Source organism: Budorcas taxicolor, chromosome 6, assembly GCF_023091745.1.
Source record: "Budorcas taxicolor isolate Tak-1 chromosome 6, Takin1.1, whole genome shotgun sequence".
NCBI lineage: Eukaryota > Metazoa > Chordata > Mammalia > Artiodactyla > Bovidae > Budorcas > Budorcas taxicolor.
Genome location: NC_068915.1, coordinates 67190386 through 67401630, shown reverse-complemented (window position 1 = coordinate 67401630; position 211245 = coordinate 67190386). Strand labels below are relative to the sequence as shown.

Sequence of the window (211245 nt, the reverse complement as noted above, 5' to 3'; positions counted from 1 at the left end):
TGTATTGCTCTCATAAATAGAATTACAGGCTGCATGGAAGGTGATGAATTTCTCCAACCTGTCCACCAGGTAGGATAAAAGAGATGCTTTTCTACATCTCTACCTCAGATACCTTTAGAGCTACATCATAATGTTGCACAAGGTCCCCTCCAAGAATAGGCATAGCCTGAGTTCAGGCAGAAAAAACAACTCCTCCTACACTTAGTCAAAAGGCTAATAAAGGCCACCACCTCCACACAGAAGCTGATGTGCTCCCTGAGCACAGTAGTGTAGTTGCCAGAGCTTCCAAGCGATTGTAGCAATGGGCTTGGCTCTGGAGTCTTATACTTGAGCAACAACATTCAGTCATCCCTTGTAGGGTCAGCCCAGCAGTGAACCAGCCAGGATTAGTACCATGAGCAGAGAATATGAGCTGGAGCTATGTGAGAGGATACAAAGTGATGTGCAAGAGGGCTCCAGGCTCATTTCTATTGGGTCAATCTAGCTTAATGCCCAAAGTTTGGACAGTCCTTTCCCTGACCTCCAAACAATGCTAAACATCAGATCTTTTTTCTTATAGTTTCCTAGAATGTTTATATTCAGCTTTTCAGTTGACATGAGATTTATTGTGGTGGGTGTGTAAGGCATAAATCTATTGCTTTTTTTTTTCCTTCTTTTTTCTGGCTGAGCAGTGTGGCATGCGGGATCTTAGTTCCCTAGGCAGGAATGGAAACTGTGTCCTCTTCAGTGGAACCCCCAAGTCTTAGCCATTGGACAGCCAGAGAAGTCTCAGTAAGGTTTAACTCTAAATGGACAGTTTTATATGGGTACTGTAGTATGCTGGGTTACACTCTATATATTCATTCAGTTTTTGTTACTAGTTCAAAGTACACTGTTAAGGGCCAGAGAAGATAAAGGCCATATAAGGACTGTGCCCCTTACTCTGCAGCAGCTTACTGTCCAATTAAGGGCATGAAATGTACACAGATAACTATGCATACAAAGAACCTTGTGAAAAGTGCCATGTGAGCCATATGGACAAGAGAGAATACAAGGGCTTTTTTTGTGTGTTTGTTTTCCATCTGTTTTTTTTTTTTTTTTTTTTTGAGAGAGAGAGAGAAAGAAAGTATTAAGGGAATAGAAGTAGCTTGAGTTTTCCCAGAAGAAGTGTGATTTCAGATAGGCCTTCAGGGATAGGTAGCTATTTTAATCAACAAGTTGGTTGTAATGAGCAGAAAACCACTTGAACCATCTCAGTTTAAAAAGGGGGTTATCCACTCATCTCACTTTTAAGAATATATTCCAAAAGTAAACTGGAAAAAAATATTAAACAGAAATATGCACAGGGCAATTTACTATTTTTATGCCATTATCGGTAATAACAAAAGCAACTCCAGTATTGAAAGTATGGGACTGGTTGAGACATCATGATGCAGCCACACCGTGGAGGACTGTGCAGTAAAAGGAAAGAGAAAGATAACTTGTCTCCAAGATAATTGGTTTAGAATGGTGCTTAGTGTCAACAGGAGGGACAGCTATAAAGTATGTACATATATGCTTATATTTTCAGAAAGAAACAACGGAAGACTAACACAAAAATGATAAAAAAAAAAACAGTGACCCAATGAAAAAGGGTGGTGCTAGTGGTAAAGAGGGCTTCCCTGGTGGCTTAGACAGTAAAGAATCTGCCTGCAATGCAGGAGACCTGGCTTCAATTCCTGGGTCAGGAAGATCCCCTGAAGAAGGGAATGGCAACCCCCTCCAGTAACCTTGCCTGGAGAATCCCATGGACAGAGGAGCCTGGAGGGGTATAGTCTATAAGGTCGCAAAGAGTCAGACACAAATGAGCAACTAACACTTAGTCACTTTGTGGTAAAGAACCCACATGCCACGGCAGAAACATAAGAGGCTCGGGTTCAATTACTGGATCAAGAAGATCCTCTAGAAGAGAACGTGGCAACCCACTCCAGTATTCTTGCCTGGAAAAATCTCATGGACAGAGGAGCCTGGTGAACTAGAGCCCATAGGGTCGCACAGAGTTGGACATGATTGAAGTGACTTTGCACTTATGCACGCAATGAGAAAGGAGGAAACAGAGTGAAGGAAATATAAATTATGATACAATATTCATATTTTATGAATTTGGGCAAGATAAAAATTTAAACATGGAAAAAATTTTCTCTGCCGTTTGGCCTCCTCTCTCCCCCATTGTACATTGTGTATCTGAATTGCGCATTGACCAAATCTCCCCATCAGCAGAAATACCTGCTCAACCATAAAGAGCAACATTCTGTCTGGACCAAGAAGACAACTCCTTTAAAGATAACATTCCTTCCTGATGTTCTAGAGAGGTCTGAATGACCCATCACTGTGCACTTACAGATCTGGATTGCATAAGCTGTTAATAATATATCATTTAATATACAGCCCTCTTATCTCAAAAAATTTACATAACTATGCTTTGACTTGTAACAGGTGGAACAGTTCTCAGAGCTTTCTGAAGAGCTTATCCCAGGTTATAATCCTCAATTTGGCTTGAATAAGTTTTCCATTTCTTCTTTAGATTGACTGATTAATTTTTCATCAACAAAATAGAATTTATCTTGAGTTTATCTTGTAACATAGTTTTGACTTTGGAACCATGTAAATATTGACATGCTTAAGAAAGAGAAATTGAAAGTAAAAAAGGCGAGGAGGGGGTGCTTCCCTCGTGGTTCCATGATAAAGACTCTGCCTACCGATGCAGAAGACATAAGTTCAGTCCCTAGTCTGGAAAGATCCCACGTGACACAGCAGCTAAGCCCATGCACGACGACTGTTGATCCTGTGCTCTAGAGCCCGGGAACCACAACTCCTGAGCACACACACCACAACCACTGAAACCCCCATGCCCCAGAGCCTGTGCTCCACAAAAAGAAAAGCCACTGCAATGCAAAGCCTGTGCACCACCACTAGAGAGTAGCTTCTGCTCCCCACAACTCGGGAAAGTCTGGGCAGCAATGAAGACCCAGCAGAGCCCGGATAAATAAATACATTTTTCAAAAAAGTGAAAAAGTGGAGCTATTAAAAAGTCCTACTATAACATCTGATGATAGGTAAAGCCAGTTGAGGAACAGAACTACAAAGTAAGAAACCAAGGCAAGGACTTCCCTCGTGGTACAGTGAATAAGAATCTGCTTGCCAATGCAGGAGACGCAGGTTCCATCCCTCTTCCAGGAAGATCCCATGTGCCTCAAGGCAGCTAACTCTGTATGCCACAACTACTGAACCCAATCTCTAGAGCCCTCGAGCTGCAACTACTGAAGCCCATATGCCTAGAGCCTGTGCTCCGCAGCAAGAGAAGAGCCTGCAATGGGAAGCTCAGGCACCTCAATGAAGATTATTCCTCCCTCACCAAAACTAGAGAAAGCCCGTGTGCAGCAGCAAAAACCCAGCACAACAACAAAAAAAAGCTGTACTCTATATGACCATAAGAACTATCAGTCATGTTTCAAAAGAAACCAAGGCAATGTCCTCCATCTCCTTTAAGTTGCTCATTTATTTATCCAACATGTTTACTGAGCACATATTAGGTACCAGGAATTGTTATAGGCATTAGGCATATAGTAAAAAATCAAAAGGAAAAGACTTTATGGAGCTTACATTTTAGTGATGGGTGACAGATGATTAATACATGAGTAAAATATAGAGTTTTCCATATGATAATGGTTCTATGGAGAAAAATCAGGGAGGAGAATAAGGAGCATGGGCAGGGGTAGGATTGTAATTTTAAATAGTGGCTAGGCAGAGTCTTGCAGAGAAGATGACATTTGAGCAAAGGTCTGAAGGAGGTAAGAAAGCACAACAGGCAGGTTACTTGGGAAGAGCATGCCCACAGAATTGCAAGTCAAAGGCTCTGAGGCCATAATGTGCCTGGCTTCAGGGAAGAAGTTCCCTGTTGCTGAACTGGAGTGAGTGGTGGGGAGGGGCTTGGGAGACAGAGATCAGAGGGACAGAGGAAAGCTTCCATAGGGCCTATGAGGTACTTGTAAGGACGTAGGCTTTTACTCCAACTAAAATGAGAAGAAAAGGGAGGATTTTGGGCAGAAGAGTGACATGACCTGATTTGCATTTTAACCAGGAGCTTCCTGGTCTCTGCTTCTTGCATTTTCAGCAGTGGCTCCATGCCTTTTGTTCTCTCTCAAAATTTCTGCTTACTCATGGCTTCTGAGTTCCCATCTTAACATCAGCTTACATGTGACTTTTTGTTTGGTGTTATAACAACTGTTGACATTTCAGCTTGTGTGCCTACTGTGACCTAATCACTCAGTCTCTCAGTGTCTCAATTCCGGATTCTTGGGTGACATAATATTAGAATCACCATATTACTAGGCTAACTAAGATTAGCCCATTGCAAGAGAACAAGCTGAAGCAAGGGTGGGCAGACGTGATTAGCATCCTATAAAATGTCCAAAATATTATGGGCAGAAAAGCAATGGTTAGTACATCAGCTTCAACAGGTACCGCAAATATTTTGATTATTCAACATATACATAACAATCAGTAATTTGGCATATTTAGTAAACAATCTATAATCCAATTAGACTGCTAGGGTGCTCAGGAACCACCTAGGAGTAATAGTAATAATAGATGACTTTACAGTGCTTTATACTAAAAAAGTTACACGGAGTTTCCCTGTAGCTCAAATGGTAAAGATTCTGCCTGCAATGCATGGGACCTAGGTTTGATCCCTGGGTCAGGAAGATCCGCTGGAGAAGGGAATGGTTACCCACTCCAGTATTCATGCCTGGAGAATCCCATGGACAGAGGAGCCTGGCGGGCTACAGTCTGTGGGGTCGCAAAGAGTCAGACACAACTGAGCGACTAACACTGCTACACTGTACTAAAATAGAGCTTCTAAAGCTGTCCATGGTAAAGACTACTTTTCTCATTTCCAATCCATAGGAGAATTAGACTTTTGTAAAAGTGAATTCCTAGAAAAATTAAATTTAAGAAGATATATAAAATTAAAACCTACATTTGTTGTTAGAGAAAATTTTCATTTTTTTTATTTACTTAGAAATTTATACAAATAGCTATAAAAATTTCAAAATGCTTAGTCTCAATCTCTGTACTTATCACGCACCTGTTACAAATAGTTCTAAGCTTTAAATAGCACTGTACTAAAGCTCACTTATCTAAGTAGTAGCTAAATTCTACAGTAATGATGGAAGATTAAGGGCATTTCATATTCTGGATAAGCATATTAAAGAATATGAATTGTGTTGCTGATGTTACTTTCACTTTCCTCTTTCTTCTCATTAAATAAGCTTAGTGCCCTGCTGCAGTTTCTAATGAATCTTTGTTGATTGAAATATTTCTGTAGTTTGAGAATAATTTTATGCAAAACAATGTGTAACTTGTTCTATTTAAATTTATTATTACAGATTAAATAAATAGAGGAAAGCAAAAAAATAGAGGAAAACAGTAGAATGGGAAATACTAGAGATCTCTTCAAGAAAATTGGAGATGCCAAGGGAACATTTCATGCAAAAATGGGCACAATAAAACAGAAATGGTATGGACCTAACAGAAGCAAAATATATTAAGAAGAGGTGGCCAGAATACACAGAAGAACTATACAAAAAATACCTTCATGACCCAGATAACCCCGATGGTATGATCACTCACCTACAGGCAGACATCCTGGAATATGAGGTCAAGTGGGCTTTAGGAAGCATCATTACAAACAAAGCTAGTGGAGGTGATGGAATTCCAGTTGAGCTATTTTAAATCCTAAAAGATGATGCTCTGAAAGTGCTGCACTCAATATGCCAGCAAATTTGGAAAACTCAGCAGTGGCCAAAAGACTGGAAAAGGTCAGTTTTCATTCCAATCCCAAAAAAAGGCAACGCCAAAGAATATTCAAACTACTGCACAGTTGCACTCATCTCACACACCAGTAAAGTAATGCTCAAAATTGTCCAAGCCAGTCTTCAGCAATACGTGAACCGTGAACTTCCAGATATTCAAGCTGGATTTAGAAAAGGCAGAGGAACCAGAGATCAAATTGCCAACATCCATTGGATCACCAAAAAAACAAGGGAGTTCCAGAAAAACATCTACTCTTGCTTTATTGACTATGCCAAAGCTTTGATTGTGTGGATCACAACAAACTGTGGAAAATTCTTCAAAATATGGGAATACCAGACCACTTGACCTTCCTCCTGAGAAATCTGTATGCAGGTCAAGAGGCAACAGTTAGAACTGGACATGGAACAACGACTGGTTCCAAATTCAGAAAGGAGTACCTCAAGGCTGTATACTGTCACCCTGCTTATTTAACTTATATGCAGAGTACATCATGTGGAAGTGCTGGGCTGGATGAAGCACAAGCTGGAATCAAGATTGTTGGGAGAAATATCAATATCAATAACCTCAGATACACAGATGACACCACCACCACAGGTGACAGAAAGCAAGGAAGAACTAAAGAGCCTCTTGATGAAAGTAAAAGAGGAGAGTGAAAAAGGCATCCAGTCCCATCACTTCACGGCAAATTGATGGGGAAACAATGGAAACAGTGAGAAACTTTGGGCTCCAAAATCACTGCAGATGGTGATTGCAGCCATGAAATTAAAAGACGCTTGCTTCTTGGAAGAAAAGCTATGACCAAACTAGACAGCATATGAAAAAACAGAGACATTACTTTGCTAACAAAGGTCCATCTAGTCAAAGCTATGGTTTTTCCAGTAGTCATGTATGGATGTGAGAGTTGGACTACAGAGAAAACTGAGAACCAAAGAATTGATGCTTTTGAACCCTGGTGCTGGAGAAGACTCTTGAGAGTCCCTTGGGCTGCAAGGAGATCAAACGTTAGTCAGTCCTAAAGGATATCAGTCCTGAATATTCATTGGAAGGACTGAAGCTGAAGCTGGAACTTCAATACTTTGGCCACCTGATGCGAAGAGCTGACTCATTGAAAAAGACCCTGATGCTGGGGAAGATTGAAGGCAGGAGGAGAAGGGGACTACAGAGCATGAGATGGTTGGATGGCATCACCGACTCGACGGACATGAGTGTGAGCAAACTCTGGGAGTTGGTGATGGACAGGGAAGCCTGGCGTGCTGCAGTTCATGGGGTCAAAAAGAGTTGGACACAACTGAGCGACTGAGCTGAACTGAACTGAACTCTAAATGCTAAATATGGCTGAAATAAGTTCTGGTTTCTCTTGGGTTAGAAATGGGACACTCAAGGGGACAAACAAAATATCTGCTTAAATACCCAAGTCTCTGATGTCTCCTGTATTAGCATGCAGTTTCTTTACCACTAGCGCCACCTGGAAAGCCCAAATTTCAGATATAGACAACAGCAAAGTACTGAAACAAGAGGGAAGGGGGCAGGGCTCGACCTCTAAAGAATGACATAGACCAAGGACACAACATAAACTGATTAGAACCAAATAGGTCCAAGATGATGGAAGAGTTGGAAGAGTCGACTTCCGCTAGACCTTGAGCCTCATCATTCACTCATTATAATACATCAGCAAACTAAATGACACACCCACAGGCACCATGACCTTTCTAAGGTCAAAAGTGAGCAGTGGCTCACTTCCTGAAAATCCCCATCCTTTTCCTAAAATCTGGCATCCCAGCTGGTATTAGTGGTATGCAGGAGACATAAGAAGAGACACAGGTTAGATCCCTGGGTTGGGAAGATCCCCTGGAAAAGGAACTGGCAGCACACTTCAGTCTTCTTGCCTGGAGTATCCCATGGGCAGAGGAACCTGGTGGGCTACAGTCCATAATGTTGTAAAGAGTCAGACATGACTGAAGCGACTTAGCACGCACACGCATCGTCCCTGAAATAGCTGGAAGACTCCTCCCCCTCATTACAGCATGAAATTACTTACCCCTATAAAAACTGACAAGATGCCCTGGAGAAGGGAATGGCAACCCACTCCAGTATTCTTGCCTAAAGAATCCCGTGGACAGAGGAGCCTGGCGGGCTATAGTCCACGGGGTCAAAAAGAGTTGGACATGACTGAGTGACTATACATTGTTTATTCATAAAAACTGACAACGCCTTACCCTCTTACCTTCTTGCACTTCTGAGTGCCATTCTTGCCTTCTGAGATAGCCCATATTCTGTGTAGTGTGTGTGTGTGTGTGTTAGTTGCTCAGTCGTGTCTGATTCTTTGAGACCCAGTGGACAGTAGCCTACCAGGCTCCTCCGTCCATGGAGTTCTCCAGGCAAGAGTACTGGAATGGGTTGCCATTCCTTTCTCCAGGGTATCTTCCTGACCAAGGCATTGAACCTGGGTCTCCTGCATTGCAGGCAGATTCTTTACTGTCTGAGCAACCAGGGAGGCCCCTCTGTGTAATGTGTTTCTCTCTAAATAAATCCACTTCTTACCCATTTGTCTCTCACTAAAGACTTTCTGTGATGAAACATGAAGAAGCTAAGCTTCATTAAGTCCTATGACCAGGTATGATCTCAGTTAGAAGACCATGGGTTCAAGTTCCAGTTGGCTTAGTCATATGGCTTCAGTACTAACACTAAATTAGAGGGAACAGTGCTTCTAAATATTCACATTTCATTGAGATTGAAAATCCTGGTTCTGTAATTGATTTGTGGACCATTTTCTAATATAGCTAGAATTTAAGCACTTAATTGCTATGCTGGGTTTTCTATAAAGTGAATTAAGCTAATTAAAGCTGAATATTTTATGGTTTCATCATCTAATACAAGTGTATCAATAAGTATAACTGAAGAAACAGTATATAAATCATTGATTTATTTACAAACTACCATTCTATAATCCCTGATCGGAAAGAAATTATAGAATAAGTTTACTCTGGTAGCAGTAAGCTTTGACTGCTGGTTTATTTCTGAAGACTATATGACTTTCTTTATCCACAGAATTCTGAGTAACCAAAATTTAAACTCATGCACAAACTGATTTTAAAAACCTGAAATTGTTATGAGGAATTAAGTGAGGGTGTTTAAGTCTCTCAGTATTGCCTTGAATTTCTTTCAAAGATAGCATTAAATGTTCCAAGTTTTGTTTTTATTCATACAGAATCAGAGTCGTTCAGCAAGAAAAACATAAAACAATACCCCATTTGACCCTTTGCCACAAGCTACTCTTTAAAAACCAGAAAAAGAAAATTAAAAAAGGGAAATTGTTTTCAAAGAATTATTTCAAGTGCATCATTGCCAGGAATTTAAATTGGTCTCCTCCATACCATTGTTGTAAAAAAACATTAATATTGTTTTCAAAATATTTCTATACCTTTTGGGATGAGATACCTTTTTTTTTTCTTTTTTAAAATCAAGTTCTAATGGTAGGGTTCTGTAAGATACAAACTCGTAAATATTCCCTGCATTCACTTGTAAAAATGCTAAACCTATCCCATAACCATTCTAAAAACTATCATATGTACTTATTTACTTCAGAGGTCTAAATATTTACATATTCACTTCAGAGGTGTAAATAGGTTACTGACTGCTGTTTCTTCTGCTTAGCTCATCCTCTTCTCACCTATCTGGAGAGAGACATTTCTCCTGGATCTCTTGCATTTCTGCATATCTTGTGACTGAGCCATTGCCACTCTTGCTCTGGATTATCTTTTCAAGGATGTTTACACAACAAAACAGTCTTGGAAACTACAGATAATGCCTCTCTGTAGAAAAGAGCAGGTTTTTCTTTAGCCATCAAACACAACCCAAATTGCGTATTAAAAACCAGAGACATCATTTTGCTGACAAAGGTCCGTACAAGTCAAAGCTATAGTTTCTCCAGTAGTCTTGTACTACTACCATAAAGACCATATGGACCTTGGTCTTTATTTTTGGCTGCCCTGGGTCTTCATTGCTGGGTGTAGTCTTTCGCTAGTTGAAGTGTGTGGGAGCTGCTCTCTACTTCAGGTGTGAAGGGCTGCTACCAGTTTGACCATAAAGAGGGCTGAGCGCTGAAGAATTGATGCTTTTGAACTGTGGTGCTGCAGAAGACTCTTGAGAGTCCTTTGGACTGCAAGGAGATCAAACCAGTCAATCCTAAAGGAAATCAACCCTGAATAGTCATCGGAAGGACTGATGCTGAAGCTGAAGCTCCAACTCTTTGGCCACCTGATGCAAAGAGCCGACTCACTGAAAAAGACCCTGATGTGCTGGGAAAGATTTAAGACAAAAGGAGAAGGAGGCAGCAGAGAAAGAGATGGTTAGATAGCATCACCTACTCAATGGACATCAATTTGAGCAAACTCAGAGACAGTGGAGGTCAGAGGAGCCTGGCATGCTGCAGGCCATCGGATTGCAAAGAGTTAGACATGACTTAGCAATTAAACAACAAACTGTAAAAATAATGTTTCCTCTCAGGGCCAAGGTCAGGCATACATCCTGCTCATTATAAAAGATTTGGGTTACCTTAGACTTCCCTGGTGGTCCAGTGATTAAGAATCCACCTGCCAACCCAGGGGAACATGGGTTTGAGCCCTGGTTTGGGGAGATTCCACATTCTATGGGGCAACTATGCCCACACACCGCAATTACTGAAGCTCGCTTGCCCTAGAGCCTGAGCTTTACAACAAGAGAAGCCACTACCTTAAGAAGCCCTCTACACCTCAAGTAGAGAGCGGCTCCCACTCACTTCAACTAGCGAAAGACTATACCCAGCAATGAAGACCCAGGGCAGCCAAAAATAAACAAGTAAGATAAAAAAGATTTGGGTTCCCTAAACTTGCAGGTTCTCAATCCACTGGGTATATAAGCACCACCTGGCTCTGTTCATGTTGCCCGGTGGGCACTGGAGCTCAGAACGAGTGCAAATGTTGATACTCTGGCTACTGCTATGAGTATGAATGATATATTGTTCTTTGTCTACAGCTCAGGAACATTTTTGTTTTCTGCCAGAATGAAACTGTGGCAAGCAAACTTCTTAGCTTGTAAATAGGGTAAAATTCCTGGGTTCCTTGCAATACCTCAGTTCCTGCATTGAGATCTTTCCTAAGATGCCCCTTACCTTTTTGCTCTTCAGGTTCCAGAGAGAACCTGTGTCTCCATAATGAACTTCCTTTTTATTTGCATTTAAATGGGCTCCCATTATTTGTAATCAAAATAGTCCTGATACTGTAGCCAAAAGTGGGATCAGACTGCTCACCACTCAAAAGCTGATAAAGTGGCAAGGTTGGTAGAAAGGAAAGCTTGCTTTACTTTAGATGCCAGAAATTGGAGGAGGGGGAGGAAGGGAGAGAGATGGTGTCCTGTCTAGAGACCGACTCCCTACAATCAGGGGCAAGAGCTTTTATAGACGAAGGAGGCGGCTACATGTAGAAACAGTACAGATAGCTCTGAAAGGCATCTTGAAATTGGTCATCGGTGGTCTGATCAGCATCGTGTTGGTTGTTTTAAGTACAGCTACTCTTCAGGTCCACAGTCCATTTTGTTCCCATTTCCAGGAGCCCAGTTCTTAGAACTGTATCATGACTACAGTCTGGTCATCGTGTAGTTAACTTCTTCCACCTGGTGAGGGTTTTAGTATCCACAGGATGGCTCACAGTATATGGCTCAGAATATTATCTATAGCCTTTGAGAAAGAGCTAAAGGTCCTTGACTTGCTTATTGACTAAACTACTATTGTTTTGTCCTATTTTCCTTTGCTTCTGTATTTTCTTGCTTCCCTGTTTAGATTTATTCTTTGGCTAAAGTTTTTCATAGACGAAAGGCAGGCAGAGGATATGGAAGGGAAGGACCACAGGGTCCTGTTCAGTTTCAATACCATCAAGAAAATCTATTTCTTTTTGGAAATAGAATAGGGGGGAATATTCGAGTGGTGTTCTAAATGCTTTCATTCAACAAATCTTTGTTGAGTCGTTCCAGGTATTATGCTGGATGCTGGGGCTACAATAGCAAGTAGCATGTGGTTCATAGAGGTTCAATTATCCATAAGAGAAGCAGCCTTAAGTATAAGTAAAGCAACACATATTAGTTGTAAACTGTGAGAAGTGGAGGTGAAGGAAAGGAATAAAAAGGGAGGCTACTTTACAAAGAGCGATTGGAGAAGGTGACTTTGGGAGAAGCATATTTAGCTGAAATGTGAAGGATGAGAAGGCCAAAGATCAGTATAAATTGAAGGAACAGTACGTGCCAAAGCTTTGAGATGGAAAAAGCTTAGGAAATGTGAAAACTGAGAGAAGAACAATTGTGAATAAATGTAGTGAGTAGCGGGAAGAATGCCAGGTGGGGACTTAGGCCAGATTATTCAGGGATTTACTCTGTGTACAATGGGAAGCCATTGGAGAGTTTTAAGAACTTAAATGACAGGACCCAATTTACATTAAAGAAAACAAATTTTGCTGTTGTATGGAGAATGGGTTGGAGGAAAGCAAAATTGGAACCAGAGAGACCCGTTATGAGGTTGTTGCTTTATCCAGGAAAGAAGAAGGGTGGCCAAAAACAAGTGGTAGCAGTGGAGACAGGGAAAGTGGGTCCTGTGTGACTGGGACAGTGGATGTGGGTGGGGGTGGCAATCTGGGAGAGTGGTGGGTGGGGAAGGTCTGGGGATGTTCAAATCAAAACTGCCATTTGGGGCTATGTTTAGTTGTACATTTCTGTGCAGTCCCCCGGGGAAGATATCAAGTCGGCCATTGGAGGTTGAAGCCTAGAGTTAGATATAAATTTGAGGATCATCAACATATATATAGTATTTGGTCCCAGGATCATAATTTCCTTTCAGTTTACTGAAAGGTTTCTTTCAGTTTACTTTCTTTCCCAGGACTTACTGCTCATCCTTGGTATCTCAGATGGTAAGAAAACTGCTTGCAATGCAGAAGACCTGGGTTCAACCGCTGGGTCAAGAAGATCCCCTGGAGGAGGAAATGGCAACCCACTCCAGTATTCTTGCCTGGAGAATCCCATGGACAGAAGAGCCTGGTGGGCTACAGTCCATGGGGTCACAAAGAGTCAAAGAGGACTAAACGACTAACATTTTCACTTTCTCCCCAAATTGGGATGTGCAGGAACTTCTGAATCTCCTGCAGACCACCCACAGAACATTAAGAAACGGAAGCACCATGCTCAGATTTCTCTCTTCCTAATGGTGCCACCATGACTATTTTTTTCTTACTCTGGCAGTTCCAGGTTGATGAGGGCCTTCCTACAAGATGGCCTCTTTCCAGAAACCCTGACAGAAAGGTGCCTTTGCTTTCAAGCTCCACCTCAACCTACCTGAAGGGTTTTTGCTGACACAGTTTAATGGGGATAGAGTTCTGGGCCCCTTCTCAGTTTATATCCATCCATGTTCATGTCTATAAACTAAAATAACATTGCCTCCTTCTCTCCCAAGCATAAGCGTTTCTTCTTTAAAGACTATTTTTTAAAACCACGTGGGTTTTTTGGACATATAAGTTACATACCAAAACATTCACCCACTTGGGTGTGTAACTTAATGAATTTTAATAACACTCAAAGTAATAAACATAGCTGTGCAGCCATCATCACCATTCACTGTGGACTATTTCCATCACCCCCTAAAACTCATCTGTGCTCATTTGCAGGCATTCCTTGTTTCCTCCGCCATGGCTCCAGGCAACCACTCATCTATTTTTGGGACTTTTTTGGCCTTCCTAGACATTTCATATAAATGGAATCATGCAATATGTGGTCTTTTGTGTCTGGTTCCTCTTACTGAGCATAATGTTTTTGAATTTCATCCAAGTTGTAGCATATAGCAACATTTCATTACTTTTTTATTGCTGAATTTCCTTCTATTGTGTGGATGTACAACATTTTGTTTATCCATTTGCTTGCTAATTGTCATTTGGGTTGATTTTGGCTATTAAGAATAATGCTGCAGACATAGCATTCTTATTCACCAGCCTTAGTCACATGTTGAAAGAATCACACATACTTTTTAAAAATTGTGAGTTAAGGGTGTAATTTGTTGTGTCTTTTCCTCAATTTTCCAGTTCTTTTGAAAATTTGGTTATACTGTATATATAGTTTTAAAAGTAAACTTTATTCATTTGATTTAGAAGTTATCATGAGATAGTTCAGTCACACACAAAGGCATTAGGATAATAACAAAAAAAATCATGTACCTACCACAGTTCAAGAAATATTTCTCTGTCTAGGAGATAACTGCTCTCATTAATTTGTATTTTCATTCCCATTCATGTCTATGTACTTTTACACGTAGACATAAACTGCATAGTATTTTCTGTGTGATTTTAGACTGAATATACACTGTATGAAAAATAATGGTACTATGTATTCTTCTTTAGTACTAACTTATTTTTTTTCCATAATAGCCACATTAAGTTGAACAAATATTATCCCCACTTCACAGATAAGGAAACTGAGGCCAACAGAGGTTAAGTTACCTGCCAAGGTTACATAGGTAGTAAATAGAGCTGGGTTTGAACTCAGGAGTCTGACTCCGGAGTATCTGCATGACTATGCCACACTATTTCAAATATTACATTGTTATACTGTGTTTCTTTTGCAACCTGCTTTTCCCTTCAACGTTATATTTGCAAGATTCCCCCATAATGATGCATGAAGCCTTAGTTCCTTCCTTTTCATTACAACACGGTATTTTGTTCAGTGACTAGGCCACAATTCAGTTATTCACTCTACTATTAATAGAGATGATTACCAACAATACTGCAAGTACATTCTTGAACAGGTCTTCCTGTGCACGCATGCAAGAGTTCCTATAGGGTATATATCTACAGAAAGAATTTCTGGGTCATATGGTATGTGCATCTTCAAACTAACTAGATATTTCCAGTTATTCTCCAAAATGATGATGTCATTTCACTTGCAAGAAATCAGCTTGAAAAACATTCTTCTGTCCCTGGTTACAATATAAAAAATAACCAAGCACTACAAAATACTGGAATAAAATGCCAAAAAAAAGTGACAAGAAATGGAAGTTAAAAAGAAGAGTATGGTAACCCAAATTTGCCATTTATCAATTTTCTCATCTCCTTTTCCTTTCTTCCTAAGCTATATTCAACTCTTGTATCTTTCCTGAAAAGCACAAACCTGATATATTACTACAGATATTAAAACCCCTGAATTCTTTACAGAGGAGTGAATTATTTTGAAGTGGAGTGACTTCATAGTTCAGTGTTTCATTGATCCCCTCTTTTCCTTAAACATTGCCATAGGTTTCTTCTCTACCAGCCTGAAACTTGCTATTTTTTATACTCACAATCATGGAGCATTAAAGAGTTGAAACTCTCTTTCATATATAAATAGAGATATAGACCCCAGGGGAATGGCAACCCACTCCAGTACTCTTGCCTGGAGAATCCCATGGAGGGAGCAGCCTGGTAGGCCGCAGTCCATGGGGTCGCAAAGAATCGGACACAAGTGAGCAACTTCACTTCACTTCATAGACTCCAAGTAACTTTTTTCAGTGAAGAACCTGTAAAGTTGTAAGAAAACAAAAAGTTTAGTGTAAGAGATTTTAGTTCAGTTGTTTGATAATTTACATGCATCTAACTGTAATATTGCATAAGCAACTTTCTTTCTTTGGCTGTGCTGGGTCTTCATTGCAGTGTGGCCTTTTCTCTACTTGTGGCTACTCTCTAGCTGAAGTGCACGAGCTTATCATTGCAATGGCTTCTCTTATTGCAGCTCCCAGGCTCCAGAGCACAGGCTCAGTAGTTTTGGTGTACTACGCTTAGTTGCCCAGCGGCATGAGGGATCTTCCTGGACCAGGGATTGAACCTGTGTCCCCTGCATTAGCAGGTGGATTTTTTACCACTGAGCCACCAGGCAAGCCTGAAAATTTCTTACATAAAAGGAATATAAGCAAACTTTGGAAGGTAAATGTTCTTTTTGAAATATTTTGCCTTAAGATTCTTTTCAAATCTTTCTCTCTCATACATTTAAAATGGAATCAAGTGTAGTTTGCTTCTAAATTATGAGCAATGTTCTGCTTCCTCTGCAGCTTGAAGGGACATCATGGATGATGCCTTTCAGGTATAGAGAAGAGCACAGGATTAGTGGGGGTGGAGGGTGGAAGGAGAGAGAGGGAGCCTCCTAAACATGAGCTCATGGAAGATTGTAAACATTCATTGCATTTTTATTCTTCAGATCAACTAGGCACCTTCACTTATTTGTCTTGCCCCTCTACCTACCATGCTTTCTGAAGCTGCCTCACTTTCTTCTGTGTTCATCTTTCATCAGTCTCTCCTCCCTTGTCCTAGGGTGGCAGGACAGGATTGACAATGTGTAAGTGCTCCCCTCTTGGATACTTTCTTTCACTTGATGCCCCATCCCCATAGAAGATATACTCTTTCATCTCACAGATGCTTCCTGTCCTTCCTGGTGTGCCTTATAGAGCAGGGGCTGCAAATTCAAATGCCCACAGTAGCCAGAAAGGCAACTTTACTGAGGAAAAGTGGGAAGAGATCACAGAGAACTGGAATGATGCCCCATAAAAGGAAGTGGCTACTACCAAGCTCCTGTTGATTCTTACCATTGGAAAATGGGATCCCAATATTGCCAGGTCTTTTGATTTCTCAGGTGATCTGGAAATACAGATTTTTAGGTGAAATTCTCCCACTGTTAAATGTTGGAACCTATACCTAACTCAGTATAGACAACAGAAACATTCTACAACTTAAACTAAGTTGGAGGGCTGGCAGTGGCTTGCGGGTTGCCATTTTACCACCTTTACTTTAAGGAGAGTTCTGTCTTGGCCAGCTTGATTCCCAGACCTTTTGCAGAGCTGATAATGCAGATGAAAAAAATGAGTAGAGAGAACCAAGATCTCGGGGGTAAAATGAAATACATAAGGACCTAACTGAGTGACGGAGGATGATCTAGATAACAAAGAGCTGGGAGGAAAGGGGGGTAAGAGAAACAGTTTCCAGAGCCGGGCAGTCAGGTGTGGAAAAGTGGGAAGGACGCTCTGGAGGAGTGCTGCACGAGAAATCTTGTTAGGGTGGAGGTAAGGTGAGGAAAGAGCACGAATAAGTGTCAGTAAACATGGGTCATGTTTTAACGATCCTCAGAGAAGTTAGGTAGAGATTGGAACTCTTTTTTAAAGATCTTTTTGGATGCTAAGGATTGGGCTTTTAAAATGTGACAAAAAATAAAGGAAGGAAGGAAGAGAAGAAAAATTAATAAAAAAGAAAAAATAAAACCAAAATGTAACTCCATATGAAGACCAGGTCACTTCGAGTCCTGGGAATTAGCAGGAATAAGTTTCTTGATTGCTGACAACAGAAACAATTCTGGGTAACTTAAGAAGAAAATAGATTGATTGGAAGGATATGGGGCACATCAAAGAATCAAAGAATTTTAGGAAAACAAGAAAAGCAGGCTAAGGAAATGAGCAAGAATGAGGGAACAGCCTGGAAGACAGCCAGCTCATACACCGGAACAGCCTGCCTCTCTTGTCACTACTGGACACTCACTGTTACACGCCTGGCTCTGATCTCACTGCTGGTACTCTGTTGGGCACTGGCTGCTCCCACCAGCAACAGAAATAATGCTATAATCTACTGTTCTTGCTTCTTTGTATCAAGACTCGAAATCCATACGTGAGACAGCAAAAGAGACACAGATGTATAGAACAGTCTTTTGGACTCTGTGGGAGAGGGCGAGGGTGGGATGGTTTGGGAGAATGGCACTGAAACATGTATACTATCACATGTGAAATGGATCACCAGTCCAGGTTCGATGCATGATACAGGATGCTCGGGGCTGGTGCACTGGGATGACCCAAAGGGATGGTACGGAGAGGGAGGTGGGAGGGGGGTTCAGGATGGGGAACACGGGTACACCCGTGGCGGATTCATGCTGATGTATGGCAAAACCAATACAATATTGTAAAGCAATTAGCCTTCAATTAAAATAAATAAATTTATATTTAAAAAAAAGACTCAAAATCCTAAATCGAGAGTTTCCAACTGTCTAACCTTAGGGCATATGCCTATTCCCTAGCTGGGAGGAATCTGAGAGCACAAGGGTAGTTCTTCTTAGCTTTCCCAGGAGGGGAGAAGCAGCCTTCTGCGCAAATGCATGCATTGGCAGCTTCTCCAGACAGGAAGTTCATTTGTATTAAGAATTGGGCAGTCACACGTCTACTGCAGAACCTCAGTGGAGGTAGTCCCCGGTGTGAAATACTGAGCAGGAGACGGCCAGTGTATCAGGCAGGATATGATTCTTCATGCTGCAGTAAAAAATAACTCCAGAATTTCAGTGGTTCACAGCAACAAAGTTTTACTTCTCATTCACAACCATTGCAGACTGTCCACACTGTCCTCATTTTAGGACCCAGGTTGGTGAAGCAGCCTCTACCTGGAAACATTACTAATCTCATAGCTTCAGTGGGGGTGGGTGGTGGGTGGGAGGAAGAGCATAGCAAGCCATATTCTGACTCTTAAAGCTTAAGCTTGGAAGTGATAAACATACCTTCTGCTCACATATTCCTCATCCAAACAAATCATACAACCAAACCTATTATCTGTGGGACAGGGAAGTATATTATGACCCAAAGAAAGGGCAATTTACTATTTGTAAAAGGAATTAAGGCCATTATCGGGGAGGAGGGGGATACGCCAGATAGTAGGAATGAGAACATTAGAGGCAAGAAACAAAATGGTGTTTGGGCAGCGGCTACAAATAGCATGCTATTACTGAAGTATAAGGCTCAGGACAGGAAGAATTAAGAGTAATGAATGACAGGTGGGAAAGAGGTCACCAGGCCCTTGTCTTCAGGATGAAGAACTTGATCCTTATTCTGTAGGCAATGAGGCATCCTTGTGGGTTTTTAAACAAGAATATGAGATGACTACATTTGTGCTTTAGGCAGATTACTCTATGCAAAAGATGATTTGAAAGAGGTCTGTTTGGAGGCTCTTGTATTTATTCAAGTGAAGGATGACAACCTGAACTGGAGAAGCTAATAGGGGTGAAGAGGTGGTGACAGGCAGAGAGAAGGCAGAATGGCTGCGTTTGTTGATTGATTAGATGTGAAGGGTGAGAGAAAAAGAGACAGGGAGGGTGCTCAAAACTACTCATTCTGCACAATTCAATTTCCTTCACCTTCCTACTAAGTGACAAAGCTGAATGTCTAACATCACCAAAATATCTTAGAACTTAGAATTTTCTGTTTCCCTAGATGTGTACATTGGAAAAGGCTAAAAGTTCCCAAGAAAATAAAAACGGCTAACCATTACCTCACATCCTAGTGTAAAAAGAAGTTTAAAATGGGCATACTTCCTCAAGTGACTACCTGATCTCTCTTTTCCATTTATCTCCCTTTTTAATCATTCGATTCTCACGTTTTAGCCTATCCTTCAAGGTGTAGTAAAACAATGAGAAAGGAGCGTCCTCTTTTTTCTTTTAATAATTTTTATTTGTTTATTCATTTTTGGCTGTGCTGGGTCTTCACTGCTGCTAGGGCTTTTCTCCAGTTGGGGTGAGCAGGGGCCACCCTCTAGTTGTGGTGAGTGCAGCTTCTCTTTGCAGTGGCATCTCCTGTTGCAGAGCACAGACTCCAGGGCCTGTGCCATCAGGGAAGCCCAGTTACTTTATGGTAGAACGCCAGCTAATCAGGTGACTCAGTGGTTAATAATCTGCCTCCCAATGCAGGAGGCACAGGAGATGCAGGTTCGATCCCTGGGTGGGAAAGATCCTGGAAGAGGAAATGATAACCCACTGCAATATTCTTGCCTGGAGAACCCCATGGGCAGAGGAGCCTGGCGGGCTATAGTCCATGGGATCGCAAAGAGTCGGACACGACTGAGCAACTGAGCACACACACACAGTATTACCAGTAAGAAGACACACTGATGTCATTGCCTACTGATCTGATGCACTGAGAACATCTGTAATACTCCTGCCCTTCAAATTATAACTTGTATCTGATCATGAGGACACAACAAACCCAAACTAAGTTCATGAACCTCAGCCTCAAAAATACCAAGATTATAAAAGACAAAGAGAGTTTGAGAAACGGTCCTGATTTTGATAGGGATTCTGTGGTTTTGTAAATAGTGCCCTTCTTTACAAGGCCAATGGGACATCATGTCTACAACTTACTTTTAAATGGTTTAAAAAATGATACATCATTGCTGTCTCATATATTTGTACGGGTGAGGTAAGGGGAGGGAGGGAGAGAAAGAGAAAAAAGGAGAATGTTGAAAATGTTAATAAGTAGGGAATCCAGGTCTTGGGTAAAGGGTGTATAGAATTTCTTTGCACCGTTTTCTATAATTCTGGTCTCAAACTAAAACAAAAATTAAAACTAGAGAATGGAACTACTGAATATCGAAAAACATTCTTCAGAAAAAATATCCTTGATACAGTGTTAAGAGAAAGATCTTACTAAAGAAATGAATAAAATAAATGACTTGGGGAAACAACAAGCTTCAGAGATGTGTCCTTAGTACCGACATGGTGAGACAGGACGAAAGCAGATATGGCTGCTTGGGTCTGGATCACAACTTCTCTAGTGCTAGAGGCTATTCCCTTTCTCCAAAGATCAGGGGAAAGTAATGAGAGAATGGAACAACATAATAGAACACAATACAATAAACTCCTAAAAAGCCAATAAGCACCATCTAGTGGCAAGAAGATGACTTTCCCCACAGTTTAAGAATCATCGAATTCAAATTGTACAGGTCAGTTTGCGTGTCTACCAGTGGAGTGTGAGAGGTTCCAAAGTTTCACATCTTCCCAATCTTCAGCAGGCTTGCTAAGATCACCCTTGTCCAGTTTTATCATTTGGTAAGTATGGAATGGTATTTCCCATAAGTGAAAGTGAAAGTGACTCAGTCATGTCTGACTCTTTGCGACCCCGAGGACTATACAGTCCATGGAATGCTCTAGGCCAGAATACTGGAGTGGGTAGCCTTTCCCTTCTCCAGGGGATCTTCCCAACCCTGGGATTGAACCCAGGTCTCCTGCATTGCAGGCAGATTCTTTACCAACTAAGCCACAAGGGAAGCCCGTAAACTTTCCCATAAACTTGAGGTTATATTTAAAGGCTTGGTTTAGATTCAGGTTTGTTTGTTTATTTATTTTTTTAATTGGAGGATAATTGCTTTGCAATATTGTGTTGGTCTTTGTTATACATCAACACAAATTAGTCATAGGTATACATATATCCCGGAGAAGGCAACAGCATCCCACTCCGGTACTTTTGCCTGGAAAATCCCATGGATGGAGAAGCCTGGTAGGCTGCAGTCCATGGGGTCACTGAGGGTTGGATACAACTGAGCGACTTCACTTTCACTTTTCACTTTCATGTATTGCAGAAGGAAATAGCAACCCACTCCAGTGTTCTTGCCTGGAGAATCCCAGGGATGGGGGAGCCTGATGGGCTGCCGTCTATGGGGTCACACAGAGTTGGACACGACTGAAGCGATTTAGCAGCAGCAGCAGCATACATATATGCTCTCGTTGTTGAACCTCCCTTCCTCACCCACCTCATCTCACCCCCTCTAGACTGTCACAGAGCACTTGATTTTAGCACCCTGAGTCCCAGCCATTTCCCCTGGCTATCTATTTTACATATGGTAATGTATATGTTTCCATGCTATTCTCTCAATTTGTCCCACCCTCTCCATCCCCAGCTGTGTCCACAAATCTGTTCTCTATGTCTGCATCTCCATTGCTGCCCTGCAAATAAGTTCACCAGTACCATCTTTCTAGATTCCATGTATATCTGTTAATATACAATATTTGCTTTACTCTTTCTGTCTTACTTCACTCTGTGTAACAGGTTCTAAGTTCATTCACCTCATTAGAACTGACTCAAATGTGTTCTTTTATATGGCTGAGTAATATTCCATTGTATATATGTACCACAACTTTCTTTATCCAGTCATCTGTCAGTGGACATCTAGGTTGCTTCCATGTTCTAACTATTGTAAATATGCTGCAATGAACATTGGGATACATGTGTCTCTTTCAGTTATGGTTTTCTCATGTACTACTGGTATATGCCCAGTAGTGGGATTGTTGGGTCACACTGTAGTTCTATCCCTAGCTTTTTAAGGAATCTCCATATTGTTCTCTGTAGTGGCTGAATAAATTTGCATTCCCACTAATAGTGCAAGAGGGTTCACTTTTCCTCACACCTTTCCATCATTATTATTTGTAGATATTTTGATGATGGCTATTTTGACTGGACATGCTGGAATGTGAAGTCAAGTGGGCTTCAGAAAGCATCACTACGAACAAAGCTAGTGGAGGTGATGGAATTCCAGTTGAGCTATTTCAAATCCTGAAAGATGATGCTGTCAAAGTGCTGCACTCAATATGCCAGCAAATTTGGAAAACTCAGCAGTGGCCACAGCACTGGAAAAGGTCCGTTTTCATTCCAATCCCAAAGAAAGGCAATGCCAAAGAATGCTCAAACTACTGCACAGTTGCACTCATCTCACACACTAGTAAAGTAATGCTCAAAATTCTCCAAGCCAGGCTTCAGCAATACGTGAACTGTGAACTTCCAGATGTTCAAGCTGGTTTTAGGAAAGGCAGAGGAACCAGAGATCAAATTGCCAACATCCGCTGGATCATGGAAAAAGCAAGAGAGTTCCAGAAAAACATCTATTTCTGCTTTGTTGACTATGCAAAAGCCTTTGACTGTGTGGATCACAATAAACTGTGGAAAATTCTGAAAGAGATGGGAATACCAGACCACCTGATCTGCCCTTGAGAAACCTGTATGCAGGTCAGGAAGTAACAGAACTGGACATGGAACAAGAGACTGGTTCCAAATAGGAAAAGGAGTACATCAAGGCTGTATATTGTCACCCTGCTTATTTAACTTATATGCAGAGTACATCAGGAGAAACGCTGGGCTGGCAGAAGCACAAGCTGGAATCAAGATTGGTGGGAGAAATATCAATAACCTCAGATATGCAGATGATACCACCCTTATGGCTGAAAGTGAAGAACTTAAGAGCCTCTTGATGAAAGTGAAAGAGGAGAGTGAAAAAGTTGGCTTAAAGCTCAACATTGAGAAAATGAAGATCATGGCATCTGGTCCTATCACTTCATGGGAAATAGATGGGGAAGCAGTGGAAAACAGTGTCAGACTTTATCTTTTTGGGCTCCAAAATCATTGCAGATGGTGATTGCAGCCATGAAATTAAAAGATGCTTACTCCTTGGAAGAAAAGTTATGACCAACCTAGATAGTATATTGAAAAGCAGAGACATTACTTTGCCAACAAAGTTCCGTCTATTCAAGGCTATGGTTTTTCCAGTGGTCATGTATGGATGTAAGAGTTGGACTGTGAAGAAAGCTGAGCACTGAAGAATTGATACTTTTGAAGTGTGGTGTTGGAGAAGACTCTTGAGAGTCCCTTGGACTGCAAGGAGATCCAACCAGTCCATTCTGAAGGAGATCAGTCCTGGGTGTCCTTTGGAAGGAATGATGCTAAAGCTGAAACTCCAGTACTTTGGCCACCTCATGCGATGAGTTGACTCATTGGAAAAGACTCTGATGCTGGGAGGAATTGGGGACAGGAGGAGAAGGGGACGACCAAGGATGAGACGGCTGGATGGCATCATCGACTTGATGGACGTGAGTTTGAGTGAATCCGGGAGATGGTGATAGACAGGGAGGCCTGGCGTGCTGCAATTCATGGGGTCGCAAAGAGTCGTACACGAGAGATCTACTGAACTGAACTGATTCTGACTGGTGTGAAGTGATACCTCATTGTAGTTTTGATTTGCATTTCTCTAATGAGCAATGTTGAGCATCTTTTCATGTGGTCATTTGTCATCTGTATGTCTTTGGAGAAACGTCTGTTCAGGTCTTCTGCCCATTTTTTGACTGGGCTGTTTGTTTTCCTGATATTGAGCTGTATGAGCTGGAAATTAATTTTCTGGAAATTAATCCTGTTAGTTGTTTCGGTGGCAATTATTTTCCCGCATTCTGAGGCTTTTAATCTTGTTTATTGTTTTCTTTGCTGTGCAAAAGCTTTTAAGTTTAAGGGCTTCTCAGGTGACACTAGTGGTTAAGAATCTTCCTGCCAATACAGGAGACCCAAGAGATGTGGGTTCCCTCCCTGGGTCAGAAAGATCCCCTGGAGGAGGAAATGGCAACCCAGTCCAGTGTTCTTGCCTGGGAAATCCCATGGACAAAGGGGATTGGCAGGCCACAGTCCATGGAGTCGCAAAACACTGACAAGACTGAGCCCTGCTACTGTACTGTAAGTCCCATTTGTTTATTTTTGCTTTTATTTCCATTACTCTGCTGCTGCTAAGTCACTCCAGTCGTGTCCGACTCTGTGCAACCCCATAGACGGCAGCCCACCAGGCTCCCCCATCCCTGGGATTCTCCAGGCAAGAACACTGGAGTGGGTTAAGTGAAAAGTCAAAGTGAAGTTGCTTAGTCATATCCAACTCCCAGCGACCCCATGGACTGCAGCCCACCAGGCTCCCCCGTCCATAGGATTTTCCAGGCAAGAGTACTAGAGTGGGGTGCCATTGCCTTCTCCATCCATTACTCTAGGAGGTGGGTAAAAGAGGATCTTGCTGTGATGTTTATCAAAGAGTGTACTGCCTGTATTTTCCTCTAAGAGCTTTTTAGTTTCTGGCCTTACATTTAAGTCTTTAATCCATTTTGAGTTTATTTTTGTGTATGGAGTTAGGAAATGTTCTAGTTTAGGCAAAGATACTACATACACAATTCTATATACTTCCTATTGTATCACAACAAAAGGCACATGATACTGATTATAAGCTATACAAGCTAAAGCAATGAGGGCACTTTTAGCTTTGTATTATCTTTGTGTTATCATTTATTATCTTCAAAGTGGCTTAACAATTGCAGTGTATTTTGATTGTTTCTGTCCATATTTTTAAGCAGGTAAGGTAGGTTTCTGTTTTTTGGTTAGTAAAGGACCACACTTTCCCATGTTTACTGTTATATTTCTGTTCTTTTCTTATTATATTACTCAGATAATAACAAATCATTATCATACAGCAAAACCTTATCAATGTTTCCCTTAAAATTAATTTAATTTAATTTATTTATGTATTTTAGATTTAAAAATAATTCATATTTCTAGTCTTATCTGAAACCCTTTTGGCATACTGAGTTTTTCAGGTTTAATAAATTTAATAAATGCACACAGGGGCTTCTCTAGTGGCTCAAGAATCTGCCTGCCAATGAAGAAGATGCAGGTTCTATCCCCGGGTTGGGAAGATCCCCTGGAAAAGGAAATGGCAACCCACTCCAGTATTCTTGCCTGGGAAATCCCATGGACAGAGGAGCCTGGCGGGCTATAGTCCATGGGGGTCATCTGACACAATTTAATGACTAAATAACAACTGGCTGTCAATCAGTAAGTTCAAATGTGGCCAATCTGATCCATCAATACATATAATAATAAGACCCCTCATCAATATTTCACCAAACGTTGATAATCTCCTATGCTTCACTTCTCTAATCCCTTCCTCTCCCAGAACTTCTGGCAACCAATAATCTTTTTCCTGCCTCCATAGCTTTACCTTTTTCAGAATGTCATATAATTGGAATTATACATTACGTAGTCATTTCATATCTGCTTCTTTCACTTAACAATATGCACTTAAGTATCCTCCATATCTTTTTTTCCCTCTATGTCTTTCTGTGACTCGATGGCACGTTTCTTTTTATTGCTGACTAATCATCCATTGTTTGGTTGCACCACCACTTATTTATCCATTCACCTACTGAGGGATGCCGTGGCTGCATCCAAGTTTTGGCATTTATGAGTAAAGCTGCTATAAACATTCGTGTGCAGGTTTTCCTGTGGATGTTTGGGTAAATACTGCTTTCCTGATAGTTCAGTTGGTGAGGAATCCACCTGCAAGGCAGGAGACCCTGGTTTGATTCCTGGGTTGGGAAGATCTGGAAAAGGGATAGGCTACCCACTCCAGTATTCTTGGGCTTCCCTTGTGGCTCAGCTGGTTAAGAATCCGCCTGCAATGAGGGAGACCTTGGTTCGATCCCTGGGTTGGGAAGATCCCCTGGAGAAGGGAAAAGCTACACACTCCAGTATTCTGGCCTGGAGAATTCCATGACTGTATAGTCCATGGGGTCCCAAACAGTCGGATACGACTGAGTGACTTTCACTTAGGTAAATACTAAACGATATCATTGCTGGGTCATGTGCTAAGGGTAAGCTTAGTTTTGTAAAAAAAATGCCAAACTGTTTTCCAGAATTGGCTGTTCCATTTTGCATTCCCACTGGAAATGAACAAGCTCCCATGGCACCACAAGCTCCCCAGCATTTGGGATTGTCTGTGTTTTGGATTTTAGCCATTGTGATATGTGTGTATTGGTATTTCATTGTTGTTTTAATTTGCAATTCCCTAGTGATCTACCATGTTGAGCATCTTTTTTTTTTTTTAATTGTTTTATTTTTGGCTGCACTGGGTTTTGATTATCGCACGTGGGCTTTCTCTAGTTGCTGTGATCAGGCTCTTCGTTGCGGTGGCTTCTGTTTTTGCGCAGCATGGATTCTAGGGTTCACGAGCTCAGTAGCTGTGGCACATGGCTATATTTGCCTCGTGGCATGTGGGATATTCCTGGGCCAGGGATCAAACCGGTGTTCCCCGCACCACAAGGTGGATTCCTAACCACTGGCTCACCAGGGAGACCCCCAAGCATCTTTTCATAAACTTATTTGCCCTCCCTTTCTTCTGGGTTTTTCTTGCCACTATAGGTAACCATTTTTTATTGACTTTTGGTTTGCCCTTCTATTTTTACTTAAAAAATCATATGTACTTATATATATAGTCCCCTTTATTACACAAAATGTAGCATACTGTACAGATTCCAAAGCATTTTATAGAGCATCTTTTACTACAGCAGCATAGAACCCATCACATGGACATACTATTGTTTCATAAATGCTGAACATTTAATGGTTTCTAATCTTTTGCTATTACAAATAACACTACAGTGAATAAGCTTGTGCACACATCATTTCATATTTCTGTTTGTATATCTTTGAGATACATTTTATCGAAAGGTGATTATAGTGTCCAAGGTTAATGAATATGTAATTTTGCTAGATATTGCCAAATTCTCCTGATACCCCTGCATTCCACCAGCAATGTATGAAAATGCATGCTTTCCTGCAGATCTGCCAATTAAGATCTTTTGTTAAACTTAAGGATTTTTGCCAATGTGATAGAGGAAAGCTGTAATGTTCTACATTTTAGCACTATAGAAGTCTGTTCTGTTCTAAATTATACATTTTTATGCATCTAAGATATTTTATAAAACAAGTTAACATAAGAAATTATTTTTAAAGAAGATAGGTTTTCTATTTCAGTCTTAGAAGAAATATACCACTTTTATTGATAATCTAACTACTGATTAAAGAACTAGAACAATTTGCAGCAAAGTCTGATCTTATCTTTTAACAAAGTAAAACTCTTGAGCTCAAAGAAGCCAGGGAATTAACTTCCAGTTACATGGTTCATGAAAAATGAGCTCACATTTTACTAAAGCTAAAAATACTGCAGTGAATACATCAAAATTATGAAGAATGCTCTCCAAAAACTGGAAGGCATAACACCCATCTTCATAACAATTTCACTAAGTTAAACTTTGATGGATTACATCAAAGCCAAAGCACTCGACTGACTACTGCTGTGTTTTTGTACAATTCTGGAAGCTGATGTGAGCAGTGAAACCCAGAGTCACTTGGTTCTAACAGCCTTATCAATCATCTTTCTCACTTCTTCAGCTTTACAGTCAAATAGATCTGCTAATGGATTTCTGCCAATAGTTCCCAAATTTACAATATGTAATCTGAAGACATGGCCTATATATATTAGAATTTTTCTGTCAGTCTTACTATGACAGAATTGTTTGTAATTCTTGAGAACAGAATTATCTTTTTGACTTGGCTTCTTCTTATGGAGTAGCAGGATGAAACTGCAACACTTTTACAGTTTTGGTCTCATTAAAAGGTATAGACATTTACTTAGAAGTATTTTACACTAAATTTGCATTCAGAGACTTCTTAATAAAAGCAAAAAGTTGGAGCAAATTAATCAAAATCACCAATTATCCATGGTGTCATTCATAGCACAAGAAAAATAATTTTTTGGTCCAGCATACAAGCCATTTCAATATCACATATTGCGTTTAGTTTCCATGTTTGCTTTAGTCTTCTTTCATCTGGAATAACACCTCAGACTTTCTTTCATGGCTTTGATGTTTTTGGAGCATCAGGTCTGTTACTGTGTAGCATGTCTGATGGTCCCTCATACTTAGACTCAAGTTATGAGTTTGGAACAGGACTAACACAGAAGTGATGCTGTATTCTCAGTGCCTTGGGTCAGTCATACATCAGTTCACGTGACACTAATGTGTCCCAGTAGCCATGATATGTATCTTAATTATTAATACTTGTGTTAAAGAGATGTCTGCTTGGTTTCTCCACTGTAAAGTCACTATTTTTTTTTATAAATAAAAAGCAATTTGTGGGGAGATATTTTGAGACTATATTCTATTTCTCACTAAACTTTCATCTACTAATTTTAGCATCCATCGACGATTCTTGACTAAGCCAATAACTATGTGATAGTTACCAAATGGTGGCATAAGGATATTGTTTAATTTGGATTTTTTCCCTTTTGGCTGTGCTGTACAGCTTGCAAAATATTAACAGTGGCTTGTGGGCTCTTGGTTCCTAAGCCAGGAATGGAACCTGTGCCCTCAGCAGTGAAAGCACAGAGTTCCAACCATTGGACCACCAAGGAATTCCCAAGTTGGGATTTTCTTAACATACTACAATTGTAATAATACATTCGTTTGCATGTTCATAAAATATATACAGTGCCAGAGAAAATAAAATAGCTTAAAACAGCAACCCAAAGAAGCTGTGTAATGACAAAGTCAGTTTGCACAAATAACAGAAACTATTTAGAAGTATGAATGAGCAAGTCTCTTACAGCCTAAACCTTTTCTTCCTTTCTAGTTTTATTGAGATATAACTGACATGCAGCACTGTATACATTTAAGGTATACAGCTTAATGGCTTGACTCATATATATTGTGAAATAATTACTATAATAAGTTGGTTAACATCCATCATCTCACATAGGTACAAAAACACTCCAAAGAAACAAAAGAAAAAGAAATGTTTTTCGCCCTAGTGATAAGAACTGTTAGAATCTATCCCCTTGCTGCTGCTGCTGCTGCTAAGTCACTTCAGTCATGTCCGACTCTGTGTGACCCCACAGACGGCAGCCCACCAGGCTCCCCTGTCCCTAGGATTCTCCAGGCAAGAACACTGGAGTGGGTTGCCATTTCCTTCTCCAATGCATGAAAGTGAAAAGTGAAAGGGAAGTCGCTCAGTCGTGTCCGACTCTTAGCGACCCCATGGACTGCGGCCTACCAGGCTCCTCCGTCCATGGGATTTTCCAGGCAAGAGTACTGGAGTGGGGTGCCATTGCCTTCTCCATCTATCCCCTTAGCAACTTTGAAATATACCATCTGGCAGTTTAGCTCTTAGTCATCATGTTTGTTTTGACCTATACATATAAGGTCAAAGAAATTTTGGGAAACCTTTTAAATTTTAATTGTCACACATATCTTTGGGGGTAAATAAAAAGGATGCCCACCCAATATAAGCTTGAAAAAAGATGTTTTGATGGGGTGAACTGGAGCAGACTATCATATCATAAACTTATCACAGGGATGCAATTAACTCTATTAATAAGCTTGAATCTTACAAGATCTATATGCTTTGCTTTTGTATTTCTCCAAATACAAAAAGTGTTTTCCTTAATAATAACTTACATGAAATTAAAAATTATTGTAATTATTAAATATTTCAAACATACAGAAAAAAATTACAGATATCCATTTACCCACTATCTGAATGTAAATGATGTTTACATCTTACTATCTTTGCTTCAGAATGTTTTTTTCTCTACATAAATAAAGTATTTTGGATATACCTAAAGCCAAACTTTCATCTTTTTCCTTTCCCTCCTCAGGGTTAGCCATTTCCTATCATCAATGTGTCTTTGCCATGCATGAATCTATGCTTTGAATATATATCGTTGACTCCAATATCTTAATGAGCTTCCCTCATAGCTCAGTAGGTAAAGAATCTGCCTGCAATGCAGGAGCTCCGGGTTCAATTCCTGGGTCGGGAAAATCCTCTGGAGAAGGAAATGGCAACCCACTCCAATATTCTCGCCTGGAGAATCCCATGGACAGAGGAACCTGGTAGGCTACAGTCCATGGGGTTGTAAGAGTCAGACATGACTTAGCCACTAAACCACCACCACCTTATTAATATATCTATATAACATTGTTTAATGCATCACACAATTAGATTAATGATTATAAGTTGCATCATACTGAATGTATCATATTTCTATTAACTTTCATTTTTACTTAGTCTAATATTTTTGGAACTTATCTACCTTGATACATGTACCTCTGACTTATTCATTTTAACTACTGTGTGGAAATTTATTGTATGAATAATCATCACTATGGTTTATTTCCCAGCTAATGATGAATTAGTGTTTTTATTTTAATTTATTTATTTCTGCCTCAAAGGGTGATGTAATAAATATTCTTATGTTTTCCTTGGTATATGTGGGCAAGTTTCCCTGTAGTAAAAAAAAATGTGAGTCGTGGAGTAACCATATCTTCAGTTTTACTAAGTATTGCCAAATTGTTTTCTAAATGGTTGCATCAACTGATACTCATCAACAACTCACATCTTCTCTTGATTCATCAGGCTTTCTAATTTGTTTCCAATTGGAAGTATGTGAATTATTATCTCCTTATTGCTTAAATTTGAATTTCTTAATTAGTAGTACACAAACCTTTCTTTTCATGTTTTTGCTATTGCATTTTCTTTCTCTATAATACACCTGGTTACATCCTTCACCCATTTTTATTGGGTTATTTATAATTTTCTTGTTCATTTGAAAGAGTTCTTATTTATTATGAATATTAATTCTTTGTTTTATGCCTTGCATCTCCTGCCATGTGTAACTTGGTAAATTTTGTATATAGTGCTTTGGATACATGTTTTAAATTTAATGTGGCTAAACTTAGTAACCAGATAGTTTCATTTGTTTTGGGTCATGAAGACCAGAAAATCAGCGTTTCTCAAAACTAGTGTTTATTAGCATTAATATACCTGGATGAGATCTAGTTCTCTGTGCTAAACATTCCCTGGTTCCATATCCCTTCTAATGCCTACGGAAGCAGAAGAAATTGAGACAAATTCTTAGAATTTGGATATAGTTGGGAATCTTAAAACTGGCCATAAGAAGCTGCACTTCAGGCAAATATTTTTCCTGGGGTAAATGAAGGAGACTCTCACCAAGTTAGTTTTATTATTAGTTTTTGTTTTGTTTGGGGAAGAGCAAGGGGTTAAACCAGGTAGATGAGCTTTTGTTTCTTAACAGCTACTACTATCTGTGTGTGTTAGCCCCTCAGTCATGTCCAGTTCTTTGCGATCACGTAGACTGTAGCCCACCAGGCTCCTCTGTCCAAGGAATTCTCCAGGCAAGAATACTGGAGTGGGTTGTCCTGCTCTTCTCCAGCGGATCTACCCTACCTGGGGATCGAACCCGGGTCTCCTACATTGCAGTCGGATTCTTTACTGCCTGAGCCACCAGGGCTATTATTCCTAATGGGGAGTATTGATAATCTGGTATATGCTACTCTTCAAAAAGAAGAAAAAATATTAAGTTTTTAAAAAACTTTTTATGTTGTATTTGGTATAGCCAATTAGCAATGTTGTGATAGTTTCAGGTGAACAGCAGAGGGTCTCAGTCATACATATACATGTTCTCCCAAGAAATATTGTCTTGAGTCACATTAGCGGATAGGAGTTGCCAGGATATTTTCCTAACATCTCGCTGGTTCTGTGGATGACAGCTGGGGTTTTGTAATACCTGATGCTTAATTCTCTGCCATTTGTTAAGAAATTTCTTTCCTGCAAGGATTGGATGAGTAGCTATTTTTCATATCCATATGAAATACTTCACACCCAACTCCACCTTGCTGAACATTTGGATAGTAGAATGTGTAAAAAGCTAATAAATAGCCACTTTGCTTCCACCAGGAAGAAAAAGGTAGTATACAGCCTCTTTTTTAATGACTGTAAGAACTAGAAAAGTTACTTTCCCCTAAGACTACCTAACTGAATCAACCCAAACTCTAAAATCCTTGGTCAATTTTCCTTATTATGAAATATTTTCAAAGCAAAATTAAATAATGATGTATTAGTCATTACCAGTACTAAAAATTACACCCCATCTGATTCTCCATAAACAGAGGCTCATCTTCCAGAGACGAGGGCAGAGAGAAAATTGGTTCAAGTGATCAATTCCTTTTAATGCTTTCTGTTATGTTTATATGTGAGGTGAAGCTTTTTTCATTTTTAAGATAATTTCTCTAACCCATATTAAAGACTGTTTTTTTAAACTATTGAATTTTCATTTCTTATTAAAAATGATTAAGTTCAGTAAAATTGTTAACAATGAGAGTTAAAAAAAAAAACAACTGGTAATTCCCTGGCAGTCTGATGGTTAGGACTCTCACTGAGTGGGCCCCAGGTTCGATCCCTGATCTGGGAACTAAGATCCCACAAGCCTTGTGGTGTGGCCAAAAAAGAAATTAATGAATAAAAATAAATAACAACAATAACAATATCTTTGAAAGCTTAATCACAGAAACAATGGATAATAATTACAGAAAATTATAATAGAGAAAAAAGAATATAAAAATCTATAAGCATACCACCTAGAAGTAATAATTATTAATATTTTGGAATATAATTTATTTTTTTATGCATATCTATGTACATTTTAACCAAAGATGAGATAATAAAATCCATCTGCCTTATAAATATATTTTTCACTGTTTCTTTCTTGATATAACATTTTACTTTATCAGTAAATATTCATCTAAAATATCATTTTGTCTAAAAGATCCTTTTACTTATATATGCCATCAGAGTTGTGTCATAATACATTTATATAGAAATGTACCTAATCATTTCTAAATTTTTATGTTATGAGTTTTAACATTAATGAAAATCATTAATAACCTTTTACACATGTCTATGAATAGTTCTTTGACGAACAGTCACTCCAGAGCAAATGGTATAAAAATTTTTAGGGCTTTTGATATTTACTACAAAATTTATCTTGATAAAACTTACATAACTTACACACTTAAAAGCCTTTTAATATCTATTTTTTTACTTTCTTACAGGTAAGATTTCAACGTTGTTGGCCATACTCTAATGTTTATCAATATCCAATAGAATATTGACCCATTAACATCCATTTAGTATAGTGCTATGCATTAGAAATCTTATCATATACTATTAACAGGTAACTATTAATTTGAGAGCCATTTCTAGCATTAAATGACGATGAAAAGTAAATGTAAAAACTTATCTGTGAATTCTTAAAAATATATTCAGGAAAATATCTTTTTAAAAGCTTTTAAAAATATTTATTTGGTTGTGCCAAGTCTTAGTTGTGGCATGAGGGCTCTAGTTCTCTGACCAGGGACTGAAGTCTGGCCTCCTGCACTGGGAGTGAGGAGTCTTAACCACTGGACCAACAGGGAAGTCCCTACTTTTTTTTTTTTTAATAAACTACTGTATTATTGGAGAATGAGCGAGAGTCACAAAAAGGTAGGTTTTGAGCAGAACTATATGTTATAATGTAAGTATTTAGAAGTGAAAGTGAATGTGTTAGCCAGTTGTGTCTGACTCTGCGACCCCATGGACTGTAGCCCACCAGGGTTCTCTGTCCATGGACTTCTCCAGGCAAGAATACTGGAGTGGGTTGCCATTCGCGTCTCCAGAAACATTTAGAAATTATCCCTGAAATAGTATAGGTTGAAACTATAGTAAAAAAATTTTTTAATTTAGATAAATTATGGATAACTGAACAATGATTGACTCAAAATAGAGATTATACTACATACAATTATTTCATCAAGCAGCACTCTCCCACAAAATATTAGACTAGTAATATGATCACAAATGGAATTATTATACTCTATTGTCCTTGCATCATTCATTCAACAAATTTTGAGTGCCTACATGTACCATTTAAATATTTTTAGTTTTTTTTTTCCTATGAACAATCTCACATTCACCATTTCATATTCTACATAGCTGGAGAAGGAAATGGCCAGACACTCCAGTATTCTTGCCAGGATAATCCCAGGATAATGGATGTAGGAGCCTGGCTGGCTACAGTCCTTGGGCTTGCAAGAGTTGGACTTGATTGAGCGACTAAACCACTACCAACATTCTTCATAGCAAGAGTTTAGATTTCCATGATACCAGGGGGTGAAACTCCAGGCTTCTGATGCAGGGGGTGTGGGTTCGATCCTTGGTTGGAAAATTAAGATCTGGCATGCTGCACATTATGGCCAAAAAAAAAAAAGAGTATTAAATTTTTTATATTTGTGGAGATAAATACTACAGGACTGGTGAATGACCTTGGAGTCCTGGAGTAAGAATTGCTGGGACTGGGGTTCCCCTCTTTCTGGAGTAGGGGGGCTGCATCTTCCCACTAGGTCTCCAGATGCCGGGAGCCACTTTCTCAGCACTGCTCAGACCTGCTGGCATTAAAGCTCAGGCTGCCCAAGCAGTTCGTTTATCCCCACAACACTCTCATGTTCACCTTGCCGAAAGAGAGAGCAACAGAGGGGGAGGTCTGTCAGCTAGAAGATAGCTTTCACATTGTACCCACTATGTCCGGGCTCAAGTACATCTCTTTTTAGAACGTGTACAAGGGGGAATGCATCCATCTGCTGCCCCTTCTACCTGGGGTTTCTGCTGGCTCCAAGTGATACCACTGATACTCACTGGAGCCATTCACCTGGCAATATTTAAGTAATCATTGTGGGAATCTTAGATCTGGCAGGGTCTCACCACCCCCTCCCAGCATTTCCTCAACTCCACCATGTCTTGGCAAGTCCCAGGCAGGACCATCAAGGTTCCTTCCGTTCTCCGCTACGCTCCTCCCTAAGAGTAGCTCCACTGCTTTTTGTCCCCTCACCCAGAACACACAGGAGCTGGGATGTGGGGAGTTGAGCGCATGCTAAGTCGCTTCAGTCCTATTAGACTCTTTGCGACCCTATCAACTATAGCTCACCAGGCTCTTCTGTCCATGGGCTTCTCCAGGCAAAAATATTGGAGTGGACTGCCATTCCCTCCTGCAGGGAGCGTTCTCGATCAGGGATCAAACCGGAGTTTGTCTACCGCATTGGCAGACAGGTTTGTTTTTTTTTTACCACTAACGCCACCTGGGAAACCCTTCTTTTTTCTTCCCCACCCTTCCCAGGTTTGAGGAATATTTCTATTTTGGATTTTGGTGATGGGGAGGGAACTGGTTCTCTGCTGCATTTGCTTTCAAAATAATTTTTTAAATGACCTTACATTTGGACTTTCCTTTTGAATTTAGAAGCTAGAGTTCAGTGTATTTTTTTTTTCCTCACACTAAAAGCTGATCTCTGTCCTGACCCTACCCAGATGGCAGCCTCCTGTCTTGCAGCCCAAAGGGGAAAGATGGTCAAAGGTTCAGGGAACAAAATACATGGACCAAAACCTCACAAAATCATTCCATCAAACAGCTCATGAATATTATGTCTTACATGAGGAAATGGTTATGTTGTCATAAGTGAAAAAATAGGAAAAATGTAACTATGCTTTGAATAAAGCTATATAAAATGAAAATGTCTACATAGAAAATAAGACAGGGATGAAGAACACTAAATTGCTAATTTAGGTTACATTTAGAGCAGACGGATTATAGGTTGAGATTTTATTTTTTGTTTTCCAAAACGCTTGTGATTACTTTCATAAGTTGGAAAAAAATGAATGTACCAAAACTAAAAGAGAAATGTCTTTCATTGTTTGCAGTACATTTCCTTGAACAGACCTTGAATAATGAAATATGCTACATTTATAGATAATGACCCTATTCTCTTGTGGTAAGCCATTCTAGTGTTTTAATAATCTTCTTGGTCAGGAAGTCTTCCTTCTATCTGTCATAAATATAATTCGCTATATTACTATAATGTTTCTTATGTCTCTGGAAAAATTTCAGTTTGTCATTTAGCCAATGTTATCATTGTGGTTAACCACAAAGGAAAAGTATCCTCATATATTATAAATAACAATATGTTAGCTAAACTATTAGTTGTTTATGGAAAGTATTGCAAGTTATATAAACCTCTGTCGTAGCGTATCATAATATATTAGAGTAAATATAAGCAAGATAAAATAATTTGTCATTATCTACCAGATTTCTTAGCATATGGGATACTTCCAATAGATGATAATTAAATAAATTCAATTTTATGCTTTTAAAAGTCCTGATCATTTCATAAGAACATAAGTGATTTGAAATATCTTGATTTTTGAAAGTCTTTGGATTAAAATCCACATCAAATCTTTTAGACATTTATTTGAAAAATTATCCTTGTCTATAGTATGAGAGGTTTGCCTGGAGAGCCTCTAACCCTTTCATCCTTTATAAAGGTATTTTTTTGTCTGTTTGTTTGTTTTCTGGCTGTCCTGTGCAGCTTGCAGGGTCTTATTTCCCCAACCAGGAATTGAACTCAGGCCTTCTGCACAGAGTCCTAACCACTGGACTGCCAGGGAATTCCCTAAAGGTAAATAATTCTATGACTTTATGATTCATTGGCCTACAAATGCCAAAAACTTAAATCTAATTTTTTAATATTTGAATATTATTTTATTTAAGAAACATTAAAAAAAAAGGAACTGGCATATTTAGGCCAGACTTGTATTATCAGTGGAAACAGAATTGAGTACTTCCCTAGTCTAGTGGATTCAGAGAGCAGAGCCATGTGACTAGTCTAAACACTCCTTCAGGATGACAGAAGGTAGGGTATTTTTACACATAGTGAGGATACTTTCTTTAAATGGCTCTATGCTTCATACAGTCGTTTTCACACTCCATGTTGACTATGCACACGGCCTGAAATAAAATAGTATTGGAGTACAGCAGACACACTGGAGACAGCTCATTGGCAATCAAGAGCTTTGTAAGCCTCAATTATAAAATCACAGAAATTTTCTGGAGAAAAGGGGAAAAGTAAAATCCACTAACTAACAAGGTATCCTTCAGCTGCTGGTACAGAATTTTGCATAGCTTCAGCAATGGCCAAAGGAGTCCCAAATCACACGGAAGTGAATTTTGATGGGTCTGTTCCAGTTTTAAGACAGGGTAATCAATCCCTAGTCTGGAGGTCCCTCCTTATCTCTGAGGAGATTGTGGGCAGTTTTGGGATTAACCAAGGAATCTTGTTCAGTATAAGATGCCTGTGCTGTGCTTAGTTGCTTAGTTGTATCCGACTCTTTGTGATCCCATGGACTGTAGCCTGCCAGGCTCCTCTGTCCATAGGCATTCTCAGGCAAGAATACTGGAGTGGGTTGCCATGCCCTCTTCCAAAGGATTTTCCTGACCCAGGGATCAACCCGGGATCTCCTGCATTGCAGGCGAATTCTTTACCAGCTGAGGTACCAGGGAAGCCCATAAGATGGCGAGGGATCCCTTAATATCATGCGGAAACTTCAATGGCAGTGTTTCCCAAAGTGTGTCACCTGGAGTATTGAAGGCAGTGCCATTTTCCCTGCCTGCCTTTCTGTAAATGTACGCCCACAGTATGCTATGGACCCATGTTGTCCAATCTGGGCACACCAGACACAAGCAGCTATTGAATACCTGCACCTGACTAATCCAAATAGAAATACACTGTAAAATACACACCCAACGTTGAAAGCATAGCAGGAAAAAAATAAAGTAAAATGTCTCACTAATAATTTTTTGTATGCACCACATGTCGAAAAGCTTGTATTCTAGTAAACTGGGTTAAGTAAGACATGCAATTAACCTTAATTTTACTTGTTTCATTTTTGATAACATGAGTGGCCTGGGTTTGTGGTGCTCATTGGATTTTGGCTGGATGGTGCTACTCTAGACAGATACCACTGGGAAGAGCTCCTGTCCGTCTCAGCACTCCGCTCGCACAGCATGCTGGGAATACAGCAGGGACCACTACAGGAGGCCCTGGCTCAGAGAGGAGGATTTATCTAATGGTCAACAGCAGGGGGCTGTGTTGGAAGCTCCCTGCTGGGTACTGCAGCTGAGTCTGGGGCTGAAGGCGGATGAGGTCAAGGGAGGAAATAACAGGTATTTGCATTTTCAGTTTCCTGAAATTTCCTTATTAGGTTGTTTTATTTAAGTCGGGGAAGGGGGAGTGGAAGCGAGTGAAAGGAATATATTAGTACAGGTAGGTCTTTAGATATGTAAATATACAATTGAAGTTTGTTTTATACATTCAACATGACTCTTTACTTAAGGTTCTTTGACTAAAACCATTAATATATATATTTTAGAGTATGACTTTCTGGATTTTATTGTAAATCCTTAGTTTTTCTGTTTCATAGTAAATACAGGGCTCATTTTCTCCATCACATCAGGAGATGGCTATTCATTCAAGGGAAGGAGAGAAGCCAACTTCTCTGTCCCACATGGCTTCTTCTCTATCTTCTCGCAGCAATCATGCTGTCTGTGTTGCTGCTGACACTTGTTGACTTTAAAAAATATGTACAATATGAGAGTTGCGAGTTAAGTTTTAACTGGGGCAAAATGAGGACTGTAGGCCAGGAGATAGCGCCTCAGATACCTCTGAGAAACTGCTCCAAAGAGGCAGGGATGAAAAAGGTCAATATGTATGTGATTTTTGGTGAAAAGAAAATGCATGCAATCAAACACATATTTTTCCAGAAGATTTCTGCTTGTCTCTTGAAGCCTTTGCTAGTCACGAGGAAGAGTCACCACCAGGAAGGATTTTAGTGCTTTTCTAGATATGAGGAGATACAAGAATTGGGCTCATACAATCAACTCCTGAAAATATATAATTATCTGAGGAACTTCCTCCTTCGTAATGAGCACAGAGTGCCTCATTTCTGCTCTCCACCCTGAACTCCTTGCAGGGGGTATTGAAGGTCAGCATTTGCAGCAGCACATGACTTAATCCTTATAGAGGTAGATGGCACGTGCCCATGGTAAGTGCCAATTTGTAGTTGACACTCTTAATCAAAGAGTTTGCAGTTCAGAAGTCCGGGGGAGATGCTTAGCTCTCCTTTTGAATGTTTCTATCAGCCCCTGAGAAATAGATTTGCATTTGCATTGTTATGGAAGGATGTTCAAGAACTTTCTGTTTAGGATATAGGAATTCTACTAAAGGAATTCTTTTTTTTTTTTTTGCTGTTAAAGTTAACAATGCAGCATATTATAAAGAGCAGAAAAACAGTCTGAGGATGAAGGCAATTTTGCAAATAGACTTGAGCCTGTTAACCATCTTCCTCTATGAAAAGAAGTTTATATATTTATTAATTTACTTGGCAATTTGATGATAGTCTCCCAGGTAGGTGCAAGGCACCTATTGTAGCACCTATAGTAGGTGCTAGTTTCATGAAATCTTGCAGACAATTAAGAAGATATCTTATAGAGGATAATTTCTAGTGTAGATCTGAAAACTTCAAGATGGAGAAACTTAAAGTTAGCAAAGAGGGGAAGAAATTCTTTAAAAAGAGAAAGATGTTAATTTTTACCTCTTGAAAAAGACCAAGAGGGTTGCCATCATTTCTAGCAGACTGCCTAACAAAAATGTGTCTGGCAGGCCACATTTTCTAACGGGCTTTGTTCCCACTATTGTTTAGAAGCCAAGAACTAAGTTGAACTAAAGAAGTCTAGCTTGTTTTTGATCATCATATTGTGTTATCAATGTTATGAAATAACATGCAATGTTAGAAAAATAAGCACAGGAAAAGGTTCTTTATAACCTTTTAATTTCTTTTGTATTTAAATTAATCCTCAGGGAAAAGAGAAGAGAAAAGGCAAAAATATTTCTTCCATTTTATAAAAACATGTAGTATCCAATCTCCTTAATTTGGAATTAAATTGGCTGAGCACCTCTGGGTGGGGACTTCTGAGAGATGATGTGGAACATGCCTTGATCTCAGTTTCTAATGCAACCAGCTGCAGCTATTAATGATTCCATACCACCAGGATATAAAGCATATCATAGTCCTTAAACCAAATGTCATCGATATTGAGCCCTCATCTGTTCACTACAGGCTTCCCTGGTGGCTCAGATGGTAAAGAATCTGCCTGCAATGCAGGAGACCCAGGTTTGATTCCCCAGTCAGGAAGATTCCCTGGAGGAGGGTGTGGCAACTCATTCCAATATTCTTGCCTGGAGAATCCCATGGACAGAGGAGCCTAGTGCGCTACAGTCCCTGGGGTCACAAAGAGTCGGACAAAGCTGAGCAGCTAACACTTCCACTCCTTCCTGTTCACTAGGCAGGAAATCAAATCTCAGTTATTATTCAATCCCTTTTACTCCCTGCCATGGAATCATACAAGAATCACAAGCCTACATTGTTCCAGGAGCTTTGGGAAGAGGCCCATACTTAGTCCTCGAATGGATGTTGACTTCACATCTATTGCTTCTTCTGTAGAAGCTGGTCTTTGGTACTTTGGTGGGCAAGACTGTGGTGAATGAAGTAGACCCTTGTTTAGTTTCCTAAGTTTACTTGGAGGAGCTACCAATGTCCACCCTGAGTGCAGTGCATGAATGAGGCCCACAGCCGCCATTCTTAGAACCAGATTGTACTTTGAGTCTAGGGGCAGGCCCTGTCTTGGCTTGGGTTCTCCCAAAGCAGAGCTGTGATAAGCGCTCTTACTTAGGCAGTATACTTAGAGTGATAGGGCTTCCCTGGTGGCTCAGTGGTAAAGAATTCACCTGCCAATACAGGAGATGCAGGTTCGATCCCTGGGTTGGGAAGATCCCCTGGAGAAGGAAATGGCAACCCACTCCAGTATTATTCCCTGGGAAATCACATGGACAGAGGAGCATGGTGGGGTATAGTTCATAGGTCTGCAGAAGAGTCAGACGCAATTTTGCAGCTAAACATCAACAGCAGCAACACTTAGAGTGACCATAGGAAACAGGAGTAAGATAGTGGGGAGAGTGAAGCAGAGAAACTGGAAAAGCCGTGTGAAGGTGTGTTTTGGAGGTCAATGCTTTGGGTAACAGGGCTTTGATTTGGCTAAAACCTTCAGTGCAGTATGCTAAGTGACTTCCAGAATAGTCTGTTCAAAACTGTCTGTACTGGAGTTGGAAAAATTCATATATACATCAGGTGCTGTCTCACATTTGTCTAGGGTTGCTGTGTCAATTTGCCTGGACTGCCATAACATTCCCAGACTGGGCAGCTTAAACAATAGAAATTTATTTTCTCAGAATTTGGGGGGCTGGCAGGTCTGGATTCTCCTGAGGTCCTGCTCCTTGGCTTCCTCATGACCACCTGCTAGCTGTATCCTCACCTGGCCTTATCTCTCTGCGTCTCTTTTCCTGATGTCCCTTCTCCTTCTTACAGGGACATTCGTCCATAAAAGGTCCACCCCTATGACCTCTTTGACCTACATTACCCCCTGAAAGACCCTAACTCCAAATACAGTACGTTCACATTGGAGGTTAGGGCTTAAAACTATGAATTTGGCAGAGGTCGGGGTGGGGGTAGGGTGACACAATTCACTCCATAATGGTTACCCTTGGCAGAGCTAACTTGTTGTCCAGGGTGGAGAACAAATGCAGTAGTGTAAAGTTACTGGAAACTCAGACTTGGATGAATTCAGAGGTGAGGGGGAAAGAATGTTGTTGTTGTTCTGTCTCTAAGTCATGTCTGACTCTTTGAGACCCCATGAGCTGCAGCACGCCAGGTTTCCCTGTCCTTCACTATCTCTTGGAGTTTGCTCCACTATTTTCTGGAGGGTAAAGAATACAGAGTTGGGATTTCAGATGCTTGGACTGTCACCTTTTTCCTTCTCAAGTCAAAACTAGATCTTCCCTCACTATCTAAAATGAACCAGGTTAATCCTTTTCAATGGGCTAGAAACAAAGCCAATCTTTACTTCCCTCCTGGGTGAGGAAAGTATTTTATTTTTAATTTTTTGGCCATGCTACACAGCATGTGGGATCTTAGTTCCTCAACTAGGGATCAAAGTTGTGTCCCCTGCATCAGAAGTACATAGTCTCAACCACTGGACTGCCAGGGAAGTCCTAAAGGCTATGTTTTTTAAGACGATATGCTGGGTCTTTCTTTCCTGGGATGGGTGTCTTAGGCTAAGGTGTGTGCTCATCAGAACTAAGACAAGGATTTCAACGCAAATGATTTATTTCGGAGGCAATCAAAGAAAAGAAAGAAGTGAATAAAGTGTGTATTAGTGAGCAGATTATCACTGAGGGCAACTGGCCCTCCATTCACTAGAATATGCCTCAGAACTGTCCTACCCAAAGGCAAGGAAACTGGGGTATTTATCCTCCAGTCCTCTCCTGTCGTTGGTTGGTGGGAGTTTCCTGGTGATGTTAATGCTTCTGGCATTTCTGGACTATTCTGTATAAGAGAAAGCTGTCAGGCACAAGTTGCCTAAGGAAGACCTTGTGTATCTAAGGAATATGAGGGACACTGACAGCTACTATGGTGGGGTGAGGCAGGGAAAGGATGTCTGGAAGAGGGATGAACTAAGTAATTAACAGTATGAGCAGAACTGGACCATCGGAAGATTTCATTTAAAAAAATCAATAAATATGCTGTGATATTAGCAGTAGCTATTTGCATTTGTTTTATTATAGTTACTCAAAATGTATTCTACTATTCAGACTTTGCTGTTGTTGTCCAGTTGCTAAGTCATGTTCAACTCTTTGTGACCCCATGAACTGCAGCATGCCAGGGTTCCCTGTCCTTCACTATCTCCCCAAGTTTGCTCAAATTCATATCCATTGAGTCAGTGATGCTATCTAACCATATAATCTAATTCAGACTTTATATTACTTTTACTCGCCTATCTTTGTTAGGTTTAAATCAATGAAGTTTTTTAAAATTTAAATTTATTTACTTTTGGCTGTGCTGGGTCTTCATTGCTTCGAGGGTTCTTCTCTAGTTGTAGAAGCAAGGGCTACTCTCTCCTTGTGGTGCACAGGCTTCTCACTGTGGTAGTTTTTCTTGTGGAACACAAGGTCTAGCTCTAGGTCACACAGGCTTCAGAGTTGTGGCACGTGGGCTCGGTAGCTATGGCTCCCGGACTCCAGAGCACAGGCTTAGCTGCTCTTCGGCACGTGGGATCTTCCCAGATCAGGGATCGAATTCATATCTCCTGCATTGGCAAGTGAATTCTTTACCCCTGAGCCACCAGGGCAGCCCTAAATCAGTGTAGTTTTAATATTTTTTTCTTCTTCATGATTGTTTCATTTTGCAGGCACAAAGTAATACTGTATTGTTGTTCAGTATTGAATGACACTGATTTCTGCTTTTATCTTTAGTATTTCTTCTATTTAAATTTATATAGCTGTTCTTCCTTTTCTAGGTTCTTGACGGCGGGAGCTTAGATTTTGATTTTGGACTTTTCTTCTTTTCTAATGTAGGCATTTACTGCTATAAAATTTTCTCTTGACACTGTTCGGCTGTATGCACAAATATTGATATGCTGTATTTTTGTTTTCATTCCAGACAGAATATTTTTTTGTGTGATACCTTAATACATACTTTGAGTCATGGATTATTTACAAGTAAGTTGTTATTTTCCAAGTGTTTGGGAGTTTTCCTGGAAATCTTTGTTATTGATTTCTGGTTTGCTTTCATTGTGACCTGAGAACACATGCTGTATGAGTTCAATTATTTAAAGTTTGCTGTAGTTTGTCTTATGGCCCAGGATATGATTATCTCAGTATATGCTTTAAGAACAGTTGAGGACTATTTTAAGAATTCTATTTCAGTTTAAATACAATGTTTTTGTGTATATCTCTTTCTATAGCTTTTTAAGTGGTTCAGTTCAGTTCAATTCAGCCGCTCAGTCGTGTCCAACTCTTTGCGACCCCATGAATTGCAGCACGCCAGGCCTCCCTGTCCATCACCAACTCCTGGAGTTCACTCAGACTCACGTCCATCGAGTCAGTGATGCTATCCAGCCATCTCATCCTCTGTCGTCCTTTTCTCCTCCTGTCTCCAATCCCTCCCAGCATCAGAGTCTTTTCCAATGAGTCAACTCTTCGTATGAGGTGGCCAAAGTACTGGAGTTTCAGCTTTAGCATCGTTCTTTCCGAAGAAATCCCAGGGCTGATCTCCTTCAGAATGGACTGGTTGGATCTCCTTGCAGTCCAAGGGACTCTCAAGAGTCTTCTCCAACACCACAGTTCACATGCATCAATTCTTTGGCACTCAGCCTTCTTCACAGTCCAACTCTCATATCCATACATGACTACTGGAAAAACCATAGCCTTGACTAGATGGACCTTAGTCGGCAATAATATCTCTGCTTTTCAATATGCTATCTAGGTTGCTTATAACTTTCCTTCCAAGGAGTAAGCGTCTTTTAATTTCATGCCTGCAGTCACCATCTGCAATGATTTCGGAGCCCAAAAAAATAAAGTCTGACACTGTTTCCACTGTTTCCCCATCTATTTCCCATGGAGTGATGGGACCAGATGCCATGATCTTTGTTTTCTGAATGTTGAGCTTTAAGCCAACTTTTTCACTCTCCTCTTTCACTTTCATCAAGAGGCTTTTTAGTTCCTCTTCACTTTCTGCTTTAAAGGTGGTGTCATCTGCGTTGCTCTAGGATTTACTGATACATTACATATATATAACTCCTTCTGGTGTCATCATTTTACCAGTTTGAGGGAAACAGAGAAACTTTAACTCCTTTTGTGTATCTTTACTCTCCAGGTGGCGCTAGTGGTAAAGAACCAGCCTGCCAATGCAGGAGACATAAGACATAAGTTTGATCCCTGGATTGGGAAGATTCCCCTGGAGGAGGGCATGGCAACCCACTCAAGTATTCTTGCCTGGAAAATCCCCATGGACAGCGGAGCCTGGTGGGCTACAGTCCATATAGTTGCAAAGAGTTGGACATGACTGAAGCGACTTAGCAAGCATGCACTCTCCTCCGTTTATAATTGGCCTTAATAGTGACTTCTGTTGAAAATCTCATTTAAAAGGGTTTAAGGGCTTCCCTGGTGGCCGAGTAGATAAAAATCTGCATGCCAATACAAGGGAAATGGGTTCAATCCCTGGTCCAGGAAGATTCCACATGGTGCGGAGCAACTAAGCCTGTGTGCCACAACTCCTGAGTCCACACAACTACTGAGCCCATCTGCCTAGAGCCTGTGCTCCACTGCAATGAGAGGCCCATGCACCATGATAAAGAGTAGCTCCCACTTGCCACAATCAGAGAAAACCTGTGTAAAAGCAACGAAGATCCAGCGCAGCCAAAAGTAAATAAAAATAACAATTAAAGGGTTTCAGAGTTGGACACGACTGAAGCGACGCAGCAGCAGCAGCAGCATACTTTACTCAATCCATTTTTAGATGACTGATCTTTCTACCAGAATGTAAGTACCACCATAACAGCGAGTTTTCTTGGGATTGTTCACCAGTGTTGCTGCTGCTGCTAAGTCACTTCAGTCGTGTCCGACTCTGTGTGACCCCATAGATGGCAGCCCACCAGGCAGCTTAACTGCCACCAGTGAAAGCTCAGTGGTAAAGAATCTGCCTGCAATGCAGGAGACGCAGGTTCAATCCCTGGGTCAGGAAGATCTCCTGGAGAAGGAAATGGCAACTCCAGTATTCTTGCCTGGAAAATCCCACAGACAGAGGAACCTGGTGGGCCACAGTCCATGGGGTTGCAAAAGAGTCGGATATGACTTAGTGACTAAACATCAACAGCCATTGAAAAGGAAGCAGCTTCCAAAAGCTGTGGGGCTAGATCATTCTAGGTAGAAGAAACAGTAAGTAAAAGCCATTAGGCCAGAATATACTTAGAATCCTACTAATAATACTGAGTATACCATTCTATGTGACATAGCTCATTTCATCTCAATCCTCATAACTATAAATTTGTGGATATAGTATGACTCATTTGAAACACTATTTAGATCCTAATCCAAAACAAAAATTGGCCAAACCCACATGGTTTCACTCAATATGTTCCTCTTCTTACCTTTTTATGTCTTTTCTTCTGAGCATAATCTGGTTTTACTTTGGGGCCTTTTTTTCTAACTCTGTAATTTGATGTGTTTTTACTTACTGTTAAATCAACATTAAAACTTTATAGAAGGAATTAAAAAAAACACACAATGATCCATGATTCAAACATATTTTCCCTGGCAGCTTTGAATGGTTAAAGCTGTGAACTCTAGAGTCATAAAGCTTTATATTCATATCTTGGCTGTGTGACTTCAGGCAAATTATACTTAGGGCCTCTGCATGAGTCCTCTGATCTGCAAAATGAAAAGAAGAACTGCACACAGTTTTTTGTTAAAGCTATTGTACCTCACACAGTTGTTGTGAGAATTAGGTGAATTGATCTAATGCATTTAAACAGTCTGGCACCTAAGAACCCCCCCTCAATAACTGTTCATAATTCTTATTATCAACCCAACAATTTTCTTCCCACATAATTTTTATTTAGTTGCAATCATAGGATATGTACAGAGTAGGGAATGGAAAACCAATTCAATATTATTGCCTGGGAAATTCCATGGACAGAGGAGCCTGGCAGACTACAGTCCATGGGACTGCAAAGAGTCAGACACGACTGAGCATGTGAGCACGTGTGCACATACACGTGCATGCACACACACACAGGATATGTTAAGGATGGTGTTACACTTTTTAAATTTAATTTTCATAAGGTTTCCTCCACACTTATTTAATTAACCTACTGTTTTTAATGATACCCTGATATGCCATACTATTGATTAATTTTGCTTAAGAATTTCCATTACTGGGCATTTATTATTATGAGTGATGATCATATAAATTTATTATGAGTGATGAATAATATTCTTTATTATTATGAGTGATGATCAGTAAAGTGTGGAAAATTCTGAAAGAGATGGGAATACCAGACCACCTGACCTGCCTCTTGAGAAATCTGTATGCAGGCCAGGAAGCAACAGTTAGAACTGGACATGGAACAACAGACTGGTTCCAAATAGGAAAAGGAGTACGTCAAAGCTGTATATTGTCACCCTGCTTATTTAACTTATATGCAGAGGACATCATGAGAAATGCTGGGCTGGAAGAAGCAAAAGCTGGAATCAAGATTGCTGGGAAAAACATCAATAACCTCAGATATGCAGATGACACCACGTTTATGGCAGACTGTGAAGAAGAACTAAAGAGCCTCTTGATGAAAGTGAAAGAGGAAAGTTAAAAAGTTGGCTTAAAGCTCAACATTCAGAAAATGAAGATCATGGCATCCGGTCCCATCACTTCATGGCAAATAGATGGGGAAACAGCAGAAACAATGGCTGACTTTATTTTTTTGGGCTCCAAAATCACTGCAGATGGTGACTGCAGGCATGAAATTAAAAGACGCTTACTCCTTGGAAGGAAAGTTATGGCCAACCTAGACAGCATATTAAAAGGCAGAGACATTACTTTGTCAACAAAGGTCTATCTAGTCAAGGCTATGGTTTTTCCAGTAGTCATGTATGGGTGTGAGAGTTGGACTATAAACAAAGCTGAGCACCAAAGAATTGATGCATTTGAACTGTGGTGTTGGAGAAGACTCTTGAGAGTCCCTTAGACTGCAAGGAGATCCAACCAGTCTATCCTAAAGGAGATCAGTCTTGGGTGTTCATTGGGAAGACTGATGTTGAAGCTGAAACTCCAATGCTTTGGCCACCTCATGCGAAGAACTGACTCATTTGAAAAGACCCTGATGCTGGGGAAGATTGAGGGCAGGAGGAGAAGGGGACGACAGAGGATGAGATGGTTGGATGACTCAATGGAGATGAGTTTGGGTGGACTCTGGTAGTTGATGATGGACAGGGAGGCCTTGCGTGCTACGTTTATAGGGTCTCAAAGAGTCTGATGTGACTGAGCAACTGAACTGAACTGAACTGATGATCTTATGCACATGCTTTGAACATGATGCTTTTTCCTTCTTTCGAATGATTAATTTTCCAGCTGTCCCCAGGAGTATAATTTTTGATTTTGTGTCCAACATAAAACTCTTTCCTCCCATGTATTTAGTTCCAATGAAGCAACCATTGTACTTTTTACATGTACTTTCAGTACATGATGGGAAGAGAGGCAGACATATCGTATCACCACAATGAAGTGTTGTTCATGTAGGAACAGACGCTATACAAGACTGATAAGGTCTACATTATTAGCATCATTGTTGTTATCATTCATTTATTCCACAAACACTTACTGTTCACCTTGGATGGGGGTGGACAATGGTTAGGAAGAAAGTTACAAAAGGGGACCAGAGATGTACAAAAAAGAGTGGGAGAAGCTCCAAATGCTAAACACCAGTTTATTTACAAACTTTCCTTGTTGATTCTGCATGTCTTCTCAGGCATCATGTGGAATCTATCTGTAAGTTAAAAAGAGGCATTTTCTTTTCTCAAGGAACTAAGATTACATCAACCTGATATTTCTCAGCTAAATATATGAATTTTATGAAGCCATGTGGATATATGGTAAGAAGGGAGTCCCTCTCTCAAAGAAGTCATAGATCGCCTTTTTCCCCCCTTCTGTATTTCAACTTTATTAAAATAAATAGGGCAGTAAGAATGTTTGCATCTTTTCCTTGGAGGAAGAGGAAGAAATCTTGTCAGGTCCATCATCAGATTCCTTCTTTTGAAGAGGCCCAACCTAAAAGTTTGAGTTACATAAGCCTAACCTTGCATACTATTTTCTTTTCTTAAAAAATTTTATTGGAGTATAGTTGATTTACAATGTTGTGTTAGTTTCAGGTATACAGCAAAATGAATCAGTTACACATACATACATACATATATATATATATATATCCACTCTCTTTTAGATTCTTTTTCCATATATGCCATTTCAGAGTTACATATATTAATAAAAGAATGAAATTAGAACACTCCCTAACACCATACACAAAGAGAAACAAAATGGATTAAAAACCTAAATCTAAGGCTGGATATTATAGCACTATTAGAGGAACACATAGGCAGAACACTGACATAAACTGCAGCTAGATCTTTCTTTATATTAAAAAAAAATTTGTATTGGGATATAGCTGATTAACAACCAATGTTGTGATAGTTTCAGGTGCGCAGCGAAGGGATTCAGTCATACATAATATGTATGCTGTTTTCTTTTAAAGCTACTGCCCATTTCACATAAGAAATAGTACAGGTTAAATTTTTTTTTTAAGTCTACCACATCCTGAGTTCAGTTTTACACCTTTTCATTAATGTAGCTGAAGCTCTCTTTCTGACACTGTCTCTAAAAACACTGCTGAAAACCAATGCCAGTACTCTCTACTGGCTTTGGAGATGATATACATGTGTTAATCACCTACTTATGCTTGTTGACTGGTAATATAAACAGCGCTTTCTTCAGGAAATGGTATAATGTTATGGAAACTAATTATCACCAATAGAGTTATATTTACCTAGATGTTTTGTTTACAGATCAGTCTATGGTTTTCTTGAGATCAGAGAGTGACAATACAGACCTTCTCTTCTAAGAAGGGAAGTGATTTATGAAGGTGTTATGTGAGGATCGGGATTTGCTTCCCTTTCCATCAACCTTCACAAACTTTAAGAGCCTCATTTCCACCAAGTCAAACACAGGAATCACCAGACTTGCCTCCCTCCAGGGAAAGAGAGCTGAAAATCAGTTCTTTTAATCACAAGTATCTGTTAAACTCTTAAGACAGTAACTTTTACCTTTTTTGGGAGCAATTTGATGAAAATTCTAAGTTCTCTCCCTTATACATATATATGTGAGCATCTTTTCTTGGGAGAAAGCCAACTTTATTACCATAATTACATAATTATAATTTGTGCACACACAAAAGTATACATTTTGCGTACTTTCAGAAGGTTCCTGACCTCTGCTCCCTCAAAGAACACCTTCCTTGGGGGAAATTCTTTAACCAGTCAACAGGCAGCAGAGAAGAGACTGGGGCTGCGAAGAGGCAAGATCACCAAAGAGAAATTTTACTAGATTCATTCTGAGACATCATACTCAAGTCCCTCACCTGAATGAAAGAGGTTTTGGAATCAGAAAGCCTTGGTTCAAATCTGTGCTCTCTTCCCATCGCCCCTTCCTCTTAGGCAAATCATTATTCATCACATTTTTCTTTTTCTGTAAAATGGAATCTTATCAGACTTCTCAGGGTTACTGTATGAGCAAAAGAGAGATAATATATAGGAAGGCATGCTTTTAGGTCTCCAACAAGCACGAGGTAGAATGAGGATTAACGAATGTGACTTTCCCTTTGCTTCATCTTCAGGCTGACTACCTGGCTGATCAGCTCCCAGCTCCACTGTCACCTCCTTTGAGAAGCCTTGGGAACAACTAGATCTGTGGTCTTCCCCTCCCCACACTCTCAATTCCATCACCCTACTGTATTTTAGTCAGGACGCTTCTTGCACGTGCAATGGCTTCATTTTTCACTTGCTTATTGATGACTGACCGTCTCTTTCGCCCCATTATACTAAAAGCTTCTGGAGGGCAGAGTCCTTGTATTTCTCTGGGCTCTAACAGCTCATGAGACATGTGCTGTGCCATGCTTAGTTGCTCAGTCGTGTCTGACTCTTTGCAACCCCACAGACTATATAGCCTGCCAGGCTCCTCTGTCCACGGGATTCTCCAGGCAAGAATACTGGAGTGGGTTGCCATTTCCTTCTCCTCATGAGACATGGTGGACACTCAAATTTGGTGAGCCAGGAGAGCTGTGGTTTAGCGTTCAAAATCAGGAGGCAGACTACAGGGATTTGAATTCCAGCCTTTCAATTTGTTGTTGGGTGACATTAGGTAGGTTCTTTAAATTCTCTGTGCCTTTCACCCTACATAAAATGGTGGACTTTTATGGAGCTGCAGAGAGTCAGAAAGGGCTGAGCCACTGAGCGAGAACACATACACACACACACCCCCGGCCACATGACCTGTTGTGATAGTTCCATGGGGTCACACACACACACACACCCCACATGACCTGTAAGTGCATCAGATGCGCTCTGCTGCTTCAGGTTGGACAGAAAAAGACTTATTCTTTTGGTAAAACACACACACACACACACACACACACACACACACACACACACCCCGACCACGTGACCTGTTGTGATAGTTCCATGGACACACATACACACACACACACACACGCACACACACACCACGTGACCTGTAAGCGTATCAGATGCGCTCTGCTGCTTCAGGTTGAACAGAAAAGACTTATTCTTTTGGTAAAACTGGCTGCTTCGCTCCATCTCACTGCGTTACCACCTGGCTCGCCACCATTTAACGGAAGGGGAGGTGCGGTCCCTAGTTCCGATCGAGTCCCCGGTCACCCACAGGTGGCACTGCTCGGGGCTCTCCCGGGCCAGGGGTGTCCGTGTCCTCGCGGGGCGGTTGAGGGGGGCAGGAAGGAGGAGGTTCCTGCGTCCAGGAAACACCAGGGACGTTCCCGCGACTTCCCCGAAACTTCCGCTGGGTCCCGGGAGTCGGAACGCGAAGCGACCCACTCCCACCTTCAGTCTCAGCACCGCAGCAGAGCAGTGGGAACAGGTCGCCGCCGGCCTCCGGCAGCTGGAGGCGCAGCCCTCGCGGGCCGGGCGGTCGCCGGGCCGGCCGGGGCGGGGAGAGCCGAGGAGGGGGCGGGGCTCCAGGCACATGACTCCGAGGCTCGGGCGGACTTCAGTGTCCCGGGCTCCGCGAAGCCGGTGCGCTCCAGCCAGGTAAGGGCGCTGCGGGCAGGCGAGGGCGGCCCCGGGCCTGCGCCACTCGGGGCGGGGAAGGGTGGGTGGGGATGTGTGCGGCGAGAGGAGGGTTCCAGCAGCCCAGAGGCTGACTCTCGTGGAACCAGGAAGGATTTTCTCTACCCCGCGCGGCCGTGAGCCCGAGCGCGCCGCCGCAGGTGAGGAACCCCGTCCCCTGCGGGCTACGGAGGGATAGGTGCGCGTCCCGGCGTAGCCGCGCCTGCCGGCGGCCGCAGCCTCTCCGTCCCCCGGGCTCCGGCGCTGGCTTCTCCCGAGGAGCGCCCGCCCTTCTCCTTGAGTCTCGGGACAGAGGCCGCCCTGCCCCAAATTCAGCGTTGGGTTCATTTCCCAGCCGCGCCGCGGACTTCATTCCTCCTCTCTTCTTGGGCAGCAGCGAAGTCTTGATGCGAGAGTTGGCAGAATCGACAGACTTTCCACGGTTGCATGTGTCTGAGTGCCTGTCCCCACCAGCCTTACATTTTTTTTTTTTTCAGCCTCACATTTTTAAATCTGGGAAACTGTGTTTGAATCTTGATAGCAGGGAGTCGGTGAATACATGTGTTGGGAAAACTAGGGCCTTGACTCCGGGGTGTGCGCTTTCCTTCGGATCCTAAATTTCCTTTTGGTTTGATTTTGTTTTTTTTTCCTCCATGGAAGAAGAACAAGTTGCTGTGTATCAGATTCGGAAACAGTCTCATCTGTTGCCATTCTTTGGAAACTGGAAGACTTGATTAGAAGGGTAGGTCTCAGTGTTAAGTTAGAACAACAGGATGACTGGTGGCTAAGTGGGTTTGAAGCTTATCCAGAATAGTTCAGTGTTCTGAGCATATACCCTGTGTTTTTCCAGTGAATGTCCATTTTTTTCCTCTTAGGAAATTCTGAGAATTCACTTTTTTTTTCTAGATAATTCTTCCCTAAAGAGCTAGAAAGGAGGAAACACTCCAACAAACCAGTAGGTTTCCCAAGTAAGTTTAGGATTTAACAGGTTGGTTTGTGATACTGGTAGGTTAGTTGTTGAGAATTGCATGGAGTGTCATGATTTACATGGAGAATAGAAAATGTGTATAACAGTCTCCTTAAGTATTTGAATTTTTTTTTTTTGGTTTAGGTACATTTTCATTGTTTAGGGAAAAACCATACTTTCCCAATACTCCAGTTAATCTGATCAGTATATTCTTTTATCAGTTCTAGATGCTTACTGCATTTGTGTTAATGATCTTGATTCTTCCCAGAGGGTGTGTACATTTTGATTTGTAGAACTGTATAGGGCAAGTGTTGCAAATACATGGGAATCAGTGTTGTTTGATGGGCACACCTCTAGTTTGCCACACACAGGTTCTTGAACTAGAATTTTGACATCTTCCCAAATAGAAAAGAAAAAAAAAAAGAATATTAATGTATGCTCTAGCACTGTCAACCTGTTCCTTGCTTACTGTGTATCAAAATAGTCATCATATTTTGTCAGCAGCTAGTCACTCAAGGGCAGAGTCTATGTTTTATCAAATCATAGTGAATCTCAAGAAAAAGGCTATCTTTGCTTCCTAAGTTGACCCTGGACAGGATGGCTGGTGGCATTGTGGCTGTGTCTGGCCACTTTTTGCTTGGGGAAGAATTGCTGGTAGAGACCTTCCTCTGTGTGTACAGAGCGCTGGCAGCCTGAGCCTTGAGCTCCAGGCATATCTCTACCTACAGGTTCATCCAGGTTGACCTGGTTGGTGCCTCCCTTCCCCACCCCAGCTCTTCCAGCTCCTTGGCTTCCATCCCACTCCACTGCTCCCTGGGATTCCACCCCTGGAGAGAATCATTTTCTTGTTCAGGGCAGGGATAGTCCACGTAGTTGACAGGGCTGTTGACGCCCAGCTTGGTGCATAGATGCTGTTGATGATGGGGCTGCCCGTTTCAGAGCCCTTACTGTGTACTTTTTCCAGTGTACTCAGGCAAAGTGGAGCAACTGACGTTGAACCCAGATCAATCGCTGTGAAGGCTAGCTGCCTTGGTTGGATTAACTGGAGTCTGCTAGAAAGGAGTGCAATTGGTCCATGGTCCCTGGCAGTTCTAAAATTATCCTGTCCCAGGAGATTATGCCATGAGACTAGCTTTGTTGAAAAGAACCCCAGAGGAGAAAGGCATAGCAGTTGTCTTCACCTACAAGCATGCCTCCACCCTGGCTTGCCTTTACATCTCTGCTCTGGCTGTCCTTCTTGGTTTGGATTATAACTATTAACTTTCCCACTAAGTCTGACTGTTCAGAGCTCAGATGACCGCAGCTGCATGGTCTAGATGTAGAAAATGATATTTTCTTTTGTTTAGGTGAAACAAGGCTGGAATTTTCCCAAACAAATTGTTATTAGGGAAACAGAGCAAAAGCAAATAATAAAAGGGCACAGAAGCCACTATGCTTTTTGTTTTGTTATATTCTTCTCTTTCTTTTCAGTTTTAGTTTTAAACTTTTAATCCAAGTTACATTTTTCCCTCTCCAGAAATAAACACTTGTGATTCCCTGAGCTGGTTATATTGATATTTATTCCTTGTAGGCGATACTTGTTGCATTTTTCGGTTTGAAGGTTTATCTGTTCACTTCCCGCTGTGGAAGATGATGACTTGGTTCTCTTTTTCCCTCTGACCTCCCATCTAACCACAGCTTCCTTATTTTCCTATCCTTGCAATAGTTAAACAGTAATTAGATCAATATTCGTAGCCAAGCCAAGTACAACTTCTTTTCTTCGGAGTCAGTAATTGCTTTGTTTGTTCACTGATTTAGCTTTTAAGTACTCATCATTAATTTTACCCAAAGCTTTTGAATAATTTTCAGATTCTTCCCTTGGAAGCATCAGGTATTCTGTCAATTGCATTCTTGCTCTAGTCTGGACTGGCTGCCTTCTACATATGGGCACGGATGTCACCCTGAGGACCTCCCTTTGTCATCGTCCTGGGAATCCCCATCATTTCTCTCCTGTATCAGTTCTCCTGTTACCTGTGGCACAGGCCTTTCTTATCTTTGTAGACTCTTTTGTTTTGGTATAGTCCATCCTCAATAAGTTTCCTGCTGAAGGCTGCATAGGATGTATATTTTTTTTTATTTAGTTTATTGATTTGTGTTTTGTCTATTCATTTTATAGCAAGTGCTGAAAATACGTTTACCACTGTCAATTGATTGTTTATCTGACTGCAGAGTTATAGGATGGAAGATTTGAAGGCATTGTCTCATCATCCACTTCTGGATTGTGGTGTTGCTATTGAGAAATTCAGATTCCTTAATTGTTAAGAAATCTGAACAATTAACAATTGTAAAATTTTTCTGACACCTTAATTTTGTCTGTAACCTTTCTACACACCTGCTGTTTGTGGAAGGAAGTTTATAGAATTCCTTTCTGGAAGTTTATAGAATTTTCTCTTGGCCTCCATAATCCTGAAATTTTCATGTGTGCTACGATATGGGTCTGTTTTCATCCATTGTTCTGGGTTCTTCCAGTCCAGAAAGCTGTGTCTTTCAGTTTGGGAAGTTTTCTTGAGTTATCTTATTGATCATTACTTTTTCTGTATGATGTCACTTTCAGAAAATTATTGCTCAGATACTAGATATTTTGGGCTGGATACTATATTTTCTTACCTTTTCTTTACTCTTATCTGTCCTTTTATTTCTTGTTTCTATTTTGGGGGAGATTTTCTCAATATTATCATGAACTCCTTCCACTGAGTTTTTCATGAGTGTAATCAATCATATTTTAAATATTTAAAATTAAAACCTTTTTGTTCCCTGAATATATATACATATGTATTTGTGTGTGGCTTTTGTATTTATTTCTTTCTTGATTTTGTTTTATGGTTTCAGTGTCTTATCTTTCTGAGGAGTTTTTTTTTTTTCTTTTAAAGCTTTTCCCTTCCTGCACAGACTCAGTTTCCCCAGGTTGCTATTGTCTGTTTGTTTAGATCTTTACCTTTTGTGTTAGAGACTTTCCTTGTATTTCTGATATCCTATGTTGTCTACTCATATCTAAGTGGGGCATTAAAAAGCTAAAGATGTAGTGGGTTTGTTGACTGGGAAATTCACCACTGGGTGATCTGGGGAGACTCTGATGTTAGTACCTCTTGGGCTGGTCAGGGTGCTCAGAAAAAGCGCTTGCAGTGTTTTTCCTGGCTGATGGGAAGAGCCTGGCTGTCAGGAATCTGGGAGCTAGGTGGAGAAGAGGCTGATTGTCTCAGCATCTGCATGTTCATATAACCCCTCCATGATATTAAAACACCCGAGCTGTGGCTGACATACTCCAATACAGAGACCTTCTCTTTTCTGCCCTCTTTGCGAGTAGTTACATGTTCATGTAACTCCTCTGGGGGTAGAGGCAGGGAAGAAACTCCAGGTGTTTTTTTGCTGGGGTGGAGAAGGGGCAATCATTTAACTGCTCAGACTGGCTGAGACCTGGGAGACCTAATTCGTTCCTTAGGAGGCTTTTAATTTTCATTTTTGATCACCCCTCCCCCTACAGAGGGTGCCATTGTCTTAACTTATTTAGATTGCAAGGCGATCAAACCAGCCAGTCCTAAAAGAAATCAACTCTGAATATTCACTGCAAGGACTGATGCTGAAGCTCCAATACTTTGGCCACCTGATCCGAAGAGCCAACTCACTGGAAAAGACCCTGATGCTGGGAAAGATTAAGGGCAGGAGGAGAAGGGGACGACAGAGGATGGGATGGTTAGATGGGATCACTGACTCAGTGGACATGAGTTTGAGCAAACTCTGGGAGATAGTGAAGGACAGGAAGCTTGGCATGCTGCAGTCCACGGGGTTGGAAAGAATCGGACATGACTGAGAGACTGAACAACAACAATTTAGCATTTTCAGATTCCATGGTATAAATCAGGGTGGATCTTGGCTTCCCTTCACCCCACCAAAGTATTTTTACTATTGTCTCTTTTCTCATTCTCTCCATCCTTGTGGGTTTGTCCCTCAATTGTCATTTTATTGGACTCTCAGGCGGGAGAGAAAGCAGGTTTGTTTACTCTGCTCTTAGTGCCTGAAGTGTAGCTTTCTTAACCACCCCTGCCAAGGGACTAGTGTGGTTTAGCCACGGCAGTGTGCTGCCATTTTTCCTACCTTTATCCAGACTAAGCATTTTTTTTTATTTTTAATTTAACTTAATTTATTTACTTTTTGGGTGCACCATGTGGCATGTGGGATCCTAGTTCCCTGGCCAGGGATCAAACCTGGGCCGCTTGCATTGGAAGCACGAAGTCCTAACCACTGGACCACCAGAGAAGTCCCAATAAACATTTTCTAACCACTCTGGGTATATTTTCTCACCCAGCCCAGTTTAGGCCCCTCATTCCTTCTTATATCACTCTAAGGATCCCCTACCAGTTGATTCCAGTGGTCACAGGAAGCAAAACCCCTAGCTTGAGTAGAGTATAGCTTACTGGTCATAGAGCCCTGGTTCCTGCTTCTCAAATTGGCTTTGTCTAGGAGGACTCATTATGTCACCTTGTCCTCTGAGTGTTACACCTTTCAGTGAAGCTCAGCCTCTATAAGTCTAATGTTTTAAGCTGCAAGGTAGGGCTGGTGTCATTGGTGATCATGTGGTTTCCAGTGGAAATTATCATATGTCCTTCTGGAGGCATTTATCACATAGTTGCCTTACCAACAGCAACATCCTCTCTTCCCGTTTCAGAGTTCACACCTTTTCTTGGAATGGGCACCAAGTTCCTGTTTCTGGCTTGGATGAGCAGGGATGACGGACTTACCCTGCTCCTCACAGATGATCACAACTTTTCCAACCCTGTTTAACCAGCTGAGACATTCTTCAGGCTCCCTTAATGCAGTGTGATCTTACAGCTTTCTATCTCAGTAGCTTGACAACACCAACATGATTTTCTGGTTACGCATAGAGGAGTGATGCAAGAGTTAGCTTCCACTGAAGTTGGAAGAGTGTTGATCACACACCACCTTATCTGTGTAGAAAGAGCAAAGCTCTATACCCTCATGAAGGTGGCTATGCATTGGGAATCCAGAAAAACCAGTGCTGCCAGTTGCTACAGTGGAGCAGATACAGCAGTCATTCTGAAGGATGACAGCAAAGGATAGGATGGTTAAGAAACACTCAGCTAGAACTCACTAGGTACCATTGTGAACAAAAGCTTGGCCAAGGGGAATACCTTCGGTGCTCATTCTTCCCTCTGTATTTCCACAGATATCCTTCCCTTTTTCTAAACAGAACCTTTGAAGACATTGCAACATCTTTTTCCAAGTAGCATACCTTTTCTTTAATGTGCTGAGTAATTCATATAAGTTCTTTTTGTCCTCTTAGCTGAAATGTGAACTCTCCCAGGTTAAGAGCACATGTCTAATGAATACTAGATCATTGTATCAGATGAATTTTCCAAATAATTGTCAACACTTGACAGTTAAAACACACACACACACACACACACACACACACACACACACGTTATAATTATCCAAGTTGTATCCGATAGTCTGTATTCACTAAATTCTTTTTTAATCTATTATATTTTTATTTTTTTAAACTTTTTATTTTATATCACGGTATAGCTGATTGACAAACAATATTGTATATTCACTAATTCTTGATTATACTTTCACTTCTCTTTGGCTGAATAGACTGAAGCCGTACAGTATTCAGTTTAAGTATTCCCAAGTATAGTGAAGAGGAACTAAAAAGCCTCTTGATGAAAGTGAAAGAGGAGAGTGAAAAAGTTGGCTTAAAGCTCAACATTCAGAAAACAAAGATCATGGCATGTGGTCCCATCACTTCATGGGAAATAGATGGGGAAACAGTGGAAACAGTGTCAGATTTTATTTTTTTGGCTCCAAAATCACTGCAGATGGTGACTGCAGCCATGAAATTAAAAGACGCTTACTCCTTGGAAGAAAAGTTATGACCAACCTAGATAGCATATTGAAAAGCAGAGACATTACTTTGCCAACAAAGGTCTGTCTAGTCAAGGCTGTGGTTTTTCTAATAGTCATGTATGGATGTGAGAGTTGGACTGTGAAGAAAGCTGAGTGCCGAAGAATTGATGCTTTTGAACTGTGGTGTTGGAGAAGACTCTTGAGAGTCCCTTGGACTGCAAGGAGATCCAACCAGTCCATTCTGAAGGAGATCAGCCCTGGCTGTTCTTTGGAAGGACTGATGCTAAAGCTGAATCTCCAGTACTTTGGTCACTTCAGGCGAAGAGTTGACTCATTGGAAAAGACTCTGATGCTGGGAGGGATTGGGGGCAGGAGGAAGAGGGGACAACAGAGGATGAGATGGCTGGATGGCATTACCGACTCAATGGACGTGAGTTTGAGTGAACTCTGGGAGTTGGTGATGGACAGAGAGGCCTGGTGTGCTGCAATTATGGGGTCGCAAAGAGTCGTACACGACTGAGTGACTGAACTGAAGTGAACCCCTAAGTTAAATTGTGTTTTTCTTTCCTACATAGTAGTGATTTCAGTGTTTATTATTCTGCAAATACAATTTAAGCATGCAGTAGAGTTAGTTTTTACCATTGGGATTATTTTTGTTTCACAGAAGGCAGTTGGCTTTCTATTTTATTTTCCTGCCTTGAGTAATAAAAATGCTTGATCCTTTAAGCATGCAGAGAAAAAGAAAACAATTTAACTGAGTTTTGAGTGCTGTTCGATATGTAAGTTTTAGGTATGAATACTTTTATTTTTTAAAAATGATATTCAGCTTATTTTTCACAAATTTAAGCCAGTTACAGAAGCAGTGCATTAAAGAATTCTTGTTCATAGATTCTGGAATCATAGCTGAGGTTTTTGAGGCTCAGCTGGTGACACATCCAGCTTTCCTCTCCCAGACCAAGGATGGAACTCTGCCTGCCACTAGCATTCCCCAGCTCTCAGTGTGCTTTCTGGACTCTCCCTGCCATCATTAAAAAGAAGTCATTTTATAGAATTTTATATAGTCATTGTTAAAAAATTGTGGACAGTACTGAAGCTTGCAAAAAAGAGATTTAAAATAACCCCCAAACTGTTCCAGAGAAAATCTTGGTAAACTCCCCTCTCCGTCATCTTTATCATCATTTGACTTTCTACAAATCTTTAGCAGCTTTCTAGAAAATAATTAACTGAGGGAGCATTGTGTGCAACCATTTATGTAACTCTGAATTCTATAATCTTTACATATATAACACATATATAGATACATTAACACACACACGTGTGTGTGTGTATATATATATATACTTTATAAGATTATACTTAGACATGCTCTTCTTTGGGTAACAGTGTTCAAAATAGGCATCTTCTTATAGGAATAATGATCATTTTTAATAGCCTGGTGACAGTCTGTCTTGTTAATATGCAATGATATTTTTGAACCACTCCCCAATTGTTGGACATATTTTTTGTTTGTTTGTCTTTAAGTAAATAGTGTTGCTTTATCTTTTTCCCATTTGGGAATTGTTTTCTCAGGAAATATTTTTCAAAATACCACTCTGGGATTAAAGGATTTCTAGTTTCCATTAATCATTGTCAGCAGGTACATAATAATAATTTATAAAAGCTCACTGGCTATATAAAGTTTCCATTACCTCTTTTTTGACCTTTTGGATCCACAGTATCTCTTTTAGGTGAAGACATAAGGTTTATCTGGAGTTCTTGAGGCCATGCCATGTACCCAGTTGTAGGTCAGATAGTAAAGCTGGAGTAGCCTGACAGGTTTATTTGGGGAGACTGTGTTCTTGTTGATAAATGTCTACAGCCTCTTTTTATTTTGTTGGATATCTGATAGGAAAAGTTTCCAGGGATCAGTAACAAAATGTGGAGGGGTTGTAATGAGATCTGTGAAACTAAATTTGTCTTTAGTACCTGGTCTAAGGTTCATGGGAGTGGGGAAGGCATTATATGTTCAGTAGGGAATTATGACTCTCCCACCCATTTCCCCATTACTGGACTGCATGAGGAAGTAGGAGGGGCAGGGCAACCAGTAACAGGAGAGAATTTTGTAGTAATGCAGTTTCTTGATAAAGAACTGGAGCAGAGTGAATTCCTATTCAGATCCCTACCCCCACAGCCCCCAATCTCTCAGTCTGATGTTTAAAGCCTAGGCTAGATTTCTAAGTTAGCCATTATGTGGTATTGTGTTCCCAAGCCTCGGGTTTTCCATCTATTAAACAAAGCATAATGACACCTAATTAACAGTCCACTTCAGAAAGATTCATGGCCTAATGCTTGTAAAAGACTTTGAGCTTTTCCCAGAGTGTTTTATATACATTCATGAGTAATGAGATGGCCTGCTCTATTTAGCAAAGGACTTCTAAGTTATGAGTTTCCCAGGTGGCACTAGTGATAAAGAACCTACCTGCTAATGCAGAAGATGTAAGAGACATGGGTTCGATCCCTGGGTTGGAAAGATTCCCCTGGAGGAGGGCATGACAACCTACTCCAGTATTCGTGCCTAGAGAATCCCATGGACAGGAGCCTGGCAGGCTACAGTCCTTAGGGTCGCAAAGGGTCAGAGATGACCAAAGCAACTTAACACATGTATATTATGCCCATTTTACAGATGAAAAAAGTGAGCCTCATAGAGGATAATGCCTTGTTGAGAATCAGACAATAAATTTAATGTGGTGTCTGTGGAATTTTTCTTGGTCTTTGTGGAAGAACTGACTCATTTGAAAAGACCCTGATGCTGGGAAAGACTGAAGGTGGGAGGAGAAGGGGACAACAGAGGATGAGATGGTTCAATGGCATCACTGACTCAATGGACATGAATCTGAGTAAACTCCAGGAGTTGGTGATTGACAGGGAGGCCTGGCGAGCTGCAGTCCATGGGGTTGCAAGGAGTCGGACACTATTGAGCGAGAACTGAACTGAACTTGTGGAACGAGTAGAATTTAAAACAAATTCTGCAGAAGTGTATGTGTTGGGAAAGTGGATTTTACAGTTTTTAAGCAGATATAACCTTTTGCTGGGATAGGCTACTCCTTTGTGAAGAGGAATCATGTTTGACAAATTCTCTAGAGTTCTTGAGGAACATTGCATAGTTATGGAAGCTAGGGATAAATTGTGAAAAGACTCCACACAAAGGCTATTAAATAAATTTAGTCAGTGGGAGGCTGGGAGAAATATTTTTAGAAGTCAGGAATAGGGAGGGGACTGGAAGATAGAACAGAGGTTAAGCATAGATGGACATGTCTCAGATTACAAATGTGAGTAAGTTAGTTTATTTATTACTATTTCTAAAGTAAACATGTAGAAGAGGGAGTATACAGTGTAAGCTCCCAAGTTTACAGTCAACCTGAACCTTTTGGGATGTAAGAAGCCAAATTGCTGGTCTCAAGCTCATACAAAATGTCAGGGAAGTAGTAAAGAAAGCATTTAGGTAAAATGAATCCATCTGTACATACAAATGTTCTAGTTTACTCAAGAATGAGATTCAGATATTACTGTCAACTGAAGACATTGATTCACTGTAGGATTTAGAACAAAAAAGCTAGCTACATCTTAGCTGTTGTTACATATAATTCAGAAATGCTACCTTACCGGTTTTCATGATCCTTAAGCATGTAAGATTGTTCATCAATGTACCTTAAAAACACAGTGGACTTAGAAAAAAGCAAATATATTAATCGGCAGCATAGAGGATTGAGTAAATAATTCTGTCCAGTTCTTTGGTCTTGAAAGATAAATGCTGAGGAGACACGTGGACATGGTGTATCCTCTTAAGCCATGGCAACCCAAGCTCTGTTGTACAGGAAGATCTTTCATTTGCACCTTCTTTATTTCCAAATAATGCTCCAGTGGCCCCCTTGTAGTTAACTGAGCATGTAAGATGTGCCAGACTCCATGCTTAGTTCTTTACATTGGATTATCTCATTTAACCCTCCCAACAATCCCTATAAAGTGGGCAAGATAATTTTTGCCATTTTTATAGATGAAGAGCCTGAAGGAGACTCAGGGAAATTTGGTTATGTGGTAGAGCCAGAGTTCAGAACAATACAGTCTGACTCCAGTGTACTCTGCAAGCTCTCTGAGCTACACGTACTGAGCTACCTGCTTGCCTGCTCGCTCTGTTATTTTCCTTCCTGGTCAACAGAGTTGGACAACCTGGAAGAAAACATAGAGGTCTGCTTCAAACAAAACTAAAAGCAACCAGTTCCCCTGAGTATCATTCCAAGCCCCTCGCACTATAGGTCCTAAGATGTCTTCACAGCAGCACTGATGAATAAAAATATTTTGGGACTTCCCTGGTGGTCCAGTGGCTAAGACTCCATGCTCCCAATGCAAGGGGCCTGGGTTTGATACCTGGTCGGGGAAGTAGATCCCACATGCCACAACTGAAGATCCTGCATGCTCAACTAAGACCCATGCAGCCAAATAAATAAATACATATTTTAAAAAAGAAATATTCTGTGTGCCAGACATGTAATTTAGGTTTCTAGTTGCCACATTAAAAAAGCAAAACACAACAAGTGAAATTAATTTTAATAGTATATTTTGGGTAACTCAGTACATAAAAAATATTTTACCATATAATCATATAAAAGTTATTAATATGATACTAGAAACAACTCAGGAGCTTACTATGAGCAATACAGTATAATACAATGCAATGCAATTCAATAGAATATCTTATGCAGTACAGTGAATAAAGTAAAATGTAGTCCTACCAAACAAAGTTAGGAACCATATTTTACACCACTTCAGTTTTAAATTTTAAATTAAAATTAATTGAAGTGAAATTAAAAAATTAGTCCTCAGTTGTAATAGCCACATATCAAATGCTTAATTGCTGTTTGTGGTGAGTGTCTACCATATTAAATGGAGCAGCCCCATAGCAAAAGTTACTCTGTCTCCAAAGGCCTGGGGACTCCAGATTCTCTATCCCCACCCTATTCCTTGACCCCTTCCAGTCCCCATGTCATCTTCCCTGCCTATACCCAGGGCTACCATGTACAGTTGTGCAGGTTATTCACTGCAAAACTCTGGGATGTCATTCAGGTGGACGATTTGGTAGCTGTGTTTACTATGAGGATGGAAGTGAAGTGTCTAAATGAAGAGACATAATTTCCTAATTCATGCAAAGGCATTTTTTGGGGAGGGGGCAGTGGTTGCAGTCCTTTTATACCTTCTTAGCATTCCAGCAGTCGGGCCTGACATTCTTCTCTTGTATGCTCAGGACTTCCAGTGTTCACAGCCTATGGCTAAAAGTAAGGAAGCAGCTTCAGTCACCCTCTCCTCTCCTCCAAATCATGTCACAAACCCATAGTCATTTTTCATGGTAATTTACCTTGGAGCCATGTGTCTCACTCATCACTGTATCCTCAGTGGCTGTCACATAGTATATAGGTGCTGAACAGATTCACTGATTTGAATTGTCATCTCAGAGTTCATTCAGGGCCCCTGTATTGTAGCCTGAGTTGCCCTTAATGAATCTGGACCTGAGGCTGATTTATCCGAGTTTGCTGACCTGGCTCTCTCTCTCACCAAGTCACAACTCACCCTTCATGTGGTGCCCTTGTTCTGAATAGTAATTGTCATGATTTTTTTTTATTACTGATAATAGCTACCATTTATTGATCCCTGTTCATCAAGCATTATGCTTAGCAGTTTATGTGCATTATTTCATTTAATCTTTTCAAACATCTCTAGAAGGTAGGTACTGTTTTATAAGCAGGAAACTGAGGCACTGAGAAATTAAGTAATTTACTTGAGGTCACACAGGTGGCTCAGTGATAAAGAATTCGCCTGCAATGCAGAAGACACAGGAGATGCAGGTTCAATCACTGGGTCGAAGATCCTCTGGAGGAGGAAATGGCAACCCTCTCCACTATTCTTGCCTGAAAAATCTCATGGACAGAGAAGCCTGGTGGGATATAGTCATGGGGCCCCAAAGAGTCAGACACAGTTGAGCGGCTGAACATACATACATATGCAGCTAATCAGTGTCAAAGCTGAAATTTAAAACCAGCTCTGTCTAACTTCAAAGCCCTTCTAATGGTTTAAGTGACAAAACTGGGCTTCTCTTTTGGTATCTGGGGCCTGACTGACAAGTCACTACACTGTCTTTGCCCAGACTTCCTTCCTTTGGGGAACTTTCTATTCACAGTCCATGTAGTTTGGGTGGGGTTGACACCAATGCCAAGGATGGTCATGTGACTCAGCTTTGGCCAATCTGAGAAGTGCCTCCTGACCTGGCCAGGTGATTGGTCAGATGTGGGCACATGACCTAGACTCACTCAGCCTCTTTTTCTGGTTCACTTTAAGAGAGGAGGCCTTTTTTTCCCTCTGGGATTTTTAGGCTGCTGGAGTAATGTAACCTAGCACTTCCGGTGGCCATCTTTCCACTACATGGAGGCAGCTGTTTGAAGGAGGAGGGAATGAATGAGGCTGACGTGCAGAGAGAAGTACCAAGTGGTGGTGAGAGCACAGCAGCATTTGAACCCCAGCATTCAGATGTGCCTGAATCTTCCAGGAATTCTTGGTTATGTGAGCGAATACATTCCTTTTTGCTGTTGTTGTGTGTCCAAATCTAGTTGTTTGGAATTGAAAATGCTAACTAATAGACAGTCTTTTCAGAAGATATTTTTGTTGTGGATTTCCTGTTGCCATTCTTGGTCTGCCAACTGGATGTATTCACTACTTCTTGGGCCTGGGTGCCTCCTGTGGTCTGCTCTGTGCTTGGAGGTCTTTGATCCCTGTAGACCCTGTACATATTCAGCTTGTTTCTTCCCTTATTCCACACCCAGTCCCTCCCTGGTACTCCCCTCAATCCACTACCCCCGTGGCACAGCCCACACAGGGAGATGTCAGTTGCGCCATGAGTGGAATATTAGGGAAATCGGATCTTTGTAGACGTTAGAACAATTACTCATCAACCTGCGTTTGAATGTTGATCAAAGATTGCTGAATGCTTAACTCGCCTGGCCCCTGACACTCTCTGGGATCTCAGCCAGTTTAGGCCAGAGCGTTACCTCTTATCCCTAGTTTCCTTGGCTCCCAGCCTTTCTGATCAGCTACCTTCTTATGTACTCTCAACTCCCCTGTGATTCTGAGCTTCCAGCCTTCTACTGGCTTCCTGCCCACGTCTTTCCGGTGGCCCTCTGAGGGCATTGTTCCGTGGTGAATCAGCATTCCCACAGCCCAGCCGCCTCACAGAGTGAGAACGCTCCCTTCTCTGCAGCTCACTCTTCTGTAGCCTTCTCCTGGCTTCCCTCTGTTCCTTCCGGGACATGCAAAAGCCTTTCTCCTTTAGCCTTCAAGCCATTCATGCAAACACCCTTCTGATTTCTCCTTTTGTCACCGACCCATGGTCATGCTGCTTGTTAGACTCACTTGGTTCATGGGTCTCTCTCCCAACTCTGCCGTCTCTGCATTCATATGTACAACTAGCTTTATATATCTGTGATAAGTTGCCCAGTTGCCTTGAGGTACTTAAAGGGAGTAGCTAATTGTGACCAGAGTGGTATATCAGGGACACTCCATGAAAGAGATTACCTGTGATCAGGACCTTAACAAATGGGCCGGATTTCAACAGGTGCTCTTCTAGGCAGAGAGAACTCAAACAAAGGCACGGGGAAGTGAAGACATCTATGTCTTTGAGCTCTTGGAAACAGATGGTAGGTGGGAAGAGGGAACCCAGGTAGAATTTGACATGATGATATGTAGTTAAGATTAAGGAATAACCCAAAAGAGGATCCAGTGTGGAGAATGCAAGCGACGGACCAGCCTTTATAATTAAAGGGAGAAGTACTTTGAAGTTTTCAGGCATAGGATGATAGTACAGATTATAAGATAAAAACCTGTTAGGTTGATTATAAAAGGAGAAGAGTTGTAATTAAAGCAGTTGAAGGAAGTTCATAGTAAGACTAAGGATGTAGTGGGGGGGGCGGTAAAAGAAAAGGTGGGAGAATTTGTGGAGCAAACTGGTTGTGAGGGTGCAGGGAGCAGGCAGAGAAACCAGCAGGACATCTGCTTCTTAGGAGATGAGAGAGATCAAGGTCCTGCTTGGTGATGGGTGATTTAGAGGTGCAGGATTTGGTGTGAAACAACCATGTACTAGATGTGAGTCAAAGTACAATTGGCCTTTTAATTATCTTATATATTAAGAGTAAAATTTTTATATCATGATGATTAAAATGACTTAAATTATGTAAGCTTGGGAATTCCTTGGCAATCTAGTGGTTAGGACTCCATACTTTCACTGCTGGGACCTGGGTTCAGTCCCTGGTCAGGGAACTAAAATCCTGCAAGCCGCACCGCATGGCCAAAAAAAAAAAAAAAAAAATTGTGTTAAGATGTTTCTCAAACTGTTCTGTAGAATACTACAACTCTGGGAGATGTTAATCAGGTTCAAGGGAAACAGAATGAGTTCTATGATCAAATAAGATTGGAAAGTATTCTGTATGATTCACAGAGCCTATTCATGTCTTAAGAGCTTCTGCGAAATACATGCAGGGAACCAGTTTGACATTGATTAACCCTGATTTCCCTAAATATATTTGTCTATTTCAGCAAGCATGTAGTCAACACACACTGTAACAGTATTATCTGGCCACTGTGCTGGCCACTGGTCAGTAAGAGAATAAAATCAGCCCATGTGCCTGCCCTTGTGAGAGTGTGGACTGGTATCCTCTGACAAGTTCTTGGTGTTCTGGGACAGTTTGGGAAGCTTTAAGGTGTGTAGACATTCTTGTTTGTGCTCTGGAATAGAGTGGAGTGATTTTTAAAGCAATGCATATTTATTTATTTGGTTGCGTCAGGTCTTAGTTGTGGCACTCAGAATCCTCAGTCTTTCTTGTGGCATGTGGGACTTGCGGAGCATTTGAATGCTGTTAGTTGCAGGGGGTGGGATCTAGTTCCCTAACCCGGGTTTGAGGCTTGGAGTCTTGGCCACTGGACCGCCCCCCCCCCCCGCCTCCCCCCGCCCCGAGCAGCGTGCTTATCTCCCTTCCTGTCTCTCTGCCTCCGTGTCTCTGTGTTACGCCAATATCTCTACTTTTCGCATACTTTTTCCTGCCGCTTCTGCCTTGGAGATGGACAGAGCTGATGACAAGCTAATTTTCAGTTCTGGGAAGTTGGTGACTTGCCCAGGGTAACCCAGCTAGTTAGTGGTAGAGCCAGAGCCCAGTTCTTCAGACTCTAGGTCCTATACAGATTCCATTCTTGGTGAGAAGGGACAATATGGAATGCCTGAATATTGCAAAAAAAAAAAAAAACAGGTTGAATGAGATACTATGGATTATGCCAATTTAATCATTATCAGGGCTGATTTAGATATCACCACCACCACCACCACCATCATCATCACTAATGTTGAGTAATTACTATGATCTGTGTTCTGCGCTAAGCACTTTACATATATTTAATTTTTACAACAACTCTGTAAAGTAGTAATTATTACCCCATTTTATAGATGGGGAGGCCAACTCAGAAAAGTGAGTGATATATCCATGTTTATACAGCTAGGAAGCAACAAAGCCAGGCTTCCATTCTAGGCTGTTTTCAGAGTCCACATACTTAACTTCATCTTCTATTAGGTGAATTTTTTTCTCTGCTTCTAAAATTCCTTCTCAGAATCAGTCTGTCTTTTCTCCCTTGCCATTTCAGCTTGCCAAGCCCATTCTCTTTGTGAAAAACTTGATTTCAGAAAGGATCTGATCTTTTATTTATTCCATGTCAGGTAACATTCATCAAGTATTTAATGGGTGCTTACTATGTGAAGGTAATCCAAGTCTATGCCCCAACCAATAACGCTGAAGAAGCTGAAGTTGAACGGTTCTATGAAGACCTACAAGACCTTTTAGAACTAATACTCAAAAAAGATGTCCTTTTCATTATAGGGGACTGGAATGCAAAAGTAGGCAGTCAAGAAACACCTGGAATAACAGGCAAATTTGGCCTTGGAATGCGGAATGAAGCAGGGCAAAGGCTGATAGAGTTTTGCTAAGAGAACTCACTGGTCATAGCAAACACCCTCTTCCAACAATACAAGAGAAGACTCTATGCAGGGATATCACTAGATGGTCAACACCGAAATCAGATTGATTATATTCTTTGCAGCCAAAGATGGAGAAGCTCTATACAGTCAACAAAAACAAGATCAGGAGCTGACTGTGGCTCAGATCATGAACTCCTTATTACCAAATTCAGACTTAAATTGAAGAAAGTAGGGAAAACCGCTAGACCATTCAGGTATGACCTAAATCAAATCCCTTATGATTATACAGTGGAAGTGAGAAATATATTTAAGGGCCTAGATCTGATAGATAGAGTGCCTGATGAACTAGGGAATGAGGTTCATGACATTGTACAGGAGACAGGGATCAAGACCATCCTCATGGAAAAGAAATGCAAAAAAGCACAATGGCTGTCTGGGGAGGCCTTACAAATAGCTGTGAAAAGAAGAGAGGCAAAAAGCAAAGGAGAAAAGGAAAGATATAAGCATCTGAATGCAGAGTTCCAAAGAATAGCAAGAAGAGATAAGCAAGCCTTCTTCAGCGATCAGTGCAAAGAAATAGAGGAAAATAACACAATGGGAAAGACTAGAGATCTCTTCAAGAAAATTACAGATACCAAGGGAACATTTCATGCAAAGATGGGCACAATAAAGGACAGAAATGGTATGGACCTAACAGAAGCAGAAGATATTAAGAGGTGGCAAGAATACACAGAAGAACCGTACAAAAAAGATCTTCATGACCAAGATAATCACAATGGTGTGATCACTCATCTAGAGCCAGACATCCTGGAATGTGAAGTCAAGTGGGCCTTAGAAAGCATCACTATGAACAAAGCTAGTGGAGGTGATGGAATTCCAGTTGAGCTATTGCAAATCCTGAAAGATGATGCTGTGAAAGTGCTGCACTCAATATGCCAGCAAATTTGGAAAACTCAGCAGTGGCCACAGGACTGGAAAAGGTGCGTTTTCATTCCAATTCCAAAGAAAGGCAATGCCAAAGAATGCTCAAACTACCACACAATTGCACTCATCTCACGTGCTAGTAAAGTAATGCTCAAAATTCTCCAAGCCAGGCTTCAGCAATACATGAACCGTGAACTTCCTGATGTTCAAGCTGATTTTAGAAAAGGCAGAGGAACCAGAGATCAAATTGCCAACATCTGTTGGATCATGGAAAAACCTGGAGAGTTCTAGAAAAACATCTATTTCTGCTTTGTTGACTATGCAAAAGCCTTTGACTGTGTGGATCACAATAAACTGTGGAAAATTCTGAAAGAGATGGAAATACCAGACCACCTGACCTGCCTGTTGAGAAATCTGTATGCAGGTCAGGAAGCAACAGTTAGAACTGGACATGGAACAACAGACTGGTTCCAAATAGGAAAAGGAGTATGTCAAGGCTGTATATTGTCACCCTTCTTATTTAACTTCTATGCAGAGTACATCATGAGAAATGCTGTACTGGAAGAAATACAAGCTGGAATCAAGATTGCCGGGAGAAATATCAATAACGTCAGATATGCAGATGACACCACGCTTATGGCAGAAAGTGAAGAGGAGCTCAAAATCCTCTTGATGAAAGTGAAAGAGGAGAGTGAAAAAGTTGGCTTAAAGCTCAATATTCAGAAAACGAATATCATGGCATCTGGTCCCATCACTTCATGGGAAATAGATGGGAAAACAGTGGAAACAGTGACAGACTTTATTTTTTTTGGCTCCAAAATCAGTGCAGATGGTGACTGCAGCCATGAAATTAAAAGACGCTTACTCCTTGGAAAGAAAGTTATGACCAACCTAGATAGCATATTCAAAAGCAGAGACATCACTTTGCTGACTAAGGTCCATCTAGTCAAGGCTATGGTTTTTCCAGTAGTCATGTATGGATGTGAGAGTTGGACTGTGAAGAAGGCTGACCGCTGAAAAATTGATGCTTTTGAACTGTGGTATTGGAGAAGACTCCTGAGAGTCCCTTGGACTGCAAGGGGATCCAACCAGTCCATTCTGAAGGAGATCAACCCTGGGATTTCTTTGGAAGGAATGATGCTAAAGCTGAAGCTCCAGTACTTTGGCCACCTGATGTGAAGAGTTGACTCATTGGAAAAGACTCTGATGCTGGGATGGATTGGGGGCAGGAGGAGAAGGGGACAACAGAGGATGAGATGGCTGGATGGCATCACTGACTCGATGGATGCGACTCTGAGTGAACTCCGGGAGATGGTGATAGACAGGGAGGCCTGGCGTGCTGCGATGTATGGGATTGCAAAGAGTCAGACACGACTGAGCGACTGAACTGAACTGTACTACTATGTGAAGGAACTGTTTTAGGAGCTGAGGATCCAGTGGTGATCACACAGACTGGGTTCCTGCTTATGCAGAAGTTAGAGTCAGTGTGGAGGTCACATGATTAAAAACAAATAACAGAAATCCTGCATAGTAATAAGTATGATGCAGAGAATTTAAATCCTTATTTTAATTTAATCAGAGTGACTGATTAGTTTAGATTGTGTAGTCAAGGGAAGGAGGGTTTCTGTGGTGGTTCAGCAGTAAAGAATCTGCCTGCCAATGCAGGAGACACAAGTTCCATCCCTGGGTCAGGAAGATCCCCTGGAGGAGGGCATGGCAAGCCACTCCAGTATTCTTGTCTGGAGAATTCCATGGACAGAGGAGCCACAGTCCTTGGGGTTGCAAAGAGTCAGACATGACTTAGTGACTAAACAACAAAAGCAACGATCAAGGAAAGGTCTTTTGGTGAAAGTGACATATAGGTTGAATTTGAGTTACAAGATGTTATTGGTTCAAGAGTGAGCAAGAGAGAGCAGGTGGAATGATTTTCTAGATAGAGGTAACATGATTTGCAAAGACTGCCTGCCCCCCCAACATGCCATGGATTTGCTGTGTGTGAAGGACAGGAAGAAGGCTGTTGTGGGTTGACACATAGTGGGCCAGGGAGAGAGTGGTACTGGATGAGGTTGGACAAGTAGGTGGTGTCCTAAATTAAGAGATTTTTAGTCTGAGTTCAGGATATCCATTAGAGGGTTTAAGCAGGACTGAGGACATAAGCTGATTTATGTTTTTAAAAGTTTGTGTTGACTGAGACTTCCCTGGTGGATAAGAAGCCACCTACTGAAGCAGGGGACACGGGTTTAATCCCTAGTCTGGGAAGAGTGCCCGTGCCTTGGAGCAGCTAAGCCAGTGTGCCACAACTTCTGAGCCTGCGCTCTAGGGCTCACGAGGCACAACTAGTGAGCACGTGTGCCTAGAGCCCATGCTCTGCAACGAGAGAAGCCATGGGAATGAGAAGGCTGAACACCACAACAAAGAGTCGCCCCCTACTCTCTGCCACTAGAAGAAGACTGTGTGCAGCAACGAAGACCCAGTGCAACCAGAAAAAAAAGTTTGTGTTGATTGATGAATAGAGAAAGGATTGTAAGAAGATGAGGAAGGAAGTAGTGAGACCTAACAGGAGGATATTGCAATAGTCCTGACAAGGGATGATGGTATCTATATCAGTTATTGCCACAGTAATGCTGTGTGACAGATATCCCCTTAAACTTAGTGACATACACAAAAAAGGATTATTTTTGCTCGGTCAATGGAATGGTTGGGTAATTCTGCTCTCCTGGGCCAGGCTCAGCTGATCCTGACTGAGCTTGTGCATGTCTGTGATCAGCTGTGGGTCAGGTAGGCAACTCTGCCATATTACCTGGTTTCCCTGATATGTTTGGGAGGGCCAGCTGGTTGTTGACTGTCTAGGATGGCCTCAACTCAGATGGCTGGGACAACTCTGGTCTCCTCTGTGTGGTGGTGTTACATGACTCTATTCTTATTCTCAGGCTGGCCCAGTCCTAGTCTCATGGTCATAATAAAGAAGCAAGAAAGGAAGTAGAAATGGGCAGGCAGATTTTTAAGCTTTAGCTTGTGTTCAGTTTGCTACTGTCACATGGGTCAAGGCAGGTTACCTGAGTACATCAACAGCTAGTATGAGGGGCATTGCCAAAGAGCAGCTATACAGAGAGGTATGAAAAGATTCAGAGAGGCATTAAAATCGGAGCCATTAGTGCAATCAGTCTGTTGCACTAAAGGGAAAAAGTATGAAGTGGAGTCTTGAATATTCATAGGATATTAGAATATTTTGGGGCCTGGTGGCTCCGTGGGAAAGAGTCCGCCTGCAATGCAGGAGACGTGGGTTCGATCCCTGTTTTGGGAAGATCCCCGGGAGAAGGGAATGGCTACCACTCCAGGATTCTCACCTAGAGAATTCCATGAACAGAAGAGCTTGGCATGCTGCAGTCCATGGGGTTACAAAGAGCTGGACACGACTGAGCGACTGACACTTCCACTTCCACAGTCAAAAGAACATGCTGATGGATTAGAGTTGAGGTATGAAAGAGAGGAATGAATCAATGATAGCTCTTAGATTTTTGGCTGAGCAGCTGGGGAGATGGTGAGGCCATTTATTCAGACATCAAAGACTAGATAAAGAGCAAATTTGGGGGGCCCATATAGCACTCCATTGTAGCCATGTTACATTTGAGATACTTGCTAGATATTTAAGTAAAGATATCAAGATTGCAGTTGGATATATAAATCTGAGGTTCTTGGCAACAGGGCTAAAGATGGAGATGTCAGGTTTATTACCACACAGATGGTCTGTCAAGCTGTGGAACTGGATGAGGGTGCCTCCGAGGAGGATTCATAGATGAAGAAGCAAAACAAGCCCAGGACAGAGCGCTGGTGCACACCAGTGTTTAGAAGTAAAGGAGGAAAACAGAGGTCAGCAAAGGAGACTGAGAAGGTTCAGCCTCTAAGACTGGAGAAAAATCAAGGAGACTTTGGTGTCACAGAGAACCAACAGAAGCGAAGCATTTCAAGGAGAGAATGGTCAGCTGTGTTAACACTGTTAGGGTGTCCGGGGAGAGAGACAAGAACTGGAAAGTGACCACTGGTTCTGGCAACAAGGCTGTTCTTGGTGATCTTGACACATGCAGTCTTAGTGGCCTGATGAGACAGAAGCACACCTGGAGCAGTTTGAGGCCAGCACATGAGTTGAGGAGCAGGGATAGCAACCCTAATCCTGTCTTTCAAGAGCTTTTGCTGTAAAGGGACTCAGGTGATACGGTAGTTGGAGGTGACTATGGGTCAAGGCAGAGGCTTATTTTGGGGAATGTATGTGATGCTGCTGTACCAAAGGGGATGATCCAGTAAAGAGACATCAGGTGCACCAAAGAAGGGAAAGCTACAGGCCACAGATGTTGGAGATGGCAGGAGAGGATGGGATTGAGAATTTAGAATAATTAGTGTGTTACCTTCTTCAGGGGTATTTGGGTACTCTGTTTCATTTCTAATTTTGGAATGAAATATTTACCATTGAAGTGAATCGTTTCAGCCACCGGCCAGGGTAAGGATGGATATAAGTTCTGCTGTAACACTGGGCAGAGGGAATGCCTCTGTATTAGGCTCATTCAGCTATCATTGGAGAGACTTCTTTGGAAGTATTCTATTTCTGTAGGTGGTGCTCAGTGTTTCTTTTTTCTTTTTTTACTTATTTTTATTTTTTGGCTGTGTTGCCTGACATGTGGGATCTTAGTTTGCCAACCAGGGATTGCACATCTCCCCCTGCAGTGGAAGCATGGAGTCTTAACCACTGGACTGCCAGGGAAACCTTCCATGTTTCCTATAATGATAGAAAAACTGATAAATTCAGTTTCTTAGATTTTTGATATGGGTAGCAAGTGTGACACTTCTTGAGCAAAGTTAGGAAGGGAATGTGAATGACAGTGTCTAGATTCTTAAAACAGTATGACTTGATGTTTTGATCAGTTCAGTAGATTGCAGACCAGGTATGTATTCTGTAATTCCAGCTGGGAGATGAAAATTGCCTTTTATGCTTTTTAAGATAAAGTAACTTCAAATTTACCTTTTGAACCGTGGTATTGGAGAAGACTCTTGAGAGTCCCTTGGACTGCAAGGAGATCCAACCAGTCCATCCTAAAGGAGATCAGTCCTGGGTGTTCATTGGAAGGACTGATGTTGAAGCTGAAACTCCAATCCTTTGGCCACCTCATGTGAAGAGCTGACTCATTTGAAAAGACGCTGATGCTGGGAAAGATTGAGGAGGGGAGGAGAAGGGGACAACAGAGGATGAGATGGCTGGATGGCATCACCAACTCAATGGACATGAGTTTGGGCAAACTCCAGAAGTTGGTAATGGACAGGGAGGCCTGGTGTGCTGCGGTTCAGGGGGTTGCAGAGTCGGACATGACTGAGCAACTGAACTGAACTTAAACTTGAAACTATGATATAAAGCAAATATGTTAAATGAATGGTAATTTAAAATGTATTTTGTAGAAGTTCATGTGTGCATTTGGTGATATTTAAGCAACTGTTTTCACCAGCCTTCCTGGAATCTGTGCTCTGTGTGTGGTGGGTGAGGATGGTGGTATGAAAAAAATGTAGTACCCTGTCTTACAGTATCTTCACAGTCTTCAAAGATTTTTGTTCAGTTGCTGTGAATCTGTTTTCCTATTTCACTCATTTAAAATATTAGTGTTTACTTGTGCAGTTTATATTGTGAACTGAGAACCACATCTGCCACCACTCTGCTTTTTACTGCTTTCTGATTTGGTGGAAATAATACTGAAAAAGACATCTGCTAGGGTCTTAGTAATTCTTATATATAGCGGTCTGTTAGTTCAAAGGACTGTTAGTTCAAAGTTAGAAATATTAGGAAGTCAAGAAGCAAGACGTAAATCAGATGAAGTCAGAATCTCAAAATGTAAATGCTTCTAGTGTGAAGCTGTGGCTCTTTGGAATTGTTGGTGTTTTCTATTACCTTAGATCTTTCAGGAGGGTGTATCTGAAAATACTTAGCCTTCAAAAATTTTTACAGCAAATATATTATTATTTTATTAATGTAATATTTACATTTCTTTCACATGTTGGAGAGTAAGTCTGAATTTCATTTAACTATTATTGAAAATGAGCTTAAGAGTGTTTATCAGATATCGCTCAAGGATTGTATCTATTTACCTAATTCTGTACTCTACTCTTCTTTCTTTTTTTTGGCCATGCTTTGTGGCTTGTGGGATGTTAGTTCTGCCACCAGGGATTGAACCCAAACTGCTGAGTCCCAACCACTGGACCACCAGGGAATTCCCATCTACTCTTGTTTCTTGACTCAACAAGAAAGTAACCTGTCTAGCTTAGCTCAAGGAGAAATGTTTTATAAGGCTTTATTTACTTAGCTATTGCTGCTGCTGCTGCTGCTGCTAAGTCACTTTAGTCGTGTCCGACTCTGTGCATAGACGGCAGCCTACCAGGCTCCTCTGTCCATGGGATTTTCCAGGCAAGAGTACTGGAGTGGGGTGCCATTGCCTTCTCCACTTAGCTATTACGAAGTGTTGATATAAGAAATAGCCAAGTGAGGAATGTTTTTATAATTTCTGCCCAAACTTCTATTCAAGATGTATCATGTAGTATCTTTTGTTGTCCTTTATGACCCCATAAACTAGTTTGTCCTTAGAATTTAATGACAGGGAACGTTTTCCTTTTGATCAGTTGGTGTGTCTCTTATGATAAAACATTTCCTATCCTGTGAAGCATTATGTTATCCCTTCCCTGGGTTTTGAGAAGCTCTAAATTTATTGCTCTGGTTATCATTGTGTAGTAGCATTGTAGCCTATGTGCACTAAACTTTGGGGAATTAAATCCTATGGGTTAACAAAGGAAAGCAACAACATTTTTTTTTTAAAGCTTGGACCATTTAAAAAAATTTAATTTTTATTCTATCTTGGAGTATATTTGATTTACAGTTTCATGTTGATTTCAGGTATACAGCACAGTGACTCAGTTATACATATACATATGTGTATGTGTAACATGTATGTGTATATATATACATATATATATTCGTTTTCAAATTCTTCTCCCTTATAGATTATTACAGAATGTTGAGTAGCATTCTCTGTGCCATATCAATGTCCTTATTGATTATCTATTTTATATAAACTATTATATACGTTAATCCCAAACTCCTAATTTATCCCTCCCCGACACCCTTCCCCTTTGGTAACCATAAGTTTGTCTTCTGTGTCTGTGAGTCTGTTTCTGTTTTGTAGATAAGATCATTTGTATCATCTTTCTAGATTTCACATATAAGTGAAATCATATGATATTTGTCTTTGTCTGAATTACTCCACTAAGTACGTTAATCTCTAGGTCCATCCATGTTGCTGCAAATGGCGTCATTTCTTTCCTTTTTATGACCGAGTAATATTCCATTGTATAAGTGTGCCACATCGTCTTTATCCGTTCCTCTGTCGATGACCATTTAGGTTGCTTCCGTATCCTAGCTATTGTAAATAGCACTGCAGTGAACATTGAGGTGCATGTATATTTTCGAATTATGTTTTTTTCTAGATATATGCCAACAAGTGGAATTGCTGGGCCATATGGTAGCTCTCTTTTTAGAGAAACAACAATTTAAAGAATGTGGGTGCTTCCATTCACCTTTCCACTCCAGAAGCATATGCTCCAGAGGGTATGTGCTTTGGGAGATGTGGGAACCTCCTGCTTCCTTGTCTGTCTTAGTCTGTCAAGGTTTTTCCATGAGCATCTCACAGTGCTGAATGTGATTTTGGTGGTTAGAGGTAAGTTTTTCATACAAACTATCTCTTGAGTTCAAGTTAAGTACTTTGTCTGGTACCAAACAAAACAACCAAAATCCTGTTTTTCTCTGCCAGATTATTAGATTGTTTGCAAAGTGGTCTCCATAATTCCTCTCCCTCCTCCACTTTGAAGATCACCTCCCATTCTGAATCTGGGCTTGGTCATAGACTTGCTTTGGCCAATGAGATAATAGCTAAGGTAAATCATTCAGAGACCTAAAGTGTGTTGCATATTGGGGCTTGCTCTCTCTTATTGCTCTTGGAACCTTGAGAACTACATGTATCAGCTTAAGCTGTCCGGTTGAAGAGGTCACATGGAAGGGACCTGAGGTGTCCTGGCTGATAGCCTGCAAGTGCTCAAAATGTGAGTGAGGCCATTCTGGACATCGAGATCAGAATTGTTCCCCTGACAGAATCAGGAGGAAGAATACATTTTAATTGCTTTTATGTTCCTAATTACGGAATGGGGTTTATTTTGCTGGTGATTTTTCTCATCAAGAGCTAATGGATACAACTTTCAATGCTGGTGGACATTTCTGCTAATGCTGTGTTGGACTTATCTGGAGACAGTGTGGCCGTGTCTTCTATGGAACATTCAATGCTAATTTTGATTATATTCAGTTTCTGTTGTATGAGCTGATGTGAGAACCAACTTCCGTATAAATTTTGCTTGGTTTCACTCTGTTTTATTCCTTCCTTTTGGTTTCTGATTTCTCCTTTTACTTTTGATTCTCATCTGTATGTTATTTACATGTTGTACATTTATATTTTTCTTGAATTTTTTTATTGAGAATAAATTCAGGTAACCACCATTTGAACCAATTTGAAGAGTACAATCCTGTGGTTTTTAATATATTTACAATGTTATATAACCACCACCACCATCTAATTCCAGAAGATTCTTATCATTTAAAAAAATCCCTGTACACACCCACCCTACCCCATTCTCTCTTCATTTCATCCAAACGATAGTCTACTTTCTTTTTCTATGGGTTTGCCTGTTCTGGACATTTCACATAAATGGTGTTCTGGTCATTTCACATAAATGGAATCAATAAAACATGTGGCCTTTCGTGCTTGGCTTCTTTTACTTAGTATAATATTTTCAAGTTCATTTGTGTTGCACTATGAATCAGCACCTCATTGTTTTTTCTGGTGGAATAACACTCAGTTGTATGGGTTTATATATATCTCCATACATCAGTGAATGGACATTTGGGTTGTTTCCACTTTTTGGCTATTATGACTAATACCTCTATGCGCAGTAGTTTATAAGCCTCTTTGTGAATATATGTTTTCAATTCTCTTGGGTATGTACTTAAGAGTGGAAGTGCTGGGTCATAGCTTAACTCTATGTTTAACTTTTGAGGAACTACCAAACTGTTTTTCACATTGGCTGTATCACTTTACATTCCTACTAACAATGGATGAGGGTTACCGTTTCTCCATATTCTTGTCAATCCTTATTTTCCTTTTTTTGGATTATAACGAGCCTAGTATGTGTATAGTAGGACTCCTTGTGCTTTTGATTTATGTATTCCTAAAAGCAAGAGAGTTCCAGAAAAACATCTGCTTTATTGACTATGCAAAGCCTTTGACTGTGTGGATCACAATAAACTGTGTAAAATTCTTCAAGAGATGGGAATACCAGACCACCTGACCTGCCTCTTGAGAAATCTATATATAGGTCAGGAAGCAATAGTTAGAACCAGACATGGAACAACAGACTGGTTCCAAATAGGAAAAGGAGTATGTCAAGGCTGTATATTGTCACCCTGCTTATTTAACTTGATGCAGAGTGCATCATGAGATACACTAGGCTGGATGAAACACAAGCTGGAATCAAGATTTCCAGGAGAAATATCAATAACCAGATATGCAGATGACACCACCCTTATGGCAAAAAGCGAAGAACTAAAGAGCCTCTTGATGAAAGTGAAAGAGGAGAGTGAAAAAGTTGGCTTAAAACTCAACATTCAGAAAATGAAGATCATGGCATTCAGTCCCATCACTTCATGGCAGATAGATAGGGAAACAGTGGAAACAGGGTCGGACTTTATTTTCTTGGGCTCCAAAATCAGTGCAGATGGTGACTGCAGCCATGAAATTAAAAGACACCTGCTCCTTGGAAGAAAAGTTATGACCAACCTAGACAGCATATTAAAAAGCAGAGACATTACTTTGCCAACTAAAGTCTGTCTAGTCAAAGCTATGGTTTTTCCAGTAGTCATGTATGGATGTGAGAGTTGGACTGTAAAGAAAGCTGAGCACTGAAGAACTGAAGCTTTTGAACTGTGGTGTTGGAGAAGACTCTTGAAAGTCCCTTGGACTGCAAGGAGATCCAACCAGTCCATCCTAAATGAAATCAGTCTTGAGTATTCATTGGAAGGACTGATGCTGAATCTGAAACTCCAATACTTTGGCCACCTGATGCGAAGAACTAGCTTATTTGAAAAGACCCTGATGCTGGGAAAGATTGAAGGTGGGAAGAAAAGGGGACGACAGAGGGTGAGATGGTTGGATGGCATCACCAACTCAGTGGACATGAGTTTGAGTAAACTCTTGGAGTTGGTAATGGACAGGGAGGTGTGCTGTGCTGCAGTCCAGGGGTCGCAAAGAATCGGACACGACTGAGCGACTGGACTGAACTGAAAAGCTAGTGATGTTGAGCATTTTTTCAAGTGTTTATTAGCCTTTTGACATCTTTGGGAAAATGTCTACTTAAGTCCTTTACCGTTAATTTAGAAAAAAATTATTCAGTTGTGTTATATTTTCTGGATACTAGACTCTTATTGGTGCCTCAGCTGGTAAAGAATCTGCCTTCTATGCAGGAGACCTGGGTTCGATCCCTGGTTTGGGAAGATGCCCTGGAGAAGGGAACGGTACCCACTCCAGTATTTGGCCTGGATAATTTCACAGACTGTATAGTCCATGGGTGGCAAAGAGTTGGACACAACTGAGTGACTTTCACTTCTCTTCAGACTCTTATTGGGTATGTCATTTGTGAATCCTTTCTCCCATATGTGGGTTGTCTTTTTACTTCCTTTGTAGTGTCCCTAGACATACAGAAGTTTTTGAGTTGAAGTCCAGTTTCTCTCTTTCGTCACTTGTGCTCTTCTTGAAGTTGTGTTTAAAAAACCATTGTGTGAACTAAAATCATACTGCTATGTTTCCTTCTGAGAGTTTTTGTAATTTTAGTTTTTACATTGTCTTTGATCCATTTAGAAATCATTTTTGTTTTTGGTGTGAAGTAGGGATCCAAATTCACTTATATCTAGTTGTCTCAGAACCATTTGTTGCAAAGACTACTCTTTCCTTGTGGAATAGTCTTGGCATGCTCATCAAAAATCAATTAACCATTGATGTATGGGGTTTCTTTCTGGACTCCCAGCTTTATACTGTTGATCTGTACATCTGTTTTTATATAATATTACACTGTTTGAATTCCTGTAATACTTAGTGAAAGTGAAAGTGTTAGTTGCTCAGTTGTGTCTGAGTCTGCAACCACGTGGACTGTAGCCCACCAGTTTCCTCTGTCCATGGAATTCTCCAGGTGAGAGTACTGGAGTAGGTTGCCATTCCCTTTGAAATTGGGACTATGAGACCACCGACCTTTTGTTTTTCAAGATTAAATGGCTATTCAGCATTACTGTGTTAGTTTTAGTATTAGCTTGTCCATTTTTGCAAAACAAAAAAAAGGCAATTGGAATTTTGATACAGATTATGTTGAATCTGTAGAATCATTTGATAATGAGTACCATTTTAGCAATATTAAGAATTTCAGTCCTTGAGCATGGACATCTTTCCCTTTATTTTGGTCTTAAATTTCTTTTAATAGCATTTTGTAGTTTCCAGTGCATAAGCCTTACACATCTTTGGTTAAATTCTGTCCATGTTTCTTTTTCTTTTTTTTTCTTTTTTGATGGAGTCATATGGCTTGTGGCTCTTAGGTTCCTGACCAGGGATGGAACCTGGGCCCTTGGCAGTGAAAGCATGGAGTCCTAACCACTGGGCCTCCAGGAAATTCCCATGTTCATGTAGTTTTTAAAATTTTACTTTATTGAAGTATAATTGATTTACAATGTTATGTTAATTTCTTCTATACAGCAGAGTGATTCAGTTATACATGCATATATATATATATTCTTCTTCATATCCTTTCCATTGTGGCTTATTACAGGATATTGAATATAGTTCTCTGTGCTATGCACTAGGACCTTGTTGTTTATCCATTCTATATATAATAGTTTGCATCTGCTAATCCCAAACTCCCAATACCTCCCTCCCTCCACACCACTCCCCTTTGTCTGTCACAAGTCTGTTCTCTATTTCTGTTTCTGTTTCACAGATAAGTTCACTTGTATCATATTTTAGATTCCACATATAAGTGGTAATCATGTTATCTGTCTTTCTGACTTACTTTACTTAGCATGATAATCTCTAGGTCCATCTGTGTTGCTCCATGTTGCTGCAGATGGCATTGTTTCTTTCTTTTCTTATGGCTGAGTAATGTACCACGTCTCCTTTATCTGTTCATTTGTTGATGGGCATTTAGGTCGTTTCTATGTCTTGGCTATTGTGAATAGTGATGTATTTTTATTGTAAGGTGTCTCAATTTCTCTCTGAATGTACACAAGGTATAAATTGTAAATCAATAAAAATAAAAATTTTAATGTAGTTAATCAGCTATCTAATGTAGTCAGACTTTTACTATAAAAGTCTGAAAGTAAGGACACAAGATTTCTATTCTTAAAGGTATTATATTAGTTACATTCTCTTTTCTTTTTTCATTTATAAAATGGCACTTGCACTTACTATGGGACTTTTGCACATTTTAATTTCTTAGTGATAATAGTAGCACTACAAAAATTAAAATGGTAAGACTAAGAGCGAACATGTGACACTTAAGTACATGTGCTCTTCTGAGTGCTTTCTGTGTATTAACTCATTTAATGAAATTCTGAGTGGGGGTGCAATTTTAAAAGCTAAGGGGCTGTGACTTTGTGTTTATGAAACTTTACATTTAAATGACATTTTTTAAAACATAATTTTAATCTAGAATTCTTAAAAATAGCTACAGTGAGTTGTTAGTTTTAAAAATTAAGGTATTAATAATAGTATTAATGAACAAAGAGAGGGAAGTAGTATTTGTAAACTCAGCTTTTGTGTACTCCGAATTATCGGTAGAGAGGTTTGGACCCAATGATTCTAATTATTGGAGTACCCAGCTCTCATTTTCTGTAAACAAATAACTTGAATGTGAATAAGCTGTAAATGTCACAGTTCTCTGTATGGCACTTGAGAAGGATATTGGAGGAGAGGGCTCTTTAAAGCTTTAGACAGAAACTCTGCTGGAGTATAAGCTTGAAGAAGGTGAGGCCTGTGTTTTCCATTGCACTGTTGTAACCCTCTCACAGCGTTAGATGTAGAGTAGATTTTAAACAAACTCTTTGGTTGAAAAATGAATGAACAAATGAATACAAGGCTGGAAAAGAATCAGTTTGGATTTTGATTTCTTTTTGATAGTGTAAATACCATTCTTTCCTTTGGGAATATGTGTGTGTATTTGGGTAGAAATGGAAGAGAGAAAGGATTATTGAAATAGAATATGTTTAAATTAATGGAAGTTGTTTTTACTGTTTTTCTTCAAACTCACCTTGCATTTAGTGGGGTTGAGCCCTTGTTCGACCGTCTTCCATAGGTGACAACTAACTCAGCCCTTACCCCAGCTCAGACGTCATCTTCTCTGATTATCTTTCTACCTCCTACCTTTGGGCAGAGCTGAAGCTTGTATCCATCTGTGATATAGCACTTACCACATGGTTAATGATATTTTTACTTTCCGTTATATATGTCCTTTCTCCTCCGTTGTGGATACCTTATTGGCTATGTCTTCTGCTTTATTCCCAGAATCTGATAGCATATCTGGCACTTAGCAGATACTCAATTAACAGTTGTGGAATATGAAGACATGTATCAGTTCAAAACACAGGTATGGCAAAATGAACTGACTGCTGTGTATAAGAAACTTTATGTGCATTTTTCTGATTTATACCTCATGTTACTCCATTAAGGTTGGTACCATTATCCTCATTATGAAGGTAAGGGAATAGTGTCAAATGAGTTAAGTAACTTGTATGAAGTTATACAGCTAATAAATGGCAAAGCTAAGATTTAGAGCCAGGTCAGTCAGACTTAAAAGTTCAGGCTCCTGTAGGCAAAACATTCTCTGACGTAAAGTGTAGCAATGTCTTCTTAGGTCGGTCTCCCAAGACAATAGAAATAGAAGCAAAAATAAATAAATGGGACCTAATCAAATATATAAGCTTTTGTGCAGCGAAAAGAAACCATAAACAAAATGAAAAGACAGCCTATGGACTGGGAGAAAATATTTACAAACAATGTGACTGATAAGGGCTTAATTTCCAAAATATACGAACAGCCAAGACAATTCAATAACAAAAAACCAAACAACCCAATCAAAAAATGGGCGGAAGACCTAAATAGATATTTCTCCGGAGAAGACATACAGGTGGCCCAAGGCACATGAGAAGAGGCTTAATATCACTTATTATCTGGGAAATGCAAATCAAAACTACTTATCTCACAGTAGTCAGAATGTCCATCATCAAAAAGTCCACAAACATTAAATGCTAGTGAGGATGTGAAGAAAACGGAAACCTCCTACACTGTTGGTGGGAAGGTAAATTGGTGCAGCCCCCGTGGAAAGTAGTATGGAGGTTTCTTAAAAAACTAAAAATAGAGTCACCATATGATCCAGCAATCCCACTACTGGGCATTTATCTGGAGAAAACTCTAGTACAAAGTATATATGCATCCCAATGTTCATAGCAGCACTAGTTACAGTAGCCAAGACGTGAAAGTAACATATATGCCCACTGACACATGAATGGATAAAGAAGAGGTGGGATGTATATACAATGGAATATTACTCAGCTGTAAAAAGAATGAAATAATTCCATTTGCAGCAACATGGATGGACCTAGAGATTATCAAACTAAGTGAAGTAAGTCAGACAAAGACAAATATCATATGATATCACTTATATGTAAAAAGAATGAAATAATTCCATTTGCAGCAACATGGATGGACCTAGAGATTATCAAACTAAGTGAAGTAAGTCAGACAAAGACAAATATCATATGATATCACTTATATGTGGAATCTAAAATATGACACAAATGACCTTATTTACAAAACAGAAACAGGCTCACAGATGTAGAAGACAAATTTATGATTACCAAAGGGGAAAGGAGGTGGGGGAGGGATAAATCAGGAGCTCAAGATTAGCATATACAAACTATCAATACTATATATAAAATAGATAAAAACAAGGCCATACTATATAGTACAGGGAACTATATGCAATATCTTATAACCTATAATGGAAAAGAATATGAAAAAAGACTACGTATATGTGTATGTATAACAGAATCACTTTCCTGTACACCTGAAACTAACACAGTCTTGTAAATCAACCATACTCCAATAGAAAAAAAGTTAGGTTCCTTCTGCTAAATTATTCTGCTTAAACCAGGAGTTCTAATGTAAGTAATTGGTGAAATAAGATGACAGAGGGTGACATAGGGAAGGAAATCTTTAGGATAATGTATAAAGAACCATTGGTTATATCTTCTACAGCTCTGTCAGGGCACATATTAAAATTTTTAGAGTTAATATGTCAAAAGATATAGGCTTGCCTTCTAGATGGTGAATTTCCTGTGTTTAATACAGTGGTATGGTTTCAGCATGTCTGCCCTCTGATGCCCTCTTGCAACACCTACCATTTTACTTGGGTTTCTCTTACCTTGGGGGTGGGGTATCTCTTCACGGCTGCTCCAGCAAAGCACAGCCCCTGATCCTTACCTTGTATGAGGGGTATCTCCTCTCACTGCCCTTTCTGACCTTCAGCGAGGGATGGCTCCTCTAGGCCCTCCTGCACCCGGGCAGCCACCACTCCTTGGAAGCGGGGTTGCTCCTCCCAGCAGCCGCCCCTGGCTTCGGGTGTGGGGTTGCTCCTTCTGGCCGTGGCCTCGGGCGCCGCCCCTGGGCTCGGATGCGGGGTGGCTCCTCCCGGCCGCTGTCCCTGCCCTCGGGGCAGGGTAGCTCCTCTCCGCCGCCACCCCTGACCTCTGATGCGGGTAGCTCCTCTCGGCCGTTCCTGCGCTGTCGCAGCCTGGCACTCTAGGCCGCTGTCCCTGATCTCGGACGTGGGGTAGGTCTCGGCCGCGCTTAGTGCGCCGGCCGCTGCCACCGCCTGCGCTTAGTGCGCCGGCCGTCTGTATGCAGGCCAGGAAGCAACAGTTAGAGCTGGACATGGAACAACAGACTGGTTCCAGATAGGAAAAGGAGTGCGTCAAGGCTGTATATTGTCACCCTGATTATTTAACTTATATGCAGAGTACGTCATGAGAAACGCTGGACTGGAAGAAACACAAGCTGGAATCAAAATTGCCGGGAGAAATATCAATAACCTCAGATATGCAGATGACACCACCATTATGGCAGAAAGTGAAGAGGAACTGAAAAGCCTCTTAATGAAAGTAAAAGAGGAGAGTGAAAAAGTTGGCTTAAAGCTCAACATTCAAAAAACGAAGATCATGGCATCCGGTCCCATCACTCCATGGGAAATAGATGGAGAAATAGTGGAAACAGTATCAGACTTTATTTTTTAGGGCTCCAAAATCACTGCAGATGGTGACTGCAGCCATGAAATTAAAAGACGCTTACTCCTTGGAAGGAAAGTTATGGCCAACCTAGATAGCATATTCAAAAGCAGAGACATTACTTTGCCGACTAAGGTCTGTCTAGTCAAGGCTGTGGTTTTTCCTGTGGTCATGTATGGATGTGAGAGTTGGGCTGTGAAGAAGGCTGAGCGCTGAAGAATTGATGCTTTTGAAGTGTGGTGTTGGAGAAGACTCTTGAGAGTCCCTTGGACTGCAAGGAGATCCAACCAGTCCATTCTGAAGGAGATCAACTCTGGGATTTCTTTGGAAGGAATGATGCTAAAGCTGAAATTCCAGTACTTTGGCCACTTGATGCAAAGAGTTGACTCATTGGAAAAGACTCTGATGCTGGGAGGGATTGGGGGCAGGAGGAGAAGGGGACGACCGAGAATGAGATGGCTGGATGGCATCACCGACTCGATGGACGTGAATCTGAGTGAACTCTGGGAGTTGGTGATGGACAGGGAGGCCTGGCGTGCTGCGATTCCTGGGGTCGCAAAGAGTCGGACACAACTGAGCGATTGAACTGAACTGAGTACAGTGATATTAATACAGTGGTATTAAACAGTGGCAGAATTCCAAAGAATAGCAAGGAGAGATAAGAAAGCCTTCCTCAGTGATCAGTGCAAAGAAATAGAGGAAAAGAACAGAATGGGACAGACTAGAGATCTCTTCAAGAAAATTACAGATACCAAGGGAACACTTCATGCAAAGATGGGCTCAATAAAGGACAGAAATGGTATGGACCTAACAGAAGCAGAAGATATTAAGAAGAGGTGGCAAGAATACACAGAAGAATTGTACAAAAAAGATCTTCATGACCAAGATAACCATGATGGTGTGATCACTCACCTAGAGCCAGACATCCTGGAATGTGAAGTCAAGTGGGCCTTAGAAAGCATCACTACGAACAAAGCTAGTGGAAGTGATGGAATTCCAGTTAAGCTATTGCAAATCCTGAAAGATGATGCTCTGAAAGTGCTGCACTCAATATGCCAGCAAATTTGGAAAACTCAGCAATGGCCACAGGACTGGAAAAGGTCCGTTTTCATTCCAATCCCAAAGAAAGGCAATGCCAAAGAATGCTCAAACTACCGCACAATTGCACTCATCTCACATGCTAGTAAAGTAATGCTCAAAATTCTCTAAGCCAGGCTTCAGCAATACATGAACCGTGAACTCCCTGATGTTCAAGCTGGTTTTAAAAAGGCAGAGGAACCAGAGATCAAATTGCCAACATCCGCAGGATCATGGAAAAATCAAGAGAGTTCCAGAAAAACATGTATTTGTGCTTTATTGACTATGTCAAAGCCTTTGACTGTGTGGGTCACAATAAACTGTGGAAAATTCTGAAAGAGATGGGAATACCAGACCACCTGACCTGCCTGTTGAGAAACCTGTATGCAGGTCAGGAAGCAACAGTTAGAACTGGACATGGAACAACAGACTGGTTCCAAATAGGAAAAGGAGTGCGTCAAGGCTGTATATTGTCACCTTGCTTATTTAACTTATATGTAGAGGACATCATGAGAAACGCTGGACTGGAAGAAACACAAGCTGGAATCAAGATTGCCGGGAGAAATCTCAAGAACGTCAGATATGCAGATGACACCACGCTTATGGCAGAAAGTGAAGAGGAACTAAAAAGCCTCTTGATGAAAGTAAAAGAGGAGAGTGAAAAAGTTGGCTTAAAGCTCAACCTTCAGAAAACGAATATCATGGCATCTGATCCCATCACTTCATGGGAAATAGATGGGCAAACAGTGGAAACAGTGTCAGACTTTATTTTTTTGGGCTCCAAAATCACTGCAGATGGTGATTGCAGCCATGAAATTAAAAGATGCTTACTCCTTGGAAGAAAAGTTATGACCAACCTAGATAGCATATTAAAAAGCAGAGACATTACTTTTCCAACAAAGGTCCATCTAGTCAAGGCTATGGTTTTTCCAGTGGTCACGTATGGATGTGAGAGTTGGACTGTGAAGAAAGCTGAGCACCGAAGAATTGATGCTTTTGAAGTGAGGTGTTGGAGAAGACTCTTGAGAGTCCCTTGGACTGCAAGGAGAACCAACCAGTCCATCCTAAAGGAGATCAGTCCTGGGTGTTCTTTGGAAAGACCGATGCTGAAGCTGAAACTCCAGTACTTTGGCCACTTGATGCGAAGAGTTGACTCATTGGAAAAGACTCTGATGCTGGGATGGATTGGGGGCAGGAGGAGAAGGGGACGACCGAGGATGAGATGGCTGGATGGCATCACCGACTCGATGGACATGAGTTTGCGTAAACTTCGGAAGTTGGTGATGGACAGGGAGGCCTGGCGTGCTGTGATTCATGGGGTCGCAAAGAGTTGGATACAACTGTGCGACTGAACTGAACTGAGTACAGTGGTAATATAGGGAACAAGTAGGTTTCCAAAATGTTGAGCTACATAGAATTTTAGGGCTGACAACATTAGAGCTTCTCAGCTTCAAGACATTAATCTTAGAGATAACGTCATAGGACTTAGAGTTTGTGAGTTTTGCTTTCAGTTACATTGTCAGCTGAGGGCAGAAAAGATTCTTCTACACCGTGAGGCTCACTTTTATACTGTAACAAGGGATTCAGAATAGTGGCGGACAAAGACCTGCCATATCGACCAGACAGAGCAGAAGAGCTGGGAGGAAGCACCATCATTTCCCAACATCAGAGATGGGTGAGACCCAGAGCTTTGAGCTGCCAACCCCGTCAGGAAAAAGAACTTTTTGAGTAGGTCAGACTTAATCCTCCGGAACATCTCAGAGGAGAGAAAGATCCTGTTTTTTTTTGGTGATTTATGATTAAGAGACAATGACCCTGATGATTTGCAATACAGATAGATGTACTTTTGAAAAAAATTTTTCCTGCAAATCTGTCCAGTGACAACAAGAAAAACTAAAAATGGTGAAGGATCTGAAAATAGATACTTCTGTCTCTTTTGTGGTTTGGCTTCTGAGGTAAATACCACCAAGGCTTAAATAGAGTAAAATTGTTAAGCTATCAAGTCCTTATTGAATACCTATTGTATTTCAGGCAGTGTACTGGTTGCTGGATCCTGCCAAATGTTATACTTTGTTTTGCTTGATTTTTTGTTAAGACAGAGTATTATTCAGGGCGGGAGAAATACTTGGTAATATGCTTCTGAGAAATTGCTGTGGAATGGAATGGAGATTTATGTATCTGTATAGCGTATGTATGTGCACATGGGCTCAATCGTGTCTGACTCTTTACGACCCCGTGGACTGTCCTACCAGGCTCCTCTGTCCATGGGATTTCCCAGGTAAGAATACTGGAGTGGGCTGCCATTTCCTTCTCCAACATATATATGCATACATACATAGATATCAGCTAATTTATTCTGTTGTGGCTGCCTAAATATCAGCATTGCCTTTTTTTTTTAATTTTGGCTGTGGTATACGGGCTTCATTGTGATACACGGGCTCTGTCTAGTTGCAGTGCAAGAGCTTCTCGCTATGGTACATGCACTTCTCGTGTTGTGACATGTGGGCTCAAGAATGCAGGGGATCAGGGGCAGTGGAACGAGAGCTTTGTTGTCCCCTAGCGTATGGGATCTTAGTTCCCTGACCAGGGATAGAACCTACATCCCCTGTGTTGGAAGAGATTCTTAACCGCTGGACCACCAGGGAAGTCCCACTATGGCTTGTTTATGTCAAGTTGATTTTTACAATTTCACACCAGCACTGGGAAAAAAATTGGGCATCGGTTTCTTTAATAGAATATAATTTTTCAAATGAAATTTTCAGTTGCACTGAACTATACAACCGTCTGTTGGCCAAACATGATGTTAAGATTTAATGCTTGGCTGTCACCCCCAAAGGAGAAGTATCTAGCTTCAGAATCTTGGTATGGTTAGGGAATGCTTATGTGGGGAAAACTTTTGTTTTGGAGAAAGTAGTTGAAAATAGTAGGATGATGACGAAGTGAAAGTTCTGTAACTACTAAATTTCAATTCAAGCTGTTGACAAATTCTGGAAGTTCCATGAAACCGTTTCTCAATTCTTTAACACTCAGAATGGCCTTTTTCTTTCCGAAGATTTGTAGTATGTGTATTGAATAAGTCTTGTCCCCCATGGAAATATGTTTTTAATTCTGTAATTGAATTCAAACAGACATGTTACTCTAGTTAAATTTTATTTTAATTTCAGTCATATACTTGGAATGCATTTGGTCTGTAAAGTGAAGGATATATGTAGTTAAAAGAGTCATTCTTCTGTAACCAAGACTTCTGCTTTTGTCTTTAAGTTCTTTTCTTCACAACAAAACATGCCAAAGTAAATCTCATGATGGAGAGCCAGTACATAACTTCTGAAAATGAGAGTGAACACATGCCATTTTAAACTTTTCTTTCCTGTTTATGATTCAGATAAAAATCAAGCAACTCAATAAGAACAACATTTTCATATCTGTTATATGTGGAAGTGATTATACAGACCAGAATATTAACATCTATTAATACTTTTATTCATGTGTTGGTGTACATCCAGCTATCTGTCAGAATTCTGGAAGTTCCGTGAAACCATTTCCCAATTATTTAAGACCCAGAATGGCCTTGTTTCTTTCCAAAGATTTGTAGTATGTGTATTGAATAAATCTTTCTTCCCCATGGAAACGTATTTTTAATTCTGTAATTTCATTAAATTACAGTTAATTTGATTGTAATTCTGTAATATGCTCATTGACATGGTCCACCATATTTTGAAGAGGGGTAGTTGTTCCTCTTTAGTGATTACATGTTAGTGATTTTTAAGGTCTATCGGTGTTCCAAAACAACTTGTCCATGTCACTTGTATGGCCCTCAACAGATTGCATTGTAGCTCTTTGTTTTTAAATTGCTTTTCCCTGTGCCTGCCTAGAGCAGAGTTCTTGTCTTGCTAACCTTTGTTACCTCCTCAGTGCCTCCTGCATAGTTTTCATACATCATGGCTTTGCAATAAATGCCAGAATGAATGACCATATATGAATCCCTGAAATTATTATTGTGGACAGATTATGTCATCAACTGAACTTGGTGAAAAGATGGATGAGTGAAGAAGAGGAAACATTTAAGGGAAGGAAGATGGTTGAAAGGGATTAGAGATGAATGAAATGAGAATGAGATGATCAGGAATGATAAAGTATATTAATTATATGTCCTGGTTATGTATTGCTGTGTTAACTAACCACCTTAAACTTACCAGTACACAATCACAACCACTTTATTACACTCGTGGATTCTGTAGGCTAAATATTGGACTAGGGCCCAGTGGGAATGTTTGCTCTACAATATCTCATGCTCTTATCTTGGAAAACTTGATAGCTGGGAGCAACTTGGACAGCTGAGAGCTGGAATCATCTGAGGGTTTTTTCACTTATCTGTCTCAGGCTTTTGGGCTGGGATGATTTGAAGGCTGGGCTCAGCAGGAATTCTGCATTGGAACACCTGTATGTGACTTCTCTGTTTGGCAGGAGCTTCTCACATTATGGTAGCTAGGTTCCATGTAAGACTATCCCAAGAATGAGAAGTCTGAAAAAACAAGACAGAAGCTACTTGGCTTTTTCTGGCCTAGCCTCACAGATTACCCAGTATCCCTTCTGCTGTCCTCTATTAGTTGAAGGAATCAAAATCCTACTCAAATTCCCTGGGAGGAGTGTCAGTGAATTTGCATCTGTTTTTAAAAACAACAGTATTACGTGTCATAAGTGGCTCAGACAATGGCAGTGATGGGTAGAGCCAAGAACAGGGAGGTACATTATCAATTTACTTCATTAGGGAGAGTGTGTATGAGAAAGGTCCAGCTCCATTCTTTTGTGTATAGCTATCCAGTTTTCCCAACACCATTTGTTTATTTATTTTTATTCTTTTCTTTTCGGAAAAATAATTTCATGTATTTATTTTTGGCTGTGCTGGGTCTTTGTTACATGGGTTTTTCTCTAGTTGTGGGGAATGGAGACTACTCTCTTACTACAGTGTATGAGCTTCTCATTATGGTGGCTTCTCCTATTGCTGAGCACAGACTTTAGTAGTTGTGGCACATGAGCTCAGTAGTTACAGCTCCTGGGCTCTAAAGCACAGGCTCAATAGCTGTGGTGCACGGGCTTAGTTGCTCCACATGGCATGAGGGATCTTCTCAGATCGGAGATTGAACTCTTGTCTCCTGCAGTGGCAGGTGGATTCTTTACCACTGAGCCCCGGGGAATCTCCCCAACACCACTTATTGAAGAGATTGTCTTTTCTTCCATTGTATATGCTTGCCTTTTTTGCTGTAGCTTGACTGTGTGAGTGTAGGTTTATTAGGGGGCTCTCTATTGTGTTCCACTGATCTGTGTGTCTTTCTGTGTCAATGCCATACAGTTTTGATTACAGCACTGTAAGTTTGTAGTATAGTTTGAAATCAGGGAGTGTTATACCCCAGCTTTGTTCTTCTCTCTTAAAATTGTTTTGTCTATTTGCGGTCATTTGTGGTTCCAAACTTTCCAGCTGGTGCTAGTGGCAGAGAACCTGCCTGCCAGTGCAGGAAATGTAAGAGGCTCGAGTTTGATCCCTTAGTTGGGAAGATCTTTTGAAGGAAGAAATGGCAACTTACTCCAGTATTCTTGCCTAGAGAATCCCATGGACAGAGGAGCCTGGTGGACAGAGGAGCACGGGGTCGCAAAGAGTTGTACTGAGGCGACTTAGCATGCATGTGATTCCAAACAAATTCAGGATTATTTGTTTTAGTTCTATGAAAAATGACATTGGTATTTTGATATGGATTACATTGAATCTGTAGGTTGCTTTGGGTAGCACATCTAAATGATATTGATTCTTCCAGTCTATGAGCATGGTATATCTTTCCATTTATTTGCCTTGTTTTCAGTTTCTTTCCTCAGTGTCTTAGGAGTTTTCAGAGTATAGGTCTCTCATCTCATCAGTTAAATTTATTCCAATTGTAAAGGGCATTGTTTGCTTTATTTCTCTTTCCCATAGTTTGTTTGTTATTAGTATATAGAAATGCAGCAGATTTATGTATATTGCTTTTCTTATACTGTACTAAAATATAAACTCAAAGTGGATTAAAGACCTGAATATAGGACCTGAAACTACAAAACTCCTAGAACACATGGGCAGTAATCTTTTTTTATATCTATCTTAGTAATATTTTTTTAATATGGTGTTAGGGCCACAAAAACAAAAATAAACAAATGGCACTACATCAAACTAAGCCTTTGATGAAGTTAACAAAACAAAAAGACAACCCACTGAATGGGGGAAGATATTTGTAAATTGTATATTTGATAAGGGGTTGATATCCAAAGAACTCCTACAACTCAGTATCAAAAAACAAACAAAAGCCCCAGTTAAAATATGGGCAGAGGACCTGAATAGACATTTCCCCAAAGAAGATAAACAAGGCATACGAAAAGTTGCTCCATTGTCACTCACCACCAGGGACATGCAAATCAAAACCACTCTGAGGTATCACCTCCCACCTGTTAGATCGGCTCTTAGCAAGAAGAAGAAACAACAAGTGTTGAGGAAAGGGAACTGCTGTGCTGTGTTGGGGGGAATGTAAATTGGTGCAGCCACTATAGAAAACTGTATGGAGTTTCCTCAAAGAGTTAAAAAATAGAGCTACCAAATGATCCAACAGTTCCACTTCTGGGTCTTTATCTGAAGAAAACAAAACAGTGACTCAAAAAGACATATACCCGTAAGTCTTCATTGAAGCATTATTTATGAATAGCTAGTGTTCATTGATAGATGAATGGATCATTGAAGCATTATTTATGAATAGCTAGCGTTCATTGATAGATGAATGGATAAAGAAGATGTGGTATATATACACAATGGAATACTACTTAGCTATAAGAAAGAATGAAATCTTGCCATTTGCAGCAACATGGATGGACCTGGTTACCTTCCAGGTCTCAGTGAAATAAATCAGACAGAGAAAAACACATGCTATGATTTTACTTTTATTTGGAATCTAAAAAACAAGACAAATGAACAAAGAAAAGCAAAGTGGAAACAGACTCAGATACAGAAGACAAACTGGTGGTTGCCAGAGGGGAGGTGGGTGGAAGGACAGGTGAAGGGATGAAGAGGTTCAGTCTTCCGACTATAAAACAAATAAGACATGGAAAAGTAACATGCAGCATGAGGAATATAGTCAGTAATACTGTAATAAGTTTGTGTGCTGACAGATAATTAGACTTTTATGGCGATCATGTCATAGTGTATAAAAATATTGAATCACTGGTGTATACCTGAAACTAATATAGTTGGAGAAGGAAACAGCAACCCACTCTAGTACTCTTGTGTACTAATTATAATCCCATAAACAAAAGTCAGTGGACATTTTCCTCAGTAATTAGATCATGGCTTATATTCATGATACTTTTTGAATGTAGTTTACAGTTTTTAATTGTTGCAAGTGTTGTATAAGAATGTTTCTCCTTCAATAAAAAAATAAGAAAGAATGTTTTCTATGGAATTGGTATTCATAGGTGTTTAATTTTATCGTTTTAGAGATCAGGTATATAACAGCTGGCGTTTCACTTGGGGAAATTCATCTTTGAGCTCCACAAGCCTTAGAATTAAGGGTAAATAATTGTCTGGTCAAATTTGCCTCCTTGTCTTAGTGTGCTTTGTAGTTTCAATTGTGATGCTCACCTTTGGTAAACTTTCTAATGATTCTTTTAAAAAAGGCTACAGTTCAGATATACTCACTTTATCTGACTGTCCACTGTGCTTTGGTGCTTTGTTAGTGTGTATAGAATTTTCTTTTTATTGTGCTTTAGGCTTGAAAAGCTAACTTCTGCTTTCATGAAATTTGAACAGGGGAAAGGAAAGGAAATAGAAGAAGAGGAGTTATAACAAGGACAAATGTTATATAGACTGTGGTTTTATTTTTGGCCCTGGAAACCACATACTCCTCTTTGTTGGGGAAGAAATGGTATCATATTACATTATCATGAGGCTTTGCTGACTCAAGGAATCATTGGGATCATTGGAAGAGCTTCTGTGATGAGCTGGATAGCGTGGTAATAATATCCTCGAAGGAGAGTCCACCCACCTTTTTCTACTTTTATTTGACCGTCTTTCCCCCCATCCCCTTCTCTTCCTTTTTTCATCTTTTTATGTACTCTTTCTTACCAGTTCCAAAGGGTTGGATGACAGGGACATGGAAAACCATACTGTTTCTTTAAATATATTTCAAAAAGTTTTTATTATGACATTTTCAAACGCAGACAAAAATAAAGTGTAATGAACTCCTGTGTGCCTCACTCAGCTTCTACAGTTATCAACTCATGAACAGTTTTATTTTGTCTACAGGCCCATATCCCCTTTACCAGATTATGAAGCAAATCACAGACAGTATTTTGTCTGCAAAATTTCAGTATGTATCTCTAAAAGATAACTCTTAAAAATAGAATCACAGTAGCATCATCACCCCAAAAAAATTCCAAAGTGACCTAGTACTATTTTGTTATCATCAAATAAATCTTAACCACAAACTTAAATGATCACCAATATATAGTTAGTGGTCAAGTTGTTAAGAGTTATCTCACACATTTAAGAGATATCTCTTAAGACTTTTAAAAGGCTTTTGACTCCTCCTCAGTCTCACTGTTTTTGTTCTTGTAATTTTTTGTTAAGCTTACTTTCCTGTAAAAACAGCCGAATGCAATAATGACTTGAGTTCTTTATTCCTATATTGAAAACAATAGGAAAATAATATGTTGGCATCGATGAATGTTTCAAATTAAAAACAATCTAGATTAATGTAGTCAAGGAACATATTTTGGTATAGATTATTTTATATATAATTTCCAAATTACTTTCATGTCTTCTTCTAGTAAAAGTTGCTGAAAATCACTTGACCTACTTGAGAAATTTGTTATTCATGCCTTGTTCTCACTGGTTATTGTTTCCTTCTGAATTTGCAAGAAGCAGAAAGAGAAATATATTTTGTGTATCAGAAATTCCCTTATGCGAGGAGAACTAGTGCCAGAGTATTGTCACTTAAAGTGAATCCACTTACATTTCATAGTAAATAGTAAACAAACAAGAAACCCACTATGATTCAGACTTTATCCTGAAAAATAAAGTGAACATATGTTTTTTTATCTCATATATGGTACCATTAGATTATAATTTTTAACTTCTGAATGAAGAGGGAATCAACTATTTAGTTTTCTTGAAATTATTTTTCTGATGAAAATGCATGATAAAGATTTTTTGACTTCCTTCCCTTACATTTGCATTTGTCAGCACAGATCTAAAGAGGGCCCTCTTTTGGGAAAGCCTTAGCAAGCTTTATCAGGTTTTGCAAGGGTGTATCCCGAGGTAGATTAAAGGTTAAGTCACTATAACAAAGAAAGCATCATATGGCATTTCTAAAATCTGACAGAAGTGTGTTAATCCCTCACAAAGTAGGGTAGCACAAGTCTAGGCTGATTCAGCAGCTCTAATCCATGAAGTCATTCAAGGACTAGATTCCTTCTTCTTCCCCTCTACTCCCTACGGTCATGTGTTGAATGCATGAAGTTGTGTCTGCCATGTGTACTTTCTAAGAGAAAAGTGGAGAATGCTCTAAATGAGAATGAGGAGGTGGACAATGCTCTAAATCTGGGGAGAGTGACCTGTCTTTAAGTTGAAGCTGGTCCACATATCATGTCTGCACACATCCCTTTTTAAGTTAGGTGGCCGCAACTTGCTGCCAAGGCTGGGAAATATTATCTCTAGCCCATACATCCGGAAAGAAGGGAAGGATGAGTAGGGCACAGGGTTACAAGTGGGAAAGGGAGCAAAAAGCGGTCTGACACAGTGTATTTTAGTATTTTAAGTGTAACTCATTAAAAAAAATTTTTTTTAATTGAAGGATAATTGCTTTACAGAATTTTGTGATTTTCTGTCGTACATCAACAAGAATCAGCCTTAGGTATACCCATGTCCCCGCTCTCCTGGGCCTCCCTCCCATCTCCCTCTCCATCCCACCCTTCCACTTGTCCCCGAGCGCCTGTTTGAGTTCAAAGTCATAGAGCAGATTCCCATTGGCTGTCTATTTTACATACGGTCTTGTGAATTTCTGTTACTCTCTCCATACATCTCCCCTTCTCCCTCCTCTCCTCCCACTGCCCATAGGTCTGTTCTCCATGTCTGTTTCTCCACTGCTGCCCTGAAAATAAATTCTCCAGTACCATCTCTTCAGATTCTATATATATGTCTCAGTATATGATATTTATATTTCTCTTTCTAAAGTGTAGCTCATTTTTGATACTTACGTTATTGTTTTTTTCAGTGCATATGGGGTATAGTTACTTTACAATGTTGCTAGTTTTATTTTATTTTTACCAGCTAACTGCAAGATCCTCATTTGCCAGTAGCCTTCATTGAGTGTGATGGGAGCAATTCTCCAACATTCTCTCATTATTGACTTTTTGAAAACCCTCGTCTTTTGAACATTTGATGTTGACTTGCATTCCCTCATTCACTGAGAGAAAATGACCCACAAAGAAGCAGAAACTAGTAATGTGGAAGGAATATTTGGAGCCTATGTGGTCAGTTGATCAATGAGTAGTTTCTATGTTAAGACAACTTTTGATTCTCTCTAGAATACTTAACTATGAATCTCCTGTAGTGTAAGTATATGTGATGATGCGTTGAGGTATTGCAAGCAGATAGGGTGGGGCTCCTCAGAGGAAGAGAACTCAGCCATCCTAGGCCTAAATCATTTTGTGATCTAGCCCAGCCACAGTGCTCGTTCTTGCAGAAGAATAGGTCTCAATAGTTAATGATTTTATAGGAGCAAAAGAAGGTAAAACTGAACAGATAAAATCAGGCCAGGGAGATAACTTAACCATGATATATCAGTTGTACTATTTCAAAGGTCAGGATTAGCCTGAAGCACATTCTTGAGCTGTTTTGCAGAATGCAAACCGTCTTGAGGGCACAATTTCCAGATCCACTGGAACCTAAGGAATGATGATGGTGACCTTTGCTGACCCTCCCAACTTCCATCAACTTGTGCTGGACTCTGTCAACCTTTCCCCAGTTCTATGCTGAATTCTCTTTGCTCCAGCCCCAGTCTTGCTGTTTGGGGAGATAATGCTCTGGGAAGCGTCCTTGTTGTCCTCACTTGCTGCAAGTAATAAATCCTTCCTTCTGCTCTTCTGTTTGAGTCTGTCTTTTGGCTCGATACCTGCCAAGAGGTGAAACCAATTTTCTTGTAATAGTATTGCTCATGGTTTCTTTTGTCAAAACTTTTTTCTCCATCCACTGTTCTTTTTATCTCTCTTTTTTTTTTCCTTCATTTTTATCAGCCAGGAGACCCTCAACCACAATCATAGCCAAAGACCCCAGCAGGGTCTTTTGTTGTGAACCCCAAACCTGTCCTAAAGAGTATATGTTAAATTATTGCATATACCTGTGTTATATGGACAGTAGGAAACCACTGTCTGTAGTGAAGTACTGCAAGTCCACCCCAAGTCCAACATCTTGATCACCCGCCATTTGGCTGGACAGGCGCTGCATACCCAGGAGAGATAAGTCAGCTGACTTCTGTAACTTTTGCCTTTTGACCTTTTGAGTCTAACCTAGACCTAGGTTCAGTAGATCAACAAACTACTCAAAACTTTGTAGCCTGTTACTGAGCAACTAGCTGAAAGGAGACATAGTCAAGACTTTAAGAAAATATAGTTTATCCCTGGGTGCCTTGTTTAATAGATAAGGAAGACTTGCAGGCTAAACTTTTACTCTCATCTGAGAGCTAAAAAAGTGCCTGATCCTGGAATAGCACCAATTCATGATATTAAATGGGGAGCCTAGAATGTACCCTTTATTCTGATTAAAGTCAGCCGAGCATTTCCCTTCTTTTTGCTTGTGTTTCAGCTGTTCAGTTCCCCTTTTACAAAATAAAATTGGGGCTTAAGCTGGGGTTTACATTGTAGAAGAGAGCAGGATAAAGTTTGTTACTGTATAGTACCTACCCATTTTAGGTACTTTTGAATTGAAACATAACCCACAGAAACTGTTGGCAGGCATACAGCATTTGATTTCTCAGATAATTGTCAGTCTGATGTTTATTCATGATAGATTTCTTAACATTACAAACAGGCTCAAACTTTGTGGTAAACCTATGATGAAATGTGTAATAGCCAATGTGTTCTGATGTAAACTTCTGAAATTGAGAGCTTTAACTACATTACTGCTCTTAGAGCATTGCCAAGTATTAGACTGAGTTAGATAATATTGTTGATTAGTATAGGTAAAATATTGCCGAACATTGACACTTTCATATGGCTTAACATAGTAAGATGAGAATTTCAACAACCTTTGATCACTCTGCTTCTTCCTGTAAGGAGTTCATCCTTTCTCTACCCTGACAACTAGGGTTTCTTAATTACTATATTCCTTACCATCCTCTTGTTTGGTAATTCACAATCATCTCTGTACCCCTGATTGATTAAAAATATTGTGAAAGGATTTATATAATAGGCTGGAAAACCTTAGTAGCCATTTAAAAAAACATTTTTCTTCAGGCAGAATTGTTATGATAAAGGAGTTCTTAGATCTTTTGGCTAAAATTGGTAGACCATGAAACCGAGAACCATTAGTTTGGTACTTAGATTTGTAACACTAGATGGAGAATACAACTTCATGGTGGTTTGGGTTTCTCGTTGGTGAAACAGTGAACAGTGTCTGTTCTCTACTTTAGAATATTGGTATTCAGATAAGCAACAAGGATATACTGTATAGCACAGGGAACTATATTCATATCTTGTAAAAACTTACAATGGAAAATAATCTGAGAAACATAACTGAATTACTTTGCTGTACACCTTAAACTAACACAGTGTTGTAAGTCAACTAATACTTTAATACAAAAAGAATATTGATATTCAAAGACTAATGTGTTGTTTTTCAAGTTTTTAGCAATTAGCAGTCAGAGTAAAGAAAAGAATGTTCTTGTGCTCACTGTTAAGGAGACAGAGAAAAGGGTCTTAAGTTGTAGCTCTTAGTTTCATTTTAAAAAGATATTTGTAACCCAGAGTTGGTTCCTTTGTGATTCTTTTGTCTGAAAGGCTCAGTCCTTTTTGGCGTGGAGAATGGGAGAATCACCTGGAGGACTCTGAAATTTTGTTTCATCTTTTGTTTTTTCTTTTGGAGCATCAAACCGATTCTTTCATTGAGAGTGATTGTCTCCAGTTTTCTTAAAATTAATTATGTCTGTATGTATTCTTACTGAAGTACTGTTGATTTACAATGTTGCATTCATTTCAAGTGTATAGCAAAATGATTCAGGTATATATATATATATATATGTATTTTTCAGATTCTTTTCCCATGTAAGTTATTATACAATATTGAGTATAGTTCCCTATGCTATACAATAGGTCCTTGGTAGTTGTCTATTTCATTTATAGTAGTGTATGTATGTTAATCCCGAGCTCCTAATTTATCCCCCCCTCACCCCTTTCCCCTTTGGTAACCGTAAGTTTGTGTTCTGTGGTCTATTTCTTTTCTTTTTTTAAAAAATCTCCCAGATCTGTTATTGAAACTTGCAGTGATCAAACGACTTTGACATGCACATCGCATTTACATTTCTTATCATCAGTCCCCTTTCCCAAGGGAGAACTCAGTTTCACAAAAGTTGAGGGACTTTCCCACATTCACAGAACTGAAGAAGCCTGACTTGACCCGGTACCTGGCTTTGGCTGGTTCCAGAGCTCATACTTCTCCTGCCATTCCCTGTTCCTCTGGTAGAATGTGTGGGTCTATTTCTGTTTGATTATAAATTCATTTGTTCTCTTTAGTCTTTGGTATTGAGAGATTGGTGTCCTTCTTAATGATGCCTTGGGAGTCATAGTTTATCTGTTGAAATTTGGAAGTTGCGTGGAATTGCCTTTAGCCATCTGCCTAAATAGAAGGCTGATAATGACGCATCATATGCTTTTCCCTTTAGTTCTCTCTTCCTTTCCACTGGAGAGGTTGTGTGTGTAGCGGTTAATAGTGCAGGCTGTGTGGTCAGAATGCCTGTAGTAAAGTCTGGCTCTTATTCTTATCATATGACTAGGGAATAGTACCTTCAATAGGTTTGTTGAATTAAATGAGTTGCTACATCTGAAGTGCTTAGTGCTGGATCGAACCCGGGTCTCCCACATTGTAGACAGATGCTTAACTGTCTGAGCCACCAGGGAAGTCCTTAGAAATGCCAACACATAGCAAAATAGTGAAAGCTTGATTATAATTTTTATTATTTTTCTGTATAAATAGTAATTCTACAGGGATACTCCCTGATTCTCTTCTGGTCTGCTTATCCCTCTGGCTTTCATTGATCTTATCAGGACAATGATGTTTACTATAAGGGAAATCTACTCAGCCTCCTCTCCTATTTTGATGTACTTTTCACAGTATTTGGCAGATAACGTGTTTCATAGTTTGCAGCTTGGGGTTCAGAGCCATGTTTTTGTTCACTGGAGGTTGGGATTATCTTCCTCTCTGATTTGAACATTTTATTGCTTGCATAGAGCTTTAGGGAAAGTGAGTAGAGAACCTATTAATACTCTTTCCACTGCCATCTTCTAATTTCTGATCCCAGAAGCAACCACTTTTACTTTTAAAACAACATGTTAGTATTGTAAATCTCTAAGTGATGTACTTACGCTGCCACTTCTTGCTTTTTCAATTTTAGGTATGATGCATTGACTTCCTACTAGTACTATGGAGGACATAGTTCTCTTTCACAACATACCTTGGGATCCACAAAGAAGCATATTTCCTGCATTCCCTTACCCCAGTATTTTTATGCTAGTAGTAAGGTTATTGTTGTTCAGTTGTTCAGTTGTGTCTGACTCTTTGCGATCCCATGGCTTCCCTGTCCCTCATCATCTCCCAGAGTTTGCCCAAGTTCATTTTCATTGAATCAATGATGCCATCCAACCATCTCATCCTTTGTCTTCCTCTTCTCCTTCTGCCTTCAGTCTTTCCCAGCATCAGGGTCTTTTTCAGTGAGTCAGCTGTTCACATCAGGTGGCCAAAATATTGGAGCTTCATCTTCAGCATCAGTCCTTCCAAAGAGTGTTCAGGGTTGATTTCCTTTAAGATTGACTGGTTTGATCTTAAACGTAAGATTACTACTTATAATCTATTTTATTACGATGTTCTAGATGTTACATATGGCTGAAGTCTGCAGCAGACAGTTATTATTTTTCCTTTTCTGTACAATTTCTTATTTTCCATAAACTGATTTATTATTTTTAGGTTTGCTACATTTTAACTAATTTATTATAAATCTTCTCTTAACACCTTCAGGTTCATTTCCTGGAAGAATTCCTTCCAAGGACTGTTTACCTTGATCTAGTTTGGCCTGGTGATTTTCGCTCTGCTGCCCAATGGCAGCTTCAGATTTCCCTTCACCATTGTTTGGGAGACTATCTTTACCTCTTTTGTTTTGAAACCCTTGTTTCCTGGATTCTGTGTATTTTATGATATAGTTTCTTTTTTTTTTTTTAATTTTAATGGAGTATTGTCCTCAGGTAGCTATTTGAAGAGGGTGAATAGGAGGTAAAAATTTTAAAACCTTGCATATTTGAAAAATGTTTTTATTCTTTTGTCATTGTATTGATAGTTTGGTTGAGTATAGACTCTTAAGTTAGAAATCAGTTTTCTTCAAAAAATTTCTCCATTATTTTCTAGCTTCTATTATTGTCCTTGATGATTGCTATTATGAATTTTGATCCTTTCTATGAAACCTATTTTTAAGCTTGCTGGATCTTGTGCTTGTCCCTGTGATTTTGAAATTTTATGAGCTCTGCTGATTTGGTTCTGTTTCAGTTGAAAAGTAATCTTTAATTTGGAGAAATTTTCCTAAATTTCTTCTTTGATTGGTTTCTCACTGCTTTCTCCTCTTGGAACTCCTATTTTTCAAATGCTAAATTTTCTGGATGGATCCAGAAAATTATATTTCCTCTCCAGTTTTTATTTTTATTTTTTGTTTCATATTTTGGGGATATTTTCTCAGTTTTATATTCTGACTCTTCTACTGAGCTTCTCATATCTATTTTCCCCCCAATGTTCTTCTCTTTTGGTTCTGTGTACTTTATTTTGGCTGTATCCTGACCTTGTTTTATGCATGCAATGTCTTCGCTTAACACTAGGATCTTAGGAGGGAGCCTGGGCTAATGTGTACATTCAGCCCTCCATCTTTAACTGAAAACCTACGTGAGGAGAACTTTCCTTCATTTATATGAACTTTCATAGTATTCTTTGGCCAGGATTTCCCATTGACCAACAGATTATTATAACAACAATGAACTATTTTTTTCATTTATTTAAGTATGTATTTAAAATTTTTTACAATGTTGTGTTGGTTTCTGCCATACAACAGTGCAAGTCAGCCATAATTATACATACATCCGCTCCCTCCATAACACGCCCCCAGGTCATCACAGAGCACTAGACTGGCCTTCTTGTGCTACATAGTAACTTCTCACCAGCTATCCATCCTGTATCTGATGGTGTATATGTGTTGATGCTACTTTCTCCATTTGGCCCAGTCTCTCCCTCCCCCACAGTGTCCACAAGCCCATTTTCTACGTCTGTGTCTGCATTGCCCCCCTGCAAATAGGCTTGTCAATGCTGTTTGTTATCCATATACATGCACTAATATACTATATTTATTTTTCTCTTTCCGACCTACTTCACTCTGTATAACAGGTTCTAGGTTCATTCACTGCACTAGAGCTGACTCAGGTCTGTTCTTTTTTATGTCTAATATCTCCTTGTATATACGTGCCACATCTTTATCCATTCATCTGCTGATGAGCATGTAGGTTGCTTCCATGTTCTGGCTGTTTTAAATAGTGCTGCTATGCACATCGGGGTACATGTGTCTTTTTTCGATTATTGTTTTCTCAGGATATTTGCTGGGCTTGCTGGGTCGGTACCAAATTTTTAGTTTAAAATAAGGAGGACCAACTTAGATGCAAAGGAAGAAGAGCTTTTTACTCTGACTTCTCAGCTTAGGATAATGGGTCAGTTAGACCTGTTATCCACCGCTTATTGAGAGGCACTAAGAGTGGTATAAAGAGTTCGTGTCAGAGCCCAGTTTCTCCTCATTTAAGATAGTGGCTCTCAAATCTACCTGCACATTAAATTATGATGCCCTGGACCCCACCCCAGACCAGTTCAGAGTATCTAGGTATGGGTTCAGGATGTCTGAATTCTGAATTCTGAAAAAAACTTCCCTGTGTGATTCTGATGTATACTTAAAGATGAGAATTATTCCTCCAGGAGCTTAAAATCTAGGTGAGAGTTAGAATATCAATTTAGAGCAACATCAATTGCTCTAAAACATGGAAGGCAACAATGAGCTCTGTGATGGGTGAGACAGAGATCATGGGCCCAGGAACCAGATAATTTTTAATTAATTGGGACCATCAGGAAAGGCTTCATCAGGGAGGTGAGTTTTGAGCTAGTAGTTTTCATAGGTGGAGAGAGGGGGTTCTCTAGGCCAGGGAATGAATGCTAACTATTTTGACTGGGATATGGAGTGTTTGGAGAGCAGTAAAAGTAAAGGTTGGGTGTTAGGTTGCAGCTAAATTATGGACCATGTCTAGTGTTTTGGCTAAAGAATTTTTACTTTATTCTGCAGGTGATGAGGAGGACTTTGGGGAGGCATGGAGGATTTCCAGTGAATGAATGTGGCATGATGACTGTGATGTCTTTGAAGGCTGAGCCAGTGGGAATTAAGGGCGTGTAGTTTGAATAAAATGAGGCAGGAGCTGGGGTGAAAGGAAGACCAGTTGGAAAGCTATTGTCATGGCCCAGATGATAATTCTTTAAGCTAGAAAAAGAACATTGGAAATAAAAAATAACAATAATAAACATTTGTACAGTGTTTCATAATTAAGTTCTCTCTCACATCTCATTAAACCTCACAGTGACCTTGTGATATTTAGCTCCATATTTTATGAATGAAAGAAACTGATGTTCAGAGGTTACACTGTTGTAAAGTAACTTTACAGAAAATAGAAGGCCTGATTGGATAATGAAAGATCAGTAATAGGGAGTTGCAAGGGAGTTGCCAGGGTGTCAGCTTGGGTGGCATTAGGTTGGCTGAGGTTGGTATTGGGTTGGCCGAAAAGTTCATTAATTTCTCACTGCCAAACTCAGTGGCAAGTTCCCAGTTTTGCTCTCTGATAACCACTTATTCTCTTCACATGACTCCTGTCGCCTCTCTGATTTTTAAAAAATATTTTATTAATTTATTTAATTGTGTCAGGTCTTAGTTGTGGCATACAGGATCTTTAGTTGCTGCATGTGGAATCTAGTTCCTTGACCAGGGAGCGAACCCAGGCCCCCAGTATTGTGAGCCCAGAGTCTTAGCAACTGGACCATCAGGGAAGTCCTTGCCTCTATGATTTGCTAAACAATAACTTCTTGTCAGGGTGTGGTGGAAGGAAGGGAAGAAAGGGCTGTTGTCTTTTCAACTTGTCTCAGATAAAAATGTCCAGGCCTTTTCTGAGTGTCTTTGGTTTTCAGAAAGTGAAATTTTGTTGGATTTTGGAAGGCCTATTAGCCTGGGCATGGACAGTCTAGATGTGGGGGCTCCAAATACAGGACTGAGGACCTCATACTGATGAGCTCTGCCTTGAAAGGCAGCCGTGTAGGGTAGGGTAGCTGAGTAGCATAAGCTGTAACTGGGTGGAAATTGCTTTCTCTTGTGATTGAGACAGGAGCCACAGGGAAGAGAATGTGCAGCATGGTAGTGTAGGTATCAGAGAGCATCCTTGTAGTTCTGGTGGTGAGGTTGCTTATCAAGAGTACATCCTTGTTACAACTGGAGATGGATGCCATCCACCACTGTGGTAATTCATTTTGTTCACAAGTCTGCATGCCTATGTGCTTGTCTGTTTGTGTACCAAGATCCTGAGGCAATTTAAATACCAGCCTAAACCAGCCATGCAGGTGATGAAATGTACTTTTCCATCTGAGATATTTGTTTCTCTGCAATCAAATAGCAGTGGTGTGCCAGCAAACCAAGGGATTGGCAGGGAGGGACAAAGGAGTGAATCATCACGGCAATTCGGATTAGGTTTTCTTATGACATCCTGGGACTTGGAGGAACAAGATGGAAGAAGAGGAGGTTGAGCTTTCATGCCCTGGGCATTTTCAGTCCGGGTGCATAGAGTAACATTCCTCAGCTCTGGTTGTCAGAGTAAAATCTGTTTTTGTAATTTGGAATGACAGGCGTCCTTGGATAATTAACATGTCGCATTTTATTTCAACTGTTTATTTTCTTACTTTAGAACACTGGGATCTTCAATGGCAGGAGAAACAGTGATCAGAAGACCGAGATGAATTTTAACACTATTCTGGAAGAGATTCTTATTAAGAGGTCACAGCAGAAAAAGAAGACGTCGCCCTTAAACTACAAAGAGAGACTTTTTGTGCTCACAAAGTCCATGTTGACCTACTATGAGGGTCGCCCAGAGGTAGGAGACAATCAAAATTTACTTCGCTGCTTTCTATGTTGATACTACCTTTTGACACTGACATTCCTCACACGCTCCAAATCTTATGCAGTAAGCTTTAGGTTAATGAAGTTAAGCTAATGATTTGTTAGCTAATGAAGTTAAGCTAATGATTTGAAAGATAAAGTTTAGATTATGGATGGACATTTTCACACGTCTGTTAATTATGGGTTTAGTATGCATGGGTATACATTTTATGTTGGCCTACTGAATTAATCTGTTAGAGGAAACAAATTCCTACATCAGTTTTAGATCCTTGTGGAATTCATTAGGTATGTTTTGTAAATGACCGTTTCCCATAAACTCATATTATGTATCAAAGTCTTCTTTATTAGCACATATAAACTGTGTCTATATCCATCACTCTATGAATATTTCTCCATTACTCAGTGAAAGTCACTTAAAACTGGTTAGTGATTTGGTGAAATTGACTGGTAGCAAAACTGTTCAACTTTTTTTGTGCTAAGCAGCTAGTACAAAGTTCCTTTGATGGGAGCAGGGGACAGTAGCTCACTGAGAACCTGGTCGGTGAGCAGCTGGCATGGGGCTCATGTTGTCATCCAGCTCCTGGCTCTTAAGTTGGTTTGTCCTCTGGTTCTACCACTCGATGAGGTGTGTGAGTGTAGAGTAGCCTCTGACCCGCCTTTTCCTTCCTGCTGTACTGGGGACACATCATCCAGGGGACTGCAGGTCCAGCTGTGTCCCCGCTTTTAGACATTTTCTCGGGTCCCAGGGGATGGCTGGAGAGACTGGGGCACCCTTGTGTACCACATGCCATTGTCTAGTTGTTTGCTAGTAGATTGCTGGTGATCTTGATGTTTTATTTTATTCTGCTTTTTTCCTGGAGTGCCTTCCTCAGAAATGGATTTGCTTCTTTTTATTTTGTTTTTGTTTGTTTTACTTCCTCTGATTTCTCCCACTGATTTCTCTGTGTTTTGGTTCCCCCAGTACAGACAGAATGACATTGCTTTTCACTGGTGGTCCTCAATTCTGTTAATTTCTGTTGTGGCTTGTCATTGTGACCTGTGGAATTCTACAGGTTCATATAATTCAGTCTTTCATCCACCTTCCTAAATCCCCATAATGCTGAAGACCCAAACTTTAAAAACTCAGTTGTAAAACCTGACCTTAGATGAAGCTATTTTTAGTTTTTATCTTAGTGGATATGGGTATATATGGTAATAATCATGTGTTTAATTACGTGGGGCTGTCCTAGTTCTTGCTGGGAGTGTTATGTGTGCTATATGAGGTATAATACATTTATTAAATCTGAAAAATTCAGGATTACAAAAGAGTTTCAGGTAAGACTAGAAATATGAATTATTTTAAAATCTAAAATAAAATTTAAGGGAAAGATTAATACGTTTTTGCTGTATGATAGTGATCTGTTATAATTTGAATAGTATAATAAGAAAAGAATAGAAATATTACAGTAAACATGGGAAAGTGTGGTCCTTTACTAACCAAGAAAGCCTTGGAAACCTACCTTACCTGCTTAGAGATATGGACTCTTACAGCTGAAATTCTTTGCAATTGTTAAATCACTTTGAAGATGATAAATGATAATACAAAGATGATACAAAGTTAAAAAGGCCCTCATTGCTTTAGCTTAGGAAGAATAAAGAGAACAGTGGAAACCCTCTTGTTTGACAACCTGACCCGCTGTCTTTCCTGGAAGCAGCTTCAGCCACCATGAGAACCAGAAAGGACAGAATGAGGAAGTTGTCACAATGTAAAAAAAGCCCAGCCTGTGACGCTTATCATCGATTTACTGTATAGCACAGGGAATTACCTTGCCTGGAAAATCCCATGGACAGAGGAGCCTGGTGGGCTAGGCTACGGGGTCACAAAGAATTGGACACGACTGAGCACACACACCCACACATAGGGGATTATACTCGGTATTTTATAATTTATAATGGAATATAATCTGCAAAAAACCTGAACCACTATGCTGTATACATGAAACTTACATGATATTGTAAATCAACTATACTTCAATGGGAAAAAAAAAAAAAAGAATTCATCTCCTTTCTGGCTACTGATGACTGGCCCAGGGAGCCTAGTCGCATTAGCTAGTTCTGCCTGAGCCCCTGCTCATCCCAGGAGCTGGGCATTTTTATCCCTCCTGGATTCTTTTCTCAGGAGCTGATGTTCATTGGGACACTTATGATCTTCAGTTGAAAATATGATTGCAGATTTGTTTTCTTCCCACAATTAAAAACAAATGTTTACCTATATTAAAAAGTTTGGAATTTTAAGAGAAGAATCTGAATTCTTGAGAAAGTAAAAGTTCTGATCATATTGGGCTGAATTCCTTCATGACAGCTCTCAACCTGGCTTCTAGGTAAGCCCAGTAGCACTTCATTGTAGGGTTTCTTCGCTGTTTGAGTTAATGTGCCCAGTTCTCTGTTTTCCACAATTCAGTGTTCTTGTTTCCATCTCCCTTACCCTGTGATCTAAGGTAACGTGGGTATCCATGGAAATCAACAAGAATTTAAACAATATTATTTTGTTAAAAATACAGAACTCTTTTAAGTGTATTAGAAAAACCACAGGGGCCATTCTGGGATAGCCCCAGATATATTTATTTTAGTTGCTCATATTCTGTTTTAGAAGAGAAACAGTGGGTAGGCTACTGATTGATCTAGTAGCTATGTGGTTTCTTTATAGCTATTAAGTGACACTTATCCTTTATTAAAACTCTCAGTTAATCACAGTGTGAGTCAGACATCAGTCTTCTCCAGGTTTTCTACATCCCAGCTCCTTTGATATGATGGCAGCAGGACTTTACTGAAAATTTTCTTGTACCCGAAGTACAGTTTATTGTACTTTTTGAAGTGTGCCAAGGAATTCTGGGAAATTCAGTCAAGCTGTTTCTTTCAAGTCTGATGTTGGAAAACTTATGTTTCAGTTTCTGCTGTGGTTCATTGGTTTGTCCTTCTTACTCATTCTCAACCAGCTCATATTTCTGCATCTTCTAGTGAACTGATAAAATATCTTCCTGACAGTTTATATTGTTTGCTCTTCTTGTAATAACTCAGAGCAGAGGACACTGTGATCTTGCTTTCTGATTAGGGAACTAATCACATAGGTCAGACCACCTAATATTCTGCTGGAGCCTCCACTTGGTTTTGAGATGGAATCTAGGGAAGAATAGGGCTGGAGTTAAATCAGAAAAATGACCTGTTAAATAATAGAAAACCAAGAATGGTTGATTTCTATATGATGAGATGTTTGAATACAGAAATTTCAAGTTGTATGTAAACCTGCAACTACTGTTACTTGAGAAATCAGGAAGTTTTTTAATTCGACTTTGAAATTATCAATTTGGTTGGTTTGTTGTCTGTAGTACTCCTCTGGTTTGAAAACTGGCCAGTAGTTGATGAGGTTGAGGAACAAGGAGACTAATTGTGCTGGGGATCCCTAAAGCCATCCCTAGGTTCAGTGATTCAGTAGAATGCATGGGACTCAGTATAGAGTTGAGCTCACTGCTATGATTTATTTCAGTGAAAGGGAGACAAAGCAAAATGAGCAAGGCAAAAGGTGCATGGGGCAGGTCTGGAGAAGCCAAGCACAAGCTTGCAGGAGTTCTCTCTCGGTAGAGTCACAAAGGGGGTGTATAATTTCTTCAGCTCCCAGTTGTGACAGTTGTGAAATGTTTTCTCACTGGGAATCTCAATGGAGACTCAGTGCTGAAGGTTTTCACTGGGCTGGTCATATAGGCACCCTCGATCAAAGCATGTACCAAAATTCCAGACTCTAGAAAGAAAGCAGGTGTTCAGTGTAAACCAGATTGTCTGTCCAGTTTAGACCCAGTGAGCTATTCTTGTCAGCACTGGGAATGTTAGAGCTCTCCCCCTCCCAAAGTCCAAGTTCCCAGATGCCAGCCAAGGACCAACCTTGTAAGCAGACCTTTTTCAGCCTCACAGGCCTGTTAGGTTAACTCTTTCCCACACATTTGTAGTAGTTATGGCACAAATTATTGAGTACCAGATACGGCCAGGTACTGTTCTACTGTGCTAAGTACATGCGTTATTTTCTTTATTCCTCAAAAGAATAGCATATTACATCTTATTAGGACTCCCATTTCAAAAATGAGCAACACGAGACTTGTACGTATAAAAACTTACCCAAGGTCAAATACTGATGAATTACAGGGCTATTTATTCAAAGCCTATCTTTGAAACAGCCTTGATACTCCAGGGAAAATTAAGGGAAAAATCTATTAAATCTCTCTATAGTACAGATACATTTTTATTTTAAAAGTTTTGAGGAAATTTTTATTTCTTACTTTCAGTTACGAATTTTTAAAAATGTTTCTTGTGGTAGAAGAAAATTAACATCAGACAAAACTAAGGTTTCTGTCTGATTCTGCCACTATCTACCTAGACTTTATAAAACAATGTTTTTCAATTGTTTTTGTAGTTTAGAAATTACTTTCATATATATTGTCTCTTTACACCCTTAACTCCTTTGCCATGACTGTTCAACCCAACACACATCCAGTCTGTTAACCAAGTCTCATGAATTCTCCTTTCTTTCATGAGAATCTTATTCCAGCCCCCACTTTCATTCTTTGGGTGGATCACTGCCCTAGTTGATTCTACTTTTGAATCTTCGTCTTTCAACTATACAGACTTCAGAAGGATACTTAAAACCTATAGCTTTGCATCTACTCTAGGATCAAGTTAAAACCCCTTAGGTTGGTGTACAAGGTACTTGATGCCATTTCCCCTTGTCTTCCCTCTGTCTTCCCTCCATCTCCAGCTGTGTCTTCTACCTGTACTCTTTCACATTGTACCTTTCTTAGTATTGTTCAATCAACTTGGAGTGATATATTCTTCCACGTGCTTGCCAGGATCTGTCTGTCTACCCACATTTACCCATCAAAAATATGGTGAGAGGCCTAGTCAACACTTGCTCGTATTTTCTGACTGAGTTCAGTCCCTACCTTCTCTGAAGCCTTTTCTGTAATCCTCACACCAGTGGTGGACTCACCAGCCCCCGTCAGCCCTCTGCACCCTGTCCCCTATTTTTATTGAGACATCGTGGTTGCTTGACTTTGTTTATGTATCTGTTCCCCCATTGGACTTCAAGCTCTTTGATGGCAGGGTTCAAAGCTTTCCTATTTTCGTATTTCCGGGAGTTGAGTGGAGAGTTGAGCCCTCAGTACCCAGTTGGATGACTGGTTGCTTCAAAGGAGACTTGGGGAGACCTCAACCCTTCAAAGAAGGTAGGGCTTCCTATGCAGGTTTATCCTATGCAGACATCACGGACAACCAAAAAGGTTATCATGCTGCTCGTAAGAATAAGAGTCAGGATTAGAGCCTTGGTATTCTAACTGTAAGTTCAGTGTTCTTTCTGTAATGCCTCCCTTATCGTTTTATACTTTGTACTTAAATCAAACATTCTATGTGATGAGATGTTTGAAAATTTAACTTTTTACCCAGGTTAACTGTCTGGATGGTGGAGGAAGTTACAAGATGATGGCATGAGTCTCTTGAATATCCTGGGCCATCTTGCATATTTCTGTAAGGTCTTCTAGGTCATATTGTTGTTTGCTTGACTGTTCCTGGGAACCTGGAGACTCTAGTGATGGAGACATAAGAGCTTGTAAGCTTCTGATATTGTTGGTTATTTCTCCCTTAGTTGTATGCCTTGACTAGGTGGACTTGTAGGGGAAAGTATAAGTTTATAGGATCCTTCTTATTGCTACCTGAAGATTTATATCTTCTAGCACTTTCTAGGATTCTAAGGGGTGAGCATGGGGTGGAAGATAGAGTTTCTTTTACTTCAGGACAATTGGGAGCATTGGTATCGGGCTTTAGAGGTTTCCAGACAATTCTCCCGCTTATAAAAAGTGAGACAGCTCTAAACACTCCATAAACAGTACAATGACTAGTGTGCTAGGGGATTTTTCTGGCTCTGAAAAGCCTCAACTCTGTGATCCCATGAAAACTCATTTTCTCACTGGCAGCTGAGTTTCCATGTTTCTGAAATAAGGTTGTATCAGCTTCCTGTCTTGTGTCTCAATTTCCTTTCTCTCTTTTCTTCTCCCACTCTTGATTTGTATTTGTGTTCTTATTTTTCTCTCCTGGATCTGACCTTCTTCATCACTTAAAACAGCCAAGATGTAGGTCTGAAGTCCTAGCGTCTGATTTACCCTCTTAATTTGCCAATTTATCTATTTTCATCAAACAGTATTAACTTTTTTTCTTTTTTCTCTAGGAAGCCGAAATGTATTTAAGACAGAAGAGGGGGATAACACCATTTGTTCTATCCACTCTCCTAAAGTATTTTTATAACCTTTTATTTTTGCTGTAGTTTCAAACTGATAGAAAAGTTGCAGGACTAGTACAAGGAACTCTCAGATACTTGACTTAGCTTCACAAATTGCCTCTGGTTGCGCCATTTGCTCTGTTGTTCTGTTGGTCTCTTGCTTGGTCTCTTTCTCTTCCTATGCATGTTTTCTGAACCATTGGGGAATAAGTTGTAGATGGTCCCCTTCTTTACTTTTTTTTTCTTTTGGCCGCATCAGGAATAGAACCTATGCCCTCTGCTGTGGAAGTATAGAATCTTAAGTGGATCACAGTGAAGGCCCATGTAGATAATCCCTTTTTGCCACTAAATGGGTTGTTGTATATTGCCTAAAAATGAGGACATTCTCTTTTAGAACAACAGTCCAGTGGTCAAAATCAAGACATGTAACACTGATACAATACTATTATTTGGTCCAGAGTCCATGGTCAAATAGGAGAAGGCAATGGCAACCCACTTCAGTACTCTTGCCTGGAGAATCCCAGGGACAGAGGAGCCTGGTGGGCTGCCGTCTATGGGGTCACACAGAGTTGGACATGACTGGCGCAACTTAGCAGCAGCAGCAGCAGCCACGGTCAAATTTCATTCATCATTCCACTGATGTCTTCATAGGTGTTTCAAAACCTCCCCTCCCAAATCCAGCATCTAATCCCTGATCATGCATTGTGTTTAGTAGGTCAAGACATACAGTTTGTAAATGTTCATGGTGCAAGGAAGAGAACGGTATACAGGAAATACTGTTCTTTGTTGTAAAGTGCCAACTATCTCATGAATACTCAGTGACTGTATATGAGAGTCCACATGCATGAAATCAGATTTAAAAATCATTATACGTTATTCCCCTGCTCACATTCTCAAGGTCATCATTAGGAGCTGAAGATCACCTTCCCATGAAATAAATCATTTTAGCCTGGTACCCTGGGATGATTAGAAATCACTTGTTCCTGTTTCCTCTTCTCTCGCCCCCTCCTCAGTTTTAACTTTTTATTTTCCTGTGTTAAACAATTACTAGTCATATAAAGCATTTTATGGAGAACAGTACGAGTAATTTCTAGTAAATGAAGTGAGAGTTTAATCAAAGATTTGTTCCTTATGCTACCTAAAAGTAGAAATAATAAAAGAATTCTAGGTCTCAAAAACACTTCTGGATCTGGCTATAATAGTTGTGATTTATTCATTAATTATTTGTATCATGATGAGAAAGACAAAGCCTGTAAGAAAAAATTAGCATTTCTGTTCAGAAATGGTATTACCTAATTTATTCATAGCTATCAGCAATTTTTAGTGTTATCAGAAAATAAAATTTCCATCAAAGTTTTGTATAGTTATTTTAGCACTGAATATATTCAGAAAACTGTGCTGTAGGCACTGAAGGCCGTTACGAAAAGACCAATTCCCAGAATGTCTGGGAAATGGCAGTAGAAACAGTGTTTCTCTGTAGCCCCCTTTCCCACCTGCCTGTCTTAAAAGAAACTTGTTTTAACCAGGAGTATGTGTCACTTGTTGCAGGTTTTTTTTTTTTTTTTTTAAAGAACTGTATTTGACGTCATGGTTTTTGTAAGATGAGTTTTGTTCTCCGCATCATGAGCTGCTGGTCTGGGGATCCTTAGAAATCTTGGAAGCTAGTTCTGTAATTAGTAGTTTCTATTAAGTGTTTGTTGATGAGGATATATATGATATCACTTATCCTGAAGGACAATTAGAAAAGAGGCTAAATTATATGAGTAGAGGAAGCACGGACTTCCTAGTAGCCCAGATGGTAAAGAATCTGCCTGTAGTGCAGGAGACCCGGGTTTGATCCCTGAGTCGGGAAGATCCTCTGGAGAGGGAAGTGGCAGCCCATTTCAGTATTCTTGCATGGAGAATTCTACAGGCAGAGGAGCCTGGCAGGCTACAGTCCATGGATTAGCAAAGAGCTGGACATGACTGAGCAACTAACACTCCATTCCAGAGGAAGCATTGGTGGTAAAAGTGTAGACTATGTAGATTTTTGGCAAAGGGTAAGATGGAGACTGGGGAAAGATTAGAAAAGGTGTATGCTTGGCCATGGGTTGGAGTATGAGCAGTGTGGGGCAGAAAGAGCCCATTCATATGGTAGGAACATCATGTGCAAAGGCCCTGGAGTAGAAGAGGACTTGGTGTGTCTGTGGGACTGTACTGTTCTAGACCTGTATAGATTTGTATACTGATAATCACCGTCCATGGGGATTTCTTATTTGTTAGTAATGAAGAAGAATCATACAATTTTAGAGCTTGAAGGGACATTAAAGAATAATCTTCAAGTTTTTCACTTGTAGAAACTGAACATAACGAGATGATTTGCTCCAGATCATCCAGTAAGCCAATTGTTAAGCTTGGGCCAAAATCAGATCTGACTGCACTGCCTTTGCTCTGAAAAGGATGTGTTTGGGTTGCCCAAGTAGCTGAGGGAACTTTTACAGCTTCAATAATATGTTCATGCACAGAACAGACTCCCATCTAGTGATTATTCAGACCCCTTTGCCTAAAAATTCTTGTCATTTTTCTACTTTTGAAGCTTTGCTCTTTCTGTTACTAATAGTTCTCCTTATGTTTATGCAAGTACCATCTCAAGTTCTCTTTTTTAAAAAAAGCTAAAATTTTTAAAATTGAAGTATAGTTGATTTACAACCTTGTATGAGTTTCTGGTGGATGGCAAAGTGATTCAGTTATGTATGTGTGTGTGCATGTATGTATGTGTATATGTGTATATATATATGTATGTGTGTACATATATATATATTCTTTTTCAAATTCTTTTCCATTATAGGTTATTATAAGATATTGACTACATCCCTGTGCTGCACAGTAAGACCTTGTTGTTTATCTATTTTATATAAAGAATTGTGTATCTATTAATTCCCAAGCTCCTCATTTACTCCCCCCCCCCCCCCCCCCCCCCCCCCCCCGCCCCAACCTAAATTTCCCCTTTGGTAAATTTGTTTTCTATGTCTGTGAATCTGTTTCTGTTTTGTGAATAAGTTTATTTGTATCATTGTCTTAGATTCCACATAGAGGTGATATCATATGATGTTTCTGTCTGGCTTACCTTTGAGAGACCTTGTTCACCTCCCACTTTTCCAGCTCACAACCTCCCCCTCCCTTAGCTGGTTGTAATGCCGGCCCTTTCAGGATTACTGTTAAATTTATGTGTATTATTATTGCCTCTTTAAAATCGCTAACTACATGGTTACCTCTTTGAGGGAAGAGGTTGTTGCCTTCTAATTTCAATATATCACACAATATCTTGTACCCATTAGGTGCTCAGAAAAGTTTTTGTTGGTAGTAATTACAATAGTGATGATCAGTTAATATTTCAAGTAAGCAAAAAGATCTTTAAAGATATTGTAATAGTTATTTCTGATGCTGTTTGTTCCATTTTAGTTGTTGAGGAGACGCATTATTTAGATTTAGAATCAAAAGTATGTTTTGATTTAGTATTTATTAGTATTAACCTTTCTCCCAAACTAAAATATGGACATTATTGTAAACAACCAGAGTATGAACTGTCAGAAGAAATCATATGTCCATTTGAGAAAGTGAAACTACATTTTGAGTTGTTTCTAAACCCATTTAGAACATGGTTTCACCACTGGTCTGTGCTCGTCAGGTACATGTAGAGAATCACCTTTTGAAGGGTGCTTAGAAACACCTGGGTTATTCAATGATTATCAATAATCCAGTGACTTTCTTAAGAGAACTCCTGACATTATTAGCCTTTGGGTCTTGTGAATATACTGTACTTCTGAGATAAATCTTATCACATGATGATTTGATAATTGCTACTTCGTATAATTAAAAGCATTGTTACAGTCTTTTTTGCCAAGGCTCTTCATTTACCTTTTTTATTTTCAATCTTAGAGAACTGCTGTGATGTTTGGAAGATTCTACATTGGTAAACACCTGAAATGAGAAATTTCACAAAATGTGTGAATATAGTTGTTAAATAAAATTGAATGAATAAGTGAGACTTAAGTGAAATCTGTAGTGATTTTTAATAGATTGTGAGAAAGGAGTTTCCCTGTGATCATCCTGGTTGTGTGAGAAGACTTTTGGAAAAGTTCTATCTTCCTTCCAAGTAGTCACATTGGTATAGCTGTTCCTTAATTTTATTTGCCACTGCAAAAGGTAACATGGACAGGTGTAATTCTCTGCTCATGAGATTGTAATATGTGAATTTTTCTCATTTTAGAGGAATATGCAGATAAAATATTGATATTTTATCTATATGTATATCTTGGCAGAAGAGAGTCCATACACTTATTTGTTATGTGGAAGTCAGTTCATTTGTTTTCATTTATTCATCATTTGTACAGCAAAGATTTAGTGAGTATGTAAGTGGTGCTAGTGGTAAAGAATCCTCCTGCCGTCACAGGAGACATAGGAAACATGGGTTTGATCCCTGAGTTGGGAAGATTCCTTGGAGAAGGAAATGGCAATCCAAATCCAGTATTCTTTCCCGGAAAATTCCATGGACAGAGGAACCTGGCAGGCTATAGTCCATGAGTTGCAAAAAGTCAAAAATGACTCACCACACACACACAATAAGATAGGGATGGGAAAACCGAAAAATGAATGATCCTGGTTTTGTTAAGCTTACAATCTGATTAAGTTATAGTTCTGCTTTTCTGGGTTCATAATGGTAGACTTTCCTATCCTGCATCCAGTCTGTTTCAAAGGGAACTTCTTGGCACCTGGAGTTCTTGTCCTTGTATGCCACGGTTATTTGCACTCGCCCATACTTTTCTGGATTACTTGGAACTCTGAACTTCCCTCGCCCTTGGGTTTCCCCCTGTTCTTAGACTTTACATAGCATAGATTTCACAAACGTAGAGGGGTTTTGCATACACACTTGCAATATTCTGTTCTCCATAGCATCTCCATAAAGTATATGTGTAGATAACCATTTCTCCACCATTTATTTCACAAGTGAAGACACTGAAGGAGAAACAACTAAGTCACGTACCTTCTCTGAACTGACATCCCATTTGACTAGGTGAACCAAGATGTCTTATCTTTCTGGCTAGCGTGCTGTTAAACCACATTATGCTCCTTCCCTTGAAGGGGGACTTCCTTAAATAGTGTTTTCACTGACCACCTCTAAACATACATTTCCTTCCTCCTTTCCTCCTGTAGCTTTATATGTTAGATCTTGAAAGGGTGTTCTTTTTAGCAGATGTTGAATTGTGTTTGCTGTTTTCCTCACTGCACCCCTGTGAGATGCTGGGAACCCTATGCATTTCAGTAAATTATAGTTGTACAGAAAAGAGACCCACAGAAAGAACACATTTCTGTGAATGCTTAGATGAAAGAAATGGAAAGGGCTAAACTGAAGTTGTAACTCTTCAGAACTTTAAAATGGGTTTGGTTAAATAATTCCTTTTATTTAATTTTAAATAGTTCATTTCAAAGTGCTTGTGCTGTGCTTAGTTGCTCAGTCGTGTCTGACTGTTTGTGACCCCATGGACTGTAGCCCACCAGGCTCCTCTGGCTATAGGGATTCTCCAGTCAAGAATACTGGAGTGGGTTGCCATACCCTCCTCCAGGGGATCTTCCCAACCCAGGGATCGAACCCAGGTCTCCCACATTGCAGGCAGATTCTTTACCATCTGAGCCACCAGGGAAGCCTAAGAATACTGGAGTGGGTAGCCTATCCCTTTTCCAGGGGAACTTCCTGGCCCAGGAATTGAACTGCATTGTAGGTGGATTCTTTACCAGCTGGCTATCCAGGAAGCCCTCATTTCAAACTATGAATGGTCAAATGTTTGTTCACAAAGAAAACTCACAGATAACTAAAGATGAATTTATTCACATTCATAGTCTATCCCAAAAAGTAGAGAACATTATCACAGCTGAAGAGAACTAATAAAATCTATTGCAGTAAGAAGTTAAGTGCTTTTTAAAATAGTAGATAAGTAGTTAAATATTTTTTCTAAATAGTCAAGTAAGCTGATTTTTAGGTTAACTCAGTTCTGACTAAGTTGTTCACTCGTCTCCAACTCTTCGTGGCTCCATGGACTGTAGCCTGCCAGGCCCCTCTGTCCATGTAGTTTTCCAGGCAAGAATACTTGAGCGGGTAGCCATTCCCTTCTTCAGGGGATCTTCCCGACCCAGGGATTGAACCCAGCTCTCCTGCATTGCAAGCAGATTCTTTACCGTCTGAGCCACCAAGGAAGCACTGATTATTGTACAACATCAAAAAAATGGTAGAGACTTGAATTTTCTTGGGAAAAAGTGAGCAGCTTGATGCTAAAGGTCAAATATGGAATTTAAAATTTGTTTTTAACAAAGCGATTCTTTTACTTTCAGACATCACACTAAATCACTTTCTAAGATAGGTATTATGACTAAAATATATGTGGGAAACAAGAGCAGTATCTACTGGATGAGAGAGTATGTTTCTAGAGGTTCTAGAACAAGCTTATCAGCAGTTTTCTATTCCTTCTTTACTGTAGGGAACTTCTGTTGTGGTCTGAGGTCCATCTTTGAATTAATTGCTTTTCTGTGAGTTAGAGAGTAGATTATGGACTCTGGAGCCAGATCATGTGGGTTCAAATTCTCAATTTGTTACTTATTAACTGTGTGACCTCAGTCAAATTACTTAATCTCTCTGTGTCTCATTTTCCTCATCTTTAAACTAGGGCAAATAATAGTACTTCCTTACAGGTTTTTGTCAGGAGTAAATGGCTTGCCCTGTATATGAAGTAGTTAGGACAGTTCCTGGCATATAGTAGGTGCCATTCTAAGTGTCAGTGATTGTTGTTGTTATCAGTAAATTGCATTGTCTACCCACTTCTGTCTTTTTAGTATAATGTGTTTCAGTTTTTGCTGTTGCATCTGGCTTTTCCCAGATACAGACATTTTTTTTTGCGATAAGCATAACCATTTCATTTTCCTAGTTAAGTCACTAATCACAGGTGATTTCGTTCTTTAAATTGATCTTTGCTCCTTGTAGCTTAGTTGGATTTGTGGAGTCTGATCACTAGGGGAAATGCATACCATGTGTGTGTGTGTGTCTGTGTGTGTGTGTCTGTGTGTCTGTGTAAATGCATACCGTGTGTGTATAAATGCATACCGTGTGTGTGTGTGTGTGTGTGTGTGTGTGCGCACGCGCTCAGTCATGTCTGACTTTTTGTGACCCCCCTGAACTGTAGCCCACCAGGCTACTTTGTTTATGGAATTCTCCAGGCGAGAATACTGGAGTGGGTTGCCATTTCCTCCTCCAGGGGACCTTCCTGACCCAGAGATTGAACCTGCATCTCTTGTATCTCCTGCTTTGGCAGACGGATTCTTTACCACTCTGCTACCTGGGAAACCAGGCCTACCTTGGGATAGGGCTAGTTCTCATTTTTGGCACCTCTGAGCATCTGTTGGTGGTATATTGGGTTTACCTGTAAGTGTCTCTTTTGTCCACTGGCACATGACAGAATGAATGCTGGTTTGATGAATGTTGTGTTCTTCAGTTTTATATTTCATAACACTAGAGGTAGATCGACTGGGAAGGTAAAGAAAAGTAAGCATTCAGTTCAGTTCAGTCGCTCAGTCGTGTCTGACTCTTTGAGACCCCATGAATTGCAGCACGCCAGGCCTCCCTGTCCATCACCATCTCCCGGAGTTCACTCAGACTCACGTCTGTCGAGTCCGTGATGCCATCCAGCCATCTCATCCTCGGCCGTCCCCTTCTCCTCCTGCCCCCAATCCCTCCCAGCATCAGAGTCTTTTCCAATGAGTCAACTCTTCGCATGAGGTGTCCAGAGTACTGGAGTTTCAGCTTTAGCATCATTCCTTCCAAAGACATCCCAGGGTTGATCTCCTTCAGAATGGACTGGTTGGATCTCCTTGCAGTCCAAGGGACTCTCAGGAGTCTTCTCCAACACCACAGTTCAAAAGCATCAATTCTTCGGTGCTCAGCCTTCTTCACAGTCCAACTCTCATATCCATACATGACTACTGGAAAAACCATAGCCTTGACTAGATGGACCTTAGTTGGCAAGGTAGTGTCTCTGCTTTTGAATATGCTATCTAGGTTGCTCATAACTTTTCTTCCAAGGAGTAAGCGTCTTTTAATTTCATGGCTGCAGTCACCATCTGCACTGATTTTGGAGCCCCCCAAAATAAAGTCTGACACTGTTTCCACTGTTTCCCCATCTATTTCCCATGAAGTGATGGGACCAGATGCCATGATCTTTGTTTTCTGAATGTTGAGCTTTAAGCCAACTTTTTCACTCTCCTCTTTCACTTTCATCAAGAGGCTTTTTAGCTCCTCTTCACTTTCTGTCATAAGGGTGGTATCATCTGCATATCTGAGGTTATTGATATTTCAGTTCCATAGAATTGGATTTGTAAAGCCCCTAGAAGGGCCCTAGCACTTTCACGTTTATAACTTTGCACTGAAAATAAGAGTCTTCTCCCCAAGGTGTGTAAGCCTCAAGCCTCTCAAGACCTGGATCTGGTTTTGCAGAACTTGTGAGACACTATTTGTTCTAGTATCTGATAATAACTACAAATCTGCCAGTAAAATACCCCCAGACATCTCCACTGTAAAGGAAGCACATTTATAGTTTATGTTCTTAAAAGTTTTTCTTTCAATATCAAGGTAGTTTATCTACTTAAATTTGTTCAATTTGTTTTTCTTTAATTAAAGTTTTAGCATTGTTTTTAAAAAGTCTCATACTGGTAAAAAAACAAAAAATAAAAAAAATAAAAAGTCTCATACTAAATATATTCCTGAGTATTTTATGGTTGTAGTTACTTTTGTGAACAGGTGAATTTTCAAGATGTGTTATAGTTGGATACTGTTGATATGTAATCAAGCTCTTGATTTTTATATATCTGTTTTGTAACCAACCAGTATACTATATTATTTCTAAGTACTTACATAGGGGCACAATTTTATATTACCAACCTTGCTATAAAAGGGTTATTTTATACTAAATTTAATCCAATTATGAGAAGAAAATAATTTTTAAAAATATATTAAGAAAAATAAAAGTATTTAAAATCCTAAACAGGAATACTTGAAAGCCACATGGAAGCCGAGGGGAGGGTGTTCCAGCAGGCAGATCCAGGAAGTAAGGCCCCAAGGGAGACATGGGGTACTTCTTTGCTCCAGAAACAGCAGAGAGGCTGAGGGACTGAAGTGGAGTTGGCAGGGTAGCGGGGGTTGGCGGGGGTCGGGGGGCGGGTGTGGAGTATGGTGTGGGAGGTGGCTGGTGACCTGGGCAAGTTTGTACATGGATTGTTGTCAACCATGGAAAAGACTGAATTTTGTTCTTCTTTTTCTTTTTTTAATTAATTTATTTTACTTTAAAATATTGTATTGGTTTTGCTATATATTGACTTGAATCCGCCGTGGGTGTACATGTGTTCCCCATCCTGAATCCTGCTCCCACCTCCCTCCCCATCCCGTCCCCTCTGGGTCATCCCAGTGCACCAGCCCCGAGCACCAAAATATTGGAGGGTTATGAGTGGGGTGACATAGTTTGGCCCTGACATTCATGCACATCAGAATCCTGGGGCTTGTTGCAACATGAGTCGGTGGTTAGAAGGTGTGAGGTTATTTTGGCTCTGCTAGCCAGCGTGAGGCTGCAGTCCATGGGGTCGTGAAGAGTCGGACATGACTGAGCGACTTCACTTTCACTTTTCACTTTCATGCATTGGAGAAGGAAATGGCAACCCAGTCCAGTGTTCTTGCCTGGAAAATCCCAGGGACGGCGGAGCCTGGTGGGCTGCCGTCTATGGGGTCACACAGAGTTGGACACGACTGAAGTGATTTAGCAGCAGCAGCAGCAGCCAGTGTGATCTTGAGGAGGTGAGTTATCCATGAAACACCTCAGTTTCAACCCTAAAATGAAGAAGTTGGATTATGTGGTCAGAATCCTTTTCGTGGCTAAATATGATTCTCAAGTCTTAAAATAGTTATTAAACATTCAACATGTATCGGCAGTGTCCCCCACCTCCCCCACCTGCTCAGACTTGGACTTTCCTTCCCTGATCAGCTTCACCTCTGCCTCTGTGGGTAGCCAGATTCCATTGAGTGTGGAGTGGTGGTAACACTTTTTTTTCCAACATATATTTCCCTGGTTACTAAAAAGGGTGAGCAAGTCTACCTGTCTTCATTGACTGTCGGCATTTACTGTCTGTTGAAGTGCCCTTTTAGATTTTTTTCCTCCTTTTTTTTCTATTAGGTTTTCTGCCTTTTAAAATGTACTTTTAGAATACATAAAATACATATTCTGAATCAAACTCGCTATCTGTATATGCTTTGCAAATACTTGTTTATGCTTTGTGACTTGTCTTCTCTTCATGGCATCTTTTTTCTTATTGTGGTAAAAACACATAACATAAAGGTTACCATCGTAACTATTTTAAAGTGTACAATTCAGTGGCATTAAATATATTAATAATGTTGTGCAAAACCAGCACTATTTAATTCTTGAACTTTTTTTATTTCTCCAAACAGAAACTGAGAATGTTTCATGTGCACTGAAGAAGAACATGTATTATGTTGCATTTTGGATGAAATGTTCTGTATATATCTGTTAAGTACATCTTATATAAAGTATCATTTAAGGCAGATGGCTCCTTATTGATTTTCTGTCTGGATGATCTATCCATTGATGTAAGTGGGGTGTTAAAGTCCCTTGCTGTTATTGCATTGTGGTTTCTCCCTTTGGATTGGTTAATATTTGCTTTATATATTTACATCCTCCTATGTCGGACTTAAATATTTATGAACGCTGTATCCTCTTATTGGGTTGACATCTTTATAATTCCGTTCAGTTCAGTTCAGTCGCTCAGTTGTGTCTGACTCTTTGCAACCCCATGAATCACAGCACACCAGGCCTTCCTGTCCATCACCAACTCCCGGAGTTCACTCAAACTCATGTCCATTGAGTTGGTGATGCCATCCAGCCATCTCATCTTCTGTCGTCCCCTTTCCCTCCTGCCCCCAATCTCTCCCAGCATCAGAGTCTTTTCTAATGAGTCAACTCTTCTCATGAGGTGGCCAAAGTACCGGAGCTTCAGCTTTAGCATTATTCCCTCCAAAGAACACCCAGGGCTGATCTCCTTCGGAATGGACTGGTTGGATCTCCTTGAAGTCCAAGGGACTCTCAGGAGTCTTCTCCAACACCACAGTTCAAAAGTATCAATTCTTCAGTGCTCAGCTTTCTTCACAGTCCAACTCTCACATCCATACGTGACCACTGGAAAAACCATAGCCTTGACTAGACGGACCTTTGTTGTCAAAGTAATGTCTCTGCTTTTGAATATGCTGTCTAGGTTGGTCATAAGTTTTCTTCCAAGGAGTAAGGTCTTTTAATTTCATGGCTGCAGTTAGGTAATGATAATTACATATTCTTCACCTTTTATTACAGTCTTCGTTTTAAAGTCTATTTGTATAACATGGGTAAAGCTGCCCAAGTTTTCCTTGGGTTTCCATTCACCACTACCTTTATACTTACCTTTCCCATGAGATTTATCCTTCCAGATATTTTCTTGTTGCTCATTCGTGCTCTCTCCTTTCAGTTTAAAGAAGCCCTTATGCATCTGGTTTAGTGATGGTGACTCCTTTAGCATTGTTTGTCTGGAAAACTCTTGGTCTCTCCTTTAATTCTGAATAACTCTGTCAATTAAGTATTCTTGGTTTGAAGTTTTCTTCTTTCAGGCCTTTGGCTATATTGAACTACCCCAGAATTACCCCAGTATCAAAACCAGACAAGAATGCTGCAAGACAAGAAAATTGCATATCAATATCCCTGATAACTTCAGATGTAAAAATCCTTAGGTGGTAGACTCATTGACATAGGTCTTGATGATTTTTTGAATCTGACACCAAAAGAAAAGGCAACAAAAGCAAAAATAAACAAATGGGTCTTCATCAAACCAAAAAGTTCTGCATAGAAAAGGAAACCATCAACCAAATGAAAAGGCAACATACCAACTGGAAGAAAATATTTACAAATCACATATCTGATAAGAAGTAAATATCTAAAATGTATATATAACTCATACAACTCAGTGACAAAAAAAAAAAAAATGTGTGCTGAAGGTCTGAATTGACCTTTTTTCCAACGAAGACATAACAGATGGCCAACAGGTATATGGAAAGGAGTTCAACATCACTAATCATCAGAGAAATGCAAATCAGCACTACAATGAGATATCACTTCACACTTGTCTGAATAGCTATTAAAAAAGACAAGAAATAACAAACATTGGTGAGGGTGTGGGGAAAAGGAAACATTTGTGCACTGTTGGTGGGAATGTAAATTGGTGCAGCCACTACAGAAGACGATATGGAGGTTTCTCAAAAAATTAAAAATAGAGCTACCATATGATCCAGAAGTTCCACTTTTGGATATTTATCTAAAGAAAAGGAAAACACTAGTTCAAAATGATATGCACTCCTCAGTGTTCATTGCAGCATTATTTACAATAGCCAGAGTACAGAAGCAATCTAAATACCAATAAATGAATGAATGGATAAAGAAATTGTGATATACAGAGACATACATGCACACAGGGGAATATTACTCAGTCATAAAAAAGAAATGAAAGCGTGCCATTTGCAGCAATGTAGACAGACCTCAGGGCTTCCCTGGTGGCTCAGACAGTAAAGAATCTTCCTGCAATGCAGGAGACCTGGGTTTGATTCCTGGGTTGGGATGATCCTCTGCAGAAAGGGAATGGCTACTCACTCCAATATTCTTACCTAAGAAATCCCAAGGACAGAGAAGCCTGGCGGGCTACAGTCCTTGGGGTTACAAAGAGTTGGACACAACTGAGCAACTAACACTTGAGTACTTGAGATAGACCTCAAGGGCATTGCTAAGTAAAAATCAGTTAAAGAAGACATCAGTTCAGTTCAGTCTCTCAGTCATGTCCGACTCTTTGAGACCCCATGGATTGCAGCACTCCTGGCCTCCCTGTCCATCACCAACGCCCGGAGTTTACTCAGACTCATGTCCATCGAGTTGGTGTTGTCCCCTTCTCCTCCCACCTTCAATCTTTCCCAGCATCAGGGTCTTTTCCAGTGAGTCATTTCTTCACATCAGGTGGCCAAAGTATTGGAGTTTCAGCTTAGCATCAATCCTTCCAATGAATATTCAGGACTGATTTCCTTTGATGGACTGGTTGGATCTCCTTGCAGTCCAAGGGACTCTCAGGAGCCTTCTCCAATACCACAGTTCAAAAGCATCAATTCTTTGGTGCTCACCTTTCTTTATAGTCCAACTCTTACATCCATACATGACTACCAGAATAACCTTAGCTTTGACTAGATGGACTTTTGTTGGTAAAGTAATGTCTCTGCTTTTTAATATGCTGTCTAGGTTGGTCATAACTTTCCTTTCTTAATTTCATGGCTGCAGTCACCATCTGCATTGATTTTGGAGCCCCCCCAAAATAAAATCTATCACTGTTTCCACTGTTTCCCCATCTATTTGCCATGAAGTGATGGGACCAGAAGCCACTTAGTTTTCTCCATGTCACTCTCCTCTTTCACTGTCATCAAGGGGCTCTTTAGTTCTTCTTCGCTTTCTGCCGTAAGGGTGGTATCATCTGCATATCTGAGGTTATTGATATTTTTCCTGGCAATCTTGATTCCAGCTTGTGGTTCATCCAGCTCAGCGTTTCTCATGATGTACTCTGCATATAAGTTAACTTTGCAGGGTGACAGTATACAGCCTTGAAATATTCCTTTCCAGATTTGGAACCAGTCTGATGTTCTATGTCCAGTTCTAAGTGTTGCTTCTTGACCTGCATATGGATTTCTCAAGAGGCAGGTCAGGTGGTCTGGTATTCCTATCTCTTTCAGAATTTTCTATAGTTTGTTGTGATCCACACAGTCAAAGGCTTTGACATAGTCAATAGAGCAGAAGTAGATGTTTTTCTGGAAATCTCTTGCTTTTTTGATGATCCAATGGATTTTCAGCAATTTGATCTCTAGTTCCTCTGCCTTTTCTAAATCCTGCTTGAACATCTAGAAGTTCACGGTTCATGCACCGCTGAAGCCTGGCTTGGAGAATTTTGAGCATTACTTTACTAGCATGTGAGATGAGTGCAATTGTGCGGTAGTTTGAGCATTCCTTGGCATTGCCTTTCTCTGGGATTACAGAGTGATTTTTAAAGTATGTAGAACCTAAAAAAATAAAAAGCCAAGTTTATAGATAGAGATAACAGATTGGTGGTTGCCAGAAGTAGGGGGTGCAGGGTTTAAGAAATGGGTACAAGGGTAGTTAAATATTTAAAAAATGAAAACATAAAGTAATGAGGGAAAAAAATTACAATGAAAGTTAGAATACATAGTTTTTCTTATTTTACATAAAAAAGTAAATCCATTAAGGCATTTTTTTGAAAGTGAAAGTGAGCTGCCTCCCGTACATTCTGGTTCCTAAATTGGTCCCTAACTTGTGATTAAAAATTTTTAGCACTAAGATTCACAAACACTATACAAAAGAAACCTAAATGAAGCTGACTTAGTATGTCAACTTATAACTTTCCTTTCCACTGTGAGGATACTGGGATACCCCTAGAAATGTTTTTTGTTTTTATTTAGAAGGAACATTCTTGGCTAATAGTTTCTAGTCTATAAATTTAATTATTTCTGCTTTATTGACTATGCCAAAGCCTTTGACTGTGTGGATCACAATAAACTGTGGAAAATTCTGAAAGAGATGGGAATACCAGACCACCTGACCTGCCTCTTGGGAAACCTGTATGCAGCTCAGGAAGCAACAGTTAGAACTGGACATGGAGCAACAGACTGGTTCCAAATAGGAAAAGGAGTATGTCAAGGCTGTATATTGTCACCTTGCTTATTTAACTTATATGCAGAGTACATCATGAGAAACGCTGGGCTGGAGGAAGCACAGGCTGGAATCAAGATTGCCAGGGGAAATATCAATAACCTCAAATATGCAGATGACACCACCCTTATGGCAGAAAGTGAAGAAGAACTAAAGCATCTCTTGATGAAGGTGAAAGAGGAGAGTGAAAAAGTTGGCTTAAAGCTCAACATTCAGAAAACAAAGATCATGGCATCCAGTCCCATTGCTTCATGGGAAATAGATGGGGAAGCAGTGGAAAACAGTGGCTGACTTTTTTTTTTTCTGGGCTCCAAAATCACTGCAGATGGTGACTGCAGCCATGAAATTAAAAGATGCTTACTCTTTGAAAGGAAAGTTGTGACCAACCTAGACAGCATATTCAAAAGCAGAGACATTACTGTTGTCAACAAAGGTCCATCTAGCCAAGGCTATGGTTTTTCCAGTGGTCATGTATGGATGTGAGAGTTGGACTATAAAGAAAGCTGAGCACCAGAGAATTGATGCTTTTGAACTGTGGTGTTGGAGGAGACTCTTGAGAGTCCCTTGGACTGCAAGGAGCTCCAACCAGTCCATATTAAAGGAGATCAGTCCTGGGTGTTCATTGTAAGGACTGATGTTGAAGCTGAAACTCTAATACTTTGGCCACCTGATGTGAAGAACTGACTCATTGGAAAAGACCCTGATGCTGGGAGGGATTGAAGGCGGGAGGAGAAGGGGACAACAGAGGATGAGACAGTTGGATGGCATCACCGACTCAATGGACATGAGTTTGGGTGGACTCTGGGAGTTGGTGATGGACAGAGGGGCCTGGCGTGCTGCAGTTCATGGCGTCGCAAAGATTCGGACACGACTGAGCGGCTGAAGTGAACTGAACGATATATAATGTCTTGCACTTCACCTCTGTTCTGTTTTTTTGGCTTCACTAGGTCTTTGCTGTACTCGGGCTTTGGTTAGATGTGGCTTTCAGGCTCCTCACCGCAGTGGCTTCTTTTGTTGCAGAGCAGGGGCTGTGGGGCATGAGGGCTTCAGTAGGTGTGGTGTACAGACTTAGTTGGTCCTTGGCATGTGGAATCTTCCCAGAACAGGGATTGAACCTGTGTCCCTTGCTTTGGCAGGTAGATTCTTAATGACTGGACCACCAGGGACATCTACCTCTATCTTTTGATAGTTTTTAAGACTATCGAATATAAAAATGGGAATCAGTAAACCCAAGGTCTAGTGTTTATTTGGTCTGTGGAACCAAGCAGTCACTTAATCACTCTGAACTCCAGTAATTTTATGCATAAAGAGGTGCAGGTGGGGCAGGAGGAGTAGCATCTGCCTTACCTATTTTATACATTGGTGAATATCTACTTAGAAAAATGGTAGTGAAACTATTTTGCATCTTTAAAAAATTAGCTATCATTATTATTATGATACGGGCTTCCCAGGTGGCTCAGTGGTGAAAAATCTGCCTACCAATTCAGGAGACACAGGAGATGTGGGTTTGATCCCTGGGTCAGAAAGATCCCCTGGAGGAGGAAATGGCAACCCATTCCAGGATTTTTGCCTGGAGAATCCCATGGACAGAAGAGCCTGGAGGGCTACAGTTCATGGGGCTGTACAGAGTCTGACCTGACTGAGCGAGCACACATATTATTATGATTCTAAATTAATTGTCATTATCAGTCATCTGAAAAGTTGTATTAGGTCAGGTAAATCCAGATGGTACAGAATTTTTTAGTACATAATTAACTTCTGAAAAACCACATGTAGTTTTGGTCATTCCTCAAAATAAAAAAACTGGAAACTAGCTGAAAATTATCGAGAAGGGTCATTAAAATGTTCAAAGGGAAGGACTTCCAGTGTAAAAGAGTAGACTAAACATTATAGAATCCTAAAGACTGATACAGGGAAAGGCAACAAAGGAGAGCAGTGGGTCTTTAAAACAAAAACAAACAACCCATCCACCCTTGGCCTCATTAAATAGTTGGTCCCCATTCCCTTAATACTGTAATCCCTTACAGTATTTAGTTTTTTCCATCTGACTCATTTCACTTAGTATAGGGGCATCTTCATCTGTCCATGTTAGTTACACATGGCGAAATTTTTTATGGCTGAATAGTCTTCCGTTGTATATATAGACCACATCTTCTTTGTCCATTCACCTGTTGATGGACACAGGTTGTTTTCATGTCTTGGCTGTTATAAATAATGCTGTTGTGAACACTATGGTGCCTGTACCTTTTCACATTAGTGTTTTTATTTTTTTGTCTATACACCCAGATCTCATTCCTTTTTATAACTAAATAATATTATATCATAAGGGTATGCCACATTTGGCTTATTCACTTCTCTGTTGATGGTATTTGAGTTGTTTCCACTTTGTGGCTCTTTTGTTCTTTTTTTTTTCAAATTTTAAACTTTTTATTTTGTATTGGGGTATAGCCGATTAACAATATTATGGTAATTTCAGGTGAACAGTGAAGGGACTCAGCCATAGATATACATGTATTCATTCTCCCTCAAAGCCCCCTCTCATCTGGGTTGGCACAAAATATTGCGTAGGTTCCATGTGCTATACAATAGGTGCTTTGTTGGTTATCTATTTTGAATAGCAGATAGCAGTGAGTTCATGACCTTCCCAAACTCCCTAACTATCCCTCCCCCCCGAGCCCCCATCCCCCACCGCCAGCAACCATAAGTTCATTTTCTAAGTCTGTGAGTCTCTTTCTGTTTTGTAAGTAAATTCATTTTTATCATTTCTTTTTAGATGTCATACAATATTTTTCCTTCTTTGTTTGACTGACTTCACTCATATGCCACTCTCTAGGCCCATCCATGTTGCAGATAGCATCATTTCATTCTTTTTAGTGGCTGAGTAATATTCCATTGCACATATGTACTAGATTATCTTTATCCATTCCTCTGTCAATGGACGTTTAAGTTGCTTCCAAGTCTTGGCTTCTTGCTCACAGTAGTAGATATAATGGTCATCTGTATAAAATTCGCTCATTCCTGTCCATTTTAGTTCACTGATTCCTAAAATGTCAGTGTTCACTCTTGCCATCTCCTGTTTGACCTATTTGATTTTATTTTCTTGGGCTCCAAAATCACTGCAGATGGTGACTGCAGGCATGAAATTAAAAGACGCTTGCTCCTTGGAATAAAAGCTATGACCAACCTAGGCAGCGTATTAAAAAGCAGAGATATTACTTTGCCAACAAAGGTCCGTCTAGTCAAAGCTATGGTTTTTCCAGTAGTCATGTATGGATGTGAGAGCTGGACAATAAAAAAAGGCTGAGTGCTAAAGTACCACTTCGAAATGTGGTGCCGGAGAAGACTCTTGAGAGTCCCGTGGACAACAAGCAGATCAAACCAGTCAGTCCTAAAGGAAATCAGTCCTCAATATTCATTGGAAGGACTGATGCTGAAGCTGAAGCTCCAATACTTTGGCCACCTGATGTGAAGAGCTGACTCATTGTAGAAGCCCCTGATGCTGGGAAAGGTTGAAGGGAGGCGGAAAAGGGGACGGCAAAGGATGAGATGGTGGGATGGCATCACTGACTCAATGGACATGAGTTGGAGCAAGCTTTGGGAATTAATGAAGCACAGGGAAGGCTGGCGTGCTGCAGTCCGTGGGGTCGCAGAGTCAGACACGACTGAGTGACTGAACACCATGTCTTAGCTATGGTGAACAGTGCTGCAGTGAACACTGGGGTGCAGGTACCCTTTCATATGATGTTTTCCTCTGGATATATGCCCAGAAGTGGGACTTCTGGGCCACCTGGTAGCTCCGTTTTTGGTTTTCTAAGGAATTCTCCATAGTGGCTTTGCCAGTTTACATCCCCACCAATAGGGTTCCCATCTCTCCACACCCTCTGCAGCATTTGTTGTTTGTGGATTTTTCTGATGGTAGCCATTTTGACTGTGTAAGCTGATACCTTATTGTAGTTTTCGTTTGTATTTCTCTGATCACTAGTGATGTTGAACATCTTTCATGTACCTGTTGGCCATCTGTATGTCCTCTTTGGAGAAATGGCTAATCAGGTATTTTGCCCATTTTTTAAGTGGGCTGTTTGTTTTGATGCCGTTAAGCATCATAAGCTGTCTGTAAATTCTGGAGACTAATCCATTATAGGTCCTTGTGGCTTTTTGAATGGAGCTGCTGTGAATATCCAGGTCCATGTTTTTGTGTGGACGTATATTTTCATTTCTCTTCCTGGGTCATTGGGTGACTATGTTTAACATTTTGAGTGACTGCTAGACTATTTTCCAAAGGGGCTGTGACATTTTACATTCCCACCTGGGAGTGAATGAAGGTTCCAGTTTCTCCACATCCTTCTTAAGACACTTGTTTAAATCTCCCTTATTGTTTGAAGTCCTCCTAGTTGAAGTGGCATCTCATTGTGGTTTTGATTTGTATTTCTCTTTTGTCTAAAAATGCTGAGCATCTTTTCATGTAGCCTATTGCTTTTTAAAATGCATATATGCTTGCTCTCTTTGGTTAGACAATAAAGCTTGTCTGGCAGGAACTTTATCTTTACTCAGTTTTTAAAATGAAGGGGACAGTGGTGTGCTAGTAAATGCTTCACAACTGGAGGTCAGGGGGAAGCCCAAATTTTTAGCGTTTGCCAGTTTCTGTGGTTTAAGCACTCCTGCTGCTGCTGCTGCTGCTGCTAAGTTGCTTCAGTTGTGTCCGACTCTGTGCGACCCCACAGATGGCAGCCCACCAGGCTGCTCTGTCCCCGGGATTCTCCAGGCAAGAACACTGGAGTGGGTTGCCGTTTCCTTCTCTAATGCATGAAAGTGAAAAGTGAAAGTGAAGTCACTCAGTCGTGTCTGATTCCTAGCGACCTCATGGACTGCAGCCTACCAGGCTTCTCCGTCCATGGGATTTTCCAGGCAAGAGTACTGGAGTGGGGTGCCATTGCCTTCTCTGTTAAGCACTCCTGCTATGGCATATTTCCAGCCATCAACGAGCCATTGAAAGTGGAGCAGGGAGATGGTGTGCACAGTATGCTCTCATGAGCTGGCATGAGCTGACTCCTTCCAGCATATCAGGAGGGGGAGAATTGGGTGAAGTAAACCTCATTAGGGCTGCCTGGTGAGTGCAGGCTGGGCCCTGCACATCGGAAGGGGTGCCGTCCTCATGTTAGTCTAAAGAGAAAAATGTATAATGTTCATTGAGTGTCTACCACGTACTTAATCTTCACAAGAGTCTCCTGAGGCAGATTTTACTATCTTATTTTCAGAGAAATCCAAGGCTTAGGGAACTATTAACCAATTCAGTGATTCACAGCTCAGTGTCATCCTTGGGATTTAGGTCAGCATTCCAGTTTACCAACTGTTTTGGAGAGATGGTGAGATCTCCAAGACCACCCTCAGGCTTGATTAATTGCTGAGGGGACTCATTCAATGCAGCATGTTATTATACCCATGACTCTCATTTATTATAGCAAAAGGATACAGAGTAAAATCAGCAAAGGGAAAAGGCACATGAGGTGAAGCCCAGAGGAAACCAGGCTCGAGCTTGCAAGATCCTTTCTCTGTGGAGTCACACAGAGTGTGCTAAACCTCTAGCAGTGAGTTGACAATGTGTGAAATATTACCTGGCAGGAAGCTCATTACAGATGCATTAGGGCGCTGGTTGGTTATATTGGCACCTTCTGCCTAGCATGAGCCAAAAATCCAAGTTCCAGAAGGAACACAGGTGTTCAGTGTAAACCAGGTTGTTTGTACAGACAGTTTAGACCCAGTGAGCCATGCTTTATTTTCTTTTTTCTTTTATTTTCTGACTCTGTGGCATGTGGGCTCTTAGTTCCTTGACCAGGGATCAGACCCATGCCTCCTGCAACTGGAAGCGTGGTCTCAACCACTGGATCTCAGTGAGCCATTCTTATCTGTGCTGGGAATGACAGGACCTTTCCAAGTTCCTAAATGCCAGCCTAGGCCAATTGCAGAAAGGCCAATAGGCCTTTCTAAGAATAACAGTCTCCAGTCTGCTGTATTAACTCTTTTCTGCACACTAACCCCAATGCAAAAATAGGAAAGAAGGTTGAGAAAGGGCAGAGACCATATCTGCTTATCATTTCATCCCTTTTCCACTTCTGGTGCCTGCATCAGACTGGATACGAGCTGGGTTTCTAATAATGGTGCCCTGAGTTATGCAAATCCTCACTGGTGCTCAGCCCTTGTGCCCTCTGTAAGGCTTCTGTGCTCGAAAGGTTCTCTGGGTTCAGCCAGAACCTCCAGATCATGATTAATTATGACTTAATTATGACTGCTTAGCCCAGAAGTCTCTGTAGCTTCACAACCCCTCCTCTGACTTCTCAGTGACTGTTGTTTCTTGCAAGGCCTTCATTTGAATCACTGAGATCTACATTTGTATCTCCAGTGGAAACAATGGTTCTTTTGTTCCAGTGCCCCAGACACCTTGCCTCAGGCTCACTTTTACTTCTGTGAACTTTAACTAAAATTGAAACAGTTTCTTCCCCCTGACTTCCTCTGCCATGGTCCTATGTTGGGGTCACTCCTTCTTTTTGTTCTAGCGGGCACTGACAGAGTGAGTTGTCCGCCCTGGGTCCAGTTGTTACCAGCACATTCGGGGATCTCTGCTATAGAGGAACAGTACTGGGAGAGAGCAGACCCGGCTGCCACGAGCTGACTAAAACCCAGTTCCTCTCATTTTGAGTCACCAGACAGATCAGTTAAAGAAAACAACTTACCTTTCTTTGACCATTTCCCTCAGCTTTCAGGTGAAGTAGTTGTTTTTCTGCCTATGACTTTACATAATTATTTTTTCCACTAATTAATTTAACATTATGGCTGGAAATATTCTTTTTTGGAGTTAAAAGCAAATTTTCTAACTAAAAGAGGAAGCACTGATTCAGATGTCAGATGGCCAGCGTTCGGTCCAAAATTCCGTCACTCACTGGCTCATATGAAGCTGGGGATGAGCAAACTTGACTGCTCTGTGCCATAGTCTCATCTGTGAACTGGGGGCAATAATAGTTACTGCCTCATAGGGTTGTTGTGTGCATCAGTTGAGAAAATGCCTTTAAGATTTATTTCTTAGTTATTTGGCTGCACTGGGTCTTAGTTTCATCATGTGGGGTCTTTAGTTGAGGCATGTGAACTCTTATTTGCCACATGTGGGATCTAGTTTCCTGACCAGGGGTAACCCAGGCCCCCTGCATTGGGAACATGGAGTCCTAGCCACTGGACCACCAGGGAAGTCTGAGAGAATGCCTTTAAAATGTGCACTAAGTGAATTTAAAACACAATCCTCCATATAGTGAGCCTAGCTCAGTTGGTAAAGAATCCACCTGCAATGCAGGAGACCCCGGTTCGATTCCTGGGTGGGGAAGATCCCCTAGAGAAGGGATAGGCTACCCACTCCAGTATCCTGAGTGACTTTCACTTTAAAAGGAAAGTCAGTATCTTTTAGTAACTGTTGGTATAAAAGAATCATTCTTTTTGACTGCTCATACTGATTTGAGTAAATAAACACCCTGACCCTCCACCCCACACTCCTTTAGAACTCTATTTAACTGACAGTGAAAATTTTAAGAAAATTGTTTGAAAGGAGTTCCAGTGTGGTTAGTGAAGGCTGCTTACCTTGAAACAAGTTACAGGCTTTGGGATTGGGGAGCCTGGGGTCCACCTGAGACCATTCTCTGACTCTGTGAGCAGAGGGATCACTAACTGGGCTTTTGATTCTTGAGGTGGGGGGTGGGGAGGGCGTGATCTGCCCCTCCAGCGTCGGAATGTAGGCCCCTCCAAAGTCTCTCTGCAGGCTCACAGCTTCCTCCCACCATTACGCTCCTCCTGTTCCTGCTCCTCCTCTTCCTCCCCCTCCTGGCCCATCTCGGATAGTGCCATTTGGATGTGCTCTCCCTGCCTCTTTAATGACTCCCTAGCTCTTATTTATTAATTTATTTACATATATTGATCCATGTACCTCTTCTTTTTCAGATTCTTTTCCTGTTTAGGTTATTACGTAACTTGAGCAGAGGTCCTGTGCTATATGGTAGGTCCTTGTTGGTTGTCCATTTTAAATATAGCTTTGTGTACATGTCCATCCAAGACTCCCCGACTCTTAACCCTTCTGTTCATACAGTGAGTAATGGCGTTTTTCTCCTTTTGTGAGCTCCAAGGTTTTCCTGCTTCCTTTCTGGCTGTTTGTTCTTGTCTCCTTCAAGAGTCAGTGTTCCTTAAGGTTGTTCTTTAAGGCCTCTTTTCTCATTCCACACTTGCCTGAGGGGACATCATTCATTTCCGTGGCTTTGGGTTGGCATCTATTTGCTAATAACATCTCTGCTGTGGTTTCCAGCCTGATGTCTATTCTGAGATCTAAGAATTTTCATCGCCACCTCAAATTCAAACTGTCTGAAAAGAAACTCAGGATCTCTGAGTTTCTGCCCACCATCTCTGCCTCAGTAATTGTACCATGGTCTCTCCAACTGCTTGTGCGAGGAACCTGAAAGTCATTCTGACCTTACCCTTCTTCACTCTCTGTCATGTCTGGACTCGCAACAGATTTTGTTGTTCCTATCTTCTAAATATAACCTCAATCCTGCCGCTTTTTCTTATCTCTACCACCACCATGATCCAAACCACCCCTGCCTATTCTTGGGTAAATATAGTAGCCTCTGTATCATATAGGATTGAGTTAGGCTATATATCACAGAAAACCTCTAACTAATAGCAGCTTAAATGTAATAGAAATTTTTTTTCTTTCAATGTGGAAAAAGACAAAGACTGGAAGCAAGCTGCCCTGAGCTGGTACAGTAGATCCAACCTAGGGATTTTGAATCCTGTCTTTTTCTTTTATCGTCCTAGCTTATATCTTTTATTTTGGCCCAAGATGGTTGCTGGTGCTCCAGCCATCTTTTCTGAATTGCAGGTTGTAAGAAGGAAGAACCTGGAGAAGGAAATGGCAACCCACTCCAGTACTCTTGCCTGGAGAATCCCATGGAGGGAGGAGAAAAAGAAGGTACTTCTCTCACCTGAGTTGACAGCCTTTCCTTATGTTTTGTGTAAGACTTCCCCCTTGTATCGTTGACTGTAAGTTGGCCGCATGGTCATACTTAGCTGCAAAGGGAGCTGAGAAGTAGTCTTCTATTTTTATATCAGTATACCCAACTAAAAGTTCAGTTCAGTTCAGTTTAGTTGCTCAGTCATGTGCGACTCTTTGCGACCCCTTCAATCGCAGCACGCCAGGCCTCCCTGTCCGTCATCAACTCCCGGAGTTCACTCAGACTCGCGTCCATCGAGTCAGTGAGGCCATCCAGCCATCTCATCCTCTGTCGTCCCTTTCTTCTCCTGCCCCCAGTCCCTCCCAGCATCAGAGTCTTTTCCAATGAGTCAACTCTTCGCATCAGGTAGCCAAAGTACTGGAGTTTCAGCTTTAGCATCATTCCTTCCAAAGAAATCCCAGGGCTGATCTCCTTCAGAATGGACGGGTTGGATCTCCTTGCAGTCCAAGGGACTCTCAAGAGTCTTCTCCAACACCACAGTTCAAACACATCAATTCTTTGGCGCTGAGCCTTCTTCACAGTCCAACTCTCACATCCATACATGACTACTGGAAAAACCATAGCCTTGACTAGACCGACCTTAGTCGGCAAAGTAGTCTCTGCTTTTGAATATGCTATCTAGGTTGGCCATAACTTTTCTTCCAAGGAGTAAGCATCTTTCAATTTCATGGCTGCAGTCACCATCTGCAGTGATTTTGGAGCCCCCCCAAAATGAAGTCTGACACTGTTTAAACTGTTTCCCCATCTATTTCCCATGGAGTGATGGGACCGGATGCCATGATCTTCGTTTTTTGAATGTTGAGCTTTAAGCCAACTTTTTCACTCTCCTCTTTTACTTTCATCAAGAGGCTTTTCAGTTCCTCTTCACTTTCTGCCATAATGGTGGTGTCATCTGCATATCTGAGGTTATTGATATTTCTCCCGGCAATCTTGATTCCAGCTTGTGTTTCTTCCAGTTTAGCCTTTCTCATGATGTACTCTGCATAGAAGTTAAATAAGCAGGGTGACAATATACAGCCTTGACATACTCCTTTTCCTATTTGAAACCAGTCTGTTGTTCCATGTCCAGTTCTAACTGTTGCTTCCTGACCTGCATACAGATTTCTCAAGAGGCAGGTCAGGTGGTCTGGTATTCCCATCTCTTTCAGAATTTTCCACAGTTTATTGTGATCCGCACAGTCAAAGGCTTTGGCATAGTCAATAAAGCAGAAATACATGTTTTTCTGGAACTCTCTTGCTTTTTCCATGATCCAGCGGATGTTGACAATTTGATCTCTGGTTCCTCTGCCTTTTCTAAAACCAGCTTGAACATCAGGGAGTTCCCGGTTCACGTATTGCTGAAGCCTGGCTTGGAGAATTTTGAGCATTACTTTACTAGCATGTGAGATGAGTGCAATAGTGCGGTAGTTTGAGCATTCTTTGGCATTGCCTTTCTTTGGGATTGGAATGAAAACTGACCTTTTCCAGTCCTGTGGCCACTGCTGAGTTTTCCAAATTTGTTGGCACAAGTTAGGATTCCGTTATTGCTGAGAAGTGGATATTATGGTTAGACAAGTAGAGATCTCTGCTACGTCCTAATAGCTCCTTTTTCTGCTCTTGCCCTCTGCAGTCTGTGTACATCTTGGCCACAGTGATCTTTTAAAAACACAGTCTTGTTCTTCCTATGCTTAAAATCTTTTATAAATTAATCATTATCTCCAGTTTAAATCTCAGAAGTCCTCAACAGGCCTTTGGTCCAGCAGCTTGCCCATCTGCCTGCATTATCTGCACTTCTTTCTCTTCCTCACTTCTGACCTTCCAGGTTACCAGTCTTTGTTTTCCTTATAGGCACCTGGCTCCTTTCCACCTTAGAGCATGTGCTTTAGCTGTGTCCTCTGTCTAGAATCCATCCCTCCCTTCCCTTGACTGGCTAACTTCCTCAGGTTTCAGCTTAAATATCACTTGTTCAGTATAACTTCAGTGATCTTCCAGGTTAGATTAGTTTTCCACTTATAAAATCAACTTGAGCTTTTACTTTTTTTTTTTTTTTACCGCCTGTCTTTGCTTAATAAATTTTTAGTGCAATTGTTTTTGCAGTCTCTCTCTTAACTAATCTTTTGCAAGGCAGATGAAGGCATTTCTTAGCCCAGTAGTTGACCTGTTGTAGGTAATAAATGGTTGTTGAATGGCTGAATGGTATTGAGGTTCAAGGATGGATGCTATGAATTTATTCTGGATCATGATAAAGAGATATAAATGAAAGCTGTAAAGAGAAGTGGCTTGCTAGGTAGTCAGAGATACTGCATCAGGCACAGTAAGAAGTTGGGACTAGAGAAGTAATTTTGAAATAATCATATCTAATCTGTTTAATTCTCTTTATCCCAGAAGGAGGTAGCTTCCTAAGGGGATGTGCAATGGGGCTTTAAATCCAGACAGTTTGCTCTGAACCCTGGATCTGGCATTCACTAGCTATGACATTGGTCAGCTGATAAAATTCTGTTTCCTTATGTGTAAATGGAGAAAATACATATCCTGCAAGGACATTTATATGCAGCCAGAATATTTTGAACTCTTCTGTTTAGTCTTAAAACAACACTATTAAGAAGGAAGATACACCTCACTATTAAAAAGGAAGATATAGCTACTTAAATGAACAGAGATGATGGAAAATATTATCCTTTTTAATCATTTCCTGGTCATCTTGAATGCACATCCTTTTTGCACAGTGAAAATCAAATTGCCTTCTGGGCTTAGGAACAGAGGGCTTTGGGGCTTTTTTGGAGGCTTTTTTTAAAAAATAACTTTCTATTTTATGTTGGAGGATTGCTGATGAACAATGTTGTGATAGTTTCAGGTGGACAGCAAAGGGACTCAGCCATACGTATGCATGTGTCCATTCTCCCCCAGACTCCCCTCTCGTCCAAGCTGCCACATAACATTGAGCAGAGTTCCACATGCTATACAGTAGGTCCTTGTTGAACGTAACTTGCCAAATATTTCCATAGTTTGTACCATATGTCATGGTCTTCTGTGCTTTTCAAGCATTAACTTTAATCCTCTGAATTTTTTAAAGTAGATGCACCTATCATTTCCATTTTACGGATGAGGAAACTGAAGGATAAGGAGGTTGAGTTCCTCACCCAGGGTTGCAGAGCCAGGAATCCAGCTGAAGCTGTCTGATTCATACATAAGGATCAGGCTTCTATTCATCTTTATGTTCAGCAGAAAAAAGAACTTTTCCTCAAGAAAGCCTAGGAAACTTGTTAAAGTGTGCCTTTGTAGTAACTACTGTCAATAGTATACTTTGAAGAAAGAGCAGTTTTGGGCCAAAGGTGCTCTCTGCCGTGGTGTATAAAGGCTGTGAGCTACCAGAGATCAACTGTTTCTAACGTAAAAAGGAAGTGCTAATATAGTAGTTTGCAGATTCAGTATTGGTTTCATACTGTAAGACAGAGCTAAAATAGCCGCACAGGGCGAAAATAGTAGTCACGTGAAGCATCAATAGTCCTTTTTAAAAAACAGAGTTATCAGACCCATGAATTAGAGGTTAATCTCTTTTTCCAGATGAAAAGAGTGGATATTGGCAGATACTGGTAATTTCTATTATATTCTACTGTAATGTTAGGGAACTGATATTTGTCCTAACCCAGGGAAGAATCTCATTCATGCCATTTTATTTTCTAAGATACAATCAAATTTGATATCAGTTCTCAGAAGACCTTTCCTGGCATCTAGAAGGTAGGTGTGAGGGTCTTTCTTTTACTAGAACTAGAAACTTTTCCTTTATTTTCCCTAAGGACTAATGTTGTTTTAAAATAATATTAATAGCTAAATTGATCAAACACTGGCTATTTGTCAGGTTTGTTTTGAGAGCTTAACGTGAGTTGAGTCTTCAACTCTTATAGCAGGCTTAGGAGGCTGTGGTGCTGTTATTCGTCCTATGATATAGCTAAAGGCACTGAAGCTCAGGAAGGTTGAGTAACTTGTCCAAGGAGACACAGCAAGTAAGTGACAGAGCTGAGATTCAAACCCAGGCATTCTGACTCCAGAGTCTTGCCTCTTAAGCAGTAAGCTCGTATTAGAGTCCTGCTGGTTCTTAGTCTAATGAGGTGTGAGATATATAATACAAAGTAAAAATGATTTTTCCTTTGATTGTTATTTTAAATTATTATTTATGTATTTGGCTGCACCTGCTCTTAGTGACAGCACACAGAATCTTCAGTCTTCTTTATGGCATGCAGAATCTTTAGCTGCGGCCTGTGGGATCTGCTTCCTTGACCAGGGATTGAGCCTGGGCCTTCTACATTGGTATCTCAGAGTCTTAATCACTGGACACCAGAGAGTTCCCAGTTTATTATTTTTAGCAGCCTGGGCCCTTGCATGCCAAATATAATCATTCAGTGCCATGGTTCCTCATTTCCTTTAAGGTTAAATGCAACCCCTGTATCAGAGGCTTCCATAATCTGGTCCCTTCTTACCCGCCCCACTCCCCGCCCCCCGTCCCCGCCCCGACTCTCCTCTCCTGCCTCTTCCACTTGTCCTCCTCAGTTATCTGAACATGCAGGTACACTGACATCCCTAAATCTGCTTTGCTCCTTAGCCTATGATATTCTAGTTGTCAGTACTACTCTTTTTCTTTGCTGGGAAAACTCTTTTTAGGACTCAAGGTGCAGCTCAAAGAGGCACCTTCTCCATGTAACCTTCTCTTACTCTTCTCCTGGAAGAATCAACCTCTTCTTCCTTTGTGTCCCACTACATTTTGTTCAGGAAAGAACCTTCTACACTGCCTCATGAGTAATCATCTCTTCCCAATTAGCTGGAAATTCCTGAGAACAGGAGCAGATGCAACATAAATGTTGACTGTGAGAGCTGGAGGGGTGAGGAGGTGCAGGGGAGATACTTGAAACGTCTGAGGATATGTGGGTTAATTCCAGATATTTAATATCCTGTGTATGGAATGTAAGGCTTTTTGATTTGGGGACATAAATTATTCATTGTGACCTGTTCATACTTCCTTTCATAACTCAAAACGAGAAGTGTATGAATTACATTGTTCACAACTGTGATATCCATGAAACAAGCAACAGTGAAATAACTCTCAATTTGGCAATTGAAATAGTGTATGTGATTTTAAATAATTGTGCTGATTCTAGGTTAACTGTCTGATGTTTTAATTTGATTAAGTTAAATCCAGTTTCAATTCCAGTGTTTTCCTGGGCTGCCCATACCACATATCCATTGAGTTCCCACTGTGCTGGGTGCTGGTGGTGACCACATGAGGCAGGTGCCCATCCCCTACCCATCTATTATGGACATGGAGTATTCCATGAGAGTCTCACAGTTAACTACATATTATGATATGTAGAAGTTAGCAAAAGTACTTTCAGAAAAAGTACAGGCTGCTGTTGTTTCAAAGTGTGAGGTATGTGAGTAGGACCAAAACGTTCTAATGGTGCAAGATGTATTAAATGGAGCTACCTGAAAATACCAGTATTTGATCATTTTTCACTTCTAAAAGGGTAGTTTCTTATGGTTTGATGTAATATTACCTTTGTGAATTGATGAGAAAAGCCACCTCTCTTCTGAATCCACTTAAAAGCCTGTGCTTGGTAATATGGAGGTTTCAGATGTTCTCACAGAAGTCATTTGCTATAGAAACTCCTACAAGTTCCTTGAAAGCCTTGCAAAGCCTGTTGCTGTCTAGGTGGTATGATATGGTCCCTCTGCACTCAGAAGGGAGCTAAGGGGGTAAGGAAGAGAGAATCAAACAGATAAGGCCCCTCACAGGTGCTGGTGGGCCCACAGTGAGCATAGCTTGGTTTCTGGGCTGTGGGGGTCATGTGTTTGGCATTGGAGAGCATCTCTTGGAATGGCCATATATTCTGCAACATGGATTAATTTTTATTAGATTATTTGAGAGTTAATTTTATTAGCAGTAGCAGAGTAAGAGAGGATGAACAGTTTTGGGATAGCCCCCAGCTGTGATAACCAATGAAGAGTAGATAGCACAGTCTAGAACTCTGTCTTCATTTGCTCTTGGTCAACTGGTTTAATGTCAGTGCCCCCATGTACCTAATTATACAATACAGATGCTACATAACTCATTTTTTCAGTAAGATCAGTAGTTTTATAATTAGACTTGAAGCACTTAGAGATTGATGGATGCAAAGAGTTAAATGAGACCTCTAAGAGCACTGTGTGAACATCAGGAATTGTGTTGGTTCCTCTTTTGAATCCATTGTTCACAGTACCAACAAGGATAGCTAAATCTTTATTAGCAGCACTTAAGCAATTTGTTCATCTCTACTGTTTTTACCTGTTTATAATGCACACTTTCTGTATTTTCACAAGGAATTTTTGTAAGTATATTCAACAACTGCTTTGATCAGGATTTTTAAAAATATGATGGAAAGAAATATTTTTTTAGACTTTTCAAACGTACTCAAGTGTGGACAGAATAGCACACTGACTCGTATGTATCCAGCACCTGGCTAAATAACCCCAAGTCATACTCCCCATGCCCACTTCGGTTATCTTGTGGTACATCCTTCGCACTCTCAGTATCTTATAGAAATCACATAGTTTCTTCTACATATGCTTCCGTAGCCATCCCCAAAAGACACAGAGTACCCATCTTTTTGCATTTTGTTTTTTATGAAAGTGCATTTGGTTTGCAGTGTTCAGGAATACAGCAAAGCTAGACATATATATATATATATATTCTTTTTCAGATTCTTTTCACTTATTACAAATGTTGAGCATAGTTCCCTGTGCTATACAGTAGGTCCTTCTTGATTATTTTATATATAGTAGCGTGTATATGTTAGTTCCAGACTTCCAGTTTCTCTCTCCCCCTGCCTTTCCCCTTTGGTAACCAGAAGTTTGCTTTCTGTCTGTGAGTCTGTTTCTGTTTTGCATGTAAGTTCATTTGTATCGTTTTTTTTTTTTTTTAACAAAGTCTGCATCTTAATTAGAACCTTAATACTATCACTCATCTCAAAACATATCAACAGAACTTCCTTGATGGCATGAAGCAGGCCCAGTTAGTGGAAGAAATTGTTTTTAAAATAGTTTTATCCGTAGAATGTTCACAATTAAGAGATTGTGCTACCAATGTTTTCTGTAAATTAATTGTAATACAAAGTGAATATTCCTATAGAAACCATAGTAAAAGCAGTGGTTAGCACCCATTAGGCCTCCAGAAATCCGTGGAACTAGGCACTTTCATGTATTTCTCTTTGAATATCTTACTGTGGGGAGAATTGATAGTTCATCTTTTCTTATGAGAGATCTCAATATAAGATACACATTTTCTCTTTCTTGCTGGTGTTGTCCCATGTGATTCCTTCTCCCCATGTCCACCTCCTCATTCTCCTTCCCTTCACCCCTATCTCTTAGGCCCCCCTAGAAGCAAAAGGAAGGAACTTTCCCCAGCAGGACTGATTATCTTTACTGGCAAAAAGGAAGGATGTTGCTTTCTTGCGGGCAGCAAGCAGTCTAGGGAAGCTACGTTATATGTAGTTGAATGTTTTAAAGGTATTTTAGTGAGCAGACTGCAGGATGATCCTGTTAACACTGGAGCAAACTAGAGAAATGTCGTATATGGTCCAGTAGAAACTTATTTAAAGGCCAAGTTCATGCACTGGTCTTGCAGGATCCTAGCACAGCTGGGTTTATTTTAAAGAAATCTTATCTCCAAATCTTACTTCTCTGCAGGCACCTTTGTGGTTCACTCACATCAGATAAGCAGAGAGGTGTTTTTTTTTTTTTTAGTGGAGAATCTGGAGGTCTCACATGGGCAGTGCATAGATAAAGTTCCCAGGAGGTTGTGAGCCTCCTAACATTCCCCTTGCTCAGAAACCCAGTCCTGCCTGCATGTCATAGGTCAGCCTTCAGGATGAGGCTGGGAGCAGTTACCACAGGGGTTTCCCACCCCTGGGGCTATTGTTTCTCTGAACAATCACTTCATCAATCCATTTGGCCACGAAGGGGATACTGGGAGTAGGGGTGGAAATCGTACCCCTAATTGTGCTGCAGAAGTAGGCTCATGCCACATGCAAAAGCCGCAGAGTTTGCTGAGTGTGTTGGCATTACTCATTGCCCTGCCACGCACCACTTATCCCGGAAACTGCATTTTCAATTTTGCCCTGTTTGCTCTATAATTTTCACCCACCAGAAGCTCACACAGCTTCTCTCTCCTAAGTTCCTCTTGATTAGAAATCATGTTTTTGTGATTCTAGTTATTTGCACTTTCAAAAAGACATAAAATGTCATTAAAAAAAAAAACATGAACACATGACTTGTTCACTGGAGAGCCTCAGAACACGTGTGAGCAAACATATGTGCAGTCACATACATGTGGGTGCGCACAGAACCCCTGATACAGAAGCAAGGCTCTGCTTGTCACTGTTAACAGTAGAAACTTGAAAACTGAAACCTAGGTTAAAAGACTTTCCTTCTTTTATCCCCTTCCTTCTTTCTCTTTTACTACTTGAACATACAAACAAACAAGATTTGCAGCGGCTTATCCAGTGATTACTTTCTCTGTGGTTGGAGGAGGGGTCCCTTGACAGAGTTGTATTTCTGAGAATGTAATGTGTCAGTTACTGTGTTCATTTGTAGTCGCACATTCAGCAATGTGCTTTGACTGAACAGGAGGGCAGAAAAAGGGCCTCTTAGGTCCTGGAAATATGTGGTGTGCCTGTGCCCATCTGGGTTGGTGTATGTCTGAGACAGCAATGGCAGAAATAAAGCTAGCTGCAATGGAAGTGAAAGTTGCTCAGTCGTGTCTGACTCTTTGCGACCCCATGGACTATACAGCCCATGGAATTCTCTAGGCCAGAATACTGGAGTGGGTAGCCTTTCCCTTCTCCAGGGGATCTTCCCAACCCACTAGCTGAAACCCTGCTCTAAAATAGCATAGTCAAACAGATAGCTTGTGGGAAGCTGCCGTACAGCACAGGGACCTCAGCTTGGTGCTCTGTGATGACCTAGATGTGTGGGATGGTGTGAGTGTGGGAGGGAGATTCAAGAGCGAGGTAATATCTGTATACATTTAGCTTATTCACATTATTGTCAGCAGAAATTAACACAACATTGTAAAGCAGTTATCCTCTAATTAAAAAAAAAATTGATGGCTGTGACAGGATATTATGAAATCAGATTCAAGGAAGGCCTCCTCCCTGCTTAGCTGAATCCTCTTCTGTTCATTCATGTTTTCATTCATTCATGTCCAGCCCTGTGACCCTGTGGACTGTAGCCTGCCAGGCTCCTCTTTCCATGGAATTCTCCAGGCAAGGATACTGGAGTGGGTTGTCATTTTCTTCTCCAGGGGATCTCAACCCAGGGATCGAACCCAAATCTCCTGCATCTCCTGCAGTGGCAGGTGAGTTCTTTACCACTGTGCCACCTGGGAAGCATTCATTCATTCATTCATGCACAAGTCATCAGGCACCTGCCACAGGTCAGGTGCTGTGGAGGACGTGGGTGTGTCTTTCTCAGTTGGTGACCTTTATCCTGCCTGCCTCGAAGAAGTGGGTGATGAGAAAGGGAGAAAGAGGAAGGTAGGGCTGGGCACCAGCATTAGGGGAAGGTATTAAATTAATTGTATTTCTTAACCAGAAAAATTTAGCACTGGATGAATCAGGTAGGTGGATGAGTTGTTTCTAAATCAAAACAAATACTAAGGCAGAGCCTTCATTTAATTGAGAGCTGATTAATTGCCTACTTCATTTTTATACCAATTTTTTTCTTTGTTTGTTGTTAAGTTTTCTAAGTCTTTGATTTATCCAAAACTTTTTTATATAGGTCACTATAGAGTATTGAGTAGAGTTCCCTGTGCTATACAGTAGGTCCTTATTAGTTATCCATTGTATATATAGTAGGGCATACATGTCAGTCCCAATCTCCAACTTATCCCTCCCGCCTTCACCTCTGGAGAAGGCAATGGCACCCCACTCCAGTACTCTTGCCTTGGGAATCCCATGGATGGAGGAGCCTGGTAGGCTACAGTCCATGGGGTCACTAGAGTCAGACACGACTGAGCGACTTCACTTTCACTTTTCACTTTCCTGCATTGGAGAAGGAAATGGCAACCCACTTCAGTGTTCTTGCCTGGGGAATCCCAGGGACAGAGGAGCCTGGTAGGCTACAGTCCATGGGGTCACTAGAGTCAGACACGACTGAGCGACTTCACTTTCACTTTTCACTTTCCTGCATTGGAGAAGGAAATGGCAACCCACTTCAGTGTTCTTGCCTGGGGAATTCCAGGGACAGAGGAGCCTGGTGGGCTTCCATCTATGGGGTTGTACAGAGTCGGACATGACTGACGCGACTTAGCAGCAGCAGCAGCAGCCTTTACCTTCTGGTAACCATAAGATTGTTTTCTATATCTGTAACTCTTTTTCTGTTCTGTAAATAAGTTCATTTGTACCATTTTTTTCAATTCTATGTGTAAGCAATATCATACCGTATTTGTCCTTCTCTGTCTGACTTAACTTCACCCAGTATGACAATCTCTGAGTTCATTTATGCTTCTGCAAATGGCATTATTTTGTTCTTTTTTTTTTTTTTTATAGCAGAGTAATATTCATTGTAGGGCTTCCAAGGTGGATCAAGTGGTAAAGAAGACTAAGAGTACGTGGCTTAAGCGTTAGTTGCTCAGTCATGTCCGACTCTGTGCAACCCTATTGACTGTAGCCTCTCCAGACTCCTCTGTCCATGGGATTTTCCAGACAAGAATACTGGAGTAGGTTGTCATTCCCTTCTTCAAGGGATCTTCCCTACCTAGGGATCGAATCTGGGTCTCCCAGATTACAGGCAGATTCTTTCCTGTCTGACCCACTGTGGAAGCCCAAGCGGTAAAGAATCTGCCTGCCACTGCAGGCAATGCAGTAGATGTGGGTTTGATCCCTGGGTCAGGAAGAGCCTCTGGAGGAGGAAATGGCAACTCACTCTAGTATTCTTGCCTGCAAAATCTTATGACATAGGAGCCTGCAGGCTGCTGTCCATGGGATCTTGAAGAGTTGGACACAGCTGAATGGCTGAGCATGCAATATTCTATTGCATATATGTACCACATCTTCTTTATGCATTCCTGTCGATGAGGACATTTCATGTCCTGTGAAAGTGGAAAAAAAGTGAAAGCGTTAGTTGCTCAGTCGTGTCTGATTCTTTGTGACCCCATGGACTGTAGCTTGCCAGGCTCCTCTGTCCATGGAATTGTCCAGGCAAGAATATTGGAGTGGGTAGCCATTCTCTTCTCCAGGGGATCTTCCTGACTCAGGGATTGAACCTGGGTCTCCTGCATTGCAGGTGAATTCTTGACCATCTGAGCCACTGTAAATTGTGCTGCAGTTAACACTGGGATGCATGCATCTTTTCAAATTATGGTTTCCTTTGGGTAGATGCCAAGAGATGGATTACTGGATCCTGTGGTAACTCTGTGTATAGTTTTTTAAAGAACCTTCAAACTGTTCTCCATAGTGGCTGTACCAATATACATGCCCACCAATAGTGTAGGAGGGTTCCCTTTTCTCTATACCCTCTCTAGCATTTATTATTTGTAGATTTTTTTATGACCATTCTGACCATGTGAGGTGATATCTCGTTGTATTTTTGATTTGCATTGAGGATCTTTTCATGTACTTTTTTGGCTACCTGTATGTCTTCCTTGGAGGAAGGTCTATTTAGATCTTCCACTCATTTTTTGATTGGGTGTTGTTTTTTTTTAAGAGTTTCTTTTTCTGTGAACCATGTTTAAAGTCTTTATTAAATTTGTTAATATAGTTTCCATTGTTTTAGTTTTTTTACCTCAAGGCATGTGAAATATTACTTCCCTGACTGAGAGTCCATCCCACCCCCTCTGCACTGGAAGGTTAAGTCTGAAGTGCTGGACCTTCAAAGGAAGTCCCAAGGTTGTTTGATATTGAGCTGCGTGAGCTATTTGAAGTCTATGATTTAGAACAGTAAATTATTAGCAAAGAATTTCTTAGTTTCTAAATATTCCCAGATTTGAAGGTCTCTGAAGGCAGGGGCCATATTTTTTTTTTTTTTCAGCTTTGTTGAGGTTATAATTGATACATAGTAAACTGCATGATAGGCTACCCACTCAGTATTCTTGGGCTTCCCTGGTGGCTCAGTTGATAAAGAATCTGCCTGCAATGGGGGAGACCTGGGTTCGATCCCTGGGTTGAGAAAGATCCCCTGGAGAAAGGAGTGGCTATCCACTCTGGTATTCTCGCCTGGAGAATTCTGCAGACTGTATAGTCCATGGGGTCGCAAAGAGCTGGACATGACTGAGCAACTTTCACTTTCATACTACATGTACTATGTGAGAAGTCTTGACATATGTATATACCTGTGAAGCCATTACTACAATAAAATAATGAACATATCCATTACCCCTCAAATTTTCCTCATGCTCTTTTTGTAATTCATACCCCCTTTCTATCTCACTGTCCCTAGGTAATCACTCATCTGATTTTTGGCGCTATAGTTTGCATATATGAGAATTTGAAATAAACTCATATAGCATTTACTCTCTAAAAAGCTAGCTCCTTTCACCTAGCATATTATTTTGAAGTATATCCATTTTATTGTATCAATGTTGCATTTCTTTTTATTGCTGTAAGCTATTTCATTGTTTGTCCTGTCACCTGTTGACGGTCATTCAGGTTGTTTCCAGTTTTCAGCTAATACAAATAAAGCTGCTGGGAAGAACATTTTAGCAGATGTATGGGAGTAAGAGAGCTTTGTTAGTCTGAGGGTGGCAGAATAATCATAATTTAGTATGGAAGGTGACTCTATGGACTTATGTTTGTGATCTTAGTGTTTGCATGTGGCAATTAGTAGTTCTAAAAACTGAAAAATTTATGTATAATGTAATAAGCACTGGTTGATATTACTTTCACTTACATGCCTTTGGCCAGAGATTGGGCACACGGTCTTACCCAAATGCATGGAGATAGGAAAATACAGTCTAGCTGGGCAACCAGGAAGAAGGGGGAAACATGGCAGTCAAGATCTCGAGCATCATCTCTGCTCCCTAGGGCTCATAGTCTTTGGATTGAATTGATTAATTCTTGAATTCATTGAATTTGGATGTCTGTCACATGAAATTTATAAAGTAAGAGATCTATATATGTTGATTTCTACATAACTCACTCGAGTTTTTACTAAGTTTAAGAATTTAAGTAAATTACTTTTAGACTTACTTGCAAATACTTGTGTTAGTAGGTTTTGCTTTCAACTATGATAAAACATAATTGGTATTAGTTTTAAAAAGTGCCCTTGGGTTGCAAAAGGGTATTAGGAATAGGGTGCCAGAAGTATAGAAGCATCTTTAACAGGAAATGGTTACTTGGGGGGAATAAAAACTTTAACTTTGAATACAGTGAAAAACAATCTCCAGAAACCTTATAATCATCTCTGTCAGCACAATATTATTTGAAGATTATTATGTGATTTTGGAAATGAATTTTTTTTTTTTGTCTTCAGGTTCCTTATCATTTATCCTGTTTTTGTTCTGGATGTTATGTTAGAAACCATAATCTTCCTAAGTGAGCCATGCTTATGTATGTAACTACTGGCTTCTTAATGTAAAAGTACTCTTTTTGTTTGTTTGATTAAAGTCACTTTGTAAATTGTAAGGCCCTTATGTCAGTTATTATTATGGGCTGATTAAAAGGGAGGAAAAAAATATTAAGATGCCAAGTGTTTGGTTTAGTTTTCTTCTAGTTTTTCATTGGAATTTAGTACTTAGTAAAGCGGGGAGTTTTCATCATAGAATTACCAAGTTGGAAATGACTTTATATTTTATTTATTCTGCTTCTCCTGATTCTCCTGATACTGGAAAGGCCTATATCAAAATTATTTCCAGTATCCACTTGCACACGGTCATAACCATCCTGAGGTTTTCCTTGTTTCTTATGATTAATGTGTCCTGTTGCTCTTGAGGCCCATTTTTTCAGCTCTGTTCTGAGTGGAAAGGGAAAACAACCTTCATGTATGAAGTAGGCCTTTTTACTCATTTGAGATTTTTGGTAGAATACATCATTTTATTTCTTTCCTTTTCAAGAGTTGATTGAAAACTCTATGGCCTTTTATTATTGACCCCTCTGAACTTTCATTGTCAACTTGATTATTCCTTTCCTTAATGTTAGCAAATGGCTAGTTGTAAATTCCATAAGGGCAAGAAATTCTGTGCTTTCAAAATCTCTATCATGGTTCTTTGGTATCTCTGTGCTTGATAGTAGAAGGAAACCAAAATCAATCTTTAATTAATGTGACTGAGTGAAGAAACGGTCATGATAGAATATAGTGAATGTCACTAGGAAGCTTTGATGCTGCCCATCTGCTGAGGACTGTGAGATTTAAGAACTTCACTATTATTATATATAATATATCTTTTGTCTGTATTCTCTGGAAGGTCCTTTGTCATTAAACATGCCATGTCAACAGCCATCTTTGGGTTTGTACTTATGGTCTGTTTTAATTGTTGTTTCCTTTGGAGAAAACAGAAGCTGACTGAACACTAAACAATTTAACTGGACCAGATGAGTCCTAATGAAAGCATGGCAGTGTGTGTGCAACTAACTGGTTTGAGGTGTGCTTTTAAGGTGTGCTGTGTGCGTGTTCAGTCACTCAGTTGTGTCTGACTCTGCAACCTCATAGACTATAGCCCACCAGGCTTCTCTGTCCATAGAGTTTTAATTCTATAGTTTGGGGAGAGAGATTCAATTCCAGCAAATAGCCCAGCCCTCACATTCAAGTAAGCTGTTAGTTTGAATCTTATTTACTGTCCAGTTTGCATTTAATTGGTGAACTTGCTTTGATCTTATACCTATTAAGAATTATAAACATGAGAAATTTCCACTGAGTTAGTTTGTACTCAGTTAAGTGATATCAAGTTACTAAAGAGTGCATAGCACTTGAGAAATCAGGATTGGAATTAGAGTTAAGGTCTTGGTTTGTTGTGTGACTTCTGCCCAGTTAATTACACGCTGTCAGCCTTGATTTCTTCATCGGTAAAGTGGGGTGGCAGCTCTCATAATGCTGTGAGGATTCATTGAATTACCATTAAAGGTGCACATAGTGCCTGATACTCAGGCTTGAGAGACCAGGAGTCAGGTAAAAGCTTCTGTGAGTTTGAAAGATGTGGTTTCAGTTCTAGCTCAGCCACTCATCACCTCTCAGCTACTCAGTTTCCTAACAACTTCCCAGGGTTGTTGTGAAGATGAATTAATAGTAGATGCTGCCATTTAGAGAGTGACTTCCCTATACCAGCCACTGTACTGAGCACCTTTGTACCTTATCTTTTTTCCTGCTTAGAGCTTAGTGAAATGAGCAGTGAAATTATCCTTTATCCGTAGTGAAATTATCCTATACCTACAGAGGAACCCAGAGAAGGCAGAATGTGGCTGGACTCAGGATCTGCCTGCCTCCAAAGTCCATGCCCCTGACCTGAGGTCCCTGCAGTGCACAGGTAATTCATCCAGTAGCTTTCTTCTGTGGCAGGCAGCTGAGAATAGCCACATTAGGAATAAAAGTTGTGATACAGGGGGAAAGGGAGGAACCATTAACAATATCGGAGGGAAACTCTTATTGTGCATAGTAAGTATTAGGACAGGGATGTAGAAAGGAGGACCCGAGGGTGTTTTGCAGGTAAACCTGGGGCCAGCTCTGGATATTTGTATACAATCATAAAAATTTAGTTTAATTTAGAGTTGTTATTGATATTTTAAAAAACATTTTAATTCTAGAAATTAAAGGAAAATAGTGTATCTTGTAAGACTTTCCCAGGGGCAGGTTCTCTTTCATCTAATTCCGAGTTTTACTGTTCTGTTGATGTGTTGTTTTACACACGTCATATTTCATCTGTCTCTCTAGTTTCCCTATTTAAACAATGGACAAAATGACCATTAGTTACCTATTCCTAATTTGGTCTCAAATAGTCATTTTGGTGTCCTTTCCTACACTTCCCCTGAACCACTTTGAACTTCAGCCACAGTGAATTTCTGTTCCCTAAATCAGTGCTTTGTTGTTTTTATCGCCTGAGTTCTCTTCTCCACTTTCTCTAAAAGAAAACTTGTACTTATCTTTTAAAAACCAAATCAAAATATCAGTTCCTCCCTGAAACTTTCCTGCCTTTTCCCGGCTTATTCCATAGCATAGCATGACACATGACTTCATCTTTATTTGATTGTGAGTCATTTCCCCCTTCCCCTTCCACCTACCATATTATTGTGAGCTCCTCTTGAGGGGACTCTCAACCCCTTTCCGTAATGTTGAGACTGCAGCACACAGCGCTGTGCTTGGTGTCTGATCAGTGTTTGCCGGCAGGATAGGTAAAGTAATGAATGACCAACTTAAGTGTGAACCTTTATCTGTAAATTTCATAGGGAAGTATTTGAATTAATAAACCCAAATGTTAGTATAGTACAATAGATTATATATCATGGGATGTGTATTTAGGGGGGCATAAACCAGCCCACCCCCAATTTTCCTATATAGATTAACTGGCATCTGTCAGCTGCTTTTAGTCGCGGGGACAGATGGTAAGTGGAGATAGGCGTTTCAGAAAGTGATGATGGTCTGCTGCTCAAGAGCTAAGGGAGCTGGCAGGTGATAAATGACCCCAGAGCAGTGTCTGAAAAAGCTCCATGATGTATCAACAGGGATTTTCTCCAGGGTTGGGGGGTTAAAGGTCACTTGATTTTCTTCGTGCTATTAATATTTTTGAAGGTTTCTACAGTGAACACGTGTGACTCATTAACAGGATCGCAGTTTCTTCTGCCCACTAACTGGCATAAGCCCAGGAACAGGGTAGGTGGCCTTGTCTAACTAGCCCCCTTGGCACTGTGCACCAGGTTCTTTACAAGTTGGGCCCTGTTCACCTGCCTCATGGAGAAGGCAATGACACCCCACTCCAGTACTTTTGCCTGGAAAATCCCATGGAAGGAGGAGCCTGGGGGGCTGCATTCAGTGGGGTCACTAGAGTCGGACACGATTAAGCGACTTCACTTTGACTTTTCACTTTCATGCATTGGAGAAGGAAATGGCAACCCACTCCAGTGTTCTTGCCTGGAGAATCCCAGGGACGGGGAGGCCTGATGGGCTGCTGTCTATGGGGCCGCACAGAGTCGGACACAACTGAAACGATTTAGCAGCAGCAGCAGCACCTGCCTCATGTACCCTGGGCTTCAGCCACACTTTTTTTCCTACTTATTTATTTTATATAGCAAACACTCACAGATATCATATTATAGATCACTCTTTAAAGCATTTTGCAAATGCTAACTCATTTAACTCTCATAACTATCTAATAATCTCTATGAAGTGGGCACTATTATTCCCATTTTATAGATGAGGCAACTGAGGTCATTCTGGAATATGTTTTTCATCCCATGTGCTGTGATTTTCATTCCCTTCCTACCGTATTATCAGAATTTCTTTTCTGAAATTAATCATATAAGCCTTGGTTCCCCAGTGTTCTCTTAGCATCTTTTTTATATCCAGTACTTACTACGTATTGCTGTGTTCTCATGTATGTCTCTCCCACAGGTAAACTTGGGCAAGTTACTTAATTTTTGTTTCCTTCTTCTGTAAGATGTGTCTGTTAACTGTTAACTCACAGCAATGGCACAATATTTGGATTGTATGTTCAGGAAATGCGCTTTCTCTCTCTGGACTTGGTGTGTTCCTTAACACAGTGGCTGGCACGGAGCAAGTATTGTTCTGTAAGAAACTGAGTGGATGAGACAGAAGGAAAACCAGAGTGACCTAAAGTCAGAGCCTCTGCAGGAGAGAATAGCAGCACTTCCTTAATGCCTCATAAAGGCTTGAGCAGAAGATAGCTGAGCGAAGGCCATTTGGTTTGGTCATGAGTAGTGTTTTTGAGAACAACTTTAGCAGCTGTGGTGAGAAGGGAGGCAGGCAGATTGCACGTGGTTAAGGAGGAGTGGGTGGGAAGGAAATGAAGGCTGAAGGTGTAATACCTCTCTTTCAGGAAGGGAAGGCCAGAAGAAGGTCCTCAGTGTGGATGGCAGAGGCCTGAAGGTGACTATAGCAGAGGTCCCCAGCCTCCAGGCTTGGGACCGGTACCTGCTGTCAGATCGCTAATTGCTGTCTAATTGCTGGCAGCAACATTAGGTTAGAAATAAAGTGCACAGGGAATGTAATGCACTTGAAATATCCTAAAACCAATCCCCAACCGCATGGTCCATGGAAAAATTGTCTTCCATGAAATTGGTCCCTGATGCCAAAAAGGTGGGGGACTTCTGATCTGTAGGCAGGAGAAGCAAAGGCCTCAGAAGAGTATGGCTGTAAAGAGCTTTCCTCTGGCTCTTGGGGCGGAAGGTCAGTCCATGCTCAGAATCCATGTTGCCCCATCGAGGACTTGGCTTCATTAATTTTGTCAACCTGTTTACAGCTGGGGCATCCAAGGTTGAGGGAGCCTAAGGAGCTGTTTGGGATCCTTGGGTGATGTGTTTAACCTGTCTGAGGTGCAGTTTCCTCATCTGTAAAGTGAGAATTTGGTGAGCATAGAAAGAAATGAGGTCTGTTAAGTGCCAACTATTGTGTCCTTAGCTGTTGTGTCCTTTTAACCTTCTCATAGAGACAGGATGAAACAGAAGAAAAAGAAGGGTGAATCTTAGGGTGTTTTAGGCCTGCAAAAGTAAGAAGTCAGGGATGTGCTTGTGGGACGGCTTCTCTCTTCTCCATGAGGGAGTGACGGGGATGGTCCACTGGGATGAGGGCAATTGGTGGGGTTGGCAGCTCTGTAGCGTTTATGAGACTGGTGGTCTCCGTGGAGGCCACCAGCTTCTCTCCACTGGAGGCAGATGAGACCTGTGAAGGCCTGGCTAAGTATGAGAGGACAGGTAGGATTGTTTTGTGACCTGCTGCTGCCAGGCATGCAGGAGCAGAAGAAGGTGTGGGTAGAACTGGGGACTGACGGAAATGTCAGTGGGGGATGGGGGTTCCTGTGTGGGAGTGGGTTGGGGAGAGGGAGAGAGAGATGGGGGTGGAGGGAGGAAGGGAGACAAGGAGGATGGCTGCACTGGTAAAATGACAGTCAGGTAACAAATGGGAGCTGATAGTCTGGGAGGGTGGTCTGGGCTGAGGGTGGTCTGGGCTGAGGGTGGTGGTAGTTAAAACACAGAGCTGCTTATAAGGAGCAGGGTAGGGACTCCAAAGGTTGTGGCCAGAGGGGAGTTTCAAAGCGCTAGATGAAGCAGTTTTGAATGACCAGGGCCAGGGCATGCCTGGGTCACCCCAGATACTACCGTGTTCTTCGTCTGCATTTCTCTTCTTCTGTTCTTTGTCATATGACTCCGTACATTCTCTTCTAAAGTAATCTTAGTCTTTGCGCAGCTTTTTGTATGGGATGTATCAGTTAATATTATTCAGTAAACATTTTTTATTTCTACATTGTGCTTAAAATCATTTTTAAGGATGCCAAATTGTCTTTGCACATACTACTTTGTATTCTTCTGGATTTTTTTTCCCTGGGATAAATTCTCACATGTGAGATCATTATGCTCATGGATGTTAATGTTTTGGAGGGAGAAGTCCTGGTATGTCATTAGTTACTTGCTGTAGGGAGATTTGCAGTGAGCAGGGAGGGAGGGCAATAGGGAAGGAAAAAAAAAGAAAAGAAAATTCAAACATAGACTCTGAATGGAGGTTTTGCATGAGCATGCGTCCTCACATCCTCCTGAGTTCTGTGTGCTGGAGTGCAAGATGTCTCTGGCTGGAGTTTGCATCTGTGATCGAGTGGATGGACTTTTGCTTGGTTTGTCTCTGATGCTTTCTTTTTTGGGTTATGAGAGTTGGCTGTCATCTGCAAGTTAAGGTGTGTGTCTTTAAGGAAGACAGCAATCAAAAGGAGTCTCTTTCTCAGTTCTAGACCTTTCTGGAGAGGACAAGGACAGAGCAATTTCAGCTTTGAAAATTAAAAGGCTTAATTATTTTGATTATAACCCTCATAGTGTTAGTATTTTGAATAATTTTAGCCATACAGCCAGGCATGATTTAGATAATTCTGAAGGAAATTGTAATGTTTTGAATCAGTGATTTTTAAAACAAATATTGCTATTAATAACATTTTCCCTTTAACTTATGATTGAAATGGTTCTCTTTTTTTAACAGAAAAAGTACAGAAAGGGATTTATTGATGTGTCAAAAATCAAGTGTGTGGAAATAGTGAAGAACGATGATGGTGTCATTCCCTGTCAAAATAAATATCCATTTCAGGTGAGCTGGCATATTTTTTCCACAGTGAATTTCTGGGCTTTTAGTCATGTTTACTATTTCACATTTAAGTTCCCTGTCATTGCTTTGTTGATTGATTTCTTGCAGCTTTGTTGGAGTATTAATATAATTGACCCATAAGAATCATATATATGTAGGGTATAGATTTGATGTTTTGATATATTTCAACATTATGAGATGATTGCTACAATCAAGCCAGCTAACATATCCATCATTTCACGTAGTTACCATTTTCTTTCCTTCCCCCATTATGAGATGATTGCTACAATCAAGCCAGTTAACATATCCATCATTTCACGTAGTTACCATTTTCTTTCCTTCCCCCCTCCCTTTTTTTTTTCTCCAGTGGTGAGACACTTATCTACCTTCTTAGCAAATTTCAAGCATGTAGTGTTGTTAACTGCTATCCCCATGCTGTACCTTTGATCTCCAGAACTCATTCATCTTGCATAACTTCAGCTTTGTACCCTTTGACCAACATCTCCCAGTGCTCCTCCTACCTGCCCCTGTCAGCCACTCTTGCTGTCTCTATGAGTGTGTTTAAGATTCCACATCTGTGATCATGCAATGTGTATCTTTCTGTGTCTGGTTTATTTCACTTATCATGATGCCCTCCAGGTTTATCCACGTTGAGGCAAGTGACAGGATTTTTCTTTTTTAAAGCTGCATAATGTTCCACTGTGTGTATGTATATATATGTTTGTATGTGTGTGTGTGTATATATAAAACAATTGCTTGTATTCATTAATCTGTCTGTGGACATCTCCTCATGTTTACCAACTAGATGGCTGTCAGAACCCTCTCCTTTTTGGGTTTTCATGGGGGCTCCATTACTTAGGCACAGGTGATTACATCATTGGCCATTGATGAATGAATTCAGTCACAGCTCCTCTGTCCTTCTCGGAGCTCTCCACCTCCGAGAAGTGAGACTGAAAGTTCCAATACTGTGATCACAGGGCTGGCTTCACTGGCAGCCAGCACCCTCCCCTACCTTCTCCCAGATTGTCACCTCATTAGCATAATAAAAAATACCCCTTTTCTCAGCGCAGGAAATTCCAGGGGTTTCTAGGAGCTCTGTGCCAGGAACCGGAACAGAGACCAAATACATATTTGTTGTTATAAATCACAATATCACAGGTGTTAGGTACAAATTGGCACTTGTCATGGGCACTTGCCATTTACCTCTACAAGATGCTGCTGCAGCTGCTGACCTTCAGTACCCGCTGAAAGAAGTTCAGGGTATAGAGTGGAAATGAAGCACTCTGTGTTTTAGGAAAAACTGGCAGGACAGGTCTTCTGATAGATATTTTCAGGAGCTGATTTTATGAGCACAGTTCTTGTATCTCCTCATATCTGGAAAAGCACTAAAATCTTTCATAATGATGACTGTTTAACGAGCCTAGCAGAAACCTTCTGGCAAAATATGTGCTTGATTGCATGTACCCTCCCTTCAGCAAAAGTCACATATATATTGATCATCCCCCTTGCCTCTTTGGAGCAGTTTCTCAGAGTTATCTGACGTGCTGATTCCTGGGCTGCAGTCCTCATTTTGCCCTAAATAAAACTTGCAGCTCTCACATTGTATCTTTTCAAGGTTGACACAGGTATGAAAATCATGGGCCGAATGAGGCAGCATACATCCCCAGAGCCCTCTCTCTTAGTGCTTTATCTTTACCTCTTTATTACATCTCATTTTCTGTCTTGTAATAAGGTATTTCTTAGATTCATTTCTGTATCTCATGTAGTCCTAGCAAAGTGCTAGTTGTATGAATTAATCACTGAGGAGAATATAGCAATATTTGTTCTATGAAAGGAGATCCAACCAGTCCATCCTAAAGGAAATCAGTCCTGAATATTTATTGGAAGGACTGATGCTGAAGCTGAAACTCCAGTCCTTTGTCTACCTGATGAAAAAGAACTGACTCCTTGGAAAAGACCCTGATGCTGGGAAAGATTGAAGACAGAAGGAGAAGGGGACAACAGAGGATGAGATGGTTGGATGGCATCACCGACTCAATGAACATGCATTTGAGTAAATTCCCAGAGTTGGCAATGGACAGGGAAGCCTGGTGTCCTGCGATCCATGGCATTGCAAAGAGTTGGACACGACTGGGTGACTGAACTGAACTGTTCTATGGTGTTCCCATTGTTATTAGACCACATTTATTTGATTAAAATGAATGAGAAGGGATTGTTGACAAAAAACTAATCAGTTGATCTAAGAAAGAAGTGGGGATTTTATTTTATTTTATTTTATTTTTAGAATTTTAAGTAATTAAGTTTATTACTAAAATATACGTATACGTTTAAAATATATTATCCATTTAGAAGTGGGGATTTTAAAAAACTATTTTATATTGAAGTATAATTGATTAACAATGTCATGTTAGTTTCAGGTGTACAGCAGAATGATTCAATTTTATGTATATATATATATACACACACACACACACACACGCATGTATCTATTTTTGGGGGGGATTGGCATGTACACACTGCCGTGTGTGTGTGTGTGTGTGTGTGTGTGTGTATGTGTATGTATGTATATATTTTTTTGGCTTTTCCGTGCAGCTTGTGAGATCTTATTTCCCTGACCAAGGACTGAACCTGGGCCCTTGGCAGTGAGAGCATGGGTGAAGTCCTAACCACTGTATTGCCAGGGAAGTCCCCATACTGCTGTATTTTAAATGGCTAACCAACAGGGACCTGCTGATAGCATGGGGAACTCTGCTCAATATTATGTAACAATCTACATGGGAAAAGAATTTGAAAAAAAAAAAAAATGGAAAACTTAATTCGAGCCAGAGTTGAGGATTATAACCTGGGAGGAGCATCTCAAAAAGCTCTGAGAATTGTTCCACCTTCTACAAGTCAAGACACAGTTAATAATACATCAGTTTTTGAGTCAGAGGCCTGGACATCATGTGACATATTATTGACAGTTTTACAGAATCCAGATCTGAGCAGCATTGTAGTGGGTCATGTAACCCCTTACAAGATCAAGAAGGAATGCTATCTTTTAAGGCACTGTATTGTTCCTGCTGGGAAGATGATGTTGCTCTTTAGGGTTGAGCAGGTATTTCTGCCGATGGGGAGGTTTGATTTTGCATTACAGAGTTACACAATGTACAGTGGGGGGGGGGAGAGGAGGCTGAAGAGCAGATAAGAATTTTTTGTTTACATTTCTCTTGTCTTGCCATAAAAACATTATTTTTATTTCTCAGGATTATCTATTAAATATGGTCAGGAAGAGCCATCTATTGATGAAAGAGCTATCTGTGTTCAATCTAGTGGCTGTTGACATAGTAAAGAGAGGTTTCTAGCCAGATATTTCTTTTTGGTCAATCAGGGTGTTTCTGCCTTGTGACTGACCATCAAGGGTAAAGTGAAGACCAAAATTCTTGGGTTAGCTTCCCATTCTCAATTTTGTTATTAATATTAAAAATGTTAGGAATAAGACTGTCTAATTGCTCACCTGGAGGTAACTCTAAAAGAGGTACTGTGGTTAAAAGTTTGGAACTTCGAGTCAGGATCTTGGCTTTCTGGAGGACCAGCTACATGCTGATGGGCAGGTAAATTAAGGGCTACCATTTGCAGTGTATTCTGTGTGAGTGGTGCCTCCGGGAGCTATTTAGAATTGGTGTCTTGGCTAGGCCTTAGTCTCCTCTTCTGCAAAATGGGAATACTAATGCCTTGATGGTAGGATTGATTGAGTTAATATCTGTAAAGCATGAAGTTTAGAGTTGGAGTAGTCAGTGCTTCATTAAGCTACCTACTGCAGTTGTTCGTAGTGGCAAAAGGAAGGTGTAGGAGTGATGCTGAAAGAGTAGTCCATTCATCTAAATATTATTCAGAAAAATACTTGATTGGAATAATCCCTGTTGTACCAAGTTTACTTAAGGAACTTTAGTTCCTTACATTGCAAGAAATAATAAGATTGGCACAGCATCCTGGCCTCTGTACATTTTTTTCCTCCTGTAAAAGCAGTCCTTTGCAAAATCCCACTTGATGTAGACATGAAGAAATAAATTTGCTTTTGTAAGAAGGGAATCTAGGTTCTTTGGAAAAGAATTGGAAATTGAAATTGGTTCTTTGGAAAGCAATTGACTTTTGCTTAAAGAATTTCCGAATCTTTTATTGGTTCCTACTGGTAGTCATGTGCAGCCATGAAACTAAAAGATGCTTATTCCTTGGAAGAAAACTTATGACCAACCTAGATAGCATATTGAAAAGCAGAGACATTACTTTGCCGACTAAGGTCCGTCTAGTCAAGGCTATGGTTTTTCCAGTAGTCGTGTACGGATGTGAGAGTTGGACTGTGAAGAAGGCTGAGCACCAAAGAATTGATGCGTTTGAACTGTGGTGTTGGAGAAGACTTTTGAGAGTCCCTTGGACTGCAAGGAGATCCAGCCAGTGCATGCTAAAGGAGATCAGTCCTGGGTGTTCTTGGAAGGAATGATGCTAAAGCTGAAACTCCAGTACTTTGGCCACCTCATGAGAACAGTTGACTCATTGGAAAAGACTCTGATGCTGGGAAGGATTGGGAGCAGGAGGAGAAAGGGACGACAGAGGATGAAATAGCTGGATGGCATCACCAACTTGATGGACGTGAGGGAACTCCGGGAGTTGGTGATGGACAGGGAGGCCTGGCGTGCTGCAATTCATGGGGTCACAAAGAGTCAGACACGACTGAGCAACTAAACTGAACTGAACTGATAGTACCAAGGGCTCTGTGCTAGGTAGGAGTGCTATTTCTGACCTGTTCCATTTTTTGTTTTATTTCAGGTTGTGCATGATGCTAACACACTTTACATTTTTGCACCTAGTGCACAAAGCAGGGACCGGTGGGTAAAGAAGTTAAAAGAAGGTAAACTCATATCATGAAATATTAATCTGTACATAATTTCAGAATATAACATTCTTATCACTAGGACAGAACTATCTTACATTTATAATCTTTTAATCGACAATAAATGCTTCTCCAAGGTCATTCTTTTCCTGTAAGTGACACACATCGAAGATAACTTCCTTTTTTTATAATCTGCTTCCTTCTAGTGGCTTATACATAGTTTTTAAGAAAAACAAGCTTTCATTTAATATATAATACATTTGGAGGTGACTAAGCACTGGGCTTTTATGATAGCAGGATTTAGTATTTTCCAAGAAATTGTGTAGTCAACACTTGATGTGGAGGAATTGACTTCTACGTGAAGAATGTTCACTTGTAATTTGTCCTGCATAATCCTTATTGCTTTCTCTGAAGAACAAAATGGTGATGGGCTGACTTTTGTGTTGATCCATCACAGTGTAGCAGAGGTTGCTTCACTTTGTTAGCACAAGGGTGCCTCACCAAAAAAAGGAGGCAAAAGAGAACTGTATGCATCTTCTGAGTGTTTAATTTTATGTTATGAGGATTTCCTCATAATAAACAGTCCATGGGGTCACAAAAGAGTCAGACACGACTTCATGTCTAAACAATAACAATGAATTTGGGAAAGAGTGATCAACAGTGTTATTCAAGGAAACATTCTGTCATCTTTGCTTTATTTCACTGATCGTTTAATGTATCTTTGAATTACAGAAATAAAGAACAACAATAATATTATGATTAAATACCATCCTAAATTTTGGGCAGATGGAAGTTATCAGTGTTGCAGACAAACTGAAAAACTAGCACCTGGATGTGAAAAATATAATCTTTTTGAAAGTAGTAAGTATTCATTTTATTCTATAACTATATTGTGCTCAGGATGTACATATTATTGGTAAAGGGAGAAAGTGACATGTTTTTGATTTTGCCGTTGGTTAAATATGGCCTTCAGACTTTCAGGGTAGGTATATTTTGTAAGGGTAAGTGTGAACCTAAGGAAGGACTGTCAGCACTTTTTCTCTCCTTTCCCCCCAGTGTTACTGAGGTATAATTAACAAAATTGCAACATCTGTAAAATTTACAGTGAGGTGATTGGATATACTTATCCATTGGAAAAGGTTCTTCTCATTGAGCTAATTAAAACCTTGTGTGTTTACCTGTGTGTGTGTGTGTGTGTGTGTGTGTGTGTATGAAAACATTTAAGTTCTATTTTCTTAGAAAACTTCAATTTACATTACAAAGCTATCAGCTATAGTTGCCATGTTATATACTAGATCCTTAGACTTTATCTTTTTTCCTGTTTTATATATACATACACAGTTCAGTTCAGTTACTCAGTTGTGTCGGACTCTTTGCTACTTCGTGGACTGCAGCATGCCAGGCGTCTGTGTCTATCACCAACTCCTGGAGCTTGCTCAAACTCATGTCCATCCAGTTGGTGATACCATCCAGCCAACCCCTAATCTGTTGTCCCCTTCTCCTCCTGCCTTCAGTCTTTCCCAGCATCAGAATCTTTTCCAATGAGTCAGTTCTTCACATCAGGTGGCCAAAGTATAGGAGCTTTAGCTTCAGCATAGGTCTTTCCAATGAATATTCAGGACTGATTTCCTTTAGGATTGACTTGTTTGATCTTCTTGCAGTTCAAGGGACTCTCAGGAGTCTTCTGCAACACCACAGTTCAAAAGCATCAATTCTTTGGTGTTCAGCTTTCTTTATGGTCCAACTCGCACATCCATACATGACTAATGAAAAAACCATAGCTTTGACTAGATGGACCTTTTTTGGCAAAGTAACGTCTCTGCTTTTTAATATGCTGTCCAGGTTGGCCATAGCTTTTCTTCCAAGGAGCAAGTGTCTTTTAATTTCATGGCTGCAATCACCATCTGCAGTGACTTTGGAGCCAAAAAATAATAAAGTCTGTCACTGTTGCCCTTGTTTCCCCATCTATTTGCCATGAAGTGATGGGACCAGATGCCATGATTTTAGTTTTTTGAATGTTGAGTTTTAAGCCAGCTTTTTCACTCTCCTCTTTCACTTTCATCAAGAAGCTCTTTAGTTCCTCTTTGCTTTTTGCCATAAGGGTGGTGTCATCTGCACATCTGAGGTTATTCATATTTCTCCCTGCAGTCTTGATTCCAGCTTGTTCTTCATCCAGCCCAGCATGTCACATGATGTACTCTGCATTTAAGTTAAATAAGCAGGGTGACAATATACAGCCATGATGTACTTCTTCCCCAATTTGGAACCAGTCTGTTGTTCCATGTCCACTTCTAACTGTTGCTTCTTGATTTGCATACAGATTTCTCAAGAGGCAGGTCAAGTGTTCTGGTATTCCTCTTTCAGAATTTTCCACAGTTTGTTGTGATCCACACAGTCAAAGGCTTTGGCATAGTCAACAATGCAGATGTATTTCTGGAACTCTCTTGCTTTTTCTGTGATCCAAAGGATGTTGGCAATTTGATCTCTGGTTCCTCTGCCTTTTCTAAATCCAGCTTGGAAAATTTTGAGCATTACTTTGCTAGTGTATGAGATGAGTGCAGTTGTGTGGTAGTTTGAACATTCTTTGGCATTGCCTTTCTTTGGAATTGGAATGAAAACTGCTGAGTTTTCCAAATTTCCTGGCATATTGAGTACAGTACTTTAACAGCATCATATTTTAAGATTTGAAATAGCTCAACTGGAATTCTATCACCTCCGCTAGCTTTGTTCATAGTGATGCTTCCTGAGGCTCACTTGACTTGGCACTCCAGGATGTCTGGCTCTAGGTGAGTGATGACACCATCATGGTTATCTGGGTCATGACGATCTATTTTGTATAGTTCTGTGTGTTTTTGCCACGTCTTAATATCTTCTGCTTCTGTTAGGTCCGTACCATTTCTGTCCTTTGTTGTGGCCATCTTTGTATGAAATGTTCCCTTGCTATCTCAGTTTTCTTGAGAGATCTCTAGTCTTTCCCATTCTATTGTTTTCTTCTATTTCTTTGCATTTATCACTGAGGAAGACTTTCTTATCTCTGCTTGCTATTCATTGGAACTCTGCATTCAGATGCGTGTATCTTTCCTTTTCTCCTTTGCATTTTGCCTCTCTTCTTTTCTCAGCTATTTGTAAGGCCTCCTCAGACAACCATTTTGCCTTTTTGTATTTCTTTTTCTTGGGCATGGTCTTGATCACTGCCTCCTGTACAATGTCATGAAACTGCATCCATACTTCTTCAGACACTCTGCCTATCAGATCTAATACCTTGAGTCTATTTGTCACTTCCACTGTATAATCATAAGAGATTTGATTTAGGTCATACTTGAATGGTCTAGTGGTTTTCCCAACTTTCTTCAATTTAAGTCTGAATTTTGCAATAAGGAGTTCATGATCTGTGCCACAGTCAGTTCCTGGTCTTGTTTTTGCTGACTGTATAGAGCTTCTCCATCTTTGGCTGTAAAGAATATAATCAGTCTGATTTCAGTATTGACCATCTGGTGATGTCCATGTGTAGAGTCTTCTCTTGTGTTATTGGAAGAGGGTGTTTGCTATGACTAGTGCGTTCTCTTGGCAAAACTCTGTTAGCCTTTCCCCTGCTTCATTCTGTACTGCAAGGCCAAATTTGCCTGTTACTCCAGGTGTTTCTTGACTTCCTACTTTTACATTCCAGTCCCCTATGATGAAAAGGACATCTTTTTGGGGGGTGTTAGTTCTCGATATATGTGTGTGTATATGTGCGTGCATGCATGCTTAGTTGCTCAGTTGTGTCCGACTCTTGCTACCCCATAGACTGTAGCCTGCCAGGCTCTCTGTCCATTGGATTCTCAAGGCAAGAATACTGGAGTAGGTTGCCATTTCGTTCTCCTGTTACATATATATATATATATATAAATTGAGTAATAATTAACATACCTTATTCATTGAATAACTGTAAACTTGTATTCTTTTACCAACATCTCTATTTTCCCCACCCTGCATCCCCTGGCAACCATTATTCTACTATGAGTTTTTTTTTTTTTTTTTAAGATTCCCCATATAAATTACAGCATGTGCTATTTGTCCTTTTCTGTCTTGCTTATTTCACTTAGCATTATGCCCCCCAGCTTCATCCGTGTTGTCACAAATGAAAGGATTTCCTTCTTTTTCTAAGGCTGAATATTCCATTGTGTATATATGTACATATATACACACACATTGCTTTTTCTGTATCCAGTCCTCTGTTGGTGAATGCTCAGTTTGTTTCTATTCCTGGCTATTGTAAAATATGCTGCCGTGACCATGGGAGTACAGATTGTCTCCTCGAGGTATTGAGTTCCTTTCATTTGTGTATATACCCAGAAGTGGGATTGGTGGATCATCTGGTAGTTCCATTTTTAAGTTTTTTGAGGAACTTCTATGTTATTTTCCACAGTGGCTACATCATTTACATTCTCACTAGCAGTGCACAAGAGTTCTCTTTTCTCTGCATCCGTATCAGCATTTGATATCACATGTGGGGTGTTTTTTTTGGTTTGTTGGTTTTTGTTCTTAAAAATTTTTTAATATAAATTTATTTATTTTAATTGGAGGCTAATTACTTTACAATATTGTATTGGTTTTGCCATACATCAACATGAATCCACCACGGGTGTACATGTGTTCCCCATCCTGAACCCCCTTCCCCCCTTCCTCCCCATACCATCCCTCTGGGTCATCCCAGTGCACCAGCCCCAAGCACCCTGTATCATGCATTGAACCTGGACTGGTGATTCGTTTCACATATGATACTATACATGTTTCAATGCCATTCTCCCAAATCATCCCACCCTCGCCCTCTACCACAGAGTCCAAAAGACTGTTCTATACATCTGTGTCTCTTTTGCTATCTCTCATACAGGGTTATTGTTACCATCTTGCTAAATTCCATATATATGCCTTAGTATACTGTATTGGTGTTTTTCTTTCTGGCTTACTTCACTCTGTATAATAGGCTCCAGTTTCATCCACCCCATTAGAACTGATTCAAATATATTCTTTTAATGGCTGAGTAATACTCCATTGTGTATATGTACCACAGCTTTCTTATCCATTTGTCTACTGATGGACATCTAGGTTGCTTCCATGTCCTGGCTATTATAAACAATGCTGCAATGAACATTGGGGTACACTTGTCTCTTTCAATTCTGGTTCCCTTGGTGTGTATGCCCAGCAGTAGGATTGCTGGGTTGTATGGCAGTTCTATTTCCAGTTTTTGAAAGAATCTCCACACTGTTCTCCATAGTGGCTGTAGTAGTTTGCACTCCCATCAGCAGTTTAAGAGGGTTCCCTTTTCTCCACACCCTCTCCAGCATTTATTGCTTGTAGACTTTTGGATCACAGCCATTCTGACTGGCGTGCAATGGAACCTCATTGTGGTTTTGATTTGCATTTTTCTGATAATGAGTGATGTTGAGCATCTTTTCTTGTGTTTGTTAGCCATCTGTATGTCTTCTTTGGAGAAATGTCTGTTTAGGTCTTTGGCCCATTTTTTGATTGGGTCGTTTATTTTTCTGGAATTGAGCTGCAGGAGTTGCTTATATATTTTTGAGATTAATTCTTTGTCAGTTGCTTCATTTGCTATTATTTTCTCCCATTCTGAAGGCTGTCTTTTCACCTTGCTTATAGTTTCCTTTGTTGTGCAGAAGCTTTTAATCTTAATTAGGTTCCATTTGTTTATTTTTGCTTTTATTTCCAGTATTCTGGGAGGTGGATCATAGAGGATCCTGCTGTGATTTATGTTGGAGAGTGTTTTGCCTATGTTCTCCTCTAGGAGTTTTATAGTTTCTGGTCTTACTTTTAGATCTTTAATCCATTTTGAGTTTATTTTTGTGTATGGTGTTAGAAAGTGTTCTAGTTTCATTCTTTTACAAGTCGTTGACCAGTTTTCCCAGCACCACTTGTTAAAGAGATTATCTTTTCACCATTGTATATTCTTGCCTCCTTTGTCAAAGATAAGGTGTCCATAGGTGCGTGGATTTATCTCTGGGCTTTCTATTTTGTTCCATTGATCTATATTTCTGTCTTTGTGTTAGTACCATACTGTCTTGATGACTGTGGCTTTGTGGTAGAGCCTGAAGTCAGGCAGATTGATTCCTCCAGTTCCATTCTTCTTTCTCAAGATTGCTTTGGCTATTCGAGGTTTTTTGTATTTCCGTACAAATTGTGAAATTATTTGTTCTAGCTCTGTGAAAAATACCATTGGTAGCTTGATAGGGATTGCATTGAATCTGTAGATTGCTTTGCGTAGTACACTCATTTTCACTATATTGATTCTTCCAATCCATGAACATGGTATATTTCTCCATCTGTTAGTGTCCTCTGATTTCTTTCACCAGTGTTTTATAGTTTTCTATATATAGATCTTTAGTTTCTTTAGGTAGATATATTCCTAAGTATTTTATTCTTTTCGTTGCAATGGTGAATGGAATTGTTTCCTTAATTTCTCTTTCTATTTTCTCATATTAGTGTATAGGAATGCAAGGGATTTCTGTGTGTTAATTTTATATCCTGTAACTTTACTATATTCATTGATTATCTCTAGTAACTTTTTGGTGGAATCTTTAGGGTTTTCTATGTAGAGGATCATATCATCTGCAAACAGTGAGAGTTTTACTTCTTCTTTTCCAATTTGGATTCCTTTTATTTCTTTTTCTGCTCTGATTGCTGTGGCCAAAACTTCCAAAACTATATTGAATAGTAGTGGTAAATGTGGGCACCCTTGTCTTGTTCCTGACTTTAGAGGAAATGGATCAATCCAAGGAGAAGATATAACAATTATAAATATATATGCGCCCAACCTAGGAGCATTGCAATATGTAAGACAAATGCTATCAAGTATGAAAGGGGAAATTAACAATAACACAATAATAGTGGGAGACTTTAATACTCCACTCACACCTGTGGATAGATCAACTAAACAGAAAATTAACAAGGAAACACAAACTTTAAATGATACAATAGACCAGTTAGACCTAATTGATATCTATAGGACATTTCACCCCCAAACAATGAACTTCACCTTTTTCTCAAGTGCACATGGAACCTTCTCCAAGATAGATCACATCCTGGGCCATAAATCTAGCCTTGGTAAATTGAAAAAAATTGACATCATTCCAAGCATCTTTTCTGACCACAATGCAGTAAGATTAGACCTCAATTACAGGAGAAAAACTATTAAAAATTCCAATATATGGAGGCTGATCAACACGCTGCTGAATAACCAACAAATCACAGAAGAAATCAAAAAAGAAATCAAAATATGCATAGAAATGAATGAAAATGAAAACAGAACAGAAAACCAGTGGGACACTGTAAAAGCAGTGCTAAGGGGAAAGTTCATAGCAATACAGGCATACCTCAAGAAACAAGAAAAAAGTCAAATAAATAACCTAACTCTACACCAAAGCAACTAGAAAAGGAAGAAATGAAGAGCTCCAGGGTTAGTAGAAGGAAAGAAATCTTAAAAATTAGGGCAGAAATAAATGCAAAAGAAACAAAAGAGAGCAAAGCCAAAAGCTGGTTCTTTGAGAGGATAAATAAAATTGACAAACCATTAGCCAGACTCATCAAGAAACAAAGGGAGAAAAATCAAATCAGTAAAATTAGAAATTAAAGTGGAGAGATCGCAACAGATAACACAGAAATACAAAGGATCATAAGAGACTGCTATCAGCAATTAAATGCCAATAAAATGGACAACTTGGAAGAAATGGACAAATTCTTAGAAAAGTACAACTTTCCAAAACTGAACCAGGAAGAAATAGAAAATCTTAACAGACCCATCACAAGCATGGAAATTGAAACAGTAATCAGAAATCTTCCAGCAAACAAAAGCCCAGGTCCAGATGGCTTCACAACTGAATTCTACCAATAATTTAGAGAAGAGCTAACACCTATCCTACTCAGACTCTTCCAGAAAATTGCAGAGGAAGATAAACTTCCAAACTCATTCTATGAGGCCACCATCACCCTAATACCAAAACCTGACAAAGATGCCACAAAAAAAGAAAACTACAGGCCAATATCACTCATGAACATAGATGCAAAAATCCTTAACAAAATTCTAGCAATCAGAATCCAACAACACATTAAAAAGATCATACATCATGACCAAGTGGGCTTTATCCCAGGGATGCAAGGATTCTTCAATATCTGCAAATCAATCAATGTAATACACCACATTAAGAAATTGAAAAATAAAAGCCATATGATTATCTCAATAGATGCAGAGAAAGCCTTTGACAAAATTCAACATCCATTTATGATAAAAACTCTCCAGAAAGCAGGAATAGAAGGAATATACCTCAACATAATAAAAGCTATATGACAAACCCACAGCAAACATTATCCTCAATGGTGAATAATTGAAAGCATTTCCCCTAAAGTCGGGAAGACAAGGGTGCCCACTTTCACATGTGGGTTTTATAATTGCTATCCTAGTACATATGAGTTGGTATTTTATTCCTGGTTTTAATTTCCATTTTCCTAATGATTAGTTATGCTGAGCACCTTTTAAGGTACCTCTTGGCTGTTTGTATGTCTTCTTTAAAAAAAAAAATCTCTTTAGGTCCTTTGTCCACTTTTAACTGAGTTATTATTTCACTATTGAGTTGTATGAGTTCCTTGAATATTTTGGATACTAACCCCTTCTCAGATATGTGGGTTGCAAATATTTTCTCCCCTTCTGTTGGTTGCCTTTTCATTTTATTGATGGTTTTCCTTTGCTGAGCAGAAGATTTTTGGTTCTGATGTAATCCCATTTGCTTACAATGAATAACACATGACCTCAATCCCTATGGCATTTACAGTCCGTTCAAGATATCTGTTCTGAAATAGTGTTGCAAGCAACATGCACCAGAGTGAGAGGTCAGAGTGGACTTCTTGTTATGTTTACTTTTCCTTAAAACTGTTGATCATTGTTAGACGGCATTTTAACCCATCTTGTTGTTGTATTTTTAGGTATAAGAAAAGCACTACCTCCAACACCAGCACCAGAAATAAAGAAAGTAGGTGGTCTTTAACTTTCGGAAGTGATGAAAGAGATAGTCACTCATTCACGTGTAACTTTTTGCGACCCATGGACTGTAGCCTGCTAGGCTCCACTATCCGTGGGATTTTCTAGGCAAGAACATTGGAGTCAGTAGCTATGCCCTTCCCCAGGGGATCTTTCTGACCCAGGGATTGAACCCACATTGCAGATAGCTTTTTTACTGTCTGAGCCACCAGGGAAGCCCCTAACTTTTTTAAGCATGTGTTTACCAAGTGTGTTTTTGTTCAGTCCTGTGATGTTGCCTCCTGCATGGATCATATCAGAAATGGATGCTACTGCTAAGTCACCTCAGTCGTGTCCGACTCTATGTGACCCCATAGACGGCAGCCCACCAGGCTCCCCCGTCCCTGGGATTCTCCAGGCAAGAACACTGGAGTGGGTTGCCATTTCCTTCTCCAATGCATGAAAGTGAAAAGTGAAAGTGAAGTCACTCAGTTGTGTACAACCCTTAGGGACCCCATGGACTGCAGCCCACCAGGCTCCTCCATCCATGGGATTTTCCAGGCAAGAGTACTGGAGTGGGGTGCCACTGTCTTCTCCTCAGAAATGGATAGATTATGGCTTAACTTGATTTTTTTTGGTGTCAAATAATATTTATTTAAGTGTATCAGAAATCATCACTGGGGGCCCTATTATCATCTGGCATTCTGCCTGTATTTTGGCTTTGAATATTATTCAAGCAGTGTGGGACTTTAGAGGAATATTTCAGTCTTGAGACCACAGTATTATGACAAAGGAATGACTCTAGTGATTTAATGATACACCTATGAATAGTGGAGTATGGTAGAAAACACATATACTTTGGACTTGGGAGGGACCTGATCCAGCACGAATCTGATGTGGGTGACTTTAAACCATTGATTCCTTAGTTATAAAGTGGAAATTATATATGCTTATGGAATTAGTGCTAAGAATAAATGAGGATGCAAATGAACTTATTTGCAAAACAGAAACAGACTCACAGAGGAAGGAAACTTAGGGTTACCCAAGGGGGAAGGCGGGGTATGGGGGTAAATTAGGAGTTTGAGATTAGCAGATAGGAACTATTATATATAAAGTAGATAAACAGCAAGGTCCTGCTCTATAGCATAGGGAGCTGTATTCGGTATCCTATAATAAACCATAATGAAAACAATATGAAAGAGAGTATATACTGAATCACTTCGCTGTATACCAGAAACGAATGCAGCATTGTAAGCTAACTATGTGCTATGCTGTGCTTAGTTGCTTAGTCATGTCCAGCTCTTTGCAACCCCACGGACTGTAGCCCACCAGGCTTCTCTGTCCATGGGGATTCACCAGGCAAGAATACTAGGGTGGGTAGCCTATCCCTTCTCCAGGGGAACTTCCTGACCCAGGAGTCAAACTGATGTCTTCTGCATTGCAGTTGAATTCTTTACCAGCTGAGCTACCAGGGAAGCCCAACTATATATTTCAATTTAAAAAAAAAAAAAAAAAGAATAAATGAGAAGAAATATGCCAGCTATGTACTTAGAGTGTACCTTGCACATAGTAGGCATGAAGAAGTAGATTCCTTCAAGTGGGAGACCTGACGAAAGTAGGTCTTTTTCCCATTGTAGGCCGTTAAATGGTGGATCTGCTTCTAATCGTTATTTCTACTCACATTCTACCCTTGCCTCTCTCTGGTAAGTTAATCCTGACACCGAGAAGGATCCTTTTGATATTTAAAGGCAGTTTTTGCTCTTGTCCTGTATTCTGAAACCCATGAGAGGCCCAGTAGCATCAATATCCTCAAACTCATGTGCGGAGAGTCCGCAGCTTATTTCAGGTAGAGTTTATTCTGTGGTAGTATGCAGTGGCTTAGTGTTTTACTTCACACCCAGTTTCACATGGAAGACTAAACTTTCACATTTCCATTTCTTAGCGAAGGCCGCCTCCACCAATTCCGCCTGAAGAAGAAAATGGTGAAGAAATAGTTGTAGCCATGTATGATTTCCAAGCGACGGAAGCACATGATCTCAGACTAGAGAGAGGCCAGGAGTATATCATATTGGAAAAGAATGATGTTCATTGGTGGAAAGCAAGAGATAAATACGGGTAGGTATTCCCTCCCTGTGGACGATACACAGTGGGTGGCTGGGAGTTAAATACTGAGTGAGAAGATGATGATCTGTAACTGTTATGTAGTGGAGACCAGTTCAGCAGCCATAAATGAGAATATACATTATTACCTTTTAGTAGCACAGTGTATTCTTAGTGACTCAATAATGTAAATGGATCAACCACTTCTTTCCAGATATTAGAATCCATTACACTGGTCTATTTCTCACCCATTGTATGTTTGAATTTGATTGTTTTTATCTTGGGGGAAATGACATTTTAGGTCTCTTCCCGTCCCCCTCCCCCTCAAAGTAAATAAGTAATCTTAGATTGGTTGTAGAAAGAAAAAATGTGAGTGTGTGTCTGTCTATATGTATGTGTGTGTGTGCCTATGTCTAAAATACATACATTCAAGAAGTTTAAAAAAAACATTATTTATACTGAATAGGATTTAAAGAGAATAATCCTTTCAATCTTATTACTGGTAAATAATGGGTAAATATGATAAACATTGCGGGGGGGGGGGTGTATCTTAAGCTTCATTAGGAAAGCTCTGTATCCTGTGCTTACCTCTGTAGTATAACCCTGTTTTTATTCTGAGTTCCTGTGAATAAGAAGAGGAGGACTTTTTGTCCTGATTAGAGCATTCAGTTCAGTTCAGTTCAGTCGCTCAGTCGTGTCTGACTCTTTGCGACCCCATGAATCGCAGCACGCCAGGCCTCCCTGTCCATCACCATCTCTCGGAGTTCACTCAGACTCACGTCCATTGAGTCGGTGATGCCATCCAGCCATCTCATCCTCTGTCGTCCCCTTCTCCTCCTGCCCCCAATCCCTCCGAGCATCAGAGTCTTTTCCAATGAGTCAACTCTTCACATGAGGTGGCCAAAGTACTGGAGTTTCAGCTTTAGCATCATTCCTTCCAAAGAAATCCCAGGGCTGATCTCCTTCAGAATGGACTGGTCCCTTCATGCAAATCCACTTTCTTACCTCCTGCCCCACCCCCAGTTGCAGGGTCACTGCTGGAGAAGCAATGGAAGCTTCTGGATTGGGCAGGGCCCGTGTCTGCTGCTCACTTCTTAGTAGTGGTACATCTCCTGAGTGCTGTGCATTAGTACCTTTATGGAAACCTGTTCATCTGTGTTTACAGGAAGATCATCACTGCTTTTTTTTTTTTTGCCAAACAAGATTTTTTTTTTAAATTATAGACATATCCAAAAGATATGTAATAGTTTAATGGAGCCTCTTGCCACTTGACTTCAGAAACTGGTCAGTCATAATTTTAAAATCTTCCCATTAAAAAAAAAAATCTTCCCAACTGTTCCTTTTTTTTTTGAGTATTTAAAAGTAGATTCAAATCATCGTGAAATTTCACCCTCAAGTTTAATTGCGAAAGATTTTTTAAAACAACTGCTGTGTCATTATCATGTGTGTGTGTGTTAGTCACTCAGCCATGTCTGACTTTCTGTGCCCACCAGGCTCTTCTGTCCATAGAATTCTCCAGGCAAGAATACTGGAGTGGGTAGCCATTGTCTTCTCCAAGGGATCTTCCCCACCCAGAGATTGTACCTGGGTCTCCTGATTGCAGGCAGTTTCTTTACCGTCTGAGCCACCAGGGAACCCCAACATTGTAACAGAATAATAATTTTCCCTAGAAGAAGAGTACAAATAAAAGCCCAGATATCAAATATTTAAATATTTATAAGTCAAGCTGACAAACTGGTGAATAAGATATAATTTATCCTCCAACTTGACAAACATACCTTCAAAATGACAAGGAAAGCAAGGTTTGGCTTGGAGTTCCGTGCCAGAATGTGACAGTGCGCAGAGGGCTGGCCATCTCCCCAGGGTATCGCCCTTCTCCCTTCCCTTCTGTCCCTGGTTCCGTCTCACATGCACCATGTGCATCTCCCAGCTACACATCCAAATTCTGTCCATTTGGTTGGCAAAAGCCACCTCCCAGCTTGGTCACTGCCTGGACCTGGGCTGGAGGAGTGCATGCAAGCAGCATCATTTGGTTTTCAGAGAATGAAACCCCTTGGAAAGGCCCATGTAGGACTTGGCAATAGGCAGCGAATTCTGAGGCCATAGTTTCAGATGATGGTCCAGCTGAGGAATGGTGGATTTTAGCATTCTCTTGAAAGTGTGAGGTCAGAACAGGGGCCCTTCTGGCCCAGGTTTAATTCTGGTTTCCCTTGATTAGCTCTAATCTGTAATTTTACAGTTTACTCAAGATTAAAACAAGGTCCAGACAATGCATTTTGGCTGATATGTCTCATGTCTCTCTTTTATTCTACAACAATCCCTGTCCTTTTCTTCCCCCATTTTTGATTTATTGATGAAACCAGATCTTTTTCTCTATAGTGAGCCACAATCTAGATTAAGCTATTTTCTTCCACATGGTGTTGTTTAATATGTATCTATGTCCCGTATATCTGGTGGTTCCACTTCTTATGATGCCAAGGTTATGCAGGTATGTTTGTCAACTTTATTCCTCCATCATAAAATTCTTCGTCAATGTTTCACTTAATGATTTTAGCATCCATTGATGATTATTGCTTAGATCGATTATTTCACTAAGGATAGCAAAATGGTGATTTTTCTAATTCTGATGACCAAGCTTCCTCTGCTGATAACAGTGGTAACCAATACTTTTAAAAGTGTTATTATGGATACTTTTGGGCTTCCCAGGTGGCTCAGTGGTAAAGAACCCACCTGCCAATCAATGCAGGAGACGTGGGTTCACTCCCTAGGTCAGGAAGATCGCCTGGAGAAGGAAATGGCAATCCATTTCCAAGTATTCTTGCCTGGGAAATCCCATGGATAGAGGAGCCTGGTGGGCTACAGTCCATGCGGTTGGAAAGAGTCAGACATGACTGAGCGACTAAACAGAAGGAGAAGCATGGATAGTTTCCTATTTGGTTTTTTCCTATTGCAGTCATTATTCTTTTTTGCTTGGATTGTCCCATCATGCGTCAATGGTAGCTATTTTTGTTAGGGATCCTTTTAGCTTATCTTTCTCAGCTTCCTTGCTTTCTGAATAAAATAAAAAAGCTCAGTTTCATTCTTGTGTTTTTCCTGGTCAAACCTGCACTTTGCCATTTCCCCATAGAGTTCTGGCTCCTTTTCATATGAAATAATATTTAAAGACAACAGGTGGGGTACTAGGATTCTATTGCTGCTGGATTGTCCTTGCTTCTAGGCCTTTCTTAGTGCACAGAGCCACATATATACACTCATGTGTGCATATATTATGAATTGTCACTAACAGTTCAAATTCAGAATTACAGCATTTTTACTCAGAAATTTTATACATATATCTCTTTTTCTGCTGAAATACTTGGCTCCAGCCAAGATTCTACCTACTCTGATTGCTCCTTAAACTTTAATGTGCACAGGAGTCATCTAGGGTAAAAATGCAAGGTTCCCTGGCCCCACACAGGCCTCCTCAGTTCATGTCTCTTGAGTAGGACCCAGGAATTTGTCATTTACCGAGTGACCAGATGATGCTGATGTAGATGTTAGGGATTACACTCTGTGAATGCGTGCACTGCACAGACTGTCGCGGTGTTGCAGTGGCAGTTGTTTTCATCCAACACTGCCACTTTCCTGAAGTGGTGGTTTCTTTAAAACATCCCCAGAAAGTGTGAATTCAAGAGAAGCACCATAGAACGTTAGGAAGGGCTCTGAACTGAGTCACAAGTTCAGAATTCACATTCTGACCCTGTTGCTGACTAGTTCTGAGCCCTTGAGAAAGTCTCAGTCTTCCTAAGCTTTGGTTTCCCCCACCAAAAAGTGGGTACAAGAATGTCTACCTACCTTAGAATTTTTGTAAGGATCCAATGAGGAAGTCCTTTGTAAAGCATCAAATACTGCAGATATATTGACTTATTGAGGGTCAGCCAATCTTTCTTATAAGCTTTAGGCAATATTATACTTTAATTATTACAGAAGGGCAGTAATTTTCCTCTTAATACTCTGTCAGTTAAGTAATTTCAGTTTATCTAAAGTATTTTTCTCATTTCTAGGAGTGAAGGATATATCCCAAGTAATTATGTGACAGGAAAGAAATCAAACAACTTAGATCAATATGAGTAAGTAAAAGATTATTTTGTGAATGTGGAGAACCAGACATTGTTTTTCTTTTCCTAATTATGTGAGGCATCTGGGAGACTAATGGTTATCTTTAACCGTCTTTATAAGGTGATACCAACTTATTTTTAACTCAGTTGTCTAAGATGGTAAATGATGCTGTAAGAATTAGTTTCTATTATACACTTCACCTGAACATACTATGTGTGAATCAAGTTACAGAAGTGAATATAATTGATTTTAAACAAATCACAGCTTAACTGGCTTTGAAATACAGCTCATTGCTCATTCATTTAAGAAATGAAAATACAGTTTTCTAGAGTTGCCTTTAAAAAAGCATTTGATTGTGTATTTTTTCTAACTATAATAATATGTGATTATTGTTTTAAAATTGTTTGAAAATATGAAAAATGTTAATAAGGAAAAATTATAAATCAGCTAGATCTGAACTCCGTCAACATTTGTATATTTTCTTTCAATCTTTTTACTGTTTAAAAAAAAACAGAATCATGCTGTATATACTATTTTATATCCTGTTTAATTCACTTAACAGTATATTATTTCCTCATACCGTTAAATGTTCTTCAAAAACATTTTCATAATTGTACTATATTTCACTCTTCAAATATTTACTGAGACCTTAGCATATATCATGCACTGTGTGAGATCTTAAGGAGTACAAGCAGGCATATAGCCACATGGATATGTGCAGTAATTTATAAAATCATTTTCTTATTTGTGTGGCATGAATGTTTTGGCGTCTTTGCTATGTGAAAATACTGGGATACCTCTTTCTGCTTATTGTTTTAAACTAGCTCTTTAAAAACCTACGTACTGGGCTAAAGGCTAGTTTTGAACTTCTTAAGACTTCTAAAGCATGCTGTCAAATTACTTTTCAGAGAAAGCAAGTGGGCTGCTGTTCATACGCCCACTAGCAGTGTGTGGCCAGGTTTTAGTGAGAGGCTCAAATATACCAAATACTGTTTGTGGTCACTCTGAGGTGGTATTTTGATGCTTCATTCACTTCTTTAAAAACAACACCATCACCACCACCTCCAACACAAAGCTGTTTCCTCTGTCCATGTCACTTCCTGTAACATGAGTATACCTTAAAAGTTTAGAAAAGGATTGACGGATTCAAAAGTCATAGCTCCCAGTGGTGTGACCCCTTCAAAGGTGTTTTAGAAGTAGATGAGGGTATAAAAAACATGTGACTAAAATAGTGTTTTTGCTCTGAAATAAGTTTTAGGAAAATAGAGCATATCTTTAGAATTTAGGGAAGATGCTAAAAGTAGAAACTTGGACCTGATTTTAAAGGGATCTGGTAGAGAAGTGACTGATAATTTGAGGAGGGAAGTGCTTGGAAACCAGATAATCCTTATCTGAATGTAAGACTATCCTCTGTGACTCACGGGATTATACATAAGTGTTTTAGGAAGTTTATGATGCGTTGCCATGCATTTTTTGGGTGCCTGACTCCACCTCTGCATGATTAAGGGTACTTGTTGTGGGAGCCCCCTCAGCTGGCTTCCGCCCAAGGTTGGGGATACCATGTGGCAGGGTGCCAGTTCTGGCTGCATGAGAGATGAAAAACCTGTTCTCAGTGCTGACTCCTGCTGTCTTTCCATGCCACAGTTGGTGTTAGATTTTGCTAGAGCCCGTCTTGTAATACATCTTAAATGTCTCCAAGATTAAAAAACCTTTTGCCAGCTGCTGAATCAAGAGCAATAAGGAGTTCATGATATGAGCCACAGTCAGCTCCTGGTCTTATTTTTGCTAACTGTATAGAGCTTCTCCATCTTTGGCTGCAAAGAATATAATCAATCTGATTTTGGTGTTGGCCATCTGGTGATGTCCATGTGTAGAGTCTTCTCTTGTGTTGTTTGATGAGGTTGGTTGGAAGAGGGTGTTTGCTATGACTAGTGCGTTCTCTTGGCAAAACTCTATTAGCCTTTATCCTGCTTCATTCTGTACTCCAAGGCCAAGTTTGCCTATTACTCCAGGTGTTTCTTGACTTCCTACTTTTGAGTTCCAGTCTCCTATAATGAAAAGGACATCTTTATTGGGTGTTAGTTCTAAAAGGTCTTACAGGTCTTCATAGAACTGTTCAACTTGAGCTTCTTCAGCATTACTGGTCAGGGCATAGACTTGAATTACTGTGATATTGAATGGTTTACCTTGGAAACAAACAGAGATTGTCGTCTTTGAGATTGCCTCCAAGTACTGCATTTCAGACTCTTTCACTGACTATGATGGCTACTCCATTTCTTCTAAGGGATTCTTGCCCACAGTAGTAGATATAATAGTCATCTGAGTTAAATTCACCCATTCCAGTCCATTTTAGTTCACTGATTCCTAGAATGTCAATGTTCACTCTTGCCATCTCCTGTTTGACCACTTCCAATTTGCCTTGATTCATGGACCTAACATTCCAGATTCCTATGCAATATTGTTCTTTACAGTATCCAACCTTGCTTCCATCACCAGTCACATCCACAACTGGATTGTTGTTTTTGGTTTGGCTCTGTCTCTTCTTTCTTTCTGGAGTTATTTCTCTGCTGATCTCCAGTAGCATACTAGGCACCTACCAACCTGGGGAGTTCATCTTTTAGTGTCCTATCTTTTTGCCTTTCTTACTGTTCATGGGATTCTCAAGGCAAGAATACTGAAATGGTTTGCCATTCCCTTCTCCAGTGGACCACATTTTGTCAGAACTCTCCACCAAGACCCATCTGTCTTGGGTGGCCCTACACGGCATGGCTTAGTTTCACTGAGTTAGACAAGGCTGTGGTCCATGTGACTAGATTGGCTAGTTTCTGTGATTGTGGGTTTAGGCTGTCTGCCCTCTGATGCCCTCTTTCAGCTCATACTACTGAGAAACGCTGGGCTGGATGAAGCACAAACTGGAATCAAGATTGCCGGGAGAAATATCAATAACCTCAGATATGCAGATGACACCACCCTTATGGCAGAAAGTGAAGAGGAGCTAAAAAGCCTCTTGATGACAGTGAAAGAGGAGAGTGAAAAAGTTGACTTAAAGCTCAACATTCAGAAAACTAAGATCATGGCATCCATTCCCATCACTTCATGGGAAATAGATGCGGAAACAGTGGAAACAGTGGAAACAGTGACAGATTTTATTTTGGGGGGCTCCAAAATCACTGCAGATGGTGACTGCAGCCATGAAATTAAAAGATGCTTGCTCCTTGGAAGGAAAGTTATGACCAACCTAGACGGCACATTAAAAAGCAGAGACATTACTTTGCCAACAAAGGTCTGTCTAGTCAAGGCTATGGTTTTTGCATTAATCATGTATGGATGTGAGAGTTGGACTCTAAAGAAAGCTGAGCACCGAAGCATTGATGTGTTTGAACTGTGGTGTTGGAGAAGACTCTTGAGAGTCCCTTGGACTGCAAGAAGATCCAACCAGTCTACCCTAAAGGAGATCAGTCCTGAGTGTTCTTTGGAAGGACTGATGTTGATGCTGAAAGTCCAATGCTTTTTCCATCTGATGTGAAAAACTGACTCATTGGAAAAGACCCTGATGCTGGGAAAGATTGAAGGCAGGAAGAGAAGGGGATGACAGAGGATGAGATGGTTGGATGGCATCACCGACTCAATAGACATGAGTTGAGAAAACTCTGGGAGTTGGTGATGGACAGGGAGGCCTGGCGTGCTGTGGTCCACGGGGTCACGAAGAGTCGGACACGACTGAGCGACTGAACTGAATTGAACTGAACTGAACTGAATCAAGAGCCCCTCTGCTGTTTGTTTGGGGGCAGGAGGAGTCCCAGGCAATGGTTGTCCCCTGGGCTGGACTCAGGACTGCCAACCTACAGCTCCCGGGGTGTCAGCACCCTGGTTCTCACCTCTACATCAGGTCCCAGTTGGGGGAGGACAGAACCAGCAGAAGTGCTGCAGGAAAGAAACTGGACTCACTGTGGTTGTCAGGAATATGTTCCTGATGGAAGCACTTTAAAGGAAGAAGGTGACAGAAATGCAAGGGCCCTTAGGCGGGAATAGTCCAGGGCAAGACTTCACGGGTGATCCAGAAGGCAAGGCCCAAATTGAAAACTGGTTAAGATTTATAGGTCATTGATTGGTTGTTTTCATTTTTTTGTTGTTGTTGTTAATTTATACCTGTTGCCTCCTTTTTATAATTTACCCAGCCCACCCTCCCCAAGAAGCTTGGCTAGGATCCTTCCTTTCCAGAAAGGACTGAGCATCCCTAAATCTACTTTTCCCCTCGATTCAGACACCACCATGAAGTCCTGTCCCTTTAAGTGTTTGAAGTGACTAGCCAATCTGAAACCCTCATTCCCATTAGGGTTTTGATATCTAAGAAAGGAATGACAAGTTACTTACAAATCCTGGATGTTGTTTCTAGAGATATATTGTACCTTGACCAAGGGGAACTAACTGACCTCCTGTAGGTATCTGTGTACCAGTCTCGTGAGAGATGCACGTGCTGGCTTCCTAGAGCTGTAGCTCTCCTCCTCACCATGTGTGCTTCCTCACATTCCCACCCTGTGCATCGTTCTTTCCCATAGGATGCGTTCAGCATCCTTTCCCTCTATCCTTTCCCTCTTGTCTCTCCCTCCTTGCCCGGTGACAGCTATCATAGAAGAGACAAAGAAGCCACAAAGAACCGTTAGGAAATACTCACCAAGAGCCACAAGTTGATTCATCTTTTGATTTGCTCATCACTGCCTCCTGTTTTCCTTCCTTCAACATACACTTCAGTGTCTATTTAGAGTTTCTATTCTAGGGAAAGAGAGCATCCTTTCTGGAGAACCTGCAAATGCCATAAAAATGACTGCTTAGGACAGGATTTGTGCTGTGAATTCCTTTTCTTTCCTTATTTTCTTTATCCCTTCCTAGGAGCTTGAATATACTAAGTGAGGAAAGGACCTGTTTTTTTTCCCTCTGAGTTTCTTACATCTAATTCCTCTTGAAAGCCATAGTCTAGTTTTACTGACTACTTGCATGTGAATGTGAGACTAAACCTCCATTGTTTACTCTTGCTGTGAGAATATGGGCTTGGATCTTCTCTGATTAGTTGCTGCTGCTAAGTCGCTTCAGTGGTGTCCAACTCTGTGCGACCCTAGGTGGCAGCCCACCAGGCTCGCCTGTCCCTGGGATTCTCCAGGCAAGAACACTGGAGTGGGTTGCCATTTCCTTCTCCAATGCATGAAAGTGAAAAGTAAAAGTGAAGTCGCTCAATTGTGTCTGACTCTTAGTGACCATGGATTGCAGCCCACCAGGTTCCTCCATCCATGGGATTTTCCAGGCAAGAGTACTGGAGTGGGTGGCCATTGCCTTCTCCGATTAGTTAAGAGAATATTTTTTAGTCTTTCAGATCCTGCTGGTCTATAATGCATAATGAGAGCTCTAGTTACTGTTCTTAAGACTGTTTTTAAGAAGATAAATATTTTCTCTATCAATGAGAAAGCTTTAGGGACAGGCAGAATCAAATCTGTTCTCCTTTTTTTTTTTTTTTTTTTTAAATGTAAACCATTTTAAACGTCTTTAGTAAATTCATTAACAATGTTGTTTCTGTTTTATGTTTCCTTTTTTTTTTTTTTCGGTTGCAAGGCACGTAGGATCTTAGCTCCCCAATCAAGGATCAAGCCCCAAAAAAAAACAAAAAAAAAAGATCAAGCCCACACCTCCTGCATTGAGAGGTGAAGTCTTAACCACTGGACAGATGGGGAAGTCCCCTCCTCCTTTATTTCATTTTTCAGTTTGCTTTCAGAAATTGATCAGAACTATAGCTTTGTTGAATGTGGTCCCAGTTCATAAAGTGGGGTCCACAGAAATGAGATCTTAATACCCACAATTCTGAGGCCTGGTTAATCATTTCAGGCTCCAAATAAAATAAGTTACCGGCTTGTATTGAGATTAGAATTTGTGTTTGGCTGCTACAACTGCCTAAAAGAATCTTCACAAAAAAAGATCTTATATTTTTTTCTTTGTATTTTTCTCTTCCTCAGTCAGGAAAGGCCTTTGTATTTGCCAGTCTTGTGGTATTTGCTGGGCCAAAAGCAGGTGCTCATCCTCTTATAAAAGCCTGAAACAGTGGTAAAAAAATTCATGTGTTTAGAGGGGCCAAGCTAAGTTTTGTAATATTGGAACCCTCAGGAAATATGACTGGTGGAGGGTTCTGCCCACAAAAGGCCATCTAAAACAAAACAACAGAGAACAAAAACTCAAGTGTAAAGCCGACAATTTGAGGGACTTATCTAGCAGTTCAGTGGTTAAAGTTCCATGCTTCCTACACGGGGAGGGCTGTGGGGGCGGTGGGAGGTGTGGGCATGGATTCCTGGTCGGGAATTAAGATTCCGCATGTCACACGGCCAAAAAAATAAATAAACCTGACAGTTTGAGTTGATCTTCTTTGGCCAACTTGCTCATAGTCCCATGGAGAGATTGAGCTGCAGAAAGCAAGGGAAGGGGTATACTTCTGAGTATGAAGTGGGAGATGGCAGTATCCATCTTTCCTTAGAAAAAAATTTCCGAAGGGTTAAAAGGGGCGCTGATATGCAGGGGCTTAGCACAGAGTGGGTAGGGCAGGCGCCGCTGCTTGGCCCTGGCAGAATTCTTACAGCACACCTGAGGAGGCTACCAGGGGTTAGGACTATGCTAGAAGCAGTACGTCTGGAAGACCCAGGAGGCCTCCTCTTCTGTTTTGCTCTGTTTCTTTCAACACTTGGGACCTTTGTGAAGTTCACTAGGGGAGTCTTCATGATAAGTTGAGATGAAATCTACTGCCTGTTGGTGGGATGGAGGCTTGGGATTAGATTTAATTTGAATTAAAGACAATATTGTAGTGACATTTCCTGCATATTTGAATCTGTGGGGTAAAATTCATTCTTGCTGTTATTATAATAGTGAAAAATTAGAAATGATTTTTATGTTAACTAATAAAGAAGAGCTTAAATAAATTATGGCACATCCAGAATGTGAACTATATTGCTTTGCAAAGATGTGTGTGATACACTGTTAAGTGAAAAAATCCAGGTTCTGATACAGCAAGTATAGTTTGATCTCACTTTAATAATGAAAATGAGAATGTTAGCATACATATGGGTCTTTATAAAAATATGGGTAGAAAAAGGCCACAAGTATGTACATCCAAATGTTACTAGTGGTTTTCTATTTTATAGAGAATATGCATGATATCTTGTTCTTATTTATTGTTTGTCAATGGTGAGCAGTATTGCCTTGCTAATTCTAAAAAAAAACAGAACAATTAAAATACCTCAGGTCTTAAACATATCTTTTTCTGTTCAGATGGTATTGCAGAAATATGAATAGGAGCAAAGCCGAGCAACTCCTTAGAAGTGAGGTAAGTGTTTGTACTTGTTTTGTGGGTTTGGTTCCAGCACAGAATCAATTGAAATGAATTCCTGATTAGTAATTCCACCTACCTCTGTGACCAAAGCCTAAAAAAATACCATGATGTAAGTACAAAATTTTTTTTTAAGTCATTTAAAAGTGAAGGCTGCTATATTTGTTTCCTGGGGCTACTGTAAACAAAGTACCACACACTGAGTGCTGTGCTAAAGTACCACAAGCAGGAGTTTGTTGTTTCACGGATCCGAAGGTTAGAAACCTGAAATCCAGCTGTCAGCAGTCGGGGCTCCTTCGGGGGCTGTGAGGGAGGGATCTGAATGAGGCCTCTCTCCCTTTCTCCCTGTGGTTCTTCCCTCTGTGCATATCTGGCTCTACGTCCAGATTTCCCCTTTATAAGGACTCCAGCCACATAGAAGTAGGGCTTCCCGCCCCATGGCCTCATTTTCTCTTGATTGCCTCTGTAAATCTCCACAGAAGGTCACATTCTGAAGTACCAGGGATCAGAACTCCAGTGTGTGTTTTTCAAGGGGGGAAAAAACTCACTATTGTTCAGTCGCCCAGTCATGTCTGACTTTTTGCGACCCCATGGACTGCAGCAGGCCAGGCTTCCCCGTCCTTCACTATCTCCAGGAGTTTGCTCAAACTGCTGTCAACAGACTTATAACAGTGGATAATAGCTATACATGGCCAACATTTTCTTTACTGTTTCTTACTGATTTATCATTTGCTACCTTAATGTTAGTACTTATATGTATTTTTCTTTTTTGCCTCAAGTTGTTTTAAAACAGTTTTAACATCAGTCTTACATGCTATCTTTTATAAATGAAGTGTTAACACAGTATTTAGTTGCCCTTAGAAATGTGCTAAAATTCTTGCACTTTAGAAAGAATTACAGTGGCAAGATGAAATCTAGTCTAGAGGAAGCTAAGTGGACTGAATAAGGAGACCCATCCAAGTCTAGCTGTGACTTTTCTAGTCTGTTTTTTACATCTGTAAGGCAGAGATGTTGTATTAAAAGATGGCCTCTACAGTTCTCTGCATTTATGACCTAGTTATTCTATTTAGTAATAGTTCTTTTAAACCTGTGCTTTCTCATTTTATCTCCTGCTTATTATCCCTAGTTGAGGTTTGGTTGGGTTGGGTGCTTATTGCTTATTTCCTGTAGTTTATGTTGAGAGAGCAGTACATGCATGCATGCTAAGTTGCTTCAGTTGTGTCTGACTCTTTGTGACCCTATGGACTGTAGCCTGCCAGGCTCCTCTGTCCATGGGATTCTCCAGGCAAGAAAACTGGAGTGGGTTGCCATTTCCTCCTCCAGGGGATCCTCCGGACCCAGGGATTGAACCCATGTCTTTTACATCTCCTGCATTGGCAGGCAGGTTCTTTGCCACCAGTGCCACCTGGAAAGCCCATACTGGAACAGAGCAAGAGCAGGTGATCATGCTTGATTCAGAGATCAAATTGCCAACATCCATTGGATCATCGAAAAAGCAGAGAGTTCCAGAAAAACACCTACTTCTGCTTTATTGACTATGCCAAAGCCTTTGACGGTGTGGATCACAAAAAACTGGAACATTCTTTAAGAGATGGGAATACCAGACCACCTTACCTGCCTCTTGAGAAATCTGTATGCAGGTCAAAAAGCAACAGTTAGAACCAGACATGGAACAACAGACCGGTTCCAAATTGGGAAAGGAGTATGTCGAAGCTGTATATTGTCACCTTGCTTGTTTAACTTATATGCAGAGTACATCATGCAGACTGGTTGAAGGACAAGCTGAAATCAAGATTGCTGGGAGAAATATCAATAACCTCATATACACAGATGATGCCACCCTTATGGCAGATAGCAAAGAGGAACTAAAGAGCCTTTTGATGAAAGTGAAAGAGGAGAGGGAAGAAGTTGGCTTAAAGTCTAGCATTCAGAAAACTAAGATCATGGCATCTGGTCCCATCACTTCATGGGAAATAGATGGAGAAACAATGGAAACAGTGACAGACTTTATTTTCTTGGGCTCCAAATCACTGCAGATGGTGACTGCAGCCATGAAATTAAAAGACATTTGCTCCTTGGAAGAAAAGCTATGACCAACCTAGATAGCATATTAAAAAGCAGAGACATTACTTTGCCGACAAAGATCCGTCTAGTCAAAACTATGGTTTTTTTATTAGTCACGCATGGATATGAGAGCTGGACTCTAAAGAAAGCTGAGCACTGAAGAATTGATGCTTTTAAACTGTGGTGTTGGAGAAGACTTGAGAGTCCCTTGGTTTGCAAGGAGATCAAACCAGTCGATCCTAAAGGAAATCAGTCCTGAATATTCATTGGAAGGACTGATGCTGAAGCTGAAACTCTAATACTTTGGCCGCTTGATGCAAAGAACTGACTCATTGGAAAAGATCCTGATGGTGGGAAAGATCGAAGTCAGGAGGAGAAAGGGACAGCAGAGGATGGGATGGTTGGATGGCATTTCTGACTCTACTGACATGAGTTTGAGCAAGCCTCGGGAGTTGGTGATGGACAGGGAATTCTGGCATGCTGCCGTCCATGCAGTTGCAAAGAGTCAGACACACCTGAGTGACTGAACTGAACTCAACTGATGCTTGATTCATATGACATGTCACCTCTCTTCCCATTCTGTGGGTGGCTCCACAGTGAAAGGCCGCTGTAGGGCAGTGGGTACCTAGAAGGCTTAGGGTCTAAATCCTGGCCCTGCTGTTTACTATCTGTTTGACCTGGGGCAAATTTCCAACCTTTCTGTGCTTCATTTCCTCACCTGTAAACAGGTAAGGGGATAATAGTACCCACCTCCAAAGACTGTTTGGAGGACTGAGTAGGTCCACATATAACATAAGAGTAAGTTTTCAATAAGTGTGTGTTTTACTAGGGCCTTCCTTGGTGGTCCAGCGGTTAAGACTCTGCTTCCCCACTGCAGTGGGCACCTGGTTGATCCCTGGTTGGGAAACTAAGACCTCATATGCCATACAGTGCAGCCAAAAACAAAAGAAAATAAGCAAGCAAACAAACAAAATGTGTTTTACTAGAAAATCTTCCAGCAAAGAAAAGGAATAGCTTCATAGAGTGAAATCATTTCCAGGAAATTTTGTGTAAGCAAATAATGTTAAGTAACTCAGGGGAAAAACAGTTTTACTGACCAATAAATTATTATGATCATTGTCCCTAATTGTTCTTATCGGATTTGTTTTGGGGGCTTTATTTCATTCCATTGTCTTTCCTAGGAATAAGGAAAAACTGTTTTATTTTCATCTGCTAGGCACACTTCCCAAGCACGTTCAGTGATGGAGACTGACTGTGGCGTTATTGGTGGAGAGGTGTTTGAGGTTCCTAACTTCTGTTTCTTGCTCTTTGGCTTAGAACTTGATGAGGATTTATCTTTTGACCATTCAGTATGTTTTGGCCTTTTGGTTTTCTCTGCTTAACTTGCTTGTGCTTCCGTCTCTCCTTTTGTAAAGAGTGATATTTAACATAGATTTCTAGGAGAATTAAGGACTTTTTAAAGTGTTTCTATAAAGAACACTGAGATATTTACAGGAAAAATGCTATGTGGACAAAGATGATATTGAGTTAGGATTCAGGACTTCTAGCAAATATGAAAAATGTATGAAATGAAACCCAGTTGTTAAGAAATACCTTTTTCAGTAACTGTTTCCCCAAATGTCCAGGAAGTAAAGGAATTGCAAAACCTTGTCTGTCAGTTCTGAAAAGGCCCTGAGAGATTATCTTGTTGAAATGTCTCCTACTAGTGTGTGTGTGAAGAGTTGCAACTATGGGGAATTATGAGTGTGCTTTCTTTAACTAATCTCACGGTCCAGTAATGTGAAGTGAAAGGTCACGTGGATGACTTACCTATTGGTAAATTGTGCTTCTCCAACCAGATTTTCTAGGCAGAGGATAATAATCATAAAATCATAAGATGGGGTTATTGGATCTTCTGTATGGTGTTGGTATTGGATTGACATAAAATTTTTCTTAACTTGGATTTTAGGATAAAGAAGGTGGTTTTATGGTAAGAGATTCCAGTCAACCAGGCATGTACACAGTCTCCCTTTATACAAAGTTTGGAGGGTAAGTAATCTCTCTCTCTTTTAATTCAGAATCTTTGAATACAGTTCTTATATAGTTTGCATGGATTCCTGAAAAATAAGCTGCAATTCAGAATTTAAAAATCTGAACTTGATTGCTAAAGTCTATGTGCGGTGCTGAGCTTAGTTGCTCAGTTGTGTCCGACTCTTTGTGACCCCATGGACTGTAGTTCACCAGGCTCCTCTGTCCATGGGGATTCTCCAGGCAAGAACACTGGGGTGGGTTGCCATGCCCTCCTGCAAGGGATCTTCCTGACCCAGGGATCAAATCAAGCTCTCCCACATTGCAGGCGGATTCTTTACTGTCTGAGCCACCAGGAAGCCGTAAAGTCTATAACATGTTTGTATTCATATCGAGTAATTTTCCTCATTTTCTGTATATGTATTTGTTGAGAATGGCTATTGAAACCTTGGGACTTCCCAGGTGGCCCAGTAAAGAATACAACTGCCAATGCAAGAGACTTGGGTTTGATCTCTGAGTCTGGAAGATCCCCTGGAGTAGGAAATGACAACCCACTCCAGTGTTCTTACCTGGAAACTTTCATGGACCGAGGAACCTGACTGGCTACAGTCTACGGTCTACTGGCTACAGTCAGACACCACTGAGGGACTGAGCACACACACAGAAATCTTAGCAGCATTCCACAGATAATTACTTTGTACTGTGCTAGGTGCTAAGGCTCCCACACTGAGCAAAGCACACACAGAACCAGCCCTCCAGTCGCCTGGTGGGAGCTTCTTTCAGAGAAGCAAACAGGCAGTGCTGGTATAGATGAGTGAGTGCTGGGCAGAGTGTATGTGTGGCAGGGTACGGGGGTACATAGCCCAGACACATCTGAGTTAGTCATTAATACTGCCTACTGACATCCAATCTAAGACCTGATGGGTGAGGCAGGTGGAGGTTGGAGGGAGGGGAACAAGTGTTTCTGACACAGGAAATTGCTGGACTCAGAAGTGAAGGAGCACTTGGTGAGCTGAGCAAAGCGTATTGTAACTAGATTGTAGAATGGGAGAGGTAGGGCAAGGGAGGAGAGGGGAACCTGAGAAGGAAATGTGAAGCCTGAGTTTTATCTTAACACCAGCAAGAGTTCTCTGAAAAGGACTTTCAGCAGATGACTCAAGATCTGTGTTACAGAAAGATATCTAAAACAGAAGTTGTACATGTTTTATAAGTTCAGTTTATTCACTTTTAGAGGTCCTCTGAACATTTGTAACATCAATAGCAGGGACAAAAAGCAGTAGCCAGCTAATTGCTATTTTAAGACTTTATTAGTAAAGAGTTGGTAGAAATTCTTTTCCACAATCTCATGCAAGAGATCAATGATGTTATCAGTGACCACTTTAAATCTCATCTGCTAATTTGAGAGGTAAAACTAAGAAGAACATGGGGAAAAATAAAATTTGTGTTGGAGACTAGATGGGGCTATATGTAGGGACCCTAGTAGAAAATATTTTACAAGTGAAGTTATGTTATTCCAACTTAGTTCTAACACATTTGGATTTTTGTTACAGCGAGGGTTCCTCAGGTTTCAGGCATTACCATATAAAGGAAACAATGACATCTCCAAAGAAGTATTATCTGGCAGAAAAACATGCTTTTGGTTCAATTCCTGAGATTATTGAATATCATAAGCACAATGCAGCAGGTAAGTGAGCTGTTAAAACCTATTTCAAATATGATTAGAATAATTAGACATTGTGATGAGTTCTTCCTTGAGCAATTTTATATTGTAATTAGTTGTAGAATGTCATTGATTTAAAATGATTGCATATTAAGGAAATGATATATACAAAGAAAAATCAGAAATAATGACTAAAGAAGTACAGTCTTGACCTTTAAATGCAAGTTATTCTTGTTGTAGGTGGCAAATGTTCACATTTTTGTGATTTATACCCTTGGTGCTGACAAACACTCTTTGCTTGACCAAACTTTAGGCTCTGGAACCATCTCCTAGGTCCATCAGTACATTTTCTTATAAAGTCCAATTTTAGCAATAACCCTGCTATGTCAGTTTAACCAGAACCTCTTACCCTTGAGATCTGATATATATCTAAGCACCCTCAGTATCTGATTGAGTTCCTCATCTCCAGTCATCCCCTGGGTGATTGTCAGGCATCCTGGCTTATCTTCAGCGAGAATAATCTTGTGGCAAGATTCCTGCTAGATTGGCTTAGCTAGAACCATCCCCACTCCTCCCTCCACTGGTGTTTCTTGTAGTAATTTTCACCCACTGAACCCCACTCTTCTCCTTGGCTGTCAGCTTTCGCTTGCCCATGCTGTATTTGGAGTTGAGTCCGTCTCTCTCCCCTATTCTAAAATCCCATTGCTGTGGTCCCAATACCTGTCACAGTGGTGCTGAATGAAGCCTGCCGAACCGTCTGTCTGTGACAGTGTCTTTGAATTTTTTTTTTTTCCTTTAACAGTACCAGACTAAAATTCAACATATGTCTGTGTCAGAGTTGTCACAGAAGCCACCAGATGAACAGCTTGGGTTTAGGTCTGTGTTAGAGGCTTCTAGAGACCAGAGTAATAGTGTCCCAGACAAGTTTCCCATCTTCCTGAATCTCTGCTACACTTGCAACTGAATGGGAATAAACCAAACAGCAAAAACAAAACCAGAGGCCACAGTTTTGCCCATTGAGGCTCCACAGGATGAAACAGAGAGGTTTCTAGCTTTTGACTTTAAAGGTCTAACTGAGTAGAGGTTAGCCAAGCATCCAACCCAATTTATGGAAAATTAACTTTGGATATCTTATTGAAGGCTTTTGCCAAGACTGTTGCTATTTGACTCTCTTTACTTTTCTCAGATAATGATAGAAACAGTTATTGAAATATAATTTAAAGTTCATCTGTATGATATGTTCATAAATTAGTAATTTACAGAGTTGTGTCAACTGTCACCATAATCTAAGGTCATTTTTACTACCCCCCACAAAGAAATCTTGAACCCATTAGTAGTCACCACCTAAAGGGAATGACAACCCACTCCAGTATTCTTGCCTGGAGAATCCCATGGACAGAGGAGCCTGGTGGGCTATAGTCCACGGGATTGCAAAGAGTCGGACACGACTGAGCGACTTCACTTCAACCCACTCCACCAGTCCAGCTCTAGGCAACCACTAGTCTACTTTCTCTCTCTACAGATTTGCCTGTTCTGGATTTTTCATGTAAATGGAATCATACAATATGTGGTCTATTGTGACTAACTTCTTTGAGTATAGTATGTCAGAGCCTCTTTAAGTACTCTATTCCTTTTCACTGATGAATAATCATCCATTGTGTGGATTTGTTTATCCGTTTGGTGTCATTCATTAGTTGATGGACATTCGGGTTGTCTCTACCTTTTGGCTGTTTTCAGTTATGCTGCTATGAACATATGTGTACAAGTTTTTGCCTGGGGACATGTTGCATTTTTCTTGGGTACTTACCTAAGAATGGATTTGCTAGATCATATAGCAACTCTGTGTGTAATATTGATGAACAAATTTCATATCAACTTACCCCCAAAGAACTTTTTTTAATCTTTTATTCTATTATTTTTCAGTGTTCACATTCCCCCATTTCTATTTGTTCTTGTGTGAATTTTATTCTTCATCATTATCTCAGTTAATTCATTTCAGAAACATGTATTAAATGCCTACTGCATACCAGTAGCTATGTCAGGCTGTAGGGAGACTATGGTGAACTAGATGTTATTAATCTTACCATCTGGTGGGAGAGACAGAGAAGTACATGAGAATATTAAATTACTATGAGATATGGTATACTAGAGAAAACACATTGTGCTACAAGGTATCTATAGGTGAAATACCTGGGATTTCTTATTTAGTACTTAAGCAACTTAAGTTAAAGGATTTAAGGTACATCTCTGATTTCCAGTAGCTGGTATTCCCAATCGTTAATGTTGTAGAGTCCAATTTTTTGTTTTTTTCTCTACTAAATGCTTTATTTTTTAAATTTATTTTTTAATTGAAGGATAATTGCTTTACAGAATTTTGTTGGTTTCTGCCAAACATCAGCATGAATCAGCCATAGGTATACATATGTCCCTTCCCTCTTGAACCTCCCTCCCATCTCCCTCCTTATAGAGTCCAGTTTTTATGCTGAGATTACAAATACAGAGTTATGTCAGGTGAATCGCTTTAATTTTTAGTAGACTACTGTAGTTCCATTTTATAATTCAAATCATACTGGGAAAGAACATGATACAATAATTGATACTAATTTTTGGAAACTAACTTTAAACATCCTTTAAAGTGTTTGCGAAGACAGTATGCTAGCATGGTGCCTGATAAACACTGCATTTAAAAAAATAATGTTGAATGAATAAAAACATATGTATATTTAAAAAATATGAAATTGTCAACTCAGTAGTGAAACCAAGTAGAACCCTGTGGGGCCTTCCTGGGTACAAAAACCCCTGTGTGTTTCCCATTTCTTGTTTGTTTAAAAAAGAAAAGCCTCTCCTGAAATCCCAAGGACAGGCTCAAGCAGTTCATGATTACAGTTACCGGACTCCTAGTTCTTCCTGAAAGTATATAGATAACAATCTGATGCATACCTTTGAGTTGCTCTGAAGAAACTAAGACCCCCATCCAGGTGCAGGAAGGTGACTGCCTGCTGACCACTAGCAGGTAGACCCCAGACTGGTTGGAACTAGAAGGCTGATGACTGAGATTCCTGAAACATCACGCTGTTACCTACCACCAGTCAGTAGAAGGTCCATGAACTAATCACTCATCAGATGATCTCCTCCCACAGCACTGTCTTTAAAACCCTTGTTGAAAGGCTTTTGGGGAGTTTGAGTCTTTTGAGTACAAGCCACACATTCTCCTTGCTCGGCCCTGCAATAAACCTTTATCTGCTCCGAACTCTGACATTTTGGTTTGTTTGGCCTCACTGTGCATCAGGCACACAGACTTGCTTTTGACAACGTAGGATCATCTTCCTTCCTTCCTTCCTTTACTTTTTGCCAGCATATAGCACAGGAGAAGGAAATGGCAACCCACTCCAGTGTTCTTGCCTGGAGAATCCCAGGAATGGGGGAGCCTGGTGGGCTGCCGTCTCTGGGGTTACACAGAGTCGGACCCTACTGAAGTGACTTAGCCGCAGCAGCACAGGGCTGTATGTACATACAGAAGATGAGCAGTAAGTGAATAAAGGAATGAATTTTGTGGTGAATTTCTAGTTTAGTGTTTTACTATGCGGAATGATTCAGAGTGAATTCAATTGCAATACTTTTCTTTGATTTCTAGGACTTGTCACAAGGCTGCGGTACCCAGTTAGCACAAAGGGGAAGAATGCACCAACTACTGCAGGATTCAGCTACGGTAACTCCTTTTGTAGTTGTGTGGGTAATTTTTCTTGTAAAGAACCCATTATCACAAGGCCAGTTTAGATGCGTAGGATTGCACATAGTGGAGCTGTCTGTACAGTCTGAAATGTTAGATGATTATGCTTAATAGCTGTAGTAACCCTAAGTTTTCTGTTTTCATCATTATTCATTATATGGCAAAAAAAAAAAAAAAAACCTGCCTGTTTGTGAAAAAGAAGCATTACCATGTTACTTCTAAATTATATCAGTCTTCCTGGTTCTCACCGGGGTTGGTTGGCTACTCACAGGAATGTAAAGATGGAGGTTAGTAGAGAAGAGATCCAACTTGATTGTCTTTGTGCTACTGGTGAAAGCCTTTCAAACAGGTTAAACTCTTTCCAACTTGATGGACTTGAAAAAAAAAACCTGAAGGAGAAGAATGGTAAAGGAGGAGGTATTTGTTTTTTAAAAAAAAAAAGAGCACCTTTAACTTTCAGCTCCATTATTAGCTGATTATGCAGCATCTTCTTTCCTTCAGTTCACTCTGCTTTTATTGTGACAGCTGAGAATGGGTCCATCGTCCTAGAGAGTAGAAAGCCACCTTCTGTAGTTTACATGCAGGTTGCAAGTCTGCTCTCTGTTTTACCAGTAATAGTATTAATTGTAGAATTTTTAGATTGACTTCGGTTATAGTTTGTTTCTCACTGATTTCTACTGTGTTCTCCTGCTTAAACTTTAACCACTTTCTCCTTCTGTCTCACAGAAAAATGGGAGATTAACCCTTCAGAGCTGACCTTTATGAGGGAGTTGGGGAGTGGACTGTTCGGAGTGGTGAGGCTCGGCAAGTGGCGAGCTCAGTACAAAGTAGCCATCAAAGCTATTCGGGAAGGGGCCATGTGTGAGGAAGACTTCATAGAAGAAGCTAAAGTGATGATGTAAGTTTCTGTGTTTTTTTCTGGTTCCCCTTTCTGTATTCAGAAGTGGCCCCTCATCAGCTAACAGCCCTGGTGGTTTCTTTCTCTGCAGTAACTCTCTGTATGCTTAACTTCCCTCCCAGGAAACTGACACACCCGAAGTTAGTACAACTTTATGGTGTATGCACGCAGCAGAAACCCATTTACATTGTTACTGAGTTCATGGAGAGGGGATGCCTTCTGAATTTCCTCCGGCAGAGACAAGGCCATTTCAGTAGAGATATTCTGCTGAGCATGTGTCAAGATGTGTGTGAAGGGATGGAGTACCTGGAGAGAAACAGCTTCATCCACAGAGACCTGGTAATCATACCACCTGCTTCCCTGTCACTGGCCAAATTCCTTTGTAATCTGGGTCAGCAGTTCAGTTCAGTTCAGTCACTCAGTCGTGCCTGACCCTTTGTGACCCCATGGACTGTAGCATGCCAGGCTTCCCTGTCCATCATCAATTCCTGGAGCTTGCTCAAACTCATGTCCATCGAGTCTGTGATGCCATCCAACCATCTCATCCCCTGTCGTCCCCTTCTCCTCCCGCCTTCAATCTCTCCCAGCATCAGGGTCTTTTCCAATGAGTCAGTTCTTCACATCAGGTGGCCAAAGTATTGGAGTTTCAGCTTCAACATAAGTCCTTCCAATGAATATTCAGGACTGATTTCCTTTAGGATTGACTGGTTGGATCTCCTTGCAGTCCAAGGGACTCTCAAGAGTCTTCTCCAACACCACAATTCAAAAGCATCATTTCTTTGGTGCTTAGCTTTTTTATAGTCCAACTCTGACATCAATACATGACTACTGGAAAAACAATAACTTTGACTAGTCTACTGGAAAAACCATAGCTTTGTCAGCAGACAAGCAATGATTTATTCATACCCAAGTTTTGTTCTCAACAGTATTTCCCCATTATTTTTAAATGTGATAAATTTAACTTGCCCAATAGTTTTAACAGAAAGATCTTATTAAATCTAATACATGTAGTATATATAGTTACAGTGGTCTTATTTCCAAGTTAATAACCCTCCATTGATATTTGATCTTCACAAGAATCTCATGAGGTAGCCAGTTATAACAGATTTTCTGAGCACCATTGTCTTATATAGGGAAATTAGCATCAGAGAAGTGAGATAATTTGCATATGGTGATAAATGGGTAAGTTAAGGGTTGACTCATCTTTTGACTTAATACTAAGGTCTTTTCTAGACTAGAAGCAGAAACTATTATATAACAAAAATCCTTTGGTTCATTTTCTTCATTTGGAAGAGATGGAGGGCCATGTTAATAACTCCAGAAAATATCAGTAATCTTTTACTGGTTCTAAATTATTATGATAGAGACACTTCTTGATTTTCCTCTGTCTTATTCTGTCTCCCTTTCTCCTCCATTCTTTTTTCTTTCTCTTTTTCTTCTCTGCCTATTATTGCCCAGTGTGTCTATTTTCAGTATGTTGGTAGAACTGTTAGTTCCTGTTGAAGTAGTACTTTGGCCACCTCATGCGAACAGTTGACTCATTGGAAAAGACTCTGATGCTGGGAGGGATTGGGGGCAGGAGGAGAAGGGGACGACAGAGGATGAGATGGCTGGATGGTGTCACCGACTCGATGGACTTGAGTCTGAATGAACTCTGGGAGTTGGTGATGGACAGGGAGGCCTGGCGTGCTGCAATTCATGGGGTCACAAAGAGTCGGACACAACTGAGCGACTGAACTGAAACTGAAAGTATACAACACTCTATTATTAACTGTAGTAATCATGCTATGTCTTAGATACTCAGAACTTATAACTGAAAGTTTGTACCCTTTGACCAACATCTCTTATTTCCCCTATCCCCTAACCCCTGGCAGTCACCAGTATACTCTCTCTTTATACAAGTTCTGTTCTTTTTAACCCCCGCTTAGATTCCATGTATAAGGGATACCATACAGTGTTTGTCTTTCTCTGACTGACCTTTTTCACTTGACATAGTTTATTCCAGATTCATCCACGTTGTTGCAACTGATGGGATTTCCTTCTTTTTTATGGTTGAATAATGTTCCATTCTGCATGCCTGTGTGTGTATATTTATATACGTGTGTATATATATATATATATAAATATATATATATAAAAGCAGAGACATTACTTTGCCGACTAAGGTTCGTCTAGTCAAGGCTATGGTTTTTCCAGTAGTCATGTATGGATGTGAGAGTTGGACTGTGAAGAAGGCTGAGTGCCAAAGAATTGATGCTTTTGAACTGTGGTGTTGGAGAAGACTCTTGAGAGTCCCTTGGACTGCAAGGAGATCCAACCAGTCCATTCTGAAGGAGATCAACCCTGGGATTTCTTTGGAAGAAATGATGCTAAAGCTGAAGCTCCAGTACTTTGGCCACCTCATGTGAAGAGTTGACTCATTGGAAAAGACTTTGATGCTGGGAGGGATTGGGGGCAGGAGGAGAAGGGGATGACAGAGGATGAGATGGCTGGATGGCATCACTGACTCGATGGACATGAGTCTGAGTGAACTCCAGGAGTTGGTGATGGACAGGGAGGCTTGGCGTGCTGCGATTCTTGGAGTCGCAAAGAGTTGGACACGACTGAGAGACTGAACTGAACTGAACTGATGCATGTATATATGTACACACAGGTGTACACACACACACATACACTACACATGCATGCAGAATGGATGTATATATACATACACACACATACACACACACATATACACACACACACACACCACATTGTCTTTATTCATTCACCCACTGATGGACACTTACATTGTTACCATATCTTGACTGTTGTGAATAGTGTTGCTATGTATACGGGAGTGCAGATATTCCTTTAAGACACTAATTTTGTTTCCTTTGGATATGTACTCATAAGTGGGATTGCTGGTTCATATGGTAGTTCTATTTTTAATGTCTTGAGGAACCTCCATACTGCTTTCCATAGTGGCTGTACCAATTTGCATTTCCACCAACAGCATACAAATATTCCTCTTTTTCTACCTTTTATATTTCTTGCTAGTGTTTGTCATCTTGTGTTTTTGTTGGAGTAATTCTAATAGGTGTGAAGTGATATCTCATTGTAGTTTTGATTTGCATTCCCCTGATGGTTTGTGGCGTCGAGCCCCTTTTCGTATATATATTGACCATTTGTGTGTCTTGTGTTTTGTTTGCTGTGCCTTGTGGCATGCGGGATATTAGTTCCCTGACCAGGGATTGAATCCGTGCTCCCTGCAGTGGAAGTGCAGAGTCCTAGCCAGTGGACCACCAGGGAATTCCCTGTGTGTCTTTTTTGATGAAATATGTATTCTGTCCTTTGCCCATTTTTCAGTCAAATATTTGCTTTTTTTTTTGCTATTGAGTTGAATGAGTTCCTTATTTATTTTAGATATTAACACTTTATCAGATGAATGGTTTACAAACATTTTTTCCCATTCTGTGGTTTGCCTTTTCATTCTGTTGATTGTTTCCTTTGCTGTGAAAAAACTTTTCATTTTGGTGTAGCCCTAGTTAGTTTATTTGGGCTTTTGTTGCCCATGCTTTGGTATCATATCCAAAAGTTAATTTTGTGTATGGTGTAAGGTTAGGGTCCAGGTTCATTATTTTGCATATGGATATTTGAATTTCCCAGCACCATTTATGGGAGAGATTATCCTTTCCCTATTGTGTGTTCTTGGTGCCCATGTTAAAGATTATTTAACCATACATGTGTGGGTTTAGTTCCAGTTTCTCTGTTTCTGTTCCGTTGGCCTATGTTTCTCTTTTTGTGCCTGTACCATACTGTTTTGATTATTATATTTCTGTAATCTGGTTCAAAATCAGGAAGTGTGATGCCTCCAGCTTTATTATTTTTCAAGATTCTTCTGGCTATTCAAGATCTTTTGTAGTTCCATATGAATTTTAGGATTTTTTTTATATTTCTATGAAAAATGCAGTAGAATGTTGATAGGGTTGCATTTCATCCATAGATAATTTTAGGTAGTATGGACATTTTGTCAGTATTAATTCTTCCACTCTGTGAACACGGGCCATCTTGCCTTTTAATTATGTCTTCTTCAGTTTCTTTCATCAGTCTTATAGTTGTCAATGTACAGGTCTTTCACCCCCTTGGTTAAATTTATTCCTACATATGTTAATGTTTTTTGTACTATTGAAATTCACTTGGTTTCTTAATTTCTCTCAGTTCATTGTTAGTGTATAGAAATAAAACTGATTTTTCTGTTTATTTTGTATCCAACTTTACTGAATTCTTTTTATTTATTTTAACAGGTTTTTAGTGGAGTCTTTATAGTTTTCTATATATAAGATCATGTCATCTGCAAACAGCAACAGTCTTACTTTTCTATTCTAGTTTGGATGCCTTTTATTTTCTTTTCTCATCTTGTTCTGGCTAGGACTCCCAAGTACTGTGTTGAAAAGAAGTGACAAGAGTGGGCATCCTTGTCTTGTTCTGGATCTTGAAGAAAATGCTTTTAGCTTTTCACCATTGAGTATGTGGTTAGCTGTGAGCTTGTAATATATGTTTTTATTATGTTGAAGTATATTACTTCTATTAAGTACATTACTTCTAATTTGTTGAGAGTTTTTAATCATGAAATCAAGGGATGTTCAGTTTTGTCAAATGCTTTTTCTGTGTCTATTGAGATAATCATTTTTATCCTTCCTTCTGTTAGTGTGGTTCCTCGCATTTTTTGATTTGCATGTATTGAACTATTCTTGTATCTCAGGATTAAATACCACTGGATCATAGCATGTGATCATTTTAAATGTGCTGTTGAATTCTGTTTGCTGAGGATCTTTATATCTGTGTTCATCAGGGATATTGGCCTATAATTTTATTTTCTTGTGTCCTTATCCTGCTTTGGTGTTAGGGTAATGTCAACCTTATTAAATAAGATTGGAAGTGTACTGTTTAAAAAATTTTTGGAAGAGCTAGAGAACTCAAATTTGATGTTAAGTCTTCTTTAAATGTTTGATAGAATTCACCAGTGCAATCATTTAGCCCTGGGCTTTTCTTTCACAAAACTTAAAAAATTTATTTATTTTGGCTATGCTGGTCTTCATTGCTACCCATGGCCTTCTGTAACTGTGGTGACTAGAGGGTCTGTTCTAGTTCCAGTGCGTGGGCTTCTCATTGCTGTGGTTTCTGTTGTTCCAGAGCGTGGGCTTTAGGGCACGTGGGCTTTAGTAGTTGCTGTGCAGGGGCTTTAGAGCACAGACTCGGCACGTGTGGCACGTGGGCTCTACTGCTTACGGCGTGTGGGATCTTCTCGGACCAGGGATTGAACCCACGCCCCCTGCATTGGCAGGCGGATTCCCAGTCACTGGACAAAACTTTTAAAGACTACATTTTATGATAGGGGCAAAGGACTTTTCAAACTTGAAGATGTGAAAAGGTGGTGGGGTGGGGTGGGGGTTAGGGGGCTTCCCTGGTTAAGAATCTGTCTTGCGGTACAGTAGACACTGGTTTGATCCTTGGTCCTGGAAGATCCCACATATTGCAGAGTAACTAAGCTTGAGTTCTGCAACTACTGAGCCCATGCTCTGGAGCTTGCGAGTTGCAACTATTGAGCCCAAGAGCCCTAGAGTCTCAGAGTCCCGCAACAGAAGCCACTGCAATAGGAGGCCTGTGCACCACCAACTAGAGAGTACTCCCCACTTGCTGCAACTAGAGAAAACCCATGCACAGCAACGAAGACCCAGTGCAGCCAATAAATGAATAAATAAAAAATTTTAAAGGCAGATGTGATCTGTGTAGCATTACTTATTGTTATTATTATGTGCAGTGATGATAAAGAACATCTCTTTGTCATATTGAAACTTGTGAACTTAGCACCTTCCTCTTTCTTACACTTGTAAAACTGATGGAAATCTGTAGTCTAGGTGGGTATGACAGAGTACACCTCTTTACACACATCTTGGTGAAGGCAGTTCTGATACGTTTGTGCCTGTGATACTGACATCAGTAGGGTATGTTTTTGTCATCCCTTAAGGAAGATTTTGATGGTCTGTCTCCTGGGTGAGGAGTCCTGGTGACCATCATGTAAAGGCACTGTAGGGTATCTTTACAGAAGATGGAGATAACCCAGAGAATGGGCAGTAAGTAATACTTTTAAAGAAACATTTAAAACACATTCAGCAGGAAATAACCTCATTCTGAAGCATCAGGAAGAAAAATACATTTTTACCCTATGGCTTTAGCATTTTAAATGATTGTCATCATGTCCTCCCTCTGAGAGATACTATGTGTTATTCCAAACTATTTTCTTGAACCTTGTAACCTTAAAGAAAGGGCAAGAAAATTTAAATAATCTAGAATTGTATTTGTCATAAGTGAAAAAGCAAACTAGATTATGCAGGGCTGTTCTTTTGACTCTTTGGGGTAGGGAAGACCAATCATTGAGCAGAACCACTGGGTGAAAGATTTTTCACCCATCACTGTGGTGGTTTTGTGTTATATAGCTCACCTAGTAAGAACCTGAATTAAGGACCTTAAGAGGTGTTGTGACTATCAATAAGAAAATCAGGTAATTTAATAAGAATAGCAAAAAGCTGGTTGACCCTTCTGTTAGTCATTAGTGGTGACAGTTGGCAAAGATTATGTAATAGTGCCTTGTTTGCACAGGAGACTTTTGACCTGTCTTTCTATCCATTCTGTCACATATATGTTGAAGACATTTCCATAGGGGTAAAAAAAATTTCATAGAAGACACCTCTGCAAATGTTGACTGGCTTACAGTAAATTTAATATACACAGAGCTTATATTTTTCTATTTTTATTGAACTTTTACACTAATATACCATTTTAATGTTGTTTTCCAGGCTGCCAGAAATTGTCTAGTAAATGAGGCAGGAATTGTGAAAGTGTCTGATTTCGGAATGGCTAGGTAAGTCTGCGTATATGTGACCATTTTCTCTAAATTTGGGGTGAAATTAAGGCTGTGGCCTTTCCCTTTAGAGTACTTGACTTTTTCTTTGCAGTTTGTGTCAACTTCTTCCTCTAAAGCCTATTTAAGAACTCTTCTGAAATATCTTTTGCTCCATTAGCAACACATTAGAAGTATGCATCATTTTTGTACAGATCGATTTTTCTGCTGCTTAGTATTTTTGATATAAGGTTAGAAAATAAATTAGATAATCTATATTTTTAAAAAATTATTTGCTGAATTTGTCTTTTTATTGTTAGCTTTGATTTTTTTCTCAGGTAAACTGTTGAGAAATTATGATTACTTAGTGCTTCATTTGGAGAAGGCAATGGCAAACCACTCCAGTACTCTTGCCTAGAAAATCTCATGGAATTTCCCTGGTAGGCTGCAGTCCATGGGGTCGCTAAGAATCGGACACGACTGAGCAACTTCACTTTCACTTTTCACTTTCCTGCATTGGAGAAGGAAATGGCAACCCAATCCAGTGTTCTTGCCTGGAGAATCCCAGGGACAGGAGAGCCTGGTGGGCTGCCGTCTATGGGGTCGCACAGAGTCAAACACGACTGAAGCGACTTAGCAGCAGCAGCAGCAGTACTTCATTATGCGGCTTTAGTTGATATTCACATTAGTTCATAAAATTGATAGGCATGGAAATAATCTGTACTGATAAAGCAAAAAGGAAATCCTGTTAGCCATCCTGAGATAAAGATAAATGTATTAATAACAGTACTGTATACATTGTGTTAATCATTGTTAACCATTCTCTCCACTAGGTGGTAGTATAGCCTGTTAAATATACAGCTTTCTTTTCTCCCTGGTGAGGATTAAATTTCTAGAATCTTTTGTTTTGATAGAAATGTGTTTGGGGTACAGTTTTTAGAATAACCAAATCTGTAGTGTTTTTATTCTCCTAATTTTTTAAATTTTAGTAGTGTGTTATAAAAGACCTTTAAAAAGTATTTCATTTGTCCTTTCTTTCCCTCCTTCCTTCTTTTCATTCATTCATCTGTACGTGTGTGAGTGCTAAGTCACTTCAGTCCTATCCGACTCTTTGCGACCCTGTGGACTGGAGCCTGCCAAGCTCCTTTGTCCATGGAATTCTCCAGGCATCTGTACCTCCATCCATAAAAAAATTAGGTGCCTGTGCTGCGCTAGGCACAACATTAGAGATTGAAGCCTAGCAGAGGCTAAGACATTCGAGTCCCTGCCCACGTGCAGCTTTAATTCAGGAGGAGAGAGAAGCATAAGACCTCAGAAGCACTAAGAGAGGGAAACAACAGAGTGAGGTACCAGCACAGGGGTTCGCAAACATCAGCCTCCGGGCCACATCTGACCTGACACCTCTGTTTGTACAACCTGAGCCACCCACGGTGTTCACATTTTTTAATGGTCTGAAGAAAACTTAAAAAAATGTTATGACATGTGAAAATGATCTGAAAGTCCAATATCAGTGTCCATAAATATGATATTATTAGGACATAGACTCGTCTGACTGCTTTCACTCGACAAAGGCCTGCAAACCTGAAATATTCATGATCTGGCCTTTTACAGAAAACATTTGCCAACCCTTGTGATAGTGATAAGCTGGGGTTCGTGGGGTGGTGGGTGCTGAGTGATGTGTGGGGTGGGGTGATGGTTACTTTTTTAGGTCTGTTGCTCTGGAAGGCTCTTTGAGACCAGGATATTTGGAAAGGGACTCAAAAGGTAGGCAGTAGTCAATTAGGTGAAAAATCTGACTGTAAAATAATCCAGGTGGTAAGGAACAGTGAGTGCAAAAATTTGAAATTAGGGATGAGTTTGGCCTGCTCAGGAGTCAAAAGAGGGTCAGGGTGGTTGGCCCACGGCCGGCGTGAGGAACAGTTATAAAGCAGGTAAAGCCAGGTCATGCAGCCAGGTCTCTCTCCTAAGGAAACTCAAGCCAGGGAGGTTTGAAAGCCATTACTGTCAGAAATGGGGCCAGAACTGCCGACTCTCAGGAGTAATGACCCAGTGCGCTTTGTTCTCATTCTGTGAAGACATTCTGTATCTGCCAGGAAGATCTCCAATTTCATGCTTGATTTTCGTATATGTCAGGCTTTCAGAAAAACCTGTGCTTTTGCATCAGTCCCTCTAAAACAGTGGTCCCCAAGCTTTTGGGCACCAGGGACTACTTTCATGGAAGGAAATTTTCCCATGGACCCAGGGGTGGGGGATGGTTTCAGGATGATTCAAGCACATTATACTTATTGTGCATTTTATTTCTATTAGTATTACATCAATTCCAGCTCAGATCATCAGGCATTAGATCTTAGAGGTTGGGAATCCCTGCTTCTAAAACACTCATTCCACACTCAATTCAAACTCTCCTGACAGGCACCCATGGTGGCATTGTCACCATCTTTGTCTATACAGCAAGGGAAGTTTGTGCAAGTATTTGAATATTTTCCCATGGAGCTTGTATAAGTTAACTTTATATGTCCCTGTACTTCATAAACACCTTCCTGTTGCAAATACATACTGAACACATTATTAAAAGGGCTGAAGAACCCAGGTTTACCATCCCAATTAAGGATCCTCCCCAGGGGTAACTGGTGTTACCAGCTTGTGTGTGTCTTTCCGGAAGGACATAAGTATACTCCCATAGAATAATTACATGGTATTGTTTTGAGTGTGTATGTACAGAGGAGGGATGTTGTGGTATATACACCACAGTGTACAGACATCATTTTGCTCTTCTTATTTGCTATAGTTTTAAGTGGTGCTCTGTGGAATCATGGGGGCAAAAGCACATGTTCCAGGCTCTTTGCACCACTTCCTTAGAGCAGCTCTGCTTTAGATGTTTTATAAATGCAACCTTTGGGTAGAACTTGGTTTATAGGACATAATTGCTTATTTAAAAAAAAGGTTGCAAGCTTTTATTGTGTGCTGCCTCCACTGCCTTATAAAAAAGAAAAACATAAAAGTGAAAGTGCAGATAGAATGTTACAGCGTTTCCATCTCAAGCACTCAGAGGAAGACAACAATCGCAGAGGCGTGGCTGCAGAGGCAAGCAGCTTCAACCGGATGCTTGTTGGACTTCAATCAACTGTGTTTTGATTCTGGGGTGGGCGGCGGGGGTGGGGGTAGGGGGGTATTAAAGAACCTGTACAAAATAGAGATCATAACTCACTGTCTTACCCTAGGTATGTCCTGGATGATCAGTACACGAGTTCTTCTGGTGCTAAATTTCCTGTGAAGTGGTGTCCACCTGAGGTGTTTAATTACAGCCGCTTTAGCAGCAAATCAGATGTCTGGTCATTTGGTAAGACTCATGCTCCATTTCCACTCAACTCTGCCCTAAAGAGGAAGTGGGTGCATTGTTTGGCAATCCTTCTCGTCTTCCAGGTGTCTTAATGTGGGAAGTATTCACTGAAGGCAGAATGCCCTTTGAGAAAAACACCAACTATGAAGTGGTAACCATGGTTACCCGCGGCCACCGACTGCACCAGCCAAAATTGGCCTCCAGATATGTATACGAGGTGATGCTGAGATGTTGGCAGGAGGTATTACATTTTGGGGGTGCTTTCTTCCTCAGTCTCTAAAGCATTCAGGGATCTGGGCTTGGTAGATTTTAATTTAATGTGTGGTCATTATAGCCTAGTGCATGCTTTACATGATTTCAGACTCTTAAGTAGGAAGCTGCTCTTCTCAACTCGGTCTGAGTAACAGGAAGAAGATGTGAAGATGAGGAAAACACTAATAATAAGATAGTCAATTCAGGCTGCCCCTTCCCTCCCAAGTGGGCATCCTGCCGTGGTTGCCTGAGTTGGGGACTCTGGGAACAAACCTGGAGAAGTAGCTCTTCTTTCAGTGGCCCTCTTGTGTTATTGAAATATATACTCTTTCGCCAGAGAGGATTTCTTTCTCCAAGCCTCAGATTCCTCAGGTCTCTTTACTCGTAGTCTTTGGAAGCTTTGCTTCTCCATGTGTTGAAATGTTACCTCATAGAAGAGACTGGCTTCCCTGGTGGCTCAGTGGTGAAGAATCTCCCTGCTAATGCAGGCGACGTGGGTTTGATCCCTGGGTCGGGAAGATCCCTTGGAGAAGGAGATGAGAACCCACTCTAGTGTTCTTGCCTGAAGAATCCCATGGAGAGAAGCCTGGCAGGCTACAGTCCGTGGGGTCACAAGAGTCGGACCTGACTGACAGTTAAACAACAATGACAGAGATTAGACACGAAAGTGACTTTTGGAAGAAAGTCGCTTCAGTCGTGTCCGACTCTGTGCGACCCCATAGACAGCAGCCCATCAGGCTCCCCCGTCCCTGGGATGCTCCAGGCAAGAACACTGGAGTGGGTTGCCATTTCCTCCTCCAATGCATGAGAGTGAAAAGTGAAAGTGAAGTCGCTCAGTCGTGTCTGACTCCTAGTGACCCCATGGACGGCAGCCTACCAGGCTCCTCCGTCCATGGGATTTTCCAGGCAAGAGTACTGGAGTGGGGTGCCATTGCCTTCTCCAACAGTGACATTAGTTCACAAGTATTACGTGATAGGCACTATGCTAAGTGCTTTTGATTAGTCCTCAAAGTAACCCTGTGAAGTTTGGATACATTGACCACGGTGTGGATGGGGATACCATGTTAATGCCTGCCCAAGGCCACTTTGCCGTAGAGAAACAGAGTCCTATCCAACTCCAAAGCCCATGCCCTCAGTCACTTGCTATCATTTGCCTCCTAAGAGCATTGATTGGGATGGGAAGAGGCCTTCTGGCCAAGAAGTGGCGCTGGCCGGGAGGGGATAGTGTGAGCAAAGATCGGGTGGTGGCACTGGATGTAGTGTGTGTACACAAGTGTGGAGACTGTTCTGCTTGAGCATAGAGCCCAGATGAGGGTTTTGTGGGAAATAAAACTGGGTAGCAAGGCCATGGGGGTGGAACAGGTCATAGAGGGCACTGCAGGGTAGCAGGAGTTGATTTTACAGGTAGTTGGGATCTCTACTCGGTTCTTGAGTTGGATGCAAAAGCCGTGGGGCAGAAAGATTAGTGTAGCAGCAACACACGCAGGATCAGTGAGACCTGATGGAGAGGTATGTGTGCTCCGGTCCGGAAGCAAAGAGTCCCTCACTCTGGTATGCTGTGCCGTCTGAGTGTGAGCAGTGAAAACTCATTTTGGGGATGAGTTCTGGAACCCACAGCTTCTCTTTGATTTTGAATTATAGAAACCGGAGGGAAGGCCTTCCTTTGAAGATCTGCTGCGCACGATAGATGAACTAGTCGAATGTGGAGAAACTTTTGGAAGATGAGTGTTGCTGTGACCTACGGCTTCCAGATTCCAAAGCACAAGGATGAAATGGCACTTTGTGGCAGACTCTTAATTTATTTAGCACTTGGACGGGTAGATTGTTTTACTTACAAAGTGGAAACACCTGACGCATTTGCTTCATGACCAGCCGTAGCTCTGTGACTGAATCTTTGGATTAATGGAAATGCTGGCTTAGACAAAATGGTTAAAAGCACCCACTTTTATTCATTCCACAAGTGCTAGAGTGCCCACTGTGGGCCAGGCACTGTACCCAGGCCCCCAGAGTCAGTCCATTTCTGGGGTGTACAAGGGGTCATGTCCGCTGGTATCAATGGAAGGCCAGGGTAAGTGGGAGGAGGAAGGGCGTCAGAGCTGCAGTCCAGCCACCCATCTGCCCTGTGATTTCTCAAAAATCTGGGCCAGGGTGTTGTCTAGAATGTGGGTTCTGGATGGATCAGTACCCATCTTAGGTTTTGAAACATCTGTTTTCAAGATTGCCATTAGTATTTCATGAAAACATATTTGTATGCTGTACATATTATAAATATATATAATATATAAAGTTATATATTTATAAGAAACATGAGTTGTCTTTTTTTTTATTTAATTTTTATTGGGATATAGCTGATTTCATGAGTTGTCGTTTAATTGAAACATTTAATGCTGTAATACATGAGCCAACCTTCTTAGGACATGGATTGTCTTAATTCCTTTTCCCCCAGGGATAAAACATTCCCTACTGAAGAGGAATGTCTGGGCCCTTCTATTGCTTGTGCCCGCTCCTTACTTGAGTAGCCATGTTTGGGGTGCCTGTCCAGTTTAAGCCCCCAGCAGGGTTTGTGTTGGGCTAAGTGGTCCTGTCCATGGTATCCACAGCTAATTGAAGTTGGATGGAAAATTGAACTGGGTTTCCCTGATGGCTCAGATGGTAGAGAATCTGCCTGCAATGCAGGAGACCTGGGTTCGATCCCTGGGTTGGGAAGATCCCCTGGAGAAGGAGATGGCAACCCACTCCAGTATTCTTGCCTGGAGAATTCCATGGACAGAGGGCCCTGGAGGGCTGTTGTCCTTGGGATCACAAAGAATTGAAAGGTCCTGTCCATGATATCCACAGCTAATTGGAGTTGTATGGAGAATTGAACTCAGCCATTCAGTTAGTCTCTGTGTCCGAAACTCTGTCCCTGGACATAAATGCTGTGAGTGGAGGTATACTCTGGAGCAGAAGGATCAGTGATGATCAGCACAATGCCTGTCCCCACTGCCTGCAAGATGCAGGAGCAAGCCAAGTTCTGGCAGAATCCAGGAAACAGCCAGGAATAATGGAGAACATGGTATACCAAGCTGTCTCCCAGATGGTTTTCAGGAGGCCTGCTTGGACTTGAGTTCCTGTGTCAGAGAAATTTTCTATTATAGCTTCATAGTAGACCCTGTGATTGAGGTTATTTGAGTGGGTTTCTGCCCCTTATAATTTCTGACCAAGATACCATCTGAATTAGAACCTCATTTCTTCATGAGCCCAGGGAAAAGAAACACAGTCTCTATCATGAAAGCAAAGGCCATGTATTGCTCCACACAGGATTGTTGGTTTTGAAGCCATAGAAAGCCCAGGAGGACACAGGGGCTTTCTTCAGGAATTCATCTGCTCCAGGGGCCCTGGTCTTGACCCTGTTCTGTGCAGCACTGTGTGAACACTCCTTATGTAGCATTCACTCAGTAGTTCTTATGTGAAGAAGCTACTTAATGCCCGGCAGCGAGTTGTCTTGACCAGCAACATCCTATAGAACCTCCCCCAGGAATAGCTGCAGAGGCTAAACCACAGTGTTGCCAAAGAAACAGCTCACAGGAGGGCAATGCTGGGTTCAGGAGTATACCTCTCTGGTTCCCTAAGCAAGTAACAGGTCAGAAGATGAGCCCATGGCCTCAGAATAGCACAAATACTGTTCCCTAGCTACCTGTTTCCTCTAGGACTCCCTGTTGATCTTGGGATATCAAAAAGGCACCTCTGTGGTTCGTATGTTTGAAGCACTAAAATGTCTTACTCATTTATGCAGGGCCCAAAGAAACCTGTGTACTGCAAGACTCGGGTTTCAAAGGATTTATTATGACTCTTGCTTCCAAGAACGAGCTGAGGCCTCCATGTTTAATTTTTTTTTTTTTCAAACTACACACTCAAGACCACTTCCTTTACCATCCTGCAAGTCTCATGAACAAGGGTGGGGCTGCTTCTATCACATGCCAGCTTGTAGGGCACATGCCAGCTTGTTGGGACCCAGACAGCATGTCTTCTACATGTGACTTCTTATTTCCCTGTTTACTCTGAGGATCTAGAGGCAAGAGCAGGCAAAGTCAAGGTGAGTGAGTGACCCATCTACTTTTGTTGACGGCACTGACTTGAATACTGCAGCGGTGGTACTGTGTGCTATGTGTGCTAAGTCACTCAGTTGTGTCTGACTCTGCCACCCCATGGACTGTAGCCCGCCAGGCTCCTCTGTTCATAGGGATCCTCCAGGCAAGAATACTGGAGTGGGTTGCCATGCTCTCCTCCAGGGGATCTTCCCAACCCAGGGATCAAACCCAGCTCTCGCAGTGGTACTGCTGCTGCTGCTGCTAAGTCGCTTCAGTTGTGTCCGACTCTGTACGACCCCATAGATGGCAGCCCACCAGGCTCCCCCGTCCCTGGGATTTTCCAGGCAAGAACACTGGAGTGGGTTGCCATTTCCTTCTCCAACGCAGGAAAGTGAAAAGTGAAAGTGAAGTTGCTCAGTCGTGTCCGACTTTGTGACCCCATGGACTGCAGCCCACCAGGCTCCTCCATCCATGGGATTTTCCAGGCAAGAGTACTGGAGTGAGGTGCCATTACCTTCTCCACGCAGTGGTGCTAGAACCATTTAACTGAAAAAGTGCTTAAATGGTTAAAAAAAATTATACATGTTGTATGTAGGGAAAAACAAGACATTTGAAGGAACACAAGCTGTGGCTGGCTTCTCTGAGCAGCACCTGCATATGACCCTGGAGAATCATCTTTCCAGTCTGTTCAGTTCAGCTGCCTCCCATCCTTCCCTGTTCCCTGCCTAATGGAAAAAAATAAAACATTTGTCCTGAGCCTTGCCACAGTCTGTTTCTTGCCTTCCTCCTCATCTTCCTGTTTAACCGTACCCCCATCACAACAACATATGCATATGTTAACTGTAGCTTATTCAGGGAGTTGGCTGTGCACAAGCTGTAGCCTACCTTACAATCATTTTCACGCTTTTTTCCTTCCTTCCTCGCCTTGACGACTCCTGCGCCTCCCAGCCACATCCCGTGTTTCCCGTTTGACCTTGAGGAGCTGCATTGAAAGTGCTAGGTGGCTTTGATGAAAAAGGAGAAGCTATAGCCCTTGCCTAACAGTTGATGAATACTTTTGATGGGAAAGCAAGATTTGGCTACATTTGGAAACATCTTAAAAAATCTTTAAATCGTTCACTAGAACATTCTGAAAAAGTTTTTTTTAAAAATATATATATAAAGCCCTAGCTGCAGCAAAAGAAGTAGAAATAGAAGAATCCACCCAGAATATGTAAAGAGATCTTAATCTATAAAGCAGGAAATAGGAAGGGCCATGTGAATTTGCTATGTCTTCAGCGCACTTGTTCCCTTTAGTTTACTTACTTTTTGTTTATTTTTCAGTGGGATAAAGTGAAACTCCTAAGTGCATTTTTATCATTGATAATGTTACCTGGGGATGGGTTGGTTTTCCCTCCTCCCCACGGAATAAATTTTCTTCTGATGGTGCCGAAAAGTGTTAGTACTGAGCCGGAGGACAGAACATTCTAGACGTGGTACTTCAAAACTGACAATCTAGTTCTGTTTCTACCATGAACTGTGCCCCTTATCCCATCTGTGCCTCCATTTCCTCTTCTGTTCAGAGACAGAAGTTTGCATTCATGCTCTTTTTTAAGGTCCCTTTTACCCAAACCTTGTGACTTCTTGAAATGGTCTTTGGTGGGGTCACCCACACAGTCGGGAAGGAGGAGCAAACAGCAGCTACCCTCAGATCTGGATGGAGATTATTCAGCTTTCTCTTATATAGGCCAGCAGGTTGTCATTCACACACTTCGCTGAGGTTTTTAGAACAGGAAAATAGGTGGGGTTAACTTTGCCCGTG

At 40.6% G+C, this 211245-nt stretch overlaps 1 protein-coding gene and 1 non-coding gene across 2 annotated transcripts; one reads left to right on the top strand and one right to left on the bottom strand.

Moving 5' to 3' along the window:
* Positions 1 to 56991: 56991 nt before the first annotated feature.
* Positions 56992 to 57064, bottom strand: TRNAW-CCA (transfer RNA tryptophan (anticodon CCA)). The gene has a single exon. It is a non-coding gene; the product is annotated as a tRNA-Trp (tRNA).
* An 8094-nt stretch (positions 57065 to 65158) lies between these two features.
* Positions 65159 to 207099, top strand: TEC (tec protein tyrosine kinase). The gene is made up of 18 exons (XM_052641863.1): positions 65159 to 65263; positions 106459 to 106644; positions 157004 to 157108; positions 161912 to 161993; positions 162708 to 162836; positions 170949 to 170995; positions 172925 to 173097; positions 177126 to 177191; positions 184483 to 184537; positions 188553 to 188632; positions 190162 to 190295; positions 193906 to 193980; positions 194728 to 194899; positions 195022 to 195238; positions 201739 to 201803; positions 205004 to 205122; positions 205206 to 205363; positions 207016 to 207099. Exons 1-18 carry the CDS (start codon positions 65159 to 65161, stop codon positions 207097 to 207099), a joined length of 2052 nt encoding a protein of 683 aa, XP_052497823.1.
* Positions 207100 to 211245: the final 4146 nt, after the last annotated feature.

Bases quoted from the DNA above. Each gene is read 5' to 3' on its own strand.
- TEC (XM_052641863.1), top strand. From the start codon at position 65,159: ATGAGGCTGACGTGCAGAGAGAAGTACCAAGTGGTGGTGAGAGCACAG. The intron at 195,239-201,738 runs GTAATCATACCA...GTTGTTTTCCAG, and splicing joins GCTTCATCCACAGAGACCTG to GCTGCCAGAAATTGTCTAGT. The intron at 205,123-205,205 runs GTAAGACTCATG...CTCGTCTTCCAG, and splicing joins ATCAGATGTCTGGTCATTTG to GTGTCTTAATGTGGGAAGTA.